Source organism: Odocoileus virginianus, chromosome 31 (genome assembly GCF_023699985.2).
Source record: "Odocoileus virginianus isolate 20LAN1187 ecotype Illinois chromosome 31, Ovbor_1.2, whole genome shotgun sequence".
NCBI classification, from domain to species: domain Eukaryota; kingdom Metazoa; phylum Chordata; class Mammalia; order Artiodactyla; family Cervidae; genus Odocoileus; species Odocoileus virginianus.
In genome coordinates this window covers 17088575-17342830 of record NC_069704.1, presented here as the reverse complement: position 1 = coordinate 17342830, position 254256 = coordinate 17088575, and the positions used below count along the sequence as shown (strand labels likewise).

General features: G+C 41.9%; 1 protein-coding gene, 3 long non-coding RNA genes and 1 other non-coding gene across 10 annotated transcripts in view; 1 reads left to right on the top strand and 4 right to left on the bottom strand.

Moving 5' to 3' along the window:
* Positions 1-2033, bottom strand: part of LOC139032412 (uncharacterized) — a 14724-nt gene extending 12691 nt beyond the window's left edge. The window contains exon 1 of the long non-coding RNA XR_011484952.1: positions 1930-2033. This is a non-coding gene — a long non-coding RNA (uncharacterized lncRNA). The remainder of the gene's footprint in view (positions 1-1929) is intronic.
* A 9326-nt stretch (positions 2034-11359) lies between these two features.
* ABCA1 (ATP binding cassette subfamily A member 1) lies at positions 11360-144196 on the bottom strand. Of its 5 annotated transcripts, XM_070459352.1 has the most exons (51): positions 143960-144196; positions 140683-140845; positions 124120-124284; positions 110575-110668; positions 105414-105555; positions 103945-104063; positions 85029-85150; positions 82250-82426; positions 72405-72497; positions 67034-67274; positions 65032-65171; positions 64576-64692; positions 60442-60639; positions 59437-59642; positions 58445-58621; positions 56653-56875; positions 54767-54988; positions 53555-53759; positions 52325-52438; positions 51463-51634; positions 50295-50426; positions 49308-49450; positions 48945-49082; positions 47477-47697; positions 45932-46010; positions 45004-45206; positions 43865-43913; positions 43563-43676; positions 42331-42479; positions 40352-40476; positions 39042-39140; positions 36489-36678; positions 35539-35633; positions 34084-34116; positions 32809-32914; positions 31756-31830; positions 31106-31275; positions 29670-29847; positions 27566-27681; positions 27333-27477; positions 25593-25716; positions 23795-23924; positions 23411-23531; positions 22565-22627; positions 21658-21764; positions 19306-19447; positions 18803-18937; positions 17016-17119; positions 16317-16409; positions 15372-15615; positions 11360-14741 (listed from the first exon to the last, which is right to left on the bottom strand). In XM_070459352.1, the coding sequence occupies exons 3-51, from the start codon at positions 124183-124185 to the stop codon at positions 14601-14603; spliced, it is 6792 nt and encodes a 2263-aa protein (XP_070315453.1). In that variant the 5' UTR covers positions 124186-124284; positions 140683-140845; positions 143960-144196; the 3' UTR covers positions 11360-14600. The 5 variants fall into 5 exon arrangements, with proteins under 5 accessions (XP_070315453.1, XP_070315455.1, XP_070315452.1 ...); XM_070459354.1 differs by lacking the exons at positions 45932-46010; positions 140683-140845 and adding an exon at positions 46038-46110; XM_070459351.1 differs by lacking the exon at positions 140683-140845.
* TRNAG-UCC (transfer RNA glycine (anticodon UCC)) lies at positions 32524-32596 on the bottom strand. The gene has a single exon. It is a non-coding gene; the product is annotated as a tRNA-Gly (tRNA).
* A 56011-nt stretch (positions 144197-200207) lies between the features above and the next one.
* Positions 200208-212942, top strand: LOC110122093 (uncharacterized). 2 transcript variants are annotated; one of them, XR_002309122.2, is made up of 3 exons: positions 200208-200331; positions 201678-201765; positions 212790-212942. It is a non-coding gene; the product is annotated as an uncharacterized lncRNA (long non-coding RNA). The 2 variants fall into 2 exon arrangements; XR_002309123.2 differs by lacking the exon at positions 212790-212942 and adding an exon at positions 204296-204983.
* LOC139032356 (uncharacterized) lies at positions 212152-213551 on the bottom strand. The gene is made up of 2 exons (XR_011484860.1): positions 213098-213551; positions 212152-212436 (listed from the first exon to the last, which is right to left on the bottom strand). It is a non-coding gene; the product is annotated as an uncharacterized lncRNA (long non-coding RNA).
* Positions 213552-254256: the final 40705 nt, after the last annotated feature.

Below are 254256 nucleotides of genomic sequence, written 5' to 3'. Positions count from 1 at the left end.
TCAAAATGTGAATGTATAAATTCAAATTTTCATTATCTAGTTCGGTCAGTGCCCCCATTCCTCTGAGTAACTGAGAAATCCTCTCTGTAATTAGCGCTGAATAAGGTTAGACTGGAGGTGGTGATATGGAGAGACAGTGCACTGAGTGAAGAGTGAAGGCTCACTGGTCTTTATCCACACACAAATCACCAGAGTAAAAATTAACCCTGGCAAACACGACCCGCATTTTAAATGCAAAATATAAAGAATTCTCAAACTACCTCACAATTGCACTCATCTCACACAATAGCAAAGTAATGCTCAAAATTCTCCAACCCAGGCTTCAACAGTACATGAACCATGAACTTCCAGATGTTCAAGCTGGATTTAGAAAAGGCAGAGGAACCAGAGATCAAATTGCCAACATCCACTGGATCATTGAAAAAGCAAGAGAGTTCCAGAAAAATATCTACTTCTGCTTTATTGACTATGCCAAAGCCTTTGACTGTGTGGATCACAACAAACTATGGAAAACTTTTCAAGACATGGGAATACCAGACCACCTGACCTGCCTCCTGAGAAATCTGTATACAGGTCAAGAAGCAACAGTTAGAACTGAACATGGAACAACAGACTGGTTCCAAATCGGGAAAGCAGTACATCAAGGCTATATATTGTCACCCTGCTATTTAACTTATATGCAGAGTACATCATGAGAAACGCTGGACTGGATGAAGCACAAGCTGGAATCAAAATTGCGGGAGAAATATCAATAGCCTCAGATATGCAGATGACACCACCCTTATGGCAGAAAGTGAAGAAGAATTAAAAGCCTCTTGATGAAAGTGAAAGAGGAGAGTGAAAAGCCTGGCTTAAAACTCATTATTCAGAAAACTAAGATCATGGCATCTGGTCCCATCACTTCATGGCAAATAGATGGAGAAACAGTGGAAACAGTGACAGACTTTATTTGGCCGGGGGGGGGGGGGGGGGGGGGGCTCCAAAATCACTGTAGATGGTGACTGCAGCCATGAAATTAAAAGACACTTGCTCCTTGGAAGAAAAGTTATGACCAACCTAGACAGCATATTAAAAAGCAGAGACAATACTTTGCCAACAAAGTTCTGTCTAATCAAAGCTATGGTTTTTCCAGTAGTCATGTATGGATGTGAGTTTGTCTATAAAGAAAGCTGAGTGATGAAGAATTGATACTTCTGAAGTGTGTTGGAGAAGGCTCTTGAAAGCCCCTTGGACAGCAAGGAGATTGAACCAGTCCATCCTAAAGGAAATCAGTCCTGAATATTCACTGGAAGGACTGATGCGGAAGCTGAAACTCCAATACTCTGGGTACCTAATGCAAAGAACTGATTCATTTGAAAAGACGCTGATGCTGGTAAAAAGACTGAAGGCAGGAGGAGAAAGGGGACGACAGAGGATGAGATGGTTGGATGGCATCACCGACTCAATGGACATGAGTTTGAGTAAACTCGGGGAGTTGGTGATGGACAGGGAGGCCTGGTGTGCCAGTCCATGGGGTCGCAAAGAGTCCGACATGACTGAGCAATTGAACTGAACTGATGATATGCACAGGAGTCCATACTGCCTTCCCAGTCATCTTACACACTTTCATTTTACACACGAACTTTTACTAATTGTACACAGGTGTGCACGGAGATGAGGTGAAATTCAGCCAACTCTAAAGTCACATAGTTGACAGTGGGGGTATGATCCGTCAAGGAACAAAAGGACACCAAGGGGTCAAGACAGACACCAAATTCCTGGCTCTGGGCCAGAGGCAGATGCCTCCCTGACTAGGCTGACCCACAGGACGAGCCCCCAGGCCCAGTCCCCACAGGACGAGCGGACCCGCCCCGAAACTTCATCTACCCTGATGCAGGGAGCACCCTGCCAGCCCGGAGGTCACAGGAGGAGGAACTTGAGGAAGCATACCAGCTGCTGCCCTCCTCAGAGCTCGAAGCCTCAACATGTTTGCCCTCTAGAGAAGCCTGACGTGCTCTGGTCGCTCAGACATCGGCGCCTCCTGCGGGAGGGGAGGGGCCTGGAGAGTCTTCTGACGTAAGCGCACCGGCCGCGCATGCGCTTACTGACCAGAGGCCGGGCTTCTGCGAGCTCCATTCGGCAAGTCCCAACCTGGGAGTTAGGGACCCCGGGACGCCTGGGATGAGGGAGGAAAGGGTGGCGTTAGAGGAAGACCCACTGCCACGGTCGCCTCGGACCGGCTTGCAAACTGCTACGGACAAGAAGCTTTTCTAACCTCGGCGCCCAGCGGCCCTGAGGACACCCCTGAAGGGGTAGCTGCTGCCTTCTTGCCACCCCTAGAGGTGGCTGTCGCCTCAGTGGCCTGAGACACGTTTTCGTCCAGCCTCTTGTCTTTTGACAAGCCCCTCCAGACTGAAGGGGGATGGAAAAAACGGTCAGCCAGACGCTGGCAACAGAACTGGCCTCCCCGTTTTAAACGAATACACAACCTCCCAGTATTTTGCAGACAGAGAACTTTAAAGAGGGGGCCCAGGGTACAGGGGACGGAGCATCTGCTCAGCTGCCCCTTTCTCCTGCTGTCAGTGCCCGAGTCAAGGAGGGTCAGGCACCTCACAGCACATAAGATGACAACCTCATTTAAACTTGATGAGAAATGTACAAAACACACGGCTTTAATTGTGGGAATTGAACTAATGTGCGAATCTAACAGATTTTTCTCCTTTTGATGTTTAGGTTTGTAGTCCTTTCTCAAGGGATAGGGCAGGAAGGGGGTTTACAAAGAGACAACTTTCTGTAAAAACTGAAGCGGAGTCATCATGGTCCCTTCGCTTAAGATTCACAATATAGTCTTTATCCTGAGTCTCTCTACTGGGGCAAAGCAAAAAAGTATCTCTCACGTTATTCTGAATTTGATTTTACTAAATGTTGATCACATGCTATCTGACTTGGAAGGTGACTTGGAAGCTACTGCTGCTGAAAATGAGCCCCAACTTGAATATAAGGGAACTTGAAGTACTCATGATTCTTCCTCCGGGACAGTTCTCATTCCTGCTATGCAACAAAAATCACCTGCAGGCAAGCACACAGACTTACCTCACAGCTGTTTAAGCTTTCCTTGGGCTCCCCCTGTTGAAAATAACAAAATTATATGTGCCTTGTCCATATATTTGTTTTCAAATACAAATTCCTGAAAATCAACTGAAAAAGCAATAGTAACAACCTACTAGCTCATTTTCTGATGTATTTTATTTATAATACCTGTTAAACTATTATACCAAGCAGTTGTTTATTTGTGTAACACTGTCTACTTTTATTTGGATAAAATGACACAGCAAACATGTCCACCAAATCAGGGAGTAGCTGCAGTTGTTTTTGGTGGGAACACCTGCTTTCATTGTAAGCTTAGACATTTGGGCACTAGGAACATAACTTGTAGCAGACACAAGCAGAATGAACTCATATTATAAATAGGACATTATACATAATTAAATCACATACATAGGCAATTGTGTATCAAAACCAAAGATATATCAGTGAATCCTTTCACTGGTTTAATCACTGGTTTAATCTGACATATCAACTAGACAACATAAGCTCCAAATCGTCCATAGCTTTGTACCAACACTTGTAATAGACAAATCTGATCAATCAGCTTCAGAAATTGGCAAAGGATATCCAAAACAATCAGACTTATAACCACAAATGCCATATGAGTGTGTATACATACACATTATTTACACACACATAGGCAGACATAGAGGATACTTTTGGCAGGCCATTTCCTACCTAAAGTTAAGTTCACTAAGTCTCAGAATGTTAAACAGAGCAAAGTTTATATAGTAAGCATCCATCTAATACAAAAAGAATTAATTATTCTTAAGGGTTATTTCCATCTACCTAGTATAATTGGATGGTTTAAATGTCCTTCATGTTGCGTCTGTAATTAAACATAATAATAATAATGATTAGCAAGGAGAGATAAGAAAGCCTTCCTAAGGGATAAGTGCAAAGAAATAGAGGGAAAAAATAGATTGGGAAAGACTAGAGATCTCTTCAAGAAAATTAGAGCTACCAAGGGAACATTTCATGCAAAGATGGGCACAATAAAGGACAGAAATGGTATGGACCTAACAGAAGCAGAAGATATTAAGAAGAGGTGGCAAGAATATAAAGAAGAACTATAGAAAAAAGATCTTAGTGACTCAACCATGATGGTGTGATCACTCACCTAGAGCCAGACATTCTAGAGCGTGAAGTCAAGTGGGCCTTAGGAAGAATCACAATAAACAAAGCTAGTGGAGGTGATGGAATTCCAGTTGAGCTATTTCAAATCCTAAAAGATGGTGCTGTGAAAGTGCTGCACTCAATATGCCAGCAAATTTGGAAAATTCAGCAGTGGCCACAGGATTGGAAAAAGTCAGTTTTCATTCCAATCCCAAAGAAAGGCAATGTCAAAGAATGTTCAAAGTAACACACAATTGCACTCATCTTACTTGCTAGCAAAGTAATGCTCAAAATTCTACAAGATAGGCTTCAACAGTATGTGAACTGAGAACTTCCTGATATTCAAGCTGTATTTAGAAAAGGCAGAGGAACCAGAGATCAAATTGCCAACATCCATGGATCATAGAAAAAGCAAAAGAGTTCCAGAAATACATCTACTTCTGCTTTATTGGCATCCAATCCCATCACTTCATGGCAAACAGACAGGGAAACAATGGAAATGGTGACAGATTTTATTTTCTTGGGCTCCAAAATCACTGCAGACAGTGACTGCAACCATGAAATTAAAAGATGTTTGCTCCTCGGAAGAAAAGCTATGACAAACCTAGACAACATATTAAAAAGTGGAGACATTACTTTACCAACAAAGGTCCATCTAGTCAAAGCTATGGTTTTTCCAGTAGTCATGTATGGATATGAGAGCTGGATCATAAAGAAGGCTGAGAGCTGAAGAACTAATGCTTTTGAACTATGGTATTGAAGAAGACTCTTGAGAGGTCCTTGGACAGCAAGGGGATCAAACCAATCAATCCTAAAGAAATCAGTCCTGAAATTCATTGAAAGGACTGATGCTAAAGCTGAAGCTCCAATACTTTGGCCACCTGATGTGAAGAACTGACTTCTTAAAAAAGACCCTGATACTGGGAAAGATTGAAGGCAGGAGGAGAAAGGGACAACAGAGGATGAGATAGATGATTGAATGGCATCACCGATTCGATGGACATGAATTTGAGCAAGCTCCGGGAGTTGGTGTTGGACAAGGAAGCCTGGTGTGCTGCAATTCATGAGGTTGCAGAGGCAGACATGACTGAGTGACTGAACTGAACCAACTGCTTCATTGACTAAAGCCTTTGTCTGTGGATCACAACAAACCATGGAAAATTCTTCAAGAGATGGGAATACCAGACCACCTTACCTGCTTCCTGAGAAGTCTGCATGCAGGTCAATCTGCCTGCCAACGCAGGAGACATGGATTCGAACCCTAGTCCTGGAAGATCTCTCATACCGTGAAGCAGCTAAGCCCAGGCACCACAACTACTGAGCCTCTGCTCCAGAGCCCAGTAGCTGCAACGATTGAGCCTGTGTGCCACAACCTCTGAAACCCACATGCCCCAGAGCCCATGCTGTGCAACAAGAGAAGCCACTGCAACGAGAAGCCCGCACGCTGCAACAAGAGAGCAGCCCCCACTCACCACAACTAGAAAAAGCCAGCACAGCAACAAAGACCCAGCACAGCCAAAAACAAATGAAAAAAAAAAGAAGATAATAATGAGATGCCGTTTTCACCAAGTAAAGACATCAGTTCAGTTCAGTTCAGTCGCTCAGTTGTGTCCAACTCTTTGCAACCCCATGAACTGCAGCACGCCTGGCGTCCCTGTCCATCACCAACTCCCAGAGTCCACAAAGAGTGTTCAGACATACATCATACATATCATGTATGTTATATAAGCATAAACATATATGCTGTGTGTAGATGAGTATATAAACATATAAAATATATACATATATACATAAATATGGAAAGTGAAAGTCACTCAGTTGTATCCGACTCTTTGCGACCCCACAGACTGTAGCCTGCCAGGCTCCTCTGTCAATGGAATTCTCCAGGCAAGAATACTGGAGTGGGTAGCCATTCCCTTCTCCAGGAGATCTTCCCAACCCAGGAATCGAACCCAGGTCTCCTGCATTGCAGGCAGATTCTTTACCATCTGAGCCACCAGGGAAACCCAAAATAGAAAAGTGGTAGGATTAATTCTGGGTGGTAGGATTAGAAACTATTCCTACTTTCTCTTTTTGTTTATATGCATTTTCCAAAATCTATACAAGTAACATGTGTTATAAGTATTTTTAACTTTTTAAGTAATTTAAGTACATGTATTTCAATCTTCTTTAGAATATCACACTATTTTGAAGAACACAAATAATAAGCAGTATGCGGTTGGGATAATAAGATGTTATAATTACGAGAAGAAATTTACATAAGTACTAAAAATGAATAATATTGCCATAGAAAATTCTCATTGTTGACTTTTTAGAATCTATTACTAAATATAACAGCAAGACCTTTATTTTCTACTTCTTTCTTTACAAAGAAATACAATAAATATTAATACAGGTTTTCCCTGGGAGGTTAAGTTTTGGCTACTTTTTAATTGCTTCTGGGCATCAGTCAAATATTCAGTAAATACAATTTTTATACAATCTCACTTTTTAAAAATAAAGTAAAAGCTTTCAGTTTCTTCATTTATAACACCAGTTTGACTAATTCATTTATAAATTTCTCACCCAAATCTCTGACCTCTCTGAAATCTCATCACCAACATACTTAGTGCTACCTTTTTCATACTTATTATTTTCATTGAAAGAATAGGACTTCCAGTTTTGGGTTAATGTTTCTGTCTTTCTTATTGGTAGTAATGCCACAGTCTTTAGCATTTATTTCTGTAGTTCATGTTCCCTGGTGGAACTAGAGTGCAGACAGCCATGCAGCTGGGAGACATCAGTCTCATGAGGACCCCGGAGTGGTGGCAGCTGGTAAGCTATTTCACTAGGCACAAGTTGTTATTACAACAAATCAGATTTAGTCAATAACTTTATATGCCTTATGAATTTCTTTTTCAGTTCAAGAAAGTGTCAATTACCTAGTGTCTCAGCAGAATATACTTCTGACTCCTACATCATACTCACCATTGAAAGTTTTCCACTGATATAAGAAGCATTTCGTTAACTGTCATAAGATGTGTCTGCTAATCTGCTTTGATTCTTCAAAGAGATTCTCACTTTTCTTTGAAGAAAGTAGTAAGTTAATTCACTATGCCTCTACATATGTCACTACCACCTCAGGATAGTTCTGTTCATTTTCCCCTAGGCATTTCATTATCTATTATATATTAGAAATATGTAGTTGCCACTACTTCTTGATCATGATTTTTCATTTGTTTCAGAACATCTCTTCTCATTTTAATAACCTTTTGCTCTATAGGCATTTCTTATATTCATATGATGATTTTACATTTCTGTGCCTGAGAGTGTTTTTATATACAATGGCCATGTTTTTTATCATATCTGTGATATCTGAGCTTTTTAAAAAGATTTTTTCCCAGTAAAATTTATTTTATGATATCAAATGGGATCCAGAAGAATATTACATCAAATATACTTCTTTACCTTGGGAAAGTACTGTATCACCTGTTTTAATTATGATTTTCACATTATTTGTCACTTTCACTTGGAAAATAATTTTTTTTAAAACTTCAGAAGACTTGTTTTATATCCTGAAATGTGTTCATTTTCAGTTTTATTAATTTTTGTTCATTTTGGATCACCATTTAATGAAGATCCGTGGAACATCTATTTGTTTTAAAGATACCTTTTTGCCTCCAACTAATAAAAATTTAAAAAAAATAAAAATAAAAATAAAAATAAAAAAATAGCTTAGTTAAAAAAAAATAGAGAAATAGGAGTATCTAAAAAAATAAAAAATAAAAAATAAAGATAACTTTTTATGTTTATGGGCTGCTCTGATAGCTCAGTTGGTAAAGAATCTGCCTGCAATGCAGGAGACTTGAGTTTGATCCCTGGGTTGGGAAGATCCCCTGGAGAAGGGAAAGGCTACCCACTCCAGTATTCTGGCCTGGAGAATTCCATGGACTGTTTAGTCCATGGGGTCTCAAAAAGTCAAACATGACTGAGCGACTTTCACTTTCATGTTTATGGAAATGCTTGCTCTAATAAAAGCCTACATATCTGTTTTGTTTTTTCTTAATTTTCATTTTATGTTGATATTATCAACTCTGGAGCTTTTATTGTGTTACTATAGGATAGTGATGGGCTTCCCAGGTGGCACTAGTGGTAAAGAACCCGCCTGCCAATGCAGGAGACATAAGAGATGCGACTTCACATGCACTCACCCACAGGATGGTAACACAGTGATAAATTACTAACTTTATTGGAAATGTTAAGTTACATCAAGAAAATAGCAGATAGTAATCCCAGAAGGAGGGTTTCTTTAGTACTGCCACAGACATGCTAGAGTTTTCTTTGAAACACCTTTAATTTCCATTTTAGTTATGTACCTCTGCCTGCTAAAACTAGGTTTGGTAAATCCAATCTCTTTTGATAGTCTATATTTATAGCTATATTATTTTAAATTTCTAAAACAGATTGTAAATGTAAAATAGTATATAATGAATTAGCCAAGGGAAATTTGGAAAACAAGGTACAGTGTGTTAGGCTCCTGAGAGAAGAAATGTCTAAAGGATTAAAAAAAAATCAGGAAAGGTGAGACGGTGTTCAGGTGCTATCTATACTATTAGCAGACAAGAAAAGAATCCAAAGAGAAGTTTTGTAATCTGACTCTTGTCATGTTTTCTGTTTCCCTTCAAAGCAAAACCTCCTTTAGAGTTGTATATACTCACCATCAGGCTTCCCTGTTGACTTATATGGTAAAGAATCCGCCTGCAATGCAGGAGACTGGGGTTTGATCCCTGGGTCGGGAAGATCCCCTGGAGAAGGGAATGGCTACCCACTCTAGTGTTCTTGTCTGGAGAAGTCCACGGACAGAGGGACCTGGCAGGCTACAGTCCATAGGGTTGCAAAGAGTCAGCCATGACTGAGCAACTAACACTTTACTTCATACTCACTATCTTCCCTTCCTTACCCCATATTCTTTCTTGAACCAAATCCAATTAGGTCTGTATCTTTGTCAGTCTGCTGAAATGATTCTTCTGAAGATCACCAAAGACTTCTTTCTTACCAAATTCAGTTGCTTTTACCTTGCTCATCTTCTCAGCAGTAATGGACACAGTTGACCACTTCTGCCTTCTTGAAAGTATTTGATTCTGAGCTTCAATACATGGTATCTTCTGCAGTGCTGGAGACCTGGGTTCGATCCCTGGGTTGGGAAGATACCCAGGAGAAAGGAAAGGCTACCCACTCTAGTATTCTAGCCTAGAGAATTCAGTGGACTGTATAGTCCATGGGGTCACAAAGAGTTGGACACGACTGAGCAATTCTCACTTCACATCTTAGCCTTAGATTTTCCTCCTCTTCACTGGCCAGTCCCTCTGATCTCTATGATGGCTTGTCTTCTAAATGTGGGTAGCATCTCAGACCTCAAGCATATTCTCTTCTTTCTCTCCAGGTAAGCTCCTTCAGTCCCAAGGCTTAATCATATATATGATTCACACATTTTTATCTTTTTTCCCATATTTGCCTCTGAGCTCCAGACTGAAATACCAACTGCCTTTTGAACACAACCAACTACCTAGTTAGACAAACTAGAAATCACTTTGATATCTCTCTTCCCTCATCTCCTGCATGCAGCCTGCCAGCAGGTCCTGTTGGCTGTATCTCTGTATAGATCCTCAGTGTTACCACTCCTTCCTCTGTTGCTATCATCCTGGTCCAAACCACCATCATCTCCTACTTAGCCCCGCCCCGCACTGTCCTTTCTTCCCATATAACCAACAAAGTTCTTTCTGAAACAAAGATTGGATCAAACCACTACCTTGTTTAAAACTCGCCAGTGGCTCCTGATTGCACTCATAATAAAATCCAAGTACCTTAAACACCTGGACGATGAGGCCCCACAGGTTCTGTTTCCTACCATCTCTGATTCCATCCCCTATAACTCCAGAGACACTAGAATTCCCTCCAACTCGCCAAGCTCTTTCCCACTTGTGGTTTTTGCAGAGTGTTCTTTCTCCTGGGAACATTCTTCCTCAGTTCAGTTCAGTTCAGTCACTCAGTTGTGTCTGACTCTCTGTGACCCCATGGACTGCAGCACACCAGGCTTCCCTGTCCATCACCATTTCCTGGAGTTTTCTCAAACTCATGTCCATGGAGTCAGTGATGCCATCCAACCTTCTCATCCTACATTCTTCCTACACACCTTCAAATGTTGGCTCCTGTTTGTTTTGTTTACATTTGAACTTAAATGTCACTCCGCAGAAGTCTGACTCCCCTCTGTCACTACGTGGTATTTTCTACTTAGCACTTAGTGCTATTACATTTATTTGCCCACACACCCATTGTGACTATAACGTCCTCAATAGTCCATTAGGGCAGGAATTCTGTCTTCTTCAACACCATATCCCCAGAACTGTAAGATTATCTGGTGCACAATAATGTGCAGTAAATATTTGTTATGTTATTGCAGAATGAGACTGAAGTGACTTTACAAGGACAATTTTAACTGGATACCTAACTTCACCAAAAGAATCCTCTGCTAATTACTAGCTGTGTCACTCTGGACAAGTACCTTATTCTCTGAGCCACAGTCTACTCCTATGTCAAATGGTACTACTTACCTCATTAGGGCAGGTTCTGAGGATTAAATGAAATATCTGACAACACAGTAAAACACTTGAAAAGGGTGGCTAATCTTCTCAAGGTTTTTCGTATACAGTTGCACATTAGCATTCCAAAGTTTCCAGAGCTTTTTTGAATCTGTAAATGTTTATATACAAAGAGGGTACACCCATGACAGTCCTTGTACTTTTGGTTGAATAAACAAAAGCTCTGTTTTGCTGCTTTGTGCTTCCTCAGTATCAAGTGAAGCAATGAAGTTTTTATTAAATGGCTTAGCTACAGAGTAACTGTGGAGATCTCTGCAGCTTCATAATCATTAAGCAAAATAAGTTTATCTAAAGCCTCTTAAACTGAACCTGAGAGTTCAAAACACCCTTTATTTTCAGGTAGTCCCCTTGATTCTCTTGTGATTAACAGGACATTTAGTCTTTTCTAAATTTCTGTTTTTGATCCAAGTATCCTCCCTTCTCCAAGCAGACACTTCTTACTTCTGTAATGACTTTATAAGCTTTAACAGTAGATGGTGCTATGAATGCACGAAAATAAATTAGTATAGACCACAACAGAACCATCACAGGTTTATTTCGTGACTTATAACAACATAGAAATATGCCTTTTTTAATACTTTCTATAAAGTTATTGACAATACAAAAAATTTTTTTTCTTTTTTTTCTTTTAATGAAAATGATTTAACTTAGAAATCTATTGTGAAACTTTTGTCTAGTTTTGCAATTCTCAGATATTCCAGTGCAAAAATAGATCCCATTACAGACAGCATAAAGTGCTTGGAATGAAGGGTCAATGATAAAGACAAAGCACAAAAACATGGTTTCATCCTAGGGTATAAGAAGGGAGAACAGAATTCTTAAAACGTACGGAAGTATAAACATTCTATAAAAAGGGATGCAACAATTCTGAAGAGGATTAGAACAATATTTCTATAATACTATATTACTAGTAAATGGTAACAAGAGTAGAAATTAATATCTCAATGTCAAAGTGGTTCAATATAATATGACACATGGCTCTTTGGAAAAAAAATTTTACCTGATATATACAACCACAAGAAGAAAACAGATCCCTTTAGTCAATGATTACTATACAGTGAATGCTGTGCAACATTTAATAGTCACAATGCATATGCCTTCAGTACAGGTATTGAAATACAGTAGTTTGAGGTTTGGTTATTGGTTTTTTAACAATGACCTATGCTGGGTATTTGTGTATAGAGGGCTTTGTTATGGTTTTCTTTTGTATTTTTTCATATTCACAGTTAATAAGGCTTCAGGTATCCAAAAGAAGCAGAAGCAGAAATCTCTGAACACTTAAAAAAAATTTTTTTTTTGTTAAACTCACATGGTTACATTTCCACAGGGATGATATAGAAATTTTACCTGACTGAGAAGAGAGTTGGTAAGAATCTCTAGTATAATTAGGCTTACCCAGAAAAATTTTAAAGACTGCAATTTGGATATCTAATAACCATACTAATGCAGTAGATGAGTAGCTGTAGATTGTTTCTAGCTTAAGATAGCCTTTAAATCTATACTGAAATGTTGCATTTTTCAACGTAGTTCACAGTATCCTTTGATTTTTTTAAATATGGCCTTGAAGTAGAATAATCAAAAATAAGGAGCTGCTCATGGTTTTAATACAACACAGATTTAGGACATGATTCTGCTGAAATGGGGAATCTAGCAGAAGCTTGATTTTGGAAAATACTAAACAAGGAGAAACATCATTCCATGAATTTTATATCATTGAAGATAGCATAAAATATGAGTTTAGGCCAATAATTATTGGGAAATTGTCATTATTACTCATTTATCATTTTAGAAAATATTGGCAATAATCTCTAAAGGTCATTTTCTTTCTCCAAGCAACAAGTTGCATGATAACATGCAGTAAATTTTAAAAGAAAAAATGTATATTTGGAATAGATCTGAAATCTTGTACTTTTAGAATTAATATCTAATTTTTTAAAAGGAAAAGACATTAATAATGATACTAAAAGATCACTTTAACTTCAAACAGTATTTCTCTCATAATTTTGTTGTCTCAAGACAGATAACATTATCTTTAACAAGTGTTTACTGACTAAAAACAATTAAACTGACTTGGAAAAGTCTGAAATAATTTTCATGTGGGGGCATTTGCTGTTTTTTTTCCCATGATAGTGACTGAAGAGATAAAAAATTTGAGATTGTCAGAATGGGGTATCTGAGATTTTCAAAGCCAATATTCAAAGGTACTAAATGCCATAAGCACAAGTTTTATGTTATTCAACAAGTTTTGAAGCTAATCGTGTGACCCTTTGACATAAACTTTCTTGCCTTTTGCATTGTTGCTATTTTTAAAAAGTGGGCTGCCCAATATTCTTTCAGTGGGTTCCCACAACCACAACAAAACCTGTATTTGTAAACCAGTTATCTGATGAACATGGCACAGGAAATCTACTGAAACTTAATTTCTCCCCACACCATCCATCCATACTCACTCAGTTATAACATACACTCAAAGAATACTTGACCAATGCGCTGATACTAAAAGTATGCTTAATGATCTTAAAGATACTTAAATATAATGTTGTCATGAGATCTTGGCCATCATACTGTTTTCAAGTCACTAGGCATTAGTCAGATAATCCACTTGCAAACACACGTGAAAAATTAAAGCTAGCGAGCCAGTGTGGCCATACTCCTCTGTGCCACAGGGTTCTACAAAGAGGCCACTCTAAGTTTTCAGAAGTCACTAATAGAACTTACAATTCCAAATAACATTAAAAGTACAAAGATTGTTCTCAAAATACAACTCCATCTTTTCATATTCTAGATTAATTCAAAAAGCCAGAAATAATACTATGTTTGTGTCAAACAACAAGATCTTGAGATGCACTGTACCGTGTTAGTAGACAAGCAGGACAAATGGACACAGACCTCCCTTGATTCCAAATCCATCATCTCTTTCATCACATGCCATGGCCTCCCCAGCTTGCAGCCCCAACAGTGTGGTTGCTGATTCTTTGCTTCTTACCCGGATCTAAGTACACTTAGAGTCCCAGAAAGATAATCTTGGAGACTCGTGGTTCCAAGCAAGGGACAACAATGAAACCAAGTTTTGCTTTTGTATGTCACCATGTAGTTTGCATGTCACCATCACCAGAGCAGCTCAAAGAGGGAATCAAAGCAGGACTTTCCCCACATGTGGCACCATTTCATCAACTGGTACTTGATGATGTCAACAGACTCTGAGTAGCACAGCTTTCACAAGTGTGCAAGGCATACCATGGTGCTTCAGGCTTTCTGAGAAACTTGGCACTAGTAATTCTGGCACACTCATTGCCAGCAGCGGCTATGTCACCGGGAAGCCAGTCTCTTGGCATGGCACGGCGTAATGAATGAGCATATGCATGCCTTTTGATTTTGAAAAATAATCACTGGCCATGATTACTTGATGAATTGTTGTTGCAACCCCAGTAAGAATACAAAGGAACAAAAAAAAGTATGTCAAACTCATATGTCCACTGGGTTCCATACTAGAGTTTCACATGAGTATAAGGTAATAAACTAAATTCAAGTCTTTTTCACTTGAGAGCCATATGAGACATAGGCTACAAAGGCACTGCCCTTGTAATGGAATTTTGTTTTCATTGCATTGAATTGCATTGCATTGAATAGTATCAGTACAGTATCCAGTTTACTTCTTCCCACAAAATCTTCTAGCCCTTTCCTTTGGAACACTTCACATGGTGCAAAGGAAGGTCTAGTTCCTCCTTTCTTCCAGTCACCCTATATGGACAAGGTTCTTCATACATAACTTTCTTTGACTTTCTCATCCTGCAGGAAAGATGTGAGGACTGCAACATCCACTACTGTCTGGTTTTTGTGTAATGACAGATCCTTTAAGTGGTCATCATCACTTTGGTCCTTGGCAAAGTTTACAAATACCTGTCAAAATAAAGACGGACCATTATAAACACCTCTAATTTGCTCTCTCTTTATTCAAGTTGCACTTTTCCCCATATGGAAATTATGTCATATACAAGAATCTGAGACTGAATAAATAGATTAACTAGAAAACTTTGTGTAGGAGGCAGAAAGGAATGATTGAAAAAGCATTAATCATTAAAAAAAGTAAATAACTGCCCTTATATATTGCCCCTCCAATCAACCAACTGCTCAATCATCTATTTATTTTGACTCATACAGACTTGATTAAAGGGAAGGGGGATGAAAACTAACATTTGCTAAATATCTACTAAGTGCCAGGATCTCTTTCGTACCTGATGTCATTTAATTTAAATGGGATACTGCACTTGGCCTAAAACCTGCCCATAGCAGATACTCAATAAATTGCAGTTTTTAGGATTAGTATGATAATTTATTCTCATAATAACCCTATGAAATCAGTAGCATCATCTCCCTTTTCAGATTCAGGGAGGTTAGGTTAAAAGCATAACTAACAGTAGACGATCAGGAGTTCATGCTCCGATAATCTGTACTGTTCTAGGACCCATAATGAAGGGGGAGGAATCCTCACCCTAAAAAGCAAATCTACTTTTGACACTCAAAGCTTACTTGGTCAAGTGTTGTCTGAGAGACAGAGTAGTCTTCTATGTGGAGTCGCTTTTTGCTCTGGGAAAGGATGCTGAAAATCCTGGCCAGGGAAGACAGTGAAGACGGAAGCTGGTACTGCAACATGTTCCGGTGCTTCTCCTTCAGGACGCTTCCTGGAAAGGCGAGTTCAAAGAACTCCTGTACAGGCTTCAGGTCTGGGTTCGACCCTGCTATTCGTACAACTATTGTATAACCATCTCCAAACCTGAAAGCAGGAAAAAGAAAATCCTAAAAGCAGGGAAAAAAAATAATCCTGAAAGCAGGAAAAAGAAAATCAAATTAAAGACTCTGGGGAAACTTCTCAAAAGAATATTTAACTCTTGGGTCCTGAAAGAGAAAGTGGTCCCTGCCAGACCAAGAAATAGTTTCAGAGAAAAGGAACCAGTTGTCAAATACTGAATACCTATTCTATTTGAGCTGCCTTGCCAAGTGCTTTAGACATGACTTCATTTAATCCACACTTGGACATCTGAGATATTAAGAGAAACTGAAACCTAGAGAGTTGGTCACTTGCTCATGATACAAAACTCAGTAGTGGTAGGGCTGGGGTGTGGACCCAACACCAGTCAAACCAACTGGTGCGTTTGACTCCAAAGTCTATGCTCCAACCTTACTGGCACGTATAAATCTCCCCACTACATCTCTATAACAAAAGCAGAAAGTAGCTATTCATAGAATACTGACTCTCAGAGAGGTTAAATAATTTTCCCAAGTGCATACAACCAGTAAAAAGTAAAGAGAGAATTTGCACGCAGCTCTGTTGGACTTCAAGGTCCTTATTCTTTGCACTACACCATTTTGTTCAGTTTATTTCCCTTTATTTTAGAACCACTATGTATACACTCACAAAAGAATAAATACACAATTTCTCATTATGTGGGATCCCAAGGAAAGTGTCCCTGTTACCTATTTTTCAGATGTTGAACACTGCCAAGACACCTGAACCGCCCATTGACCATAATTGCCATCCTAGTGCAAAGAGCTTCACATTCTTCCATACTGTAGGGAAACAGAATGAGGTTTAGTTTGAGAAAGATGCTCCTGTAACCATCAGAACATCACCATGACATCTGGCATTTCAAAGAAACAGATTCTTAGCTTCCTAGAGTATAACTGCTTCCTGCTAGAAATTTCATGACGATGTAGGGAAAATAATGCTCACTGCCGTGTCGTTTACAATTGTGAAAAAGCTGAGAATGTTCCTAGTGTCTACACAAAAGAGGAATGGTTAAGTAAATTAGGGTATATCCTAATGGAATACTATTTACTAATAGCTATAAGAAATGATGACACATCTAAATTAAACTTACTTGGAATACTGTTCTCAATATTGTTAAGTGAAAAAGAACTTGGTATATATGCCAAAGCTTGCATTTTTGTTTGTAAAAAACATATACACTGTGTACAGATTCGCAGAGGAAAACTCTGCAAAGATATACTGCCCAGTGATAATAATAGTTGTCTCCTGGTGATGTATCAGGTGACCATAATTTTTTTTTTCTTTGCCTTTCTGTGTTTTCTGTTTTTACACAGTGATCATATATACTACTTGGAAAACCTAAAAATTATACAACAACGAAGTCAAGCCAACTCTTCACTACAGACCTGTGAGAGGTGAGCACTACTGATCTCCCTTCCTTGATGATACTTAGGGCACAATTCCACAGGAAGCGCCGGGCTTTGGGGTCCATGCCTGTGGTTGGTTCATCCTGTAAACAGAATAAAATAAGTCCTATTATGTGTTGGAAAAAAATCAAAGATAGGTTTGGTCTTAAATGCAGAAGCATTTTAGAAATAGCCTAAGGTTTAACTTACCATTCTGTTTATTTCTTGAAGGATCAAAAAACCGACCTTACATAAAAGAATATTTCATACTTGTTTATAACCAGTTCACTTTTATAACTGTCACTGAAGTAGAAAACTCAAATTTAATTTTTGTGAAATTAAATTTCTCCAAATAAACAGAAAGAAAAAGGGAAAAGTCATTTGGTTTCAATCATCTTTTCATGACTGACAAGCATATACTAAAAATTATTTTTGTCTGGAATGCTACTGAGGTCAGTTCAAAAATTGAATAATTTTTTTTTTTTAATTTTAGTTCACTCTGGCTTAGCCTATTATACTCTACTTGCTGGTCTTCAGTTCAGTTCAGTTCAGTCACTCAGTTGTGTCCGACTCTTTGTGACCCCATGGATTGCAGCATGCCAGGCTTCCCTGTCCATCACCAATGCCCAGAGCTTGCTCAAACTCATGTCCATCGAGTCGATGATGTGATGATGCCATCCAAAGATCTTATCTTCTCTCGTCCTCTTCTCCTCCTGTCTTCAATCTTTCCCAGCATCAGAGTATTTTCTAATGAGTCACTTCTTCACATCAAGTGGCCAAAATATTAGAGTTTCAGCTTCAGCATCAGTCCTTCCAATGAATATGCAGGACTGATTTCCTTTACGATTGACTGGTTTGATCTCCTTGCAGTCTAAGCGAGTCTCAAGAATCTTCACCAACACCACAGTTCAAAAGCATCAATTCTTTGGCAATCAGTTTTGTTTATAGTCCAACTCTCACATTCATACATGACTACTGAAAAAACCATAGCTTTGACTAGACGGACCTTCGTTGACAAAGTAATGTCTCTGCTTTTTAATATGCTCTCCAGGTTGGTCATAGATTTTCTTCCAAGCAGCAAGCATCTTTTAATTTCATGGCTGCAGTCACCACCTGCAGTGATTTTGGAGCCCCCCAAAATAAAGTCTATCAGTGTTTCCATTGTTTCCCCATCTATTTGCCATGAAGTGATGGAACTGGATGCCATGATCTTAGACTTGCTGGTCTTAGAGGAACAAATTCTAAATCTAAACACTCTGGATAACTTTAAAGCCTCAGTCCAAGGCTTCTTCCTGCAATAACCTCAGTGCCCTTCTCCTTTACAGAAGAAAAAGGTCAAGGGCCACTGTTAGTTTGATCTTCTGTCTTCCATTTATCCATATGTAAGGAACTATGTACCCAAAGGCGCTACTTAGGAATCCTGAGGCTATATCAACACTCTCCATCTCCAGAGGATGAACACATGGATGGCATACAGAATGGTCCAGAGCAAGTTAAATCCTATACCCAGCCTCAGTAGCACTTGTTGGGATTCTCCATGCCAGAGAAACAAGGTCCCTGGCGTATCTCTCCCTCTGGAACATCTGAGGGCAAGGCAGATATACCCCATGTGTGTTAAGAAGAGGGACAGGGGAGCTTCCCTCTGGTTCTCTGAGGCTATTGCTCATCAGGTGAGGTGGGGCTTGCCGTTGCTGAGCCAGTCATGCACATCCTGGACATCCAGGACTTTAGAATAGAGATGCTTTCCATTCAGGCCAGAACAGGTTTTTCCATGCAGTCACACTCACCAGAAACACCACTGGAGGCCCACCAATCAAAGCCATGGCTGTTGAGAGCTTGCGTTTATTGCCTCCACTGTAGTTCCCAGCATATTTTTCTCCATACTTCACAAGGCCCAGTTTCCGAATCGCCCACTCGCCAACCTAAGAGTGATAAAAAAGCTCTTGGACGTTTGCTGGGTTTGGTGATGTTATCACGCTTTCTTACACTTGCATGTGAGAACTCTTTCACTGAGTAGGACCAGATCCTATACGATCATGACCTGGGTAGTGCCCACAGCACAGGGGGCAGCGCTCCCTCTCTGCCCTCCAGGGTGAGCCTGATCTCCCATCCCCACACCACCACCGCAGCTTCCCACTTCGAAAGTAGCTGCAAAGAGCCAGCACTTCCTGTCGCTGCATCCATAAGGGAGAACTGCCTGAAGCCAATGGCCATGTGTGAAGGTCACAGCCATAAGGTAGGCTGTCAGGATGCCACAGGAGGCAGGCTGGCTTTCCACTGCCCACAGTACCTTGCCTACTTCTTTCTCCGGGACTCCTCTCAAAAGGGCAAAGAATTCCACATGTTCTCTTCCAGTCAGCAGCTCTGTGATGGCATCAAACTGAGGGCAATAGCCCATGTTCTGATGCACTTCATGGATGTCTGATAAGATACTGCAAAGAAAAACAGAGCTGGTCAGGTTTTTAAGCATTTTGTATTCTGGTCAGACCATCTTGCCTAACATTCTATACAGTGTGTTTGTGCATAATAAACAGACCAGGAGCACACTTGCTTATAGCTTCAAGGAACAGCCTTTCTGCCCTCAGGATGCCAGCCCCTCCTGGAAGTCAGGGTTCCTGCCTCCATCCTGCCCAGTCCTTGCCCCTAGTTCCCCCAACACCTCAATCTGCAGGCTTGGTCCCATTTCAGAATTCCCAAGTCCACCCCAACTGCGGCGCTATCTATATCAACAGTCTTAGTCACGCTATGCAGGGGCTTTAACACGAAGTGTCCATTCCTGACTTGTGGCCCAGTCATACGCACCATGTGCTCCGTTGCTTCATTTAAGCCAGAAGAGACCCAGCAGTTTGGGTGAACTCCTGCTTTTTGCTGCCTATACACTGACTTGGCCACGGCATGATCCAAACCCCACAGTCCTGCTAAATATTCAACCCAGAAACTCCCCTGGTTTTGAAGGTTTTCATGATGAGAACCTGATGACAACAAAAAATGTAACTACAGACACAATTTTACATATACTGGTGGAGGCAGCTTTAAGGCCCCATGAAGCCAATCTAGGGTTAAGGATCCCTGATGTAGGAGGAAGCTCAGTGTCACATCCAGTCTGATGGCTGCACTTCAGTCACCTCTGGACAGCCATGGGTTCGGCCGCTCAACAGTATTCATTCCTCTCTGCACATCAATTTAGTAGGCCCAGGTCCAGAGTTTTCCAGACTTGTGCTCACAGACCCTGTGCCTAGACCTCACAGCTTCACTGCCCATACCAGTATTCAGAACCAGGCAATATGATGAACCTTAGTTTGGACCAGTTATTGCTACTATTGCTATATACCCCAGGAGCCTGGTACTAGAAACAAACCTGGGGAAGCATGTATGTAGCCTCAGGCCTGCTATTCTAGAAATTCTGTCCTCTTAAACCTCCTTTACACTGTTACTAAAACAAATGTAAGATGCAGAGAAAAGTCATGAGTACATTAAGTTCCTTGATGTTTTCAATTTTATTGGCTAGCAGCCCTTTGTCCAAATTGTGAGTCATCCCCCATTTGTACATTATGAAATAAATTTAGTGGGTCACAACTAGTATTATTAAAACAGCATGGCAGAGAGTGGAGTAAGAAATATTGGATGCACTACAAGCAGTAAGAATAGGTAGTATTTTACAAAATTATTTAAGCTGTATGCCTGTTTACATGTTTTTATGCGTTTACTTGACTGAGAGGTAAAATGCATTTGCTACTATGGGACATGATCAAAAAGTTTGAAAGCCACAGATTTGTACCATTTCTCCACAGAAAAAGCCCAGAGAAGTTCCACGTATTTAGAATGCTCGAGGGTTTCACTTTCAAGGTTGCCTAGCAGGACTGTACTGTAGGCATACTGTACTCCTTAAGATCAGACTGCTCAGTGGTCTCTGCATTCTCAAATAACAGCCCAGTGGTGACATTCATTGTTGGCATACCCTTTAGAGAGGGCAATTTCACAAGTAGATAACCTTTTATCTTGATGAAACAATCAACATGAATACAAGGACATATTTAGTAAAAAACAGAAACAAATATCCAGTAAAAAGATTTGGTGAAATAAATGTCCAACAATAAGGAAATAGTGAAATAAACTACAGGTACATGTACATAGAGGCATTTTATGCAGCAATGTAAAATTCTACATCTTAGAATATGAAACACATTGGGAAATAGTCATCATACAGTCATTAGCAGCAAAAAACTAATTTAAAAATCTAGATCTAATATAATCTCAATTTTATAATATATTTATATGTGAATATAAAATAGACATTTGGGTTGATGGGAATGTTGTAAAATTGTATTGTGATAACAGTTGTACAACTCTGCATATTGCCTAAAAGTCACTGAATTGTACTCTTAAAACAACTAAACTGTGTGGTACATAACTTATACCTGAATAAATCTATTAAAAAAAATAAAGTGAGACTAAAAGGAAATGTAAACAGTTGTTATCTGTAGGTACTGGGATCATGGATTTTTATTTTCTTCTTCACAGTTTACTATATTTCAGCATTTTTAGAAACTATACAGTGCTGTTATATCAACAAAATCACAATATATTCATTTAAATAAAGTTTTTAGAAAATCTTTGTGGCAAAATAGACTTGTTTTCTCACCTATTTTTGTTAAGGAAAGCATCTCCTTTGGTAACAGTGGTATCTCCCGTTAACATCTTAAAAGTTGATGATTTCCCAGCTCCATTAACACCCAGAAGTCCAAAGCACTGAAAATGATTGGGTCAGTAATATTAGAAAACTACTAAAAATCTGAATATAAATGATTCACAGTTACCTCAGCTTCATTTTTATATAACATGATCCTAAAATGTCCCTCTTAATGAAGAGTAAAATATTTTCTAGGTTTTCAGAAGTCATATGGATGTTTAATCATACATTTTATAATGGAACCATTTTAAATGTGGATGTATTTGTCAATATTCTTTGAGTTGTTGGGTTAAAGCCAAAGTTAATGAGTGAAAAACAGTAATGAAAGCCAACAAGTCAAATTTCACCATCAAATCTAGCTAAAGGGCATACAAGAATACAAACATAAATAAAGAGAATATCTTTTTTTAAATCTATTTGAATTTCATTATCATCTTGAATGGATCCAAAATCACTTTCTAGATGTACATAAATTGTACTTAAATTGTACTTAATGTACTTAAATTGTCTGAGATTATCCAAAATTGTTGATACACGGGGCCACTACTTTTGATATATGCGTGCGTGCATGCTTAGTCACTTCAGTCGTGTCCGACTCTTTGCGACCCCATGGACCACGGCCTGCCAGGCTCCTCTGTCCATGGGGTTCTCCAGGCAAGAATACTGGAATGGGTTGCCATTTCCTTTTCCATTTGATATATGGGGCCTTCAAACTTTCAATGACTGACTGCTACACATAGATATAAATGGAGTAGCCTTTTAAAATCACTTTTAACTTCTTACAGACATTGTTGTTTGACTGGAGTAGAGACAGTCTGAATTAATAGGGGCAAACGCAATATAGATAAAGTGTCTTTACCTCACCAGGAGGAATGCCAACGCAAATCCTGTCAACAGCAGGTTTCCTCTTTCGTCTGTATACCTGCAACCAGCAAAATGCACAAAGTCATGAGCTGCAGTACTCACGGCTGTCCCAGGCAACTGTGGAAGAGGGAATTATGACCTAAACACACCATGAAATTCGACTCATTGATAAGACTAAGTCAGATTTTTGATGTGCCAAAGCCTTGGTCTGTCTCTGTGGCAACTGGCTTTTGAATGACCCTGATGCTCAAAATATAAATGAATTTCTTTGTATTTTTTAATCAAACATCAGACTTAAAAATATATATATTTGTCATTAATATCTACATAATTTTTATTTAATATAAAGACATTGCAGATATTTTAAAAATTAAGTTCTATGGGATAAAAATTTGTTATCAAAACATTGCAAATATTGAACATATTACAAAAAGTGAATTGTTGTGATTCTGGCACCTAGAAAGGGCTGAAACAGATACTCCTGTTAATCAATGGGGATTTACCAGCTTTTTTGAAATTCAAAATCAATCATTTATTTTCCCAACTTCAGCTTTGACCCAATATACAATATTAGATGTTTTACTAACACATAAATGTAAACATGAAAAACAAACATACTCAAGAATGAGAATTCACTTTACAATTATTCTCAGTAGGATTTTTTTAATTAGAGAAGTCTCCATGGTGTATTTTAAGTAAAATTAAATTGACAGAAACTTGGTATAGATGCACATTTCAGGAAGCATGCTCCTTTTATTAAGTGAGTCAGCAAAATGCTAGTTTCTAACATATAAAGCTGAAAAAATTGAAGGCAAGTTGTAGCCTGCCTTCACTGTCTCACCTTAGTCAACTCTTTGATTTCTAAGATGTCATTCTGTCCTCCACCATCAAGAATTCTCTGTCTTTCCCGCCTCACATCTTCATCCTCATCATTCAGAGGAGGAAGCTTTGCCTTTACAGGTCTTAGGAAGAAAATTAAGAAGGAAAAAAAAAAGTCAACCTTTCAAGTTATTTTCTAAGTCAAAGACCCAGTTTCTACATCAGTCCTATAAAATCCACACTCCAGCACTGTCAGTACTGTTGGTCAGGGGATGCCCACGTTAGGAGAATCAGTTTGATTATCTGCTTTGAGTTCAAGTCAACCCAACCACCAGTAAGTGTTCCCTGTGCTCCCTCCGCTGTGACCCTCAACCAGGTGTTCAGCGAGTTCTGCGTGAAAGCTCACCTGGGCCTGATGAAGAATCGGTACTGGATCAGCACAGTGATGAGGAAGAACACCACCCCTTCCACAGCCATGGCGAAGAGATTTCGGCCCACTAAGTCCCAAGACAGTGGTGAGACAAAGCGATTCTCCCCTGGACACAGTGCAGAGATCCAATCAGAATGGAGGCACCAGAGATCATAGCCCTTCTTCAGATTTAGGCTCAAATTCACCTATGTTTTGAACCCGGGTCTCCCACATTGCAAGCGGATTCTTTACGAGCTGAGCCACAAGGGAAGCCCAAGAATACTGGAGTGGGTAGCCTATCCCTTCTCCAGCAGATCTTTCCAACCCAGGAATCAAACTAGGGTCTCCTGTATTGCAGGCAGGTTCTTTACCAACTGAGCTACCAGGGAAGCCTCTTTCTACAAATACCAATGGTTATCACCCATGATAGGGAGCTGGTCATGGCACTCATGGTAAAGAAACCACCTGCAAATGCAGGAGATGTAAAAGACACGGGTTCAATCCCTGGGTCAGAAAGATCCCCTGGAGAAGGGCATGGCAACCCACTCCAGTATTCTTGCCTGGAGAATCCCATGAACAGAGGAGCCTTGCGGGCTAGAGTCCATAAGCGTGCAAAGAGTCGAACAAAACTGAAGCCACTTAGTATATCACCCATGATAAGGGTGAAAAAATACAGGAGTCACCAGTTTCCAAGTCTGACTTAGGGTAAGGTTTTAGGGAAGCGTACTGCAATGCAGTATCAATCAGAATTTCAGAGTCAACATGTATTAGATCTATAACTTCATCTAAGAAATCTAATGCTTCCTTTTGAATGAGACATGCCAAAAATTCTTTGTGAAAAGGCAAGCAATCCAGGGTAATTTTTAGGGTCAGTATTTTAACAAATTATTAGCTTCACTAAGAAAGATTAGAAAGCACATTAAAAGATGCTCCTTTCAGTAGCATATAATGTAATCTAGGGGTTTTCCCTGGCGGCTCAGACAGTAAAGAACTGCCTGCAATGCAGAAGACCTGGATTTGCCCCTGGGTTGGGAAGATCCCCTGGAGGAGGACATGGCAACCTATTCCAGTATTCTTGCCTAGAGAATCGCCATGGACAGAGGAGCCTGGTGGGCTACTGTCCATAGGGTCGCAAAGAGTCGGACAGGACTGAGAGCACAGCACAATGTAATCTAGTAACTCAATTCACTTCATTTTATATAAATATTCCTTAAATTCCTTATATATCTCTTTTGTACCTCCAAGCTTAAAAAAATAGTTCCTCTTCTATGCCCATTAAATAACATGGCCCATCTAACTATATGAGCAAGTCGATAAAGAATAGTAATGTGGGCACAGGAGAGATATTTTTAAAGACTCTAAAGGTAGAAAGAGCTGCAGTAAATTACCTTTTTATAGACAGTATAAAAGGTAGTATATGACCCCATCTGCAGGTCCATGATTTTCCTAATAGAGCCAAAGTTTGCATCTTGCCTTTCGCTTCTCTGGCCTGTATCTAATTCTCAAAGCTGCAGTTTGATTTTTCCAATGACTTTGACAACCCCCACCAGTGGTACCAGGCACTGGGTCCAAGCTGAAACCAGTATTTTCCCTACCTCCAAAACCATGTTCTCACCTTTCACACAAGTGAAGACAAGACCCAAGCCACAACCATCTGTGTTGACATGAGCCCTATCAGTGGAGGGAAGTCCTAGGCCCAGTCACCAGCCTTTTTCCAAAATAAAGGCCAAAGTATCAAGACCCATGCAAACTCCCATCTCTGTTAAAACATCCTGTAGCCACTGCTGTCACTCACCAAACCTTTCCAAGGCATCAGCCATCGCCTGGTTTTTCACCATGTCAATGAGCCCCCGTCCCAGGCAAAAATGTGGGAAGATCAAGAACACTGACTTCAGGATATCATTGATGTTATTCAGCTTCTAAAAAAATAAGAGAGAGACTGTAGGTCTTTTGTGACTCAGGCTAAAAATTTACCAAAGTCTAAAATATGAGAGTGAAGAAAAAGCTTGATTCCTTGAGGTCAAACTGAATCTTTGAGTCAGATACCAATAAATAGTAGCAGCCATAGCTAATGATATATAATATAGGAAAATTTTTGCTCTTTGGAAAATTTGGAATAATGCTACGAGTATGGGAGGAAAATAAGCAAAGTTTAGAAACATGATTGCTTTTAATCAAAAGCAAATCCAACACAAAACATTTGCTTAGCATTTTAAAAGCAAGTTGCTCATGTCTGGGTCAATATATTTCAGTTTCAGGATTTTGTTGGAATTTAAATAGTTCTTCTCAAATACATCAATCTAGCAGTGGCCAAATACCTAACAACTAAGTAAGCTGCTAAGTGCTGGATGCACTGGGCTAGGGTATAGGAGAGATAAAGATGAATAAGAAACAGTCTCTACTCTGAGGAAAAGACATATGGAAACAGGAAATTACTGCATAATTGGATGTGTTGTCCTGGAGGCATGAACTATGTGAGCTTTGAGGCACAGAGAAGCGAGAGAGAGAGTACCTCCTATATGGCAGGTAAGCAAAACTTCATGTTCAAGCTTAGTTTTGACAGAGGAATCACAGAACTGGGTGGTAGCTCACATTGTTGGTGAAGAGCTCCAACAAGAGAGTGGCCACACTGCCACTGACGCTGAAGAAGAGGCTCACACTGGTGAGGACCATGTGGGCTGGGCTGGGGATCCTGAAGCAGGCCGATGGGACGACGGAGGGTTTAAGGAACCATTCAGTCGAAGCCTACCATGTTAGGGAACGGCATGGTGGGGACTATCCAGTAAGGATGGTATGCCTCTGAAAGGCCTTGTGGGTTAAGTTAAGGTGTATGGACAAAAGCAATGACAACAGGAGTGGACAGGAAACCTTGTTTGAGAGATCTGTAGTTGAAGGAACCGGCAAGGTCACCAACTGAATGTGGGAGACATAAGCAAAAGCAAAGCATATAAATAACTCTAATACTGCCAGCTGGGGTGACTGGGGGTGGGGGGATGGTAATGCCATCCAGGGTGACAGGAATGGCAAGAGAAATACTGGCTTCTGAAGGGAAGATGACTGGGATGTGACCAGTCTAGGGTATCTTTTGGTTAATCTAAACGGAGCCACCCACTGGGCAAGTGAGACTGTGGGGCGAGAGTTCAATGGAAGTGTCAGGGCTTAAGGTACAGATCTGAGAGAGAACAATGTGAGACATTGAGAGGCTGTGGTAGAAGCTTCCAGAATGAATGGCATCACCCAGAGACAGTACTTACAGTGGAAAACAAAATGGCGGAGGACCAAATATTGGAGAAGGCAACATTTAAACAGAAAGGAGTATAAAGGAACTTGTCAAAAGAAACAGAAAGATTTGATCAGAGACATATAAGGAAAAGGAGAAGCAAGAGATGCTATGCAAACCCAGGAAAGACAGACTGCAGAAGTTCAGACTGGTCCAGGCGGTCCACGCCACAGGCCAAGTAGAATACAATCATGATAAACACTATCCTCTGGCTCCAGAAATGGTCATCCCAGCATCTCTTTCCACAGAACTCACATTGTTGGTGAAGAGCTCCAGCACAAACGTGGCCACACTGCCATTGATGCCGATGAAGAGGTTCACGCTGGTGAGGACCACGTAGGCTGTGCTGGGGATCTTGAACACGAAGGAGGCTGGGTACATGAGAGGCGTGATGGACCACCTGGTGAGGCACAAAGATATATGTCCACTGGGTCCTCCGCTTTCTTTCGGACATTGGATTCCACATGCCCCATCCAGAGGTGCCTTACCCATACAGCAAAAGCAGAAGAGCAAGCACAGGCAGGTTGGTAGAGGACACATAGGACTTCTGCTGGAAGCAGATGAAGATGATAATGACCAGCGTGGCAGGAACCACGTAGTTGCACTAAAAGTGAAACAAGGAAAGCAAGGTCACCCCCAAGTCAAAGACATCTCAGGTCTTCACCATCACTGGACAAGAAAGGGCAGATAAACATATTAAAGAATAACTCTGAATTAATGAAGCCACAAAAACTATTAATCAAAATACTGGACAGTACATTTTGACAAGCCTTTTAACCCCGGCTGATTTTATAAACTGCATGTCCTTTCTGTCTTTCCAACAGATAAGCCACGGTGTCACGCTCAGTAAACTTACTGAAGGATGGATTCCCAGTCAGAGTAATTTCAATTTCACAGGCAGCAAGTAAGCTGCCATTACTCTTCCCGAAGATGACTGTGTCTGTTTCATCATTAATGCTATATTACAGTCTGCCCAAGTTCAAGCTCTCTTGTAATCTATTTATGAGGTAAGCACTTATAACATCAATGTCAGGACAGTTTCATCACACCAAGACTAATTTTAAAGTCTGTCCTGACAGTGTCTCAAGCATTAAAATGCAGAAATAAAGACTTGACCACAAGACAATTACGGGAATTCACAGCTGGCAGAGCAGAGCACAGGCAGGGAGGTAGCAGTGGGCTTGCCAGCTGTTAGAAGAATTTGTAGCTTCAGACTGCAGGGCTCTGTGCCTCAGCCCCATCCTACTCAACTGTTTTTCAACAACTTAGATGAAGACACGCTTACAGCAAATTTCAGAGGTTCTAGAACAGGGAGAGATGGATAATATACAAAAAGATAATAGTGTTCCTGAGTCATGGACTTGATCTTTCATCTCTGAATCTATGATGCCTGGCAGAGTTGGATACATAGTGAGCAGTCAGTCTGTATGTGCTTACTCAATAAAGCAGTTATTGGATTAAGACAAAAAAACAAAACAAATGGACATCCCATAAAATTCAGTTTAACAGGGATAAAGTTTTATATGTGCTTTAAACAACCTTTATGTTTATAAATAAATCTATATAAAAAGGTTGAAAAAAGTCAACTGCATTAGTAAACAGTGAAAGAGACCCCATTTAACAATACCTATGAAGCAGAGGTTTCGGTTCTCTACAAGTTGCCAATAAGAACGCGCTACTTCCAAAATGCAGTACCCTTGGGCTGAGGAAGAGGAGTAAGGGATAAAGATCAATTGCCTCTAGACCCGACGACTTTGCTCTTCAAAGAGCACATTAACAATATGGAGTATGGGCCACAGAGAGGCAATCAGGTCAGAACAGTGACAAGTCTGAGAGACTTGCTATAACCCACACAGACATCATCATCATCACTCACATTTCTACCGTGCTTTAGAGATTACAAGGTGTGTTCTCGTATATCATCTTATCTGAGGAAGATTTAAGTTAAATAAGAGGTGTCCTCAAATATTTGAGGGTATATCCAATGGGAGAAGAATTAAATTCTCTGTGTGGCCTACAATTAATGGAACTCATAGGGAGATATATTTCAACTCTGCTTTATAAAAATGATTTGAACTTCAGAATTCTTTGACATCCTCCATATTGGTTCAAACAGAAGCATTATATTACAGCTGACATGAAAACAGACTTGCAATGGATGGATAAGCTGCCAGTAAAATGTAAGAAGTTTTCAAATGATAGATTGAGTTCCTAGTAAGACAAAGAATATCCTGACTTTGGAGGTTAAAAATTTATCAGACAAGTTCGAGGCACTGACTTTAGAGGCACTGACTTAGAGTTCTGACTGAGAGTGTTACATCTCAGTTTCTTTAAAAGGTTGTCACTTAGGGAATGAGGTGGTGATGGTATCAGCTGCAGTCCCTTTGGACAGATTTTCTCTGGTATAAGATCAGCAGGGTGCTAAAGGTCATGTTTGGTGACATGAAAGTGTACAATTGTGCCTGCCTTATCCTCTTTCATTCATCTTTGATTAGCTAGAACATTTCCTGGTGAAGGCCAGAAGCCCTTTCATCCATTCAATCTAGAGCCCTGATGGAGGTTTTTGAAGCAGCAGCAGATGGGTGTTCTTACCATGTCCCAGACAAAATTGGAGAGCCAGTAGATGACAGGCTTCACTCCACTGATGAACTGCAGGTGCTTTGCTTTGCTGACGCGCTCCTGGATCAGGAACACGACAAAGCTGGCCGGGACGAAGGACATCGCAAAGATGACACAGATAGACACAAGGACGTCCACTGATGTGGTCATCCTGAAAAAGACAGTGCAGCTGAGGGCACAATCAGAGCATACACACACACACACACACACATGAATATCTGAAGCATATCCCAGGGAAAAAGATCTGTTCACCACATATATTTTATTCAGAGTTAAAGATGATTATTTCCAAGCAAAAAAAAAAAAAAAAAAGTCCTGATAATTCACATGCAAAACTACTTCTACTGAGGTCAAAAAGAGTCCACAGCCAAAATGAAACTATTAAAGGAAGTCTAAGAGTGGCCTAATAGCATTCACTTTGTTCTACTATTCTTGACCTTTTATGAGCAACAAGCTATAAATTTTCACACATAAGGGAATAGTGTAGCTTGAAAACTAAATAAAGCAGAAATATTAGCATGAAACTATTCAAACAACAATTTCTGGCTGTAAATGAGTTTGACAACAAAAGAGCATGGCATATCAATCTAACACAAAAATTCCATCAGATCCTTATTATAAGAAAAATAGCCTTATAAGCCCATTAAATGGGATATAATATAAATTATTTCTTTATATAAATTCTATATAAGCTTGGTATAAAGATCCTAGTGACATACATTGATATTCCATACAAGTGAAGCAGAAACTATAACTGTGCCATACTCCATAAACAAGAAAAGAACCTAACATGTATTGACTATCAACCTTGTGCTGAAGGCTGAACTTGTCCATTTACATGAAATGCCTCACTTAGTACCATATATCTAGAAAGTTTAAAAAAACAGATTTAAACCCAGATCTCTATGATTTCAAAGGCTATACACTCTGAACTAGATCATACTGGCTTTAACTCCATACACACATACACACACATACACACACACACACACTGTCTCTCTCTCCCTCTCCAGGAATTAATAAACACACAAGCTGATAAAAGTGTGTTTCACTAAGTTTAAAAATAGTTGTTTCAAAACAAATGAAATTTATTTTTTAATTAAATATTGTGTTAAGAGTGAGTTAAAACATTTTAGAATCATATTAACAATTTAACTTACTTTAAATGAATTCACTAAATGTAATAATGGCTTTAACATATCACGAGGCATCTATCTTGTGTAGTTTAATCTCTGCCCAGCCAATTCATAAATTGATTATTTTTTGTCCAGAGCCTGGACCAACCCAGACATACATAACATACCTACTTCCCCAGCTGTTACTCTACAACCAGCTTCATACTTCGCTCCCCTGCACCAGAATTCCCCCAACACCCTCCCCTCTCCCAAATCAGACACAGTGACACTTACAGAGCCACTTCTGAGAGCTGCTGCTTGGTGAGGTTCAGTGGGTGATTGAAAGCAGTAATCCCATACTGGCTGGGGTTTGCGCCCTTCTGCAGATTGGCCCGGAGAATGGCATTGTTGATGACATTCAAGAAAGAGCTGATGGCGTGCCAGCCCTTGTTGTTGAACCACACCTGAAATAAAACATACCAGGTGCAAAGTACTGCTCCTAACCCCTGTTCCTGAAGGTAGGTGCACAGACACAAAACATGCACATGAACTCCAGAAATTTCAGTCACACCTGAAGACAAAACATGATCAGAGAACATGGTAAAGAGGTAACAGGGGCCGGGATGTACCCAGCACTGTCTGTGAGGTCAGGCAATGTGCTGACTATCTTTAACGTATTTAATCTTCACCAAAGCTTTGAGGTAGACATGGTTATTGCCTCCATTTTATAGATTAGGAAACTGAGGCTTAAACAGGTTAAGTTACTCAGTCATGTTCATAATGGTTCCCCTGGTGTGATTGGCGGCAAAGCAAGTTCTTTTTACAGCCTCACCGATAAAGTTACTAGACTTTTCTGTCATGAATCAACATTATCACAAGCTGACACTCTGGGGCAACACAGGAATTACTGTTCATCAGAAAGCCACTGGAACAAAGGGCTTTACCTTGACGTTATTTTTCGTGTCCAGTCCTGTCATGAACCTTCCCAAGCTGCTGAGAAATCGGTCTGCAGAACTGTCCTGTGAACAACAAAAAGCTACCTCAGCTGGGATGGTTCACAGGGAAGGAGCAACAGGAAGTCTGGAGTCTGTGGACAATGGGACAACCTTGTGAAGGGAAACACGGCTATTGCCTCATTCACTGAAACGCAACTTGAACCCTATAAATAATAACTGGCTCCTGAAAAATAAGTGACTGGAAATCTAAAGCACTGTTGTTGCCACAAGTCACACGTCTTAAAGGAACCAGAGGGAAACCCTGTGATTCAAAGTCCCAAGAGGCAGATGTCAGCCTGTAACTGGTGGTAAGGGCTCTTCACCATGTTCCCTTGACATCATCCGAAGGCCCCCCGCTACAATTAACAAGCAGATGCATCCGATATGGGGTCTGTGGCTTAAGGGAGAGATTCTAGGACAATCCCTGGTGTCTGTGACACTGGAATTCATATCATCTGAACCCCAATTCCAACTTAGAAGAGGGAAACTTGGGATATAGATAAAGAAAGTGAATGTTAATCAGGTCCTAAAACTAGCTGCTGGTTTAAAGAAAGTGATTCATTTCCTGTTTAACCAATGATTGTTTTAGAAAAGTATGTTTGATGCCCAGTTTCTCTGTTCACTGGCTATACTTAAGTTATTCTGAGAGATCTAAAATCTCTGAACTTGCTTTCTTTCTCGAGCGTTTTTGTTTGTTTTGGCTGCATTGGGTCTTACTTCCCTGACCAAGGATTGAACCCAGGCACCCTGCATTGGAAGTGCAGAGTCTTAACCACTGGACCACCAGGGAAGTCCCTGAACTTATTTTTGACCTGCACTTTCACATAGTAAGTACACAGTGAGTGACTGAGTCTTGGCTGGCCCATGATCTCTAAGTGCTCGGTGATGGCTTTGTACTTGAAAATCTTAAACAATAAGCTACCAGGTAATCAGATCTGTCAACTACTCCCATGTACCAGCAACTCATTTTCTGTCTGACATGTCTTGGGATGGGTACCGTACCTTGACCACCTTCAAGTGTTTCTTCATTTGCTTGATGGCATCATTAACTTCTTCACTCGGAGGAAGTGACTGAGAATTACTGGCACCCAGGGAAAATCCACCGTACCTAAAAGAATAGCCTGACATTAAAACACAGGCAGTGTGGGGCCCATTGTCACTCACCAGCAGACACTGCCTGAGGATGTAATGTTCAATTAGAGGAACTGTATGTTCAAAGTAGGACCAAAATAGGACTCAGAGGAAGTTTCACCTTGGTCTCCTCTAATGGATCCTGGCAGTCTCTTAACTCTTACAGCTTCTGCCCAAGTGAGAGGGACCTGGGTCTGATTATACACAGAATGAGACATCTGAGATGTTGAGGAAAGAATGCTCATTCATCTCACAGATGCTCCTCCCACCCCTGGTGGCTCAGCCTGAACATGGGTCTCAAGGCAAGCAGATGGGGAGTCAGGATGAGCAGGGAAGACATTGGCCAGAGAGGCCAGGGAGGGCTTATAGATGGGCTGTGGCCCTTTCACAGCAGGAGAACCAGAGAAGGTTCTGCATCCACTCTATTCAGTTAGTCAGTAGGTCCTGGCTCTTGGGGAAAAAAGGCAAAGAAGAAAGGTGGGAGATAGGGTCAAAAAACAAAGTTCTGAGGCAGCTATGTAAGGCATCTCATTTCTCATGAGTAATAAAGGGCTTCAAGGATGCTTCCTTCGGTTTTCTTCCCCAGTCCCATCTGCTTCTTCAAAACTCAGAGGGATACGGGAAGGGATGGTGGTGGGAGGTGGAGAGGAGAGAGCCTGACTGCAGCAAAGAAAAGGATTCTTACTCTCCTGATGGAACTCTGTTCTTATTTCCTAAAAGAAACATTGTTATTTAAAAAAAAAACTCAGAAAGATAAATGAGTTGAAATGTAATGAACAAATGGTTTTGAAGCCTCCTATTTCATATAAGACCTTCTTGGTTATTACAAAGACCTGAAAAATTGTTCTTGAGCCCCTAGGACTCCTAGGAATCTGATTTGATAATTTTAATTAGCATAGGTTTTTCCCTCACATCGTGCTTCCTGTCAAGTCCCTAGAGACCCACAAGGAACTTCTAAATCTCCTCAAGGACATCAATATGCAAAAATTCCAAAGGCCTCTGAAGTGGCAGTTGGGCACTGAGCTAAGGGTAAAACCATCCCTAAACCAACAACTTCCCAGGGTCCAAGAAAACTGCATCAAAACCATCCTCCTGAGTGTAGGAGTCAAGGAAAAGAAAAAGAAAAGCACAGAGGAGTCAACTTACCTAAACTCATTCACCCAGATCTTGTTCTTTAAGCTGTAGCAAGGGCCAAAGACAAAGAAACCAGAAATCAGTCCAAAGAAACATTGATCCTTTTCCTGATCATACAAAAGTTAGAAACATCTACCTGGGGATACAACAAAGGGACAGAAATAACTCTACAATCAGGCTGGTGTTGTAGGGTTTTGCCAATGGAAAGAAGCCCTAATAAGCATGTCTTTTCTTCTCCATATATCAAAACCTTATTATTTTTAGGAAGGTCATGCCTTGTATTAAAACAATTAAAAAACCAACAAAGACGTGATCAAACTACAAACTTTTTAAATTCAAAAATAATAGTTCAATTATGGCTAACATATGGAGAGGTTAAGCTTCTTTCTTGGAAACAAACAGTAACTGTCATTCAAGCATACCCTTGTCATTAAAAGTCACTGGAACTCCAACTTAGGGGAACAAATATAACCAAGCTGATGGGAAGGAAGCTAAAGCAAGCATATTCTGGGCATCAGCTAAGTACAGCAGTCCCCTCCTTAATTGGAGAGGACACACTCCAACACCCCTCAGTGGATGCCTAAAACTACAGATAATACCAACCCCTACATATACTATTTTTTCCTATCACCTGTCATTTTCTTTGAAGGTCAATAGGACCACTATCATGTAAAATAAAATGTTACTTGGACATAAGTTCTGTAATACTATGACAGTCCATCTGATCACCAAAAGGGCCAGGGAAGGGAGCATTTATGGTGTGTGGCTATACTGGACAGTGGGACAATTCCCATCCCAGGAGAGACACAGTGGGATGATTCCCATCACACCACTCAGAGAAGCATGCCATTTAAAACTTATGAATTGTTTGTTACTGGAATTTTCCATTTAGTATTCTCTGACCACAGCTAATGATGGGTAACTGAAACTGACGAAAGCAAAACTGCAAATAATGGGGGAGCTAATGCATTCAGGACGATGCAGTGATGCCCCAAGAAGCTACACGGCTCTTCTAAGGCTCCACAGAGAAGTTCTGAGAACTCAGGGCTCTCTTGATAATGCCACATATTTATCACTCATTCCATCCATGAGAAGTACTTTACGTGTATCATTTCATTTAATCCTTACAACAAACTACTGGGAGCAACATTATTATCATGTTATATACAGCCTAAGGCTTTAAAAGGATAACTGGTTGCCATGGTCAAACGGCAGATAAGTGGCAGAATTAGAATTTAAATCCAGATTTATTTTCATTCTGGAACCAGGCAACCTCAGTCTTCAATCTGAATATTCATAATACTTCCCATTACCTTTTCTAATCTGAAAGAATATCCTAAACTTCAAAAGGACAACATCAAGCCAAACTGTGATGTTTCCCACCACTACTCAATCTCCTATTTTTTAGGCCTTTAATTCCTCTAATCAGTAACAACTAAGCAGGGGCCAAGGATTGTAAATGATGACCTTTTGGCTATGATCTGCACGTATGTCTTCACCAGATAATCCGAAATGTTTCTTCCTGTGAGGTTCTGAAGGATGTCGGCAGTATTCTGTTTTCTCTGTCATCAGAAAAACCAAGCACATGTGTCTTTATGGGCCAGAATGGGAACAGAAATCAAATCAAGAACAAAAATGACACATGTTCCTCAAACATGTACCACAGTGTGAGCAGACCCTGCCCACAGGGCCTGGACACTGTCATCAGCCGATCACCAAGGCCTGGTCCATTCTGCCCTTTATGCCAAGTCAAGGTGATTCCCAGCAAATTACTCTGAACAGCTAAGCAATAGACCATGAAGTATCATTCTTCACGGTTACAAAAGGTTTCTAGGGAGCAGCACCATTGACTATGCCTAGTGAATTTTCCTCCTTGGAGTTACGCTGATGAAGAGATGAAGTGCTATTTTAAGGAGCAGCAACCACTAAGGACTACTTTTTCAACACTAGTTAAAGTTCCTTGTCCTCGTCCTGCAGCCTGGATGCTGATAAGGCAGCAGAGAGGCATCGCAAGCAAGCCTCTTCCTGAAATTCTCAGGAAAAAATGACTCAGAATTGCTTCTCTCACTCACAGCCTCCAAGGATTGTCAAGAGTTATAACCCTCACAGAAGTTTCACAGGCCAGCCTCCCTAATTCAGCAGTGAGGAAACAGGCCCAGGGACCCAGAGTGACCCATCCAAGGTCACCAGCTCCTCTATGGCAGAGGTGGAGATGCAGCTGCGTCTGTCAGTCTGTCCTGGGACCAGCCCTGCAGAAGAGGCTGCAGCCTGACTTCCACAGACCACTGATCCAGAGTGTTGTTTCTGGCTGTATCTCAAACAAGGAAGGACCTAGGCTGACTTCAAAATATGTCATCCATTCCTTCTTCCCAGTCCACCCTACACCTCGCTCACTCAAGCACACTGAAAGGCCTCACCTGAGGAGGAGGCAGCCCCCCTGCCCCCAGGGGGCACACAGGCAGCATCTTCTTGATTTTGTCGCTGCTACACTGGCAGGTGGGCGAGGGGTTCTCCATCGTCCAGTTTCCATTTCGGAAGAGGTTCGTGATGGTCTGGGGGACTGGGGCGGTGGTCCACTTCTCCTCTCCCACCAAGCAGGGCCTTTCTCTGAAAAGGGTCACCAAGGATAGCATCACCCAAGAGGGTCTGGCCTCACCTGTCACCTCGGAGCACAGGACCAATCAATAACAACTGCGAATACACATACATCCCTCACAACTTGGTTACTGATCCGTCCCACAGACTTGTCAGCTACAGACTCATTTTACAGTTAAATACCATGGAACACAAAGAAGGCCTAAGTGCTCATATACTGAACTCAAGTCAACCCAATCACCAGCATGCAATCACTCACCCACAGGTTCACTCAACAAACACTCACTGAGCATCTACTATGTGCCAGACACTGTCCTGCATATTTGAGAATCTGGGGTGAAAAGACAAAGGCTCTGCCATCATGAAGTTTATGTTCCCAGGAAAGATTAATTAACAAATAATGTAATCTTTGATGGCCAAAATGCAAGCAAAATAAAGGGAGAATGTCTGGTGAGAAAGGACCACCTGAAGAGGTCATATATTTCAGCCAAAACCTAAATGATGACAGAGAACAAGCCAGGCAGGGATTGGGGGGAAGAACATTACAAGCAGAAGCAACAGAGCGCAGCTGAAAAGGTCCCCAGTGTTCTACAAATAAGGAACAACAGGAAGGCAGCGGGGCTGGAATGTGATGAGCTATGAGAAAGAGTGATGGGAGATGAGAAGAGGGAGGCAGGAGTCAGAAGACATACGCCTCGGGAAAAGTCTACATTTTATGCTGAAAATCTGGGGAAGAATGTCAAGATTCACTTTTTACATGTTTTAAAACAAGTAAAGAATTTGGGGGAGTGAGCCAAGGTGAGAGTGTTTGGCTCACAAAGAGCTAGATTGTTTGCAGGCATCCCAGGTGACGAGTCAGGCATTTATGTCTGAGTTCTGAATAACTGTGAGACCACCAAGTCACTTGCCCTCTTGGAGCCTATTTTCTCCAGAAAACTGTAAAATGACTTATTTCAACAGGTCACATTTCAACAAGGCATTTCTCATATCCCTTACACTTTTAAAACCCTACGATTTGAAGCCAAGCCACAGGGTTTAGATGATTCTTACATCAAACGAACAGTTTTATGGATTGCTCTCTGGTTCCAAGCGGAATCTCATCACAAATCTTATGAAATTTGTCCTTCTCCACCTTGGTCATCTTGTTCTTTAGGAACCGATATTAACTGTCAGGATTTACATTTATTAAATACTGCTGCTGCTGCTAAGTTGCTTCAGTCGTGTCCGATCCTGTGCGACCCCATAGACGGCAGCCCACCAGGCTCCCCGGTCCCCGGGATTCTCCAGGCAAGAACACTGGAGTGGGTTTCCATCTCCTTCTCCAATGCATCAAAGTGAAAAGTGAAAGTGAACTCGCTCAGTCATGTCTGACTGTTAGTGACCCGATGTACTGCAGCCTACCAGGCTCCTCCATCCATGGGATTTTCCAGACAAGAGTACTGGAGTGGGTTGCCATTGCCTTCTCCATATTAAGTACTAAATACTAGCAAATGTTCAGTAAGTATCCAGAGTTAATTAGAGCCAACAAGTATATAACAGCTACGTGTTTAACAAGCACACATTAAAACTTGCACACCCAGGTGGTATGCTCACTGGTCTGTCACCTGCAGGCTCACTATCTTCCCTTTAAAACCTGGAATTCAAGTTTGCCCTTCTCCAGTCTTCCTAAACTTTCCCACACTCTCCATAATCCTTGAATCTGTGGTTAACAACCTCAAGTGCAAATTCTACCCAAGCCTGGAAACCTGAACCCGCTTCTACCTTCGCTGAGCTCTCAGAAGCTCCTCACCACTCTTCACTGTCTTTACTCAGAGAGATCTCTGGACATGCCTTCTCCCCATATACAATGACAGTCAAATGAGTATTTCACTGAATTTATTTTATATGCTACCTACTTTAAAAAAAAAAAAAAAGGACTTTGAAGGAAAATATGACAAAAATATGTAACTCTGAAAGAAGAAAATGTCCATTTTTATAAAAATGATGTCAACCGTTCAGGCTTTTAGAGGGAAGAAACTGATGAGCAAAACTACAAATTATACATAATGGGTGCCTATCTCTGCAGTCAGGTATAGGAGCTGGGGGAAAGGGATCATTATGAAGTACTATTTAAATTAAATATTAATGTCTAAAGCATAAAACAAATGTCTATAATCATTTTCCTGGCAGGATGCTAGAAGAGTCTACTGGTCTGTTATGTTTGTTCCTAGATGCTAGGGTTAAATCACTACATTAGCTCCTTTAAAATCAAAACTGGTTCAAAGGGTAAATGATGGTCATCACCAGGTGGCATACGAAAGCAGTGCAGAGATCAAACCATGTGACAAGCGCAAGAAGCCAGCAGTGGAGGGGCTCACAGCTCAAGTGGCACTCACGGGATCGGGTTTCCTTCCATACATCGAGTCCCAAAGCCAGGTGTTCCGGTGAGAGCATTTAAGAGTTCCTGGGTGCTCACATCCTCAGGTGCATCATTACTGTAGATACATGAAAAGCAGCCAGCTTAGCAACTCATTTAAACCATGAATGGGAGGGGAAAGGCTTTTTTTTTCCCCCCAAATTAAACACTTTATTAAGTACTTTCCGTGTGCCAAATCCTGCCAAGCTCTTAAAATAGAAACACAGAACCCACCCACAAGGAACTCAGCCTCTCGTTGTTTATTTGGTGTCAAGATGACGTACAGCACTCCAAAAAAGCGGAACTTGTGTAAATAAGTGATAAATATGGAGGGGTGCACACATGTGCGCCCACATACGTTTTAATGGGAAGCCCATGAATTCATTAAAGATCAGTATTTCAAAAGTACTTTCACAATTAATCATTAGGCATAGACAAGGGGGGTTTTCTAGAGAAAGGAAGGCAGATTTTATGGGCTTAATGTTTGCATGGACAACTGGAAAGCACAAATAATGATGGGCAGAAGTTATAAACACAAAACAAGCCCATGCTCCACAGCCCCGGGCAACACAAGCTGGGAAAGAAAAGAAGGAGGTAAATCTGCACTAAATAGGAAGGAAGAATGGAATTAGAGAAAAGGAGACTAGTTTGCATGCTTATGTTTCTTTTTTCTTTTCTTTAAAGCTTCCCTGAAGCTTCCCTTGGACATCACTGGCACACTTCTCCATAGAAAGGTTTGCAAATACTGTGGGACAGAGGAAAACTTCTGCATAAGAAGATGGAGAAATTCCTTTGTTCTTTTGTTTGAAGCACTGGATTGTTACAGAATAGCAGTACTTTTGTCTTAAAAAAAAAACACGAGCTATTATCTGTAACCTTAAGACTAAATAATAAATATGTGAATTGCACCATGCAGAAAACAAGAACTTGGAGGTGTGAGGGTCTGAGTGTATGGAAACCCTGTGTTCAACCGCAAAATAAAGACATAGTGTAAGAATCCAAGTATATTATAGCTCAAGCAGATTTTTCTGCAAGGGTAGATTATTTACATAAGACATGTATATTCCTGACAACAGCAAATAGAGAGGAAAGGAGTTCAAAGCCCTGTTACTTCAGGTTTGCTTCACTGCTGTTCCTGCATCTATCATGAGCTTGTGTGAGGCTGTAGCCATAGCTGATAAATCCATGCCCTTGTGTAACTGAGTCCCCTCCCCTTGGCCCTCAGCACAGACAACACTCTGGTCAGCCTGAGCCCTCCTTTCCCCCCGGGTGCCGAAGGCAAATGCATACCTGACAAACGTGTACTGTTCATTGTACATCCAGGGCTGAAGTTCCAGGCTGGGGTACTTGCCAAAGGGCGGCACAATCAAGCTGAACACCAGGGCGATGCAGACAAACACAGCTGGCAGGACAATCTATAACCAGGGGGCAAGGATGGAGAAGAGTTGCCAGAGAAGGACAGAGGTTAGAAAGAAGACCATTTCCAGCCCAGGTAGCCTCAGACCAGCCAGTACTGGGGTGTGTGCAGGGCCTAGCTCCATCAAGACATTCGTGGCAGGTTGGAAGCAGTGGAGGCTGAAATCTAAACCCCTTCCCTTGGGTGAATTTCTGGAAGCTGGCAAGACAAGGCCTGAGTTTGTGGCCACCTGGCAGGGGCACCGAGCTGAGGACTTCACAGAGTAAACAGCAGTCACATGTCAGGGTGACTCAGGACACTGGGTCCCTCTTCTCCCTGAAAACCTGAGGAAGACCACACTGGCCATGAGCCCAGCTCAGCACCGAGGAAAATTGAGAGCCCAAGCATGGACCAGAAGCCAGAAGAACGGCAGCTTCGTTCTGTCTCTCCTTCTTTCTGTCTCTCTCCTGTATCCATCTGAAGTCACAACCCCTATGGCCTCAGTCTTCTTGTCTGCAATCTGCAGACAGACCATTCAGCTCCCATACTCTGAGAAAATCACTATACAGCACTGCCTCCAGGGAATGGGAACAGCTGCCATTTCTTTATCTGACAGCCTCAAAAAGCACAAGTAATCCTTACTAAACCACCTTAAGGGGGTTGTCCAAGTGGTGCTAGTGGTAAAGAACCTTCCTGCCAAGGCAGGAGACATAAGAGATGCGGGTTTGATCCCTGAATCGGGAGGATCCTCTGGAGGAGGGCGTGGCAAACCACTTTGCTATTCTTGTCTGGAGAATCCCATGGACAGAGGAGACTGGCAGGCTACAGGCTATGGATCACAAAGAGTTGGACACGATGGAAGTGACTTAGCACATGAACAAACCACCTTAAACTTTACACTTGTACCTTTTCTGAAAACAACTTGTACATATTTTATAAGCAAACTCTAAGCTCCTTCCATTTATTCCTGAGAGATTTACCCTTTAAAAAAAAAAAAAGATTCAAATAATGCCCCTGGTTCTAATGTTCTCAAGTTTCAATGGAGAAAATTAATCATTATGTAACTAATTCCATGGGAAAATACTATATAAGCATTATCTCATTTAATTATCACTACAACCCTAACTAGTAATATAATTATCACCAATCAAAAAACAAGGTAACTGAGGTTCAGAAAGACTAAGCAACTTGCCCAAGGCCACACAGCCAAGAAGTAGCAGAACCAGAATTCATACATAAATCTACATGCTCCAAACTCATATTCTTTGCATAGCCTGTGGGAAAGAATCTCTGTAACTTCTTTACACTTCTTGATTTTGTAGACTGGAATAATTTAATCCTCCCAACCCAACAAGTTAGCATGCAAACAGAGAATAACAAGTCTTTTCTGTTTACCACTTTTTTTCTGACCCCTGGTTATCTTTTCTATCAGTCTGCAGTTAAACATCAACTTAGAGAAAAATCAAGTCTCCAATAAATTCATATGTTGAGTGCATCTAGGCATATCATCTCTGAAGTTTTGAAAGTTTAATTTGCTCATCCAGTTTTTCTAGACTTTGTCCTTGTTACACTCTCCTCTAAGAGAAAATTAACACACACAGAAATTTCTAACTTGAGACCCATTCCAAGTACGTACTCATAACATATCATAGGTACTATTATTATCATCCCCATTTTATGGATAAGGAGATTGAGGCTCAGAGAAGTAATCTGTCAACAGATACGTAAGTGCAAGAAGCAAACTGGGATTGAAATACAGATAATCTGGCTCCAGTGTCCATCTTCTAACAATGATGCTACCCTGCTTTCACTGGCCGGGAGCCTGTAGCCCACTAAGGAAGTCTGAGTCCTTGGCCAGGAACACACTGCTCACCTGAGCAAAGAATCCCTTCCGACTCCGTCTGGCAATCAGCAGTCTCTTCCACAAAAGGGCCACAAACTGCTGTTGTGTGAGCTTCCAGCCCTTCACCTGGTAGGAACCTTTACCGTCCATCCCACTGAGCAGGTCTGTTTCTCTGGATTCTGCAGAAAGCCATCACTGAAGGTCAGAGATTATATCAGGCATTTTTTACATCCCCAGCCTCCTCCCTCCTGCATCTTTAGCCACCGCCTTGGAGGCTTGCATTTGGAGGTAGAAGTAAAGGAATGAAGGGCTTTTATGACAAATTCATGTCCATGGAAAAGGTATGGCCCCAAATGTACCGCAGTAGCAGTCTCTGCCTTTGGTTCTTGTCTGATGAGCACAGAAAAATGAAGGTGTCTTGAGACAGCTGAAGAGACGTGCTCACACATAATAGTTATATCAAGCCATTCAAACGAATCGAGTCATCCTCAATTTCTTACAGAATATTCTATAAAACAGGCCATGTCTGTAGGCTGACATACTTTGAGAACATATAACAGCAACTTGTCTCCCGCCTATTATATCTCTAGCTAAGAGGTGGACACATTCAGGTGATCTAAGTGCTAACAATGTATGAAGTTTCGGAAAACACGAGAGTCGCACATTCAACATGGCACAGGGACAGGACAGCCAGGAAGGTTTCTGTTCAGAAAAGTTTTCTAGAAATCCTCATCTTATACAGACAATTTCTAACTGCAGTGACCTGACATCTCACCAATATTTGCTTGATTTCCTGTCTCCCCTTCTCTATCCCAGTCAAACACACACGGATACAGTCTTCGAAAATAGCTAAGTTGAAGGGTACAATCAACTCTAGTAGCAAATTCACCTCACTCTTGCAAAATCATCCACCCATTCAAAGAACATTTATTCCACAATTAAACACCTAATGAATGTGAGAAAACTGGGACTCTACAGAAAAGATAATAAATGGATTCAGAGGAATAAAGGGCTGTCTTCTGATGTGTGTCTCGAGTGAGAGGTCTCAGTGCAGTGCAGGAAGTGGGCAGGACAGGCTCTTTCAGGTCTGATTGTATGCACAGCACCAGAAAGGGGAAAGTGGCTTTTCTCATTCTCTCTCTTCTCTTTAGACCCTGTAGGCATCTATCATCCTGGTTCGAGGGCCTTGAAAGATAACACCAGAAAACACAAGAGGGAAATTCACTTTCAAGCAACAAAACACAGATCTCGCCCAAACGGACCTGGATCTATATCGGAATCATTTGGATCCATAGCATCGTCTTCAGTAAAAGGGCGAAGACAGCTCTGCTTGTCCCCAAAGACTCGTCTGTTTCGTCTTGCTGGTAAGGTGCCATCTGGAGACAAAAGGAAGGAACCCCAAGTTTTATTTGTAATAAAACAAATTCTCTGAAATTTTAAAAGCCTATTCAGTAAAAGTAAGAACGTCATAAAACAATTTGAAGGGAAAGGCCAAACCCTGGTGAGCTAAGAGAGTCTACAGGTGGCACAGCCCAGAGGGCATGCAGTCCCTTTGGAGGCTTACCTGAGGTCTCGGCATCCACTCCACTCTCTTCAGCCACTTTGAGAAATATCTGAAAAATGAGAATGAGAGGATTATAATAAGCACCACGTTGTGAGAGCAACTGTCATGATTATTACATGACTGAACACGCGAGCCCCTAAAGACATAACGTGAAAGCTTCATTTATTGAGAACACTTTGTCAGAGTCACTTAGGAGAGCAGCCATTTATACCAGAGAACATTTCCCCAGTGGTGAAAGCTATCAATTCAGAAAGTCACTTTCAAATTAAAGCTATGACATCAGGACACTGCAGAAGGAGGAATTTGTTCTGAACCTACAGGGAATGAGCCAAGTGGCTTCTTCAAGTCTTTGGCCCGAAATCTTTGAGCAGGCCAGCACCAAAACAGGCTATCCAAGACAGGATGATCAGGAGAAGAGGCGTTCCCTATCACTAGAAATGTGATGGCAGGGTTTCCAACATCAGAAGGCAACCTGAACTAGACAGGTGATTCCCAAACTCTGATCTACAGACGCTGCCCAGGAAGCATGCAATAAAAGCACAGACATTAAGGTCTTACCTCCAGGAATTCTGGTTCAAAGACCCTGGAGTTGACATTTTTAGAATATTCTCAGAAGATTCTGCTGCACAGGCTAACTTGGGGACTACTAGGACAGACACTTTTTATATCCCTTCCAACCCTCGAGGTTTCTCTAAAGAGGGGCACTGCTTACACAGTAATAGAGTGTGGGCTTTGAAGCTCAAAACCCCTGATTTGAATCCTAACTCAGCATCCCTTCATGTCAATTTTCTCATCTTGTTATGAGGATTAAATGAGTTACAATGATTGAAAACAACAAAACAAAAACAAAACACACCCAGGTTAGCCCAAGATATAAGTAGGTTTTCCATAAATGCTGGACTTTTCCTAGGCGTGGTCATGACTCGGTCACCCCAGGAGCAATCCTCATTTCTTCCCTACCATCTCCCACTGAAATCTTAAAGGCTTAAGTGGGACCAACACTGCCCAGGTGCCAACGACCTGAGGGCTCAGTGCCTAGGTCCATGGTGATCCTACTCCCCCAGCAGACATGCAGGCTGCCTGTCTGGCCCCAGGATTGTTGGCCCTGCTCAATTCTGACAGTCAGTCACTGAACTTACTTCTTCCAGAGTAGTCTCTGAGATGCCGTAACTGGAGATGCCTAGGTCTGAGAGCCGGTCGTCAATTTCGTGGAAGAGTTCCACAAAGGCTCCCTCTCTGGCTGCCTCATAGGGCAGCACATAAGTCAGCTCATGCCCGATGTCTTCCACCAGCCGGGCCTCGGCCACATGCTTCCTGATGAGGTTGGAGATCGCGGAGACATCTGTAGGGACCGCAGCACAGATATGATACGGCTTGGCCAGCTCAGGGGCCCCCTTCCTTCATCCTCTGCCTGCTCCTCAGAAGCCCACTGCCTGCACACCACAGCTGGCCCAGACACTGAAGTCATTCCACAGGTTCATCTCTGGCCCGAGGGTCCCTGGGGGCGGGGACTGGGTCTTATTCACCGTTGCATCACCAAAGCCGGGCACAGCGTAGGCCCTCAGTGTACGGTGGGTAGGTGGGGGTGGATGGCTGAATGACTTTCTGAGGTTGAAAGCTGTGTCTATTGCCAAAAAGCTAGGATTATTCAATGGAAAACCTGACTAAAGGAACCTTAAGAGGTTCTTCCTCTTTCTCTTAATCTGTTTGAGGAGGCTCCTCTATTTATCTCAACAGAGGGTTAATCAGTTTATGGAAGGAGAGGTCTTCCTGGGAAGAGCCAGTTGTTAGACTTGCCCACGGTAAAGGCTTCCATTCCACATGTTTCAGTGGGGACTTTGGACTCCAAGACATCCCTCATGAGGGAGGTGTCCAGTGTCCAACCAGACCCATTCATCTCAGCTGAATGGGTGGGGAACCACCCGCCACCCCAATCATCTCAGCTCTCTAGGACACTGCCCTGCTGGCTCCCAGACCAAGCCCCAGGCTCCCCAGCAAGCGTTAGGCCACTCCGCCACCAAGCTGCACCTGCTCCCGCAGCCACCCAGGCCCAGCCCAGCAGCAAACCTTGAGTCAGCGCCACCAGCCTCTGCACCTCTCCTCCTGTGCCTCCACTCTGCCCAGCTGGGGGAAGCTCAGACACCACCTGAATAAGAAACCCCAGAGTCCTTACCGATGGTCAGCGTGTCACTTTCATGGTCGCTGCCCAGGCCAGCATCAGAACTGCTCTGAGAAACACTGTCCTCCTGATGGCAAAGAAGGAGGTGAGAAGGGGTCAGGGACCGAGCAAGGTACAGCCACCACCACCTTCACCGGGGCGGGGCTTCCGAGAGGCTCCTGTGTGTGAGAACTGGAGCAAAAAGTTTCTCCTGAGAGGCATGCAGCCAGGCAGTCTTGGCTTCTGAAGCCACTGTCTGATCTAACATGTGTGTGCTGTGTGCACAGGAAACAGAGCTCAAAAGAACTCTGGCCTGCCAATGCATACTGTAGGGACCTCCCTGATGGTTCCGTGGTTAAGATTCCGTGCTTCCACTGCAGGGGGCAGGGGTTCAATCCCTGGTCAAGGGATTAGATGTCATAAGCCATGTAGCAAGGCCAGAAAACCCCCCACAAACCTATAAGTGCTGTGACCAGGCTCTCGTCAACAGTCTTGGGCATGGGATTTACCCGCCTGGTTGTGTTGTTTGGAGCTTCTCAAACTTTAATTTGTGTCTCTTCACCATAGGACCTTGTTAAAACGCAGAATCTGATTTAGCAAGTCTGATTTGGGCCCATGTTTCTGCATTTCTCACAAGTTCCCAAGTGATCCCAATGCCACTGGCCTCAGACTATACTTTGACTCACCAGACACTAGTTAAAAGGTAAACAAGTGGACAGGAGGTCAAGGATGGGATATATTGCTAAGTGTTTTGAGTGCCACTGTTGGAATACACAAATAAATCTCAGACATGTACTGCATTACAGGGGAGTACATATCTTGCTATTGGGTTCTGGTCCCTCCTCTGTTATGCACTTGTTGGATGACCTTGAATGAACTAAATCCCTCCAAGCCTCACTTCCATCGTCTAGGATATTAAGTACAATACCTCCTTCCCAGGGTTGCTTTGTACTCTGAGATGATGTTTTTTTTTTAAAAAAAAAAAAAGCCTACAAATGATAACAATGCTACAACTATTATCATGATTTTCTTTTATGCCCAGAGTCTGCTGGATTGAGTGTTTGGCATGAAATCAGTGCTCAATAAATATTTGCTGTTTTGTAGTTTAAAAGTTTAGGTCAAGAAGATTTAAAGGTAATGAGGAGACACAGCAGGGCATTCTGCAGCCAAGGCTCTTAACTCTTGGCAAACCTCTCTTCCTCAACAACATTAGTCCTGTAAGGACCTTCTCCTATACTCACTGTGTTTCTGTAAGAAAAAGGAAACGGGATTGAGCAGAGCTAACGCGATGGGAACAGAAGTCTCTGTAGCTTTCCATGCAGGAGGTACAACATGACTCCACAGGGCACAGAGCAGGGAGCTGGTGGCCTCAAGGTAGCAGACCGGGGCAGGTATGGACAAGCCAGTCATAGCCAGAGTCCCGATTCCCCGGACGCACTGAGACTGCAACTCACCTTTTTCAGGTATGACACAGTGCTACTGCTATTTCTGCATGAGCTGAGGGAAGACTCCACGTCCTTCTTGACCAGGGTCAGGTAGTAGCCTGTCCCCAGCTGGTTCTTTAGGAACAGGGAGGAGCCCACGCAGCAGAGCTTCCCGTGGGAAATGATGGCGATCCTGTCCCCCAGGATGTCCGCCTCATCCATGTGGTGCGTGGAGAGGATGATGGTGCGGCCTGCCGGGCACAAACACAGGGACATGGCACAGGTGAGGCTGACCATCCTCACTGCTCACAGGGGCCACAGCTGCAGAAATAAGAGCCGGGGGACGCCTGGGAGGAAGACCTCAAGGCTGTGTGCTTGTGACCCCCAGGCTGGTAATGTCGTGAGGACAGCTTCTGCATCCTCATAGAACGAAGGGCAGGAATGTTTATCTGGGAGCTAGCTCCAGGCCAGCAGTGTGTTAGGTGATCTATGTGTTAGTGTGCTGGGGCTCATTCAACTAAATCCTTCATAAGGCAGGCTTCCCTGGTGGCTCAGCTGGTAAAGACTCCACCTGCAATGTGGGAGACCTGGGTTTGACCCCTGCGTTGGGAAGATCCCCTGGAGGAGGGCATGGCAACCCACTCCTGTATCCTTACCTGAAGAATTCTATGGACAGGGAAGCCTGGCAGGCTACAGTCCATGGGGTCGCAAACAGCAGACACAACTGAGTGACTTCCACTTTTCATAAGGTAGGAATTAACCACCATTATAGATAAAGACACTGAGGTAAGTTTAATGGTTTTTCCAAAGTCTGGGCCAACTTGAGCTGACTCCAAACCTGTGTGCCTTGTACCATACCATCCTTTGTATCTTCTACCCTGGTGGCGCAGCGGTAAATAATCTATCTGCAATGCAGGAGCCCCAGGGAGATGCGGATTCAAGCCCTGGGTCGGAAAGATCCGCTGGAGGACTGCATGGCAACCCGCTCCAGTATTCTTGCCTGGAGAATCCCACAGATAGAGGAGCCTGGCAGGCTACAGTCCATGGGGTCACACAAACCGACTGCAGCTCTCCCACCCACTCAAGTGTTCCTCTACTTGTCAACATGCAAGCACAGTGCACCACGTGGGGACACAGATACAGGACGACACAGCCTCGGCTCTCAGGAATCTGTCTGCAGGGGACCATGATACTAGGCAAGGGAAAGTTCTATGTTGGAGGGGGCCCAGGGGGCCCATAGAGGACACCCTTTGTCCCCATTTCTCTCCTCCATGCAGGCCCCTAGGGATTGAAGTGCAAACTTGAAGTGTCTTGTAAACCAGGCCTCCTACTTGCAGACCAGGGCTGAGCTCGGAGTTCAGCTCCATATTCTCCTTGAGAAGAAATTCTGCTGCTCTAGCAAGAACAGCCCTGAGATACAGCCAGTCTTTGAGAGCCCCTCCCTTCCTCCCTTCCTTCCCCCTCCCAGCCCAGAACAGAGTAAATACACATCAGTGACCTTGTCGGTATTTCAGCAGCAGCTCCCATATCCCCCTGCGGGAGTAAGGGTCCACACCGGCTGTGGGCTCATCCAGAATGACAACCTTGGATCCCCCAACAAAGGCCAAGGCCACAGACAGCTTTCTCTGCATTCCACCTACGGCGAGAGGAGACAAGCCCCAGACCAGCCCATTGAATGATGGCAGAGGGTTAAAGGCAAGAGACAAGTGGAGGCACCCCCCTGGGGACAAGTCCGGGACACGGTTCTGACCCACCCTTCCCCTTCCTTGAAGCAGGGGACCCTAGGGCAGCCATATTTCGTGTGTGTGTGTGTGTGTGTGTAGAAGGGGAGGTGGAGGAGGAAGACAGCTTTGGGCCTCACCTGACAGCTGACTTGTTTTGCTTTTCAGTTTGCTTGGCGGCAAACCAACATCCAAGGCCATCTGCTCCATCTCAGCTTTCACGTGCTTCTCGGAGAGCCCTTTCAGGCGGGCGTAGAACCAAATGTGCTCCTCGACAGTCAGCCTGGGGACGGAGGGGCAGGTCACTCTGGGCCCCCAGGACACACAGACACAGTACCTCATCACCCAGAACATGACAGGCACATTTTTCTTTCCCCACTTTTTTTTTTTTAAGCTTTATCCATTTTTGCAAGATAATCTCCAGGAAGGATTCAAGGCAGAACCACAGTGAGCAGCCACATGAGCTGCTCAAGAAACAACACCAAAATTGTGACAGGTCACATCCACTCTATTCCACCCATCAGGCAGCAGCAGGTCCTCGGAGAGCCTTTCTCCATGGCCCACCAACCAAGGAGCTGCCTCAGCCTGGAGCAACTCCCTTGAACTGCAAAGGACCTCAGCCCTGACAGAAGAAGGACTCCTCTAGAGGACACAAGTCTGAGCTGCCCACTTAGATAAAAGAAAACCGGAGCCCAGAAGGTGGTGCCCTTGCCCAAGGTCACAGAGCTCACGTCTCTGTCTGCTCACCACAGGGGCTCCCTGATTGCTGATGGGCAGGCTGAATGGGAGCAAAGTTCTGAGCAGGAAGCATGCAGCCCACATCCTGAGGGCCCAGGGTACCACCAGGTGAAAGCTGTGGCAGCCTCAGGGAGGGTGTGTGGGGAGACAGGGTTCCTTGCTCTAGAAGGACAGCAATAGACGGCACCATTTCCCCAGCCCCCATCCACTGGCTGGACCAATGTAACACCTCCCACCCCACAACTCACTTTTCTAAAACTGAAGGACAATGAAGTCTCAACATGTCCAGGAAGGTGAGACCTGCCACCCCTAAAGGTGGTAAAAATGCTTAAGTCCAACTCTGCCCATCACTCCTGACACACCTCCGTAGAGGGGCCGCTGGTACTCACATGTCGAACAGCACATTATGCTGGGGACAGACCCCCAGGTTCTGCCGGATGGTGCTCATCTCGGAGCGGATGTCTTTCCCTAGGATATAGGCAGTGCCCGAGGTGGGAGGGAACAACCCAGTCAGGATGGACCTGAGGACAAAAATGTGAAAGTACAGGAGTCAGCGTTAGCACTTCTGCCCTGGAGATGCTCCATTCTAGGTTGCAGAGCCCGGGTGGAAAGCAGAGGTGGCAACCCTCCACCCTCTTTCCTTCCTAAGAGACCCCAGGGGACACCCACACAGCAAAGGACTCTTTGCCTCAGTGAACAGATAGGGGTGGGCCTATGTATTGGAAATGGCAATTTCAGCACAGGCATTTTTTAACTAAAGATTCCAATTTGCAATGGGAAGTACAGTTTAAAACACACATTTTGTGTGCCTAAAATCATGTTAGAGTCAAATGGACAAAGTAGAACCAATTATGTAAAGACGAAAATAATTTGTGTGTTAGGATTTTTTAGATTTTAAAGATTTTTAAAGGTTTTCGGCAATGTTTGCAATATGTTAATCGTGCATTTAAAAAATACATAACAGGAAAAAGAAGTTACCTCCCCCCTCCCACCAATATACCCTCTGAAATGGTTGATGGGCTACACTGAAAGCCTATGAGGGTAACTCTGGTGTGTTTATGGCCCGTGTTCCCTTCTGAAACTGCTCATTATTAAGGTTCTTATAGGTCCCAGAGAAGGCAGTCTTACAGCCAGCTGCCCAGCTGTTCCTCACATCTGCTTAGAGACAGAGTTTCCAGAAATTGCCTTCTCCCTCCAACACAGCCTATCTTCCTTTTCACATCCTTGCCTCCCAATCCTGACCAAACCAGTCCCAAAGAAACCCTTTCTCAGATCCGCCACAATGTCAGGTTCTAAAACACTGCAGAATTTTGAGAACCAAATGGGAAAGGTCATCAAAAGGTCCCCAGCCTATTTTGACCTGAAGAAATAATATCTAGGAAAATCCAGCATTTGGAAAGCATTCTCGTGATAAGATGATACTTTTACACTCATCAACTCCTCAGGTGCTCTGCCCTTGCCCTGGGCAAGCAACATAATGTCCTTAGGTATGAGTTTCTGACTATAGGAAAGAACCTTCCTGCAGCTGATTCTGAGAGAGCCACACCCGCTTCTTACATGGTGGTGGTCTTGCCAGCTCCATTGTGGCCCAAGAAGGAGGTGATCTGCCCCTCGTAGAAATTCAAGGCCAGGCCATCAACAGCCACCTTCATGCCATCTCGGTAAACCTTCATCAGGTTCTGAATGGACACACCTAGTTTCAGATGGGTGGGTTCCTCCTCCATGCAGACTGTGAGAAGACAGGACAAAATCAGCCCACAGAATACATTAACAAGTGGAAGGTCAAGACGCAGGGTCTTGTAATTTTACAACTGTCCTCTCTCCATGGCTATTTCTGGTTTCTCAGGCAAGCAGGCAACAAATCTTTAATTAGGGCCTTACTGGGCACTAGTGTTGGTGATCGGAATACAGTGAGAAAGGCTCAGAGAGGCTGGGGAAGAAGAGGAGAAATGGCAGGAGGAGGAGCTGGATCAGCGGGCAGGGGTGGGTGGTAAGGGATCTCATGAGCCATACCAAGGACGTCACACGTCACACTGGCGAGTGTGGGCAGGGCACAGAAGAGGTCAGCAGAGGAGGGACTTCTGAAAGATTTAGGAAGCCATACTGAGCACAAAGTACGTGTATATGTGTGTGAGGGACAGGTGGAGGTGAAGGGAGAGATCAAAGTCATTTTTTTTTTTTAATGAAGCCAAGAAAGCAAAGGAAATGTCCCGTAGGAACTCAGAGAGCAACTCCCCCAGAAGTCAACAGCCCTGGACACAATGCAGTCAAGAACTTGGAAAGGGGCACCTCATGGGATGTCTCTGCCCCCAGGGGGGTTTTAGACTCTTCAGGGAGGGAGCCACTCCTTGCCCACTCAAGGAGGGCCAGGAGGGGCACCAGCATGGCAGTCAGGGGGATGCAGGTCAGCAAAACTCACTTTCTGATGCTCCCTTCTGGCTGGAAGCAGGGTGGCTCTTCTCATCACTTTCCTCGCCGAACCAGTAGGACTTAGTACAAGGAAAATACCAGGGCCTGGGGATTCCATACTGGCCTGAAAGCCAAGCACAGATGTGAGCTGAACTCTGTAACGCCCCAGCGACCCCCAGGTATCCCAGACACAGCTTCCTTGATGTCTCCCCCTGACACAGCTGGTGGAAGACAGGACAGAACGCAATGGAGGTGGGAGAGGAGGGACTGACATTTGCTGAGCTCTACTATGCACGACAAACACCCTGCACGTCTCTGAATCTTTCCAGCAACCCCATGAGGCAGGTTATCGTTCCCACTTTAGAAACGAGGAGACTGAGGGATTAGTGGCCCACTCAAGATCACTCAGCCAGTGAAGTGAAGGATTCAGAATCTGAATCCAGATCTGTACAACACAGAATTGCACATTCAGTGTGGGACATTCAGGTAGTTCGAGTAGGGAGAGGTAATCAATATTTCATGGCCACTCCTTTGGAGAAAAATCAGAAAGTGAACCAAGAAAGGGTTAAACCTCACTCTCTCAGAATTTGATCTTCTATGAAAATATATTCAAGGCAGGCCTCAGTCAAGAAGATTTTTTAGGGAAGTACAAAAATGAACTTTTATGACTTTCGATTAAAGCACAGGCAAGGGCTTAGCACCAATGTGTATCTTGTTATTCATAAGCTGTACTCAGGAACCTCTGCTGGTGGTAACTCGGGGGATACAGAATTTCAGACCTGGTTCAGCTTGGGAGGGCTCTCCTGGGCAAGCTGACTCAGTGTAACCCACTTGGGTTCACCTCCCAGCACCTACTCTAACCAGTTATGTGGCCACAGGTAAGTTGTTTAACTTCTTTGCGTCATACTCCTCTCATTTGCAAAAACTGGGTAGAACAGTAACTCCCTCACAACAGTCTTATGAGTATTAAATTGAACCAAAGCATCATTTATAAGACACTGTGCAGGTGCCTGGCACATAGTGCTCAAGAAATAAGAGCTAGGTCAGTAGTAAAAGCTGTACTTTTAGCATCAGTAGCTTCTCCTTAGAGATAATTTGTTTGCCATAGGTCTAAAGCCCTAACCACTTTCCAAGAAGACCTGGGCCCTGCAGAAATTCCAGCACAAAGAGAGGAAAATGAAACGGTTAGAAATTTCTTTTTCCTGGATGAAGACAAAAGCAGTGTGGAAGTCCAGTGTACCTGGAAACACAGCCTCGATGTACCACGTCATCACCCCGTAGAGGAAGGTGTCAAACAACATCATGGAGACGGAGGTGGTGAGGTTGAAGCCATCCTCCTTTGTGGGGCTCTCAAAGAGGTTGTCCCACTGTACCCCAATGCCCTGCTCCTCGAAAAGGGCGAAGTACTCACAGCCGAACCCAAAAGCCACAGGAGACATCAGGCTCTGTGTAAAAGAGGCAAAATTCATTCATCCATCTCCTTGTCTCTCATTTTCCTATCACTGCTAATGTAAATGCCACCTGGAGAAATGTGAATTTGCAAAATGGATCAATTACAAGATATGGAAATATTCATCTATAGAGTCCCTTCAGGGGAGTGGGCTCCTTGACAGCATATAAAGTGATTCTATTTATAAGCACTCATTATGCACACACATTTCAGAAATGCATATATGATGGCATATAAAACTAGAGTTTTAGAGTTTTATGCTTCTAAAGATGTCTCAAGGGCTCAGCAACTGTACCTTATACACACACATAGACACACACAGGCATTTTTCAGGGTCCTCTCAAGCTCCCTGCTTGGTCGGCGATGGGCTCAGTGTCATAGGAACCTGTCTGGGGCTGCTGATACCTAATGGGTCCAGACAGAAACACTTGGAGCATCTTATGGGAAACTCAGGAAACAACTCACTCTTACAGGGACTTGCATACTTTCAAAGGCCTCTCCTCCTCTGTACAAAAGAAGGAAGTAAAGTCAGGGATTCGTGGGGAGATGGGGCACCTGTTCCTCAGTCATGAAGTTTAGAAAATATTACTCAAGTTAAACTGGACACAAGGAAGACAAAGGTCCAGAACAAGCCAGCTCTGACCTCAAGAACTTTCAGTTCTATCTGTGGCTGTGACTTTGTGGTGAGCTTAACATGGCCAACAGAGCTGGGACATAAAAGGCAGAACAAGCCTCTATGCTCTAAAGGATAGGGCCATTTACCCGCAGCTGGTGCAGTCTGGCTCCCTCAAAACTATCAAACTCAACCAGTGTTCACTCAGAGGCCTAACGATAAACTACACAGTCCCTGCCTTCAAGGAGCATACAGTCTAGAATTGAGGCTTAAGTCCCCATGGAAAGAGAATCTCTTAACTTCTGTTTTCAGCTTGGACTACAAAGCAGGGGTGAAATGCCAGGGGCGGGTGTGACTGCAGGTACTGCCGAAGGGCCAGAGCGACTCACCATGAAGATCTTGAGGGTAAAGCCCACGTAGTCTTGCCACGCCACACACAGGACATACGGCAGGTATAGAATGAAGTAAATGATGCCTCCACAGGCGGCCGCCAGGTTGGCTCTGGAGAAGAGCGTGCTAATCAGGAAGCACTGCAGGATGGTCACCGTGGCAAACACACACAGGAAGACAAACACCACGCTGGGGTCGCTGTAGGGCAGCAGGTTTCCTAACTGGGAAGAAAGAGACCGAGTAAGACTCTCAATAAGCAATGATCCATGGGAAGCAGCCAGGGCTTATTCCTAGTCTCTTAAAGATGATATAGAGAAACAGCGCTGTTCATTTTTCTGGTGAGTGAACTGAAGTCTACAGAAGGGAAATGACCAGCCCAAGACCACACAGCAAAAGAATAGTAGAGTCAGAAACAGAACAAAGTCCAGGCTTGATATTCACCCAGGTTCATCTCAACAGACAATTCTGTTCATTGTTTCTCCAAGAAATAATATCACCTTGTATAAGGACTATAAGCACCAAGAAAGAATTGCAGGAGATAGCATCCTGTGTGACCCCTCTCTCTCTGAAAGCCAAGGAAAATGGCCAGGCCATCCCCTGTGAGACCGTGCCATGGATTCTGGAGCCACACAACCATCCAAACTCTGTGGACCTGCCAAATTTCTCTCAAGTAGTTGGTTCTGTTTCACAAGGACCTACGAACACACAATTGGCAGAGCAGTTCACACCCACCAACCACGGGACCCCCATCCTGGCCACAGAGCTCAGGTCTGGCAGTCAGATATCAAAACACGAGGTGGGGCTTGATTTCAGCAAGAACTGCTCTGCCATACTGCCGGGTGACCTCAGGGAAGTCCTTAACCTTCCTTGGCCTCGTTTCCTTGTATGTTAAATGGGTTACTTAGTGAGGACATCATAAGACAGCACATGCATGTGTTTTAAATAGTGTTTGGCAATCAGTAAGTACTCACTTGTAATGATTAGTAGCTAGTATTCAATTAATTGTTAGTTTTTTTTTCCTTGGTACCCCTCTGCTTTTAACAACATTTGTTTTTAAAAGACGTATTCTTTAATGAAACAATTGAGAAAAAATTGGCACGTAAATCTATTAATGTAAGGGGTGGACACAGAACTGCACTGTACAGAGTCCCCTTCATGGAAAGGCTTGCTGACTGGCTGTCAGCGGACAGCCTCAGGTGCCAACTGCTCTGGGTTTGTCCCAGTTGCAGAAAGCTGCCCAGCTCTGGGGCGCATCTTTCTAGTTACTATTTGAGGGGCCTAAGACTATGGATTGTCAGAGAGGGAGGCCTTGGGGTAACCTAAAGGGCTGGACATTTCAACTCCATGGCCAGAGTGCCCAGGGGCTTAGCCATGCACCACAGTTCAACTCCTGTCTCTGCTCAATCCTGCATCCTCTCTGTTCCTTGGATATATATAGATTCCTAAGAAATAAACATACACCAAACTCTATCTCAGCCTCTGCTTCCAGAAAACCTTAACCTACAACAGTATCTATCCTTCTGATTATGGTTTTTAGAAATTCTGGCAGAATCATCACCCAATACATATATCTAGGAAAATGAGTAACTCTCAGATACCATCACAAGCCATCACCAAGCAGATAGCATGGTGTAGTTAAGCACATGCTCACCTAGGACATGAGACTCCTAGGTTCAGTCCGGCTTAGCTACTAACCGGCTGGGTAGACACTGGGCAAGTTGCTGCCCTTCTCGGGGTCTCACCAAGTTTCATCACTTTTCCCAACTATAAAATGAAGGAATTGCAGGGACTGCACCTCTGACCCTATCCCTCCCAAACAATCTGTGCTTTTCTTCTGAGCCGGTAGCCTGGGGAGCACAGGGAGGAACCAGTGAAGCAGCCTTACTTTCAGGATGACCACCAGTAGGCCGGCGCTCACAAGCAGAGGGATGAGGCTGCTGATGAACCAGCTGAACCAGAGGATACCGTTGTCCAGGCCCATGATGCGCATGGTCTCCTTCAGCCGCGCCTCCTTCTCGTACACGATGCCCTTGATGATCACAGCCACTGAGTAGATCCAGGCCAGCGTCATGAAGAGAGGCATGGACCGGCTCATGACCCGCAGGAAGCTGGAAGGGCAGGGGAGGATTAAAGGCAAGAGTGAGCCAGGCTCCTGGGCCAGCAACTCTGGGGCTGCATGCAAGAGAAATCACCAGGACCAAGCCCGAGATGGGCAGACCTGTGCACCCTGACAGGAATGCTTTGTGAGCGGGCAAAGCAGTGATTAAAAACTATTAACAAAGTGATGCCAAAGTTCTTTGAGGGCTTGCTTTAGTAACTAGACATCAGAGGTCATTAAGCTAAATGTGATTTTAAAGTACTAAAACAAAGCCAACAAAACCAAAAACCCAACTCATTGTCTCATGAAAGTTCAGCATCTTCAAGGTCATCTCATTATCAGCTTGCCTTGCACAACTGTTATAACAGATGGTGCAGAAACACACTTCGGGCAGTTCCTGTCAGTAACACTTCAGATTTCAGATTCCAAATGAGAAAATGAAATGCAGCGAAGTCAAAGGGACACAGAATCTAGACTCTGAAACTCAAGGTTCAAGTCTCAGCTTTACCACTTATGCACTTAGAGGGTATGTCACAACAGACATGTCCCCATCTTAATATGTTCTTTCTAGAGTAAAGCTTGGCTTGGGGGGGTCTTGGAAAAACTCTTCCTTTGGAAAATACTGACTAATCTTCCTGAAGGTGAAAAACAAGATAAATCCAGGTGGGGAAAAACAAGATAAATCCAGGTGACCTGGAAAAGCTAGAATGAACCCTGCAAGTAAAAGGGTGGTTCCAAAAGAATCTGGGAGAAATACAAGGAGAGTAACCCAGTTACTTCTGCAGTCTGATCTCTACACACACACACACACATACTCATTCTCATCCTCACCCTCACACAACAGAGAATGAAAGAGTTTCCAGAATTTGGAAGAGACATGACATACTTCAGATGCCTGCAATAACGACACCTCTGCCCATTCTTGCTCTCTCACAAGAAATCATGAGCCACAGAGCCACAGTCCCCACTTGGCAGCATAGTGACTAAGCACTAAAAGGTTATCTAAAAAGTCTAAGATAAAATGGACTTGTTCAGTTTTATTTGCATTGTTTGAAAATGTGGTTTACTACTTACTGAGAAGAAGAAGAAAAATTGATGTGAAGTCAGCTTTTCAAGGTCCATAACACTGTACCTCTGTATTTGGGGGACATGTGGATGTGTGAATGTATCTGGCATGTGCTCGTCATGACACATTTTAAACTTGGAGATTGGGCCAATTTTGACCAAAAGGATAGGGTGTGAAAAATAAAAGTTCTGGTAACCGTAGACCAGAAAGGAGTGAGGATTACTGGTGTGTGGTATGTGTTGATGTATGCCTATGCCTCAAACTGTCAACTACCTACATCTAGCATCTTATTTCCTGAATCTCCACACAACTTCAAAAACAACTGTTTTGCAGTAGCCACAGTCTTGTTTTCATCAATTTTTTGACCAGTATCAACACACATGTAAATTTAACCACAGCATTCTGTTTCCTCTCTTGGCATGTGTGTGTGTGTGCAGGCGTGTGTATGTACACACCCCACCTGGGGACAGTGCTAACCAGTGAAGTAAAGGTGGCAGCTTACTGGTAACTTACATGTCATCAACATAACAGGGGTAAGGCATCTGCTGCATGTACACGCCAGTTTTCCTCTCTGTGCCCGTCAGCACCCTGATGATTGCCTGCTCCACCACATCCTGCAAGTAAGCGAAGCCTCCCCAGACATACCGCATATCTTCAAAGGGGTCAGCCCGAGGACCAGGGTCCCAGTACCTTAAAACAAGCCACAGATGATTGAACATTCCTTAGAACCACACAACAAAAAATTCAATCACCCATAAGCCCACCACCACTACAGAGCCACTGTTTTTATTTCTGCATCGTACTTTGCGACCTCAGTATGATCTCATACTAAATTGCTTCAGTCTTGTCCGACTCTTAGGGATGCTATGGACTGTAGCCCACCAGGCTCCTCTGTCCATGGGATTCTCCAGGCAAGAATACTGGAGTGGGTTGCCGTGCCTTCCTCTAGGAGATCTTCCCGACCCAGGGATTGAACCTGTGTCTCTTAACGTCTCCTGTACTGGCAGGAGGGTAATTTACCACTAGCGCCACCTGGGAAGCCCTCAGTGATGTGTTTAAATAGATATGTTTTTAAATAGATACAGTCGGAATGAGCAAACCGCTTGTTGGCTTGGTTTTCTCCCATCCTCCATTGTTTCCTAACATTACTACAAGTGGACGTGTCAAAATTCACTTCATCATTTTTTATCTTGGTTATTTGCCCCCTTTTATAGAAATGGATACCATCAGCACAGGGAACCTAGTGTCTTTTTCCCTCTTTCTTTGTTCCAGTTGATTTAATTCCTTCTGACTAATTCCCTTAAATGGAAATGCAAAAAGAAAAGACAAGGATATTTTATGACCTTTGAAACAGCTGTCTCCACCATGAATGTGCCAGTTACACCAAAATCATGCCACTGATTTATCTTTGTTTGAAATTCTTACAAAATCATTAAAGGACCTCCCGTCACATTAGCTGCTCCTGGCTTCTCTAAGATTGGCTGGGACAACGTGATTCCACTTACCCGTCCTTGATCTTATTCGTCCTCTCCACATTGTCGATGTCCATCCGGATCTTGTACTTGACATGATGCGGTAACTCGACACTGCCGGGAGCGATTCCAGTGAACACGACGCCAGCCCAGAACTTGCGCTCATCCAAGAGTTCCATGGACTTGTTGATGAGCAGAACCTCTGTCGCTACTGGTTCTAGCTTGTTCAGGTTGACACACTAAAGGAAGAACAACCATCGTGAGCAGCTGACAGCCGGGAAAACGAGCAGCTGACGGCCAGGAAAAAGAGCAGCGGCCAAGGCAGCGTCTACACTAAGAGAGAAGCGCTAAGTGCGTGTCTTTTTTAATCCGCATCCTCTCACATCATTCTCCAATATTCCATTGACAATGGATTACTTGGGTTTTCACCTTAGCAATTTAAGAGAAATGTTGAATGTATTTTAGAGCCAAGTTACTCATACTGATTTTTTGTGGAGGGAAAGGGATTTCAACAATGATCAGGCCTCATTTTCTTCTGTTTTCTTAGTAATTTTGAGTCATAACAACTAATCAAACAGACCAAAAAAAATTTCATGTGTCCCTAATTAAGTCACATCATTTTTAGGATTCAAATTTTTTAAATGTAATCAGTCCTATTAGATTTTTACATAAGTTTCATAAGTAATGCTTTTTTAAGGGAATGCTTTGCTGCCATTAGGTAGCTGGATATCAAAACAGGAAAAACTAGAAGACAATGGATAGAGATATTCTTGAGTCAGACAGAATAAAGCTAGAAGTCAGGTCTGTTTCTGTCTGTCTGTCTCATTCATTCAACTAACATTTTTTTGAGTGCCTTTTCATACACCACCTGTATTTTTAAGTGTCTTTTCATACACAACATGTATTAGGTTGGAGGGATGCTACTGGAAATAAGACTACACAAAATTTCTAAACTTTACTCCAGTCTGAATCTTACTGCATCATCTCAGAGAAAGAAGCCAAAGCCTTTTCTAAATGGTCCATGGAACAGTTCCTCACCTCCATGAAACGAGAGATGGTCTGGATTGCCTGGTTGGTCTCATTGAAGGCTTCTCTCCAGGTGTACACGGAGCCATTGGGGGACTGCACATCCTCTGGGTGCTTGGCCAGAAATGCCATGATATCTTTGGCCTTCCAGTCTAAGCCTTCCAATTGCTGTTCCCAAAAGTCATCATTGGCTCTGCTGTCCAACAGTGTCTGCCATTCCAATGACAAAGTACAACTAAGTCTTGATGAGTGCTATACAATTTACAAAACCCTTTCACATACATTTTCATTTTTTTTATCTTTATAAAAACTGTGAGGTAGGTAACAGTGTTTCCATTTTACAGGTGAGACCACTGAGGCTGAAAAAAATAACTTTTTACCAAAGATGAGTCATACACTAATAGGCATGGAGTTGACCAGTCAATGTCAGTCCAGTATGAATCTAGTTTCCAGTACAGCTTAACAGTAAATGCTATTAACTACAGTAGTAACAATAATCATACTTATACTCTATACAATTACTGTTGGATTAAACACTTTACCTTATACAACTTCATAAGGAAGGTTTGTCTAATAGTTTCCATTTCACAGATGAGAAAACAGGTTGATAGAAGTCCCTAACCATAAGGTCACACAGCTAATAAGTAACAAAGCCAGGATATGAGACATGGGCTCTCAGATTCTATTGCACCTTCCCCCTGCATTATATCATCTTCTTCTCTTGAGACCCAGGCTGATAACTCCTCATAAAGACCCTAATTTCTAGACTGAATTAAGACAAACCTGTTTAGCTTAGGGAAAGAATGCTGCTGTTAAACCAAGTGAAACCTGATCTTTCCCAGTTACAGGATGCATGGGTCATGATGAAAAGGAGGCCTATCTTCCCTTTCTTTTCCCTTAGCTGGCTGGCTCTCCACATGGGTCAACATGGAAGAGCAGGAAAATCAATCAGGCGCTCAATCAGGAGGTGCAGAAGACCAGAGCAGAGGCCTGCAAAGATACGCTGCCAGAAAAATGGGTCTGTTTCAACCTCAGCTCATGGAAAAGAGAATCAGCTACAACTCCTGTCATACCTTCAAGAAGGCAGATGAAACTCTGACTCTACTGAAATGGAATCTCTAAAGGTCAAACTCTGCTATTCTTAAAATTAGTCTCATTTCTACTAACATTATAAGCTTTTCCCCATGTAGCTTCATATTTATTATTTTAATGGGAGCATAATAGTTTTTACAGGGTATATAAACCATAATTTCATTAACTATTCCCATACTGTGAAACATTTAGTCTATTTCTAATTTTTCACAAAAAAACAATTATTATAGCAATAACATTCTGTTTCGTAGGGTGTCTTCTTTCTTTAAAATTATTTCTGTATGGGATACATCCCTGAGGGTATGTGGAATGGAAGTACACGGGATAGCACACTTTTTATGGTTCTTACAATTTTCATTCCAAATCGCTTTCCTATAGGGAATAACAAATTATATTGTCATCAGTTAGGATATGTATTTTTATTAACATAATAGATACAAAATGGTATCTCACAAAGGTGCACAGGGGAATGGGTTAGTGATTCTGAAATGATTTTATTTGAGACTTGAACCGAACAAATAAAACCTGAGTGAAGACATGCAGTATTTGAGGCGAGGTCTGCCCCGCCCAGTGCAGCTTCTGAGCAGTACAGCCAAGGAGAGCAGCAAGGCCTGAGAGATGTATCCCAGTGGGATCACTGACTACATGATTCTAGGGCATGAAGATCGCCCTCAGGAGCAGTGTCCATGCAGAGGCTGAAGGTGAAGGAGACAAACAGCAGCTCAGAAAGAGCAGTTGAGTATCAATGAGTTCCATGACTCAACAAAGAAATGTCTCTAGATCTGTGGGTGCCTCCAGATAGAACAGGTGCAGACAGAGCCAGACACAGCAGAAGATAAGAGCTATCACGGAGTAGAGGGGTGGTTGCTGGGGGGCTGGGGAAACACAGAGGTCAAAGGGTATGACGTTCCCATTATTAGATCTGAGGATCTAATGTATAGCATGGTGACCATAGTTAATGATAGCATCCCGTACACCTGACACTTGTTAAGAGGTAACTAGGTGAAGGAAGGGACATGTTACTTAGCTCCAATGTGGTGATCATTTCACAGTGTACACATATATCAAAACATCAAGTTGTATACGTTAAATACATCCACTTTTAATTTGTCAATTGCACCTCAATAAAGTTGAAAAAAAAAAGAGCTACCCCAACAGAACCAGAAGTCTCAGGCACGGACTAATGTACCAAATGTGAGGCTGCAGGGGGTGCAGTGGACAGAGAAGTCCAAGCTTATAGAGTAAAATAAACACTCCTTAGTAGAGAAAAGAAAGCAGTTGGAGGAAGCTCCTTCGACTTCCACACACAGGCTGATGAGTCCCTAACTGGTGTCTCCAGCCTAACCAACCAGTTACACTCCAAGCCCTAGTATCCCCTGACTTGTTGGACATCCCTACCATCCATCGGCTAGAAATTAAGAATCACCCTGAAACTACCCTCTCTTTCACTCCTCCACAACCAATCAGTCTCCAGGTTTTACCCCACCAGTGAGCCTCTGCCCTGGTCTCTGCCTTCCATCTTTCCTCTCTTCAACTCACCTGTCAAACCAGAGTAATGTATACGTTGCCAAAAACCCTTCCATGGGTTTGGTAATGGTGTGTGAGAGCTTCAAGTAAAAGTCCTTGGCTTGACACCCAAGGCCCTCTCTACCACACACTGTGCCTTTCTCCCCAGCCACAGCTCCTACATTTCCTATTGCACGTCCTGGGCTCTCCAGCAGTATTCCCAATGAATGCCATGGCCATGTTGACAAGGGTCTCATCCCACAAGAACTGACAGCCTGTGACCTGCTGGAGCATCCAAGTCAAACTCTCTATTTAAGAGCAGGGGAAGCATCTATCTGCCTACAAACTCCATCTATTGATGGAGTTCCTTCAATATGGCTCCTCATTACCCTCTGAGGCTCGGAAGGAGAGAAGTCCAACAAGAAGGAATGTAGATTCTAAGGAGAGGACCAGAAGAAGATGTCTGAGACCACAGCAAGATCTATGACACTGTTTGTGGCTGGACCACATGAATCTCTTTTGGAGGAGAAACTGGAGCCCAACAGAGACCATCTTTGATGGGTATAAGTTGTTGTTATTATTATTAGTCAGGAATTATTCACTCAATCCAGACAAATTATTGTTCATGCTTCCCTGACTAAAGTCCCTTTGTTTTTAAAGCCTCCCAATTTAAGAATTAAATTGCAGGACCAGTGCAACAAAGATGACTCAGCTTTCCCATCACTGGAAGGCCCCCAGGGTATGGTCCCTCCTAGGGCATCTTGGGAGGGTCCTCAGCCTGTGAGAGTACCTCTCAGGGTAGATATACCACCCAAAACACCCAGCTGCCCTTCTGATCAATGACGTGTCAAGACAAGAAACCTGGCAAAATCCATCTGTGCTTCTTAATAGCAGCAGGAACAAAAGGAAGAGGCCTCTCTCACCATGGAGACAGGAAATAGTCTAATGATTCTCTGACTCAGCCCAAGGCAGGATGATGTGATTAAATAGCACTCAGACTCAAGCAAAGGAGACATTTCATTCTTGCTCAGACTCCTCCGCTTCTGAATCCAATTGTCTTTAGAGCACTTATCCCTTTTCAAGTGGTTCTGAAGCACTAAGTGAAATTCCCCGCCACGTAGTAACAGCGGCTCCTCACTCACACGGCGCCTCAGGGAGCAAGTATCTGTGATGAGTCTGCAGGTCAGAACAGCCTTTTGCTCGCACACCTCTGTCCAAGACCTACCAGGACCCAGTAGGGCTGAGTAAGGCACTGTGGCTCTACATCCAGAAAACAGTCAAGGTCTTGTAATCTTGTAATCTTCCTCCAAATACCAGTCCTAAGTTTCTTGGAACTCTGATTTTGACTGTCACACGCCTTGATGCTGACGTGCATGAGATAGTGTGATCTGTGCACCATCACCTGTACCTCTGCCAAATGACCGCCCTGCGGCTTGAGCAGTGCTCAGTCCCTCTATACTGGGTTCAACGTAAATAACTCTCTTCTCAGTCTCTTCTTGGGAACTAAAGAGCATCAAGCAGGCACACAGTAATCAGAGAGACACTCACCCGGACAAGGTCCATTTCTGAGCTGCTCTCCATAAAGGTCCAGATCTTGGGGCTGAGCTCTTGCCACATGCCTTCTAGATCATGAAACACAGCCAGTTCCTGGAAGGTCTTATTCACCTGGAGTCAACCAGGAAGCCAGGAGCAGCAAAAAATAGAAGAGGGGCAGAGACACGAGAAACTCAGCTACTCCCTGAAAAGACACTCCATCACAGAAGCCCTTTTCGAACTGTCCTTCCCATCCCCAAGAAGTGCCTGTCTGCAGTGGGGATTCAAACACCCAAGACTGGAGAGCTGACCCTCAACAGTCAGCAGGGGCCTCGGTCAGACTAGAGGTCCTCATTCTTTGGAAATCCCAGAATAGTATACTCAATATACTCCATCTGAAGCCACCTTTATATTTTTGTTCTTAATTCTAGGAAGAGTCTGTTGAGGGCCTCTCGGGCCCAGGTGGCTTACCTCAGTCATAAGCTGCCTTGTGACTGGAGTGTCAGGTGTATACAGGATCTTTCCAACAAGCAGGGGCTTGAGAGCTTTCCATATGATGCGGGAAAGAGGACTGGACTCCAGATTCTTCATCAAATCATTGCAATAAGGAGCTGTGAAAAGAATGAAAGGCAAATATTTGTATGCATGGTCATACATTTGTAGAAACTAACAAAAGCTTTAGAACCAGCTGGTCAGTCATAGGTTTAAATCTCAGCCCTGCCAATTAATGGTTATGTAACAACTTCAGATTTGTGCCTCAGTTCACTCCTCTATAAAATTAAAGTTAATGACATCTACTTAGCAGAGATATGGAGAGGATTAACTGAGACGATATCGGTGGAGCCCCTAGAACAATGCTGGATAAATAATCAAAGTTTATTTTAACACTGATGATGTCACAACTGAGACAATATAGAAGAATACTTTTTACCATGCACAAGCCTAGAGTTGTAACTCTAGATGACTTAACTCCAGCCTTCAACACTTTGTTTCCACTGGAAACAGAGGGTTGAATTTCAGACTTTAGTTTTCAAGCAGAAATAGAAAATCTCCCTTCAATTACTAAGTCTCATAACAAATACCTGTAATAAATGTAATGAATATCCCCAAGTGAAAAATCCAAAGTCATAATAGATAATAAGGTCTGATTATCCAGAAAGATTCCCAAATTTTTTTAAAATTTCACTCTGGGTTCTTTTAGATTCCAAGTATCCTCTACATGCTGCAAAGCTAATATTTAAAAACAAAAAAGAGGACTTGCTCACAGTTGTAGCTGTTGTGAAAATGAAGGCTCCCTCAGGCTGACTTACAAAGCGAGGGAGCAGAGGGGATGGCATTTCAGAAAACTGCCTACAGCACCCTTCCCTTCAGGCTCACAAAGTAACCTGCCACGGCTGGAGTGCTTCACTCCAGAGAAGAATAAAAGGTTCTTATGTTACAGTAACACACTAAAAGCCACCTCACTCAGTGTCTGAAAGACACACCTGCGGTTAGAAACGGAGAAAGGCTTACTTGCATCATGTTTTCAAGGAAAACGATGCTACTGTCTGCAGCTGTAACACCGGCTCCTCGCTGCCTCAGGCACAGGACACACGTCCCCACAAAACTGCCCAAGCGTGGGGAGCAGATATGGTGTAACAAGGTTCTCTAATGACACCTTGTAGCTAAGAACTAAAAACAAACAGCAGATCAAATGCCCGAGTCTGACAGCACACATGCCACCATGAACAGGTATTCTGGAGGTCATGTGTTTATGGGCAAAAAGCATGGAGCCAGGCAGACCTGGTTTAATCTGGGTTCTTGTGGATTAGCTACAGTGTGAATTTGACCAAGTCACTGAACCTCTCCAAGCCTATAAAATGTGGGGCTATAAAACCTTCCTTGCAAGGAATTCCCTGCCAGAGGTCAAGGTTCCATCCCTGGTAGGGGAACTAAGATCCCACAAGCTGTGGTCCCACACAGCCAAGAAAAGAAAAAACAAAAACAAAAAACCTTCCTTACAGGGTTACCATAAGGGTTAAATGAGTTAACTTTAAAAAAAAAAATGCAAAGGACACAGGAAATGTTCCCTAAATGCTATCTTTCATTATTGTTGTTATTGTTAAGTTTTTATTATAAAGCACATCTCAAGGAGAGCAGGGGGAAAAGGAAAGGGAGACAGGGAGAATGAGAAGATCACTCTGGGAACCACCTTCAGACATACCCCAGGAAACGAGAGAGTGACATTCAATCATCCATTCACTTGATAAAAACACTGTATGCCTGGGACGTGCCAGGCCCCTCTCACACAAGTGGGGACAGTTCGCTGATGAGGAGAAGATTTGCTCCTCTAGGAGGTCTGTCTGGGTGGCAAACAGAAATGTAAACAAATACCCAGCTGCTATGTAGGATGAGGGTAAGCACGAGAGAGGAGGCCCACAGGGCTGAGTCTGGGACGGAGGTGGCGCCAGGGCCCGGCTATGTAGACACTCACACGAAGAGTTGTCGTAGAAGGTGCCAGCGTCATCTTCCGTGCCGTTGCCCCCGAAGAGGGCTTTGTAGTTGTTGTCCTCGTACCAGTTCAGGGACTTGATCTTCAGGCCCCCGCCCTCGGGATGGCCGCAGATGATGCGGGACACAGCCTGGTAGATCTGGGTGGAGGAGCCGGAGTTGTTCACGTTGGTCAGAAACATCACCTCCTGCCGCATGTCACTCCAGCTCCTCATGCTGAACAGCTGGGGGAGGGAGCAGGTGGAAAAGGAAAAAGAGGGGGAAAGGTTGAAGACACAGGTTAGTTTCTTCACCTCTACAAAGCCTTACACCTCTACAAAGAAACAGGTTAGTTTCTTCACCTCTACAAAGCCTTATCCCAGAACGTAACTTGTCTGACGTCGCCTCTCAGAAGCCTTGTGATGGGGACCGCCAGAGCCACGCGACCCCTCTGTTGTTAGAGGGACTGGTATCACCTGAGAGACTGTTTGAGATGCAGATTCTGGTCTATCTAGAGTTCAAATCCACTTTGTCACCAGGTGCCCAGGTGATTCCCATACACATTAAAGACTGAAGTACAGCCTAGAAGTTGGTGGAGCCCCTGGTGAGGGGCTTTATCTCATTCAGATTATCATCGGGTTTACAGAAGAGGATGCTTTCCTTGAAGAATTATGTGTTCACATGTGTACATCAGCAACTGCTCACCTCCTCGGTCATGGCCTCATTTCTAAAACACCTCAAACTTCAGGGTGGAAACTGAGGTACCCTCTGCCCCTTGGCGGAAAAAGCACTGTGTGTGAAATCCCCACCCTCGTCTCAGCTAAGCGCCAGGCGCTGGGAAGGAGCACACGATGGGACCTCGACTTGGAATCCCAGCCATGTCCTCACTGGCTCACAACCTTTGGAAAGTCACTTCTCTGAGGACCCCACTTCTGATCAAGACGATGAAGCTAAAACAGAGCGTGGCAAGAACATCACACAATATCTGCTCTCCAAGAGGGCCCTGCACAGACCAGCCCCTGCCTGGAAGAGGCAGAGGCCGCAGGCAGCCGGGGGCTGAGTCTGGGACTTACATGTGACCAGCGCTTTGTCTCACACACAAATGTCCTCCAGCCCCTCTAGCACCACGTGGACGTCTTGGCCCAGTGGCTCTTATGATTAACTATTCACCGAGCACTTTGTATTTCCACACGTTCCACAATACGTCATTGATATACCCTTCCATTCCTCGCCCTGTCACTGCGTGCCCAGGCTGAGGTGTGGCAGCACAGGGAGGGGTTGCGGGACACCACTCTTGCTCTGGAGGCAGTCTAGGCTCAGACTCCACGACCCGCTTTTCTCTCTCACAGAGCCCGCTGATCCCTGTGAGTGAGAAGGTGCTGGGTGCCACAGACCCTGCCCCTGCCTTCAGCCTGCAAAGGGGAACCAGGTGCTCCGGGGGTGGTCAGAGGTCACAAAGACTCTCCGCTCCAGAGAGGGAGGCTTTGACACCCAGAAAACACAATTAGGTGGCCAGCTTTTCCTGACTTTATCTTCTGAGGTATACAGACAGGGAGGGGGATAGGCAGTCAGGCCCTCTTTCCTTTTGCTAGTGGGTGCAACAGCCCTAGAGTTTTTTGAAGGATAGCACAAAGGCCACTCACTTCTCTTTCTCGCCACCACCATCCTGCCATCTCCCGACCGAAAGGACAAATCTCTTCCCACAGAAAGTCAGCACATCATTGGATAGAAGCACTGTAAGCAACTGAGTTATTCCAAATTCTTGGCTCTTCCCAGAACCTGCCTTAGGGGCAGACTCCTACGTGTTCTAACTTCAGCTCCTGCCCCAAACCTCCCCCATGAAGTGCTTCCCACCACAGGGAAGGCAGCCGCTCAGCCTCCAACCCACAGGTGGTGGCATCTGATCATCATCTATGGAGTGAATGAACTACTGAGACTTTCTCAATCCACTGCCATGGCCTTCTCCTGCCCTTGCCCCATCACAGTCTCTTCTCAGCCTAACACTGGAATCGTAAACAACTCTCATCCTCAGTCACACCAGACACCCCTGATCCAGACCCTCCAGTGGCCTCCCATCTTACTCCGTGTAAATGCAGCCTTACCAGGTCTGCATGGCACTCACCTCCTGCTCTAACCTCATCTCTGACTCCCCTCTCACTTGCTCTCTTTGTTCCAGCCACACCAGCCTACTCCCTGGTCTTTACATCTCTTGATCATGCCCCACTTCAGTGTCTAGATCTATGGATCCTCCTGCTTGCCGTGGAGGCCCTACGATCATTTCCTTCACGTTCAGATGTCACCTGACTAGACAGGACTCCATGAATCACCCTCCCCTTTAAAATACTACCTCATCCCTCTCCATCCCTCTTAAGCAGCTTCGTTTCCCTTCACTGCAGGCAGCCCTGCTGTCCCATTGTATACGGACCAGTCACGCAGTCCCACAACAGAGAAGTGAGCGTGCTCACTGCGGAGTCCCTGGCACCCAGCTGTGCCAGGGTCCTGGCAGGTGTGGGCAGACAACCAAACGCTGCTCCCTACCCTGCCTCCCCAGGCTCACCTTCCAGAAGTGAGGCTCAAGCCCACTTTCACCCCTCTGGCTCTGAAAGTCCCCATTCCCTCACAACTGCCAGCCCTGTGAGTCCAGTTTCTTTCTCTGAATAGCCTCCTTCCGACTCTATTCCAGTTACCATGAGGGTTCGGACAAAAAGTGCTAAAGCTGCAAGAATGTGGGCTTTGGAGGCCAACCATCCTGGGTTCAGAATCCAGTCTTGCCAATTAACCTACTAGGCGACTGTGGGCACACTGTCTGGCTTTTCTGAGCCTCAGCATCACCGTGCAATAGGCACAGTAGGCCTCATCACATTTGTCATGTGGATCACACAAGGAAACCGGGGGAAGCTGCAGGGAACATGGCAGCTTACCTCCCTTTACCTTTCAAGGGTTGTGCTTCAGTCAAAACAACCAACTTTCTTTCCAAACACCGAGCAGATCAACAAGTGTACTTATTTATTTATCTTCTCCCATTTGTCCCAGAGAAACTCTTAGATAATGAGTCACTGGTGGCAAAAGTGACTTGACTTTGACAAGTCAAAAACACTTGACTCAGTGTTCCACTGAGAGGGTGGGTGGCAGGACCAGGGGATAAGCAGGACTCAAGGAAGCAGCTGCCAAGAAAAATGTATATTGTTCAGCTGGAGCGTTTCTACCATGTCAGCAACAGAACATCACATGCTTTCAATTGTTTTTTAACCCTAGCCAAAAGGCAGGCCAGTGATGTAAGAGGAAACAGCTATTAACCAGATCCTGAGTTTAGAGGCAGCTTCAATGTTAGATCCCTGCTCTGCCTTTTCTAGGGCTGGCAGAGAGTACAGGCAGCTAACGGGACTCAACAGAGATGGCAATGGACTTGCAGGGCAGCTTCTGCTTCTCATGCTGCCTCCTGGAAGAACCCCAGGAGACCCAACTTCTCCACCTACAGAGAGGTCACCAGCGTTCATAACCAGAGTAACAGATGGCAGCCTGGAAGAGTGCTTCTCCTCCTGAAAGCCAGTCCTCTTCAATCAGGCATACAGCAGCAGGATTGAAAAAGAACAGAATCAAAAGTGACATACTGCGGGGAGCCAGCCTGACTGCTCAGGCTCCTCCTTGGCTCTGAGAGAGATCAAGAGGTCCCTCTCTGTCCCGCCACCCCTGATTTATTAAAGCACAGGTTGGCCTTTCTCACCTCCCTCAAGGAAATTGCTGTAGCATCTTTCACCTGTTGCTGATAAACTCGTCATGATTGAAGCCTGTTTTCTATCTAGTTAATGTTCTATTGATTTCAGTTGGGTGCTAGGGTGATGCTTTACTGATCTTAAGTGGAGGAATTTAAAACACCTGTGCCTGTAGCTCTGCACATATGCAAACCTTTGATCTATTAGCAACTCCTGTTAGCATATATATAGGTGTGGTATTCTTCATAAAGTTGGCAGAGTCAGACGCAAGCTGACTCTGTCCCTCTCAACCCCATTTTTCTAAGTCTAAGTCTTTCTAAGTCTGTCTAAGTCTTATATTTCTCAGGTACTCTGGTAATTGCGTTCTCGACCAGTTCGTTTGCCGGCAGGCTCCGGCAACATACTAGGTAACATGTTGACAGAGCTGAAACAGTGCTTTCTGTACTTCCCAAACATTCTGCGTTTTCCTTTGTAACCATACAATACTTTATTCCTGCTGTTGTTCTTCAGTCACTAAGTCATGTCCAACTCGTTGTGGCCCCATGAACTCCAGCATGCCAGGCTTTTCTGTCCATTACCATCTCCCTGAGTTTGCTCATACTCATGTCCATTGAATCAGTGATGTCATCCAACCATCTTCTCCTCTGTCGCCCCCTTCTCCTGCAACCCTGAATCTTTCCCAGAATCAGGGTCTTTTCCAATGAGTCAGCTCTTTGCATCAGGTGGCCAAAGTATTTTAAGTATTTATTCATAGAAGACATAAAGTGAGCTTTGATATTTGAGAAAAATCATACAAACACCAAAAAATGAGTTAAAGAAGCAGTTCATAATAAGGCTGGACCAAGTCTGAGAAAATTTTGCCACAAATTATTTCCAATGTCTTATACATTAAGGCCTATGTGGTTTCTGACCATCACTTCCTGGCTCAGCTCTCAACACAATAGGCTCCAGACCGTTGGTTCCTCTTTTCCAAGTCTACTCTGAAACAAGGCTGAGTGTCAGAAAGGCAAGCACATGCTGACTGGGAGGCAGAGAAGTGCTTAACTGCTAATTTTGTAAGTCAGGCCCTCTGATCTTATGACAAAGGTGATTCTATTAAGTAGGAAGTTAGGTAATTCTAATACACTTGTAAACATGTGGACCCGAAAAGCAAACTCAACATTTATCAGGAGACTCTATTCCCAAAGTTGAACTCAGGGGCTATAAGTTCACAAGGCAAAGATCCAATAGGGGTACCAGGTTCTCCCCTTCAGTTAGTAAACAGACGTTCTGGTAAAAAGACTGTCCAGCTTTAATACTGAAGAAGAAATAAGGAGAGGTTGCTGTAAGACAAACACACTACATGGAGGATGAGGAGGAATCATCTCCTCTACTAATGAGTCATTAACTCAGAACTAAGAGTAACAATCGGAGAAAGTCCTAGGCTAGACATCAGGCCTTTAACTACTAGCTAACTAACCCTGAGACATCCACGAGTCTTGGTTTCTTCATCTTTAAAGTAAGGAGATCAAGCCAAGTAATTTTAAGATCACAGATGCTTCTAAAGTTGATTTTATATTTTTTATGACATTCACATCAAATGGACTCTCTGAACCAAACTTAGGGTGTAAAAAAAGTCATAGTGGATGGTCTGCCCATTCAGACTGAAAAGATATGACTTACCTCTTGGGCCAGATTCCCAAGACTATCCAGCAAAGCTTTTGTGGCTTCAGCCAGCTCCTCGCTCGGGAAGAGGGATGTAGAGTTTAGTTTTGTCTGCAACGAGAAATAAAGAAATAACTGTTTCTAAACTCAATGTAAACCTGAAATCTCTATTTAAAAATAAACAAGTTGATTAAAACTATTCATAATCTTCAATTTGAAACACAAGAAACCCAATCCTAACCAAAATAAGACACTAAAATTATTCTAACTATATGTTTGTAGGTTATTCATCTCAGATAAGAATTACTAATTCTCTGATGAATGCTTTTAAACGATGTAGGAATATGTATTTCAAACTGGTTGATTACACAATAAATAAAAATGTCTGATGCATATGTGCCCAGTGTAAAGCTGACCATAAATTCCCAACTCTGTCTATGGTTTTGCTAGAAAGACAACATGGAAATGGCCTTGAGAAAAAAATTTGTGATAGTTCACAAAAAAGGAAGAAAGGATAACTTTTAAAACTGCCAAAAGCATGGGAAGAAGGAATTCTTTTTTATTCCACTCAACTCAGCACTGTCTCTAACACTGGAAATTTACTTAACTTCTAAACAAACTTATTTTAATATATTAAAATGTATTGTTTTCATGTATATTAAAAATTAATTTAAAATAATTTAAGAATACCTGCTTTACGTTTAGTTTGAGCCAAATCACTATATTTACTTATTTACATACTGCTATTATATGCCACTTAGCTGCATAGCCAATATAAAAAATAATTAATTTAAGCCCAAGGTAAGATAGGTTAGGACAGAAGGTCTAAGCTAGAGAAGAAAAAGAAAAATGATGCACAGACTCTGAGGCCAGAATTGGTTCTGAAGTTTTCAGGCTTCCAAAGAAAAAATAATGCAGGGTCAGTTTCATCACTCTTGTTTGTCCAATGGGGGAAAAAAAAAAAAATCTCAGGGAAAAGCCCATCTTTCTTTGGCAATTCTATAAGGATCATTTTGCTCAATATCAGATCCTTGGATATCTAGAGAAAACTGAACTATTTTAATACTTGTCTTATCTCAGAGATTGCTGTGAAATCCTATGGCAGATGACACAAAAGACAGCTGAAAGTATGAATAGATGGAGTTCATCATTAGCTCTGGGAAATAGCAGATGCAGAAGACTAAGTATCATGATCATCATAATATCCTAGCATAACCCCAAATGTTCCTTTCTGATAAAATCTAAAAGTTCTATGGATAATTTTGTCCAGCACAATTAGTGAGCTCTCCTACAACAGCTCACTCACCAGAGACCAGCCTTCCCACACTCCCAGTCCTCTGATGGGCCCAGGCTTTCATTTAAATGCCACACTCCAGTAGGTCTCTGTGACACAGCTCACAGGCTGTGTTAATGTTCATTCCTTCCATGAAGCAATCATGAGCAAAACCAGGTGGGGGGCTTTTTGTTTGCTTTGCCCTTCTCTCTTCAAGTTCACATTATACCTAAAGGCTACCACACTGAAAGTTAACCTACACAGAGACCGTGGTAAGGAAAACTTACAAACTGAGAGGTCTTAATTGGGAGACATAGGAGGTAAAAACTATTTCCTTTCACTTTGGGGGGCTTGGATATTATAAAATACGGAGAGGAGACTGATGTAAATCAGATTTAATATTACAAATTAATAAGGAAAGATAGGCTATTCAGCCAGTGTTGCTGAGACAAGTAGTTACTCATCTAAGAGAGTAATTTTTCCATCTCACACCACTATGTGAAATTAAATTCTTGGTAGATTGAATAGCTAAAACTAAAAATGAAAGTTTAAAAGTTATAGAGGAGAAAATGTATTTATGAACTTGGGGTAAGGAAGGTCTTCTTAAAATACAGAAGTCCAAATCAAAAATGGGAATTAAACTTCTGAAAGTAAAAACTATGCAGCAAAGACACCATCAACAAAGTGAAAAAATAAGCCAAAGACAAGAAGAATGGATTTTTTAAAAAAATTTCTGAGAATAAAAATGGAATACCAGGCATCAGTAAAAATTAACCAGATGCCACATTTACCAACATGCTGCTGCTGCTGCTGCTAAGTCACTTCAGTTGTGTCCGACTCTGTGCGACCCCATAGAGGGCAGCCCACTCCTCTATCCCTGGGATTCTCCAGGCAAGAACACTGGATTTATCAACATAGATAAATCTTAAAAACATAACATTGGGTGAAAAAGACAAGTTGCAGATCAACATGCACACATATACAATGTGAACACATGCAGACCAATACAGTATATTGTTGTTATTAACCAAATGTGAGTCGGACACAACTGAGCGACTGAACTGAACTGAGTATATATACAGTTGGATAAAAATGTGCAACTCCAGGATACCAGCTATCTTTGAGGAAAGAGGGGAATATACAGATGACAGCAACTATATCTGTAGTGTCTTATTTCTTGAAAGGAACTATTTCATAATTTTCTTTTTAATTCAAGGAAAAATAAGAAAAAAGGAAGAGGGAAGGAGATTGGCAGGAATGAAGGATAGGAATATAGGTTAGGTTGAAGACTTATCAGACTCGAAAGATGTCTAACTTCCTTGAACAAAATTAACCCCAGGCAATATGCCTTGAAACAAGGCCACACAATGAAGTCTGAGAACCAAGTGCCTGCACCAACTATGACCTGTGGTCTCTTGCTCATATTTACTTGACAAAGGCAGACAGAGCTTACCAGTAGTATTTCCAAAGTGCTCCAGTAAGCCATTCACAGTTTGGAATTTCTACTACTACTTTTCCTAACCAAAAGCATTCCCTTGGCTATAAATTCATAGAGGTCCCCATTGAGCTCCCCCATACAGGAGGTGAGATTTTCTTGTATGAAGGAAAGCAGGGGAAAGGGGAAAAATTAAATCTTTAGTGAAGACTGTACATTTTGTGTTAAGCTAACAGGAATTCATGTATTATTCAATATTTTTAGATCATAACTAAATACTATACTATCATTATAAGAAGAACAGACAAACAAGTAAATTACTCAAAGCCCCTACCCATTTCTGTAATATGTGTTAATCACAACATTGCAACATTTCCTAAAACCATGACATTCTGGAGCACTGGCTCCATAATGACAAAAGCCATTATGCCATTCTTTCTGGGTCTAATAGATGACTTCTTTATATTCTTTTTTTCCTCCCTAAGATTTTCCTTCCACATGAATTCTCTTTTTCTTTTCTAAAATCGAGGTAACAATGGTTTATAACATTATGTTACATGAATTTCATGTGTTCAACATTATATTTCTATTTCTGTGTGTGCTGCAGCATGTGCCCCACCAAAAATTTACTTTAAATTGTAAAAGGCTGAAATTTTTTTTTAAAAAAGGCAATAACTTATCAAAGTCAATTTGATTTTAATTTCTGAGTTCGTGTTTTATTTCAACTCACTGTCCAGCACAGTTCCTGGCACATAATAACTAGGCACCCAAGAAGTGTGGAAGAAAAGTAAAAAGCAAAGGCAAGAGCACATTAGGAGGGTGAGAAACGGACTGGTGTGAGTCCTGCTTCAAAGGTCACTCAAATTCACAAACATACTCTGTTTCATAGTCACCTCCTCAAGTCACATCTGTAGCCTTATGGTGGCTCCCCTTGCTCCCAGAATGAGGCCCAATAGCCCACAAAGGCTAAATGAACATTTCCCTCAGCACCTCTACAGTGTCATGTCTTAGCATTCCTCTCCCCATCAAATTCCCCATAGCTACCTCTGATCCACTCTGAACTACTCAATCATGCACACTTCCTCTAAATGCCACCTTCTCTTGCCTCTTTCCTCTGAGCCCCATGCATACATCATGTCCTCTGCATGGAAGATTCTCCTGTCTTTACCTGGCTAACCTCTATTCTTTAGGATCCAACTTAGAAGATGTTTCTTTCCTAATCCTCAAAGACCAGGTTAGGACACCCCATCAGAGGTCTCCTGATGCACAGGACCCAGCAGAGAGGCTATTGCTCTGAAGAGCATCTCTTCCTTTCTTTTCCCTCCTCTCCCCAAAAGCAGGAAACACACATCTATACCTTGTTTACCACTGCCTCCCTGACCCAGTGTGTGGGATTTGCTGAATAAATGAAGTGTTTGTTTATAGATGATAGCTGTACAAAGGGACAAGTGAGAGGAGAGATGACTATTAATGCATCAGAAGTGGTAGCCAGATAGAAATACAAGACAGAGCATCTGTGAAATTAAAATGTAATTGGAAATCCTTTTAAGTTCTAAAAAAATCTTATCCACACTCAAAATTTTGCAGGGACTCCCCTACTACAATGAGATGTGCTTGTACATATATTTAAATAGTATTTTCAATATAAAACACAATTTTGTTTTCTCCCTGCAAATGCATGTTTTAATGCGTTCATTGGTACATTTCAAACTTCCCTGAAATATTCTCATAAAGCAGACTACAGTCTCTGCTTCACTTTGCCCATATTCAGAAAAGCCAACTCAGGGCTAGGATTTATGTTTTACTTCAAATTGAAAATAAGTAAGCCACATACCAGGTACAAAGACTATCATCACCCAAAACAATTACTGTCTCTTTGCAGTCATTTACATGACAATAAAAATTGTCCTTTGAGGAACATTTTAACAATTCTTATTGAATTATAACTCACGTCTAAGGACAGTACTACTTTTAAAAGCAATTCAACTTAAATATTAAATTTTAAATTATATGTGATTAATGCATTAAAATATTTCATTTTTGCTATTTCTAGGCAAAGTTAAATACACCTACTACCACATAATTCAGGATCAAAATTCAAGCTTTTATCTTAGACATAGCAAGAAAGAAATTATACTATTTCAAGTAAACTAATTATACTATTTCAAGGAAAAAATAGCATATTTGAGGCAAAAACATCTGTCTAGATGGAGCTGAGTCATCATATTAACACACTGCTTAGTTCAGTAATTTATCCCCAGTCCCGTGCTTCCCCTGTTCTCCCAGGAATTAGATGAACAGAGTCTAAAAGAGTAAATCCCTGAGACGTGTCATTCTACAATTTACCAAATGATAGCAACTGCAATTGCTTGTCAGGCAAAAGCACATGTTGTAAACAGGTGGGCAGTAAAATTATACAAAACCAAACAAAACCTGATACTTCCCATAACAGTCTGTGTTCCAGGCAAGAGGAGAGGGAAAACCAAGTGTTTTCTCCTGCAAAACACTGTAGGTACAAAACACCTACACAAATGCTTCAAAGACTGCATGTGACAGACTGAGAAATATCTAATCCCCAAAAGCTATGAGCCAAGCTGAGTCCTTATCAAAGGGTCAAGAAGACGCTAAACAAAGACCCTGCAAGACAAGAATACTGTTCACGCCTCTTCTGCCTGCTCCTTCCATCCCTGCCCAGTCCAGCTGTGAGCTCGCTAGTCCTCTGGGCACTTCAGGGCACCACTCACCTTACCTCCTTCATCCCATGAACAGAGTTCCACCTTTGCAAAAGCAGACTACACACATCAGAAGATACAGAAACAGAACACTTTGCTCCATGGAGACAGAACTTTCTGTTTTCGGGTAAAGGTACCACCAGAAGTCAAGACAATCTAGTTACACGGTTGTGCAGTGTCTAAGTTGTTACTGAAATAAAGGTCAGTCTGTATGCCTGTCCTTGCAAACTCAAATCAGACACTGTTTCCCTAGCCAAAAGGACCAGACACCATCTTCACATCACTGAGAAAGGACTAGAGCCCAATTCTACTTAACCACACAGGCTTTCACTGGGGATCACGGTGTCCCATGTTGAACAAGACTGTTGCCAGGGAGCTGCCGGGAAGGGCAGCCCTCACTTTACAGAACCCAGAACCTGTGAAGAATTCCTCACATTCCCAATCCCAATCTTAAAGTCCATTCTCAGTGTCCACTGGAATGAAAGTACCATGTGGATGTAGTCTTGCCTTGTTCACTGCTGAAACTTCAGTGCCTTCAACCAGTAACTGGTACAAAGCAGACAGACAGTAAATATGTGTTAGTTTTGTTGATGAATTATCTCATGCCTTGTTTAGAGATGCTCTGCTTCCCAAAGTTACTGCTCTATTTGGTTATGCACGACAAACTTTAATGGGTAGTGTTTACTGTGCTTCAGAGTCACTCTCAGAATACAAGCAAGAGAGTACACAGGGCTGGAATAGGACTAATAAAAAAAGCCAAGGGCACTGAAGAAACACTTCAAAGACTTAATGAAATAGTGTTCCAATGTACGTTCCAATCCAAAGGCAGTTATGGCAGAATGAGCACTCTCCCTGAAGCTGTCCACATGCTAATCTCTGGAATATGTCAATCGATTGTATCATACGACAAAATACACTTTCAGTTCAGTTCAGTCATTCAGTAGTGTCCGACTCTTTGTGACCCCATGGACTCCAGGCTTCCCTGTCCCTCACCAACTCCCAGAGCTTGCTCAAACTCACGTCCATCAAGTCGGTGATGCCATCCAACCATCTCATCCTGTCATCCCCTTCTGCCTCCCACCTTCGATCTTGCCTAGCATCAGGTCTTTTCCAGTGAGTCAGTTCTTTGCATCAGGTGGCCAACATATTGGAATTTCAGCTTCTGCATCAGTCCTTCCAATGAATATTCAAGACTGATTTCCCTTAGAATTGACTAGTTTGATCTCCTTGCAGTCCAAGGGACTCAAGAGTCTTCTCTAACACCACAGTTCAAAAGCATCAATTCTTCAGTGATCAGTTTTCTTTGCAGTCCAACTCTCACATTCATCCACACATAACTGGAAAAACCATAGCTTTGACTAGATAGACTTTGTCAGCAAAATAATGTCTCTGCTTTTTAATATGCTGTCTAGGTTTGTCATAGCTTTTCTTTCAAGGAGCAAGCATCTTTTAATTTCATGGCTGCAGTCACCACCTGCAGTGATTTTGGAGCCCCCAAAAATAAAGTCTCTCATTGTTTCCCCATCTATTTGCCATGAAGTGATGAGACCAGATGCCATGATCTTCATTTTTTGAATGTTGAGTTTTAAGCCAACTTTTTCACTCTCCTCTTTCACTTTCATCAAGAGGCTCTTTAGTTCTTCTTCACTTTCTGCCATAAGAGTGGTATCCAGATATAAAAAGTAATGAACATTAATGACTGATTCCTACCACTGATTTATAGAAGAAAATGTCGATGTTACCAGCCACTGTTTTCAAGCACATAATTTATATTATTCACATAAATTAAATTATTAACTTCTTTTTATTGAGCATCTAATGTGTACTAGCCCTATGCCAGGCTCTTCATATATGTGAGCAATAATTACAGCAAAGGGCAAACTACATTATCACTATGTGAAAAAATAGGAAACTGAGGCTTAATTCATCTAAGGTAACACAAGTGGTAAAATGCTGAGGCAGTATTTGAACCCAGAAACAGCTGACCCCAAGCCTACATCCTTTCTACCCTGCCACACTTCCCCACTGTTGTCAAAATACTGTGGTCCAAGTGGTCACCAGGGGACTGAAGGACATCCAGGAGAAAGAATCAGAATAGCTTGGTTGAAAAACAGAGAAACAGCCACACCAAAAAACACAGAGAGAGAGCAGAAATGTTTCAAAGCATGTCTCTCCTCAAAATTCACTTTTGGTGCAGAAATATATACTGACAGAACAGTTTGTCTCTCTCCCACCCCCTAATATTGGTTGCTGCCCCTATTGTATTTCTTGGCACAATTAACTGCCTGTGTACAAGGAAGTCTCACAGCGCACCCATCTACCATCACCAGTATCAAAATTCCAACCAAGTGGCAGAACCAAAAGGCTGCTTAGTATAAATCGAATATCAATCCCAGTGCTCCAATTAAGGCACTGCTATAAGAGTCACATTTCAAAATGTTTGGAAGTCATTTCATCCCAACGGTATCCACTAAAACATCTTTACACAGAGCCATCCTGGCCACTCACCATGTTCTAATTCAAGAGCCCCATTTTCTGATTTTAGGAAGAGAGATCTCACAGTAACAGCTGACAGGCAGAAGCAGAACCTGAGATGCTCCTATGCCCAAGAGATGTGCAGGAAGCATATGGCAGCCACCCTAATCAACACCTGCCGTGAACCAACTGGTCTACAAGGCTCCACCACAACACGACAGGATGGGCTGTGAAGTAGCTGACAGTTCTGACAGTACATTTCCACACTCCCAATCACACTAATTTTCCCAACTAGGGAGAGATTTTTCAAGTCATATCCTAAACTGTTGACTGTCAGATTATGAAGGCTTTGCTGTCTTTCTACTTAGAGCATAATTCAGAAATTACATAATTGGAGGGATTTTACTGGGCTGTGCACACAATAGGTGTTTAATGAGTAAACAGAAATGAAACGATGAATGGGCACCAGAATAAATTTATCCTGTCTTCTAAAAACACCCATCTTTCCAAAGCTCAAATCATCCCAGCTGAAAGGGTGAACATTTCTGTCTTGTAGTGAAGCAAAGCAAAACAACCAAAATAGTCCAAGGAAATGGGCTAGTATTTGCAACAACCTTTGACTCTGACTCACGATGCAGAAAGAGCCAGCAGGCTGCAAGTGTCTTCACAGGTGAGCTTATCTGACTATTGAGGCCAGTTATCTAGGGCTGCAAACATCTCTGGAAATTATACTACAGAATCACAGACCACTGGGAAAAAAAAAAACTCAATACATTTTTAAAACACTGAACTAGAAAATACTATTTCTCGAAGAGAACAAAAACAGATCTTAAGCACTGGGGCTAAGCCCTTCACAGTGATGGGGGCCACAATAAAACCTGCCGTGGAAGCAGCAGAATTCAGTTTTACTACTACCTTCACTTCAGGCAGAAGCTGTTAGCGCCAGAGAATCAAGCAGGATGCAAGGACTCTTCGATGGTCAGTCAAGAGCGTAAACTCTGGGATGTGTTTCTAAGGAACATTCTAGGAGATGATCCAGGTACAGGGTCTAGAAACCGAACCTTCTTAGGACCTCAGGAGGGCCCATCTTTCTCTAGAGAAATCATGGTGTGCCAGAAGTTTCCAGAAGTCCCAGGAGTTTCCAATGTCTTTCTATTATAATGAGGAACATCTCTTTGAAGACATGTTCTTCCAGGGCTTTTCCCCTGGTTTTCAAAGAACCTACTGACAATCAGGGAGCTGTCTGGTAAACAGGAAACCTGAACGCTGGATGGATGCTGAAGCATGTTGTTCACAAGGCATTTCACCAGAGCTCCCAGAAATCCTAAAAAAAGATACTTATTCTGGAACTAGACACAGCGCTGACAACCAGGATGCTCAGACTTAGCCCTATTCTTGGATTAGAAATGAATGCATAGTCTCATGGACTGCTTCTTTGAACAAGTGATTCCCAACTGATGATCAGACTTTGTTGGTATTTTTTAACCTCTGAAAGCAATTTTGTCATTTTTTAAGTTAATTATTGCATGTGCTCCCATTCAATCCCAGGGTTTTCCCACTGAGACATCTCAGTGTTTCCTTTCCAATAGGCTTTTTAAAATGGACACTCATCTTCCCATTAATGGTTTTGAGACTTTTTTTTAATCTAGAAAACTCCTTCTTCAAATGAACCCTTACAACATTAAAAACCATTAAAAAGTAGGTCTTCTCTGAAACAGGCACAAGGGACCTCAGACTTGGATTCAGAGCCACACCCAACTCACTCTTTCCTTACTGACTCTTGGGCAGATAGCTCAGAATTTGAAAGGAATACCACTGAGCCAATCACATCTCTAACTCCCAGCAAGCCCTATGTTTCTACGAAAACAAAGTCATGCTGTCCAGGGAAAAATGTCACATTCGAAAAGCATTAGTACTCAAAGCTTCCTTACACAGCAAGCCTACTCACCAGGATTGGCTTCAGGATATCCAGGTTGGAACGAAGCACCTGCTCTGCTGCGTTCAATTTCTCCCTCGGCAGGCTGCAAAGCCTGGAAACTTCTTGGTCACCAAGTCGAATCACCTCTCCCAATTTTGATCCGTTGCAGAGATTGGTCAAATGTAACTGGTAGCCTTGCAAAAATACCTATAAACATTTCATGCAAAGACAGAGAAGTAAAACTGGATTACAAAGATGGGAAGCAGGGCCTCTTGGGGGAACTTCATATCAATATTGCTTTGAGGAATGGACACTACTATACCCTGTCCAGAACACTGGGTCTCTACTGAACTTCAGGATGAAGCAAGGCATGATGCTACAGGACATTTAAAACCAGAATGAGGCATTTGACTCATCACCTCCATACTCCTCTCCTTGTGAAGGGAAATCCTGAGTCCAACCCTTTTTCTCAAAAGTGGGACACACGACTCAGCAAATAGGAATCTGGAGTCCGAACTCCTCAAACCACTCTTATTAGAGAAAATAGAAAGTTCTCATTATTTTGAAATAAATGATATTTTAAACTGGGCTAAATTGTGGGGGGAAATGTATTTATACTATTTATTTGTACATAAAGATATATAACTAAGGCAAAGAACTATGTTCAAACAATTTCAGAATATGGAACTCTTCCTTTTACTTGTATCGAAGCAGAGTACTAGAAAGTCAAGCCTCTTATCTCACTGACAAATAAGAATGACTTAGAACTGACTGTTCTATACATTATAGCAAAGAACTTCTGATTGGCCATATCATGTAACTAGCTTTGCTGGACCTAAATAAACACTTCTTCACATATGGCCCTTACTGTCCACTAGGCAAAAGTTCAATAAGATAAGAGACCTTGTTTTTTCATGTTCCTTTTGTGTCCTCAGTGCTAGAACATGTGGACAATAAATATTTGTGGAACAAATGAACGAACAATTCAGACTCTATTACTCTGTTACAACAATCTCTGTTTGTTTCAATTAAGGCAGCCTGACCTGCTCGTACAACCTCATGGGAATGATGGACCAGAAGGTTCTCAAGACCCATGCAGCTTTCTAACACTACAGAGCACTTGGTCTATCACGGTTTCCATTAAGTTTGCACCTGCTACCAGATACGCAAGTACACTTTGCTTTTCCTCCTTTCTCAACTAGCCCTTGCTGCCATCCGACCTTTAGTATTTAAGACAGTGACAACAGTGACTACAGAGACTAATTACCTTGCAAGGACCACTTCCATATTTAGGATGCCCCTTATTTTAAACTGGTGGGATGTGACAGATAAGAAATTGGCAGGGGGCAATGGAAATCATGCTAATGATTTTTATAAGCCTGCTGCCTTTGGCCCATCTCCCAACCACACAATTGGTAAACACAGGCATATTTTCCCAGTTTCATAAGGGCAAGCAGTAAGAACATTTTTCTAATTTTAAAAATTCTATATCATGTAAAGCGAAGAGTTTATTTTGGGGCATAAACAGTTCCACTACTTCTGCTTATGGCAAAGTCAAGCTAGTATGCAAACATGAGACAGGGTAAGGAAGCAGTTCCCCTTTCTGCCAGAGAATAAACTTGAGAAGATCCTCTGGAAATCAATAACTATGCAATCTGGGCTTGCTGCCCACTGCATAGGAGCCGTATGATAATGCCAGAGGAGGGTTTTTTAAAATCTAAGGTTAAAATTTTACATAAACACTAATATTACTTCCTGATTTTATAAGTTTTTAAAAAATTAAGCATTTTCTCCTTGATAATAGATATCTTTCCATTTATTTTTTTATTTTATTTATTTAATTTTAAATAGTTTTATTTATTTCTTTTTATTTAATTTCTATTTATTTATTTATTAACTTCTATCCTATATTTTCTAGCTATCTTTCTCATCTATCTTTAAAAGAAACATTACAAGTAGATAGCCAGTGGGGATTTGCTATTCTGATGCAGGGAGCTCAAATCTGGTGCTCTGTGGCAATACAGAGGGGTGGGAAGGAGTGGGAGATAGGAAGGAGGTTCAAGAGGGAGGGGGCATATGTATACCTATGGTGGATTTATGTTGATACATGGCAGAAACCAACACAATATTGTAAAGAGTTATCCTCCAATTAAAAAGAAATAAATTTAAAATTTAAAAAAGAAAGTACTACATTTTAAAAATATGTTTTAGATTTTATAGACAAGAGATATTTTAGGTAACAATCCTCAACCCAAGTTATTGTTTCAGAACTGTGAGTTGTTTTTTTTTTAATGTTTAATTCATCTCAAATTCATCTCCCCTTTAGGAAGACGTTATCAACACATGCCTGGGCTTCCCTTGTGGCTCAGCTGGTGAAGAATTCGCCTGCAGGAGACCTGGGTTCAATCCCTGGGTTGGGAAGATCCCGTGGAGAAGGGAAAGGCTACCCACTCCAGTATTCTGGCCTAGAGAATTCCACGGACTGTACAGTCCATGGGGTCTCAAAGAGTTGGACACGACTGAGTGACTTTCACAAACAAAATAAACAAAACCAACACATGCCAATTGACAGGCAGGAAATCAGTTTTATTTCAACCAGTTGGCCCATGATGCGAGGTTGCACCTTCCACTCTGGATGCTGTGGCAGGGTGAGCCTGGGCAGGGAGGTAAAAATAGACAATGCTGCATTGGAGCCACCAACCTCGTTCAGCACCATTACAAAGACAGGAGTTTATTCATTTCCTTCCAGGTGCTCTCGTGTAATGTCATTGCATGAGCCCCACCAGGGAAGGTGAAGATCACAGCTTACCTTGCGGAGACTGACATCAGCCCCCAGCATCTTGTCCACAGTTGGCCTTGGCAGAGAGAGGTTGAGATGCAGGAATTCAGAGAAGGTTTCATTGTCTACCAGGAAGTCCTGAAGTTTCAAGCCTGCGGGAGAAATAGTGTTTCATTTTCATTTCATGAATAACTAAAAAGAAAAAAAAAGCACAATGGAGCAAAATATCCTAATATTGATTACCTCATTTTAAACCAATTGAGCACATAGAGAAATGAGGTTCAGGGAATTTTGCCTTAACAGCAGAGACGTGAAAAGATTGCTTTCTGAAGCTGTGAAGTATGACAATTCTGTACACATACACACACACACACACACACACACACACACACATAGCCTTTTCTCGCTTTTCCAAGAGTAAGTAAACAAATCTGAGATTTGTGACCCTGACCCCACAGCTCCTATCTACCCCACTGCCATCTCAGACAGCTAAACTCAGAGATATTTAAAACGTTATTCCCACAAGCCCCAAGGGCTGGTTTCTTCTTGATGCAAAACAGTGGTTCTGAAACTTGAAGAGGCATCAGAATCACCTGCAGGGCTTGTGAAAACTGGTCCCCTACCCCCCAGAGTTTCTGATTCAGTGGCCTGAGGTGAGGCTGGATAATTTGCATTTCTAACAAGCTTCCAGGTGATGCTGTCACCCCCTGGTCTGGGGCCCACCCTTAGAGAACCAGGGTGCAGAGCATTATGCATATCAAGGTGCTTTCACAGGCCTGGTCTCCTTTCAATTCCAGACATGGAACACGTGATACAGAGCTCCCACACCCAGGCCGGCCCCTGCTTTAAGAAAATTCGCATGCATACATTTAAAAAAATCAACACTAGTAAATGATTGCATTGCTGCAGGGTTTCCTACAGAATCACTTTAAATAATAAAGCCTCCACCTTTACAGAAAAGGTTCCAATCCAGTGTAGTGAAGCAGAAAAAGCACTAGCCAGAAATCCAATTTTAGTCCCTAGAGTTGGAGGCTGTGCCTAAGTGGTATCACTTGGATATTTCATATCATCTTTCCGAATTTCAGCTTCTTTATCTCCAAACTGTGAGGGAATCAGATGCTTCGCGGGTCCCCCTTACTGAAATGCTCTCATTTTCTCTGCCATATTTCATTTGAGTGTCCACTTCTCCTTCTGCCCCTCTCTCATAACAACCCAACTTCATTCATAAAGAGAAGGCCAGCTCATCAAGACATCACTGAGAGACTGCAGCCCACAGGCCCTGGCATGAACCGACCTCTAGGGGGCAAACCTAGCAAACCCAAATCACTTAACTGACGAGAAATAGATGTCTGATCAGAAAACAGGGCTGTGAGGTGAGGCTTAAAAAGAGGACAGGAGTTAATCGTGGGAGCTAAGGGGGTGATGTGCAGAGATAAAGTAGAAGGAGGTCTCAAAATCCAGCCAGACTCTCATCAGTGCTGTCTGATTCAGGCATGTTCTGCTAAAGTAAACTTTTAATAATCTCAGTTGGTAAAGAATCTGCCTGCAACGCAAGAGACCCGGGTTCAATCCCTGGGTCCGGAAGATCCCCTGGAGAAAGAACTGGTAACCCATTCCAGTACTGTTGCTGGGAAATCCCATGGACAGAGGAGCCTGGTGGGCTATAGTCCATGGGGTTACAAGAGTTGGGCACGATTTAGCAACTAAAGCACCACCACAGAAAGGTACAGAGCCTGACTCACATCTCTAGAGAAACAGTTCTCTGGCTACACCTTATTTGGCTAACTCCCAGTTATTCCCCATGACACATTTTAAGAAGTGGTCCTGGCCGAGTGAGTGTCCCTCCTGAGAAAAGGTGCTCCTGCAGCCTGCCACCTGCCTGGTGCTCCCCAAAACATATGATACTGCCTTCTCACGATCGCATTCACTTCTGTAGCTGCCAAACCTCAGAGCATTGAAGATTCACCTAGGGACATGCTAAAATGTAATTTCTTGGGCTGGATTCCCGGAGATCCTGAAATAGTAGCTCTAGAGTGGGGCCTAAGAATCTACATTTTAATAAGCATCTTCTGTATTTCTAATGCAAGGGTTCTGAGGACCATCCTTTTAGGGCTGTTGTTTTATTTGCATATTATCTCCCCTAGACTATGCCTCTGGGACACAGAATTTATCTTTTATCCTTGCATCCTAGTGCCCAGATCAGGCAAAGAATTACTGACCAATGAATGATGACTGGAAAATAATTACCAGGAGATGGGATCAGGGCTGGGAAGATTTCAGAAGTATCTGAGGAGCATCAAAGAAGATTTCCTTTCAGCTGTACAGGTCCAAGAATGGCTCGCAGATATTGGGGCAACTCCCAGGCTGCACCCCAAGAGTAAACAGGACCCCTGGTCACTAGAACTGCATTCCCAGAGACACAAAGTGACACCCTCGGCATCCCAGTAGCCCAAAGGCAGGGGTAAACAGGAAGAAGACAGGAAAGTTAGTGGCTTCAACTGCAGTCTGACCTGGAAAGCCTGACACTGACTGTATGGAACAATGAAAAAAGTCCCACACTGAGGGGTGAGAAAACCTGGGTTCTGCATCCATGTACTTGCCAGGTCATCTCACCTAGCTGTGTCTCCACTGCCTCATCTGTAAAGAGAGGGGTGAAAAAAAAAAAAAACTTCCCTGAGACCCAGGCAGAACAGAATATGCACATGAGCTAACCTGGTCTGTGACCAGGCAGGCCACTCCTGAGAGTGAAAAGCCAGAGCAGGAATCGACACTGTGCTAGGCAAATTCGGAATAACCTCCTCCCTCCAGAGTAAGGCTGCTGAAAGGTGGAAGGCTGACCCCACTGCACATGCGATGGGTCTAGGTCACAAGCAACATGCTTTAGTCAAAGGAGCATGCGCAGTGCGTTTACGTGACGTTTCAGTTAAGTCAACAGGCTCTGCTGATGAGAACCTCTGGATGTGATCAAACCCCAACCACTTCTCAGTGAATCCTCTGGATGACCCAGGAGAGCCAAGAGGCTGATTACACAGTCAACAACCTTTGGCAGGGCACGTGCACAGGGTGGTGAGGCAGCCATGCGGTACGGGGTGGCAGCAGGGAATGCCAAAGATCCCTGGCTACGAAGAACCTGCATTCTGGTCACATGGACACCACATACGTGGATTCAGATTTACATGCCACGAACACTAAGCTGCAGGCAGCATGGGCGCAGGAAGGCAGTGCGGAGCGCGCTGGTTCTCAACCTAAGCTCCCGTGAGACTCCTGAGGGGGCTTTATAAAAATCCCAAAGCCCAGGCCACACCCCCTAACAACTTCTGCCTGATCAGAACTTCTGGTGCTAAGACACAGGCATCAGAATTTTATAAAATTCCACCATGATGATTCCAGTCAAGTTTGGGAAACATTAGTGAAATGAAAAGTTCAGGGGTATAGGGACAGAATAACTTAACTTTGATGCTGGACTCTGCTGTTTATGAATTGCATGGCTTTGAGAAATTCATTTTGCCTTCCTAAGTCCAAGACTTCTGACCTAGGAAGTAAGGGTAACAGTACCCACTTTTCAAAGGTATGAGGATTAGAGAGATTTGCATGTAATGCATGAATGCTTGCCAGGTGGCTCAGTATAGGAGCCTGCAATATAGGAGACCTGGGTTTGATCCTTGGGTTGGGAGGATTCCCTGGAGGAGGACATGGCAACCCACTCCAGTATTCCTGCCTGGAGAATCCCCATGGACAGAGGAGCCTAGAGGGCTACAGCCCATGAGGTCACAAAGAGTCAGACACGACTGAGTGACTTTCACTGACACTAGCCAATGCTTGGATAGTGAGCAGGGGGTTCATGGGAGTTGCTCAAAAAATGATAACAATTTTGGGATTATTGAGAAGGGTTTACTTCACTCACCTTGACCAGTGTACCACAATGATGTATAGAAAAAAGGTAGGGACACAGACACTTCCCTCAAGGAACTTCCAAGGATGACAAGGGTGATGAAGAGGCAAATCAATAGAAAAAGCAGAGCGAGGATGACAGAGCCAAAGGAAGGCAATTCATGGAAGCATTTGACCCAGATGAGCCTTATCTGTTTCAAGGGGGGAATCAGGCTGAACAGACTGAAGCCAGGTTCTGGAAAAGAACAGAGAGCCAGAAATCTCCAGAGGCTGTGGCTGATGAGGAGAGGGTAAGGAAGACCTCCCAGTGATGCAGGGACCAGGGCACCCTGTAGACATAGTGCTATGTGCACATGGTTCTCAATGTTTCTGAGTGAATAAATAAACACACAAGCAGATAAGCATAGAAGAGCTTCCTCAGAACCTAAGATTTGGGGAGCAGGATGGGAAAAGGAAGAGGACGAGGTACAATGTGAGGCCAGAGGAGGGTGATTTTGTACCTGTGGTCTCCAGTTTTCTCCATTTTTTTTCTTGGCAGGAAAATGAGTGGAGAAGCCAATAATATCAAGAAAGCCTGATATCTGAAATGGCCCTTCTCCTCTTGCCCTAGCTAACTTGGACCCTTCTTTAAGATTTGGGCCATGAGTCATCTCCTCCAGGAAGCCTGTCCTGACATGACGCCCTCAAGCTCGCTCAGGTGGCCATTCCCCCATACCCCAATAGCCTCCTATGTGTGCTTCCCCGGAGCTACAGTTGTCTGAGACCACATCATTTTCTCCAGAAGAACAGAAGTGCTCAAGGGCCAGGACTTACTCAAAAGGACAGCAGTGCCTGGCACTGAGGAGGCATCCCATCAGTGGTGGATGATAAAGGAGTGGATGAACACATACGAGTGAATCAAGTAATGAATTGAGATGACCTGCTGTGGGCAGCGAAGGGTGAAACAGGATATGAGTGTGAGACAAACTAGGTCAAGATAGTGCTAGAGTTTTTCTAACCTCCTCAGCTGTATCAACCCAGCGTCAGGAGGGCAGTCAGGCATGTGGGAGCTGGAAGCAGGGCCTGAGAAGTGTCCATAACAGGATAAATGAGGATGACGAGCATCTACCTCACCGCACTGAGCTAAGGGTTAAAAGAGAAATGTACCTGAAGTCCCAGCACAAGGCCTAGAACCAAGAAAAGTCCTCAATAAAGATGGTTAATACCGTCATCACTTTCAGGAAAGACACCTCATTAGCTTCAATGCTAGTCTGATCCTAAAGTATATGCTTTCAGAATAGATAAGAACACAGAAGTGACTTTGCCAACCAAGTCAATATTGAATTTATGATCCAAGGTATGTGTGTGTGTATGTGTGTGTTATGTATTTGCCTGGCTGAGCTCCTGAGTCAGAGAGAATTATGAATTCTTTCTGCTGACACTGTTATAAGGTGAAGAAAAGGTTGAAGCTGACTGGTTTGCCTAATCAGAACGTTAGAAAAGAATAAAGAAATCTAGCATTTTACAGAGAATCAATGGGAATGATCACCTCTACAACATCACTGCAGGGATGGGCATAGATAGAAAATGACTAGTAAGAAAAACCAGTCATTGGACACTAGAAAGAAAACACTTAATGGAAAAGACAGTCACTTACTTGGCCATTTAACTCTTTCCCTGTGAGCTGACATAACCTCGATTTTCCTATCTGTAATGTGTGGGTTATAGAAGATCTCAGGGATTGTCTTATTGTTGGTACTAAAAGGTACACTTGGGATTAAACTAAATCAGCATTGGACTTGGCATTAGGAAATCTGAACTCAGGTCCCAGCTCAGCTGTTTTCTAACTTCAATTGTGAACCTCACTTTTCTCCATTTCTGAATATCTCTGGGTCTCAGTTTCCTTAGATATAAGATGAACTAATAACATTCATAGGTTGTTGTGAAAACAAAGATCAAGAAAATGAAAGTAGTCTTTTGGAGGGAAAGAGCCTCAAGAGTTTACAAGGGTAACTGAGAGGCTATAAATACTGTCACAGAATATGGTCATCAGGGAACTGGACTGGTCACTAAATTAAACATGGGTCCCTGCTGCCCGAAGAGAAGACTGAAAGTCACCATCCAGCAAAAGGCCCCAAGATAAGGCTCCTGTTGCCATATCTCCAATGTGGACCAAAATACTTGATCAGCTGAAATCAGCCTCCTTGGTTTTGCCTGGAGAAGCCAGCAGTGGTCTGTCCTTTTCCAGAGAGCTTTGCTTTGTATGCAGGGAGGTGGGGCAAAGAAAAAGAGGGGAAAAAAAAAAGAAAAGAAACCAATTCAGGAGCTTGGCGTCCAAAGAACAAAACAAGTGAAATGTGTGTTTGTGGGCTGAGGACGAACAGGACAGAATCCTCAGTTCCTTGGCAGTCCTCAGGGCCAGGCCTCTCTGAGCAGGCTAAGGAAACACTTTCCTGGCAGGGGAGAAGGGTGTGGCAGGGAGGATCACCGCACCAGGGGGATACAGGGGGTGGGCGTGAGGGGGATGCTCTCATGGCCACTCAGTGTTCCTTCTGCTTCTCCCCAGCCTGCCTGAGCAGGGCAGAGAAGCAGGGAGGAGGGAGCGCAGCAGCCCAGGAAGGCGGAGGAGGGCAGTCCTCAGCAGAGCCTGCAGCGGGGTTACTCCCGGTCAGTGCCCTCCAGTCCCCGGCTCCAGTTTCAAGATCGCTGTAGTCTCCTTTGTTTAACATGAAAAGAAACCACAGCGATCAGCTGCTTGAGAAGTGGGTGGAAGAGGCAAATTAAAAAAAAAAAAAAAGAGAGAAGTAGAGAAAGATCATGTCAGCTTCCAAGGCCCAGATACTCTTCTTAAAAGGACCCAAGGAGGTCCCCCAGCCCTGACCTTGTTCCAGGGGCAACGGCCTAGAGAAACTGCAGCCAGATTCTCACTCCTGGCTTTACTCGCTTAAGCAGGACCTTGTATAAACAAGACTGTGAAACATCTCTCTGCCAGAAAAGAGCTGGGAACAAACATACTCAGGTGTCTTTTGGGGTATTTTTTGTTGTTTCAGTTTGTTTTCGTGATGCTAGGGCTCCACTTTCTTCTTCAAGGATAGCTCCAGCCTGCTTCACTGAGACAGTTGGACCCTCCCGAGGAAAACCAGGGCTTCCCTGGAAAGTTCAGGGTTCTGGAGAAGGGGGTAAGACAGGGTGACCTGACTGCTCCCTGGGGTGACTCCTTAGAGCAGATGAGAGGAAGCTGGGAGCTGGGATGCACACAGCTTTGGGAACTCCTGCTGTTCATCTGGGCAAGGGTTCCCAACCCAGAAGTTTCTTTCTCTACAGTGAGGGCTTGCCGAGGATACCGACTTGAAAGATCCCAAGTTCTGGAGAGTCTGACTAACCTGGTTCCTATCTCAGTTCCAGAATTTTCCAGTTATGTGCCCTTGGAGGCTTAAACTCTCCAACCCTATATTTTTCTGTAAATGGAGATCAGCTATATAGGGGGTGGATCAGGTAAACAGTAATGACAGTATAGAATGCCCTGAATACTGACTCACACATATTGCAAGAGAATATTTGTTGTTGTTCAGTTGCCCAGTCATATCCAACTCTTTGTGACCCCATGGACTGTAGCAAGCCAGGCTTCCCTGTCCTTCACTATCTCCTGGAATTGACTCAAACAGAAAATACAAGTGGAAAAATTAAACAAGTTCAAAACAAAACAAATGTTGATAAAGTCTTAGGTGACACAAGTGAAGAGTTCCTTAGAGAAACCACAATATTAAGGGTTGTGCTTCCTGATTCCTTTATGGCAAGTCCTGGGGCAGCCAAAGTCTTCTGAGACCCATGGGACCATCACGGCTCCAGGAACTACAAAGTCCTTATTCTACATAGAATGGAATTTGATTAATTTGATTAATTAATTAATCAAGAAATTTCTAAACAGCTACTGAAGTCAAAACACTAGAGCTATAGTTCCAAGTAGTAATATTTCTCAGCGCTCCTTGAAGGCAGGAATCTGTAATAAAAGAGATGCTGTACAAAGACAGGATCCCTGCCCTTGCCTTCCAAGAGGAGAGGGACAGAAGGTCAGGGGAACAGAGCTGTGAACCTCCCAGACCGCTCTGCCACTCCAATCAGTCAACACTGAAATCAGGGGATGGGAAGAGACCTGACACATCTTTCCTGGATCCAACTGCTAAGGCAACAGCATACCTGCCTTACTGAGAAGCGGGCAAGGTGGAAGAAGTGGTCAGGAGCCCCTGGAACAAGGATTCATGACAGCTGATAAGAAGTTGAATGGTAAGCAGGCCCCAAAACAGGCGATGGAGACTGTGGCCCCAGAGGGAGAGAGTGGGTGAGCTGCTCACACTGGTCAGGAGCTCTGTAAATGCAGTAGGCATGGGAGGCACAGTCAGGCTGGCTTGGGAAGGAAAGAAAAGATAACACTGGTGGGGTAGCATTAGCCCCAGGGAGTTCTGGACCTAAAGAGAAAGAGGAGACAAGAAGTCATCATTAGACAAAGCAAAAAAACAGCTGGGTGAACACTGTGTGGAGGCCCCTCTGAACGCCAGAGAGGTAGAAAGGAAGGGAAGGATGCCCGGAAAAGGCAAGGAACAGAGAGAAGGTGAGACCAAAATAGGAGGAAACAGAGTCCAGAAACAGAAAGACCAAATCAAACAGAAGGGGCCAACAGAAAATGATCTGGGAAGAAAGAGAAGAGTTGGAGGAATTCAGGTGTTCTGCCTAAAAATGAGACCAGAGGCTCTTAGCACCGTGAGTGAGGGATCAGAATCAGCCTGCAGGGCCCTGAGAAGCCAGGGAACAGGGGAAAGGAAGATAAGTTTATGAATTAGGGGCTGAGAATGGGTTCTTTCCAGGCCTGGATTAGGAAGAATTGTTCATATATAACATATAAATTGCTTAAGTTTCTCTTATTTTTAAAATTAACAAAACGTCTTAAGGGACAAGGTAGTGCTTTGTTGGCAGAGGAAGAGGATTAACATGTACCGAGCATCAGACACATCGTATGTGTTATTTTCTACAATCCTTAAAACAAGCTTATGGGAAAGGTATTATTTGTCCCATTTTTCAAATAAGGAAACAGACCCAGAGATGTTAACATCCTGCTCAAGGCCACAGAGCAAGCAAGCAGTAAATCTGAACCCAATCAGCTCTGGCTTAACCTTTGGCCCTTTCAACTACATAGGAATTAAGTAAATCATTTTATTCTTTTAAAATGCTTTATAAAGATTTTGCCACCAAAAGCTGGCTATGCCACTCATGGAATAAGGCAACGTGGCAACATGAGTTGGTGCAAAGATGCTGAACCTTGAGATCAGACAGACACTGATTCAGTTCATAGCTTTACTCAGTCACCTTGGGCAAAAGATGTAACCTGTGAGTCTCAGTTTCCTCATCAATAAAATGGGGATAATAATACCGAGATGTTGTAAGACTTGAATGTAATAACATATTTAAATGTAAAATGGCATCATGATCTGGTACAACTTAGTCTGTTGGACAGTGTCACTCTAAGATCACCCCTCTATACCTAAACACAACAGTGATGAGAGCGCTAGAAACGGAAAGATTTCAAGGAGAAACAAACTGGAGTTCCATACTGCTCTTTGCCACCCACAGGGTAAATAAATCTCATCCTGGAAAAGCAAGAGACATGAAACGCTATTCTTGATGTTAACAATCCAAACTCTCCAAAGGCAGTCTGATATCCATGGTACATGCCGTCCAGTAGTCGAGTACAATTGTGCTTTCTATTCTTGTCTGGGCAGAGCTGACCTTTGATTCAATTTAGTTTGAGCAATATTTCCATACAGCAGTGCAGTGCTACATCCCCTTGATGGCAGCCCAAGCTGGGACCAGACCCTGCCCTGGATGGAAACCAACAGGCTGGGTTTTGAGGCGCTGCCTGGCCCTGACAGGTCTGGGGAACTCTAAGGTCTCAAGTCAGAACTTCGGGTAAGTGCATATGGACGTGAATTGCAATCACCCCAAAATTTCAAGGATTTCCAGTTTGACGATCTAATGTTGAGACACGGGTCATCTGATCTCCCGAGAAGACCCATAAGGGGCCCCACAAGGACAGAAAACAAAGTTTGAGGCTGCAGCCTCAACTTCAGCAGCTGCTCATATGGAAAGAAAGGGGTTAGGAGGAAAGGAGAAGTGGCTGTGAGTCACAGGATGTTCTTTCTACACGGGCCTTGGCGAACGTTCCACCCATGTCTATTACTGTGAAGCCAGGAAGAGGAGGAAGTCTGGCATTTCTCTCAGAAGCCCTTTTGTCTCCACTCTGATCCCAGTCCATCCATGCCCAGTATCCTGTAACCTGAGAGATTTTCTGGCTACCCTGGGCTGCTCCCTATAGACTGTAATAACATACTAGCAGAGAGTGAAAGTCTGGAGTTCTAATCCTCTTTTTGCCCTTTGCCAGCTGTGCTTCCTTAGGCAAATAACTTAGCCTCTCTGAACTTTAGCTCCTTTGTGTACACAAAGAGGAACAAAATTCCCTATCTCGTATGATGGCCATACAATGAACTGAAGTATAAATGAGGTGCTTATGATGTGCCAAATATTGTGCTAAATGCTTTACGTTTATTAGCTCATGATTCCCCATGATAGCCCTAAGAGAGGACTATTAACTCCATTTGAGAAAACTGAGACACAAAGACACAGAATTATCCAAGGTCACAAGTCACTAAGCAGCAAAGCCGGGATCTGGACCAAGGCAGTCGGCTGCCAAGTGGATGTTTACAAGATGATAATTTTACAACCTCCTTCCCTCAACTCCCTGCCACAGCCAGCTACCTTGCCATGTCACCATAGCCTGCCCTGCCCTCAGGGTATCAGGTCTTTCTGACTTTCAAAGATTAAAGTAGAATTAAAGGTCCATGCAGTGAGTTTTCAGTATTACCTGTAACCCCAACAGCCAGAAAGTTATGATCCATTTCCCTAAGTAAACTCCAGCATAACCCTCAGGACTTATTTCACAAAACTCTTGGTCACAGCCACATCAAAAAGGCCAAAGAAGCCAGATTTGTAACATGAATACATAGCAAATAACAGCCAGACCATTGACACTCTAAAGTCTTGCTGAAGGGATAGACAGACTCAAGAGTCAGGTCAGGATCAGTGCTGCCCCAGACCTCCCCTCCAGTCCTTCCCTCTTCTGACCCTTGACCTCAACAATATGGGATGTCTTCCAAAGGGACATTTCTAGTGCAGCGACAAATTGCCCAAAGTTCTTCCTTGCTCTCCTTTCCTGGCAAAGTTCCCATGAGCTTCAGAGGATGCTACGGTCTGGAGAGAAGGCATTACAGAAGCCCTTGAATCAGGAGCTGTGGGAAGCCAGTTATAAACCTAGTCCTCATCAGGGGAAGCTGAGCTAAGGCACCCAACTTCATGGAGCACTGTTCTCATGGGAAGTGCCATTCACACGGACTGCGGTATACATGGCATCCTCAGAAATGTGTGACCTGGCAGCCTCAGTAAAGCCTGAAGGACCTCCCTTAACTGTCCCCACCTACCTCACCTGGCCCAATTCAGCAGGTCCAGAACAATGATCTTCTGAAGTCCCACATAGCACCTACTGAGTGAGTGAGTGAAAGTGCTCAGTTGTGTCTGATTCTTTGCGATCCCATAGACTATACAGTTCATGGAATTCTCTAGGCCAGAACAGTGGAGAGGGCAGCCTTTCCCTTCTCCAGGGGATCTTCCCAACCCAGGGATCAAACCCAGGTGTCCCACATTGCAGGCGGGTTCTTCACCAGCTGAGCCACAAGGGAAGCCCTAGTACCTATTGGGCTTCTGTTAAAAGGATTGCTGTGGCTATAATGTGAGACAGGGCCAGACACATAGAGACCTAAGATCTTGGATGAGAATGAAAGCTGCTGAGTCCCATGCACAGGGGAGACTGGGGATCTAGCCCTCCAGCTACACGACAAAACCCTGTCCACTGAGCCAGGCCACAGCAGATAACAATAGAGAAACGACAGCGCCTCCTCAAGCCAAGAAGGAGAAGACTCCTGAGAGTTCCTTGGACTGCAAGGAGATCAAACCAGTCAATCCTAAAGGACATTAACCCTGAATATTCACTGGAAGGACTGATGCTGAAACTGAAGCTCTAATACTTTGGCCATCTGATGTAAAGAATTGACTCATTAGAAAAGACCCTGATGCTGGGAAAGATTATGGGCATGAGGAGAAAGGGTCGACAGAGGATGAGATGGTTGGATAGCATCACTGACTCAATAGACATGAGTTTGAGCAAACTCCGGAAGATAGTGAAGGATAGGGAAGACTGGCATGCTGCAGCTCATGGGGTCACAAAGAGTTGGACACGACCGAGCGACTGAACAGCAACTGCAAGCCAAAGAATTGTCCCTGGACCAGCATAAGAAATGGGGAGGCTGAGAGAGCATCTAGTGTTAAGAGAAGAGACAGGAGCCCAGGAGACAAGAGCCCAGCTACCTATGAAAATGAGGGACAGTGGGGAGCTGGGGAACTTCTTGCAGGGGATGTAAGGGTGGCCCACCCCAGGAGGTGCCCCTCCCAACTTCCAGCCAAGTAGGAAGCCTTAACCACTACATTTGGTATAAACTTGAGAGGGTCCAGGCCCGTGTTGCCATAGAGATGAAGAAAAGCTGTAGTCCGGATGCCAGGATTCGAGAAAGGAGCAAGGCACTGGAGCAAAATCAATGTTTGAGCAGAAACATCCAGCAGGAAGCAAGCTAATGAGCCCATTAGGTATCAGTGAGCAACTCATTTTAAGTAGTTCTAAAGGAAATAAGGATTTCCCTTGTGGCTCAGATGGTAAAGAACCTGCCTGCAATGTGGGAGACCTGGGTTTGATCCCTGGGTTGGAAAGATCCCCTGGAGGAGGGCATGGCAACCCACTCCAGTATTCTTGCCTGGAGAATCCCCGTGGACAGAGGAGCCTGGCGACTACAGTCCAGGGGGTCACAAAGAGTTGGATACAGCTGAGCAACTAAGCACAGCGCAGAACACAGGAAATAAACAGCAAAGACAAAGAAGAAAGCGAAGGCATACCTCCTTCTCTGGCCCAGTCCTGATCTGAGCAGCTCTGGCCCCATCGAAAAGTCCTCAGTTCTGGCCAGCCTGCTGGCCATCCCACTGGAAAATGCCAGATTCCCAAGAGGAGGCAGTGGACTGGAGTGGTGCACAAGCCTGCAGGGTGGTGTAGAGGAAGAGGCCAAGAAAGAAGACAGTCCTTCCCGTCCCCCTAGGTCTCTGGAGGGACAGATGCTGCTGTGCGAAACCTGAGGCTGACACAGTTTAGAGGGCTCCCTTTAGGAAAAGGAGCATTTTTTAAACATCCTACTTCGGCAAGTTTTGATTGCTGAGATCCCTACCAGGGCCTTGGAAAGGGGTTCTGAAAGTGAAACTCCTTTAGCTTCTCAGTAAATCCACTTCAAGCCTCTGGACTCATAGCAGGCTTTCCAGGAAATGGCAACTCACTCCAGTATTCTTGCCCGGAAAATCCCATGGACAGAGGAGGAGTCCATGGGATCACAGTCAGACACAACTGAGCGACTTCACTTTTTCTGGAAAGTAAACCTTGTAGAAGAAAGCAAGCCAAGACTGTTCTTAAGACATTTTTGTCATTATTATTAATTGAAACCCCTGGGGACCTGGGTTCACACAATGGATCGACTTGAAAATGACATGTGCTGGGACTTTATACTTTACAAGGTGCTTTCATTTGACCCTCAACATACTCTGTGAAGCAGAAAGGACAGGTATCATCTCTCCCCTTCATTCTGCAGATTCACTGGCTGCTTGCCATGTGCCTGATTGTACTGTGCTATCTTGTTGATGCTTGGGACAGGGTGACAAACAAGGCCCAGCCCTGCCCTCCAGGGGCCCCAAGCAGGGGCCAGCCCACAGCACCAGTCAGACCCAAGTGATGCCCCACCCAGGTACCAAGTTTCCAAGAGGCAACATGTTCAGGTTATTTCACCGAAGTCCCAATTTCAAGGCAAGGAAAGCTGAGGCCCAGAGAAGATAAACAAATTGGCAAAGCCAAACAGGTAGCCAGAAATAGATGGGGAGGTAACTATCTCAGATTAATTGCATGTCAGCTGTGTGCTATGACCTCACTATCAGTCATCCATCCACACAACGTCATCTGATGTAACATTCAACAACCCCCAGGGCTTCCCTGGTGGCTCAGATAGTAAAGAATCCACCCGCAAGGTGGGAGACATGGTTTTGATCCCTGGTTTGGGAGGATCCCCTGGAGGAGGGCATGGCAACCCACTCCAGTATTCTTGCCTGGAGAATTCCCATGGACAGAGGAGCCTGGCGGGCTACAGTCCATGGGGTTGAAAAGAATCGGACACGACTGAGCAACTAAACACAACCCACAGACTACCTGATCTCCATTTTTCAGGTAAACTGAGGGTAAATTTAATTTATGCAGAATAAATCAAAGCATGCCCAAGTTTCACACTTAATGAGGGACAAAGCCTGATTTGGGGGGAGCAAAGTCAGCAAAGAGCTATTTTTACCATCTTGGTGACATCACTCATCCCAAACAAATCTTAATACAAAACCCAAAATGCTTTCTCTCACAGCAGCAATTTCCAATCTTCCATCTCTACAAAACTACTCACACAAGTTTCACCACACCCACAGAAAATGATATCGTCTTTAAATTAACTTTAAGTAATTTCTTCCCTATTTAACAGCTTCCTAAGCAATAATACCATGAAATTATTTTGAGGTGGGTTAAAATTAAAAGTTGTCATCTGTGTACTGCTCAAAACCATCTCAGATATCATACAAGATTCACTTAAAGAAATGCTCTTTGTTGCCAGACTGCATCTCACAGAGACAGAATCTAGACCTCTCACTTCTTCCAGAGCTTTTGAGAATTTGTGCAACTTTTACATTTCCACTGGGATGGAGTCATGAGGGGGTCTTAAGAAGAGTGAAATGCTCCTCACCTAGACTCCCAAACATTAATTTAACCCCTGTCCAACCTGGATGGATATACATTTAGGAAGAAAACAAAAGGTCCAAAAAGTTCCATTGATGAGAAAACTGAGTGAGGCCCCTCTGTAAAGCTTCCTACATGTGCTTATTAGGATGGTTTCAAGGATATGTAGGCTTGCCTATGACTTAACTCTTGAACTGGAGGTCCTCCCAGTTGGGAGATTAATGGAACAGCTAGAACAGCTGTAGAAATAGCAGTGCATGGACCAGCAGAGGTTTAGCTGTATTCCATTCCCAGAATATCCCTCTGGTGGCTATGCAAACTTGGGAAAGTCCCTCCCCCATCCCTGGCTGGATCACAGTCTTTTTTCTAGAATAGAAGTTCCGTATGGACAGGGGCCATATTTGTTCTGTACACCTCTATGTCCCAGCACCTAGAGTAGAGGTTGGGACATATTAGTGTTCAATAAATACTGGCTGAACATTTGATTCAATCAACCCATTTGTCTATAAGTGAACTAACTGACGTCTAAGGTCTCATCCAAGTGGAAATAAAACAATGCCCTAAGCCAGCAAACCATGGGACTAGAAAAGAGTATTTGAGCAGACATCCCCCTGCCCACAAATTATCTGTGGATGTATCAATGGAGTTAGCAGGTGGAGTGAAAGGGAAGAACAAGATAAGTCCTCTAACCAGATCCCAGGAGCCCGGTGGCCCAGCACAAAGACAACATCAGTTGGTAGGTCTGCAACAGCCTGAATGGCACTGTCCAAAGGGGCTGTTAGTCTCCAGTGGACCGATCCAAACCTCCAACGCTGGTCCCACAATCACCAACGACTTGGATGAGAACAAAGAGAGCTATTTATCAAACTTCTACATGACAGGGAACAAGCAGCACTAGTAAATACAACACATGGCAAAAACAGAATCTGAAACAGTTTGAGTAGGAAGAGATGACATAGGGAATCTAAAAATGTAAAACAGAAAAGAGATAGATACTCTCCCTTTAGGTTCAAAAAGTCAACAGCACAATTCAGAAATGGAGAACAAGTAACTTGCGACACTCTGTATTTAAAAGGCTCTGCAGCTTGGGTTGACTGCACATGGAGAATGAGTCAACTGTGTGACGTGGATGCCAAAAAGCCTCATGCAATCCAAGGCTACATTACAGAAATATGGTGCTCAGAGCAAGGGACTGAAAATCCCTTTCTGCTCTGTGCTGGAAGACTGTTGTAATTTCTGATAAACTTCAAGAAAGACAAAGAAACATTGAAACACAACCAACTGCCTCCTCTGAGAGGCAGAAATCAGGAAGTGCGGGGTGTGGTAGACATTTCAGAAGAGGAATGGAGGACTTTTAGCCTAAGATGACAACAGACTTCAGGAAGAGAGGGAAAGAAACACAAGAGTTGTCTATAAACACTTCAAGGGAAATAGGCCAGCCTCTTTCTCTGGGCGGTACAGAAGACCAGTGAATATATTCTGATAATTAGAATACCAATATTCTAATACTGGTATTCTGCCAATACCCAAAATGAGCTGCCATGGGAGAGGCAGGTCCCTGCCACCTGCCACCCCTGAATAGGCAGAGAAGGTTGATGAGGGCAGGACTCCAACCAAAGATCCTTTCCATCTGCAGAGTGACAGCACAAGAGAGCTGAGCCTCTGAGTAGGGGTTTCACTGCAGAGAAACAGGTCTCCAAGTCAGGATCTACACTGATATACCCCAGCCTTGGACTCTCTGAAATCTAGTGCATGCATGTGTGTGTGCTAAGTCACTTCAGTTGTGTCTGATGCTTTGTGACCTTATGGACTGTAGCCCTCCAGGCCCCTCCAGGCTCCTCTGTCCATGGGATTCTCCAGGCAAGAATACTGGAGTGGGTTGCTATGCCCTCCTCCAGGGGATCTTCCTGAGCCAGGGATCAAACCCACGTCTCTTACATCTGCATTGGCAGGCGGGTTCTTTACTACTAGTGCCACCTGGGAAACCCCTCTGACATCTAGAGTGTTATTCAAATTCAGTAAAAAGTTACTGATTCCACCTGGGAAGAACCAACATTTCTCTACATCTCCCTCTGGACTGAGGCCAGGCTCAGTGCTACAAGACAGCCAAGAAAGGTGGAAGCTGCAGGGCAGAAGTGGCCCTAAGAAGTAGCTGCAGGGCAGACAAGGGTGAAGGGAGAGATAAGCTTTGACAGGAGACAACCGTAATCAGAGATCTCTCTTCAGAGCTATGGGGAGAAAGTTGTCTGAATGCAGGTTTGGCTTCTCTTCTCAACCCTGACTCATGTCTCTCGTTTATCTGCATCTTAGGAAGCACCCACCGAGATCTGAAACTACTCCCCGCCCTGTCCCCCATTCACAGTCCATTTCTCCAGCCACGAAGTGGAAGGCAGAAGAGCAAGGCCAGGTGCTCAGAAATACATCAATGATGCACAGGAGTAAAATCAGCTCCTGTTTATTGAACATCTACCATGCGCCAGACACTGTGTGAGGGTTCACATTTCACACGGCAAGTTACCAATTATTCATAGCTGAAAAAATGAAGGCTTGGAGAGGTTAAACGGCTTGGCCAAGATAGCACTCCAAAATCATCATAGCTCATATTCACTAAGTGTTTCCTTGGTGCCAGATGCAGTTTTTATATGCAGTTAAATGTTTCAACTCCTCTACTCCTCACAACAATCCTATGAGCTAAAGTTCTCCTACTGGCTCCATTTTACAGATGAGAAGTGTGGCCCCAAAAGGCCTAAAAGGACTTATTCACAAAGTCACCAAGCTACAAGATAATACACTGTAGTACTCTTTCCTCTGGGTCACACTGACTCAGCAGTAGAAGAAATAACCCTGACTGTCTCTGGTCTACCAGGCAGGGGGCCCCCAGCAGATCAGGAAAGACAAATGCCTTGACTGGTGGTGGTTGTCTCTGTGTCCTGTGCTGGGACAGACAGGTGTGCAGGGTGGGGGCCTACAGGGCAAGGAGATGGCATCCAGATGGCCTGGCTGTGCACCTAGGAGCTGAGCAGCTGGGAGCTCCTCAGAGCTGACCCGGAGCCCAGGCACGGTCACACCTGTTTTTCTTGTGAAACAACACCTCCCGCTCACCACCTCCCATACAGTTTGCCTCCAGGTAAAGCACAGTCCAGCCACCCAAGAGAAAGCTCCAATACAAGCCTGGTTTAACCTCTGGCACTTTACACTATTTCTGTTTTCACCAAGTGGATAGCAAACTGGGAGGCCTCTCAGCAGAAGCCAGCCCACCTATTCCTCCCAACACCGAACTAAGAAAAAAGCACTTTCCTGGAGCGGTGGTGGCAGCTGACTGGTGACGGAGTAATTTATCACTCAACACTGTTTAGAACCACCAGTGCATGGAGATGATAAAAAGAGACTGACTCTTAGCTTCATGACTGCTTCTGAATTCTCCACAGACCACGCAGGCCATCACAACCTGCATCTGGGGGCATGCTCCCACCACCCCCTCCCCCCCTGGTCGGCCACTGCCTGGGAGGCTGCTCCACAGTTACTTCTGCAGCCAGCGCCTCGGCCAGCCAGCTGCCTGCTCCCAGCTGCTTCCTAGATGGCAATAAACTGCCCAGGCCCTCACCGGATCAGAGATAAGGATGTCACTGTTTAGAGATCAGAGGTTCAAATGCTCATTGACTAAATCAAATGATTAGGGGGATGATGAACTGCATTTTTCTTTTAGAAGTGAACACGTAACTTTCACTTATCCATATCAAGTTGCAACTTTATCTGCTCTTATACACACAGAAGCATCCCCTGTCTACACATCTGCCCACTCATGGCAACCATATGGCCAACTCCATAAAATGAGGTTGGCAGCAACCTGCACCCCTAACTGTCCTTAAGCCAGGCCAGTGCCATTCCTCTCTAGGGGGTTTCTTTTATGTGCCCAGAGGAGGCCAGGGCACTCATAATCTCCATACTTTCTTCTCAAATACATCCTGCAGAGAGGCCTTGCAGCCTAGCCACTGCGGAGGAAAACCCCACAGAAAGAGCTGAAAGGAACAAGCGCCAGGACGCGTCAGCTGCTGTCTCTCCCTGGTGCAGGTTCATTTCCAATTACGAGCCGATTCACAGACGGTTTTTGCTTACGTGAGCTGGAACGCTCGATCTGGTATAACGTCTTCAAAACTTTGCGTATGTCCTTCATGCTGGTGTCTCTGTGGCTGTACAAGAGAAGCCGCCGAGCGTCTGAGAACAGGCGAGATACACTGCAGGGGGAGCAAGAAAAGCGGAAACATCCTGGTTAGACCAGCTGTCTCTCCAGTTTGAACAAAGTACCTGCCAGGAACACCCAGCTTGGCTGCAGGGACCCTGTGGGCCACCCCTGACCCACTCCAGCTGCCCCCTCACCCAGCATCTGAGATGCTATGCTCCCACCCACCCTGCCCCAAACACTCATCCTCATGTATCTGCACAACCAAACCTTACCAGCCTTCAAGGCCCAGTCCACATGCTGCCTCTGTAGGAAGCACTCCCTCACATGCACGTGCGCGCGCACACACACACACACACAGACAGGCCCCCAGGACCAACTTATCCATGAAACACAGCAGACAAAGTGTCTAGGGCCCAAGATACACTTAGGAGTCCACAACATTTTTAAATTTCTTTTAAAATCAGGAAAAAAACTTCAGAATGAATGCATATAATTAATTTAGCCTGGAATATACTCATCTTTATACCCAACATGGTTAAAAAATAAAAATTTTAAAGCTGTTGCACGGGAAAAGGGGTTCATGAAAGTCACGAAGGCTAAGGCCCGTGACGTCATAACGGGGCCCTGCCTGCCTAGCAGCAGTTTCCTCAGAACTGTCCTGCTGTGTATCCTGCAATCTTTAGTCCTTTCTAACTCCCTCCATGCTTCCGTGTCTTCCAAAAACCTTCAATGGCTCATTCAGCAAACACTTACTCAGCCCTACTTATGTCTGTTGTTGAAACCATGAGCCAGGAATACAAAAGTGATGAAAGACGGCCTTCAGGGAGGTTACACCCAGGGCCAAGAAAGACCTGCAGACAGAAGGATGGACGCTGAAGTGTGATGCGGCACACGTGAGGGAGGAAAGGTGATCCAAGAGCAGAAAGGACCAAGTTCCCCCACCTTGGCTGTGAGCTCCTTGAGGACAGGCCACATCCTCTGCACACCTCCACATCCCAACCTCTGGACCGGCCGTCTCCCGCACACAATAAACATTTGCTAAATAAGTGTTTGCTCATTAATGCATGAGGCTGACGTGCTATGTCTCCCTTCTCTACTTACCTGCCAGTTTTTCTTTCACCCTCTCCTCCCCTCTCCCCACCTCTCTACCTGCCAGTTTTTTCAGGAAAGGCCCTCAACCACAGAACTGTCAGCTATATAAAAAGTGCACCAAAATGAGCTTACAAGGTTTTAAATTTTGGCAGTAATTCTCCCTGGTCTCATCCTTTGGACTTTATCACACAAACCTTCACAAAAGCACCTTTACTCAAACCCAACCATTTAAAATTCCCCGGAGTCTGAGAAAGGAAAGAGAAAGTTTTAACTGACAAGTTTGGGAAAGAAAACCTGATCCAGTACTTACATGGACTTGTTAAAGTTTCCAACAACTCCCGGAGCCTCACCAGGAGTTGGATAACGGAAACAGGGGTTATTGGCATTACAGATGATCCCCTGAACCCAAGGAAGAGTTCCTGCAGAGGGCATGGCTTTGTTTGGAAAGTGGCCTGTTGAAATTGAGGAAGAGAAAAACACAAGGAGAAACATTAATCCTTTGAAGGATTTGGGACTTGATAGCAACCTTTTTCTCTTTCGGTTCCACCCAAACATTGTTCCATTCCAAACCTGTCCCATTCTCTGAATCCCAGAAAACTGCCACCATCAACTGATCATGAGTTGGAAATGTGGCATCAGATAGCAGTTCTTAATCTACCTGACATCATCTGTAGGGTTGGATTCATGACACCAGATCATACACAGAAGGTGCCTGGAGGGCAGCAAGTATGAGATCATCATTCCTTCACCTTCTGCCACCCCCTTCACCCTTTGGAGACACAGAGAGGCCCTGGTGACGACTTATATTCCTTCTTCCTTCATATTTAAAAGGAGAAACCATGGTGAGATAAAGTGGTTGATGAAGAACACTCAGGGACTCAGTAGGCAGGACCAGGGGTAGACCCTCGCTTCTGTGATCTCAGTCATGTTCCTTCCCTTACACCTGTGGCCTCCTTTAAAACTCAACATAAAAAAAAAAAAAAAAAAAAAAACTAAGATCATGGCATCCAGTCCCATCACTTTATGGCAAACAGAAGGGGAAACAATGGAAGTAGTGACAGATTTTATTTTGTTGGGCTCCAAAATCACTGTGGATGGTGACTGCAGCCATGAAATTAAAAGATACTTGCTTCTTGGAAGAAAAGCTATGACAAACCTAGACATTATATTAGAAAGTAAAGACATCACTTTGCTGACAAAGGTCCATATAGTCAGAGCTATGGTTTTTCCAGTAGTCATGGATGTGAGAGCTGGACCATAAAGAAGGCTGAGAGCTGAAGAATTGATGCTTTCAAATTGTGGCGCTGGAGGAGACTCCTAAGAGTCCCCTGGACAGCAAGGAGATCAAACCAGTCAATCCTAAAGGAAATCAACCCTGAATATTCATTGGAAGGACTGATGCTGAAGTTGAAGCTCTAATACTCTGACCACCTGATGCAAACAGCTGACTCATTGCAAAAGACCCTGATCCTGGGAAAGACTGAGGGCAAGAGGAGAAAGAGCAACAGAGGATGAGATGGTTGGATGGCATCGCCGACTTAATGGACATGAATTTGAGCAAACTCCGGGAGACAGTGAAGGACAGAGGAGCCTGGTATGCTGCAATCCATGGGGTCACAAAGAGTTGGACATGACTCAGCAACTGAACAACCCCTTTAAGTGTTGGCTCTTCTCAATACCCCCATTACTGTCCTCTGTTCACCTTCTCCACTAGCTGCCAAGCTCCTCAAAGGCACTCAATGAAGGTGCTGACTTAGGATCAAATGTCATCTGTGAAGCTACATTAGTTGCTGTTGCTGCTTCTCTATCCACCAAAACAACAAGCCCCATCTTGCAGGCCATCTCCTCTCTTTCCTTCCCCTTCACTACAGAGGAACTTCTTACAAACAGCAGGACTGCATGTACAGGCACTGGTGAGAGGCATCAAAGTACAGTTTGGTTCATGGACATGAGCCATGGAGCTGCTTAAGCAGATCAAGATAAACGTGCCCTGGAACCTGGGTCTCTTAACTTGAGACCAAGCTTTTGTGGATTCCTGTGACAGAAAGTCCGAGGCTCCAGCACTCATCATATTCTCAGGATGACCTGTGACCCCCAAAGAGTTGACAATCATTAAGAACCAAGGCTCTAGGTGGTGAAGAGCCATAGAGCTTTACAGGGTTTAGGGTCAGACCAACTGGGATATACATCCAGTCTCTGCAACTTGCTAAACAGTGACTTTGGTCAAGTCAGTGACCCCTTAAGCCCTCAGCTTCTTCATATATGAAATGATGATAACAATAGAATCCATCTTGCAGAGCCATGGTAAGTATTACATGAGTTTTCATAGGCAAAGTGTGAGTCCCTGGCACAGGGTAAGGATGAGTGAATGGGCCCACTAGAGTTACTGCAGTGCTTGGAGGCCAGCCTGGAACAGCACTTCCTCAGCTCCTGCCCAGCCAGGAGCACTCCTTCCCTCTCACAGCCCCCACCTCCCTCTAAGGCATAAATCCATTTTTTTCAGTTTACATTTTCATGCAAATGGACTAACAGAGTCTCCCCAGAAGCTCACCCATAGCCGGGACTTGCGACATTTTGCATTTCAATACTGGGGTCCTTTTATCTGTCTTTTTATTCTGTCCACATAGCAACCAGAGAAGCAACATCCAAAAGGAGGATGAAACAAGATCTGGTCCCTGCCACCACCCTCCGCAGGGACTCTGGCCTGTTGAGCATTTACTCAGTTAATCCCCTTATCTCCCTGTTAATAGTTCAAGGAAAACCAAACAAGGTCCCTTGCCTAAGTCAGCTGCTCCTCATACTCGAAGGACCAAGGGATTGTCCCCTTTTAACCTCCAGGAGATGCTGGCACCAAAGGCAGGGTGGTGTTGGTCCAGCACACTGACAAGGTGCTTCAGGCTGCAGCCCAGTGAGTGTGGGCACACCCTTCCCCAGGTGTCATGTCCCATCTGATTTGCAGACAAAACCAGGATGAGGATTTGGCATCAGATGCACGGGATGATGGACTCTCGTGATCCAGGGAAGTGATTAGGATCTTCATGGGTCTGAGTCAAACTGGGAAAGATTAATGGGGAAGAATTATATACCAACCCCTTGCTCCCAGAGACAAGACACCTCTGCAAGCATCAGCTTAACTCTCTGCCCTTCCAGCCAGGTCCCTAGAAGGGGCTGAGAACAGGAAGTAAAGCTGCAAGAACTGCACTGATGGAGGGCAAAAGTCTTATCTTAGGTATACGAATTTCACAACATTTCTGAGAATGGATGGTCTGGATTCAAAGAGATCTGGGTCAAAATTCAACAACTTGCCCAAGATCACAACCTCAGCAAGCGGCAGAGCCAGGAAGGGGGATCCAAACAAATCCCAATTTTTCTGATACTAAACTCTGTGCGATTTCCACTACACTGCCTTGCTTGTTTGTGATAATTCCAGAGAAAGACCACAAATTGAGTATATATTTCATTGTATGTGCTTTTCCTTTTTGGTAAAATCAGAAAATCACATCTGGTAGAATGTTTTCAGGTTCTGTTTTTTTTTTTAACTTGAATATGTATAACGTGTACTAGCAAATTAGCAGATGAATAACTGTCAGTATGTGCCCTGAAAGACAAAGGATCAGACTGGGAACACAATTCAAATGTGAACCCAGTCCCACCACTTCCCTGAAGAACTGTGTCCAGTACACCTATGGGGCTGGTTCTTTACCAGCTGAGCTACTAGAGAAAATGCTTGCTTCTTGGAAGAAAAGCTATGACCAACCTAGAGAGAATAATAAAAAGCAGAGACATTACTTTGCTGACAAAGGTCCATCTATTCAAAGCTATGGTTTTTCCAGTAGTCATGTATGGATGTGAGACCATAAAGAAAGCTGAGTGCCAAAGAATTGATGCTTTTGAGCTGTGGTGTTAGAGAAGACTCTCAAAAGTCCCGTGGACTGCAAGGAGATCAAGCCAATCTATCCTAAAGGAAATCAGTCCTGAATATTCATTGGAAGGACTGATGCTGAAGCTGAAGCTCCAATACTTTGGCCACCTGATGTGAAGAACTGATTCATTGGAAAAGACCCTGATGCTGGGAAAGATTGAAGGTGGGAGGAGAAGGGGACGACAGAGGATGAGATGGTTGGACGGCATCACCGACTCAATGGACATGAGTTTGAGCAAGCTCTGTGAGTTGGTGATGGACAGAGAAGCCTGGAGAACTGCAGTCCATGAGGTCACAAAGAGTCAGACACGACTGAGAGACTGAACTGATGGGGCTGGTGGGCTGTGGATGGAGCTGGATAATGACAGGAAAAGTCACAGGGGCCATGGAATAAAAGTCCCAGTTAAACTCCCCCACAAATGCTGATCTTTTAGATTGGGGCATTTTTGCAGTGTTAATCCATCTAGCAAGCTCAGCCAGGAGAGAAAGATTGAGATTGTGGGATAACACTCACAACAACCATGAAAAAATAAAATGAAAGTGTTAGTCGCTTCTTTCCAACCCCATGGACTATAGCCTAGCAGGCTCCACTGTTCATGCAATTCTCCAGGCAAGAATACTGGAGTGGGTAACCATTCCCTTCTCCTGGGAATCTTCCCGACCCAGGGATTGAACCCAGGTCTCCTGTGTTGCAGGCAGATTCTTTACCATCTGAGCCACCAAGGAAGCCCCACAACAAACATATGGGGTAAGCACTATTCCCCTTTTATAGAGATGAGTAAGCTCAGTAAAGGGAACCTAAGTCACTTGTCCAAGGCGACTACCTGTGTTGAAGCCAAGATTCAAACCAGGTAACCTGACATCTAGAGCATGTGTTCTTAGCCACTATTGTATTCGCTATGCTCATTGAAAAGGCCATCATCCAAACACATGATTGGGAGTCAAATGACCTGAGTTTTATTGAATTGCTGTCACTTAATAGATATGTGACCTCAGGCAGGCCCCTGAACTTTTCTGAGTCTCTATTTACTTATTAAGAAATTAAAGCAAATGATCACAATGATAAAGTCCATTATATAAGGTTTTTATGAGAATCAAATGGAATAATATTAGTTGATCTGAGATATTCTACACAAATGCTGCTTAAAATTATATGTTCCATGATTTGCAACTGAGTGATAAAAACATAATGTATGTGAAAACGCCTGGCAGGGACCAGATGACAGGGATGTTAAGGTATTGCCTTAGGGAGCTTTTTTAATCACCCCTCTCTGAGCTATCAGTAAGATTATTTTATTTTCATGATTGAAAATGTATGAAACAGATGTCAGCTATTATTATAATTACCATTATCACCATTCACTAGGGCTGAAAATGGTTTCCTGAGTTGATGCCTTATCAAATAATCGGAAGCCTAGCTGTTCTGTTCCAAATCATTTTCCAAGTTTCCTAAAGATAGAGCCACAGGAAAGGTCACATTTAGTCCCTGCCCTTTGCCTGAATTTTGCTTGCCAGTGGTGAGCCTCAGGCGGGATGCTCAGATACTCACATTCATGTTGTTCATAGGGTGGGTAGCTCAGCCGCACGGAGATCAGGATCAGGAAGATGAATAGAGGCCAGGCCACTTCCAGAAACAGCTGACACTGAGTGGAAAATAAGACAAAGCAATGTGAATTAAACAAACATGGGTGCCTAACACTATTGAGCTTTGGGAAATCCATGAAAAGATGAACTAAACCATGAACCTACTTATCCAGCCTCTCTTACCACTCTCTAAGCTTTAATGCTACTGAACCGTTTGTAGTTCTCACCTTATACACCTTACTATTATTCCATACCTCTGTGTTCTCTCGAAGAAAGGGAAGATGCCTCCCATCCTGCTTCATCTGGCTCACCTCCCCGCACCCTTCAAGACTCAACCAGGCACAATTTCCTTTACTAAAATCTCAGGCAGAGCGGGAAGCCCTTCTGCTGTGCTCCCAGAGTAACCCATGAATCCTCCTCCCATCACAGTTTCCCTGAGCCCCTGAAATCGTGTTTTTGTTACTGGCTTCCTCACTACATATGAGCACCCTGAAAGCAAGCACTGGATTAGCTCACCTTTGAACCTCCACAGCCTTAGCACGGTGTTAGGTATGTTATGACCATTTGGTGAAAGAAGACAGCCTGTGCAAACTGCTGTGCTAAATACACACCAGCTCAGCTCTAAAGACACAAGCGAGGTTGCCCCCGTGGGGCTGAGAAAAAGGCTCCAAAGGATAATGGAAATTCACACTCAGTTCCACGTGGACCTGTGTGCCACCAGGGCTGGAAATATCCGGGAAGAGTGCAGAGGCCTTCCCCATCTGTCCCGATCTGGTTGCCATCTTCTCCAGTGGGTTAGATGACCACTGAACATAAGTGTTAGTGACTGGTTAAAGCAATGGGGTTTCTCTAAAGGAAAGATCTGCTTCAGTGAGCTACCAGGGGATAAATAAGCATAGGGACAGGATAGAAATCATGAGACATAATCTAACTGAACCTGTGGTGTTCAGACAACTAGTTCCACTGCCTGAAGCCTCACCTCTACCATTCCTTTCAGTTCTAGACTCCGATGTTCTAATTAGGAAGAACACCAAAAGCCCAGAAGAATCTCGGGCTCTTGTGGATGAGGGTAACTACAACTGTGTCTTCAGAGTCATAAAGCCAAGAGAACACAGATATGAAATCTTTCCTTTTATTTAAATAGATTTTTTTTGATCCCCAAGTCCATACATTTTTATTGTGAAAATTTTGAAATTAAAAAAATACAGAAAAGTAGAAAAAAATAAATATAAATCACTGTTAATCCTACTTCCTGGAGATAATCCCTAGTAAATTAAGCTAATAATGGTTCTCCATTAATATTTTTGTCTTTCTTTTCTATTCATACATAAACAATATTTTTTCTTTACAAAATTAAGATTATACAGCATGTGTAATTTTTTATTTTGCTTTTTCATTGAATATCATACTGGGAGTGTTCCCCATGACATAAAATATTCTCTTAAAATATGGATTTTGATGGCCACTTGATACTCCACACTATGAATAGATCATAATTAATTTAACCTTGCTTCAGCTTGGTTTCGTTCTTTGTTTTATTTGTTGTTGGATTTCTGATATTTTAGATTCCAAAGACCTTTGATATGGTTCTACATTAAATTCTTTTTTAAATCTTCTTTATAGAAGGAAATATATGGATGAGAGCAGTGGATGTCCTAGGACAGTAAGAACATGCATGGGTGATTTTTTTTTTAAAAACACTTTCCAGTGTTTTCAAAATTTTCCAAAATGAGCATATATTACTTTTTTTGTAGAACTAAAAACACTGCTACCATATAACTATGAGGAATAATTTGCTCTAGATAGCACATCAGGAAAAAACAGACACATAGGTCCTTCTCTGGAAGAATGCATGCTATCAGTGGGATCTCCAAGAGCAAAGATGGGGCTGGTCTTGCTAAGTATTTCTGTAAATAATCCCAAAGAAGCAACATTCTACCCACTGAGCTGCAGGCCCCTCCAAGGGCTCCCCAGGTGCCCTGAGCCTCCATCAGCACTTGGCGTGGCAGGAGCTTCTCCCCGTGTCACCTGCTTCTCACTAAGCCTGCCTCAAGATAAGGGCTTTAAAATGTATGTTGAGTGAGAGAATGAAGTGAAGTTTACAAAACAATAAGGACAGAAAGGTAAGTCAGTTGAGCCCTTTAGGAAAGCAACTTAGCCATATGTATTCAAAAGATATGTTTATCCCCTTTGACCAAAGAATATTCCTAGGAATTCATCCCACAGAACTAAGTTTAAAATATCAAAAAGCTACATATGTTTAGATATTCGTCCATTTAGACAGTATAATTGGAAAATATTGGAAACAACTTAATTGCACAGCAATAGGGGAATGATTAAATTATGGCACATCTACTTAACATTATACAGTTATTACAACATTTATGAAATACAGATACTATTAACCATATAACATTAGGTGAACAAAGCAGAACACAAAATTGTATGCATTCCAAGCTTATAGCTAAATAAAATCACTTACAAATATTAACAAAAGGGAGTACAACTTTTAAAAGGCAGCTTAACTGTGAATAAATTCAGAAAAGAACTCCAAAAAATAAAATCAAAATTAAATAAAGAGTATGAGTAAGATAGTCATCAACCTTGAAGCTCTGAAACTACCATGTACACTTTTGGGATAAATAGTAGCTACCATTTATTTCGAGTCCAGTGTGTAACAGGCACCTTATAAATGGATTATTTTATTTAATCCTGCAATCAACCCTGAGATGTAGGAAGCATAATCATCTCCATTTTATACGTGACAAGACTAAAGCTCAAGGAAGGGTAAGTCACAGAGATAGTCAGTGGCAGGGTTGAGAGGAACAGCTAGTTTTGCCCAACTTAGGAAACCAGTGGCTCAGCTGAGAAATAACCCCCCTAAGTCATAATCAAAGCATATCAACAGGTTCCACAAAGGTAAAATGAGCTCATGGCCTACAGATTTATAATAGTGACAGTCAATATTGAGAACCTACTCTGTACCGGGGATTTATATACACCTTGTCTTTAATATTTAATTTTCACAATAACTCTGTGAGGTAGCTGGTATCATTAGATTGGGACAGGTTCTGAGCCATAGCCTGGTAAGAGAGTGCACCAGAGTTTGAACCCAGATCTACTGACTCCTACATGCTTTTGCACCGCTCAGGCTGCTTCTCATAGAGCTATGTTTGGGACATACACCTTTCAAGACAGCCACTTAAAAGAGTCCGGTGTTCACCAACCCTCCAAAGCACTGATCTGACTCAATGAATCAAGTCTTAGGTTCCTGGACATCTCTGCAGTCCCACATCTAGGACACTGCAGGGGGACCGATGCTCAAAATATGTTGATTGACTGGGAAAAAAAAAAAAAAATGGATCTTTCCCATGGTACTGACAGCAAAGAGTACAAAGTATATCCTGCAAATCATTCCCAGCAACTGGGTGTAAGCAGATTAGGCAAAGAGGTAAGAACAAGACTGACAATAATAATGATAGCTAACACTTAAATAGGTCTTACCATGATGCATCAGTCAGGGCTTCCCAGGTGGTGCTAGAAGTAAAGAACATGCTTGCCAGTGCAAGAAATGTTAAGAAAGGAGGGTTCAATCCGTGGATTGGGAAGATTCCCCCGGAGCAGGGCATGGAAACCCACTCCAGTATTCTTGTCTGGAGAATCCCATGGACAGAGGAGCCTGGCGGGTTACTATCCATAAGGTCACAAAGAGTCAGAGACAACTGAAGTGACTTAGCATTCATGTATCAGTGTTCTGACTGCTTTACGCAGATGAACTCACTTAACCATCAAATAACCCTGTTAATACTATTATAAATCCCATTTCACAGATGAGGCTCAAGGAGTTACTAAATTTGGATACAAATTTGGTAAATAGTGCCAGAATTCAAAACCAATCCAACTCAAGGGTGTGTTTTAAACCACTATGTACCCCATTACCAGAGTACCTAGATTTTTGATCCTTATAAGCCTTACTGAGCTGAGACACTAACATGTGTTAATGAAGAGACTGTCTCCAAGAGACAGCACTCAAACCAGAGAACTCATAAAAGACACAATTCTACCCATGCACTTTTACTCTGAACTTCTAAAATGATTTCTGTCACTGAACACAGAATCTGCCTTCTAAACACAGGGAGATATTCCAGGTATTTCTTTACCAATAGCTTCCCTCTAGAAACCTAATTTGACTTCTGCTTCCACTTATGGAATGCCATTTTGGTTGCACTTATCAAAATCAGATTTCATCCCCCATCTCTAAACTTAGCATTTTTACTTCAAATAGGCCCTCATACATAGCTTGGAAATAAGACTGACACTTGATGGTTCAGTTCAGTACAGTTCAATTGCTCAGTCGTGTCCGACTCTTTGCAACCCCATGGACTGCAGCACGCCAGACTTCTGCAACTCCCAGAGCTTACTCAAACATGTCCATCGAGTTGGTATGCCATCCAACCATCTTATCCTCTGTCGTCCCCTTTTCCTCCCGCCTTCAATCTTTCCCAGAATCAGGGTCTTTTCAAATGAGTCAGTGCTTTCCATCAGGTGGCCAAAGTATTGGAGTTTCAGCTTCAGCATCAGTCCATCCAATGAATACTCAGGACTGATTTCCTCTAGGATTGACTGGTTGGATCTCCTTGCTGTCCAATGGACTCAAGCGTCATCGCCAATACCAGAGTTCAAAAGCATCAATTCCTCAGCGCTCAGCTTTCTTTATAGTTCAACTCTCACATCAATACGTGACAACTGGAAAAACCATAGCTTTCACTAGACAGACCTTTGTTGGCAAAGTAATGTCTCTGCTTTTCAATATGTTTTCTAGGTTGGTCATAGCTTTTCTTCCAAGGAGCAAGCATCTTTTAATTTCATGGCTGCAGTCACCATATGCAGTGATTTTGGAGCCCAAGAAAATAAAGTCCATCATTGTATCCATTGTTTCCCCATCTATTTACCATGAAGTGATGGGGCCAGATGCCATGATCTTAGTTTTCTGAATGTTGAGTTTTAAGCTAACTTTTTCACTCTTCTCTTTCACTTTCATCAACAGACTCTTCAGTTCTTCACTTTCTGCCATAAGGGTGGTGTCATCTGTATATCTGAGGTTATTGATATTTCTCCCGGCAATCTTGATTCTAGCTTGTGCTTCTTCCAGCCCAGCATTTCTCACAGTGTACTCCGCATATAAGTTAAATAAGCAGGGTGACAGTATACAGCCCTGACATACTCCTTTCCTGATTTGGAACCAGTCTGCTGTTCCATGTACAGTTCTAATTATTCCTTCTTGACCTGCATACAGATTTCTCAGGAGGTAGGTCAGGTGGTCTGGTATTCCCATCTCTTTAAGCATTTTCCACAGTTTGTTGTGATCCACACAGTTAAAGGCTTTCGTGTAGTCAATAAAGCAGATGTTCTTCTGGAACTCTCTTGCTTTTTCGATGATCCAACAGATGGCATTTTGATCTCTGGTTCCTCTGCCTTTTCTAAAACCAGCTTGAACATCTGGAAGTTCACGGTGCATGTACTGATGAAGCCTGCCTTGGAGAATTTTGAGTATTATTTTACTAGCGTGTGAGATGAGTACAATTGTGCAGTAGTTTGAGCATTCTTTGGCATTGCCTTTCTTTGGGATTGGAATGAAAACTGACCTTTTCCAGTCCTGTGGCCACTGCTGAGTTTTCCAAATTTTCTGGCATATTGAGTGCAGTACTTTCACAGCATCATCTTCAAGGATTTGAAATACCTCAACTGGAATTCCATCATCTCCACTAGCTTTGTTCATAGTGATGCTTCCTAAGGCCCACTTGACTTCACATCCCAGGATGTCTGGCTCTAGGTGAGTGATCAAACCATTGTGATTATCTGGGTCATGAAGATCTTTTTTGTATAGTTCTTCTGTGTATTCTTGCCACCTCTTCTTAATATCTTCTGCTTCTGTTAGGTCCATACCATTTCTGTCCTTTATTGAGCTCATCTTTGCATGAAATGTTCTCTTGGTATCTCTAATTTTCTTGAAGAGATCTCTGGTCTTTCCCATTCTATTGTTTTCCTCTATTTCTTTGTACTGATCACTGAGGAAGGCTTTCTTATCTCTCCTGCTATTCTCTGGAACTCTGCATTCAAATGGGAATATCTTTCCTTTTCTCCTTTGTTTTTTGCTACTCTTTTCACAGCTATTTGTAAGGCTTCCTCAGAGAGCCATTTTGTGTTTTTGCATTTCTTTTTCTTGGGGATGGTCTTGATCCCTGTTTCCTGTACAATGTCTCGAACCTCCATCCATAGTCATCAGGCACTCTGTCTATCAGATCTAGTCCCTTAAATCTATTTCCCACTTCCACTGTATAATTGTAAGGGATTTGATTTAGGTCATACCTGAATGGTCTAGTGGTTTTCCCTACTTTCTTCAATTTAAGTCTGAACTTGGCAATAAGGAGTTCATGATCTGAGCCACAGTCAGCTCCCGCTCTTGTTTTTGCTCACTGTATCATGCCTCTCCATCTTTTGCTGCAAAAAATATGATCAATATGATTTTGGTATTGACCATCTGGTGATGTCCATGTGTAGAGTTTTCTCTTGTGTTGTTGGAAGAGGGTGTTTGCTATGACCAGTGCATTCTCTTGGCAAAACTCTATTAGCCTTGGCCCTGCTTCATTCTGTACTCCAAGGCCAAAATTGCCTGTTACTCCAGGTATGTCTTGACTTTCTTCTTTTGCATTCCAGTCCTCTATAATGAAAAGAATATCTTTTTTGGGTGTTAGTTCTAGAAGGTCTCAAAGGTCTTCATGGAACCATTCAACTTCAGCTTCTTCAGTATTACTAATCGGGGCATGGACTTGGATTACTGTGATATTGAATGGTTTGCCTTGGAAATGAACAGAGATCATTCTGTCATTTCTGAGATTGCATCCAAGTACTGCATTTCGGACTCTTTTGTTGATTATGATGGCTACTCCATTCCTTCTAAGGGATTATTGCCCTAAGTAGTAGATGTAATGGTCATTTGAGTTAAATTCACCCACACTTTTGTTACGCACACACTATGGTTACACACTTGTGAATCTTACTCGGTTTCCTATTCACCTCCCTCCATGCCTGCCCCCACCACAGAGTGGAAGAAAGGGAGAGGAACACTGTTTTCATAAAGGTGTTTCTTACCAAAGTCAGAAACTCAGAAGCCCTGTTTCAGATTGGGTATTAAAATTAAAATTCTGATGATTAAGTAAATGGCTGCACTGAGCTGCTCTGGGGACTTGCCCTCTCATTACTCCTCAGCAACAACATGGGGATGTAATGCACAAGCATTTCTAGAGCAGCATTCTTCTCAATTCTTGACTTGGGGGGCCAGATAATGGTTGTGAGGGGCTTTCCTATGAATGGTAGAATCCCTGGCCTCTACCAGTGGATACCAACCACCCCTGCCCAGGACTGTAACAACCAATCAATGTCTCTAGACATTATCCAATGTCCCTGGCACAGTAAAATAGCACTAGGTTACTTTTAGAATTTGATAAGGTAACAGGATTCAATGGGGAAAAGAAACTGATGAAAATATGGAAGACTATTCTGAGAGGTAAAGAAGTAAACATGAGACCGTGAGTTTCCCAAGATAACAGAAAATTTATCAAAGCAATGGCACACTCTAGGCTCTGTCAGCATCACAATGAATACTTATCAACATACACTTCAATTCAATTAAACTGAAATCTTAAAGATCAAATAAGAGAAATGCTAAAGGGAAAAATAAATCTGAAAGCCAGGCCTCCCAGAACTGTAAAGCCTCATGCAGTGACAGTGGATTTTTCAATTGGTTTGATCTTTGGAAGGACATCTGACCATGTATGTCAAGGGCCACTTCCCTTTTACCTAGGAATCATGCTCCTGAGATTCTGGCCTAAGGAAATAATATAAAAATAAGAAAAGGCTATATGTATAAAATCCTTATAGTAACTTACTTACAATGGCAAACACAAGAAATATCTCAATGTTGGCAATAATGTACGAGGTTATAAAATGAAAACTGCACGGATCCCTGTATTGCTACCAGGAACGTCACCGGCATTATCCCATGATAGATTTGGGGTAAAAACTTCCAATCCCTCCTCTTACTGATGTACTAATTTACAATATTTCCTTCATCTATGAAACAGAAATTGTAATGAATACCTCTCAGACTTGCTGTGAAAATCAAGAAGATAACAGGTACAAGAGTACTTTCAAAAGTATAAACTACAACCTACACATCAAGAATCATAATTAGTATAATATGAAGATTATTTGGAAATATGCAACATACATGACATGCTAAGTTGCTTCAGTCCTGTCTGACTCTTCGCGACCCCATGGACCGTAGCTACTCAGGTCCTCTGTCCATGGGATTCTCCAGGCAAGACTACATGCCCTCCTCCAGGAGATCTTCCCAACCCAAGGATCAAACCCGAGTCTCTTATGTCTCCCGTACTGGCATGCAGGTTTTTTATGGCAAGGCCACCTGGGAAGCCCAAAAACAGAGCACAAAATGGTACATGTGTATGCTCAGGCTGTCATCCTTCAAGTCCCCTCAATGCCAAGGACCATACAATCTGACCCTCATCATCATGACCTACCTACTTCAGGGACTCCTTTTGCACATTGCATAAAATTCAGCTGTTCCTCGCCAGCTCCATGATCTGACCCTGCTGACTCCCAACTCACCCCCAGCCAGTCTTCCTTCAGTGCACTGGCACTCCTGTCCCTTGGCTCCAGGACATGCATTAGGCACGTGGCCTTCACACCCTGTCTCTCTGGCTGGAAGCCAGTGCCCCTGATGGCTGAGCTCCTGTTCTTCCCCTGGCTAACTGCTGCTTGAATTGAACATCAAGGCTCTCAGCTTAAATGTCATGACCTTTCATGCTAAATTAAGTCCCTACCCACAGCCTAGTGGTAACTGACATAGTAGGACAGGTTTTTTTTTTTCCTTCATAGCACTTAACCACAGCTATGATATTTCTACGTATGTGACAACATGCTTCATATCTGCTTCTCTGGCTGAACTGTAAGCTCCACGAGGGCAGGGATCCTGTCTGTCTGCTTCACCACTGTACACCCAGGACACTGTCTTACATGCAGTAGATGTTTAGTAAATATTTATTCAAAGGAAACAATAAATGCCTATTTGTGCTAACTGTCCTCATTTCATAGAAGGGGAAACTAAAAGTCAGGGAAAATGAGTTTCCCTAAGCCATTAAGGCATACAGTGGCCAAGCTGGAATTAGAATTGAATTAGAATCAGATAATAATTAGCATTATTTAGCTGGATTTGAACCAGCACTGCCAGTCCAGGACTAAGGACAGAGAAGAAATGTATCAGGTGAAACTGGAAGCTGGGAGGGAATGCCAAAAGTTTGCATCTACACTGTAAAATTATCCAAAGGCTCTTAAATGAGGACTCAATTTGTATTTATTTGATTGCTTATTCTTTGTCACTAAACAGTGCCCAAATATTGATACTCTAAAATATGCAGAAAATAAAATTATCTATTTCCTCAGCCACATGGCTAAACAAATCTAAGTGAGAAAATTAACAGCAAAGGCAAAAAAGAAAGGCCATATGGCCATACTCTGTCCCATCTGTTCCACAGGGACCTTGGTCTCTGGTTCAGCCTAAAACCAGATGGGGATCCAGAGAACTCCGAAGCCCCTCGCCTTTCCTGTCCCAAGCCCTGTTTGTGCTCACTGACCACCAACCCACACAAGTTAACTGTTACTTTGGACCCAAACTGAGCTTTGCACCCAACTTATGCAACTCATTTTCAATGTATTCTTTGCCCAATAGGAGCAGCGGAAAGCTACCCCTGGCTGATGGTCCCCATGAGTCTGCATAATGGGGGCACAAGAAAAGAGGGCCCCCAAATTCATTAGCAAATGAGGACACAGAGTGAAAGGGCAAATGGCCACCTTTCAAGAAGGTTGCTCTGGGGCTTACTGCTCAGCACCCAGCTCCTACATCTTCTTCCTGTCTCCCTGCACATGCGACCCCTCTAGCAGGGGTGCCTCCTTAAGATCTATTAACTAATGGCCCATTTCACACATTCACCCCTCATTGAGCAAATGCTTGTTAAGCATATCCCCAGTGCCAGGCTATGGAGCCAAGCAAGTACATCCAGGATCTCTGAAGGGGGAAATTAAGCAAGGTTTCTGTACACCGTAGGTGAGACCTGTCATGAGCTGCTAACTCCTTCCCCTGCCTACAGGGCAGGGCATGTCCTGAGCTAACAATGTGGAACCAAGACCCTAAACAGGTCTCACTGTCTACAATCAATGTATCTATAGATCCAAGCCATTTGCACTTGGAAGTAGCTACAGTCAGCACTTGAGATCCATGGGTATTAAACCTCCTGTGCAGATAAGGCAAAGCCTGCTCAAAAGAACTTGTGCTTCCAGGGCCATCAGGAAATTGATTCTGGTGCTACTTCCATGACTGATCCACTCTGGACCCCTTGCCCCACACCCAAAACCCCATTCCCATCAACTGTACAAGGGTCAGGTCAGATCTTTCCAACCCTGACAACCTAAACTTTGGCAACCTGAAATAAACCACCTTTTTTTCTTTTCTAGTTCAGCAAAACACATTTCCTGTAGAAATTAGGAAGGGCGGTAAAGCAGACAAGTTAGCAGACCGTAGGTGTATATCTAAAAAAGTCCTTCTGTGTCAGGACGCTACGTCTTACTTCCCCTTCAATAAGAACCCTGCCACAGGGCCAAAAACTGCCTTTTATGAAGCCTGCCTATCTCTCTAATTGTAGCTCATTTTAAACTGATAAGCAATATTGAGTAAGAAGCAGCAAGACTAACAGACACTAGCCCAGTCTAGATGGCCCAATCCCAAGTCCTGTTCTGGGACCCTGTGCTCCTGATTCCTTAGTTGACCTTGGGGAAATCCCTTCCCTGCTTTATCGGTAAAATGACAGGTTTGGACTGGATTACCCTTGAGACCTTGCATTGTTAAAATGATATAGTTCTTTCCAGTACTCACTGGCTAACAGACACAGCACAGCAAAGACAGTTCCCCATCACATGGGCTGCTGCCAACATAATAAGAAGAGACTGGGGACCTGGACCACAGAGCAGCTATGAAATGAGACCAGGAAATGAATGCAGAGGTCTTGGGAACCAGGGCCTGGGTACAGCCGTGGGAGGCAGGCACAAAGGAAGAGGTTAGAAACTTCAAGATGTTGAGACGGAAGATAGAAAAAATATTAATACCACTGAAGAGCAATCTGACATAGTGGTTTAGAGAACCAACTCTAGAGTCAGATTATTTAGAACTGAACACTACATATGCCTCTGACTAGCAGTGTGAACCTCAGACAAGTTACTTATATTCTCTCTGTGATTTAAGTTCCCCAGTTATAACACTGGGGAACACTGGGCATTTTGTGTTATAAGGAAACAACAGTACTTTGTGGATCTTAAAAGGATTAATCTAGTTAACAATTCACTTTAGTGCCTAGTACATGGAAGCGAAATCTAAGTGTTTGCTTTTATTATATTATGTAATATTGTTATATTTTAGTATCATCAATATTAATCAAGACAGATAGGATACATAAATTCATATTCCTACTCTCCCATTAAATGACCTTGGGATTCAGCTCCCTACATGTAATATGAGGGACTGAAAAATAGTCAGTGTTTCTGAAACTAGTATATATATACAAATAATATATATAATTCCATAAGGGATTATATGAGTTCTCTGTCAGGATTTTAAACACTTTGTGTTTTCATTTCAATGGTCATCTAAGGAAATATGAATAAACATACCTGGATTTTCTGAATGCCTACTTTACAGCCAAGTTCTGGCACAAGATCATGAGTCTAAGTTTCTATTTGTGTTTGCCATTGTGGTAGCACCAATATTCCCTGGTGGCTCAGATGGTAAACACATCTGCCTACAATGCAGGAGACCCAGGTTCGATCCCTGGGTTGGGAAGATCCCCTGGGGAAGAAAATGGCAACCCACTCCAGTACTCTTGCCTGGAAAATCCCATGGATGGAGGAGCCTGGTAGGTTACAGTTATGGGGCTGCAAAGAGTCAGACACGACCAAGCAACTTCACTTTAGCACCAATGTGATTGCAGTAGACCAGTGAGAAAGGCACAGGTGCAGAAGCAATTTGTGAATGATGAGACCGGACCAAATGAAAACAAATGATATCCAACGAAAGTCACTGGAAAAACTGGAAAATCATTGGAAAACTGAATCATTAGCACATGGTAATACAGGCTGTCCAAACTCAAACAAGTAAGTGTTCACTACCATAGTCACACTGCTGCCTCCAGTGTCAAATATAGCTTCAAACAGTGTCAGTCGCCTTACTACATTAACAGTGTTAATTTGAACTGTACTGGTTCTGCAATTTTGTTTGCACTTAATTTATAAATCTGTACGGGTCATATGTTCGCACGACAGTCTATAAGAATAAGGGGTTTATATCTAGTTTCACATACGTACATATCCACAAAACATTATAATAAAAAATATGTTTGGTGAACACAAGGGGACCTTGACATATTTGCTCTTTTAAAGAAGGGCCAGTTTCAGAAACAGTGAATTAAGTTATCTCCAAGATCCCTTCTGGCTCTTTGAGTCTAAAGAGGATGGTCATTTCTGTTGCAGGTGTGTTAAGCTTCATGAGGACAGCCAAAAGGGGATGTAGGCTTAGAATTCAGGGGAAAATGCAGGGCAGGAAACAGACATTTAGAAGTCAGCTATAGAGAGGTGCGGCTGAACGCAGGAGACCAGACAGGATCTCTATGGGTGTCCAGGGAGGGAGAAGTCAAGAGCTGATATCGGAGCTTCAGAGAAATCTCTGGGCCTTATAGCTTGTACCTTCTCACAGAAAAATATCATTCACCAAGTGTTAAAGATGGTATTCCTAGGGTTCTTGAAAGGATCACTGTCTCATCCAGAAGTGATGGCATAGAACCCTCCACAGAAATAAAACAAATCTGTTTTGTATTCCTCCAGGCTCGCAGTCCAAGCTGAAAGGGGAGAGTCCATACTAAAAGATTCAGTCTCTGACCTCTAAGAGCTGGGCCATGAACTCACTTCAACTCCACCACCCAGATCATTAGGAGTTCTTGGAGAGCCAGGCAGCCTCCAGGGCTGCAGCAAAAGTTAGGAGTAAGATGGCCAAGGGGCAATGTGTGCCAGGCTCCAGGGGTCTGAACTCAGGCCTGGGCACTAGCGCAAACAAAAGCTATGATCGCCGCCTGGTTGCAAATCTGCCTCCTATGATAAGAGGCAGGGCTAGCTAAGTCAGGACCCCACACAGTCCTGGGTCCACCAGCGCCAGACACATTCAATCACTTTAAGAAAACCAAGAAGAACAATACTGTAAAGGAATTATCCTCCAATTAAAATAAATAAATTTTAAAAAACAAGAAGAATCTCTTTTCCGCCCCCTTCTTCACCCCCAACTCAAAATCAGGAAGAAAAGCAGGGGAGGACCCCCGGAGAAACCCAGGCTTACTGTCTGTCTTCTTCTGAAAGTGAGGTTCTTCCACAGCAGCAATCTCAGCTGAGGCCAGCAAGCCATGTTACCTCAGCCAGCACCAGGGCAGCCTGCGTGTGGCTCCGGGGGCCTGGGAAGGAAGCGGCTGCAGCTCACAGCAGGGACGCTGTGGCTGGTCATTAACTGAAAGATAAAGCAAGAGGGGATGTTAGTTTTTGCTGCAAAGCCATACGCCGGTGAGGGCTGTTGCACCAGCCCCCTCACCTGAGCCCTCAAAACCCAGTTCTGTCCCATGACTACTTCTCCATAACGCATGAGTCCCTGACTTCCAGCCTTGGGTCTCTGGTAAACAGGCATGCTGGAGCTTTTCTGGCATTAGTCTGCGAGTAAGTCATTATTATCTGAATCACTGGAGCTCCACTGATGAGACCATTGGGAATGAAAAATTGAAAAAAATGAAAAATTGAAGGCAGACCTAAGTGATCAATCTTATGTGCCCAAAACACCAGAGCTGTAAATGGCATACTGAAATCCCAGAGACCTGCCTCCCTTCTCTAAGAAAATGCCTTCCTTCTCAGAAAATGTCAGCAGCATTTATAAATTTTGCCTTGAACCTGGAGTGACTTACACTATTGTCTGAAATTTGCTGCAGACTACATTTTCATCTCGCCACAAAGTTGAGTCCTTCCAATGATAAATGGCACCACTGACAGAGCAGTTTCCTAATCTGAAAAGTCACAGCGTGTCTTAGATGACTGGGAGTAAACACCAAGGAAATGTCACGGACACCTGGCTCCTAAGTAAGGAGGACAACCCCAAGTGTTCTGTGTGTGGGGAGAAAACAATATCCCATGGAGTAAGACAAGGCAGCCAAGGCAGGCAGAGAGCATCAGCTGTGAAACTGACAAGTTCCCACTGTCTGGACATATGCACACTTCTGGCCTCGCTCCACCTGCACGTGAGCCCACCTAACCCTTGTCAGGTGTCACAGATGCCTCCTTGGAGGACCGATTTGCCATGCTGGGGAAAGGGGCGGCTCTCATAAACCAGAAACAACCTTCCGCGTGTCCCCGCTGCCCCTCAACAACAGTATTTATTTAATGCTGGAGTAATCCCAGTAGTTACAGTAAAATTAAAGCTAGGGAAAAGGCAGAAAATAAAAACTGGGAGAAGGGAGGGATACACAGGTCAAAGCTAAGCCCTGACACCACTTCACACCCAGGAACTCTTAGCAGAAATAAGAAACCAACGTTACCTCTAAAATGGCTCATTTAATCATCGTGGTCTCTGGTGGAATGGAGGTGGGGATGGGAGATTAGGCAGGAGGAACAAACAGCAGAAAGGGCTTAGAATGTAGTGACTGCTTGTGGATACAAAACTAAGTACTGGACTAAAAGTCTGTGAGTCCAAACAGACCTCAATGCAAAGGTCAACCTCTAGCAGGACTTCACCCTCTTGGCCCCCACAGCACAAGGACTTGGATTAAAAACTTCTACAAAAGAAATGGGAACGTAAGCAGTCTACAGTGTCTGAGAAGAATCACTGACTCTACTATTATGTATTTTAATTCACTCATTGATAAGCCAACAAATCTGGGATTCCTCTGAAAGAGTCAAGCCTTAAGACCTTTCTTTTCTTTATCATTTGCTCAGCAAACTTGTAAATGAACACAGACGCCCCTCCCCCAAAAAATTCTCACTAAAAATAATTAAACCAGCACTGTGTCCCTCCACAATTTGTTGTTTAAGGATGGCCCCTGGTCTCTCTGAGTGCTGAGAGCCAAAATTTGGTTGTGAGCTTCATGCTTGTAATCCTAAATCATTTTGTAAGTGGCCTGGGACAGGGCTTGCATTCCAGAAACACTGAAATAAATAATTAGCTAGATTTTCCTGATTCAAAAGGTGCTCTCCAGGAATCACTTAGTTGATTTAGAAGCTACACAAATCTTTTTAGGTCCTCAAAGTAACAATGAGGAGGTTGGAACATAAGTTTATAGTTTAAAAAGGAACGAGAGCTTAGATAGGAATTAGGCCCAGCTTCTCAACTATGTGCCCTTGGCCAAAACTTTATGCCCTCTGAGCATCAATTTCCTCAGTGTAAAATGGGGGTGACAATACCTACCTTGCAGGATATTCAATAGATATTCAATTGTCAATGAGACAATATAAATAAATATATAAGTTCCCCAGCAAAGTATATGGTAGGCTGTAAGTGGCAAAGAAATGAGCTCCCTCCTCCCCACTTTTCTTTCTCTGGTCCATCCCTACCTCTTACAGAGAAATGGTTATCTCCTGTCCAAGCATTCTTTTCTACTCCATTATTTTTAGCAGCAGCAGCATTTTTAGCAAACTCATCATGGGTTTCTGACAAGGTAGGAGGGACAAAGTAGGAAGGATGAAATCAGAATGGCCTAGTATTAAAGACCCTCAGGCTCAAACCAGGACACAGACTCCCCTAAATCTGAGTGGAGAATCTCAGAAGAAAAGAAGACACACCTCTGCAGGATATTCACGAGAAGAGAACGGCCAGGAGGAAGTTTTTTGGAGAGTATTTTCCTAAAGCGGGGTTTCTGCATTTCCAGACATGGATCCTAGCTTCAGAGACCCTCCAGGAGACACGCAGCGACGTCAGCAAGAAATAGCCTGTGCAGCGGTAGAAGGTTTTGCTCCAGCTTCGCCGGGTACTTGCCCCACTTTCCTACCCACCTTGGCATAGCCCTGGGCCTCTTGCATAATTCCCTCCTCCCACCTCAACATGGTGACCACTGCTGGGAGCAATTTATCCAAAGAGGAGGTTTTGGCAATGCCCAAATCCTCTGCTCAGGTAACTGAGGCCAAAGGGACATTTCTACATCAGTTTTTCAAGGAAGCAAACAAACAAACCAAAACCAAAAAGAAGGCCGTACTATGTATTGACTAGATTTCTCAACGCTTCAAAGCTAGCAGCACACTCATTTCTGCCCCTGTGCCCATTTCCAGTTACTGGCTGGAAAGCGTCCCGCTTCACAGTCATGGCCAGTCAATAGGCCACCCTCTTCCGGCTCCTGGACGACCACAGCAGCCACTTCCCTGAACTCCCTGCCTCCAGTCTTGCCCCCTCCATCCATTTATCACAGAGAAACCAAAGTGATGCCACTCAACCAAAGTTCCAAACAAGCCACTCTCCCACTTAAAACTGCCTTTGTCAGCACCCCACTGCCCTGGGAATAAAGTGCAGTCCTCACCTTGGTTTAGCTGGGTCCCCAGTGATTCCAGCCTCCTCTCTCATCACTCCCCACTTTCTAAACCAAGCCCCAGAAAACTACTCATGGCTCCAAATGGGCAGCCCTCTCTGCTACCACTGGGCCTCCTGCATGTTCCCTGTCCTGAATGGCTGCTTCTAGCACTGTCAGCTGGGCCAAACCTTCCTCAACCACAGGGTCCTGTCCTGAAACCTCCCCTGCACTCACATCTCTTTAAAAACCCCTCCTAGATGCACTCACAGCAGCCTCTGTTTTCCCTTGCATCGTTTCTGCCACTTTCTGAGTCCACAGGATCATTTCTCTTTCTTAACCGCAGTTTTCCAAGCATGCAAAACAGTATAAGGCATAGAGTAAGCCCTCAGGGAATATTTGCTTAATTAATTAACTATGAGATGGACATGAGAAATAGGGATTCAGGATGGAAGGGTGGTGGCACTCCTGGGCCTATGGTAAACGATTTATCAAGCTTGATGAACTGATTAAGGCAAACTGTCCCCAGGGAGGGGGGTCTATGTTCACCCCACACTGGGGACAGCCGTGAGGATTGCTGGTGACTCCTGGGATATCCAGGAAAGTGTCACTGAATCCAGGTTGGCTTCCCACAAACACAGGTTTAGCTAAGGATGGAGCAGGCCCTCCCAAGGCCAGAGGAGCCAAGAAACCTGCTTTTTCCCCACCTTTATGCCAAGTCCTAGGCATGTCCTCTCCAGGTCTCCACATCAGTCACCCAGGTGAATCACTCTTTGCCAAAATTTAACATATTTTCCACACCCCAATCTTTTTTGTACAGTATGACCTCATGGAAGTGACCAGTTACATCTTTGGCCAATTTTTTAAAAGAAATTTTCACTTCAAATGCCACTGATATCTTAAAATTATTAAATACCTAGAGAATACCACAGCCTGCTAAACCATGACCTTCTCAAATAAGTAATTATTAGTTGTAGAAAAATGAAAATTAAAACCACAGTGAGATACCACTACACATCCACTGGAACTACTACAATTTTTTAAATTTTAAAGTATTAGTATAAGAAGCAACTGGCACTATCATACACTGCTTGTAGGAATGAAAATGGAACAGCCACTTTGTTAAATACTCTGGTGGTTTCTTGTAAAATTACACACAGACTTATGATACAGCCCAACCATCCTGTCCTAGGTATTTTCCTGAAAGAAATGATAGTATACGTTCACACAAAGACCTGTATGTGAACATCCATAGAAGTCATACACACAACAGTCCAAACTGGAAGCAATCCAAAGATCCATAAATCGGTGAATAAATTAAAATGGAATACTACTCAGCAATAAAAAAGGACCACACTACTAATATATTCAACAGCATGGGAGAAATCTCAAAAGCCTTATGCTAAGAGAAAAAAGCCAGACACAAAAGACTACATACGACATGAACCTACTTATGTGACATTCTGGAAAGGTGAAACAATGGGGACAGAAATCAGACCCGTGGTTGCCAGTGGGAGGGGAGAGGACAGATTGCAAGGAGCGCTAAGTGAGAGAAATATTCCACACCATGGTTGTGGCAAGTGGTTACACATGTGCAGGTGCTGTCCCAGACACTGGAGATTCAGCAGTGAACAAAAGTGTTCTCATGGAACTTCTAGCAAGGTGGAAGAAGACCTGACAAATAACAGTGTGTTGTTAAGGCAGTGGGTGATAAGAATAGTGAAGAAAAATAAAGCAGAGCAAAGAGAATAATGATAGGTGGGTAATTTTTTTCCTTAGGTCAGTGAAATGAGAATGTGCCATATGCTACTGGCAAAGGGGTCACCAAAGTGACAGCTGGGATTGTGAATTCTTTTAACTTTTCCCCAAACCAAAATATGAAATGCCAGGCAGACTCAGCAATGGCGGCAAAAGAAAAGAGTAAAGCTTCACAGGAAGCCCAGTGCCAAGGGGGAAATGATGACCCCAGTCAGCAGCTACTGCACTGCTCCTCCAACCCCCATCCTCACCAAAATGTTCAGCCCTTTTGAACTTCACATGTAAGCTTCAGAGACAAGAGAGAAGAAGAAAGGAAGAGAGAGAAAGCAGTAGACATGCTAAAAAGACAAGGTGGGAGGATTTTTTCCCACTTACTGACATCAAAAGGAAAACAGGAACTATATCCCGTGACTGCCTTCAACCCTTCCAAAACATTAAATCTGTCTACAGAAATGTACTGAGGAAAAAAACTGCACATGTTTTCACTACTATCCGAAACTCTTAGTTTGTGCAGTAACAAAGAGTTGGTTGGTCTTTTTCCTTCCTACAAGAACACTGCAAGCACTGAGCTTCCATCTAAGAGGGGCAGTGAACTTCCAACTCACTTGCTCCAAGAAAGACCAGTCTCCACTGGGAACCACACAACTGCCCTTTCTCACTGGAACTGAGAAGTTGGCCCCTCGAAGCAGAAGAGAACAGCCTTGCACAAGGCCAACCCCCAGCTGATAGAAAGAATTCATTGCAGCTTTGGAGACCCACTCCCACCACACCCCAATCTAACAGAGAAGCCAAGGCCCATCAAAAGCAAGGGGCCTGCCCAGACTCACCCCCAAGAGTTGGAACTGGCCTCCAGGTTTCTCCAGAAGTAACTTTGTCAACAACTGCTCCTACTTTCCCACTGCTGTATTCCTCCTACAACACTGTTTATTCTTCTGAACACACTTTCCCTATCAGTTCCACCCAAATAGCTCATATACACAGAACATGCAGCCAGCAACTGACTTTCATCTTTCAAAAACAGTGGTTTTACGATAGCTCTTTCTCTAAAAAAACAAGCAAACTAATAAATAAGTATGTGTATATTCTTTGTTAGACAGATTTCCCCATAGTTTCCAGAAGTGAGACAGAAGTTGAAATCTCTCCTGATGAAACTGTTTCTGGATGTCTTACGTCAATAAATAACTCAGTTCAGTTCAGTTCAGTCGCTCAGTCATGTCCGACTCTTTGCGACCCCATGAATCGCAGCATGCCAGGCCTCCCTGTCCATCACCAACTCCCAGAGTTTACTCAAACTCATGCCCATCGAGTCTGTGATGCCATCCAGCCATCTCATCCTCTGTCGTCCCCTTCTCCTCCTGCCCCCAACCCCTCCCAGCATCAGGGTCTTTTCCAAAGAGTCAACTCTTCGCATGAGGTGGCCAAAGTATTGGAGTTTCAGCTTCAGCATCAGTGCTTCCAATGAACACCCAGGACTGATCTCCGTTAGGATGGACTGGTTGGATCTCCTTGTAGATAACTAGCCAGTAACAAAAGCAAGAGGCAGATTTAAAGCAGGATATAACTATATAACATACGAACTGCAGTAATGTGTTGGCACAAAAGCTCAACTAATGACCTCTTCCTCAGATGCTGATGCAAATACAAGGATCACAGGCACTGCTGCATGTCATCTCCAGAGAGATGGAGAGGTTTCTGTAGAATTGAAGATATGAAACCTGCAAGACCACCAGAGCAAGCTTCTTTGGAAGAGGCCTGTGTTTTAATTGCCTCTCTGAGTGTATGTCTCCAGATCAGTAGCCACATTTATGGAAAATGATAGTGAGGTTAAAACCAGGTTGGAACAGGCTCTTTGCACCCATGGCTGATGACAGGGCATGGCTGCCGTGGTGGAAGAAGGCGACTTGGAAAGTCTCCCCATGATTTCTCCCAAGATAGCCATCAGCTTTATTAAGCCTGAAGTTATTTTAACTGCCTCAGTTTTTTTTTCTGGCCTCCAGTTGTCACTGGGCTCTCTACCCATAAGGCCATTCATGCTAATCCTTAAATTCTATCCCCTCGCACTCTCCAGACATACTATAGACTCACAACTCAGAGAAATTGTCCTTAGTTGCCACTAAACCCTTAGAGGCCTGCAGAAAGGTCATGGGCTGGTACTTGGTGACCCCTGAAACTGTGTTCCTACTTATAACATCTTAATCTAACACCTTAATACTCAAATTTAAGGAGAAAAAAATAATGTAAGAAATCTTCCATGATAAAAGTCACAGATAAAAGGAAGCCATTCTATCATTCTAGAAGATTCCTGTCATTCTAGAAGAGGCTCTGCTATCACAAGACCTGTTTTAAAAATACAGATCCAGGACTTTCCTGGTGGTCCAGTGGCTAAGATTTTACATTCCCAATGCAGGGTGCCCAAGTAGGATTCCTGATCAGGGAACTCAATCTCACATATTACAACTAAGATCGAGTACAATTCTAACAATTTGTAACTCAAGGAGAATTTTAAGTACCAAATGTACCATACTTACTTGATTATTAGTAACAGTAAGTTTATACATAACTGCACATTCTTGTTTCACCCTGGGATATATATTCAATTTCCTGGACAAAAGTATTTGCTAATGGCTAATTTTCAAAATGAGGACTATGACAGGAATACACAAAAACGGGAAAGTTAGAAGAGATACATGAATACTGTACAAATCCATAACGAGCCCTTGAGAAGCACATTTCCTCATGCTGTCAACAATTCTATTTTAAAGGGGATTCAAAAAGTTTAAATCTATTTCTAAACAGTCCAGTTGCTAGCAGCTAACACAGTCTCAGGACTTCTAAAACTGACAAGAACCAGAGTTTCTGAAATCCATCCTGTCCTCAAGTTCTTGTTTCATCATTGTAGAATTATGGAGAAATTCTGACAAAATGTTAGAGACTGCCCTTCTTACGCTGCTGATTTCCACTAAACAAACACACAGCAACCCTGAAAGGAAGACTTCAGCAAACAATACAACTATTTGCTTTTTCCCTGGTTGGGGGTGTGTAGCATATAGGAAAAAGGAAACTTTCCCCTAGAAATGAAATACCTGTCAATATTACATGACATACAATGTATAGCAAAAATCACCACAATATTGTAAAGTAATTAGCTCCCAACTAATAAAAATAAATGAAAAAAAAAAATTACATGACATAGAAAACAACTTTTTTCTCAACCACAATCATAATGCCAAAGTTGAGGATCCTGCAGGGAAGGAACTATAAAAGTGACAAACATCCTGAGCAATAAGAAACACAAGCAAGTCTGCCTCCATGAGCAGACTTTATTTGCAGAAAATTTTGACTGGATAATGTTCCCTGTTGTTGGAGAAGGGCTTTCCAAGAGCATTTTAGGATAAAAGGCTTTGGTACTATATCAGCAAAAACCATTTTGTTTGCTTTACATCTCGGAAGGGTCAACATCTTCAGATGTTCAACCTTCTCCCAGCCTAAAAAGTTTATTTTTACAAAAGCGCTCAAAGGACTTGGGGACAGACAAACCCAAATCCCTTCATTTCCTTCTCCTTCCTGTAGACCAATGCCGCCATGCAGCAAGCTTCCCCAGATGTCCTTAATTATTTTCCTGAATTAAATGGCCTGGTAGACAGAAGAGAGGTTTTGGAGTTAGAGAGTGGGGTTTGAATCCTGACTCTGCTACTCACCAGCTCAGGGATCCTGAGCATTGAGCCTTGAGTCCCTGTATTCTCTCCATAAAACAGAACAAATAATATATATACAACATTATTTGGGACAAAAGAAATATCCAGTAAATGGCAGCTATGATTAGAGCAGCTGACTTCACAGTGTAAAGTACTCAGAGTATGTGTTAAGTCATTTCCGACTCTTTGGGACCCCATGAACTGTAGCACACCAGGCTCCTCTGTCCATGGGATTTTCCAGGCAAGAATACTGGAGTGGGTTGTCATTTCCGTCTCCTGCATCTCCTGTATTGGCAGGTGAATTCTTTACCACTGAGCTGCCTGGGCTTCCCCAAAGCACTCAGGTGGGGCACAAAGTGGGCAGCTTATTAATATTAAAGCAATCTCTCTTCCTCCTTCTCTATCCACAGAAGGGACTATTTCCCCAACGCCTTTCCAGAACACACTGGAACTCTCTGCATGCCCAGATCGATGGGAGATGTCAAAGGGTTTTGCTGGTATCCTGGTACCATTTCTACCAGTGTCTTACCATAACACCCCCCCCCCCATCTGGGGACCCCTACCACCCATGTATACTATTCTTCCACTCTGGGAGCAATCAGCTCTTCTGTTCCACATAGGCTGCCTTCCTCTATGTCTTCAGCACTTCTCTCAGTTTTGTTCTCTAGATTACTTCCTCCAGCTTCCAGGTCAATTGCCTATTTGCAATCTGGGCCTTATATTTATTCCTCCATGTCTTCAGCTCTCCTACCATCTCCTCCAGAGTACTAAGTGCTCCGATGGTCCCTGATACACAAGCTACCATGTCTCAACACCTTACTGTCCCATGCCACACTGAGCCCAGAGCCGCTTGGAGCTTGTACACATTTGTGGAGTGAAGGCCTCTGAAGTCAGACCTCAGGGATGAGAAAAATTAGTTAAAGCAGGTTCACCAAGGTAGCAAATAAGAAATGTCATAAAGGACAGTTCAGGTAGCCCAAAACCATGACAAATTTTCCAGCTGCATTCAAAGAAATTCAGATTAAACAGGAGTGCATCTAATTTGGTCTTCCCCAAAGTCACTCGAATTTGTTGGTAAGGGCATTCATTTTCATGGACTTCTTGTGAGCTAAGGAGAATCTATCTGCAATTTGCCAGACGGAGGCTCCAGATGCCTGTAAACATGCCAACTAATAGGAACACCTCCCCTAGGGGCTCAACCATGAATACAAAACTGTCAACATTGGTCAGGAGCCTCAAACTCTAAACTCATAGGCTCAAGTCAAGAACTCACTCAATGAAGCTTATCAAAACCTGTATACAGTTTTTCAACCTCAACACTTTATTCCTTTCCCTTTGCCAAAACAAGTAATCTCACGTGTGGCTCCTTTCCAGTTCTAGCTCATATGTGACCAAACCCAGCAACCTTCTCCAGAACCTCCCCTTTCACCAAGTAGCTCTTGAGACAGTGCCAGCATAGGTCATTTGTCCAAGATGCCTCATGTGTCCGAGATGCAACCCAGTGAGAACCAGCTGACCAGCTAGGTGAGGATGTAGTTGGGGCTTCAGGACAGGCACAGGGTCAGAGGGTCGAAGCCCTGCCCTCCCAACTTCAAAACTGAACTCCTTCTCTTGAACTAACAAGCCACTTTGTTGACTGCCCTGCTAAATTACAGAGGAACAAGATCACAAGTTGACCTGAAAAACAAAAAATGAGGATATTAGCCTTTAAAAAGAAAAAATACTGGCAACATGAGCTCCATTATTTGAGGCCTGGAAGGATGTTCCCAGTGGAAATTGATCTGAGTTATTTCAATGTTATCATGATTCTGAGTACTCCTTCTTGAAAGTGCTACTGTCATTAAGATCTTCACAAATCACACATGTTATGTGCCAGATAACAAAATGCTCAAGGAAAGATGCAACCAAACTATTGGGTGGAACTCCTGCTAGCCTCTTTTATCAACTGCAACTGACAGTGGCATTTTAAAATGCACACACTCTCATCTCCCAAGCAACTGTATGCTAAGTGTCTCTATCACTTGAGCACGGAGTCCCCAGTGGAGTTCCACCTGAGGACAGTGTGCCTTGCTGGTCTTTGCAGCTTCTAGAGGCACATCCACTCCTCTCAATGGAGGCCTTTGGAACCTAGTGTCAGACAGCTAAGGAGAAAGCCATACTGAGACCATAGGAAATGGGACTGGAGTTGGAAATGGGAAAATGGTACTAATTCCACTAAATTTGCAAGTCCTGTAACAGGACTGACAACTGAAGAAACACTACTTGACCAAAGGTTTTTCTTATCTTGAACTTGAAGTACTTCCTATAATTAATACAACCATTAAAGTTAAAAGAAAACTAAAAAACCGCCTGTAATCACAATTAATCCTAAACAGCCAAAATTAGCACAAGGTTTTTCTACTTTTGCATGAAGAAAATGGTCCCAGGGAAAGACTCAACCTTTGGGACTTTTGTGGGCCTTTCCTTGATTTGAACTCACAGCCAAAGAGCAGTGTTTATTTTGAGAGAAAAAGAAAACCCAGTTGAAAAACCCATTAAGACTCAAATTGGACCAACAGACAGAATATATGAGGCCAGTTCAATATTAAAGATTCAGTGTCCACTGTAAGCTGAAAGGACAGACCTATAGACTGGATTCTTTTTTTTTTTTTTCTCCTAAAGGGACACTGTAAATACCACCCTAAATTCTGGTACAGTAGCAAGAAGCTTGGATTAAAAAAGCAAAAGGCTAAGACTTTAAATTCCAGTTACTGACTGCTAGGGAATGAATTTAGGCAAACCATTCTACCACTCTGAGCCACAGAATATAAGGAGACTGGAGCAGATCTTCTGGGGACTTCCTTAGTAGTCCAGTGGTTAAGACTTCGCCTTCCAATGCAGGGGGTGCAGGTTTGATTCCTGGTTGGGAAGCTAAGATCCCACATGCTTGGCCACCAGAAAACCAAAACCAAATTGTAACAAATTCAATAAAGACTAAAATTTTAAAAAGATCTTCTGAGTCTAAGAAAACTGCCTGCAGCTTAAGTTTCAGACTCAAGTTTGAACCCCAAGCTCCGCCATTATTGAAGTACGTGAACCAGGAACAAAATATTTAACTAGTCTTTGTATCAGGAGTACCATCAGAAAAATGGAGCAGCCTCAATATTCCCCCGATGTGCAGGAAAGTTTATGAGATGAATTTAAGCAATATTTAAAATTACACTTAGAAGATTTTAGGGGATGGACAGGCACAGTATTAAACACTCAATCACACAATGAGAAAATGCTCTCTTTGGCACTTTAGATTTGTAAAAACTGTATTACCTTAAGGAGAAAGTTCCTGCTAGATCTTCTCTTCAATGCTTCTATAACATGTGCTTAATTTCCCGTTTTTAACAAAGTAAGAACAAGTTTCAGAGTCAGTGCCTTTAGAAAGCAGGCTTATTTTATAGACAATTTAAAAAACAATTCATTTTCATTCTAATTATTTTAAAAATTACCTTTTATTTCAGAAAACTGACATCAGTTTTCAATTTAGAGAACCAATATAAGGTTAACTTTTTTAAAATATATGTATTGATAACTATAAAAGTGTGAGTCCATTGAAAGAATCTGAGGGGTTTACATGCTGCCTACCTCCAGGTTCTAGTGAGGAGTAAATGAGGCAACGGAGGGGAAGGCCCAGCCCACACTATGCTCATCTACCTGCGGTCAAGGGACAAAATTTTTCTCAGTGAGGAATCAGAGGAGAAGGTACAGTATAAACAAAATCCATCAACCACGAAGGATGGATGTAAGAATTCCAGAACAATGAGCTCAGAAAAAGCACGAAGGGGTTCTTAAAGTAGAAATCAGAGAAAAGAAGAAAACCCATAGAGGGAGTCAGTTAACAGTTATTGAGCCAGACTATGTCTCATCACCAGTGAGAAAACATGGTGCAGTGGATGCCTCATACGGTCCAGGACAAAGCTATCAAAATGGTCAGAGTCTTATTTGGAAGAGCCTTGAATGCCAAAATCCTTATGGTATCAGATCCTTAATGTCTTTTGACATTTGTTTAGCACCGAGTACTCTACCTGGTGTTTGAAAAATATTTGCTAAAGGAATGAATTTCAGTTTAATGGTATTTTTTTGTATATTGAAGTGAAGTTGCTCAGTCGTGACTGACTCTGTGATCCCATGGACTGTAGCCCACCAGGCTCCTCTGTCCATGGGATTCTCCAGGCAAGAATACTGGAATGGGTTGCCAATCCTTCTCCAGGGGATCTTCCCAACCCAGGGATCGAACTCAGGTCTCCTGCATTGCAGGCAGATGCTTTAACCTCTGAGCCACCAGGGAAGCCCCCATAGACAAATAGATACACACACACATTTTAAAAATACGGTATCTTCCTCTTCCCTCCTTCCAATACCAGAAATCACACCTCACTCCAGCTAAAGTAAACTGCCACTTTCATCCCAAAGCCTTGCATTGGAGAGTGGAGAAGAGTCTACAGATCAGTCTAAAAGCCATTATTCTGGACCTTTACATCCTCTCTTACAGCCTTTCCAAGGAAAGCTGCTGCTTCCATTAGTGTTACCTTTATGTCAAACTTGGATCATCTAAATCCCAGATCCAATCAAATTCAAGCTGCCATACCCTTGAGGACTTGCTTCTTCCAGAAAACAAGCTTGGTTTGACTCTTGACAAAAACTATTCCCAACCTGGCATCCTACAGAAATTTTGCAAAGCAAGAGTAAACGGGGCTATGAAACCCAAACAACTTCTTAGCAGTTCCTTCCCTCTTCCCATGTCTGTTTCAATCATGAAACCTCTTGCTCCTTTTTTTCCCTTCTGCTTCCTTCCACTCCTAATTTTTTATGATCTTTGAAACAATTAACTCAAAGCAATGCTTTAGAAAACTTTTTGTCTTGCCCATCTGCCCCCAGTGAGAGTCTTCTGAGATATTTAGAAATATCCTTATAAGGTTAGTCTATTTCTCATCCTTTCTTGGAGGATGAACATATCTCAAAAGTCAGTTAGCTTTCTATTATATATTGGCTTAATAGGATTGCACTATAAGAAACAAAATCTATACTCAAAATGGAGATGCCCAGAATAGAGAGTCCAAATGAATATTTTCTTTCAGAGAGAATCTCCAGATGGTGAGTCGGAAATGAGACAAATGTCTCATCATGTCTCACTCCATCATGCTTGCTCCACTGAAACTTACTGAGATCACCAACCACTTTTTTCCTTTGTATTTAAGATAAAATTCTTCTTTGGGTTCTATGAATCAAGTCTTCATCCACCTAATGTGGATAAATAGATCTAATTCCAACCCCATCTCACTTCTTCTTCCTCTCCTCCCACCATCTTCTTTTCTTCCGTCATCACGTTAATCAAAACATTCCTATGTATTCTATGGGTATTTCCACTCTACCTCTCAAAACCCACACAATCTGTTACACTAATACTGTCCCTCAGGACATTTCTCTGGGCAGCTCCTATCAAAGAATCACACTTTTCCCTAAACACACATCTAGAGAATATAAAAGTCTGAATGGCTCTTTAAAAGTCATGTACTCAACCTCTTTCATTTCATCAAGAAACTAAATCTTAGGAAAGTAAAATGACTTGCCCAGGGTCACATGACTGCTTAGTGGGTTTCTGGAATTACATGTAGAATATAATTACATCAAATTATATGTAATTATATGTAAAATTTGGAGAGTACATGCCTGTGTATGTTTTTTCTGAAAAGAGAATCCATAGCTTTCAGCATATTCTCCATGTAGTCCAGAATACTGTCCCAATAAATAATAACCACTGATTGGTTTTATATATACAAAATTCTTCCCAAAAAAGTGTCTGGTACTAACACCAGTTATCATAAAACATTTTGACTTCAAGAGTAGCCAAATAAAATGTTTTAACTTCCAAATGCTTCTTGGAAGTTGGATTTAGCGTAGAAAATGTTGCAATTCTAAACAAACACACATAAACACATACAGACACACACACATAAAGAATTAATAAAGGAAAAGATCCTATACATAAAAGGTTATTTTGATTTTTTAAGTAATTAAATTCTAAATTACTTAGTGAATTATCTCATTCTTATTTTTTAAATAATAAATTAATGTGCAAATAAAAGTAGTTTAATGTGAAATGTAACAGACTAGATCACTTTCTCAAAGCACAGCTGCCTCAAAAAAGAGAAATGAAACTGAGTGGAATCAGAATTGTTTGTTCTACAAAAAGTAAGCTGGTCTAAGTACATACTAATATTTCTCAACCAATCATAAATCTAACCTTAACCAGTTATTTCTCATATAATTCTACTTCTAATGCTTTTCTGTGATTATCACACCATTTTAATTCATCTTTCAGAATATAGAAAACCAACATTAGTTTCCCATTCTCTTTGACTTATTCAAGATAGCATTTATTGAATCCCCGTCCATATCAAGGAGAGTAAATTAAGGACTGGGACCTTAATCCTAGAGAATTAGGATTCTCTAGGATTCCAGCACCTTAATCCTAGAAGAATCCTAGACCTCCTCCTAGAGAAGCATACACTCAAGAACAAGACAAATAAATGTTAAGTATAACCAAAAAAAAAAAACCTCATGCAATTAAACCCATGACATGAATAGTGCTGTGATCCAATCCTATGGGAGCAAAAAAGAAAGGGATAATTAATTTTAACTCAGTGTTGGCAGGAAGGTGTGAATTCAGGAGAGCTTATCAGGTCTTAAGAGTAAATTTTCAAAATGGAAAAAGACAGGATTTCAAGTTTTCTTTTGTTTTAGGAATCAAGTCTGATGCTCCTCGGAGTAAACTAGCTCTTTGCTTTAAAACAGCTTACTGTCTCAACAGAATGCAGAATAACCAAAGGCTCTACCTGAAAACAATTTTACATACAAGATTTTCTTACTCTGGCTTCAGATATTTCTAAAATGTGCCTCTCTAACAACATCTATGCAGGTTACCTATCCAGGGAACTATTTTCAGTCGTAAATACCCAAATGAAAAGTGAGATGCATTCTTTGCCTTTAGTGAGTATTTCATTTGTCAAAATTCAATATTTTAACAAAGCCCTTACTGTGTAATTGGTAAATTCGTGGAAACCAGACTGCCTGGGATGCAACCTCAGCGTCACTCCTTACTTACAAACTCCATGGTCAGGCTACTTACCCTGTCTACACCTCAGTTTCCCTGTCCATAAAATGAAAATGATAACAGAACCCATTTCATGTCGTTCTCGACAGAGTGAACTACGTTATTACATGTAAAATGCTTGAAACACCCAGCATAAGGTAAATCAATAATAAGCATAACTTTTTACCAAGAAAAATCTTTTCTAAGAGTTTACGTCTAAGGTGCTACACCAATCTAATAAGAAAAAATTTCCCATCCTGTCTCACCTTTATTTAAGCTGACTTTGAAAATGGATTTGCTCAGAGAAAGATGCCATAAGAAAAAAGCTAAAGTTGATTCCTAGACAGTAACGTCAGTAACAGAAAAACAGGTTATTTCAGAAGGTCTCTGACATATTGAGGGATAAAACAAAGAGAAATCATATTGTACAATAAGCAATTTTAAAAATTCACCAAAGATTTGACAGCTAAGCTAATAATTCCCTTCCCTTTTTCTTTTGTTCCTTATCCTTTTACAACCAAACCCTCTATCCATTTTTTATGTATTACACAGGGAAAGATTTGGAGATCATTACAGACTTAGAAATATTTGACTGAAACAACAGCAAATTTTTTATGTTAAACCAAGAGCTAGAGTTGAGCAAATTTTACTGTCTGTCCTTCCCATGATGTTGCAATCCCTACGCAATCAATGTCCCAACACGCTGAAGAGAATTTGGCTGGCCCACTCACAGCAACAAGGGAAATAAGACACAGGCTGTAGATTCCGTTAAGGACTAGAGCAGATATATGTACCAGAACTCAGCAAGCATCCTTGCAAAGTCGTCTGCCACAGCAACTGAAACTGCACCACCTCACTGCTTAGAGTGGAGTCAAAGAAATCTGGGGCTCGCTGGATAGGTTCAAAACTTAGCTCTGCCAGTTGCAAGGTGTGTGGCCAGAAACTCTGTTTCTTAGTCTGCAAAATAGGGATAACAGGTGGATTTGTGTTTAAAATTAAAATAGTATTTGAAAAGCATTTGTAATAGTATTTGGCACCTGGTGTTATTTAACAGTGTCTATTAAATAAACATTGCAGTAACTTCCACACTTATGATTATTTCCACATGCAGATATGAAGAAGGTTTCAGTTTTAGTGTAAGCCCTCCCCCAGAACAGTTAAATTAAAGCAAATTTTCAGCAAGATCTTTAAAATTTGATATGGAGGCAATTGACCATAAAGAGTATTAAATTTCCATTATTTCTTTACCATCTAGATAGCAAATAAAAATGTATTTGGAATTTAGAGTATCTTAGAAATGCAAAAACGATATATCTATTGGAATTTTCTAGACTGTCAGAGGTTCAGGAATTAAGGAAGAAGTTATTAAGGAATCTAAGGCAATGTCCATTTAATGTTTTAGGAGCTGAAAATAAAAACAGCAAAGATATTAACAATTTACAATCATGCTGAGTATAGCATAAGCAACTTAGCTTATGGGAAGGAAGAGCCCTTAAAAAAAATTTAACAAAAAATATTACAACTTCTCTCCATATAAGATAAATACTACAGAAGATAAAAAACTGTGTCACTGAGTTTCATTTGGTTTCATTCATTTTTAATAATGTAAGCATTAAGATTTTTTAATGTAAGCATTAAGAGCAAAGGTTGGAAACAATCAAACCCTAATCACCCTTTTCCAATCTAAGCTAGTCTCACATGAACTGTAAATATGCCCTAAGTCAAAAGGTGTCCAGGGTTCATTATAGGCTTCTATTTAGATGTAAATTGAGAGCTGAGATTTCAAATGCTCATCTGAAGGGGAGACACATATCACAAGTGTCCATTTCACAATCAGATACATCATTCTGGAACACCAGGCTGGTCCCTGCAAGGGGGCTCAGGAATTACTCCGACAGCAGTAGCAATTCTTACCCCTTGAACTGTGGTCATCAAAGGCTGGTCACTCTGACTCTACTGCTTTTTCTCAAGTAAATACCAGTGTGCTCTGTGTACCTAATGTTTTCCCAAAACTCTATCATGAATTAAGTTAATGCATAAAGGGTTAAAGCTTCTATAAAAGGAGCATTTGGGAATGGACACATGTATGTGTGACTAAGTTCCTTTGTTGTCACCTGAAACTATCAAATATTGTTAATCAGTTATACTTTAATATAAAATTAAAAGTTTTTTTTTTTTTAAAAAAAGGAGTACTTGAGGAACAGGCTGACAAAGAAAACTTTGTACTTGAAAATTATTTACCATCAGAAGAGATTCTACTACAGAACCTTCTCCCTTTGCTCTCACATTCCCTTTGATTTAGGATAAGTGTCTCAAGAGAATGACATGAACAACAGAAAGCCTCCATTAATTTCCTAGTAAGTATGAGGAAAATGGGCTGAAATAAAAGGGGAGATAAGAAACTAAGTACTTCTTTAGCTGAGTTTTAAATTTTGTCTGAAAAGATCGAAACTTAGGTTTGGGTCCCAAACTATTGTTTAAAGAACCATTAGAACTCTGCTTTTGAACTTGCAAAATTTTGTGAGGTGTTCTTTGATGGGAGGTGGGAATCGGTCCTTACAAAGTGACTAGCTGATTTTTATCACCAAGGAATTTTTTTAAATATCAAACTTATCATCTATTATATGAATGCATATACCACGCACTCACTTCCTTGTTTCACTGAAAAGTCCTGGTTTTAAAAGCTGATGGTATCGCTTTTGCAAAAGACAAAGGCCAATTATTTCCAATGTCACATTTCTTTTTCTCCCTTTTTCCTTCTCTCTCTCTGTTTTCTTTTATCTTGTTTATTCCCTTCTTTTTGATGAGTGCTGAAAAACAAGCACCTACACACAACCCTAGCACTGGCCCACGCCCTAAGAACCTTCCATTTAGCAACTCTCTGGGAGTTGAGAACCATTCTAAAACACAAGCAGAAGCACTTTCGCCTGATCCCCCAGGTTTCCTCCCAGTCTACAACCACCCGTCTTCACCGGATCTCGGTTGGAACCGCAGCGGGCGACAAAGCCTCTTACAGCCTGGCCTCACTCCGGCCAAGGAGCCGATTCCCAGGCCACCCGGCCAGGAGGCGCTGTGGATCAATGCCCCCCGTGGCCACCGGCAGCCGGCGCCCAACCCTCCCTCCCCCCAACCGCGAAGCGCAGCCCGCCCGCGGAGCCGCGAGCTCTGCACCGCCCGCCGGGGTTACTCTCGGTCATTCTGCTGCACCGTCTCACCCCAGCTTCCCCATCCGTGCCCTGCCTAAAGCTGCTCCAAGAGACACGCAGCAAAGGGCAGGAAGATGGGGGGAGCGGGCGGAATGGTCACCTCAGCTCCAGGTTTCCGCAGCACCCCCGCCCCCAACGTTTGTTAAAGAAACAAAACTCTCGTCCCTCAGTCCCGCCCGTCTCCCCCACCCCCATCCCCAGCCTCCCACAGCGTCAGAGATGGCAGCTCCTGGAAGCGTATGGAGACTATGGAACAGGAACCCCCTGATCAAACAAAACCCCCGAGGCCTCAAAAGAGCACTAGCGCTAAGGGCTCCCACTCGCATTCTTGGTGAGCCACAAAGCGCTGCTCCAGTCCGGGGGCGTAGGGGACCTATCCCCAGATCAGAGCCCAACCCGGACTAACTCCTTAGGAACAGAGGGGATTCTGACGGCTGGCATTTTTCCCGGTGGGCGCCGGCCGACCCGCAGCCAGAGAGGGTTCCAACCGGCTCAGGCGCTTCCAAACAAAGGGAATAATAGCTCAGTGCCAGACCTGCCACTCTCCTTACTCCAGCGGCAGCGCCTCCAGCACCACCAGGAGCCCCCGATTCCCCTGCGCCCCAGCTACTGCGCTCGGGTCTCCGCGCGCCCAGAGATGCTCCCCGAGCTCCACCGCGGGCGAACCCTGAGCGCAGCTATGTCGCGTCTTTGGGTCGCCAGAGCTCCTCCTAGGACATCCTCTCCACATTTACGAGCCCCTGTTTGCGCTGCAGTAGGTGAGGATGTGGGGGTTCGGACTAAAGTCCCCCAAACCTAGAGCTTCCCAAAGTCCCCTCGGCCCGAAACGAAACAATAACGTCCAAGTCGCTGGAGAGACTCTTACCTGTTTTCCACTTTTGTGTTTGTGGCTTTCCCCAACCCCTTGAAAAACCCTTCGGCAAAGAAGGGGGGTAAAGGGAGCAAAGCGCCCCGAGAAATTGGCTGTGGCGGCGCTGGTTGCACGGCGCCCCCTCTTCTGCCCACCTGCGCCGGGGGGAGAGAGAGGTGTCGGCGCGTCTCTGCCGGCCCCGGCAGCACTCACTCTGCCTCGGAATTACCGGGGTTTTGCCGCGACTAGTTCCTTTTATAGATTCGGCGGCGCTGAGCGCTGGGGTTACTATCGGTCAAAGCCTGTTCTCTCCCTCCTTCCCCGCCCCCTTCCCGGCCTCTGTTTATGTAGTTCAGTCACTCAGCAGAAAGCACGTGGAGCCGCGCCCCGCCCCTTAAACGGGCGACGTCCAGCAGCGCGCGGGGCTGGGGGCGGAGGGCGCCAGTGGGGTGCAGCCGGCTTCCCCTCGGCGTAGGTGCGCGCCCCGCGCCCCAGCCCGGCCCGCCAGCGCAGGAATAGGGGCAAACGCCGGTCTTGGGACTGAGCCCGCCAGAGACTCTTATCCAGGTTCAGGGCAACCAACAGCACGAGTGAAAATCGCTTTTGCTAAACTAGTTCTTTCAGCAACTTTTGTTTCCTTTGTTAATTTACTCAGCTGGAGGGACTTGGGGGGCGGAGAGGAGAGGGAAGGGGAAGAGAAAGCAAGGCCAAAACCCCTAGGGATGCCAACCCTTTAGTCTTTTTTTCTTTTTCTTTAAATGCCCGGAGTGGGGAGAAGGTGGACAGTCCTCTGGACAATTGGCTGGTTTTGTTGTCCAGCACAAACCCTGGCTTTGGAATTCAAGGGCCTTTGGGGTTCCCAATTTGGGGCCTCCCAAGTCCCAGGAGGACCCCTGAAAACTGTCTTGCTCCCTCCCTTGGCAAACTGGGAGGAGGGGGGAGGCCACAGAAAACCGGAGCAATGTGGACCAATCTCCTTCTTATTTTCACCATGTTAGTCAGCAGTGATAGATAAATACACGTGGGCTTGTATTTAGGTTTCTACAGGTTGGCAAGGTACCGCTAGAGCATCGCAGTCTTGTAAAATTACATAACCATTCCAATTCTTCAGCTTCGTCCTCTGGCTTTGGCTTGACAGTCAAGAGCAAGAGGGCCCATAACATTTGAGGAACAGAAGCAAGTGTACAAATGGAGGCCCACATACTTTTAAGTCTCCATATTTAACTCAAAAATAAAGCTAACAAACTGTAAAATAAGTTCCTCCTACTTGACAGAGATACCTTTGGAGCAACTGGGAAGGGTAGATTCACAACCAGACTCCTTAGGCTTTGACTTGAGGTTTGACAAGAAAGTGGTAGAGCAGGAGAGCAGGCTCCCAGACAACTTTGCTTCCCATCCCCAGTTCCATCATATTCCAGAAGAATCTGCAGGTGTGCATCTGGGCCCCCAGCTGCACAAGCCCCTCCAGACCATGATTTGAACCCAGGTCCACATGTCAGTGGTTCTGTCAACACTAAGGATGGATCCAGTGAGGAGGCCCATGCAGGCCCTGGAAGAGCACTTAAGGGCCTTAGGACAATTCTGGGGTCTCAGCTACTCATAACTTGGTGACCTGGCCCCTGGGTCCTGTGGACCATTCATCCTTAGGAAGGGATGAGGTTGGAGGTGGGCCAGAGTCAAACCTTCTGAAGTCCAGGGCCCACAAGAGGAGACTCTGGTCCCTAGGTTCCAGGGTCAAATCTGACAACCACATGATCCACTAACTTTCTGCCTCCATTTATTTACCCATAAAAGAGACTATATATATGCTCTCCCTGCCTCACTGGGGTTTTCTGAAAGTAAATTTTGTTCATTTGAGCTCCTGGGAAGAATGGCTCTGTAAAACTAAGAGCCTGTTGATAGCTGCCTATTAATGTCATTTTCTGGTACCAACCATGGCCTATAAAGAATTTCCCATGCCAAAATTTTAAGATTCCAAGCGTAGGGAAGAAGAGTTCAAAGTAATCTCTCTGACCTCTAGATATAAAGAAAAGCTCTTGGAGGAGGTGTTACCACTCCAAGTGTGATTTGTGGAAGTGATTATGTCTCCCTGACTCTCCATCCCCTGCCCCACCCACCTATCACGGTGCTTAAAACCCCACCACAGAATTATTCTTTCTGAAACTGAAGGCTCTAGTTTCCAAGAGCACCCTACTAAAGTAACCCCTCAGATTGTTCTCCTAGGGAATGAGTGACAGTAAGTCCTGTGCAAATGAGACAAGGATAGGCTGTTGGAGAAAGGAGATGAGGCCAAGAAGGAGATGAAAACACCAGAGAAGACAACCATTGATTCTAAATACACAGGTCTATGGCCCCAAAGTCAAATGTAATCATTTCTAACTGAGAACAACCTATGGTATCAAGAATCTGCTCATCTCTGCACACACTGTAATGTCTGAAATAAGCTTATCAGTTGTGTTCCTTTCTACCAATAAAAGAGCGTATATCCCCAAAGAGACTAAGTGATTTGCAAAGGGCCACAAACACCTAATTCTGCCTTCATCAAGCCCACACTTTGAGAGTATGACAGGTTCATATGAAAAAAATACTTAATTCCAAAAGTTAGAGGTTAAAAGAATGTGTCCCTTGGGAGAGTATAAAAGTGTGCATTTCTCTCCCTCGAACGTCACAGGTTGATTTGTTCCTGAGTATGCTTCAGTGAACTTACCCCCAAGTCCATCAGTTCCTGCTAACACCGACACCAACACTCCAGGTCTCCACCCTAGGTGACTCTTTCCAAACAAGCAGAATGGCCCTTCTTTGTTACCGTCTCCGGAGAAGCTGGTTCTGTCGGTGCAGCCTGAGTGCCTTGAAGTTCTACTCTGAGATGACCCTGGCATCTTCTAATTACAGAATTCAGGTACCTGTGGCCTTAGAGATCCTGGTAGAGGTCATGGCGCTACAGATTATCATTGTATTGAGACCTTTTAAATTAGGAATTACCCAAAAGGCTTTGCTTGGAAATTGCTTTGATATATAACACTCATATAACATAAATGTGCTTAGTCACTCAGTTGTGTCCAACTCTTTGCAAACCCCATGGCCTGTAACCTGCCAGGCTCCTCTGTCCATGGGGATTCTCCAAGCAAGAATACTGGAGTGGGTTGCCCTGCCCTTCTCCAGAGGATCTTCCCAACCCAGGGATAGAACCCAGGTCTCCCACATTGCAGGAGGATTCTTTACCAGCTGAGCTACTAGGGAAGCCCCCACATAAATGTACATGTACAAATTATTTAAAATATAAATTATTTTCACCACACATGTATTTTTGGTATGCATACCATGCTGTTTTGATTCCTGGAAACTCTGGGCGGGGCGGGAAGAGTATTATAGGAAGTCAATGAAGAATAAAACAGAAAATATTCTAAAAATAATTTCCTTAGCAGAACTTGTTACAATTAATAAGACCTGATAGCTGGGCTTTTTGAGAATTCCTGAAGAATGACAGGTGCCTCAAAATTAACGAAGAAAAAAAGACAATTCTTCTTTTATGTAAAGTGGAATTAAAGGACCTGCAGTTCATATTTGAGTCAGTTTAATTCCAATACATGGTTAGAAACAAACTTTCAAGCTAAAGATAGTAAGAAAAAAAAGGGGGGGAATCATCATTATTTGTGGAGTAAACCAGGTATTGCATAAGCTTTCAATATTACAAGTTCAACATAATCAGACCAGTGCAATCCCCTTCTTTATTAATGTGACTCTTATTGACACATGCAAGATTCAAAACCATTACTGCTTCTGTTCCTGAGTTTGTTCTGCTTGTCACTGGGATGAACCAGTTAGTCTGGATTATAGAGAAATATATTCCCTGATTTACCGGTTGATCAATAAGCTATAATTCTTTTTAAAAGCCATCCTTTTAACCTTTTTCCCTTCAAGCTCTCCTGCTTTTAAGAGCCAAACTGCTGAAAAAATTTCTTCTGTGATCCTTCTCTTTTATTCAGTCTCCAACCCATTTCAGGCAAACTCTGGCCCCCATCACTCTCCAGATCCATTAATGACCTCCTTAAAAAGAGAGAGAGGGGTATATGTGCTTTCATTCTCATAATTATAAAATATTTTCATGTAGAAAAATAGAAAATACCTCAAGCACAGAAAGACCACTGAATGGGTAACGCTGATGACCTCCTGTAAGTCCCTGGGCTACCTGATCTCTGGTATTCAACACTACTGACCACATCTTCCTTCCTGAATCTAGTTCTCTTGAATTTCCTGCATCTGGTTCTCTTCTAACTCTCCTGCCTCTTTAATAACTCTTTCCCTGACTTTCTCTGTCCTTATATAATGTCTCCTGATACTGGTTTCTCTTTCTCTCTCTCTTTTTTTAAACACAATCCACTCCCTTGGCTTCAGGTAAACTGGGTATCCCCAGCTCTCACCTCCTTGCTGTGCTCTGGAACGGTGCCCCCCAATAGAGTGTGGAGCATCCAGCAAGACCAGTGGTGTGCTCATTCCAGCTCATAATTGCTGACTGTGTATGTATATCTTTTCCCGACTCTGCAATAAGTAACTTTCACATCTGATACAATCAGGGCATTCTTTTCTTCCTGTCTTTCTGTCTGTCTTTTTTTTTTTTGGAAAGCCAGTTTTAACATTTACCAGCACAACACTGAACAAGACATTCTTCAAGTAAATCTCAAACCAATTTTTTAATCTTTCATTTAAATCTCCCTCCTCTATATGTGTCTTGTGTTTTAATTTCATTTAGTGATCAATCCACATATTGACTGTGGGAAATTATAGTCATACTTGTTTGACTTTTCCTCTCTCTGTCCCCATCTTTTTCTTCTCATTCTAAAAAGCACCCAAGCCAATTGAATCTCCTAAATATCTCTTTAATCTGCCCTGTCCTCTTCATTCTCACTTGTCTAAAACCAAGTCAGAGTTCTGGGTAACCTCCAAATTGATATCCCTGCCTTTAGTTTCTTCTTCTTCCTATTTATCTTTCCTACCATGATGGAGTGATTTTTGCTTGAAGGGAAACATCTAATCAAATCAACACAAAGCCAAAAAGTATCTAATCAAATTCCCCTCCAAAAAACTTCCTATGATTCTCCATTGCTTACAAAGAAGTAACCCCTCAAAGTTCCTTTAGAAAACCTACAAAGACTTTTACAAACATTGCATAGAAGGCCTTTGGATCCTCTCCATCTCCCCATTCCTTTTTTCCTTCTGCCCACTCCCCACTCCCACACTGCATCTCATGTAGTTCCCTTACTTGAAAATCTTTCTTCTCATCTCCATTCCTGGCCTCCTGTATAAGATTATTGAAGGAGAGTGATGGAATTAAATAACTAACTCTGCTGTACTATTTTTCAAGAAGCAGGAGACAAAACGGACAGAGAGAGAAATAGAATTCATTAGATAAAAAATGCATGGGGTAGAGAGTAGATGAAAGAGAAAGAGATAAATACTATAGATAGATATTTTTTACGTACTCAAATTAATAGGTAACTAGTCTCTTGATGAAAGTTAAAGAGGAAAGTTAAAAAGTTGGCTTAAAACTCAACATTCAGGAAACTAAGATCATGGCATCTGGTCCCATCACTTCATGGGAAATAGATGGGGAAACAGTCACTGACTTTATTTTTGGGGGCTCCAAAATCACTGCAGATGGTGATTGCAGCCATGAAATTAAAAGACGCCTACTCCTTGGAAGGAAAGTTATGACCAACCTAGACAGTATATTAAAAAGCTGAGACATTACTTTGCCAACAAAGGTCCGTCTAGTCAATGCTATGGTTTTTCCAGTGGTCATGTATGGATGTGAGAGCTGGACTATAAAGAAAGCTGAGTGCTGAAGAATTGATGCTTCTGAACTGTGTTGTTGGACAAGGCTCTTGAGAGTCCCTTGGACTGCAAGGAGATCCAACCAGTCCATCCTAAGGAGATCAGTCCTGGGTGCTCATTGGAAGAACTGATGTTGAAGCTGAAACTCCAATACTTTAGCCACCTGATGCGAAGAGCTGACTCATTGGAAAAGACCCTGATGCTGGGAAAGATTGAGGGCAGGAGGAGAAGGGGATGACAGAGGATGAGATGGTTGGATGGCATCACTGACTCAAGGGACATGGGTTTGGGTGGACTCGGAGTTGGTGATGGACAGGGAGGCCTGGCTTGCTGTGGTTCATGGGGTCGCAAAGAGTCAGACACCACTGAGCGACTGAACTGAACTGAGCTGAACCCTTAATTAATAGTGTATACAGTACCCCTAAATTTGAAAAGAAAATAATTGAACTCTGGGGATTAAAAGAAATCAAGCATTTTTTATAACAGAAGTGATGCACTTGTATTCTTCTCTTCTCATTCAGGGTGCTTTTCTGACACTTGTTAAGAATCCATTTTGCTAGCTGTGATTTCCGGAATTAGGGGCCATTATTTTTTAGCCAGGAGCACTTTTTCTCTCTGACATATTAATAAGAGAATAAGTCATTAAAAAACAAAGAAATCCTAGGAAATATTCCAGATTACCACTCTCTTCTGCCCTGCTGGAGAGGCAAGCCTCTTTTCCACTTCAGCATTTTGAAGACAGTTCTTTTAGGAGTGCAAGGTCTTCCCTTTATTGTCCCCTTGGTGGTCTTGTGTTGGTTTGACTTGTCCTTGCACCAGTGCCTTTCATAGCTTCTGAAGTTGTTTAGACAGAGGGAATGTTTGTGCCTCTTCAAAGACAACACTGTCCAGATGTTGTGCTGTGACCAGGCCATGGAAGCAGACCTTTGTTTCCCTTCTTTGTTGCCATGCTTCTGGTGACTGATGTTGTCCAGTGAAATCTGAGCAATTTCGTAGCCCGGTTACTTGTCCCAGAAACCTCCCCTTACAGAATTATCCACAATATGTAAGCTAGTGGGGGATGAGCTCCATTCCCAGATGCCTGGGGCTTCCCACAGAGCTGAGCCTAAAGCTGGTTCCTCTGGATTGACTTCTTTGCCCGGCAGAGCTCAGCAGCAGGAAGTCCCCACATCTGTCTACTTGCTGCTGGAGATGGGAGGCCCTCAGCACGCTGCTGGGATGAGAAAAGAAAGCTCAGTGGAGGGTCCAGTTCTGACAAATAAGGAAATAAACTCAGAGGTTAAGGAAACAGGAAAGTGCTGCAAAAGTGGAGATCATAAAAACTGAGGGTGGCATGTGAATTGGCCCAACATTCTGACAGGCGATGTAGCAATATGTGTTAAGAACTACTGACCCATTAATTTTACTTGGAGGAATTTACCCTAGGGAAATGTCCAAAAATCCAGTTAGATACTTATGTTTGTCACTATGTTTTCTCCAGAAGTGAGCATTTTTTTAAAAAAAATTTGGTTATTTATTTGACTGCACTGAGTCTTACTTGCAGAACTTGGGGTATTCAATCTTTGTTGTGGCATATTGGACCTTTGTATTTGCAGCATGCAGAATCTTAGTTGTGGCATGCCAACTCTTGGTTGTGCATGTGGGATCTAGTTCCCTGATCAAAGATTGAACCGTAGCCCCTTGCATTGGGAGTACAGAGTCTTAGCTCCCAGACTACCAGGGAAGATCCCCATGAGTGAGTATTTTTAAAATATTTAATCATCTAATGGGGAAAAGATTCTAAAATAAATTCTGGTAAACTCATATAATAGAATCCTATGTAGCCATTAAAAATAAAAATAATGTTTTCAAACGTAGAGATACAGGAAATGGCTTGTGACAAATGTTAACTGAAAAAAGCAAAGCTAATAGTTATGTGTATATATGATTTATAGTCTGTAAAAATAGTAGTATATTTGTAGTCTTTTTAATTGAATATATGTGCATAGAAAAGAACAGAAAGAATGCCACCTAAAGGTTAACAGCAATTTCCTGTGGATGGGAGGATTAGGAGAAATTTTTTCATATGTGTCTGTATTTTACAAAATTTCTAGGATAAGTGTATGCTATTTTTTACCTAAGGAAAATAGCATTAAAGACAGTCTGTAGATTAGCAGTGAGGAGATAGCTTACAACTGCAGAAAGGCAAACCATAAATCACCATATGGAAACAGTAAACTCTAATGTATTTTAGAAGAATGTACCCACAGTAATGAAGAACAGAAGAGAATATGGAGAGATGAAATGGTTAAGACAGAACTTTTTAGTGAGTATCTTTATAAATAAGTGAGAGGATTTTAAACCAATCCTAGGAGTACAGTGCTAGGTGAAAACTCCTTATTTGTATAATGTGTCTGTGTGTCCTTGGGAATGTTACTTCACTTCTCTGTGTCTCAGTTTACTTATCTGTCAATGGTAGATAATAATAGTAGAACCTACCTCTTATGGTTTCTATGGGTATTAGGTGAGTTAGTACATGTGAAGCATTTGTACTGTGCCTGGCACATGGTAAGAGCTCAAAAAAGGACAACTATTATTGGGAATTCCCTGGCAGTCCAGTGGTTAGGACTCCCTGCTTCCACTGCAGGTGGCACCAGGTTTGATCCCTGGTCAGAACTAAGATCCCACATGCTCCAAGGCGAAAGTAAACTAATAAAAGACAGCTGTTGTTATTATTAATACCATTTATTATACTACACTATTATTATTTCAAATAACAATATAACTTTCTGCAATGTCCAATAATAACTTAATAAATATGACTTCTTTCCAAAATCCCAATCTGTGGATTTTTAAATTGATATTTTCAATTAGATTAACCAGTATAAACTACTTTGCCAGGCAACAGTTCAAATACGATCATATCTCTTTTTCATCTTTTATTTAATCACTCAAATCCCCACTTGCCTATTAGCAGGAAGTCCAATATCTTTTTCTTGAGATTTCCTTCCTCCCCTCCCTCCCCTAGAACTGCCTAAGAGCCCTGGGGGCCTCCACTGGGATCTAAAACAGCCAATTAGGCTCTAATATTCAGCATCCAATAGCCCTGTCCACTAGCACACAGCGGCACCACCAAAGTACCACTGATCTGTGCCTCAAAGTCCCATGTTACTCTTGTTCACTGCTGGGTTTGTATCTGTGCTGGTCCTGACCTCCAAACAGCCTCCATCAGGACCCTGCTTTTGGACGCCCAAAGTTTATGCACTTTAGTTTTTATCAGAAGTTGCACACTGGCAACCCATAGTCATATCCAGCTCTCAGACACATGGTTTGGCTAAAGTGTGTTGGTATTTATTGGAAATGGTTGATGAGATTGGAAATGTCACACAAAAATCTTTATTTCTTGCTTCTATTGAAAAAGTGGAAGCTCTGATCACCCCAGGCCTATTCCCACATAACAACAACTGACTGATACTGAGAAAAGGTTTTCTCAAGAACTTCCCCAGTGGTCTAGTGCTTAAGGATCTGCCTGCCAACGCAGGCATTTATTATGTTAGATCCCTGGTCCAGGAAGATCCCATATGCCATGGAGCAACTAAATCCATGCACCACAACTACTGAAGCCCACATGCCTAAAGCCTGCTCCGCAACAAGAGAAGCCACCGCAGTAAGAAGCCTGAGAACCGCAATGAAGAGCAGCCCCTGCTTGCTGCAACTGGAGAAAGACTGTGTGTAGCAACAAAGACCCAGCACAGTCAAAAATTACATAAATAAATCTTCAACAACAAAAAAAGAGGCTCTCTGTCCAAAAAAAAAAAAAAAGAGGTTTCTCTAGGTGGAACATGCTGTCTCTACCTTGGCCAAATCCCCATTAAATCCTGTTTTTCTTAAACAGTCTTATCTACTCTTCTGCACTACCTGCCCAGGTCCTATAGGCTTCTGAGTTTGCGGCCCCTTGACCTGGAAGTTCTTGGGGGAGTGTGATGGAGGGGAGATGCTAGTCCACTGTACACCCTGAGAATGTGTTGGGAGAAGTGGTGGAGCTTGTCAGTGTAGCAGGCAACGAATGACCTAAATCTTGGCAAAATGAAAGCTAGATGAGGGTTCTTATTTGCTATCTTTGCATCAATAATGAGTCACATGTTTCCTTAAAGATCAAAACCTTGGTTTCTACCTTTGCTACTTTTAATTTGATTTTTTAACACCTTTGCGATTGTAATTGAACACATCTTGAGTCACGAAGCAATAAAAGGCAGTACCATCTCTAACAAAAAGCAAGACCACCTCCTCAAAAATCTCACCCTTTACTAGTATCAAAGGCCTAGTAAAATCAGCAGGGAAGAGTCAAAGAGGTCAGAAACAACACTCCTTTTTGGTAACTAAAACTGAGACCAAAGAACACATTCCAAACCCATGAGAGCCCAAAGTTTGATCCAAGCCACTTTGTTTATTGAATTAAACCCTGGAGATAAACATAGAAAGCAAGATGAAAAATAGTCAGCACTCCACTGGAGGTGGTCAATAAGGCAAAGCTGGAGAAGAGGGCAGCTGAGGAAACAAAAGCATTCCCAAACGAATCTTCAGTATGTGGGACATGGTTCTGAATGACTTAAGATTCAATGAGGTAGTGACAATTATTTCTTCAGCAATTTGTCACCTTATATTTCCATGAAATGACTACAGTGTATCATATAAAATATGATACAATGAAAATTAAATGTGCATTTTCACTCTTCATTTTCGTAAAACCATACAAAGGCAAACAGAAATTTGAGACTATGAGACTTCAAGGAAACTGTAGAGTCATAGTAATTCGATTCTAAAAACAGATGCTTGACAAGAAGTTATATTTAAATCAACCATCAATCTATCAGGACATAATTTCTAAATTTAGTAACAGATAATCTTTCCATTTTATCCTCCCAATTACCATATACGTAGAATCATACTTTATACTAAACAAGATGCATTATTTGATTTTTAACCATACATAAACACCTTGAGGTTATGTTCCTTGAGTCTAAGAATTATGTTTTAAATATCAAAGACAACTCCTCAAGATGAGGAAGTGTGTTGGTGACCCACACATATCTGGAGGGTGAAAAGTTCAACAGTGGAAATAATATTGCTAGTGTCAGCAGTCCTAGCAATAAACAGCCAAATGCTCTCTCTTTTATAGTAGATTTGGGCAGGATACTTTTGTGGAGTATGTAATGTTTGAATACATCTGCTTCAACTTGGGAAAATTTTGTCATGGTCTAAAACTAAAACCTTAAACCTTTGCATGGGTTTTTGTAAAAGTCAAAATAAATAGTTAAGTCAAAAATTAAGTCAAAAATGTTAAAAGTGCAAAATACATGCTCATAGTCAAATGTTCAGGCTATAAAGATAAAAAGTATAAAAAGTATTAGAAAGATGCTAATGATAACCCTATATGCAAAACAGAAAAAGAGACACAGATGTACAGAACAGACTTTTGGACTCTGTGGGAGAAGGCGAGGGTGGGATGTTTCAAGAGAACAGCATTGAAACATGTATATTATCTAGCGTGAAACAGATCACCAGCCCAGGTTGGATGCATGAGACAAATGCTTGGACCTGGTGCACTGGGAAGACCCAGAGGCATCGGGTGGAAAGGGAGGTGGGAGGGGGGACCGGGACGGGGAATACATGTAAATCCATGGCTAATTCATGTCAATGTATGACAAAACCCACTACAATATTGTAAAGTAATTAGCCTCCAACTAATAAAAATAAATGAAAAAAAAAAGTATAAAGATTAAAAGACTATGAAAAACGTACAAAGAAGACAGTTAGAATCACTATAATCCCACTACCCAGAGATGACTTCTGTCAAAGTGTCTGGTGTACATTCTTCCAGACATTTTTTCAGTGAATAAATGTGTATTTGGACATATATTGGGTTGGCCAGAAATTTCATTTGGCTTATAGAAAAATGCAAATGAACTTTTTGACCAACCCAATATTTCTCATTTTGCAAAACAGATGCATGCCATATATATTATTTGTAAATGATTTTTACATAAACATACTTTATATAAACACTGGAGTAGGAAATGGGCACCCACTCCAGTATACTTTCCTGGAAAATTCCAGAGACAGAGAAGCCTAGCAGGCTACAGTCCATGGGTTTGCAAAGAGTCAGACATGACTGAGTGCACATGCACACACACACACACACACACACACACATATATGTCAAACATATATTTGACACCACCTTTATGGCAGGAAGAACTAAAGAGCCTCTTGATAAAAGTAAAAGAGGAAAGTGAAAAAGTTAACTCAAAAACTCAACATTCAGAAAACTAAGGTCATGGCATCTGGTCCCATCACTTCATGACAAATAGATGGGGAAACAGTGGAAACAGTGAGAGACTTTATTTTGGGGGGCTCCAAAATCACTGAAGATGGTGACTGCAGTCATGAAATTAAAAGACGCTTGCTCCGTGGAAGAAAAGTTATGACCAACCTAGACAGCATATTAAAAAGCAGAGACATTACTTTGCTAACAAAAGTCCGTCTAGTCAAAGCTTTGGTTTCTCTAGTAGTCATGTATGGATGTGATAGTTGGACTATAAAGAAAGCTGAGCGCCAAAGAATTGATGCTTTAGAACTGTGGTGTTGGAGAAGACTCTTGAGAGTTCCTCAGACTGCAAGGGGATCCAACTAGTCCATCCTAAAGGAAATCAGTCCTGAATATTCACTGGAAGGACTGATGCTGAAGCTGAAACTCCAATACTTTGGCCACCTGATGTGGAAGAACTGACTCATTGGGAAAGCCCCTGATGCTGGGAAAGACTGAAGGCGGGAGAAGGGAGGCCTGGCGTGCTGCCGTCCATGGAGTCACAAACAGTCGGACGTGACTGAGTGACTGAACTGATACATTTGCATATTACTAATAATTTGGAAATTATTTTTACTAAGTATATGTTATGGACATTTTGATTATACCATTTTAAATGTATATATTCAACTGTATTAGGAGGGAAAGCACTAGATAATGTCAGAATTTTTTACTTTAGGCTTTCTAATAGGTGTATATTGGTATGAATATGCCTAGTTCTTCATCCTTTTATCAACATTTTTATCAGTGTTAAAACTAAATCCAATCTAATTTACTATTGTTTTGATTTATTTTTTTTTATTACTAATAAGATTGAACATCTTTTCATACATTTATTGACCTTTTTGTATCCTAGTGTTCATCTTTTTCTTTGTTAAGCTCTTGTAAACCAAGTGTTTTAACTCCTCAAATGCTACTCGTATTACAAATATTTTTCCAAGATTGTCACATTTTTTTTTACTTTGTTAAGCCTATAAATCTTTTCCTTTAGGGTTTTTGGCTCTGATGTTTACAGATTCTTTCTACATTTCAAGATTATAGAAATAGTCAATAAAATTTCTTCAAACACTCACATAAATTACTAAACATTTGATTTTATTTTCACCCAGTCTCCTTCACCCCAGCCCTGTGGGGAGAGGCTCAGAAGTGGGGTAAAGGTCAGGGCAGCCAGTTTACACTCATTGTTTGAAAATGAAAACTTTTTTTCAAAAATATTTCTCTATCAGCAGGGATCAATTTTCTACAGCCACACCAAAACATTACGTAAAATGTTCTGCTGAGCTTTAAAGTAAAACAGCCAAGACATTTCATGGGTAAGGAGATTGTTCTGATTGGAGAAGGACAGAGGTGAGAGTGGAGACAGGCTCTCCCTGGTGAAACTTTGCTAAGAATTCCATCTCCTTCCCAAAAAAAACCTCAACCCCAAGAGCAAGAAAATGACCTTTTAAATTAAATCAAGAGTTAATGGCTAGAAGTCCTGATTTAGATGCTGCATACCTCAAAGAACAGTTTTAGTGACTAAATAGGATTAACACTGAGCTAAGCAGAGACAGCCTTAAAGGTGATCTGAAGGATAAACACAAAGATAGTTCCAAGGCAGGGGGTCCAGTGTTGGGGAGAACTAAGGAAACAAACTATAGAAGAGAAAAATATTAATATACAAGAGAGTAAACTGAACATAGTAAAGAAAAACTGTGATTGAAGAAGGAGTCTATAAGGATCTGCAGCAAAGCAGATGACCAACTATGAAAGCATTGTGGCAGGAGATGGTAACTTTCTGATGGAGGAGAAGGAAAGATAAACGAAGTTGAGGGGCCTGAGTCACAAGGAGCCAAGCGTCCTTGATGAGGTCAGCAACTGTTTAGGAAAAGAGTAGAGCTATACTTCGAGCAAAGGCAGAAATTATAATCAGTTGTCATTTTCACTCTTTAGTAAAATCAAGCAATTGTTTCTCTATATTTTATAAGTTATGCTCAAATCTCTATTTTAAAGACTCTAAGAACCTCCAGGGCTCATTAGTTATGTCAAAAATTCCAAACTCCTGTCAAGTCCAGGATAGGAACAGCATATCTTCCAACAGACTTTACCTGAATACCTGCCTACCTAGTAGAATGAAAAGGGAGGGTGTTACAGCTGATCCTGAAAATAAGGGTGTTACTTGTGTGTGTGTGTGTGTGTGTGTGTGTATGCTTTAACATCAACATCACCATCATTAGAGTCACTGCTTAATTTGTATGTTAGTATAATCTCATTATCAAAAAGCAAAATATTTATAAAATGTCAATAATTTATGCAAACAAGCCAAAATAGATGAAAGGTTTGACAAAATTATTAGGATAATCAGAACCAAAAATAAAGTTCTCTACATAAGCCTGAAGACAGAATCTCTGAAATGCCCATTGTTATCTAATGATGGGAATGTTACCTGAAAGCTGGGTTCACCTCTTAGTGGGTGTCAAGCCAAAACAATGAAGACGGATTTATTACTTGCAGCAAATAAGAACGCCAGGGATCTTTCCCATAGCAGAACTGGGGAAATTTTAAGCTAATGGTACATGCACGTTCAGGAAGGGGTTTGGACAGAGGAGACTTCAGCTTAGAACTAGGGCAAAGGTCAACAGAGTACAAGCTTTAGTTGACTGAAGTCAGGAGGGTCAGAATAGATCAGCAGCATCATTCCTCAGGTTCTGACCAGTCTAGGATCTCAACATGTAGTTACGTCTCCACTCAGGTGGGAGCCTTAGTTCCCGCAGAACTCAAAGATGTGTATCAGATTCTGATGTATGTCCTTTGAGGAGGAAATAGAGTGAGAGAGAATGTTAGTCACTCAGTTGTGTCTGACGCTTTGCAACCCCATGGAGAGCCCATCCATGGAATTCTCCAGGCAGGAATACTGGAGTGGGTAGCCATTTCCTCCTCTAGGGGATCTTCCTGACCCAGGGATTGAACCTGGGTGTCCTGCACTGCAGGCAGATTCTTTACCATCTGAGCTATCTAGGGTTCTGTCTTATTGCTAAATTCTGGTTTCTTGACTGTTTTTCCTTTGTTCCTATATTCCTTCACTTCCCTTAAGATTTATTGAGACTAGTTCAAGGGCAAACACTTTGGCCAGGTTTAGATCACAAAATGGCTTAGGCCAAAATTGGCTTATCTTATGTAAAGAAAGTCATGCCTCATTCTCTTTCTCTGGGGATCTCCTACCCTATTTGCTTATAGAAATACTTGCTTTAGACTTTTTTTTCAAGAAATATTTATAGCACACATTTTGCTAGATGCTACCATGATTTGAAGGAGCCCACTGAGCTCTTTGAAGCAGTCTAATAAGGAGAGAGAAAACAATTTCAACATTACCTGAAACAAACTGTTAATAAAGAACCAAACCAAACAACAACAAAAAATATAGGCCCAAATGGTGTTACTTGTGCCCATGATACCAAACCTAGATTTAATATCTAACCTAATTGCAGTTTCAACTTACACCAGAAATGTAATCAATCAACCAGTCTGGAGTTTTCTATTCAGCACCAATGAAGTAATCTACCACTTGGGCCCTCTCTACACCTAAGAGAAGAAGAGTCAGTCTGCATGATAAAAGCTTTGCTGTTCCTGGAGAAGGCAATGGCAACCCACTCCAGTACTCTTGCCTGGAAAATCCCATGGATGGAGGAACCTGGTAGGCTGCAGTCCATGGGGTCACACAGAGTCGGACACGACTGAAGTGACTTAGCAGCAGCAGCAGCATATTCCCAACATCACAGTTCTCCCCCTTCTTACTGTTCTCAGAAACACAAGGAATAATCTGATCCAGGACCAGGACCACCTCTCCAAATGACTGTATTTATAAAGACTTTTGGAGATGAAACCTCTGCTATAGTTAAACTAACCTGGCTTTTTTTCTTAATGAATTGAGTTCCCAAGGTACCTTATTAAAGATCTTTCAGAAAAAAAAAAAAAAAAAAACCTTTGCTGTTCCCTTTCCACATCCCACCAAAAGATTTCCTATCCAAAAAATAATTCTTTCTTGCCTTTTGCTATTAGCTCCCTTGCCCCACCCTTCTTCCTATAAAAGCCTTCTATTCTGTATAACCCCCTTGGAGTGCCCATCTACTTGCTAGATGGGATGCGGCCCCATTCATGAATTGCCCAATAAAATCAATTAGATCTTCACAATTATTCAGTTGAACTTTTGTTTTTTCTAACAAGCTTTGATAAAGGGATAAGCCAGGTGATGAGGAAGCACAAACAAGCAACAACCCAGGATAAAAAGTCTGTATGCTGTCACCTCAATCATGTGCAACCCTTTGCAACACTATGGACTGTGGCCCACCAGGCTCCTCTGTCCATGGGATTCTCCAGGCAAGTGTACTACAGTGGGTTGCCGCGCCCTCCTCCAGGGAATCTTCCAAACCCAGGGATTGAACCCACCTCTATCATGTCTCCTGCATTGGCAGGCAGGTTCTTTAGCACCACTTGGGTAACTTTGTGCTATAATGAAAAGTCAGAGAAAGTTTCAAAAGGGAGTTAACATTTGAGCTGAGTCTAAAAAGCTGACAATTTCACCAAGCGTAGATGGAAGAAAGGCTTTCCAGGGAGGGTGTATAAAGGCATACAATTACCGGGACTTGAACAAATCAAGATGGGTACAGATGGTCTCCCATCATGGCTAGAGCTCAGGAAAATCACCCAGCTTGGGTGGCAGCACATAAGGCACAGAGGCTGGACGGGACCAGCTCAGGAGGCCTGGGAAGCCATGCCACAAGGCTTGGGTCACCAGACCTTCACTTGGTTCAACTCTTTTCCTCTTTTTTCCTTCGTTCTTTTGGTTTTACTCAAATATAACTGACATGCAGCATTGTGTAAGTTTAAGGTGTATCCCTCGTGGCTCAGATGGTAAAGAATCTGCCTGCAATGCAGGAGACTCAGGTTCAATCCCTGGGCAGGGAAGATACCCTGGAGAAGGGAATAGCAACCCACTCCAGTATTCTTTCCTGGGAAATTCCATGGACAGAGGAGCCTGGCAGGCTATAGTCCATGGGGCCGCAAAGAGTCGGACACAACTGAGTGACTAACACATCACACCACAAGGTGTACAACATAATGACCTGACTTACACATACTGTGAAATGATTACCACAATAAGTTTAGTTTACTGCCATCATCCCATATAAATACAAAAGAAAAAACATGTTTTTTTCCTTATATCTCCTCCACTTCTAATCTGGCCTGAAATAGTTAAAATGAACAACATTCCTTTCTACATTCGCAAAACAGACAAAAACATTCTTGTTCTTAAAGAAGTATAGCAATTAGTGTGAACACTGAAACTAAATAGTCTGCTTTCAAATCCCAGTTTTGACCCTTCAGCAGCTGGATGGTCAAGTTATTTTCCATTTTTGTGGCTGGGTTTTGTCATTTATGAAGTGAGGAAAACAAGAGTACCTGCCCTGGTTTGTGCTAAAGATTAGTGAGTTAATATACATTGAGATACTTGAAACATAGCTGATAAATAGTCAGCATTCAATAAGTATTAGATATTACTGGGTTATTAGGTTGTATTGGCATATTCAGAAACTAGTAATATGCTTTTAAAAGTTTCTTTTTCATCTTGTGCCTTCCCACTGATCCTCTGATTAGACCACATGTGATTTTTGTTTGCTTTCAGCATCCATGCTGGGCAGCCTCAGGACAACATCCTTCCTTAAAAATTACTTCTGAAACAGAGCAGTCTGTTGTATCGTCAGACTGGTCTTGTTTGATCATTGTCCAGGCTGGCTGCTAATAAGAAATGAATGGACAGTTCATAGTCAGTTCAGCTGTACCACCCAGATCAAAACCTGCGCCAGAAAAGGCTGCTCACTTGGAGAAGTCTCAGCCTAGGGCCCCCAGATTATGGCATGGTGGAGGTGGACTTTCTACTTTCAAAAACTGTGACACCATGACATCATAACTACACTGGAGGCAAGACATTTAACTTTCTGAAACAACAGTTGGCCAACTCTGTGGGGAGTAAAAATAATAAAAAGGTGTCGGTTATAAGCATGGGATAGAAATCAGTCAGAGGCTGCACAGGGAATAAGCAGATAGCTGTAAGAGGCATTTTTGAGTTTGTTCCAGATCAGTTCAGTTCAGTTTATTTCAGTTGCTCAGTCATGTCCAACTCTTTGCGACCCCATGGACTGCAGCACGCCAGACTTCTCTGTCCATCACCAACTCCCAGAGCTTGCTCACACTCATGTCTGTTGAGTCGGTGATGTTATCCAACCATCTCATCCTCTGTCGACCCCTTCTCCTCCTGTCTTCAATCTTTCCCAGCATCAGAGTCTTTTCAAATGAGTCAGTTCTTCACATCCGGTGGCCGAAGTATTGGAGTTTCAGCTTCAACATCAGTCCCTCCAATGAACACCCAGGACTGATCTCCTTTAGGATGGACTGGTTTGATGTCCTTGCAGTCCAAGGGACTCTCAAGAGTTTTCTCCAACATTACAGTTGAAAGGCATCAGATCTTTGGCACTCAGCTTTCTTTATGATCCAACTCTCACATCCATAAACAACTACTGGAAAAACCAAAGCTTTGACTAGACAGACCTTTGTTGGCAAAGCAATATCTCTGCTTTTTAATATGCTGTCTAGGTTGGTCATAGCTTTTCTTCCAAGGAACAAGCGTCTTTTAATTTCATGGCTGCACTCACCATCTGCAGTGATTTTGGAGCCCAACGAAATAAAATCTGCCACTGTTTCCATTGTTTCCCCACCTATTTGCTATGAAGTGATGGGACCAGATGCCATGATCTTAGTTTTCTGAATGTTGAGTTTTAAAACAACTTTTTCACTCTTCTCTTTCACTTTCATTAAGAAACTCTTTAGTTCCTCTTCACTTTCTGCCATAAGGGTGGTGTCATCTGCATATCTGAGGTATTGATATTTCTCCCAGCAATCTTGATTGCAGCTTGTGCTTCATCTAGCCTGGCATTCTGCACAATGTACTCTGCATTTAGTTAAATAAACAGGGTGACAATATACAGCCTTGAAGGACTCCTTTCCCAATTTGGAACCAGTCTGTTGTTCCATGTCCAGTGTTAACTGTTGCTTCTTGACCTGCATACAGATTTCTCAGGAGGCCCATAAGGTGGTCTGGTGTTCCCATCTCTTGAAGAATTTTCCAGTTTGCTGTGATCCACACAGTCAAAGGCTTTGGCGTAGTGAATAAAGCAGAAGTAGATATTTTTCTGGAGCTTCCTTGCTTTTTCTATGATCCAATGGATCTTGGCAATTTGATCTCTGGTTCTTCTGCCTTCTCTAAATCCAGCTTGAACATCTGGAATTTCTCAGTTCATGTACTATTGAAGCCTGCCTTGGAGAATTTTGAGCATTATTTTCTAGAGTGTGAGATGAGAGCAACTGTGCAGTAGTTTGAACATTCATTGGAATTGCCTTTCTTTGGGATTGGAATGAAAACTGACCTTTTCTAGGCCTACGGCCACTGCTGAGTTTTCCAAATTTGCTGGCGTATTGAGTGCAGCACTTTCACAGCATCATCTTTTAGGATTTGAAGTAGCTCAGCTGGAATTCCATCCCCTCTACTAGCTTTGTTCGTAGTGATACTAACCACAAATGGGTGCAGTTAGTTGCCACTTTGGCAACCTATGTTTCATGCTCAAATGCATGATTTACAATGAACTCAGTAAAGGCATGGTGTCCCAAAGACAATAAAATATCCATTTAAGAGTTGTCTCTTAAACATTTAAAATAAAGTCCCAAAGTAGACATTTACCAAAGCTGCAGCTGACACTCCTTTTCAATTCCACCATATCTGGCCATAACCTGACATTTTATCCAAGAGCACTGTAAGAGAAAGAGGATTCCAGGCTCACGGGCCACTTCTGAACTCCAAGACAGGAGCCACATGGTGTTACATTCTCTAGGACTCTGTGTGGTCAATAGTAATTTCTGGAGAAAGAACTCTGGTTTTCTTAATATTTAAAAGAACCTCAGCATTCATCTTTCCCAACGAGGTCATTATAAGATGAAGGAAACTGAAGCACAGAGAAATCAAGTGACTTGCCCAAGGTTATTATCGGTGACAGGGCTAGAGCCCAGGATAATTGACTCAAGGGCTTTTTGTTGGACATGTTGATTAAATCACGTGAGTGCCAGCAAACTCCATAGCAAACATTATTTAGCTAAATAGCCCAGGCTTCACCTGCCTTTGAGTACAAGCTAGGTCATATGGACAAAGTCTCCTAAACTTTGTCAGTCCCATTCTACCTGCGCATTCAGGAATTTAACCCCCTCCCAAAGAGTCCTTTGCTTTTTCCTGCTCATAGACAGACTGCAGTGCACCAGCCCCTGACGGGAGATATAGGCTTTCTGTTAGTCCAGCTGCCCTGCTCTGGGTCTTCCCTGATGTTCCACTGGCTCTATTTCTGTAGACTGGCCTCTGATTCAGAACGAACACTGTGGTCTGGGGGACTGGGGAGGGGCTGAAGTGGGAAAGGAGGGCATGTGTAGCTCAATGAGCGCTGGCTTTGGCCACCTTTGTCCTAAGGCAGGACTGTGTGTACCCCAAGCTTCCAGTCTGTCTGAACAAGGACTCTCTTACTTGCTCTGGCATCAGTCCCACAGGGGCTCACAGCCAGGCCCTCAGCCGTAGGCCAAAGTGAAGGGAGAGTCTGAAGCAATTACCCAGCCAATTCTTGCCTTCTTATCCTTCCATGGTCTTTATCTTCCCTCACGCCTCTCCAGCAGAACCAAAACAGGAGCAACAACATTCAACATCTCCTTCCTCAATCACCCCAAAACAAAAAGCGCCCACACGTATGTGTTTGAACTTGTACAGTGAGGTCTTTGAAAGGATGTAACTGCCTAACCCTGAACACCAGAACATCTGAGTCCCAGATCCGCCTCAGAGAAGATAAACCTCCACAGCTAATGGAATGATATCATAAGCTGATCATAAACTTAAATAAATCGCTGGTGGAGTGGGGGTGGGGAGAGGAAACACCATTTTAAGAGATGCTTGTCTTAGCTTACATTCCCTCAGGAGTAGAAGCTGAGGAGAAAATGGGTGAAAGGCAATCCCAGAATGCACCAGTGAGGAAATAGGATGACAAAGAAAAGAGAAAAAACAGTAAAAGGTATGTTAATAAGTAGGTCATTAAATGTGAGCTACGGGGGCTCAGTTCTGCTGAAAACCCTCTCAAAAACTATGAGGAACTTGCCCTGGAATCAGAGCCAGGACCTGGGAGGAATGAATGAGGCAGTCAAGGTGCAAAATTTAAAGAGAGCAATCACTCTTGTTGAAGAGGAATATTTTCCCTCCACCCTTCTAGGCTCCTCTGGATGATCTATAAGTAAATTGACATAAGACAAATTAACAGGAGAAAACCCAAATTAATGTATGTCCAGGAACTCCTTAAGAATATAAGGCCCAAGAACAAGTTAGGCAATCAAGACTTACATGCCATCTGAGAAGAAGAGAATCAGGTAGAGGTTTGGGGCTTCAGAGAGAAGGAAAATGATTTACAGGAAGATGGGGGAAACAAATGTTTGGTAAACAAATGTTTGCTCTGCCATGCAGACAATAGGACACAAAGAAGACTTTGCCCTCCAGGCCCTGTCAAGTTCCCCCTGTAATCCTGAGCTCATATTTGTAGATACCTCTATTGGTAGTGCCCTGTCTGAATTGGTTCTTTTATCTAAACTCTTTCAGGTGGTTAAGAGGGAGGCAAAAGCAATGACTTTTCCAGTATTCTGTTTCTTAAAACAATGATCCTAAAATAATCCTCCTGTCAAAGAGACACATCTTAGGAGTAGGGAAGGATATTTTCTTCCCCTATAGTCCCACCACTGCAAGCTCCCCAAGAAGTTTCACAGTCCAAAAGTTGAACTGGTAGACTGTTTCATCTTACTGAATCAGTCTCTTAGTCCTGACAATAAGTTAGTTCAGTCAAACTCATTTCAGGAGACCATGATGCAGTGAGGTTCCCCAATTGGGTATTTAATTAGAGGCATTTCTATGGAAACTAAAGAAAAACAATGGTTAGTGTTTGGAGCAGACCATAATCTTATTTTCAAACTTCTGAAGGTAACCAGTTGAGAAGATTTCTAGATGTCCAGTTCAAAGCATTTAGATAAAATGAGAGCAGGCAGTGACAATCAGATTTCCCTGGTTTGTAGATTGATTGAATGTCTCTTATGATGTTATCAGGCATACTGGTAAACATTCTGACTGACTCACACAGCAACAGGCACAAAGAAAATTGTCTAAACATGAAAAGTTATTTACAACAGCCAGGGCATGAAAGCAACCTAAATGTCCATCAACAGAGGAATGGATAAAGAAGATGTGGTACATATATACATGAATATTACTCAGCAATAAAAAGGAATGAAATAGTGTCATTTGCAGAGACATGGATGGATCCAGAGATTGTCATACATGAGGTAAGTCAGAAAGAGAAAAATATCTAGATATAGAAAAGTGGTACAAATGAACCTATTTACAAAACAGAAATAAAGTCACAGATGTAGAGAACTAACTTATGGTTCCCAAGGGTGGGGTGGGTAATGGGACGAACTGGGAGATTGGGATTGACATATATACACTATAATGTATAAAATAGATAAGTAATGAGAACTTGTGGTATAGCCCAGGGAACTCTACTCAATGATCCATGGTGACCTAAATGGGAAGGAAATCTAAAAAATAGTGGATATATGTATACGTGTAATTGATTCACCTTGCTATACAGCAGAAACTAAAATATTGTAAAGCAACTATATTCCAATAAAAATAACAATAATAATAAACATGAAGTATTGTGATGATTTGTCTGAAGTTTGTAGCTTTGACTAGCTTCAGTTTGTAGAACTTCAGGAAAAGAGAAATTTTAGTTCTCAGTGATTTCAAGTCAAAAGGATGGGAGAAATTGGGAATGTTAACTTGGAAATTTATAGCCAAATATGAGACAGCTAGAATAATCCTCAGGATCTAGAACAGTTCACATGTAGATAACAAACCTCAAAGACAATGGACAATATTAGAATTTAATATCCACAAATGTATCACTAAAACATAATCTTTCTCTCTAAAATGACAGCCAAATTGAGACTAATTTGTTTGCAAAAATAGGTCTAGCTTCAATACACATGGCCTAGTCATTTACAAAAGTGAAGCAAGAATAGTAATTGATCATATAGACTTTTACATTTACTTTGCTGGAATTTTTCATAAGGAATTTCACATTGCACATGCCTTAGTGACTGAACAATAGCCATGCTAGGAAGCCAAGCCAAGAATTTGCCACTAGACTTACCTGCAATACCTATAGATTTGGATGAATTTCTCTCTTCCTGAGGTGCTCAAAACAACTTGCGGTTCCTGCACCTCCCAGGAAGTAACCTTCTTTACTCACCTGGTGAGACTGCTGGGAACCCTAAGCAAGGTATTAGGCTGTTTTTCCAAGGGGCTTTTAATTGGCTTCATAAAGTCAACTTTAGTTCCTTAAGGCTGTCTGGTAATATCTGAGTCTAAGCATGCTCTCTCAAATAGGACATTGCAGTCAAAGCCCTGGCAATACAACCAATGTTTCTTATTGTGTCCTATTTCAAGAAGAACAGACTCTTATTGAACTTATGCAAATAACTACATTGCCATGAAAATAAGAATACTCATGGAGAGTTTCTGAATTCTGGAGGAATCAGGTAGGGAGAAAAAGATAGATGTTTCTATTCTACTTATAAAGATATAATTTACCAAATTACTCTAGGTCACAGTTAACTTCTTTATAGTTAGATTAAGAGGAAAGGCTTCCTTATATTTGGAAAATAAAATATTTTTTAAAAATCAGCAATGTTTCAAGTAAAATGAAATTGCAAAAAAAATTATAATCATCTTTATCAGTTCCTTTAGTCCCATGTAATTAATTATTATTGATCTTGATCTTTTATTACCAGATTTATGAAGTTATCAATTTCTCCATTAGGATTCTGTAAATTCTTACCCAGTTCAGTGGTACAATCTGAAAGTTTAGACTTCCCTGGTGGTATAGAATCCACCTGCCCATACAGAGGACACAGATTTGATCCCTGGTCAGGGAAGATTCCACATCTTGTGGCTCAGCGAAGCCTGTGTGCCACAAGCCTGTGAGCCTGCATGCTACAACTACTGAAGCCAGTGCGCTCAGAGCCTGTACTGTGCAACATGAGAAGCCGTCACGAGAAGCCCATGCATCACAACTAGAGAGCAGCCCCCACTCTCTGCAACTAGAGAAAGCCCCCGCGTAGCAACAAAACCACAGGAAAACCAAAAATAAAATTAATTAATTAACTTTTAAAAATCTGAAAGTTTATCAGAAACTTGTTTTCTGGAATATGTGTGAGAAGTCCTCTCCATGAATCTCTTTGAAGATGAAGCATATCTGCAAAAGCATCAGAGTAAAATGACTCCTGTCTATAGATTATAGTGAAAGTGAAGTCGCTCAGTCGTGTCCGACTCTTTGCGACCCCAGGGACTGTAGCCTACCCGGCTCCTCCGTCCATGGGATTTTCCAGGCAAGAGTACTGGAGTGGGTTGCCATTTCCTTCTCCAGGGGATCCTCCCAACCCAGGGATGGAACCCAGGTCTCTTGCATTGTAAGCAGACGCTTTTACTTTCTGAGTCACCAGGAAAGTCGTCTATAGGTTATAAGACCTTAAAAGCCTATTGTTAGAGTTCACTTGATAAGGAAGTGTGGTTATTTTTGTGATGAACAACATTTTAAGATAACTGAACTTATGATGACAACATTACACCAGGACACACTGGATTTTTAGTAACTTCACATAATTTTTGAAACCCTTATAACATATACTTATAGAGATACAACATACAGAAGACTTAGTATTACTTCTTATTTGACAATGGTTTCCATGTAATTTAAAACACCAAATAAGATTAATTAGCTTAACTTCTCCCTTTCTATAAAGAGAGAGAACACGTATTTCAAAATGTTCCAGGAAAATTCTTGAAAATTTCAAAGTTAATCTGAGATCAAAAAGGACTTCATTTAGAATTTGGTTTTGGGAAGTCTTTCAAAAACATCAAAAGGTTTTAAAACAGTTGGTCAAATAGAACCATAGATGACTGTGAAAAACACTTATCCACTTAATCATACTAAGATTTTATAGGCAAAAACAGAAAATTACATAGTTCTAAGCAAACTTACTCTTAATATAAAGAAGATTTGGTTTACTTAAGTAATCAAAGACTTGATGAAGACAGAAAACACAGGAAATTATTTTGACAAAACATAGTATCCTTGTTTTCTAGGCAGGCTGTTTTTAAAAATAAAGAAAAACCTTTTACATTTCTTATCAAGAGCAGACAAATAGTTCAATAACACTTTACCCTTTTAACAGAGAAAACCCAAGTCTAATTTTGCACTAGATTACCTCTGATATTAACATTCATTTACTTAAATAAATTCATTCCAATCTTATCTAGTCCTGACCACACTTACAATTTCTTTCCAAATACTCCTTTTTCCATAAAGCTTCTACAACTTTCTGTGTCTAGTTTGTCGCTTGTTTTCTTTTCCATTTACAAATAATCAGTTTTAGGGCAAAAATCACTTTCATATCACCCAACAAAGTAAGTATCTCCATATCTCACACTTTTTCTTACCCCAAAATATATTCTACTTTCCATGTATGCAGAATTGCTTACCGCATCATTTCTAGTAGTTTTAATCATGTGCTAGACTACTTAACCCTTAGAAGCCTTAATTTATAATAACAACTAAGACGTAAGCAATTACAAATATACCAGCATTCTTTTTATTGACAAATGTATGAATACGTTTAGAAATTTCTAGAAACATATGTTTCCTCATAACAATGTTTTCAAATTGGCCCAAAACAGGTTTACAAACATCTTTAGTTCCTCTGTAATAAGAGGTCAAAAGTAGCTAAACTTAGACTTATTCAGCAATTAATGTTTCAGTATTTTAACTTCTTCAGAAGTGATTTAGATATTCAAGGAACTTAGCTCATTAAGTTCCTTAATTTAACTTAACTTAGCAGAACACTAAGGTTTCTAGTAACCAAAAAGATTTTGGAAGTTATTTTAGAGTATATATACAATGATATGTAATTATTATTTAAAACATTGATCCTATTTATATCTATTTAATTTTATTTATTCTAAATGATTACATTTAAATTACCTACAGAAAAAATACTTCATGAGACATTTAACAAAGTCAACCATCAACACAAGCTTTTTTTTCTGGCTGACAAATTTTGTAATAGAGATAACATGAATTTATTTGACTTTTAGTGAATCTAAGTAGAATAAAAGTAACAAAGCACTGGTAATGCTAAAGACATGCTTGTTTTCATGAAATCAATAAACTTGTTTTTATTTTCTAAAGATTAATCCTAGATCACAAGAACCTGAAAAACATTTGATTCACGTTGATGTATGGTAGAAACGAACACAATATTGTAAAGCAAATATCTTCCAATTAAAAATAAATAAATTTTAAAACTGAATCACTTCCCTAGGCATTCCCTGGTGGTCCAGTTTTTAGGAATCTGCAAGGAGCATGAGTTCAAACTCTGGTCAGGGAACTAAGATCCTGCAAACTATGCAACATGACCAAGGGGGAAAAAAACACAATTTACCTCCCTGAAGTTTGTAAAACATTTACATCTCAGAGGCACAGGGAAGAAATGTAGGTTCTCCAAGAAAGGCTTTGGTTTCCTAAAATCAGAATACTTAGAAGCCTTTCCAATAAATCTGCGAGTTGAGTTGCTTGCGAAAGGACAGACCTATCTATCTACTTATGTTGTATGCTTTTCTTTCTCTTTGGGTGCATTGAACTTAGGGGATCCAACTAGTCTATCCTAAAGGAAATCCATGGCTGATTCATGTCAATGTATGGCAAGAGCCACTACAATACTGTAGAGTAATTAGCCTCCAACTAATAAAAATAAATGGAAAAAAAATAAAATAAAATAGAATAAATTTAAAAAAAAAAAAAAAGGAGAAAAGGAAATCAATCCTGAATATTCATTGGAAGGACTGATGCTGAAGCTGAAACTCCAGTACTTTGGCCACCTGAGGGGAAGAACTGAATCTTTGGAAAAGACCCTGATGCTGGGAAAGATTGAAGGTGGGAGGAGAAGGGGAAAAGGATGAGATGGTTGGATGCATCACCGAATCGATGGACATGAGTGTGAGCAAGCCCTGGGAGTTGGTGATGGACAGGGAAGTCTGGTGTGCTGCAGTCCATAGGGTCTCAAGGAGTCAGACATGACTGAGCGACTGAACTGAGCTGAACTGAACTTAGGGGATGAGGTGTAAAATTTTCTTATTAGGTTCTGAATATCAGCTGTGGTTATGAGTTCAGTCAGACCAGTGGCCTCCTATTTTGTTTTCTGCCTTTTATAACAAATCTTTCAACAAAGCTATTTTGAAATTTAGAAGCCTTTTGAAGTTTCCTGCATACCAATTAAAATAGGTATCCTTTTCTCTTTGTTTGATTTGGGAGCCCTTGCTTTTAAGTGCACTCTTTAAATGATCTTATCTAATTGGAATGTTCCTCAAAATGGTCATTGTAATTCTAGGTTGTAATTTCCTTGAGGGCTGGCTGCAGTTTGGTAGGGCCCTAGATGCAACTGGGGTTTAACTCACATTTTCTGTTCAGCTATATCTAGCTACAAACAGGGTGGAACACACATTTTTGTCTGGCCATCTTTTTTTTTTTTTTTTGGTAGAACTAAATAATAGTTCTTAGATATTCAAAATTATTTTTATTTTCCCAATTTTCAAATAGTTCCTCTTGTTCCTTTTCCTTCTTATTCTTAAGTGCAGGACAATTGTAATTCCAATGTTCTGATTTTTCACAGTATCTGCAAATATCTGAAGGCAAATAGGAACAGGTTTAAGTAAACTTTTACTTTAATTCTAATTTCTGTCCTTGTACCTTATTAAGGATGCCCCTCAGGCTAGCTGTTATATAAGATGATTATATAAGACAATTGTTTACAATGAGAGGTCTCTAATTCTTTTTTTCTTTCAAATATAGCCAAACCATAGGATCCATAACCTGGCCATTGATGAGTTATAGGACCTCTGAAATAGTGACTCAAACTAATAAATCTTTTTATAGTTTAAAAAAAGATGCAAGAGGCATCCCATACAAGAGTGCAAAAGATGCAGCCCTTAAAAGATCCAGAAAGTTCACTCCCAGAATTAGTCTAAGAAAGCAAAGACCTGTTGTCACCTGAACTAAGAATGGTGTAGTGCAGATAGTATCTCTAGTTTCCCACAAGAATATAAGACATCTCCAGTCACAGACCTACTAATCTGTGGCAGCAGGCAGGCGCTATTTGACTCTTCCAGCACTAATAAGACAACAAAGGTTGGAAAGACAAGGTCTCTCATTGGATTTATGACAAATTCCCCCTGAGAGCTAGCACCGTGGAACAAAGAGACACCAGTTGCAAGCCCAGGTTGTTAACTGTGCTTCTGACAAACTGGCTACAGCTGTTTGGAATCTCAGTCCACTACACTGACCACCAAATACATGCTGGAACATGCACCTTTCAGCTGGTGGAGATCAGAGTACTCTCACTGGTCATAAAGCTAAGATCTCAACATACAGAATAAGACAAACAATACAACAGACAAAAAAAGCAGTGACCATCTTTGGGACGAAAAGTATCAATAAAATTCAAGAGTAGTCATTAACCAAACTTTCACCAGGGTCTCTAGAGTGACTTAAGGAACTAGTCCCACAAATATTTTCTCCTGCTAATCTAAATTTAGAAAAAGAAAATAAAGGACTCTTACCATTATGGCTTTCAATAGACCCTGCAGGCAGAGATTTGGGAGACTGATGTAGTAAGAATCTTACATTATGTTGGCTGAATCTCTTAGCAGTAATAGCCTCAGAGCAACTAGTGTCAGTGAACAAAGTTAATCCTGCCAACTATGCCAGTTGTTGGGGAGAAAAACTTTTCCTATACCTTTCTAGGTCTTCTGGCTGGCCTAACAACTAAATTGACACAAGACAGATTAACAGGAGAAAAACCAAAGTTATGTACATATGGTAACTCCATGAGAATTTGAGATCCAAGGACAAGTTAGGCAATTGAATTTACATGCCATCTGACAGAAGAAGAGGGTAGGAGGCTGGGACTTCAAGGGGGAGAAAAACAATTTAAAGGAAGATGTGAAAAACAAATGTTTGGTAAACATATGCTTTTATGCAACTCAGGAACAATGGGACAATGTAGAGGATTTTGTTTCCCAAAGCCCTACCACATGTGGCCCATATTCTTTGTAGATATCTCTGGTGCCATTGTTCTTCCTGGAACCAGAACTTTCATCTAAATTCTTTTAGTCAGTTAAGGGGGAGGTAAACAAAAAACAAAACAAAATTTCCTATATTGTCTGTATTTCCTAAAAACAACCGACCTAAAGTAAATCTCATGCCAAAGAGACACATTCTGTGGTGGCAAATTTTGTTCCCTTACACCCAAGGTCAGTCAACTTCAAGTCATGCAAAAGCAGAGATAGCCCTGCCCAGAGTCATTCCATGGGTGGACGGGAAGACTGGTGTTATCCACTGATTTCCATCTCCCAATGCTTGAGAATTGCCCTGTGCCCTGTGGGTGCTGATGCCCCTAGACTTCTGGGCTGAGCCAGTGTGAGGCTCTACAAGCTCTTCATAATGCCAAGAAAGCCCGTACACAGAGAAAAGAGAACCAGGTGCTTGGGTGGGAATCTGTCTATGTTGTGGAAACTATCTTCAGCAGGAATCAATGAGCATGGACGGACAGAAGGGATAGAAGCATGGCATCAGTTGCATCTGCAACATGCCTTACAAGTACCAGCAGCTTCTTAAATACACATCAAAATTATGAAGCTCATGTGCAGACCCCAATATTGTTAAATATTTGGGCCACCTATAACTCAGACAATCTCTCAAACCCAAAGCAGGTTGAAGGCAAAAATATTCTGCACTTAGAGGTACAGGATTTCAAATATACGAGCTTTAGAAAATTAACATGACTTGCAGTATCACTTGGGTCTTAATAGTTGCCCTGGAAGAAAGAGGTCATTTTTAAAGTCTCATTCTTTGGACGTTGGCACATGTTGTGGGTTCCATATTCATCTCAAAGGATATGTGTGCATATACCTATCTTATACAAAATTCAGAGTGAGAGAAATCCCTTTATCTATATTTTTTTGTTCCTCTTTCAAACTAAACCTTGGCCTCAGGGAAAGGAAGTCTTAACAAAAACACAAAGAAAAGAAAATAATTGTTCACACTTATTTTTCCCCATTGTTTCTCTTTAAATTCAACTATACTATAGCAGGCACTCAATAAGTGAATGAGTTAATAGATTACTGATAAGGAAATTATTGAACCAGGTCATTATAATAGTGGGTTGATAGCAAGGGATTTAGACATTTAAAAAAGAATTGTGTAAGAATTAGGGTCTCAAATTTTCAATGCTGTAACTGGACAAAGGGGAGTCTAAGTTGTTGGTAGCAGAGGGAGGCTTCTGATGTGTCTTATGTGTGAGTTAACTGGAGGCCTCTAAATACGGAGACTCACATCTTTCCTGTATTGGGTTAGGTTATACTTAGTCACCTCTTTCTTGGTTTATTCACTCTTTGGTGGAGTATATCCTACAGGAGCTTCTTGAAAAACCTTGCATCAAAAGTACATTTTTAAGGCTCTTATATAACTTTATTCCAGGCAAATTTTATTGGTAGTTTGATTGAGTATAGCATTTAAGATTGGAATACATTTCTCCTAAAAATGTGGAAAGATTGCTTTTATGGTTTTCTAGAGTCTAGGGTTGCCATTGAGATGTTAGATGGCATTCTGGTTCCTAACCATTTGTGTATGATTGGTATCTTATTCTTTCTCCTCTCCTTCTCCCACTGGAAGATTTTAGGAGCTTCTCTTTGAGCCAATGTTCTGAAATTTCACAAAAAGTTGCCTTGGTACAGGTCTTTTTAAATTCATTGTGTTGGCCATTCGTTTGGCTCTTTTATCCTAGAGACATAGACTTCAATTCTGAGACATTATCTTTTATTTCATAATGCCTATATCCTCCTCCTCCTAATTTCTTTTCTTTCTTTTTTGCTCTTTTTCTGGAACCTACTTTTACTCAAATTTGAACTTCTCTGGACTGATCTTCCCATTTTTTTGTTTATTTTTTCCCATTTTAATCTCATTGACATTTTGTGTTACTTTAATGGATATTTCCACAAATTTAGTCATCGAACTGTCTACTTAATTTTTTTTGCCTTCATATTTTTAATATTTTATTTATTTTCTGACTGTTTCTTTTTTATGGAGTTTCATTTTTGTTTCATGGTTACAAAACAACTCATTTCTCCAAACGTACTAACTAAAAGGTTTATCTATAAATGTTTCTCCAGCCACTGTCTTGTTTCTCTTTTCCTTTGACTTGCTTTTATCTTTTCTGTTTGTCTGTCTATGTCTTTTAGAGAGTCAGTATATGGACTGGTGGATTTCACTATATGATGATTGTACCTGTCGATGGCGATTGTGTTGGGGGGACTCCAAAAGACGATATCACTTGTTATTTTCTTTGGGGTAGACCAGAGAAAAGTTCTTTAATTTCCCATCTAGGGGATATATTAATTACTATGGCTATTGACATTCTGAGATCCTTTCTTAAGGAGAAGGCTGCCAGTTGCTAGAGACTGGGGGAGTTCACACCAGCTCATAGACTTGCAATTAATCACCCTTCCACTGTGTCTGGTGTTCCCAACACTGGCATCTTCAGTCTCCTTACAGGAGAGGTAGTTCACTTGGATTCTAGTCATGAAAGAAGGAATCTGGTGGCCAGCTGCTCTTTGTGCAGACTTTTCAACCAATTTCTTCATATTTTCAGCCGTACCCTCTGTGCTTTATGCCTCTAATTCCTGAGCCTTTTGAAGACTGCAACTCATGTCAGCTCCCGTCCCCTTGGCACCTAGGTTTCTCCTTGGTAAGACTGTTACCTTTTAGCTACCTATTTTCCATCTTTCAGAATTTTGCTGACATTTCTCTCCTGATGTCATCTTATCTACTCTTCCTTGTGAATTTCTACCTTTCTAAATTTACAATTGTGTTAGTTTGGGTCCTTTGAGAAGCAGATGTCAAGATGGGAATATACATACAAGAGGTTTATTTAGAGGAAAGGGGGGCAGCGGAAGCTTCCAACTGCCATGAAATTTGGATGTCTGCATGAAAAATGAGGGAAAGAATTGAGGATTGTGTAGGAAGAATATAGAACTACATCGTGGTTCTAAGAAAGATTTGATCAGGCCAGGGAGGAGCCTTCAAACCAGTATCTTGCCACTGGAGGAGTCTCGTAGGAATGAAGTTGCATGTGCTGTTGTGCTTAGTCACTCAATTGTTTCCAACTCTTTGGATTATAGCCCACCAGGCTCCTCTGTCCATGGGGATTCTCCAAGCAAGAATACTGAAGTGGGTTGCCATGCCCTCCTCCAGGGGATCTTCCTAACCTAGGGATTGAACCCAGGTCTCCTGCATTGCAGGTGGGTTCTTTACCATCTGAACCACCAGGGAAGCATCGTAGTAATGAGGTTGTATTAGTAACCCTTTGTTGTTGTTGTTCAGTCACCCATGGACTGCAGCACATCAGGCCTCCCTATCCCTTACCATCTCCTGGAGTCTGTGAAGTTGATGTCCATTGCATCAGTGATGCCATCCAGCCATCTCATCCTTTGATGCCCTCTTCTCCTTCTGCCCTCAATCTTTCCCAGCATCAGGGTCTTCTCTAATCCTACTTACCCTAAAAACCCTACCATGTACCATCAGGAACAGCTCACAGAAAGTCTGGCCTTGGCATCAAGGTAGCAACTAAGGCCACTGGTGAGTTATGCTCCTAAGAGCAGGGGATCTGAAGAGCCCATTTTCCTGGAAGCCGTAACTGTCATTTTAGTGAGGTTTGAAAAGGGAATGAGATAAAAGTATATGGTTAGTCTAACATGTTTAACAAGAAATCGAACTTATTTTTAACACTGATAATGTGCCTTCCATCCCCACCACTACACTAAAATTGTTCTTGGCCTAGTTAGTTTTGAAACTCCAGGTTGCCAAACATAACCGTTATACTTCTAAAATTGTTTATTACTAATGGCCCTACAAAGTGCAAAGGGGACAGTGAACAAGATAAGAAAAGAAATAAAATATTGGAGGATGGTGGTACTGAAGAAGCTAGAGAAAGAGGCTTGTACACAAAGAAGAGACAAGAGGTAAAGGAAGAGAAATTTTGGAGAAAGAACAGAGATGGGTAAAGATTTGCATCCAGTTTCAGTAGGTAGTATATAACTATATCCCCACTTGCCCACAAAATCTTCAGTTACGTTCCATATTACTTATCAGTTGATTTTCACAGCTACATGGGACACCCCATTGCTCTGAGACTAACCTCATAAAAGGTACAGGAGAAAAAGAGGATGTCAGGGGCCCAGTTGTCTTAGTTATCCAGGGGCCTCTTTAACTCTCAAGCTACTTGACTTCTCTATAGCCTCTATTATTGTTCACTGTTCTTGAAACATTCTTCCCTTGGCTTCCATGACGCCACACTTCCTGACTATCTGGCAACTTGCTTATTTTATCATCCATTTTGTAGGGTTCTCTTCCTCTTCCCCATTCTTTCAAAAACTGGTGCAATTCAGGTTTCTTTTTTGCTTTCTTTAGATTCTGTTCGCCCAAGTCTGCAATTGCCATTTACAAATTCAGTATGCTGATGACTCTCGAATCTTTTTTTCAAAGCCCGGTCTTCCTGTATAAGTTCAATTCACATATACAACAGCCCAATGAATAGTCCCACTTGAATGTCCCACAATCACACCAAAAGAAAATTCATCAGCATCCCATAATCCTATCTGCCAAAACTGTTCCTCATGTCCCATAAAAGAGTGAATGATATCACCTATTTATGCAAGGCAAAAGTCTTATTCTTACCCTTGACTCCTTTCTCTCTTTTCCAACAACCAACCATTAATCACCAAGTCCCTTCAATTCTAACCTTCAGATATCCTGGCTCTGCATTTTCTTCCCACCCCCATCATGACTTTAACCCACTCCATGACCATCTCTTATTTGGATACTCCAGCAGCCTTTGAATTGGTCATCTACTGCCTGTCTTACCCCAAGCTCTCCTCTATGATAAGTTCTCTACACTACAGCTGAGTGGGTTTGTTTTTTTTAATAAAATACAAATCTGATCATATCATTCCCTACTTAAAACACTTCAATGAGTCCTTCATTTGCCTGCAGGATAAAGTCCAGACCCATAAAATTATTTACAAGGCCTTTCGTAGCCACCTCTTCAGCTTCATACCATGTCAGTCTTTCTCATACTTTACATCTGGTTCTCTCAAACTACTTGTAACTATGCCAGCTTGCTCAGTTTTTATTACTATTATTATCACTTTCCTCTACATGTACCACTCTTCCCATCACGCTGTCTGTCCCATTCTCCTGACTAATCTCAACTCCCCAGGAATGAGGTTTATATAATTTATTTTAGGAAGTCTTTTCTGCTCCCCACCACTGAATTAACCCTATGTTTTACCCAAGCCCAGTGCTTACCCTTTCCATTTTGTGGTAATTGTCTATTTTCTTGTTGTAGTTTTAAACCATGTTTGTATATTGACACTTGTCCTATTCAGAGGTGGAGTCTAATTCTCCTCTTATGGAATAAGAGTGACCTTTTGTCACTGCCCAGAGGAACAGAATGCACTAGAAGTGATGCTGTGTGACTTCTGAAGCAAGGCCAGAAAATGCAATTTCTGCTGGTTTCTCTTGGGTTACCCATTCTTGGACCTTGATCAACATACAGTGAAAAAGTGGGAGGACTATACTGATGGGTCATATTGCAGTGTTATAGCCATAGCCACAGCTAGGATGTCAGCCTACAGCCCACATCAACCTCCAGACAGGTTAGTGAAGCAAGCCATCATGTGATCCCTGCCCCCTTTGAATTTCCCCAAAAGGTGTGGAACAGAGATGAGCTCATGCTCTGCTCTCGGCCAAAATTAGGGATTTGTGAGCAAAATAAATTGCTGGTTTTGTTTTCAGCATTAGGTTTGGGTGGTTTCTTAGGCAGTAATATATACTAGAAACACTTGTGCCTCTTCCCAGTAACTCTTGAAGATAAGGGCAGTGGCCAGTTAACTAATGTATCTGCACAACCTGTCATATGATACGTGCTCTGTATGTAAAGAATGTGGATGGAAGAATAAGATATGGATCCACCTTCCAAAAAGCAATTTCAGAGGATGGACTTCACTGACAAGATGGAGGCCATCTTTGAGATGGGATTATTTTGAGAAAAACAAGTACCACTGACATAAATCTCATGTCTAAAAGTGGGTTTCTGCCTCCTGCACCATTTCACATTCATAAGAGAAGCAATATGCCCCAGCTACACCTGACTACAAGGTTTGCCTCAGAGTCCTTAGCTATAGAACTCAGTTATCCAGAATGAGGAAAATTACATTCTCCTATAAAGTCATGGTCTCCAAATGTAAGTCTAAGGAACAATTTGTAAAGTTACTCCATTTACTCTAGATAAGAGGGGTGCCCTAAAGGACCAGAGAAAATTTAAGAGTTATGAATTGTTAATCAAAAGCAGGGCCCTTAATCACTCCCATATCTTCAGGAGACTTCCCTGGTTTTCCTGGGATAATTCATAGCTACTGCTTGTCAACTCCCTGCTGAGAATATCATCCTCCCCTTCTTGGTCTACATAAAACCTTGGCTTCCATTCTTTGCTAAAGATTCTTTCCATGAATACGTCAGAGTGTGTGTGTGTATGTGTGTGTGTGTGTGTGTGTGTGTGTGTGTGTACACGCACTAGTAGCCAGCTTTACAGGTTAACACTTTTGGTAAAACTGAGAAAAGTACCCTCTCCACACACTATCTAGTAGTGTTTTGTTCATTGCACACCCAGCATGAACCTTCTCTGAGGAGAACCACAGTGTCCAGGAGGCTTCGGTCTGGCCAAACCCAAGCCAGATAGTCATGTATCAGCTGGTTACCGAGTACCTCTAGAGGGGTCTGAATGCTTCCAGCCTACACTCAAATATGGCTACAGGAATCCTGAAGATTTTATATTTGTCTGAAAGTCTGACCAGAAAGAACAAAAGCTGTTGTTAATTGGAATTCACAAGTGTAGCTATTTAGTGAGTCAGTGCATCACAGGAAAGGAAGTTCCATATCCCTCCTGTGAGAAATATCTTTGGCAGAACTCTATTATTATTTATAACTTAGATTCCAGGATTCACTAGGAAGGGATGGGAGACTGGGTGCTCACAAATGAAAGAAAAGACACTGCTTCAGAACCAAATGTTCAGTCTTCTCCGACACCAATCAATATGTAGTTTGATTGCTATAGTTATTACTAATGCAGTATAATGTGTGTATGTGTGTATATGCTTTTTCAGCTTATTAGGTTATTGAAAAATTGAATGAGGTTTCAGAGTTTTATTTTATTTTTCCATAACCAGTTAGAAGATCTGTTCTGGGTCTAATTAATACATTAATTTAATTCCTTCCTTATACATTCAGCAAACATTGGGAACGCCCATAAGTATCAGGCACAGGGTTATTCATTTGAGAAACAGAAATGAATAGGGCAAAGTCTTGCCCTCAGGGAGTCTGAAGTCCTATGAAAAAGCTAAGCTTCTGAAGGAAAATCTTAGGATGATTTTAGAAGCACATGGGATCTTAGCTTATCAGGTATTTCAATAGCCAATGAATGAATAGTCTTTATAAACATGTAATAAGTATAAAACTAAAACATTTTAGTTGCATCAAACAAATTCTAATACCTTTTGGCCACTGTTCCCTCTTCCCCTGCATGGCCTTAGAGTATGGTTAAATGCTTAGCAGTAGCAGTACCCTTTCTTCAGGTTAATTCATCTGTGTATAATGAACAAATAAAACAGAAGTAGAACTGCTCTGCTTAAAATGTGAGTAAGGGAGGATCTCTGACATCTTCTGATTTGATCTCCCCCTTACAAGTAGGGCAAAGGCCATGGCAATCCACTCTATCATTCTTGTCTGGAGAATCCCGGGGACAGAGGAGCCTGGTGGGCTACATTCCATAGGGTTGCAAACAGTCGGACACAACTGAAGTGACTTAGCATGCACTTGTACATAGCAACCCCTAAGAAAGCTTCACAAGAGCCCAAAGATTCCACAAGGCACTCTCTGAAAACCATACACCAAGCAGATGTCCAAAATCCCCTCCAGCTATGAAAGTCTGCGCAGATGACACTTAGTCACTGGACTGATGACAGAGTAACTCTAGATTCCTAACTTCATTTCTCAGCTCTCAGCGGGCCGACTTGCAGGCACAATGCCCATTTGTCCCCTCCAGACTGTGAGCTCGATTTATGTAGAAAATGGATTTATTCAACCTTGTGTCTCCAATTCCTACAATGAGGCTTGGCACTAAGTTAGCGACAACAGCGAACATGGAATGATAAGGACAAACTGGATTGTCCTGGGGGAAGGCATGGGGGGAGTAGGGGGAGAAGGAGCACATGCTGCTGTGGGCTGGATGTCTGTGTCTACCCCCACCCCAAAACATGTTGAAATCCTAACCCTAAATGTGCCGGTGTTAGGAGGTGGGACCTCTCGGAGGTAATTAAGTCATGATGGTGCAGTCCTCTCTATACCATACTTATAAAAGGGACTCCAGAGAATTCTCTCATCCTCTCTCTGCCATGGGAGAATACACTAAAAAGACAGCAGTCTGCAAGTTGGCAGAGGCCCCTCACCAAAACCTATCCATGCTGGCACCCTGATTGCAAACTTTTAGCTTCCAAAACCGTGAGAAATAAATTTCTGTTGTTTATAAGCCACCCCGTCTGTGTTATTTTGTTATAGCAGCACAAACTACCTAAGACATACTCTTTGATCACCACCTAGCTAACTACTTATCTGGACATAAACACACGCACACTTAAGTACACACGCACATACACACCCTTATTCAGAACAAGAGAGGGGTAGAAAGCCCTACTTGACTCCTTCCCTATCCTAGATAACTTGTGTTCTGGGGCCATTTCCTACACATTTACTAATTGCTTAAACCCCTAGGAAGCTCACCTATTCTTATTTCATCCTCCTATTCACCTCCAACCTTTTCATCTTCTCTCTTATGCTCTAACTAGACATTCAGTACATGTTGTTCCTTCCCCCATTTTATACAGTTGATTCACATTACTTTTGAACTCCTTTCATTCTTTCTGGGGTTATTTCTCCACTGATCTCCAGTAGCATATTGGGCACCTACTGACCTCGGGAGTTCACCTTTCAGTGTCCTATCTTTTTGCCTTTTCATACAGTTCATGGGAGTCTCAAGGCAAGAATACTGAAGTGGTTCGCCATTCCCTTCTCCAGTGGACCACATTCTGTCAGACCTCTCCACCATGACCCGTCCATCTTGGGTGGCCCCACACGGCATGACTTAGTTTCAGTGAGTTAGACAAGGCTGTGGTCCATGTGATCGGACTGGTTAGTTGTCTGTGATTGTGGTTTCAGTCTGTCTGCCCTCTGATGCCCTCTCTCAGCACCTACCATCTTACTTGGGTTTCTCTTACCTTGGACGCGGGGTATCTCCTCACTGCCGCGCTCTTTATCTTGAACATGGGATATCTCCTCTCGGTTGCCGCTCCTGACCTTGGACTCTGGGTAGCTCCTCTCTGCTGCTACTGTGCTGCACACCAGTCCATCCTAAAGAGATCAGTCCTAGGTGTTCACTGGAAGCACTGATGTTGAAGCTGAAACTCCAATACTTTGGCCACCTGATGCGAAAAGCTGACTCATTGGAAAAGACCCTGATGCTGGGAAAGATTGAGGGCAAGAGGAGAAGGGGACGAGAGAGGATGAGATGGTTGGATGGCATCACTGACTCAATGGACATGAGTTTGGGTAAACTCCAGGAGTTGGTGATGGACAGGGAGGCCTGGTGAGCTGCGGTTCATGGGGTTGCAAAGAGTCAGACATGACTGAGCGACTGAACTGACTGACTTTTGAAATTGATTTAAATATCCATGCTTTCTCTTCATGAACTAACAAGAAGTTGATTACCCCATTATATATATATATATATATATATATATATATATTTACATATATGCTTTTTAAGGCACAGATTTAGGACTTTACATCTGTCTTTATTAAAAATCTTTTATTAGTTTGGGGTATTGTTCCAGTCTGCTTTTTTTTCTTCTTAAAAACACTTGATTTTGATATTCATTGTATTCAATATCTCTCAAAAATGTGCAGATTTCATTCAGGTTATTGATAAAATGAAGGAACAATTAGAGTCCTCCAACATACCACTGTATACCTCCCTCAAGGTTGTCCTGGTCCATAAACCACTTGTTTAAACAGCAACAAATCAACTGCATTACCATTTCAGTGCGTTTTCTTCATCTTATCCTCAAGGACTATTTTAACCTTACTGAAATCAAGATACGCTGATTTTAAGGAATTTCTTTTTTCTATCAGTGTCAATCCCATTACAATCATAATGGGAAACAAGGTTAGTTTAGCATGACTTGCTCTTGGTAAACCCATGCTGTTTTCTTTGCTATGTGCTTACAAACCATCTGTTTCACCATCTGATACCAGAGATTGTATACAAAACCCATCGTTTTCATGAATTTACTTTTTCCTATATAAAAGTTAGATTTATTGCATGCAGGATTGAATTTTATTTTTATTAACGAATCATAACATATTTGGGTAAGACTTTGGATATAATGTATTTGCAAACAAAAATATTAATGTCTTTCCAGCACCTTGATTTTATAACAAATTGAGAGTTGAGAAAATACAGGGTCTCGTGCATATGCTGTCCCCATAGGTTACCATGCCACTGCCTCCATCCCTCTGTTTATATAATGTTACCGTCAGCGCCCCTTGACTAGTCCTCTAATACTGATCACAAGCACAGTGGCGGACCCCAAACCAACAGGCATAGACAGTGATTTGATACAATGATTTAACAACTGGCTGGGAAAGCAAGGTGACATAATAGGAAGAAGTTAACTATACTAAGATAGCACCAGCCAAACAGCAACTTCCCTAGTCCAGAGTGGATGCCCAATAAATACTACCGATGAAGGTGGAGGAGGCAGGAAGCAGCCTGAATTTCACCCCATCCTTATCCCGGACTGGCAGCATTATCAATTCCATACTTCATGGAATGGAACAAAACAAATCCATATCCCCAAACCCACTGTTAAAATAAACAATAATAGCCAAGGGAAATTAAAGGTAAAATCCAACTCTCCTACTATCTGTTTTTATAGTTAATGTGTTCTGGGTCACGAAGAGCAAGAGTAGAAATGGCGACAGAGAGTTAGGCAAAGAATTCATGCTGCACCTAGAGCTGGCTTGTCTGCCTCACAGCCTTTGAGTGCATCCCAACAAACCCACAGGTGTTGGCTTTCCTTCGTATGCATGCCTGTTTTATGTTTCAGGAATTTTATGTTCCTTTATGTATGAAGTTGACCTTTATAAAAGAGGATGCTTAGAGTTTTTCTCATTTTTATGTGCTTTACTATACTTCCCACACTCTAGTTGTCTGGTCTCTTCAAGGAAATCCTAATTGAACTCCTTGAAATAAGTTCTTCTCTTTAGTTCAGATTTTATAAAATTTCTAGAAAAAAAAAATGCCTCTCTCCCAGACAGAATATTGAGAAGCAAGTCTTCTCTGTAGAGACAGACTCATGATCATCACCAAACAGAAAACACTTGCAAAGCTACCCCCAAAATTCTTAAGCAACTGAGGGTTAGGACCCAGAGAAAGAAAAACGAAAGTTGCTTTAATCAGAAAAAACATTTTGAGGGATATTAGAAAGATGTGAGGAGTCTGACACAGTAAATTTTACTTGACTAGAATATTCAGGGAATAGGCTCTAGTTTTCTTCTTGCTCACTCACTTTGCTTTAAAACCCCTAATTTAAAAGTTGCTATGCTGTTATATAATTCCACTTGAATGTCATTCTGGAAAAGACTTAAGAGGCAGAGACAAGATCACTGGTTTCCAGGATTAAAGATGAGAGGAAGAGTTGACTACAAGGGGGAAGCACAGGCTACTCTGAGGGGTGATAGAACAGTTCTGCATCTTAACTTTGGCGATGTTGCATGACTCATGTCATTTTTCAGAACCTATAGAACTGAACACTAAAATGAGTGAATTTAGATGAGTATGAAAACAAAGGAAGCAGAAGTTTAAGTTGCTGTATGAAGCAGAAGGAAGACTGCTGGGTTGGGATTCTCGTGATTTACCACCTACTTCTGTTAGCTGCATTCCCCTTTCTAGGTATTTTGGTTTTTATTTACTAGAAGTCATTCTAAAATTACTCTAGGAGACATGCCTGCCTTAGGAAGTAGAACACGCAGAGGAAGAATGTCAGCTCTCTTTGGCAAGTGTCAATGTGCCACATTCCGGGACACAGCCCTCCCCAGCTGAACATTCTCCCTTCCCTGTCCTCCTCTGGTGATTTACACCTCCACCAGCCAACATATTTCAGTAGATTTTACTATAGTATTAATGCACTTATTTATTCATGCATTTCATTATAAGAAAAATTAACAATTATGTTCTTAGATGCACTTAATGAGTTCAATAATCAGGCTCTTGAGAGAGCAACATATGGTTGTTTGTGATTAGATTCAGCCAGAGATGTTGGTACAGAGCTGTCCTCCTGTGCATACTTTCTGAGCTCTGCCTGTGTCTCCTGTAAAAGCTCTTGTGATAGAGTAGATGTCTCAAACAGAAGAGGCCAGAGAAATCCTCCTACCATAATAATCTTCAGAGTGTATTTTTAACTCCTGCATCTAAGAGCTCTTTGTAACAAGAATATTTATTGCTTTTCCATCGTCATTAATGATTTGCCCTCAGTATTTCTGACTAGTCTCAGCAAATTTTTATGTCTCATTTCCAATACCTTTTCTCTGCCATCAATGTTCTCAGTCTTTAGTTGGTCTCCTGGACTATCTGATTGTTCTGTAATATTTCACTAGTTTTTCTTATATGACTTTGGGGGTTTAAAATTTTATTTAAAATTTAAACTTTTCAGCCAGGTAAGCTTATAACTCTTAATAATGTAAGCTGATTACATATTACATTATTACCACAGTCACGATGTGGCAGCATATCAAGTGAAACCTTGCCCAGCAGAACCTTGAGGCAGCAAGTCTAAGTACTATAAATTATACATAGAAAGACTGAAATACTTACCATATTTTGTTTGTTTCAGGTGGTACCCAAGTTCCAGAGTTCCTGGCAGAGACTGTAGAACTCTGCAAAATGGGAGGAGAACCTCCAATCAGGAGCTGTCTTTGACTTCTCCATCATCATCCTTCACCTCCTGCTGGGTCTCATGTCTTGTCAACTCCCTCACTTTTCTGTTCTACTCTCTATCCCCACTGCCCTGCCCTTGAACAGGCCTCCACTCTCTCTATTCCCGGATCATAGCTACTAGTCTAAGGAGCTTGGCACGTAGAAAGCACTCAGTAAATATTGGGTGGATGGATGCATGGATGGGTGATGGATGATGATTAGGTGAATGAGAAGGAAAATGGGAGGGAAGTAGGGGAAAGGAAAAAATGGAAAGAAAGAAGGAAAGAGCTCTTTCTTATATCATTTGGATGGATTGCTTGCAAGCCGGAAATGGTCATGCTATGAATCACATATAATTTCCTAGCTCTCTAAATGGGAGAATGAAACCAAAGACATAAATTCTCCCCACCCCTATTCACCTAGGATTCCACTATGCATGTGAATAGCTGGCATCTGATGATTAATAATACTTTACATTCCACCAGCAAAAAAAAAGAAAACAGAGAAACAACCACATTCTAACATCTCCCTGGGAAGATGTTTTGGCATCTGGTGCAGTTTGTTGACAGGCCCCCTCTATCCACACACATGGCTGCACAAGTCACCTGACCCTCAGCATCAGTTGCCTGACTTCCTGTTCTTTCAAACTTGAAAGTCTCCCCACATCACCTCTTTGAAAGGGCTAAGTCATTCTCCTAAATCCCCTGAGTCTCTGAAACCGTGAAAGCCATCCTCACCAAGAAAGAGGCAGCCTGGGCTATAAACTGATTAACTAATGTAACAAGCTAGAAGATAGAAACCCACTCTTAAGACCATCACTCTCCTGTTCTTGCGGAAATTGAATCCTCACATTACACTGTGTTGATCACATCTCTATTAACCAAGAACTTCTTTCTCTAAACTGCTGCTATTTATTCCAGTTGTATGATACTAGAACTTTATCATGTTTACACAGGTGAATGCTTTTGGCTTTACTCCTTACAGGAAAAAGAGTCGTGTCCAACTCTTTGCAAGCCCATGGACTATACAGTCCATGGAATTCTCCAGGCCAGAACACTGGAGTGGGTAGCCTGTCCCTTCTCCAGGGGATCTTCCCAACCCAGAGATCAAACCCAGGTCTCCCACATTGCAGGCGGATTCTTTACCAGTTGAGCTACAAGGGAAGCCCTTACAGGAAAAAGCCCCATAACAATGAATTAAGTATGAATGTGAGTGGGTGTTATCAGCTCCCGGTACTGCCTTTGTGATTTTTGATTGGTAGAGCTCTATACTGTGGGCTAAAATGAAGTACTTCCCCCTTCCTATGCGCAACTCTAATGAAACAAGCTTCCTAAGGTGGTCGCAGTTGGTAAAGAATCCACCTGCCAATGCAGAAGACCAAAGAGACAGGTTTGACCCCTGGGTCAGTAAGACACCCTGGAGCAGGACATGGCAACCCGCTCCAGTATTCTTGCTTGGAAAATCCCATAGACAGAGGAGCCTGGCAGGCTCAGTCCATGAAGTCACAAATAGTTGGGACACAACTGAGCACGCACATGTGCATACATAGACACTTCCCCTTTCCAGGGTGAAAGTCTATTGAAACAAGTTACAGCTAGCTTTTTGCCCATGTGATTTCATCCATGTGATTAAAACTAGCTGAGAAGGTGGGAGAGGGCAAAACAGGTGAAGGAGGTACAAACTTTCAGTTAGGAAATAAATCAGTCATGAGGATGTCATATACAGCATAGGGAATGTAGTCAATAATATTGTATTAACACTAACTTTGTATGGTGACAGATGGTTACTAGACTTGTGATAGTCAATTTGTACTGTATATAAATGTCAAATCACTAATATAATATTGTCTGTCATCTTTACTTTAAAAATTAATTAGAAAAAATTAAGGACAAAAAAATTAAAAAGAAAAACAAGCTGAGATGTTAAAAAGCCAACTGCCCGTGGCAAAGGCTTATTAGACTTTTCCTAAAGACAGAGAAACTCTTTGCTACCACCTTCAGCCAAAGCATGCAGTGAATACCCACTGCATGGCTCATGGAGATGGTGGAGACCCTACAGTCCTGGACTCAAACAATCTGGAGGTTAGGAAGGGGTTCCAACAATCTGGAGGTTAGGAAGGGGTGAACAGTGTAGCCAAAGATGAAGACCCAACAGCCTGTACAACTGGCACTACTTGAGTTTAGGCCACCAGCAATCCCACTTCTGGGCATACACACCAAGGAAACCAGATCTGAAAGAGACACGTGCACCCCAATGTTCATCGCAGCACTGTTTATAATAGCCAGGACATGGAAGCAACCCAGATGCCCATCAGCAGACGAATGGATGAGGAAGCTGTGGTACATATACACCATGGAATATTACTCAGCCATTAAAAGAATTCATTTGAATCAGTTCTAATGAGATGGATGAAACTGGAGCCCATTATACAGAGTGAAGTAAGCCAGAAAGATAAAGACCATTACAGTATACTAACACATATATATGGAATTTAGAAAGATGGTAATGATAACCCTATATGCAAAACAGAAAAAGAGACTCAGATGTATAGAACAGACTTGTGGACTCTGGGAGAAGGCGAGGGTGGGATGTTTCAAGAGAACAGCATTGAAACATGTATATTATCTAGGGTGAAACAGATCACCAGCCCAGGTTGGGTGCATGAGACACGTGCTCGGGCCTGGTGCACTGGGAAGACCCAGAGGGATCGGGTGGAGAGGGAGGTGGGAGGGGGGACTGGGATGGGGAATACATGTAAATCCATGGCTAATTCATTTCAATGTATGACAAAAACTACTGTAATGATGTAAAGTAATTAGCCTCCAACTAATAAAAATAAATGGAAAAAAAAAAAAACCTTATCTGTCAGGTGCTCAATAGAGCATTGTATCAATGTGGGTGTCAATGTGGGTGTCTCATTAATGAGATGTGTCTGCTGATAAATATAAAAGCATTCCAAGGTCATTCACATCACTTGAGAATCCAGAAGGACCTATGAGTCAAGGCATAAGGTGAAGGTGGTAAAGAGCCAACATGTCCTACTAAGTGTTCATTCCAAATGCTCTTGTTTTAAGGAGAAAAAGACTGGATACACTTTTCAGTAGCCAATGATTGTGACTTGTGCTGCCCAAATAATAAGAAAGCAAGAATTAAAAATTTTCAGCCAAATTAAATTTTCACAATTAAGTGTCTTTAGAAAAGCAAGTATGTTATGCTCTGTGAACATGGATTTCCTACCATTTTAAACCTTTTAAAATGATTCTAAAAGCACCTTTTCTTTTTTTTAATTAGGTATAATTGCCATATAACATTGTTAATTCAGATGTACAACATAATGGCTTGATATGTATATGTGGCAAAATGATCAACACAAATAAGTTCATCATCAAACATAGTTACAGAATTTTTTTCTTATGACAAGAAGTTTAAATATCTACTCTCTTAACAACCTTCAAATATACAACACAATATAATTAGCTACAATCACCGTGTTGTAGATTATACCCCTAGGACTTATTCATGTTATAACTGAAAGTTTGTACCTTTGACCACCTTCACTCATTTTGCCTCATTGGAAAAGACCCTAATGCTGGGAAAGATTGAAGGCAGGAGGAGCGGGGACAACAGAGGATGAGGTGGTTGGATGGCATCACAGACTTCATGGACATGAGTTTGAGCAAGCTCCAGGAGTTGGTATTGGACAGGGAAGCCTGGCATGCTGCACTCTATGGGGTCACAAAGAGTCAGACACAACTGAGCAACTGAACTGAACTGAACCTGAACTGAACTCATTTTGCCTACCCCCAAAAGCACCTTTTCTAAAACTGAAAACCAGCGGAATAAAAGGGGGCATGAAGAGACCCTTATTCAAGAATTTGGCTCAGCTGCCATCCCACTAGCATCTGGGATTCCAATGGATTAATTTACCCATTTTGATTGGAAGATGCCTACAGAGAGATGAGGTGTTTAAGTGCTTAAACTGCAGCTTTTATCGGCATCCACCAGAGATCAGCGGTAGAGAGCCATGCTCTCAGCCTGCACCCGTTCGACTCCTAGAATAAGAGTTCTCAGCCAGATTTAAATTCCTCAGTGCCAGCTAAGCATGTTATCTCCACTAGTTCCACTGCGTTGTAGAAATGTGGAGATAGAAAGCTGGGCAGATGGCTGTCAGCAAGACTCCAACATGCCTTAGTCCTCAGTGCCAAGGGATCCTACAGAGAGAGTGACGGCTCACTGCGAATTATAAAGGAAACTCAGAAAGTTATCTGAAAATGTAACTGCAGTTCAACAAATAGGCCAGTCCATCTTTTCCATTTCTTTTTTGGTGGAAAATTTCAAGAAATAAGGAAATATGTTATAGACACATTTGAAGTTCCTTTCAATTTTACTTTCTTCTTCTTGAATTTAGTGTTTATTAATCCCATGTATGCTTTTTATACTTTCTCTACATATGAAAGTATCCATAATCAATAACTAGTATTGTATCATATGTTCCAAACTTTATGTTAAGTGGTAACAGGTTGACATCATATACATCATTCTATAACCTGTTCTTCTTGCACTAATTATGTTTTTTATACATACTGACAATGCAGTTGTAAGTCATTCATTTTCACTTCTTTATAGTAGTCCATTGAATTTGGTTTACTTATCCATTCCTCTCTTGAGGGACATTTTCATTGTATTCTATTTTGGGCTATCATCATCATGAATGAATATTTTCCAACATGTTATTTTATGCACATGTATATTCTCTAGAATATATATCCAAAGTGAAGTTGCTTTGTAACCTTGACTTTTCATGATACTGTCAAACTCAACCAATTTATACTAACATCAGAAGTAGACAAGAGTTCCTGTTGCTCAACATTTTTGACAACATTGGATATTATTGGTCTTATTAATTTTTCCAGTCAGATAAACATGAAATGATGTCTTCTTGCTGTTTTAATTAGTATTTCCTTGATTACCAGGAAAGCTGAGCATCTTTTCAGTATTAGCCATTCCATTTTCCTTTTCTAGGAATTGCCATATCTTCATTCACTATTATATTGTATCATTACATTGTATCATTTGTCTTTAAGTGATTTCTAGTAGTTAAATGTTCTGAATACTAATCTTACACCTCTGAGTTGTAAATGTTTTCCCAGTGTGCGCCTTGCCTTTTCATTTGTGTTTTCTAATGTGCAAAAGTTTCATTTGTTTCTTTACTTGCTTTTATTTTTATTTTTGGCTGCAACATGGGACTTATGGGATCTTAGTTCCCTAACCAGGTATCAAAACCAGATCCACAGCAGTGAAAGCCTGCCTTAACCACTGTACCTCCAGGGAATTTCCTCTTACTTGTTTTAAATACAGTCAGATTTACCTATGTTTTCCTTCATGGTTTTAACTGTATATAACTTGTTTAAGAAATCCTTTCTAAGACCAAGTTAATAAAGATATATAGGAGAACATCTAAATTTTTAGTTTTGCTTTTTACATTTAAGATTTCAATTCATCAGAATGTATTTATTTACTTAATTAATATGTTGAGAGACATATGTTCATTTATTGAATAGAACATCTTCTCCCAATGACCTATCACCTAAATTCTTCTATATGCCCAGGCCCTGATCTGTTCTCTAGTTGCCTATTCCAGCAACAATACCACATTATCTAATGACTATAGTCTTAATATGTAGTAGGGTTCAACCTTATTCTTTAAAAATTTGCTAATTCATGAACCATTGATCTTCCACACACATTTTAGAATAATCTTAAGTCACATACATAATTCTAAATGCACTAAATATTTATTTTGTGTATGTAAAGATGCATAGACTGAAAATGGAATAAGAATTTGATTTGGGTTACATTCAATGTATAGATTTATAAAGAATTAATAGCTTTATAAAATAGACTCCTTTTATCCATGAATACAATATATCCATCCATTTATTTACACGCTTTCTTAATGTTTTTCAATAAAATATTATATTTCCTTTCATTAAAATACAGCACATCATTTTTCAGATTTATTCTAGGTTTGTTGCTCTTGTAAGTGGCATCTTTTGTCAAACTGATGCTTGTTCTTTGTTGACAGTGATGGGAATAAATTTGATTACTATATATTGCCCTTATTTCCAGCTGCTTTTTCTAAAAAGTGTTAATACTTTGTCTGCAGGTTCTCTTGAAATTTTCTTGTTCACAAAAATATTGTCTTAGATCTTATTCTTTCTTGTCTTACTGTGTTGGCCAAGACTTGATAAACTGAATGTTTAATAGAAGAGCTGATAGCCAGAAAACATGTTCTGTTCATGACTATAAAGAGAACACTGAGATTTGGGAAAATTTTAAATATTACCAAATATCATGAGTATTGCTTTCTCCCCTATTTAATGTTTCAGAATGTATGGAGGGTTTGTTTAGAGCACAATATCTACTCTCTAATCTTCTCAAAAATCACTATACACCAACTATTATTTCCAGTTTTCAGTATGCCTATTACTGAGGTCCCCCCCACACAAAGAACAAACAAAAATTATACAAATTGTTAATTTTTGGCAAAGTTGACCAATTTCATATTGTCCTCAAATGCCACACTACACAGACTGACAGCATACATAGTCATAAACCTCAGCCGGCTGAAGTTGAGACATCCCCCAACCCCCAGAAAACTCTTCTGCATTCAAGTTTTAAATTGATTCCCTTTGAGGCCTTTAAAAAGTTTTTGTTTGCAAAAAACAAAAGCTCACTGTTGGCATTTGGAGGTGGCTTACTGGTGACTGTGAGAAATCTTGAGGTTAGGACTTGAGGTAGGAAGGGAAAAGGAAAGTTCTTAAATTTTATTGCTGTAACACAGTAAAATTAAGTCAGTTCTCAATAAAAGAAACTTTTGTTCAAGAAACCCAGTATAGCCATGAGGACCTTGGACCCCAGTAGCACTATTCCGGTAACTATTCTTCATGCCATCTAAAAGTCATCATTTTTCGCTTCCCTATAGCAGGAAGCAAAGGGTAGCAGTTTTAAACCTCACTTCACATCCTATTAAAAAATCAGGTTACAATTAAAAGTAGATTTTAAAATCTACACCTTAAAACATAATTTCAAGAATGCTGCATTTTAAAAACACTTCATTACAAAAGTTAAAACTTAGAAAATCAAGTAGAACATTTATCAAATCAACAAATAAGCTTTCACTTTTTCAGGATGATTTACTGCAGGATTTAACAGATTCCCGTCTTACTAATTGTGTTGAGTCTATTTACAAAAAAAAAAAAAAGTGAGACTACACATCAGCCACCGCCACCTTCAAACTAGAAAAGACAATAAAGTTGCTCCCACATAATTGGGAAAATAATTTATCTTACAGAAATTTAACACAAGAGCCATCTTTTAGGTTCTCATTTGCTAAATCGACAATTCAGAATTTGTGAAGTAGGAACAAAATGCTGAATCTGAGAGAAGCCTCTAAATGTGCTAAAACTACAGTTATTTTGTTTTGCGTTGTTTGTTTAGGTACAAAATGAAAAGACACTACCGCTTCCCACTCTGCCCAGTTTGGGATAAAGAGCGCAGGGCGGGCTCCCAGCAGTTGGCGGCTACGTGGTTTTGCCGCTTTAAGCCGGGTCAGTGGGGGTGGGAGGAGAGGGGGGCGGAGCTTGGGCCCGCCCACAAGAAGGCGTGGCCGGCCCTGTATCTGCTGGGAGCTGTAGTTCCAGGCCCTATCCCTTCTTGGCAGGCTTCTTCCGACCTCCACCGCGTCCCGCCGCCTACAGACTCTGAAGCTGCTGTGGACTGCGTGCTCTGAGACACAACCGGAGATAAAAGGAGAGAGGCTATAGGTTCTGTCGAGTGCTTGGCGGCAGCGGCGCGCACGCGCAAGCTGGTCTTGCTCCACCTTCACCTCTCCCGGCGCGTTGCGGAGTGGGGGACATTGGTAGGACACTAGCCCTAGACCAGTTTGAGATGGTGTGGCTTGCGGGCGGCATTTGTTAACCGGGAGATGATGAAAGCTGTCCGATTTTCTTCTCCCTCTACCTCATCCTGCCTTCCAGGACTCTCCCACTACCCTTATACAGTTTGCAGAACTGCAGCCGCACATACATCCCCGCCCTCTCCTCTCTCTCCTCGGGAAGCCTTTCACGCTCTGTTGTGAAATCTGTTCGAGTTTCTCAGCCAAGGCCTTTTAGCCCGCCTGGAATTCAAACTGCCCCCTTCCTGCCAAATCCAGGTCATGTGAGGCAGCAAAAGGCTTGAGCCACAGGCCCCACAAAGCAATACCCTCGGCAGTTCTCTGAAACTTACCGTCACCCCAATCCTCCTGCAAGGCTGGAACCAGCTAGGTGATAGATTAGATAGATGGACAGATAGAAAGATTAAGCGCTTAAGCTTGAAAAGGGCTTCCAGAGCTTTCTTTGTTCTGGAAAGGGACATCAGTACTGTAAACGGACGGACACTGAGTGACCCAAGAACTCACGAATGTAACTGATGACAAAGCCTCAGGACGACAGCCTCCAGGAGTTCTAAATCCGCTGCTTCTTCCACCACTTCACAGTTGTCTCACAAACAGTTAGAGGAGGTAACCAGCTACACTTGATGCAAGTTGCCTTTCAGAATGATCAAGCTCTGGTTGACAAAAGTCACTCTTAAATTAGTAAGCAGTTGCCCTCAAGCCCTCCAGCAAACACAGAGGAGAGAAGTTTGCTGATGGAAATGTTTAAGATTGAACACTTACCTTGTGCTGGGCTCTGAAAAGATATGCATCACATTATAGCTTAAAATGTGCCCCTCCCCAGAGACAGGTTGGACCATAAAGCACCCTGTATTCCCCTTAGGATAGCATTAAGCACACTATGTCTTGTTTGCCTGCCTTTCTTGAGAGTCTGCAACACTGTTTCGTTCACCATGGTGTCTGCAGTGCTAACACAGTGGTGGTCTCTTAGAAAAGGTCCAGTGATGACATGTGTGAATCTGGTGAAAGCACAAGCCTTTTAGGTCTGTGCTCCAAGTCTGTTAACAGAAGTGGAGATGCAAGTAGAGATGCAGATTTACACAACATTTGAACAAGAAAGAAGGAGCATGAAACTGCCTGGAGAGGCCCTTGAAGCCTGCATGGAGGAGGCAGTATCTGCTAAGCTTTGGAAATGCCCCTCATTAACTTAGCAGATAGGAAGTTTTCACACCAAAGCCTCTCTATGAGCTTTGCCTAACAGGGAAAGGGACTGATAATGTTTAAGAGTCAAACAGGACAGAAACACAGAGGCTACCCTCTTCCAGGTGGTCATCTGGAGAAACCATGCTTTCCAGGGACCCTGGCTTTCTTCAAACATCTTTGGAATGCTCTTTGTGGAAATGCCTTTTGAGTTTACAGCACATTCTTTTGCACCTCCTCAGCACTGGAACATCTTGTTCCTTCAGGGATTTGATATTTGGGAACAGCCAGAAGTCACTTTGGATGAAAGTCTAGAAGATAAGAAAGAGAGTCATGCTGCATAATAGTTGATGAAATTTGGGAGAAGGTGTTTTTCTGTTTATAGGGTTCTCATCCTGGAGAGTGGATGTTTTGAGTGGATGTGTATTTTCCTGAGAGATCACGTCTTTAGCTTCCATCAGATTCCTCAAGGATTTCATGATTTAAAAAAGATTAACAACTACTGCTATAGAGTTATGAGATCACTTCTTCTGGGACCTGCAAGCTCCTCTGAAGGAAAATCATGTGGAAGGAGAGCAGAGGGCAGGTTTCAGCTGCTCCTCTAACTTGATGTGAGACCTTGATGGGTTCAAAGTTCCCAGAGCGTCAGTGTCCCCACATACAATGCAGCATCCCTGCACTAGCCCTGTGATGCAGTGGTGACTCCTTCAAGTGACAGCCCTAATTCGGATGCGTGTTAGTGCTGCTGCGCTTGTTCAGTGGGATCAGACTCCTGATGTCAGAATCAGGGATCTAGGGACAACAAAGAAGCCAAATCAGAGGAAAGGCGGGAGCTCAGAAACTAGCGAGACTTGCTGAGATTAGTACCAATGGACAGGGAAGGGCTCATCAAGAAGGGGGAGCTTGAAAAGAGGGAAGGGGGTGCTAGGGCATCACCCTTCCAGGGGCAGAAATCAGACCAGAAAGGCAGCACAGGAGTCCAGAAACAAGGTTCTGCCATAAGAGTGAAAGTTCTGTTAGAAAACTCAACCACCTGAAGGGCCAATTGGAATAATCAGAATTTAAGCAAGACATTTATTTAACAGGGACTGAATTGCAGGCAGCAGGGGACCCATTCTAGGTACAAGGTGACCTATGATCTCCTCTCTCCTTCCTTTCCTCCCTCACTTCTTCTCTTCCCTCTTTCTTCCTAGTCTCTGTGAGAGGGAAGAGATTTAGAAAAACAAAAAACACCAATGATGCTTTCTGACTTTAAGGAGCTTGCCAATTTGAGAGAAATATTTCCCACTTAGAAGTAAATAATTAAGTGCTTAGTTGGGCAGTAGAAAATAAAAATCCTAGGAGGCAATGAAGGGTAAAAAAAAGTTAGTGTGAGTGTGTGTGTGGTGGGATGGAGGGGGCTGGGGGTCCATAGTTATTCTCTGCTTTTCCACAGAAAGAAGAGAAATTTCAAAGTCACTTCCCCGAAATGGAAAAGTATGGAGGAACTCTCTGGTTTCTCCCTACTCCCAAGGGAAGGGATGACTTACCAGCTGGTGAATCTGCCCCTGCCTTTTCCCTCTATGTGTGTCCTTTCAGAGCTAGCCTGTCCACAGAACACCTGCATTCATGTCTGCCATGCGAGCGTGGCTAAGCCGGTTTTGCAGGGTAAGCAAAGATCAGGACAGGCATTTCAGGAACCCATCTTGCTGCAGGTCAGGCCACATTGTTCAGGTCAGCTTTATCAATAAACAAAAAATGATACTTTGATATCCAGTGGTCTGCCTCCTGGTCTTATTTCTCAGTCATTTCCAAACTCAGAAGGAGAAAACAAGCATGTTCCTTTTCTACCTTCCCAGCCCCCAACGCAGGGCAGAGGCCTTGGTGTCGGTCAGCCTGGAAGGAGGAGTCAGGCCCAGTGGTCACTCTGCACTGGAGCCTCAGGGACGTTTTTGTCACAGGGCTCTCAAGCCATGTGATCTGGCTACCTTGCAAACAAATTTAGTCTCCTAACTTCAAAAATACCCTCTGAATCCGCAAGACTGAACCTTGAAGAGAAAGGAGTGAATGGGGGATATCCCTGCTGTGTTCTTTTGTACAATGATCAGAGTCAGGACTAGACACATGACGTGAACTGAGGTTAGACACACAGGAAAAGCTGCTTCCACAGGTTTCTCTACTCTCTGCAGTTGTATATGCGTGTGGGCTTTCTACCTTTGGCTTAAGTGGTTTTCTCTTCTTGGAATTCCTTCTCTCCATTATTTGCACCAATCAAAATCCAAGAAGAGGCAACTTCTTCCTGAGTAATGCTGTTTCTTCCTAATTGAATACTTTTATCTTTTTTTGTCTCCTAACAAGTTCCTTGACATTCCATTCCTCTAGCTCCAGGACTGCCAAGTCCTCCACAGTCTGGTCTCCATCTCCCAGCACATCTCGACTCTTGCTTCTTACTCCAGCTGTGTCGTACAACCTGCCTCACATGCCCTTCTACCTCTTTACAACCACCTGGCAAAGTCCTTCGTCCTCTAATATCCACTCCACTCTGTTCCCCTCAGACTTCCCTGACCCCAGAAAGAATTAACTATACCTTCACTCTCATGTGACTTCATGATTAACATGGCACCTAACACACTCTACTGAATTTTTTTACTACACTTATCACCTGAACTATATTATGGGTTTTTTCATTTTGCCAGAGGGATCATGTTTATTTCATCCTTGACCCTAGAACTTAACAGACACTTCAATAAATATTGAATAAACGAATGAATGGACTAATGGTTTAGCTTGTTTACATATGTATCCCTCCCACTTTAATATAAGGTCTTTGAGGTTAGGAATATTGGGTCATTTATCTTTTATTCTTAATAGCTACCTTAGTGCCTGGCTTATAATAGGCACCAAGTAAGTATTTTTCATTGAATGGATGGATAGATGAGCAAATAAAGTCTTTTGTAATATCTCCAATCCGATATACCCTTTTCCTCCTTTGAAACCTCGAGCACTTCCTTGTGTTTCTCCTGTGGCATTTTCTTTAGCTTGCACTTATCTCCATGTCTACTGAAGAGTCAACTCCTTGAAGGCAAAAGTTGAGTCTTACTTCCCTTATTATCCACTGTGGTATCTACTGCAATGCTGGGCATATAGCAGGAGCTCAAAATGGAGCTTTTCTGAGAAAAATAAAAGTACCTGTCATTCAGAGGCTCTGTTCCAGCCATAAGATGACTAAGTACATGACCTACACACATTGGGTCATCTAACTCACCACTTCACCTCATACATGCTTAATGTTGCCAACTCCTGGGTGATGGGAAAGCAAAGTTGAAAAGACCATGTTGCTTCAATATTGTGTTAGTTGTAATTCTCTGTAGTAGTAGATGCTCAGTAAATCTAATTTTCAGGTTAACAAAGCATATGAAAGTAAAAGTGAAAGTCGCTCAGCCGTGTCTGACTCTTGGCAACCCCATGGATATACAGTCCAAGAAATTCTCCTGGCCAGAATACTGGAGTGGGTAGCCTTTCCCTTCTTCAGGGGCTCTTCCAAATCCAGGGATTGAACCCAGGTCTCCTGCATTGCAGGCAGATTCTTTACCAGCTGAGCCACAAGGGAAGCCCAAGAATACTGGAGTGGGTAGCCTATCCTTTCTCCAGCAGATCTTCCCAAACCAGGAATCAAACCGGGGTCTCCTGCATTGCAGGTAGATTTTTTACTAACCGAGCTATCAGGGAAGCCCAATAAAGCATATGAAGCCCATCAAAAATGAATGAGCCCAAGGACACAAAAGAACAGCTGAAGGATGAAAATCATATCAGCTGATAAGAATACATGGAAAGGCAGATCTGATCCATGCACTCCCCCGCAGGGCGATGGCTTAAAAAGAATTAAAAGGCATATTTTTCTTCACAAAAGGCAGAGGGAACTGGAAGAATTTCAACTTCAAAACATTAAAGTCCCTATAATTTCACCATAACTAAATAGAGAAGAGCAATCCTCAAGATGAGAAGCCATTATTAATTGTGGGGATTTTTCATCCATTTGCTTTTTCACATGGGCTTTCATTCCTCTTCCTTCCTCTCTTTCCTTTTATTTTTCCTCTCCTTTTTCTTTCTTTCTTTCAACATATTTTCACTGAGCATTAACTATGTCCTATGGTACTCATTCTTCTAAGTGCTTTATATTTATAATCTCTCATAACCCTGTCCCAATTCTGTGATGTAGTTATTAGGATCACCACTTAAAATGTGACAGAAGCTGGGGCTCAGCTTAGTTGCCTAAGGTTTCAAAGCCCATAGTTGCTGGGATCATAATTTGAAGCCATATTTCATAAACTCTGAAACTTACATGTTGTTGCTTAATTCCTACATTACAATGCTTCTTTATACAGTTCATTGGTTCTGTTCTCACATAGCTTACAGACAACTGGAAAGATAGACAGCAAATTAAATCAAGTGCAGGGTCAGAGGTTAGCAGAAGACAACATGGAACACAGAGAAGGCCATTTATGTCAGAGGGGAAGTGTGAAGGTTAGCAACGGCTCCTCGGGGGAGGAGTCACACATTGAGGACTGAAGGATAAGTGGAAGTCTACTGATGAAGCCAGGGCATCACCTAGGCAGAGGAACAGCAAGTGCAAAGACCTGGGGGTGGGAAGCAGGCCAACACATTCAAGGAACTGTGAGTATTTCTTTGGGTAAACATCTTAGTCATTGTGTTTTCAAAGCTATGTGTCTGTGTGTGTGTATATATGTGTGTTTGTGTGTAACGCGCAGTGGCTAATTGTCTTACTTTTGTCTAAAACTGCTGAAGGGTAAGGGTGAGTGGTCATTGAAATGAATTAGGGTTTTCGTGTTGGTTTCAAATGCTCTTGAGGGGACCAGTGCATTCTGATGTCCAAATGACAGAATGAAGTAGACAGTGCTATGTGCCCTGTGAAATCAGAGAGCTGTGAGCATGCACTAGGACCCTTTAGGGACTGAAAAGTCCCAAATGTGAAGGCCTATATCATGCTTTTAAAAAATTATGATTTATCATTTCCACAGAATATATAAATGTAAATCATTCTATTTTTACGTCAGTTGTAAAATCTGAAGCCAATTTAAAAATAAGTTATTTCACTAGTCACCTTGAACATTCAAGTGATACTAAGGTCTAAGTTGGCAGGTCCATGGGGATCCATTCATTCTCTCTAATTTTGTATACATTTGAAATTTTGCATAGTAGCTTAAAAAATTTAAATAGACTTTTTAAAGAGTAGATTTGGTTCATAGCAAAATGGAGTTCAAAGTAGGGAGTTCTCATCTACTCCTTGCTTACCTGCCCCCAAACACACAGTCCTGTTCCATAATTTTTAATCTAATATTTAAATCTGATGTATATCATAGATGCTTTGTTTATTTATCAAATACAGAGTATTCACCATTTGCATGGCATTTTGCTAGGTCTTAGGGCTACAACTGGAGAAGGAAATGGCAACCCACTGCAATATTCTTGCCTGGAGAGTCCCAGGGACAGAGAAGCCTGGTGGGCTGCCGTCTGTGGGGACGCACAGAGTCAGACACAACTGACACGACTTAGCAGCAGCAGCAGCAGGGCTACAACAGTGTGCAAAGCAGACATCACCCCTGCTCTTAACGTTTTTTATGAGTTTTGTCGGAGAAACAGCCATTAGAGAAATAATTTTACAAAAACTAGTTACAAACTGTAATGTGTTCTAGTGAAGTATGTGTGAAGTATGTGTTCTTGGAGAACTCCCTTACCCGGTGGTCAGGGAAGACTCTCTAAAAGGAAATCAATAGGTAAACGGATATAGGAGTGAATGAGGCAAAGATGACAGAGGAAAGTGTTTTAGGCAAAGTAATGTCTTCACAGATCTTAAGGAAAGAAGGAGCCTGGCATATTTTAGGAGCTAAAAGTTGGTGGGCAAAGACAGAGAGATGTGACTGAAGAGGCAAGTGGAAGTTAGAACACATGGACACTGTCAGCTATATTAAAGTGTAACCTTTTGTCTTTTTTACCCTGAGTGATGGGAAACTGTGGATGGAAAAACAGTGGAAACATAAGAGAAGACATGAGTGGATTTTGTGTTAAAACAAAGGCTCTGACTGCATGGTAAGGAATAGATGGGGATGGGGGTAAGAGTATACCTGGGGAGACTCGCTGAGAAACTATTGGAATAGACCCAGAGATGGTGGTGGTGATATATTAGAGAGACAGAAATGACCTGATGGCATATGTATCAGGTAAAGTCAACAAGATGTGGTGTATGCTTTAAAAAGTTAGAAGGGTGCTGGATTTCTGAGCTTGCAAAACTGGATGGATTATGGTGTATTTACTAAGATGGAAGTAGGGGGGAAGAGAAGTTCAGGAATTTAAAAGGGTTTTATATCAAGCTACTTTTTTCGTATAACCAACTCTGTGTTAGGCACCATGCTATTAATAAATGATTCACATTTGGTATCACAGAAGTTCTTACATCTGATGCAATAGGGGCGGGCAGCAAGTGGGTTGATTCCCATACTACCACAGCTCAATGCACCTTGAGACACTTGATTTACTGTCCTGTTATCATGTCAATTGCATGTTGTTTATTACCTATGCACATCCTATTGGTATATGGATATCTGAAGCTCTAACTATTGTTTCCAACTCCCTCCCCTATTATTTTTTCATGTGACTCATTAGGCAACTCCCATACCTATTTTCTTCTCTCAGTACTGTGTATACTTCATGGTAACTTGCCTAACAGGTTGATCCGGGCACTTCCTCCTCCCCCACAAGGATCAGTTTAAAGTCCTCTTGATCGGGGTAGGTGCTCACTGGCAAATGTGTTTGCAACCCGTACATGGTGGAAGTTCATGTTTGATTCATTATTGCAAATCCTCAATCCATTGAGTGTTAGTCCTCTCTGGCCTCAGGCACTGCAGTGATTTGCCCACTGTTATAAGGAGCAATCCTCACATTCCCATTTTCCATTTCAAAGCTCTTATCAGAACAGACCATGGCATCTTTCCCATCTTCTCCTTATTCTAGACGCCTCCTCTATTACCCTGAGGCCCCTTTGTTATTGGTCCTCTTGAGGAGCAACCAAGAGAGTACCAGGTGTTTTCACAGATGTTGTGCCCCATTTATCCCCACAACACTTCTCCCTAGTTCCTGTCCCCAAGCCTGGATGATAGTAGTCGTCTCACTGTTTGTAGAACTAATGAATGAACTGTGTTACTAGAAAAACAAAGAATGCCTTATTTTGAGGGAGATTCTGTTTTTTAAGATGAATTGCAATTTTTTTTAATTTTCATAAGTAACAGCTTATCTGTAACCTATTACCAATTTTAAACTATTAATTCATTTATGAGTATAATTCATTCAAATGACTTACTGTAAGTATGAACCTTATATTCTCACATGAATTATTGTTTAAATCAGAGGTAAAATGATGCCAAAACATCATTAAAAGGAAAAGTTAGGGCTTCCCTGGTGGTCCAGTGGCTAAGACTCACACTCCCAATGCAGGGGGCTAGGGTTCGATCCTTGGTCAGGAAACTAGATCCCGCATGCCGCAACTAAGACCTAGTGCAATCAAATAAATAAAGATACATTTTAAAAAGTAACAATGAAAAATGAAAAATTCAAGTTTTCCAAAACAATCCAAATTGTTCTAGCTTTGACTGTCCATTGAACATAGCGAGATGACTATTTTATGACTTCAGTACCTTTTCTCGAGTTGTACTGAACAATGTGTTTCAGACAAATGGTGCCATTTCATTGCTTTGTGCATTGTGGTAGCATTTATATTTTTAAAGTGCATGACAATCGTATTCATTAGTATTTCTGCAATGCCTTCCTGTGAGGTAGCTCGGCATTACTGAAGCCAAGCAGAAAAGTTAAGTGTGCACTTATTGGGAAGATGCTGATAGGATCCAAATGAAATGTCAATGGACACTACTGCACACCATTCAAAATGGCACAGTCTGTCTAGATATCGATATGTTTCAGCAGAACTATCAAAACCTCTTTCCATATCATTTGAATTTCCAACCTGAGAAGTGAATCCTAATTTTGAAGGAAATAAGTGATTATTATATTAGATCTTATTCTAAGTGTTAAGGTTTATGTTACTATTTAAAACTTAAGTCCACAGCAATTTAACTTTATGAAGACAATGTTTAAATCAGTATTTCAGCTGTAAGAACTCACTTGTTGACCAGAGCTATTTTGTAAGAGTCAGGTTAAAGTTAAGAATCTCTTGTGGCAGAGAATCTGAATTATTCAATGAGATGGTTTCAAGATACCCTCAAATTGCCTGGAATTTACCATCTTAAAGATCAAATTTTAGTTAATTAGCCAAAAACCATTCACCTATCATGACCTATATTCAGACCAGCACACTCCAAGAATCTGTTCTGATGGAAGGGAGAGCTCCAGTCCATAACAGACTGAGAGAAAGATAGGGCAAACACAAAGAAGTAAAGTGAAATTCTTAGTAGCAGATAGGGATTGTTTCGCCTGCATGGAACAGAAAACTGAGGACAAAAGGCTTAATCAAATACAGGTTTCTTACTCTTGTGAGCACTTGGTGTTGTATGGAGGCTCCACAATGCCATCAGGTACTCAGACTCCCTCTGTCTTTTTGCTTCACCAGAATCCACATACCTGTCAAGGCAGGGACCCTACATCTGGCCTCTCACCCTTGTTTTAGACAAAAAGGGGAAGGAGAAGGAGGAAGGGGAGGAAGAAGAGAAAGGGAACAGCACAGGTATCAAGAAAACAAGACTTTCCAGTAACTGCTCAGAAGACTCCCCAGAAGATCCCCAAGTAGCCTCACTCTACCCTCACCCCAACCCTGCCCCCAAGGCAGCTGCATGGGAGATAGAGAGTAATGTGTTTGTTTTTTCAAAAACTGGGCATGCTGCCATCCCAAACAAACTGATGTTCTGGTAATAACAAAAAGAGGGTGAATGGATATGAGACAGGAACTAGCAATATCCACCATGCCAGTTGTTTTTAACAGGAATTACAGAGACACTTAAGTGTATGATGCAGAGAAAGGAAATGCTGAGTGGTAATAAGAACAATTGGAGGAAGATGCTAGAAAGGTTTCGTGGAGATTACTACGCCTTCAGGCAGCCTCTTTAGGTTGTTATAAGATTTAAATTTTAAATTCCCCCAAGTATACATAAGGAGTTGTATTTAAGAATGTTCATTCATTCCAGAATTATTTGTAACAGCCAAAATTTGGAAAAAATCTAAATGTCCATCAACAGAAGAATAAATTTAGGTTTGTAAAAGTATGAAATACTTTACAACAGTTAAATAAAATTTGACAAAGCTCCATTGTAGGTATTTGTTATATTCATTTTGTTTTTCTGTATGGGATTGAAATATTTCATAATTTTATAAATTAGCAAAATAAAATAAAAGTTGGGCAGTGTTTCTCAACATGTGGCCCACAAATGCCCTGCACCAAAATCACTGAACATATATGTTAAAATACAGATTGCTGGGGGCCCCTCCCCTAGTACCAGAAACTCCAGGCCCAGGCCCAAAAGTCTGTATCTGAAAAAAGACACCAGATGAGGACCATTGGCACAGGGTTTGGGTGAGAAAACAAGTTTAGGGAAATAAGGAAGACCTCTGGGCTGGAGATGTGACTCATAGAGAGCATAGAGGTGGACTGAAACTGCTGTACTCTCAGAGGCTCAAGTGGAACACATCAGTTGCCACCCGTCCACACAAGCAAGGAGGGGAGTTCAGTGGTGAGCAGGACCTGATAGTTAGGACTAACCTGTGAGCAATGGAGAATCCAAACATCAGTAATGCAGGACTTGCATTTCCTGCTCACGGGGAAGGAGTCTGGAGGCAGTCAGTGCAGAGTGGGTGCAGCTCTCCACGACACCCGGAACTCAGGCTCATTCTCTGCTGCTGCTGTGCTATGCCTGGCATGTCACACCTGCCTCACGCACTAAGGTGACTGTTGAGTTTCAGCCACCATGACTACACTGCAACCAACAGGAAGGAGGAAAACGAGAAGTGGATACATCCTCTCCCTTTAAGAATTCTTCCTGGAAATAGCACAAAACGTTTCTGCTCACATCCAGAGTGTAGTCTCATGGCCATCCATAGCTGGAAGGGAGACTTGGACATGTTGTCTTTATTCCATGGCCAGGTACCCACTAAAGATGGGGAGGGGAGGCTCTGTCACAGGGAGAAAGGGGTAGAATGGATAAAGTCCAGCTGAAAAGACTCTGGAAGCTGCTGTGAAGCCTGTAAGATGAGCTGTACTGGTCAGGTGATTTCTGGGGGTAGCTCACAGGCTAGATTTTTGCTCTTCAAAGCATAGTCCTCAGGCCAGCAGCATTAATGTCACCTGGAAACTGTTACAAATGCAAACTCAGGCCCCACTCCAGCCCTGTGAATCAGAATCTGCATTTTAACTTTCTGCCCAGCACTGAGCTAAAAGATGTCAAAGAAAGGTCAGAAACTGGGGAGACTTGTAGCATAGGACAGGAACTAGAACTGATAAAATGGTGACTTGGCTCCCATAAGGTGGAAAGCCCCCAGTGGAAGTGAATGTGGAGACAGGCTAGAGAGCTGAAGGTTCAGACGACTCAGGGATGTGAATCGGAGAGACTGTCAGCAAAGGAGAATGAGGAAGGGGAAGAGAAGAGATGCTTGAGAAACTTGGAAAGAACGTGGCTCTGAAAACACACTTTAAAAGAGTATCAGTGAAATACAGATTCAAATGCCCCGTACTGCGGATTACGCAGCCCTTAATCCTTGTAACACCCCTGAGTGGCAGGAACTTTGATTCCCATTGGAGGTAATGAAACTGAGCTTGGGAACTGTTGACTTGTCAAGGTCACACAACTAGACATTAACATAGCTTACAGGAATACTTTGTAGAGACCAGGCCAGTTTCCAAAGCACTATTATATGCATTATCTAATTTAATCCTCACAATTACTCTCTGAAGAAGACAGAAAGTGGTTGCTATTTTAATTTTGCAACTAAGGGACTCTAGGTCTTTGATTCTTGGTCTAATTTTTTTTCATTTTTTTCCCCTGGTTTTCTTACATATGATGATAATGAAGAAGGGACGGGAGTGAGGGGGTTCACCAGACCTGAATTTACCTGTATGAGAGTTTAACCCCATGACAGGAATATAGTAGACCTTCCCATGTAACTAATATTGTTATTATAATTATGATTGGGTTTGTTCAAGAAGAAAGCAGTATTACAAAAGTAGCTTATTGGAATGAGGAGTACAGATATGGAGTGGGGAATTGAAGCTATTGTGTCAGCAACAAAGGAAGGAATTCTAAATAACCGAGCAGAGCAGGGACTTTGGAGCCAGCTCTGCTGCTCACGAGCATGGTAATGTTGGACAAATTCTTTTACATCCGCTTGCTTGCACTTCCTCATTCTCAAGACTGAGAGAAATAAGACTTTATTGGGGAATATGAGGATTAAATGTGATAGAGTATGTAAATAAGCCCAACACTGGGAAGAAAACAAATGTTCAACAATTATAGCTATTATTAAGTCTGGTTATGGATGGAATGAGGTGGAAGTTAAAACAGTAGCAGGTTCAAGTGGTCACTAAAGTAGGAATAAAATAACCTACATTAACTGTTTTTAATGTTTATCAGTTTATAGACTTCATAGCAACTTTAATTTTTTAAAAAAAAGGATACTCCATCTTCCTCAGGCCCACAGTCTTTAAACACTGGGTACAATTAATTTGCTTTCTGATGATGCTGTGTTTACGACTGATGCTTCTAAGTTGTATATTTTTAAATTCCTGTATTTCCCACAAATGTATTTTGTAATTCTGAATTTGTCAAATGAATACAAAACAAGTCATCACAGCTCTTTACCTTAAATGCTCATGAAGTAAAAGAAGGGAAAATGCCAACGAACTCTGAGATTGTCTCATGAGAATCTTTGGCACAGCTTATGAAGATGACAGATGTTCTGCTTCCTAGAACCTTTTTGTTCCACCCTGGAAATCTATATTTTCCTTTAGTATATCGATTTTTTGTTATAGAGCAGAATGGCTATTAAATATCTCTATTTGGGAGCTGAAGTTGCCAGAATGTGAGAGGGGAAAATGCATCAGTACTTAAAGGAGGGTTGATGGGATGGGTGGAGAAGGACTCAAGAGAAGGTTGTCTGCATCTGGGAAATTATTTACAATTTGACTTAAGGATAAAGAGACTTGCCAAAGGAAGAAAGAGGAGGGAGCAAATAAAAAAAGCATCCAATCACAGGTAAACCTTTTAATGGATGAGAAAGATACTTTAATAAATAAGAAAGCACTTTCCCCAGTGGCCAGCTAGCTCACCATCTCTCTCTTTGGATTGTAGCACAGTGGAAAAATTCAGTGTAACTAATTATGAAATAAAAGATAGTGAACCAGCTGATGCTACTGATTTCTCCTTTGGGGTGAGGTTAGATATTCACTACTGAAATATAGCTAGAAATTGAGATGACTGATTATGAATAATGTCCTAATAATGGTTTCTCAGCAATAGGAATAACATTTCTGTAGTTTATATTTCAAAACATGCTCACCTGCAATGTCTCATTTATCTTATAAATAACCCTGTGAGGTAAATGTCATTTTATACTTAAGAAAATTGAGGTTTAGAGAAGGTAACCAACAGCAGTATCCATACAAGAGTCTGTCAGACTACCTTTCTCTGGCTCCTCCAATAAATTTCAGTTTACAGCTACAGTTCCCACCAAAGGTTTGGGATGGGGGGGACCCATCTCTGCCGAGCATTTCCTAGGTTTTAATAATTTTTTTTTGCTCCAGGTCAATTCCATGGCCCTTGACAATTCTCAAAGGCCTTCCAAGCCCACCTGAGGTTGCTTGGAGGACCTGCAATGAGGCCAGGTGCTTCAAGAGGGACAGAGCAGTGCAATTCTGCCAGCAGCCACACTACAGCTTCCCTGGGCTTTGCAGGACCCTATGTCCTTGGTGCCTCCCCGTTTCCCTGCAGTTCACCCCTCCTACAGCACCCTCTCATCTGATTCCCTACACCCACTAGGCTGCCCTCTATGGTCATCCTAAGCATCCCATCCCTCAAAAGCCTTACTTCTACCTCCTTCCGGACATTTCAGCCAGTGTTTGGAGAGCACTCATTTATCACAAATTACCTTCTCCTTAAGAGAATTTCCAACACAGGGAACAAAGGACCCAGGGGTGGGGTCTCCCTTAACCATAACAATATACACTTCTTCATCTGTGGGCAGAGAGCCTCCAGACTTGAAGCAACTTCTCCACTTCCTCCTCTAATAACTTCCTGGTCTGTGGAAACCTCTTCTATCACCAGTGGTCAATGAGCTTAATATTGGGTCTACATGAAGAAGAGAGGAAGCAGCCTTGCCTCAGTTTGGCAGTGCAAAGTAAAGCCAATTTCAGCTAAACATACTTGGATAGCTCCTTCAATTTCCAAGGGTACCTCATATTTCTTGATTAGCTTAGGCTCTAAATACCAGCTTCTTCAGAATTATTCTTTTTGAGGACTGTTTTGATCTGTACATTGTGTCTCCCAAATGTTTCAGTTCAGTTCAGTTCAGCTCAGTCGCTGAGTCAAGTCCGACTCTCTGCAACCCCAGGGACTGCAGCACGCCAGGCCTCCCTGTCTATCACCAACTCCCAGAGTTTACTCAAACTCATGTCCATTGAGTCGGTGATGCCATCCAACCATCTCATCCTCTGTCGCCCCCTTCTCCTCCCACCTTCAATTTTTCCCAACATCAGGGTCTTTTCAAATGGGTCAGTTCTTCACATCAGGTGGCCAAAGTATTGAAGTTTCACCTTCAGCATAGTCCTTCCAATGAATATTCAGGACTGATCTCCTTTAGGATGGACTGGCTGGATCTTGCAATCCAAGGGACTCTCAAGAGTCTTCTCTGACACATTTCAAAAGCATCAATTCTTTGGCGCTCAGCTTTCTTTATAGTCCAACTCTCACATCCATACACGACTACTGGAAAAACCATAGCCTTGACTAGACAAATCTTTGTTGGCAAAGTAATGTCTCTGCTTTCTAATATGCTGTGTAGGTTGGTCATAACTTTCCTTCCAAGGAGCAAGCATCTTTTAATTTCATGGCTGCAGTCACCATCTGCAGTGATTTTGGAGTCCAAAAAAATAAAGTCTGTCACTGTTTCCCCATCTATTTGCCATGAAGTGATGGGACCAAATGCCATGATCTTAGTTTTCTGAATGTTGAATTTTGAGCCAACTGTTTAACTCTCCTCTTTCACTTTCATCAAGAGGCTCTTTAGTTCTTCTTCACTGTCTGCCATAAGGGTGGTGTTATCTGCATATCTGAGGTTATTGCTATTTCTCCTGGCAATCGTGATTCCAGCTTCATTCAGTCCAGTATTTTTCATGATGTACTCTGCATATAAGTTTAAATGTTTAACTCAATTTAATATCCACACAAAGTTTATCAAAGTGTTCTCATATGTAGCAAACGTTGTTGAAACTTCAGGGAAAGGGAAGGTTATGTTACAACACCCAATCAATTTTAAATTTAGTATCAGTCATCCCTATACTTTATATGTCCTTTGACCACATCCACATTTGAGGATTCAGCCTTCTGTCAGCATCCTCAATCCTCCTCTCTCTTCCCCTTCCATACTATTCTCCGCAGTCCCCCCCTTCAGATTGCCTGAGATTCCAATTTCTTCTTGTTCCATTACACAGACAAATCTATTATTTTCTTTCCAGTCCACTACTTTAAAAAAAAAAAAGAAAAGAAAACCTGGCTAAACCCTCAAAACCACCACCTCAAGTCACATAAATACCTTGCTGAAGATGGGAAATCATCCTTTTCAAGGACTTCGTTAAATTATTGGCCAAAGATTAAACTCATCCTTGCTCTGTGTTTGTATGGAGATGAGAAACAGTGAGAGGATGGTTACTAAACATACATTATCTCAGTAAGTTCTCATAGCAATGCTACAAGGTAGGTCTGATTCTTCTCACTTCATAACTGGGAAAACTGAGGCTCAGAGAAGTTAAGGAATATACTAAAAATGATCTAGCTGGGAGGAGAGAAGCAGAGTCAAAACTATGTGAGTTTGACTCAGAATCCCTTGCAGTTGTCACTGCACCACATTGCCTCATATATGGTACTTGGCCTTGGGAATGTAGAGTGTACCAAGGTGGTGGCCAAGGTCAGAGGAGCCAAATGCAGCTCCTCTACAGGCCCTTCATCTTGGATAAACCCTAAGCTCCTGACTGTCATCTTACAGTAAGTGTCCATGTCTGCATGGATGGTGCCCAGAACTGAGCTCAGCTTTTCAGGTAACCTGTGGCCACCACACAGGAGAGAAGGACCCTTCACTTCATTCTTAACCCTGGATTTCTAGTCACACAACTTGGGGTCCCTTTGGCTCCTTGAATCCACATTCATTGCTGATTTATCCTGAGTTTTCAGCCAAGAGAAACCCATAGAACAAAGGACCTCCTTGAGCTTTGGAATCAGTCGCAGGGTGAATCCTTGCTTCACCGCTTCCTGTGAGAACTTGGGCAACTCTCTTTTTAAGGTCCCAGTTTCCTTGGTTGCTCAAAAAGAGACAATATTATTCACCTAATAAGGCTGTTAAAAGAATTAATGAATCCATGCATGAAAGGTGCTAATGCATTACCTGGAACATTATAAAGTTCAATAAATATCAGTTATAATAATAATAATTATAAATGTCTATCTCCAATCAAATCTGTTCTCAGCACTTCTCCACACTGCCACCTCCATGTGTGCCTGAGTACACACATATAAACACACACACACACACACACACACACACTCCTAAAGCAGAAGGCCTGGTCTTAGGAACCCCAGATTTCGTTTTATCACATGCTAGTTGTGTGACCTTGGGCCAGATGTTCAACCTCTCTTAGCTTGTTTCTTCCTTTGCAAAATGGAAACCATTACGTTGTACTCATTAAATTCACAGTATTTTTATAGAGGTTACATAAGGTAAAGATATAAAGGAGCTCTATACTTATTGGTACTTTATTTCCATCCTCCACATAAAGTATGTCAGTAGTTTTTTTTTTTAACTAAGAGCTGGACTTTATACTAATCTCTGTTAAAATGTATAGACTCATTTAGGGTTTATCAGATTAATACTGTTTTAATGGTTTCTCTATGTTCCGCCTTCACTTTTTTTTCCTGTGATACATTTATCTGCTCATGAGTTTTAAAAATCTATTCACATTAAAACAAAAGCAAAAGACCCCTCTGGGGCTTCCCAAGTGGCACAGTGGTAAAGAATCTGCCTGTCAATGCAGGAGACACTGGTTTGGTACTTGGGTTGGGATGATCCCCTAGAGGAAGAAATGGCAACCCATTCCAGTATTCTTTCCTGAAAGATTCAAGGACAGAGAAGCCTGGCAGGTTACAGTCCATGGGGTCACCAAGAGTCAGACACAACTGAGCAACTGAGCACACACACACACATAAAACCCCTATCCCTGCTAGTCACAAATTTTCTTTTATTCATTAAGAGAATAAACTAGCTGCATTATACACGGTGCTGGAGGCAGAGGCAGAGTCAAAGAAAGGTAATTAGGGGGAAGTGCTCTCACGTCTATTAGTACATAGAGGAAATGATCTATGTACTTAACCTTAAATGTCATGTCTTGAGACAGTTACACAACCTTTCAAGAAACCTAGAAAACCTCAAAATGTCCAGTCATGGAACAATCTTGTAACTCTGATGGTAATTCTCTTTAACAGCATTCCCTGCTGGTCCGATCTGAAATGGAGGAGACATGACATTAGGGAATTGAAAATCTTAGGACTCCTCACCTAAACTTTAATGTTGCAGAGCCAGGGGGACCATGAGGGCTAACCCTTACATCTTACAGGAGAAGATACCCATCCTGGAGAGAGAAACGGGCTTATTTTAAATCACTCCGGTCGGTGGCAGAGCCTGGACAAACCCTGGTTGGCCATCACTCTTTTGGGGTTGTACCAAATACAGGAACCAGAGGAAGGAAGCAAGGGGATCAGACCACAGGAAGAAAAGAAATGGGTGTTTGGTTTTTGTTTTTTGGGTTTTTTTTTTTTTTTTTTTTGCACACATCTGGTTCTTATTTTATATCCTAGATCATGTTCCCAGCTCCTAAGTCTGTGGGATGTCACAGATGGAAGATCCCTGAAGCAGACGAGACAACAAGGACCCCTGAAAACCGTCGACGAGATTGTGTGATTGGGAACTGAAAACCTCCTTAGATGATTAAAAGCATTTCTGCAACTGCGGTTTCTGAGCTCGAAGTCTTTCCCTCCCCCAGCGCAGCGCACGCCCCGCCCGGTGCCCGGTAGTAACCCCGAGACTCGCGGCGGCCTCGGCCGTCTTCAACGTAGCCATTTGAGAAATGGAAAAAAAAAAGAATGTGCTCCTTTTCACTTCAAACCTGTTGTTAGGTTCGGTCCCCTTCCTGGCAGAACTGGGAACATTAACTTTGTGCCTCTGTGGCTTTTCCGCGGGCGTGTGCTCCATTCGGAAGCCTTTCCTTTCCTGACCGCGTTTTGAGGAAAACGATGAACTGAGAGGGCAGAGCTGAATCGGGACCAGTTGTAGAAGAAGGTGGAACGTGAAGATATCTGATAGGAGGTGGATGAGAAGTTAAGAAGAGTCCGCCGAGGCAGGGCGATGCGTGAGGGGTGACAGCTCAGAGGGCCTCGGTCGCCACCATCCCCCTTCCCTAGTCTGAGATTGTGCCTACCCCCTTACAGACCCAGATATTAGCGCACATCCGCAAAGCCCATACCCTTCATTTCAGAAGGGAACGGAAACCAACAGATAATAAACGCTCGGGCCACCCCACTGCGACTGGGAGCGAGCTGTGCGCAGGCGCACTGGGTTCCGCGTTTGCCCTCGAGTTACCCAGCGCGGCTAGCCGGCCGAACTAGGTGAAAGGTAACTAGCAGACGCTGCTCCGGGCCGCGGCCCCGGCGCGCGTGTGCTGGCAGACCGGCGGGCGCGGGCCTGGTAGCAGCGATTTCTCCAAGTCTGCACGTCAGGGAGCTGCGGGTGTGGCAGGGAGCGGCGCAAGAGGCAGTGGGGCGGCCGGGCATCGAGCAGATTTGGAAAATGCTTGTCGCTCAGTCTGGCATGGGGAAATGAGTTCCAGGCATGGTGCAGGGGAGAAAACCACCGCCTGAGAGCCATGCGTGTGGTGGACACCGTGCTGGGCGTTATTTTCAATCTTGCATTCGAACAGACAAGGTAGCCTCCTATTTACAAAAGAGGAAACTGAGGTACAGCGAGTTCTTGTAATTTGCTCAAGGTCATCCAATCAATAAAGGGTAGTTTCCACAGATGGTCACTGGTCTTCAGTGAGGTTTTTTTGGCCATAGTACTAATAACCATTGTGTTAGAGCATTTTACAAGGCATCCTCCTGGTTCCATCCTTACCTGAAACGTACCCTTTTGCATATGGGGAAACTGACTTAAAAAAAAAAAAAATGTCTGCGATCACACAGAGACCAGCAGAGTTGAGATTGTGTGTCCCATTTCAGAGGGATAAAAACCTCAAGGTCAGGTTCCCCCACCCACTGCCCCAGAGACCTATGTGAGAGCTTCAATCTCTATGGGATGAGCTGACCAGGCATGAGGAAGACAAAGATGTTTTCATCATTGGAGGTTTCCACTGATTACAGTCTCCATTACAGAAGTATAAAGTGACCCTCCCACCCCTTCTAGGAGATATATGTCTTGTTAGCTCATCCAGTGGGAGAAGGATATGGCAACCCACTCCAGTATTCTTGCCTAGAGAATCCCATGGACAGAGGAGCCTGGTGGGCTGCTGTCCACTGGGTGTCACACAGAGTCGGACACGACTGAAATGACTTAGCATGCATGCATGCATTGGAGAAGGAAATGGCAACCCACTCCAGTATTCTTGCCTGGAGAATTCCAGGGATGGAGGAGCCTGGTGGGCTGCTGCCTGTGGGGTCGCACAGAGTCGGACACAACTGAAGTGACATAGCAGCAGCAGCAGCAGCTCATCCAAGGCAAGGACAAACATTGTTGAATACGGTGTTTACTGGGTGAGTTTATAAGTGACTGAACACATTTTCAACCCCAGACTAGACCAGAGGGAAGTTGCAATAGTGTCTGGCAGTAGGTGAAGGGACTGTTTTCCTGTGACTTCCCAGATGAGCGCTCTTGCTTTCATTCAACACACATACTGAGCCTGAGCACCCACACTGCTGTACACACAGGTGGAAAACAGGATGGGAGCTTCAAAGGGCAGGAATGCCTTGCTTTCCTGAAAATTCCATTCTGAGTCCTAGACATCTGGGAATTGGCCAACCTCCATGCATGTGGAAACCATTGTATTTCCTGTGACCCCAAAAGTGCATCTCCCAGGGAAGAGCATGGAAGCAAATCACACTCCTCCTACCCCCACCTGCCTCAGAATCAGAAAAATGATAGCAGCTGAGCTCCTCTCCAGAAGCGGCCTAGGAAACAGACAACTGCTGAAAGGGAAATGCAAGGGGAGCAGAAGAGGCTGCAGATCTGCCAGTCAGCCCCATCCCACCCTCATCTCCCTCCAAGAACCCCCTTCCTTAAGTGTTCAGTCAGGGAATCGGAATGTCACCGCCTGTGCTCCAAGACTGTGCTGCTACTCAGGCTGATAAAGACAAAGACTGTGATTGGACTGTGTTTTGCCCTAACGTAACCCTGCTTCACAGCCTCCCCGAGGTGACTAGGGGAGATCATGTGCTGCCCGATGTTGTCAAGATGCCTCTGAACCGCCTGCCTGGTGGTGTTGGCAGGAAGAAAGCTGCTTGGGGACTGACATCATCATCTCATGTGCTGAGAACACTGGCCACAGTGAGCCCTTTGCTAGAATAGACACTTTTACTTAAATTCCCATATGATCCTCCACAGATCTACACAGTAATCCCCATTTTGCACAGGATAAAACTGAGACTCTTGAGAGGGTAAATGGTTTCCAGACATCACACAATCTGTAAAAGGCGTGGCTGAAACTCTTTTCTTCCTGCTGTATGCATTTGACCCAGATTGTCCCCTCCTCACCCAGTGGGGCAGGTACTTGGGGCTGGTTGGGAAAACTGCTGCTAAATTTCTTTCTTCCCTAATTATCCCAGAGATAGTTCAATAAAATGTACAACAAATGAAAACCTGTGCCTTTTACACCATTAATAAGTGACTAATAAGTGACTTAAGGAGGAATGAATGAATGAAGGTAGTAAACAATAAATATTTACCAAATGAGTTAATAAAGAAAGAATAATAAATCAAAGTATAAGGAGTGGAAGAATTTCAAGAGGTGCAAATATTTTAGCAAAACAGTTTCCCAGCCTCAAACTCAGAGATAAGGTTTATAGTCCTGTTAGAACTTGAAATTCTTCTTTTTGAACCATTGGTGAAAGGTTTACTGGCCCCAGAAGGTTAGCAGTAGATATAGAGAAAATGGATACAGTCAAGCCCTGGTCCACAACTCATGGTGCTTCTTAGCTATGATTTGTGCAGCTGGCTTCTATCAATAGAAAAGGCCTTTCATTCCATTCAGTAAGGGATAGGCCTTTTTATGAAGCACTACACAGATTACAAAGTGCATAAGATATGCTCCTTCTTCCCAAGTGGGGAAAACATGAGATTTGGAGTCAAGTGTTCCAGGTTTGAGTTCCTGTTCTTACTGGGGTGCATATTTTAGCACGTTAGTTTACCTCAGCAATACTTGACTTTCCCATATGTAAAATGGGTGCAAAATTACTCCACAGGGTAATTTTAAAGATGTGTGTGCTTAATCACTCAGTCATGTCCAACTCTTTGTGACTCCATGGACTATAGCCTGCCAGGTTCCTCTGTCCATGGGGATTCTCCAAGCAAGAATACTGGAGTGGGTTGCCATGCCCTCCTCCAAGGGATCTTCCCAACCCAGGGGTCAAACCCAGGTCTCCCACATTACAGGCAGATTCTTTTCTGTCTGAGCCACCAAGGAAGCCCAATTTTAAAAATAGCAAGAAAATTTAATAATATATATATATTTAAAAGGAGGAATTGATAAGTGGCAAGTGATATTGGGCAAAGGCTATTAATTTTATTTTATTCAGAGAGAATATGGGGCATGTTGTCCCAAAAGCCAAGCCTAGCCTTCTAAAGACAAGAGGAACTGAAAGCTGTACACTTGAAATCCAGGAAGGATTATAGACTGGAAGATTTCCAGGCAGCATAGAGCATGGAAGAGCAGGGTTGTCCTGCTCATTAGTAGTAGAGGAGCTAAGCAAGTGCCTCCTGTGCCTGAGCCTAGGGCCTATCTACCTCTCCCATATGGGGCTATGGATATGTCACTTGGATCCAGTGGCTGCAAGAGGAAGGAGCATCATGGGATCCATGAGAACTCTGCTGTCTCACAGTGCTTGTTGTGCCACTGCTCTGCTCAGGGCAGCCTGAATTCATTACAGCCAGCATTTATTGAGCCTTTACTGGATGCCAGACCCTGAAAATCCAGAGCAGACCTAATAAACATATAGAGTTTGTAAACATAGAATGATCTGAAGGTTTAAAAGGGGAGAAACCTAGCACAGAGGGGAATGAGAAATTCACCAGGAGGTAGCCTTTGGCAGAGACATGAAGGATGGAGTCCATTTTGCCTCAGATATGAAAAAACAAAATGGGTTTGCACCTTTTGGCAAAATAAACAATAAAATTAAAACAAAAACAAGGCTTTCTATGATTATCTAGATTTTAAGAAAGAAAACACTAGGAAATGCATCTTGATCATTGTGGAAGCAAAAGTAGCCGCTAAGATTTTATGGCTTAGGCTTGACTTGCTCACCAGCTCTGTGGCCTTGGCTAGTCACCTCCCATCCATGCCTGTTTCCTTGTCTATAAAATGAGTTTCTTTCTGCTTCCTGGAAGGTCAGAGTTCAAGAGGGCTGAGCTCATTCCTTTGCATTTAACCACACAACCCTCTTAAAATGATAGGCCCAAGAAAGACTTCCGAACATCCTCCTAGACTTAGAAATGTCTGCTTTCTTCCTTTTAATCTGTAGAAAAAGTTGTGCAAGTGTTGACCCCTTGGGAACCAAGCAACTCTGTTAATTAAGCATAACCCTATTCTGTCTAAAGGCCGTAATTACCCTTCTGTGTCACTGTCTCGCCTTGAGACTTCAACTGCTCCCTTGAGACAGGGTAACCTGTCAGAGCCCAGCTTCCTTAGGGTGAAGAGGCAGAAGGACTGAGATCTTAAAATCTGTTCACCAAGGATAAAATCTGGTCCCCCTGGAAATTTGTTGTAAATAATTAGTGGGAGCCCCATTTCTTTCCCTGGCCTCATGGCAATTCCAAGAACAACAATACAGAGGAAAGCCAAGTCTCTGAGGCATTTCCTGAATAATCCAAAATGCTCAAGTGTCAAGGAATTTCCCCATATAGCATCCAAATCTAACCTGTTCTGCTCTTTGTCCCACTTCACACTTAAATACACTGTAGAAGGTATACAGAAATGTTTAATTCCCAAAGTTTTTTTTTCCCCAGAGTTAATTGTCACTGGGAATAAAAACTGTCAATGCTATAAAAAAGAAACAAGAAGTTTTAATCCAAGCTAAACCCATTTCCATGGCTGAATGTAAATCTGTGAGAACCAGCAGTCAGTCATTTCAAGAAGGGGAAAGAGGTGACTAGGGTCCAACCCTGTTTCTACTTCTAACACAACATACAGCCTTAGCTAAGTCATTTCCTTTCTCTGAGCTTCAGTTTCTGAACTTACAAACTTGAGAGGTTTGGATTAATCGATCTTCAGGTTCCTTTCTAATTATCAGTTACCTCTGGTATGTGTTTGGAGTTATGCTACCTGCTGCCAAAACAGGGAGTGTTTTGAAACTAGAAGTCAATATCTCAGAAAACTCAGAATAAGAAAATCTATTAAAAATGACATTTGGAGCAGAGGAGCTGAATAGACATTTTTCCAAAGACAACATACAGATTGCCAAGAGACACATGTAAAGGAATTCAACATCACTAATTATTAGGGAAAAGCAAATGAAACCACAATGAGATATCACCTCACACCTGTCAGAATGGCTCTTAACAAAAAGGCAAGAAATAACTGTTGGTATGGATGTGGAGAAAAGGGAACCCTCATACGCTGTTGCTAGAAATGTAAAGTGTGCAGCCACTATGAAAAAGAGTATGGAGATGTCTCAAAAAATTAAGACTAGAACTACCCACTTCTGGGTATTTATCCAAAGAATACAGAAACACAAAGTTGAAGAGATATATGCACCCTTACGTTCCTCAGCATTTACAAAAGTGAAGAAATGGAAACAACCTAAGTGCCCATCAACAGACAAATGGATAAAAATGATGTGATATACATATACAATAGAATACTACCAAGTCATAAACAGAGACAAAATCTTGCCATTTGTAACAACATGGATGGACCTTGGAAGCATTATGCTAAGTGAGGTAACTCCACAGAAATACAAAGGATCATAAGAGACTACTATGAACAACTCTATGCCAGTAAAATGGACAACCTGGATGAAATGGACAAATTCCTAGAAAAGCATAACTTTCCAAAACTAAACTAGGAAGAAATAGAAAATCTTAACAGACCCATCACAATGACAGAAATCGAAACTTCAATCATAAATCTTCCAACAAACAAAAGCCCAGGACCAGACGGCTTCACAGCTGAATTCTACCAAAAATTTAGAGAAGAGCTAACACTTATCCTACTCAAACTCTTCCAGAAAATTGCAGAGGAAGGTAAACTTCCAAACTCATTCTATGAGGCCACCATCACCCTAATTCCAAAACCAGACAAAGATGCCACAAAAAAAGAAAACTACAGGCCAATATCACAGATGAACACAGATGCAAAAATCCTTAACAAAATTCTAGCAAACAGAATCCAACAACATATTTAAAAGATCATACATCATGACCAAGTGGGCTTTATCTCAGGGATGCAAGGATTCTTCAATATTTGCAAATCAATCAATGTGATACACCACATTAACAAATTGAAAGATAAAAACCATATGATTATCTCAATAGATGCAGAGAAAGCCTTTGACAAAATTCAACATAAATTTATGATAAAAACCCTCCAGAAAGCAGGCATAGAAGGGAATATACCTCAACATAATAAAAGCCATATATGATAAACCCACAGCAAACATTATCCTTAATGGTGAAAAATTGAAAGCATTTCCCATAAAGTCAGGAACAAGACAAGGATGCCCACTCTCACCACTAATATTCAACATAGTTTTGGAAGTTTTAGCTACAGCAATCAGAGAAGAAAAAGAAATAAAGAGAATCCATATTAGAAAAGAAGAAGTAAAACTCTCAGTGTTTGCAGATGACATGATCCTCTACATAGAAAACCCTAAAGACTCCACCAGAAAATTGCTAGAGCTAATCAATGAATATAGGAAAGTTGCAGGATATAAAATTAACACAAAGAAATCCCTTGCATTCCAATACACTAACAATGAGAGAAGAGAAAGAGAAATTAAGGAAACAATTTCATTTACCATTACAACGAAAAGAATAAAATACTTAGGAATAAATCTACCTAAAGAAACAGAAGACCTATATATAGAAAACTATAAAACAATGATGAAAGAAATCAAAGAGGACACAAATAGATGGAGAAATATACCATGTTCATGGATCAGAAGAATCAATATAGTGAAAATGAGTATACTACCCAAAGCAATCTATAGATTCAATGCAATCCCTATCAAGCTACCAAAGGTATTCTTAAGAGAACTAGAACAAATAATTTCACAATTTGTATGGAAATACAAAAAACCTTGAATAGCCAAAGTAATCTTGAGAAAGAAGAAAGGAACTGAAGGAATCAACCTGCCTGACTTCAGACTATACTACAAAGTTACAGTCATCAAGACAGTATGGTATTGGCACAAAGACAGAAAAATAGATCAATGGACCAAATAGAAAGCCCAGATATAAATCCACACACCTAAGGACACTTTATCTTTGACAAAGGAGGCAAGAATATACAATGGAGAAAAGACAACCTCTTTAACAAGTGGTGCTGGGAAAACTGGTCAACCACTTGTAAAAGAATGAAACTAAAACACTTTCTAACACCATACACAAAAATAAATTCCAAATGGATTAAATATCTAAATGTAAGACCAGAAACTATAAAACTCCTAGAGGAAAACATAGGCAAAACACTCTCTGACATAAGTCACAGCAGGATCCTCTATGACCCTCCTCCAAGAGTAATGGGGAAAAAAAGCAAAAATAAACAAATGGGACCTAATGAAACTTAAAAGGTTTTGCACAACGAAGGAAACTATAATCAAGGTGAAAAGACAGCCTTCAGAATGGGAGAAAATAATAGCAAATGAAGCAACTGACAAAGAATTAATCTCAAAAATATACAAGCAGCTCCTGCAGCTCAATTCCAAAAAAATAAATGACCCAATCAAAAAGTGGGCCAAAGAACTAAACAGACAATTCTTCAAAGAAGACATACAGATGGCTAACAAACACATGAAAAGATGCTCAACATCACTCATTATCAAAGAAATGCAAGTCAAAACTGCAATGAGGTACCATTACACGCCAGTCAGGATGGCTGCTATCAAAAAGTCTACAAACAATAAATGCTGGAGAGGGTGCAGAGAAAAGGGAACCCTATTACACTGTTGGTGGGAATGCAAACTAGTACAGCCACTATGGAGAACAGTGTGGAGATCCCTTAAAAAACTGGAAATAGAACTGCCATATGACCCAGCAATCCCACTGCTGGGCACACACACTTAGGAAACCAGATCTGAAAGAGACACATGTACCCCAATGTTCACTGCAGCACTGTTTACAATAGCCAGGACATGGAAGCAACCTAGATGTCCATCAGCAGATGAATGGATAAGAAAGCTATGATACATATACACAATGGAATATTACTCAGCTATTAAAAAGAATGCATTCGAATCAGTTCTAATGAGGTGGATGAAACTGGAGCCTATTATACAGAGTGAAGTAAGTCAGAAAGAAAAACACCAATACAGTATATTAACACATATATATGGAATTTAGAAACATGGTGACACTGACCCTATATGTGAGACAGCAAAAGAGACACAGATGTAAAGAATAGACTTTTGGACTCTTCTCTGGGAGAAGGTGAGGGTGGGATGATTTGAGAGGATAGCATTGAATCATGTATATTACCATATGTGAAATAGATCGTCAGTCCAGGTTCAATGCATGAGACAGGGTGCTCAGGGCTGGTGCACTGGGATGACCATGGGGGATGGGATGGGAAGGGAGGAGGGAAGAGGATTCAGGATAGGGAACAAATGTACACCCATGGCTGATTCATGTCAATGTATGGCAAAAACCACTACAATATTGCCTCCAATTAAAATAAATTTTAAAAAAATAATATTAATAAGCGAGGTAACTCAGACAGAAAAAGACAAAATACCATGTGATTTCACCTAAATGTGGAATATAAAAAACAAATGAATCCAAGATAAATGAACAAACCAAAGGAAACAAAAACACACAGATATAAAGAGCAGAGTAGAGGTTACCAGAGGGGAAGGTCTGTGGGGGTGGGAAATGGGTAAAGGAGATCAAATGAATGGTGACAGATGTAAACTAAATTTTTTGGTTGGTGAGCATATTGTAGTGGGGTTCCCTAGTGGCTCAGACGGTAACAAATCTGCCTGCAATGCAGGGTACTGGAGTTCGATCCCTGGGTTGGGAAGATCCCCTGGAGAAGCGAATGGCTACCCACTCCAGTATTCTTCCCTGGAGAATTCCATGGACAGAGGAGCCTGGCATGTCCATGGGGCCGCAAAGAGTCAGACACAACTGAGCGACTAACACTTCCTTTCACTTTTCACATTGTAGTACATACAGAAGTAGAAATAGAAGGTTCTCCACATGAAACATATAATGTTATAAACCAAAGTTATCTCAATATAAAATAAAATTTTAAAAAATAATGACATTTGTCAAAATTTAAGCACAATCGCCAATCACAATACAATAACAAAGTCCAATTCAGGAAAATACATGCTTGAGAACAAAGAAAGTATTATTTAGTTCCTTGCCAAAAATTAAACTGAATTTAACAGGTTTTTTTTTTTTTTGCTAAACTTATTTTATTTATTTTGCTGTGTATTAAGTATATTTTTTTAAAGGAACCAAGCACATTTTATTAAAGGATGATACTGGGCCTACTTTTATTATTTAGGGGAAACAATTAATTTGTTTGCTTGCATTTCTCAACATATATGTATATTAGATAAGGAGTAAGGAATTTTAGAATCAATAGCTAGGAAACACGAGTATACTTATAAATTAACCTTTATGTGCATAGAGAGGTTGAGTTGGTGTAATTGTGTTGATACCCTGTTGACGTCTTGCTATCTCCCAACTATTGTGCATGCCTACTGCTAATGATGGACATTGCCTCTGCAATAAATAGCAACAAATGTTGTTTATTATATAGTGGGGAAATACATCATGATAAACAAAATAAATAAAATAATCATATTTTAAAATGAGAACTATTCAGGGTTATTATATTTAGATTTTTCAAAACTTGTGTTTCTGGATCATGTACTATGATCACTAAATAAATGTTCAAAATTTGAGTATGTATTTTTCCTGTGTATAAGCCTTTGACTCAATGATTCTATATCAAGAAATTCACTGTAGATATACCTGTAGAAGCAACAGTTAGAACTGGACATGAACAGACTGGTTCCAAATAGAAAAGGAGTACATCAAGGCTGTATATTGTCACCCTGCTTATTTAACTTATATGCAGAGTACACCATGAGAAATGCTGGGCTGGATGAAGCACAAGCTAGAATCAAGATTGCCAGGAGAAATATCAATACCTCAGATATGCAGATGACACCACCCTTATGGCAGAAAGTGAAGAAGATCTAAAGAGCCTCTTGATGAAAGTGAAAGAAGAGAGTTAAACAGTTGGCTCAAAATTCAACATTCAGAAAACTAAGATCATGGCATTTGGTCCCATCACTTCATGGCAAATAGATGGGGAAACAGTGACAGACTTTATTTTTTTGGACTCCAAAATCACTGCAGATGGTGACTGCAGCCATGAAATTAAAAGATGCTTACTCCTTGGAAGGAAAGTTACAACTACCCTAGTCAGCATATTAAAAAGCAGAGACATTACTTTGTCAACAAAGGGTCCATCCAGTCAAGGCTATGGTTTTTCCAGTAGTCATGTACGGATGTGAGAGTTGGACTATAAAGAAAGCTGAGTGCTGAAGAATTTATGTTTTTGAACTGTGGTGTTGGAGAAGACTCTTGAGAGTCCCTTGGACTACAAGGCAATCCAACCAGTCCATCCTAAAGGAGATCAGTCCTGGGTGTTCATTAGAAGGACTGATGCTGAAGCTGAAACTTCAATACTTTGGCCACCTGATGCGAAGAGCTGACTCATTTGAAAAGACCCTGATGCCGGGAAAGATTGAAGGTGGGAGAAGAAGGGGACGACAGAGGATGAGATGGTTGGATGGCATCACCGACTCAATGGATATTAGTCTGAGTGGACTCCGGGAGTTGGTGATGGACAGGGAGGCTTGGCCTGCTGCAGTCCATGGGGTCTCAAAGAGTCTGACATGACTGAGTGACTGAACTGAACTGATACCTGTACCTGTGCTTAAAGACACACAGACAAGGCTATTTATGGGAGCATTGTTCATAATAGTGAAAGATAATAAACAACTAAATGCCCACAAATGGAGAATCACTTAAACCAATTATGTTCTGTTCATTCTAGGGAATATTTTGTGGCTATTAAAAAGAATTGGGTAGTTTTCTGGCAGCATCGTAGTTAGGACTCGTGCTTTCACTGCCAGGGCCTGGGTTCAGCCCTGACTAGAAAACTAAAATCCTACAAGCCATGCTGCACAGCCAGTTAAAAAAAAAAAGAATTGGACAGCTGTATATTTACTAGTGTGGAATGATCTCTAAAATGGATCACTATGTAAAAGAAGTGAAGTATAAGACAGTTTTTGTAGTATTCTTCCATTTGTGAATGAACGAATGTGAAGACACACACATACACATATACTACACATAACTCCTACACTGTAGAATCTCTGGAATAATACAGGAGAAACTGTTGATGTTGTTTTCTGCAAAAATGAACTAAGTGTCTGGATTTCTTTCCATTCCATATTTAATTTTGTAAATATATGCATGTACTATTTAATAAAGATAGTTGATTTAAAAGGTACTATATACTTATCATAGAACCCATACAATATACAGAAAAATTAAAATTACTTATAACCCACCTCTAAATATATCATTATTTATATTTTGGTGTATTTCATTTCAATCTTCCTATTACATGAAGACATAATTTTTTTCATATAAATGGGATCATATGTACATGGTATAAATTTGTATTCTTATTTTTTTACTCCATGTTATAGGGTTTCCCTGATAGCTCAGTTGGTAAAGAATCCACCTGCAATGCAGGAGACCCCAGTTTGACTCCTGGGAAGATCTGCTGGAAAAGGGATAAGCTACCCACTCCAGTATTCTTGGGCTTCCCTTGTAGCTCAGCTGGTAAAGAATCCACCTGCAATGCAGGAGACCTGAGTTCTCCCTGGGATGGGAAGATCCCCTAGAGAAGGGAGAGGCTACCCACTCCAGTATTCTGGCCTGGAGAATTCCATGGACTATAGTCCATGGGGTCACAAAGAGTCAGACACGACTGAGCTACTTTCACTTTCATATCCTAAGTATTTTTCCACATCAATAAATTTTATCCTAAAGTATCATTTGTAATGGCTGTGTAGTTTCTTATTGTAAGTGCACAATAACTTTTTAATCAGTTTCCTATTGATGACCATTGAGATTATTTACTGTTTTGCTATTGTATAACATTGCTAGGTAGCTCTGAGTATCTCTTTGTCCATGTGTCCCTAATACATATAATAGATTGATAGATGTGGATTTATTGATGAAAGAAAGTGGACAATTTAAAAACATATAATAATTAAATATTAAATTGTCCTCCCCAAAGTGTGTATCCATTTAAAGTCCCCTCAGAAGCTTATACAAATATTAACCAGCCCTGAGAATAGTGCTTAGGCATTCTTGGGTTTATCATTCCCAGATCTCAACTACTCAGGAGCTTCCCAAAAATTCATGACAAATAATTGCTGTCATGTAGGCTGAGACAGGACTGGGAAACTGTTGAGACTGACTAAGAAGCTCACTCAGCACCCAGTAGGTCTAGCTGAGGGCAGTGTGGGAGCTCTATGTAGGGCCTTCATCCTGCAGTGTAGCCATTTCTGACCACTGCTACATCCGTCAGCCCTTCATCGGGCAGCAGTGGTCACTGGCATCCATCATCATTACTGAATTTTCGTACATTCAGGTAAGCTCATAGTTTGTTTGTTTTAGTAATGATATCAGCGTATGGTGTCAACTTTATTTCTGTGACAGAATCTATTTTAAAAGTCTAGTATTTATAAGGGCTTCCCAGGTGGCACAGTGGTAAAGAATCACCCTGCCAGTGCAGGAGATGCAAGAGATATGGATTCGATCCTTGAGTCAGGAAGATCCCTTAGAGAAGGAATGGCAACCCACTCCAGTATTCTTGCCTGGAAAATATTTGCAGACTTTATTAAGGGCTTTATGGAGACACTTCAACTCCTCGGTTATTCTATAATGCATTTTCTGGAGGAAGTTGTATTCCGCAGTGATATATGATAATTTGGAATCTCCAAATCATGGAGACATTCCTTATATATGTCTTCTTTCCAATACTTGGAATTCTTTCCAATAGTTGGAATTCCTTCAGTGGGCAAAGAATTCCTGATAGTAAGTGCTTCTAATGTTCCCATCGTATGTCTATTCCACACCTCATGATCTGGGAGGATCTGTGACCTTTATGAACAGGATTATAATTAACCTGATAAATGCACAATTCTCCAATTTGAAGTTCCAGGTTCTAGTGCTGGTCTGACCCTGACCAGCTGGGAATCCTTGAGCACCTCACTTCTCTAAGTTTCAAGTTTGTCATCATCAAAGAGAAGTTTATTCTCAAATAGAAATCCCTTAGAAACTCACTGGAGTCTTAAAAGGTATAGTAATGAGTACTCGCAAGCTAAAATATTTCTAATATTTTATTTTATTAGAAATCTAATATTAAAAGAAGTCTCTTTTGATTTGACAGGATAACAAAGGGGGCTTTTCTTTGTTTGGGCTACAATAATGCAGGAATCTTCACAACTCTATATGAAGTACGTACTATCATCATAGTTCATGTACAGATGAGGAAACGGAGGTACTGAGAGTTAAGAAATTTGCTCAAGGTTGCTCAGCTAGTGAATGGTGGAATGAAGATTCAAACCCAAGTAATTTGGGCTCCATAATCAATAGCCACCTGCCATAATTCTAGTTGCCTCATACTAATTATAAGTTATGATTAGCAGTAACATCTGTAATGAAAGTGAGAAAAATGAAATATTGGTAATTAATAATGAAATACAGTTTGGCAGGCAAAAATTTTCCAGAACCTTGAGTCTTCAGAAAAGAAGCATCTTCAAATATTATGAAAAGAATGAAAATGTTTAACCAGCATTAGATTAGATGATACTCACGTTTCCTCCTAGTTCTAATGTTCTGTGAGACTGAGGAGGAAATATGGATATTAAAGAAAAACAACTCTACAAAACATTACTCAGAATGGAGCATTTATATTCCAAGAGGAATTAAAACACTATTTCTCTGTTAAATGGTGCAAACAAGTTTAATTTTTAAAACTGCTAATCAAATGAAAGTCAGTGGACTTGACTATTAAGAAATATTAAAGTCAAAAGCAAAAGGACCTTAGAAATGCAATTTCATGGTTGATTTTTAACACATTAATATTGTGCTGGAGACTAATCACACAGAGTTACATAGTACATAGTGCCTATCAAAACATCTGAATGCTATATAAACATTCTCTCCATTCCCCACAGCAAGTCTGCAAGTTTAGTGACCAGGATAAATACAGTCAGCATGGATTACTTAATAGCAAAAAAGAAAAAAATAAATGAGAGCAACAGCAGGGTCTGTCATGTTTGTCTCTCTATCAGCCATTTCTAAAATAGAGCTGGCATATGATACAAGCTCAGTAAACATTTGTTCAATGAATAAAAAAACTCACCAAGTTGGTACTGGACTCTGGCAAAACCTCTATTCAACTGTCATATATCTACAGTGTAAGTTTAATATAATGTAATGACAACCAGTGCAATTAACCTTGAATAGCCATATGCAGTAATGGAACATAATAGCTGCAAAGGTCAGAACACTTTTTTTAAAATTCTGTGACCGTGGGAACTATAATCCAATCATTTATCCTGTATTTTATCTTCTATCAGTTCCAACAATCCTTGTCCTGCTCAGAGCTTGCATTGTTTTTTGCACATGTATAATGATTCAGATTCTTATTCTGACATTCTTGGTAAAAGAGGCCTGGATTTGAAGTAAGTTGTGAATTAATGCTTTCTAGTCAGAGGTAGGTAAAAGACTTCTGGTAACCCTGACTGATTTTAACATTGAAGTCAGCCCCACCCTCCAATTCATTGTGCAATGGGGAAGTGGTTTGCTGAATAGGCCTATGTAAAAAAGGCAAGAACTGTATTGTACATCAAATGCTTGAGTCATATCCCTTGCTCCTTGCTCAGGAACTGTATCTTAAACAAATGATGGAATGCATAGGCCAGACACTGCTCAGGTTTCAACAATGAACAAGATGCAGTTTCAGCAATCATGTGACTGGGGCCCTGCATGAGAGACTGGGAGGGTAAATTAAAAAGAAAAAATGCTCACAAATAACTACAATTCAAAGCCCTGATGCTGGGAAAGACTGAAGGCAGGAGGAGAAAGGTATGAGAGGATGAGATGGTTGGATGGCATCACTGGACACGAGTTTGAGCAAGCTCCAGGAGATGGTGAAGGACAGGGAAGTCTGGCGTGCTGCAGTCCATGGGGTCACAAAGAATTGAACACAACTAGACAACTGAACAACAACAACAAGGCAGAAGGTGTTCAGGGTGCTCAGTTCTCACCAGATGCAAAAATTACTCCTATTTAGAGGATCAAAAGATTTCAAGGGAGAAATGCCACTAGAACTGGAATTCCCCACTTTCTATAGGCATGTAACATGCTCTGCTGTTCATCAGATTCTGTGCCAGGCACTAGGGATGCAGAGATAAAATTGGCACATTGGTGCTCATGGGAAAGCTCTCAGCTCAGCCAGGGAAGTGAAACTTCTAAAAAGAAAAATCTCAACCCAACCTGGTAAATGCTCTCATAGGAAAAAGAAGAAAAAACAACTGGAGCATGGAGGAGTAAGCAGCTAGTTCTGCCTGGGGACCCCCCAGGACAGCACAAAAAGGGGTAAACAAGAATCTTCAAGAGAATGACATTTGACCCTCACAGTGAAGCGGGTGCTTTCCTTAAGGTTTTGCAGCATCCGGACCCTATATTCCACAATAACCCCTCAGTTGAGTTCAGTCGCTCAGCTGTGTCTCATTCTTTGAGACCCCATGAACTGCAGCACACCAGGCCTCCCTGTCGATCACCAACTCCTGGAGTTTACTCAAACTCATGTCCATTGAGTCGGTGATGCCATCCAACCATCTCATCCTCTGTTGTCCCCTTCTCCTCCCACCTTCAATCTTTCCCAACATCAGGGTCTTTTCAAATGAGTCAGTTCTTTGCATCAGGTGGCCAAAGTATTGGAGTTTCAGCTTCAACATCAGTCCTTCCAATGAACACCCAGGACTGATTCCCTTTAGGATGGACTAGCTGGATCTCCTTGCAGTCCAAGGGATTCTCAAGAGTCTTCTCCAACACCACAGTTCAAAAGCATCAATTCTTTGGTGCTCAGCTTTTTTTTACAGTCCAACTCTCACATCCATACATGACTACTGGAAAAACCATAGCTTTGACAGGACAGACCTTTGTTGGCAAAGTAATGTCTCTGCTTTCTAATATGCTATCTAGGTTGGTCATAACTTTTCTTTCAAAGAGGAAGCATCTTTTAGTTTCATGGCTGCAGTTACCATCTGCAGTGATTTTGGAGCCCCCCAAAATAAAATCTGTCACTGTTTCCCCATCTATTTGCCATGAAGTGATGGGACCAGATGCCATGACCTCAGTTTTCTGAATGCTGAGTTTTGAGCCAACTTTTTCACTCTCTTCTTTTATTTTCATCAAGAGGCTCTTTAGTTCTTCTTTGCTTGCTGCCATAAGGGTGGTGTCATCTGCATATCTGAGGTTATTGGTATTTCTCCTGGCAATCTTTATTCTAGCTTGTGCTTCATCCAGCCCAGCGTTTCTCGTAATGTACTCTGCATATAAGTTAAATAAGCAGGGTGACAATATACAGCCTTGACATACTCCTTTCTGATTTAGAACCAGTCTGTTGTTCCTTGTCCAGTTCTAACTGTAGCTTCCTGATCTGCATACAGTTTTCTCAAGAGGCAGATCAGGTTGTCTAGTATTCCCATCTCTTTCAGTTTATTGTGGTCCACACACACAGTCAAAGGCTTTGGCATAGTCAATAAAGCAGAAGTAGATGTTTTTCTGGAACTCTCTTGCTTTTTCAGTGATCCAGTGGATATTGGCAATTTGATCTCTGGTTCCTCTGCCTTTTCTAAATCCAGCTTGAACATCTGGAAGTTCATGGTTAACACACTATTGAAGCCTGGTTTGGAGAATTTTGAGCATTACTTTACTAGCATGTGAGATGAGTGCAATTGTGCAGTAGTTTGAGCATTCTCTGGCATTGCCTTTCTTTGGGATTGGAATGAAAACTGACATTTTCCAGTCCTGTGGCCACTGCTGAGTTTTCCAAATTTGCTGGCATATTGAGTGCAGGACTTTCACAGCATCATCTTTGAGGATTTGAAATACCTCAACTGGAATTCCATCACCTCCAATAGCTTTGTTCATAGTGATGCTTCCTAAGGTCCACTTGACTTCAGTCTCCAGGATGTCTGGCTCTAGTTGAGTGATCACACCATCGTGATTATCTGGGTCTTGAAGATCTTTTTTGTACAGTTCTTCTGTGTATTCTTGTCACCTCTTCTTACTATCTTCTGCTTCTGTTAGGTCCATACCATGTCTATCCTTTATTGTGTCCATCTTTGCATGAGAAGTTCCCTTGCTGTATCTAATTTTCTTGAAGAGATCTCTAGTCTTTCCCATTCTATTGTTTTCCTCTATTTCTTTGCATTGATCGCTGAGAAAGTCTTTCTTATCCCTCCTTGCTATTCTTTGGAACTCTGTATTCAACTGGGTATATCTTTCCTTTTCTCCTTTGCCTTTCACTTCTCTTCTATTCACAGCTATTTGTAAGGGCTCCTCAGACAACCATTTGGCCTTGTTGCATTTCTTTTCCTTGGTAATGGTCTTGATTCCTGCCTCGTGTACAATGTCATGAGGCACTACTATTTTTCCTACTTTGTGGATGGAAAAACAACAGTTCAGCATTTGAATTACTTGAAAGTTGACTAAAGTTGTAAGCTAGGAAGCAAAGTTACCATTTGAATGCAGAAATGCTGGGCCGGATGAAGCACAAGCTGGAATAAAGATTGCAGGAGAAATATCAATAACCTCAGATATGCAGATGACATATGGCAGCAAGCAAAGAAGAACTAAAGAGCCTCTTGATGAAAGTGAAAGAGAAGAGTGAAAAAGTTAGATTAAAACTCAACATTCAGAAAACTAAGATCATGGCATCTGGTCCCATCGCTTCATGGCAAATAGATGGGGAAACAATGGAAACAGTGAGAGACTTTATTTTGGGGGGCTCCAAAATCACTGCAGATAGTGACTGCAGCCATGAAATTAAGAGACGCTTGCTCCTTGGAAGAAAAGTTATGACCAACCCAGAGAGCATATTAAAAAGCAGAGACATTACTTTGCAGCAAAGGTCCATATAGTCCAAGCTAATGTTTTTCTAGTAGTCACGTATGGATGTGAGAGTTGGACTATAAAGAAAGCTGAGCACTGAAGAACTGACGCTTTTGAAGTGTGGTGTTGGAAAAGACTCTTGAGAGTCCCTTGAACTGCAAGGACATCAAACCAGTCAATACTAAAGGAAATCAGTCCTGAATATTCATTGATACTGAAGCTGAAACTCCAATACTTTGGCCACCTGATGCAAAGAACTGGCTCATTTGAGAAGACCCTGATGCTGGGAAAGATTGAAGGTGGGAGGAGAAGGGGACAACAGAGGATGAGTTGGTTGGATGGCATCACCAACTTGATGGACATGAATCTGAATAAACTCCAGGAACTGGTGATTGACAGGGAGGCCTGGCGCACTGCAGTTCATGGGGTCACAAAGAGTCGGACACTACTGAATGACCAAACTGAACTGAACTGAGGAAGCAAAGAAACAACAGGAATTGAGTTCTGGATTTTGTTGGCTATCTCCAGTTGCCCAAAAGGTAAGGGAAGAAACTAGAAGAAGAAAGAAATTTATTTCTGGTAGTTGACCACAAGCCAAGAAGCAGGACAGTCAAGCTCTTTTTTTTTGGAAAAAACACATAGAAAAGATTTTCCAGAATGTAGACTGCCTAGTAGTTATGACTATGGCTGTATTATAATATATATAATCCTTCCTTGAGACTGTATGTTTGTTTCCAACATTCTGCCATTAATGGGAGTTGACACCACTAAACCAGAATAGGGGAATAGGAAGTGATGGGGAAAAGGAGAGTAGCTATTTAGATGTAGTGATAAACAGTACCTCCCCCTGAAGAGGTCAATGGACATTTAGAGTCATTGGACTTTATTCCAAGTGTAGGACGAAAACAGAACATTTTGAATATCAATAAGAAACTGTGTAATAACCCTTAAAACTTAAATGAGGATATAATGATTGATAATATTTTATTGTATTTCTTTCCAGCTTTTTCCTTATGTATATAAATAAGGTAAATAAATATATTTTAATGTTTTAAACTTTCAAACTTATTTTTTTACTACACAGAGGTTTGTACCTTATTTTTGTAACGTTTTAATTTAGCATAATTTCAAATGTTCCCTACAAAAAAAGTTGTAAAAATGAAACAAAAAGAATACTCATATACTTTCTACCCAGATTCATCAATACATGTGATTCATCTGTTTTATCAGATGTACTTATGTGTATTTATGCTTTTGGTATAAACCATTTGAGAGTAAGTTGGAGAAATCAGTGCATATTCCCTAAGAATAAGGACATTGATAAGGACATTGATTCTCTTATATAACCACAGTACAGCTATCAAAACTAGGAAATTTAATATTGATGCAATTCACAGTCCACAATCTTTATTCAAATTTCATCAGTTGTCCCGTAAATGTCCTCTATAGATTGTTTTCTCTTGGTCTAAAATCAAATCTTAGGTGCATTTAATTCTCACAATTTTCAATCTCCTTTCATTTGGAACACTTCCTCACTGTTTTGCGTGTGTGTCCCTTGTCCTTGACATTTTTGAAGAGTACAAGCCAGCTATTTTGTACAATGTCCTTTAATTTGGGTTTGTCTGATCAGACTCATATTTTGCCTTTTTGGCAGGAATACCACCAAAGTAGTGCTGTATCCTTCTCAGTGCATCTCACCAGTAGACAATAATACTGGTTTGTTAACTTTGATCACTTAGTTAAAGTAAAGTCTGCTAGCTTGTAGCCACTCTAACATGGCTATTTTCCTTTAAAATTAATAAGTGATTTATGAGGAGATAATTTGAAACTATGTAAACATTCCATTCTTCATTAAACCTCCTAGTGAACCACATTCATCCACTAATTTTAGCATTCATTAATGGTTTTCTGTCTCCATCACTCTTTTCTGTATTTGTCAGTATTCTACTGAAAGAATTCTCCTCCTTTCTCATTTTTTATTTACTCATTTATTCCTTTATTGATATAAACATGGCCCCATAGATTTTATTTAACAAGTTATAATCCATTACTATCATTATTTTGTTGCACAAATTGTCCCATATTTACTGAGTAATTTTCTCAGTAAAAAAGAATTTTCCCAATATTTACTGAGCTTTTCAAGCTGGTTTCTGCGTTCTTTTGAAATGTTCTTGCTGTTCTTTAAGAAATTCCTTTCTTTCTTGCACAAAATGATCCAGATTTATCTTGTGTTTCCTGACCCACTCTTGGAACCAGTTATTTTTCCAAGGAGTCTCAGTTCCTCTTATTGGAAAGTGATATTTAGAAACCAACTTTTGTGTGCTAGGTGTGCTCACTTTTATTACTGAGTCATTTCTCCTAGGCCCTCTCAGAAGACAGAGCTAAAAATTATCTATGTATATATAATTATTTCTATACCTATATAATTATGATTCTTCTATATTCATCTTTCTATACATAATATATTTTTAAAGTATATACTAAAAAACATGAATTGAAACTAACACGTCCAGTTTCAATCCAACACTTCAGAGAATATTTTGAAATTCCACCTATTCACACCTGTAGCTACCTTTTTCAACAGTGAAAAAACTAGCTTCCATATCCTCAGTATATCTACTCACTTGCTTAAGCCTAAGATACATAGTTTCAGAATTGCTAATTCACGCTACTACCAAAAGCAAATCTATTGACTAGAGTTCAATATATTTCTGGGTTTTTCTATGATACATTCAGTGTGTGACATAGCCACTGAAATGCATACATTTAACATGTACAATGTGATGAGTTCTGACAACTCTCATATCTTATCTTCAACTCAAAATGAGCAATTTCTCATGCCATTAAAGCTTTTCAAAGGCGTGAATTTTTTAGCTTGGTTATTATTCTACAGTATGGATGTGTTGTAATTGATTTTCCTGCTCCTTATAATTATATAATTAGTCTTCAATGCTTCTTCAATATTTTCTTTTAAAAGCAGTGTTGCAATGAATATCCTATTAACACTGTTAAAAAGAGAATGTAATACCACTATGTAAGGTATACTTATGCTACCATTCTTTTACAAAAAGAGATATTCTGTGGAATAACTTAATAAAACTTTCAAAATTCTAACTCCAGTTGTTATTCCTAAGCTAAACTGGTTCTTGCCCAGTGTTTTAATTTCCTAGGACCACTATATCAAATTACCACAAACCAAGTGGCTTAAAACACTAGAAATTTATTTTCTCACAATTCAGGAGATCAGAAGTCCACAATCAAGGTGTCAGCAGGGTTGGTTCCTCCACGGGCTGAGGGAGAAACCGCCCTCATGCTTCTCTCCTAGCATCTGATAGCTGCTGGCAATCCTTAGCATTTCTTGGCTTGCAGCCGCATCACTCCAGTCTCTAACTCCAGCGTCCCATGGCCCTTTTCTCTGTGTGTCTTCACTTACAAGGACACCAAGTCATTAGATTTAGGGACAACCCAAATCCAGTGTGACCTCATCTTAACTGAACTAATTACATCTGCAAAGACCCTATTTCTGAGTCACATTGTGAGGTTCCAAGTGGACATGAATTCTGGGGGACACCATTCAACCCAGTATGCTCAGTAAATGGCTAGTCCCAGTTGCAACTCCATAATCCCTTACCTGAACTCTTGAGATTAAATGCTTTTAAATTTAGACTTGGATTTTAGAAAGGAAATATCAGCTATTTACTATATATTATGTAACACTTCACTCAAATCTAGAGCAGCACCTCATAATCAAACACATTACTATTTCTGCAATGAAACATATGCATTTCATACCAAGTGAGAGAAATAGACAATAGTTTCATGTCATTTCATGTCTCTATTGGCTGCTAAATAAAATTTGTTTTGTTTTGTTTTGTTTTCAGAACTTCAGAGATTTCAGAATTCTCTGTTCCTAAATTTGACCCCATTTTCAGGTTCCAATGTTAAAAGTCAAAAAGTCACCCACTGTGGTTCAGTTCAGTTCAGTTCAGTCGCTCAGTCGTGTCTGACTCTTTGCGACCCCATGAATCGCAGCACACCAGGCCTCCCTGTCCATCACCAACTCCCAGAGTTTACTCAAACTCATGTCCATCAAGCCGGTGATACCATCCAGCCATCTCATCCTCTGTCATCCCCTTCTCCTCCTGCCCCCAATCCCTCCCAGAATCAGGGTCTTTTCCAATGAGTCAACTCTTCGCATCAGGTGGCCAAAGTATTGGAGTTTCAGTTTCAGCATCAGTCCTTCCAATGAACACCCATGACTGATCTCCTTTAGAATGGACTGGTTGGATCTCCTTGCAGTCCAAGGGACTCTCAAGAGTCTTCTCCAACACCACAGTTCAAAAGCATCAATTTTTCGGTGCTCAGCTTTCTTCACAGTCCAACTCTCACATCCATACATGACTACTGGAAAAACCATAGCCTTGACTAGACCAACCTGTGTTGGCAAAGTAATGTCTCTGCTTTTTAATATGCTATCTAGGTTGGTCATAACTTTCCTTCCAAGGAGTAAGCGTCTTTTAATTTCATGGCTGCAATCACCATCTGCAGTGATTCTGGAGCCCAAAAAAATAAAGTCTGACACTGTTTCCACTGTCTCCCCATCTATTTGCCATGAAGTGATGGGACCAGATGCCATGATCTTAGTTTTCTGAATGTTGAGCTTTAAGCCAACTTTTTCACTCTCCTCTTTCACTTTCATCAAGAGGCTCTTTAGTTCTTCTTCACTTTCTGCCATAAGGGTGGTGTCATCTGCATATCTGAGATTATAGATATTTCTCCCAGCAATCTTGATTCCAGCTTGTGCTTCTTCCAGCCCAGCGTTTCTCATGATGTACTCTGCATATAAGTTAAATAAGCAGGGTGACAATATACAGCCTTGAGGTACTCCTTTTCCTATTTGGAACCAGTCTGTTGTTCCATGTCCACTTCTAACTGTTGCTTCCTGATCTGCATACAGGTTTCTCAAGAGGCAGGTCAGGTGGTCTGGTATTTTCAGAATTTTCAGAATTTTACACAGTTTATTGTGGTCCACACAGTCAAAGGCTTTAGCATAGTCAATAAAGCAGAAATAGATGTTTTTCTGGAACTCTTTTGCTTTCTCAAGATCCAGCGGATGTTGGCAATTTGATCTCTGGTTCCTCTGCCTTTTCTAAAACCAGCTTGAACATCTGGAAGTTCACAGTTCAGGTATTGCTGAAGCCTGGCTTGGAGAACTTTGAGCATTACTTTACTAGCGTGTGAGATGAGTACAATTGTGTGGTAGTTTGAGCATTCTTTCGGATTGCCTTTCTTTGGGATTGGAATGAAAACTGACCTTTTCCAGTCCTGTGGTCACTGCTAAGTTTTCCAAATTTGCTGGCATATTTGAGTGCATCACTTTCACAGCATCATCTTTCAGGATTTGAAATACCTCAACTGGAATTCCATCACCTCCACTAGCTTTGTTTGTAGTGATGCTTTCTAAGGCCCACTTGACTTCACATTCCAGGATGTCTGGCTCTAGTTGAGTGATCACACCATCGTGATTATCTGGGTCATGAAGATCTTTTTTGTACAGTCTTTCTGTGTATTCTTGCCACCTCTTCTTAATATCTTCTGCTTCTGTTAGGTCCATACCATTTCTGTCCTTTATTGAGCCCATCTTTGCATGAAATGTTACCCTGGTATCTCTAATTTTCTTGAAGAGATCTCTAGTCTTTCCCATTCTGTTGTTTTCCTCTATTTCTTTGCATTGATCACTGAGGAAGGCTTTCTTATCTCTCCTTGCTATTCTTTGGAACCCTGTATTCAAATGGGAATATCTTTCCCTTTCTCCTTTGCTTTTCGCTTCTCTTCTTTTCAAAGCCATAAAGCAAATGGTCCAAGTGCATCAACCCATTAGTACAAATGTGGTTATAACATCATTAATTCTTGATATTCAGCAGTTTCAAAGTCATTTCTACACAAGTAGGATTTCCAGTACATTAGAAAACTCTCTGTTCTTCAGGTACTTCTGGAAACTCCCAGAGTGAACAGGGAATACCCACAATGTCATTCTAAACCCTTGTTAGTATAGCAACTGAGTCAGGATTCTTAGCTGAGAATCAGCACATAGAGACCCTCCTCTGGGATAACCTCCTGACGTTTTAATATGCAGCTGTTCTGTGTCCCTGGAATCAAAGTCTGTTTTCATCACCACCATCATCCACCTGTTTCCTCGGTGCCTTGCCCTGGCATGTATTCCAACCAAAAATGCTTCTGTGAAATAAGAAGGAAAATGTGACCCCTTCCTACAATAAGCTCAGTTAGCGATTTTCCCACATGTGACTTCTAAAGTATTACAGAACTTATCAAAAGAACTCTTCCATTTTGTCCTCACAATTCTTTTCCTCTACAAGTTGTACTCATAGTTCAGGTGGATTGTTCAGTGTGTTCTTTTCCTACAGTTGCTGTAACAGATAACTACAAACATTGTGTCTCAAAACAACACAAACCTATCTTACAGTTCTAAAGGTTAGAGTTTGAAATGGGTCTTATGAACTAAAATCAAGATGTCCACAGGGCTGTGTTCTTTTTCTAGAGGCTCTGGGGGAGAATATTTCTTTCCTTTTCCACCTTCTAGAGACTGCCCTGACTCCTTTGTTCATGATTCCTTCTTCTATATTCAAGGCACACGACTTCAGTCTCTACTTCTGTTGTCACGTCTCCTCTCTCTGACTTGGACCTTCATGCCTCTCTCTTATCAGGACTTTTGTGATTTCTCCCCTACCCTCAACAGCCTTCACATGTCAAAATCCTTAACAGTCACATCTGCAAAGTCTCATGTGCCTTTTTTCGTGTCTCTTATTCATGACTTTTTTCAAGTCTTTTTTCATGTAACACATTTGCACATGCCAAGGACTGATATGTGGATATCTGTGAAAGGCCATTATTCTGCCTACCATTTGTGGAACTTAAAAACCACCCTTCACACCCATCCTAGGACACATTGCTGCCATTGAATAAACTCCCTCTCAGTAGCCCACCATGCATCTCACCTTCAGTTAATCTACCTCCCCACCCCTCACCATCTCCAATTTATCAGTAATATATAGATGAATATAGAAAGAAGAACAGCGTAATTTCCCAAATCTTCTAAATTTTATGAAGATTCTTTTCAAGTTTCTTTTGATTCAGATAATCTCAGAGTTAATGGAATGGAGGAGGACCCTTGCCTTTCTCAAATGACCACACAGAAAAATGATTTTATTTGTCAAATACTTTCTAATTTATAATTGACCCTCAAAAAACCTAATTAAACATATGGGACAAGATTTTTATTCTCATTCTACAGTTAAGGAAACTGAGTCTCAAGAACATTGTCTTCTGATGAAGGTTACATTATTAGCAAGACAGTATCCCTTCTGATTATAAAAAAAAGTCAAAGGCAAAAGAATAGAATTCACCCCAAAAAGCCAAATTTGGGGATTAATTATAAAATAAAATATGCATATGGTACATATTCCAATTATACCTCTTTTCTCTGTTTCAATCTGACTTTTACTTTCATTTTCCCAGTCAAAACTCTAGTTTTAACTCTTCTGTCTAAGACATCCATTAGTGTCTCTAACAAAATTCAGTAAGTGTGTGAGCTTTATAATCTTCTCTTTGTATAAAAGAATCTGTGTGCTTTTCCATTTAGTTTCTCCCTTTCTGTTGGGTTGGCCAATTCCTGTGTTTTGAGATGCAGAATCTGTAGAATGGGTAGATATATATGACTTAGAAGCAGAGACAACCTAACAAGATATCAAGTTGAATTACCCAAGAGCTGGGCTATAGTGGAAAGAGGGGAAATAGAGGAAAATAGACCCTGAGGACATCTTGTTAAGTGAAATAAGCCAGTCACTGAAGGACAAATACTTGATCTCACTTATATGAAGTATCTAAAGTAGTCAGTCATAGAAGAGAATAGAACAGTGATTGACAGGGACTAGGGGCAGGGGAAGAGGTATGTTTGGTGTGTCTAAAGTTTGAGTTACATAAGATGAAAAAGTTCTAGACATCTGCTGCACAACATTATGCTTAATGGTAATAATTAACACTACTAATTAGTTAATAATGTGCTATACTCTTAAAAGCGCTTCCCTGGTGGCTCAGCAGTAAAGAATCTGCCTGCCAGTGCAGGAGATGTGGGTTCAACCCCTGGGTTGCAAAGATCCACTGGAGAAGAAAATGGCAACACACTCCAGTATTCTTGTCTAAGAAATCCCATGGAGAGAGGAGCCAGTCCATGGGGTCAGAAAACAGTCAGACATGACTTAGCAACTAAACAGCAACAAATACACTTAAAAGCTATTAAGAGGGTACACCTCATTTTATGTGTATGGATGGTCTTTTTCTTATCACAACTAGGAGGAGATGGAGGAAGAGAAGATGGAGCTGAGGACAAAGGAGGAAGGGGATGTGAGAGACTACAGAGCAGATTCAGGGTGGAAGAGAATTGGACTTGAGGAATTTTTTTTTGAGAAGTACAATTCAAGGCTAGGAATTGGACCCTCTTCAATATTCCTTACCAGATTTGAGTCAAAATAGAATTCATTTTTAATAGCTCCATTTAGAAGGACACTTGTTTCTTCTTTAAATGTAACTGAATAGAATGGACTTTAGGGACTTATTAGGATTACACTTGTTTTGGCCTTTTCTTAGAATTAACATTTATCAGCTGAGATACCAGAGGAGCCCAGGGAACTGTTAAGGTTGCAAAATTCCAAATTTCAGAGATCATTCTAAAGCTTACGGAAAAGGACTGTATTAGCTGCTTCCCCAAAATGGAAGTAAAATATAGCTCAAGTACACTGAATTTCACAATCTCACTCTGTAGTTCGATCCCTTAAAGCTTTTTAAATTTAAAAGTACTTTTGTGCAAATTAAAATTCCACTGAGTTACTATTTTTTTCACCCATCAGATTGGCAAAGATTGGAAGACTAATAACTCACTCTAGCCAAGGGTGTGGAAAAATACGCACCTTCATACAATGCTGTAGGCAGTACAGAACAGCACAACCTCTGAGTAGGGTAATTTGACAAGATCTGTCAAAACTCTAAATGTACACATATCCTTTTACTGGGAAAATTACTTCTAGTAATTTAGCTCACAGTTGTACTACCACATGTTGAAATGATATGTGTATAATGATATTTATTGCAGCATTGTTTGTGATACTAAAAACTCATAAAAAACATATACATTATTCAAACTGAAACTGGTCAAATAACATGAGACAATGGATTCTATGCAATATTTAACAAGAATGAGGCAGCTCTGTGTATACCAAGGTAAAATATATTGTTAAAAAAAAAATCAAGGTGCTGTGCATGCATTTTAAGCTACCATTTATGAGGGTGAAGCTAAACAAACACATATGCATTCATTTCAAAATGCATAGACAATCTCTGAAATCACACACCAGAAACTGGTAACAATGGCATGTTCAGAGAGAAAAATTGGACAGATAGCAGACTAAGGTTAGGGTAGGGTGGGGGGTCTTACTTTGCTTTTCACTCCCTGTACCTATTGGATTTACCTTCTGCATGATGTACCTATTTTTTTTAAAATAAGTGCCATTAAAAAAATGTGTGGAACAATGTATAATTTGAAGTGAGAGAGCTGGGCTGAAACTGCTATCTACTGTCACAAAGATCTCAAACAAGTGATTTTCCCTCTCTGAGTGTTTGTTTCTTTGGGGAAATACAGGGGTAATATAATATTGTTGGGAGGACACTTGAGATATTGGATATGAGGTTGCTTATAAGTAATAAAATGTTTCCATGGTCTATTTGTCTGAGTACGAGGCATGGGAAAACCAAGTGTCCCTAAATCAGGTCATTACTCAGATTAAAACTGAGTCTCACACTTTAGGTTGATGTCACAAAGGGTCTTAGAAATTTAAGAGCAAAACATAAGATACAGCAATGGTTCCAAAACTTGTTACTATTCAAATCAAATGGAGAGCTTTATGTTCCCCAAAACTTCAGGTTAACAGATCTGCAGCACAACTGCTCCTTCAGGTGACTGAGTACTCACAGACCTTGAAACCACCAGAAGAATGGAAGCAGCCTTACTGAATTTCGGTTCACACCGAGTTCATGCCCACGCTGTGTGACCTTGGGCAAGTTAATCCACCTTTCTGGGCCTTCATATCCTCATCAGTATATGTCCGTATCTTTTTTACCAGCTGTGATCTCTGAAGAGTTTTATGGTTTGAATGTCCTGGGACTCTCATTTCTGTCAGTTGGTGCCTTCCAGGACAGTTGAAAGACCAAAGAGGGGACAGAGACTATGGTGCTGGTGGTATAAACAGGAATGTTCCTAAGATTCAGTCCTGACAATGAGGGAAGTGCCAAGTTTCTAGAAATGCTGCTTTGATACACGGTAGAAGCAGTTCTGTGGAGAAGGCAATGGCACCCCACTCCAGTACTCTTGCCTGGAAAATACTTTGGACGGAGGAGCCTGGTAGGCTGCAGTCCATGGGGTCGCTAAGAGTCAGACACGACTGAGCGACTTAACTTTCATTTTTCACTTTCACGCATTGGAGAAGGAAATGGCAACCCACTCCAGTGTTCTTGCCTGGAGAATCCCAGGGACGGGGGAGCCTGGTGGGCTGCTGTCTGTGGTGTTGCACGGAGTCAGACACGACAAAAGTGACTTAGCAGCAGCAGCAGAAGCAGTTCTGAGCCATTCTGGCACTAGCTGGAACTTTTTATTTCAATTTACCTGATTCTGATGCTATCTGTAACTCTCAACAGGCAATCATTAAGCCATGGATCAACCTCCCCGGCCTATTCCTGGTTAATGATTTAACCTTTAAAACTCTGACTCTGAAACCAAATTGCTACTACACCACCGACTCATTCATTCATTTATTTATTACTTAATACCCAAATATTTGTTAAGAACTTACAATTTCCAGCTACCTGTGTCCAAACCTGCAAGGAATTATAAGTGTGAATACTATTTACTCATCAAGATATAAAAATAATGTAGACAAACAGATGGTCAACAGGTACATGAAAAGATGCCAAACAACACTAATTAGCAGGGAAATACAAATCAAAACCACAATGAGATATCACCTCACATAAGAACAGCAATTACCAAAAAGACAAGAAACATCGAGTGCTGTTTAGGATGTGAAGAAAAGGAAACCATTGTGCACTGTTGGTGGGAATGCAAACCATAAAATACAGTATGGAGGCTCCTCAAAAAATTAAAAATAGAACCATATGATTCTGCAACTCCATTTCTAGGTATTTATCCAAAGAAGATGAAAGCACTACCTGGAAAAGATACATGCACCCCATGTTCGTTGTAGGTTTATGTAAAATATTTAAGATACAAAAACAACCCAGGTGTCCATTAATGAATGAATGGATAAAGAAAATGTGGTATGTGTATACAATGGAATACTATTCAGCCATAAAAAATAACTAAATCTTGCCATTTTGGGACAATACACATGGACCTTGAGAGTATTATGGTAAATGAAATAAGTCAGACAGAGAAAGACAAATACCATATGAGCTCACATATATGTAAAATTAAAACAAAAAACCAACAACAACAAAAAAAAACCCCAAGCTCATAGTTACAGAGAACAGATTGGTGGTTGCCAGAGGTGAGAGATGGGGAGTGGGCAAAATGCATGAAGAGGGTTAAAAGTATTAAAAGAAAACTGTGGCTTTTACAACTAAAACCAGGAGTTCAAACAACGTCCTTGAGCTCCCCTCGTCTCCTTCTATCTTTCCCTTTGCTTCTCTTTGCATATGGCCTCGTTCTCTTCTACAGTAGAAAGCTTCACAATGACTTCCAGCAGCTGGCACTTACATCGTCCATATAGCCTGCACCTCAGAGGAAGACTCTTCTGTCTCTCCTGATAGCTCCAAGAAAATAGCCTCCAGTTTGAGTCCTGTGCCACCTCTGAACAAATCATTGTGGCCAAGGAGATAGAATAGTCTGTTTGGCTAGACTTTGGCCTGGGACAAACTAAATAGCCCCACTCAAAGAGCCTAGAAAGGGGAAACTTAAAAGCTGTGTGCTATCAATAGTCTGGCTGGCTGAGGAAGAGGAGGAACAGTGGCTTTGATAAGGAATCCACCACAGTAGGGGTGTAGGATAAAAGGGAACAGCCTAGGGCTTGAAAACTGATCTCAGAGCAGAATGAAAAGATAATTGTGGTGCCAGAGCCTCCTTAGCTTCCCTTGTGGCTCAGATGGTAAAGAATCCAACTGCAATGTGGGAAACCTGCATTCAATCCCGAGGTTGGGAAGATCCTCTGGAGAAGGGAAAGGCCACCCACTCCAGTACTCTGGCCTGGAGAATTCCATGGACCGTATAGTCCATGGGGTCTCAAAGAGTCAGACACAACTGAGTGACTTTCATTTTCCTTTTTCTTTCAGCCGCCTTAAACACCACACACTTTAAATTCAGCAGATAGTCTCCTAGTGGGCTCCAGAATAAAGCTGTGAACAACTACAGACAGCCACAGGAATGTATCAAGCCATCTCTCTCCAAGTCGACAGATGCAATCTCCGCTTTCGCTTCAGACGTAGTCCTAACCACTACTTGCCGTCTCCTAAACCCTTGATTGTTTCTCAAAATTTTCCCCTGTCCAACACATGTAAAGGAAATGATATACTTCTATCTGCAAAGTGGTTATTTTATCAGTGATTTAGAAGAGAGAGGATAGTGAGATGTTTTTCAGAAGGAAAAGGCATGACCCATGTTGCCATGGTGGGTGCATAATGATGCTGAAAAGAGGGAAGAGAGAATTAAATTTTTAAAAAGCTCCCTAGGTGATTCTGCTTCACTCAGTTAGGACAATATTCCTCCCTCTCCTCTATGTTGTAGTTAAACATCAACAGTATTCTAAATCCAGAGTATTAACCCCATGGGTCATCTCCTGTGACACCACCCACCTACACATGGCAATTGCCAACAAGACAGCCCCTTGTAACAGAAATCAAATCTCAATACGTGCCACAGATCCTATAGGGACACTTGCACACACAGTGTTAAATTTCTTAACATTATGCCTCCCCTCTGACCCAGTAAGTTCACTTCTGGGGATTAACTCTAAAAGGAATGGAAATAATCTATACATAAAGAGTTTTGTAGATAAGATTTTCACTAAGGATTTACATAAGACAATGAAAAAAATGAAGTAGACTAAACTCGCAGGAAGGAATTGATGATAGCTGCTAATGCTGTTTAAATACTAACCACACATCAGGGTCCGTGCTCTTCAATTCATCTAACCCATTTGACTCTCACAATAATCCAGTGAGGTTGGTATTATTTTTATTTCATATATTTCAGTTCAGTTCAGTTGCTCAGTCGTGTCCGACTCTTTGTCACCCCATGGACTGCAGCACACCAGTCCTCCCTATCCATCACCAACTCCCAGAGTTTACCCAAACTCATGTCCATTGAGTTGGTGATGCCATCCAACCATCTCATCCTCTGTCGTTCCCTTCTCCTCCCACCTTAATCTTTCCCAGCATCAGGGTCTTTTCAAATGAGTCAGTTTTTCACATCAGGTGGCCAAAGTATTGGAGTTTCAGCTTCAGCATCAGTCCTTCCAATGAATATTCTGGACTGATTCCCTTTAGGATGGACTGGTTGGATTTCCTTGCAGTTAAATTCAAGGCACACAGTAGCAAATAAGATTGTAGTTTTATGTAATGACTAAATGTAATAATTTTGAAGAGTTTGTAATAACACAGAAAAATTATTTAATTGTAATATGAAGTAGAAAATAGATGCTATATCAATTATATAAAACATGCACACTAAAAAGACCTGAAAACATGTTCAAATGCTACCAATGTCCACACTTGCATAGCAAATTACCTTCTTATTTGTAATTTTCTATATACTTTAGACTGCCTAAAATGAGCATGATTGATTTTTAATGTTAGTAAAAATAAAACAGATTGATTGTTTAAAAGTTACCTTCATGTACACTAAAAGATTACAGGGGATGTTGCTGGGTAAGTGGGATATCACTGGATAAGTGGAATTATGTCTTCTTCTTTGTAGTTTCCTATTTTCTGGTAATAAATATTCATTGTTTTTGAGAAAAGGGAAAAATAATTTTCAAAAGCATATTTTAAAAGAAAAAAGAAATGTAACTTTAGGCATTTAGGCTATAAATCCAGAAATTCATCCAAAGCATTTAGGGCTTCCTTCTTCACTCCTTTTGCCACCCAGTTCTTTGTAACTTAAAATAAGAGATGATTATCAGTTTTTGTCTCAGAAAATTACAGAAAAGCATCTACTTCTGCTTTATTGACTACGCCAAAGACTTTGACTGTGTGGATCACAATAAACTGTGGAAAATTCTTAAGGAGATAGGAATACCAGACCACCTGGCCTGCCTCTTGAGAAATCTGTATGCAGGTCAAGAAGCAACAGCTAGAACTGGACATGGAACAACAGACTCGTTCCAAATTGAGAAAGGAGTACATCAAGGCTGTATACTGTCACCCTGCTTATTTAACTTATATGCAGAGTACATTATGAGAAATGCTGGGCTGGATGAAGCACAAGCTGGGATCAAGATTGCCAGGAGAAATACCAATAACCTCAGATATGTAGATGACACCACACTTATGGCAGAAAGCAAAAAACTAAAGAGCCTCTTGATGAAATGGAAAGGGGAGAGTGAAAAAGTTGGCTCAGAACTCAACATTCAGAAAAATAAGGTCACAGCATTTGGTCCCATCACTTCATGGCAAATATTTGGAGAAACAATGGAAACAGTGACAGTCTTTATTTTGGGGGACTCCAAAATCACTGCAGATGGTGACTGCACCAATGAAATTAAAAGACACTTGCTCCTTGGAACAAAAGTTATGACCAAGCTAAATAGCATATTAAAAGGCAGAGACATTACTTTGCCAACAAAGGTCCTCCTAGTCAAGGCTATGGTTTTTCCAGTAGTCATGTATGGATATGAGAGTTGGACTATAAAGAAAGCTGAGTGCCAAAGAAGTGATGCTTTTGAACTGTGGTGTTGGAGACTCTTGAGAGTCCCTTGGACTGCAAGGAGATCCAAACAGTCCATCCTAAAGGAAATCAGTCCTGAATATTCATTGGAAGGACTGATGTTGAAGCTGAAACTCCAATACTTTGGCCAACTGATATGAAGAGCTGACTCATTGGAAAAGACCCTGATGCTGAGAAAGACTGAAGGCGGGAGGAGAAGGGGACAACAGAGGATGAGATGGTTGGATGGCATCACCGACTCAACAGACATGAGTTAGAGTAAACTCCAGGAGGTGGTGATGGACAGGGAGGCCTGGCGTGTGGCCAGTCCACAGGCTCGCAAAGAGTCGGGCAGGACTGAGCAACTGAACTGAACTGAGTCATCCCTTGCAGTGTTGTAAACCACAAACAGCAGGAAGTCACATTTACTAAGCTGTGCATTTGCAAAATGCATGAAGTCAGGAGTCAGTGTGAGCAACAGCCCTGGTTTGCAGAAATGTTTTACCAGTGCCTCACAAATGTGGGTGGTGAAACCGACAAAGACATTTGCAAGTACTTTGAAAAAAAGAGAGTATTCAACTTTCAGAAACCAACATAGAGGGTTTAAAAGATTCCAGAAATAAGAATCCATAAGGTCTCTCCATTCTCAGCCAGTGAGCTGCATTTCTGTGGCACTGGAAGGGGTAGATTCTAAGGTCACACAGCCCTGCCAGTTACATCACTGAGAAACAAGCAGGTCTACCTCCCCACCTCCCCAACTTTAATACAGTCACCCAAGAAGCCCAAGCTCTTGTCATCTCTCACCTGATTATTGCTACATCTTCCTTACTTGTCTCAGGACTTCAATTTTCCTCTCTCTAACCTTATCTTCACAGAAAATTCAAAGTGCTTCTTTAAAAATATAAATAAGACCATTTCACCTCCTGCTTAAACCTGTGATGGCAGTCCCATTCCATGGCAAATAGAATGGATGCTCCTACCCATGGTCAGGGAATTCTGTAGCATCAAAGCTGCTTTCTCTCTACGCTCATCCTGGGCCACCCTGACCTTGCCAGCTTCCCTGCAGCCACAGCAGAGTATGCCAAGATTTTTCCCATCACAGGCTTTCAAACCAGCTGTGGCCTCTGCTGAAAGAACTCCACCTACTCTTTACATGGTTTCAGCTAAATGTCAGCTCCTTTGAAAGGTCTCTCTGACCACCCAGTCTAAAGCAGCTGTCTTCCTCACCCTGCCCCCAGGACTCTCTGCCATTGGACTCAATCATTTCCTTCATAGCACTTGTCACAATTTGACACATTATATATGTCTATGTTTATTTACTTATTTGTTGTCTACCAGCCAGAGTGTAAGTGCCATATCTGGTTTACTTACCATTGTACCTCTCAATGTGATTCTAGAATAATGACTGGTACTTAGTAGGCTCTCCTAGAAGAACAAAGCAAGAGAAAACTAGTGAATGAATGAATGAACTCATTTCTACCATGTATTCATTATATGTCCTTGCAGAACTTACTCTCTAGGGCTCAATTTCTTCATGTGTACAATGAGAATACTACTTACCTGCCTCCTGAGAAATCTGTATGCAGGTCAAGAAGCAACAGTTAGAACTGGACATGGAACAACAGACTGCTTCCAAATTCAGAAAGGAGTACATCAAGGCTGTATATTGTCACCCTGCTTATTTAAATTATATGCAGAGTACATCATGAGAAATGCTGGGCTGGATGAAGCACAAGCTGGGATCAAGATTGCTGGGAGAAATATCAATAATCTCAGATATGCAGATGACACCACCCTTATGGCAGAAAGTGAAGAGGAACTAAAGAGCCTCTTGATGAAAGGGAAAGAGGAGAGTGAAAAAGTTGGCTTAAAACTCAACATCCAGAAAACTAAGATCATGGCATCTGGTTCCATCACTTCACGGCAAATAGATGGGGAAACGACGGAAATGGTGAGAGACTTTATTTTGGGGAGGGCTCCAAAATCACTGCAGATGGTGACTGAAGCCATGAAATTAAAAGATGCTTGCTCCTTGGAAGAAAAGTTATGACCAACATAGACAGCATATTAAAAGGCAGAGACATTATTTTGCCAACAAAGGTCTGTCTAGTTAAAACTATGGTTTTTCCAGTAGTCATGTATAGATGTGAGAGTTGGATCATAAAGAAAGCTGAGTGCCGAAGAATCGATGCTTTTGAACTATGGTGTTGGAGAAGACTCTTGAGAGTCCCTTGGACTGCAAGGAGATCCAACCAGTCCATCCTAAAGGAAATCAGTCCTGAATATTCACTGGAAGGACTGATGTTGAAGCTGAAACTCCAATACTTTGGCTACCTGATGCAATGAACCGACTCATTAGAAAAGACCCTGATGCTGATAAAGATTGATGGCAGGAGAAGAAGGGGACAACAGAGGATGAGATGGTTGGATGGCATCACGGACTCAATGGACATGAGTTTGAGTATGCTCCAGAAGTTGGTGATGGGCAGGGAAACCAGGCATGCTTGTAGTCCATGGGGTCGCAGAGAGTCGGACACGACTGAGCAACTGAACTGAACTGATCTATGGATAAACACTTATAAAATTTCTGGCACAGTGGCTATACAGAGAAAACTCTCTTAAAATTATAGCTCTAGTGATGAAGGTTATTATGGGTTGGGCAGTATATCTAGAAATCCCATCTTCATCTTATGAACTGACAGGCAGAGCTTGTCCTGCTAGTTGTTGATGTTGTTAAAAGAAAAAGAAGTACAGTGCCAGGCATGAAATGAATGCTTCATAAATGATCGAATGATCAGTGACCCAGCTGTAAGCTATAAACTTTAAAATTCTAAAATTTAAAAAGTTCACCATATGCATTGTTTACAATTTTAAAAATTGAACACAACTTAAATATCAATCAATAGGAGAGTAGGTAAGCAAGTCTGGTACATCTATAGAATGGAATTTTGTCCTACACAGAGTATAAAAACGGTTACTTTTTGACATCTATAGATTAAGTCACCAAGGCACGAGGAAATGTAACAATAAAAATAAAGTGAATTTACTTTAAGAAAACAAGTAAGCTTCTGTACTGATACGTCCAGATTGCTGTAAACTACTTCCAGATTTACAAAGGGAACTTAAGTAACGCAAGCAGCATTCTAATGATCAAGGTTCTGACCTTAAGTAGCTACATCAGGTGCATCCCTGCCTTTCTCTGTCAGTCTCATTTTGTAAAATGAAAGGACTGGACTAAATGATCCCTGATGTTCTGCTGAGTCTAGCATCCTGAGAGTTTAATACTTCATTTGCTCTTCATAGCCTTCATTATCAATCTTCATTTCCTAGTTAATAATTATGGCTTACTTATATTGCTTCACCACATGAAAAATAACTACTGATAATCTATCTGATGGTAGAGGAACTCAACTAGGGTCTATAAATGTGGCAAACAAGGGCATTACTCTATCACCCTAATTCTTTGTAATCCAGAATTACTGCTTGCAATCTAGAGCATGAGCTCAAATAACTGTGTGATTTAGATACCCAAATTCAGAAATCTTTAATTTCCCAGACTGAGACTCTACAGGATAGTAATTCACCAAATAACTGTCAATTTATTACCAGTCAAAACCAGCATAAAATCAACACCAACATCTGACAAAGACCAACACAAAAAGAAACTACAGACAAATTTCACTTATGTTCTCAATGCAAAAATCTTAAATACGTGTAAGCCAAATTGTGCAGCTCATTGGGACTCACAATACATATTTAAGGACTGTATACTATTAAGGCTTCCCTGGTAGTCCAGTAGTTAAGACTCTGTGCTACCACTGCAGGGGGTGTGGGTTCAATCCCTGGTTGGGAAACAAAGATCCTACATGCTTCGGGGTACAGCCAAAAATAAGTAAATAACTGAAAAGTAGGACCTGCTATTTAGCACAGTAATACTCTACTCAATACTCTGTACTGACCTATATGGAAAAGAATCTAAAAAAGAGTGCATTTGTGTATATGTATAATTGACTCACTTTGCTGTATGACTGAAGCTAATATAACCTTGTAAAACAGCTATACTCCAATAAAACATTTTTTAAAGGTCTGTTTAACATTTTAAATTTTTCGTGCCAATGACATTTACATGATAATCTTATTACCCCAATGCAGTAACAATTATCAAGTACTCAAACCACGACCTATAATTTGTAGCAGTATAGAATGTTGCAAAGAATGCAGCTTCTGTGAGATGGGTTCAAAACCCACCTCAGCCCTTAGTTGCTGTAGGATCTTGGATAACCCCCTTAACTCCATGAGCTTCTATCCCCTGTAGGATGAGAATAAGGACATCTCCCTCAAAGGGCTGTTGGGACTATATTAAATGATGTATATGAGGCATTAGCCTTATTGTCTGGTCTGGCAGGAAGTTGGCTATTCCTATTGAAAACTGGACTCCGCTATGTTTTTCATTTGTGAGAGGGAAGAAGGAAGTTCAGAGTAATGGTGACCTTATCCCAGTCAGAAGACAACTCCAGAACCCCATGTCTAAGAAGTCAGTATTTCCCGGTTCTAAATCTTAGTATAGAACCATTCATGTGGTTCATTCACATCCATGCTTCATGAAAATCCATTCATATTTCTAACATTTGTGAGCACTTACTCTATTCCAATTATTAATTTAGCTGTTGGGGACTGAAATAGGAGCAAGACACATTCCTTTAATGAGGGTACAGGCCAGTAAGAAAATACAAAAAAAAAGTAAAAAACAATAATAACAACATGAATCAAAAAAAAAAAAGTGTGGCATAACCGATGGTATAAATGGAGGTATAAAGAGTTCTCTGGGAGCATTAAGTCCTGCCTAAATAGTTGAGAAAAATTTCACAGAGGAACGGACATAAACCAGACAAATAGAAATCCGCTATGTAGAGAAGGGAGTTCTAAGCATAGAAATAGTATTCTCAAGGCCACAAAAGCTCTTATGACTAAAATTAGGTGAGGGATAGTGTCTAGAGTGGGGTTTCCCTGGGGACTCAGTGGTAAAAAATCCCTTGCATGCAGGAGAAGGGTTCGATCCCTGGGTCAGGAAGATCCCCTGGTGGAGGACATGGAAACCCACTACAGTATTCTTGCCTGGAAAATCCCATGGACAGAGGAACCTGGGAGGCTATAGTCCATAGGACTGCAACGTGTCGGACACAAAGGAAGCGATTAGCACACACACACAGTGTCCAGAGTGATATGTGGAATGCTGGGAGGTAAAAATGGAAAGGTGTGTGTGTTGAGGCAGATTGTGTCTTTAAAACAACTACTCTGGGAGTAGGGTATTTCCAGAATAGGAGCAGAAAGAAAGAACTATGCCAGATAATTATAGTAATCCAGGCCAAATAAAAGGTCTGAGCTTAAGTATTGGCAGTGGAAATGAAGAGGGAATTATTTAAGAGACAGAATTATTTAAGAAACAGAACAAAAAGGACTTGTATCTGACTGTTTTGTGTTTGCCTGTTTGCTTCTTTAGCTGAACTGAGCTGCTTATATTCAGGGTCATGTCTTTAATCACCTTTGGCTCTTCTATTAAGATATAATGTCTATCAGTGGTTTGTGCATGCCTGCTAAGTCACTTCAGTCATGTCAGACTCTTTTCGACCCTATCCATGGGATCCTCCAGGCAAGAATCCTGGAGTGAGTTGCCATTCCCTTCTCCAGGGGATCTTCCCAACTCAAAGATTGAACCTGAATTTCTTAGCCTCCTGCACTGGCAGGCGGGCTGTTTACCACTAGTGCCACCTGGGAAGCCCAGTGGTTCATAGTAGGTGATAAGTAAATGTCTATTGAATGAATGTTGCCGGGTCAAGGAGAAGAAATTGTTGAGCATGGCTACAGATGTTTAAGCTTGAGTATCCAGATGGTTGATTGAACTAAGAGACTAAAACACAAGGGAAAGAATAACATGAGGTAGAGAAAGTTCTTAAGTCCAGTTTGGGACATGGATAAGGTTACTGTGGGACAACTCACGGCTGGATATCTCTGGGTTGAGACCCTATGGAGAAGCATGGATTAGAAATTGGTTTGAGAATTAGAGAAGAGAGAGAGACACCCAGGGAATGGGGCAGAGAGATCAGACCTCCTTTGTGTAGACAGAAATTTGAGTCTGTCTAGATAGACTCTCAAGCTCTCCTCTTTATTACCTATTATACTCTTTTCTTCTTACAGGTAACAGCTCAACCCTCTTGGATGCTAGGAGAAACATCCAGTTGATCCCATAAAACTTCTATGACTCCTTCTTGCTCATGATCCAATCATTATAAAGACTAGATATGATAGAAGATTTACAACCATCACCTCCACCATCCACCACCTCTCCATCCTTAGCAGTCCCACAGTTTTACAGTTGATTAAGAATCAACTTAACAAGCGGAAACACTGAACAGGAACTGAGAAGCTGTTTCACAAGAGCAGAAATCATAACTTGTCCAGAAAAGCAAACTATACATGCTAAGAAATCAAAAAAAACAGATGTTTAATGGCAACAACAAGGAAAAGGTAATAGATCATCTATGTTTGTGTGTGTTTAGTCACTAAATCAAGTCCGACTCTTGTAACCCCATGGACTATAGCCCACCAGGCTCCTCTGTCCAAGGGATTTCCCAGGCAAGAACATTGGAGTGGGTTGCCATTTCCTTCTCCAGGGTAATCTTCCTGACCCAGGGGTTGAACCCGTATCTCCTGCATTAGTAGGTGGATTCTTTATCACTGAGCCACTAGGAAAGCGCCCTAGATCATCAATGATTCCCTGTTAAATCAAAAGTTAAATCCCTCTTCAAGAACTCTCAGAGATCTCAATTTTGATATAAAAAGTGAGATAATTTACTCTCACAGTAAATGTCCCATTGTACTTGAAAATATGTGGGTTATTTTAAAATACCTTTTGATACTGATTTCTATCATAATTCCGCAGTGATAAGAGAACAGACTCTGTATGATTTCAATACCATTAGACCATGAAAGTTTCGCATCCTATTTTATGTGCCTGGATATGTTCCAGTGTCTCGTGGTTTATAGTCTATGGGAACTTGAATAGAATTTGTATCCTGCTTTTGTGTGAAAAATGTATAAATCTTAATTATGTTGAATTAGTTCATAGTGCTTTCCAGGTCTACTATATCCTTCTACTTTTCTCTCTATTCATTCTATTAATTTTTGAGAGCTTGATATCAAAATTACAACTAAAAGTACATTATCATATTTCATAATTTAAGAAATAAAAAAGAAATAAGATTGTCTTAAGAAAAGTGAGATGACTTAACCTTGTCAATTATATGTTCCCAAGTGACTCTTAAGCTCATAAAAATAATATGACCCTACATTGAGCAAAGGCCATTTTCTTACAATAAAAATCACTATACCTCAAACCATCCCTTGCAGACAAAGAGAAGGTATAGACGGTTATCTACAATTTTGTTGGACAAACCTAGCCATGGAGTTATCAAACAATGGCCTAAGGTTGCATATCAATTCAGTTCAGTTCAGTCACTCAGTTGTGTCTGACTCTTTGAGACCCCATGGTTTGCAGAACACCAGGCCTCCCTGTCCATCACCAACTCCCAGAGTTTACTCAAACTCGTGTCCAT

Coding starts and splice junctions, on each gene's coding strand:
- ABCA1 (XM_070459352.1), bottom strand. CDS start 124,185: ATGGCTTGCTGGCCTCAGCTGAGATTGCTGCTGTGGAAGAACCTCACT. Junction 105,556..110,574: donor ACCCTATGAACAACATGAAT/GTGAGTATCTGA, acceptor CAATTTCAACAG/GCCACTTTCCAAACAAAGCC. Junction 22,628..23,410: donor AAATCAAAGAGTTGACTAAG/GTGAGACAGTGA, acceptor TGCTGGTTGCAG/GTATACAGACGAAAGAGGAA.